Source organism: Dunckerocampus dactyliophorus, chromosome 15 (genome assembly GCF_027744805.1).
Source record: "Dunckerocampus dactyliophorus isolate RoL2022-P2 chromosome 15, RoL_Ddac_1.1, whole genome shotgun sequence".
Taxonomy (NCBI): Eukaryota; Metazoa; Chordata; class Actinopteri; order Syngnathiformes; family Syngnathidae; genus Dunckerocampus; species Dunckerocampus dactyliophorus.
Window position 1 is genome coordinate 6,276,961 of NC_072833.1, and position 284,768 is coordinate 6,561,728.

Sequence of the window (284,768 nt, forward strand, 5' to 3'; positions counted from 1 at the left end):
CCATTGTGTCCCCATAATGGTCTCTTTGGTACTGAAGCAACAGCAGGTTGAGACATAGTATGTGTCAAATTTCTCGGGAAGGTTGAGAACAACATCATTTTGGACCACTCAACTCCTTCCAACTGGCACAGATTAGCCAGGAACCTTATTTTGTCTCCTCCAACCATAATCCCAGATTAGGAAGTGGTGATTGACCACCACCTATGGGCACTTTAATAGGTATGCCCACATGTTCTGATGAGGTCTAATACACCAGCTGTCGATGGTTCTTAAGATTGTTTTCTTGTCTATCTACATGGTGCTAGACCAGTGTTTTAACATGTGCCATAATCCTTCCTCACTGTTACCTGCATCCCTCCGTTCACACACACACACACAATGCTGTCAGTGTTCGGCTGGGCTTAAGGTGCTATAAATACATGCGCATGCACATGTCTGTCTTCCAGTGTGTGGGAGTGAGCAGTGAAAGTAGATAAGAGCCGCTCATCTTTTGTACTACTCTGGGATTTGGACCAAAGATACCAGAGGACACCAAAAAATACAGAAAGTTGGCATGCTCGCCACACATAATAAAAGTCCATAGAGTGAGTATGTGACCGGCCTAATCTGGCTACCTGAGACTGCTGTCTACTGCTCAGCCATTCCGGTCAGAAAACAAAGCTCCAGCTACTTAGCGTGAGCTGGGAAAGTGGATTCTGCTGAGTAGACTGCAAGGGGAAGAGGAGAGGACCAGGAGCATAAACACAATGGAGATGCTTTTTCTAGTGAAACACTACTGAATGATGCCTTCAAGGCCTCTTTTGCTGTGCTGCATAGACATGTATTAATAGTAAGAGGAATATCTTCTACGTGGAGTAACCGGAGGTATAGGTGTGAAGATGCTGCACCTGGATCAGCAACGGAGGGTAGGTATATACCTTGAAGCTTGGAACGCTGCAGTCCGCTTTGGAGGACGAGGCTTCCATAATGACAAACTGTAGAGTCAGAAAAGAAGAAATGAAACATATTTGTGAGGACACCTGATTAGGTACATATATGTTGTGTTTTTTGTGTACTTGTTTATCGCAGGGGATAGGTTCCCAAGATAGCCTGCAATCAGAGAAATACGCGAAGTAGCCAACTTTATTTGTTTACAATTATATGTTTTAAGGCAGTAAAACTCCTCACCATACACTTTGTACACTTTTCTCAGACAGGCATTAACATTTTATCACGTTTCTCTTTTACATATAAACACTCTCAAAGTTCAAATTTTGTTTGAATTTTAATGATAATTTTAAGTGACTAACGGGTATTCACTCCTCTGCCCATGCCTTGTTCTGGCACAATTCGGCTATAGCGTCTTTATATTCTTGTTAAAACATATTGCTCCTGCCATCGTCCTCCTTGAAGGAAGATTAATTTAGCCGGTGAGCTTCTTCTACTGTGGTTTCGCAAGCAGTTCACACAGTTAACTAGTTTGCTAGCGACTATTGACCACAACAGGAAACGGCACAAAGGAGATTGATTGACAATGGTCTACAGCCAATCAGGACGCAGAACACAATGGGCGGGTTCTCCCTTAGCCAATAAGGACTGTTGTGGCTCTATACTGTATTTAGCCGGCTATTGTCTACTGTGGGTTCCTAATATGCTCGTACAAATGTAATTTACAGCATACACAATATAATGAGCCAACAAACAAACAAAATTTATATTGAATAACAGTGTGGCAGTGCAGTGTAGAAGTGTAGTTAAATTATTTAGCGTGGTGCAGTGTACAATAAAACCACAATGATACGCGGTATTTGTGATGGTATACTTAATGGTGTCGTTCAGTGTATATTCTTACACTGTAGTCCAATCATTTGCAAAATGTTATGGATTTCATAAATCATTGTGAATACAAGTCTAATACACAAATCTAGATGCAAACTTCGCATATGAACTAAGGCAAATAATTGCTAGTTTTAAATTAATGTGTTTAAAGTGTCAGTATTCATTAGAATCCGTTTACCACATGTAAACATGCTGTAATACCATATTATTGTCAAATAAGTAATTTGTTAATAAGCAACAATAATAAGTTATTAGTTTATAAGAAAACCTTCAAAAGGAGAAGAAAGGTGGACGTTCGTAAGTGGCAGCTCTGGTGCCTGTCCCAGTTTATGCAAGAGCGATAGACATTTAAATATTAAAGTTTGCACCCGTTTTTGTCAGTCGTTGTAGTTTCAGCAGCTGACCGCAGAGTGGTGCTGTTGTTCCACCTCTTAGCGACGCCCACCAAGGTTTTAACTTTCTCCACTCACCGAACCTACCGCTCATGCACGTGTCGTGGACCGTTCGATTACAGATTTTCCAATCAAGCTCGCTAAGGTAACGAACATTTACAACCGAGACTGATGCTGTGTCGTTTTTTACTATAAGAAAAGGTAAGGTTATTTTTTTGGTCAGGCGCCTACCTGTTTTTTGGTCGTGAGTGGCGGAAAACAGGCAAAGAAGTTACTTTTTGTCCTCTTAACCTTTACAACGAGTATCCTTTATAAGAGGACAGCTGCGTGATATGATGTCTTATAGTCGAAGATGAGTTGTATTGTATGATTATTATCATTGCAGTGGCAAATTAATTCACGTCAGTGTGTCAGCTGAATTAATTAGCTCATTTGCACACCTGCCCCCTAAATGGACGTCATTTTGAATTGCATTGAGCTAACTTTAAACTTCCGTTACATTATTATCATTACCGAAAATAATAGCAGTTTGTAACTTAATGTGGCTACTTTCTAATGCTGATGTATTTTGCTCTTTTTTTTAATACAAAATAATAGCTGTTAGTAGTGGATATGGGTGTTATTCTCCAACCAATTAATGAATTAGATACGTCATATACTGATGTTTTTCCACATTTAGCTAATATTCCACACAAGCTGTCATAAAAGTGTAGCTGTACTACATTTAAGATAATGTGACATCATATTAAAGTATCCATTGCCTATTTTTTAATCAATTTTTCATCTTCATCCATCCTCAGACTCCAGCTAGGAAGCCTCGCCCTCACCAGCATGGATTTTTACATGGCCCAGCCAGCGCGACGTCACAACCCGGTGGACAGCATCTGCCGCAAGTTGCAGACCATTCAGTGGCGTGGTGAGCGGGAGCCATATTCCGCCTTCCAGATCCCTAAGCTCTCCTCCAGCAGCTACGACAGCCCCCGGTGTGGCCTCAGGCACAACCTGGAAGCTATCTTGAAGAAGGGCACCCGCCGCAAAGACGAATGTGAGAGGCGGAAGGAGGAGGGGATGCCGAGCTCTGGTCCTCCCCAGAAGAGCACCATGGGTCCCTCGATCCCACCTTCCGCTTTTTCCACCCCAGCATGCAATCCCCCCACACCAGCTAACATCACATACACAATCACTAGCACATTTGGAGAGAGGAGAAGTGCTGATGACAGTGATGTAAAACCATTTAAAACCTGGCAGAGGTATTGCTCCACTCCCACAGGCCAGTCCAAAGACTCCACGTACTTGAGACTCACACATGGTGAGCCCCAATCTGCGCCGTCAAGCAAGAGCCCTCCGCTCTCTCGTACCTTCACCCCAAGTCACAGCACTGTGTCCTACAACCTCAACTTCAGCTCTGCAGACACGGGGAACTCGACAGAGTTTGAGCTGCCCTATGCAGCTCTGGTTGTGAAAAGACTGTCACTGGAAGATGGAGGTAGGCCCAAACTGCAGCATGAAGGATGTTGTAGATGAATCCTGGCAACCAACATGTGTGCAACTTATTCTTATGACAATTTATTAGCTATTTGGGGCAAAAGCTCAGCATTGTATTGTGCTTGACTAGTTTCTCAGCAACGCAAGTATCACAGATTCTACATATCCTACATGGTGTAAATATAAAATACAAAGAGTATGGGGCATGAATTCAAAGCTCATCATTTCCAAAATTTCAAAACTCATTTTTCCTATATATATATATATATATAACATTTATTTTTTTTTATTTATAAATTCCGATTTGGACTGCATGAAAATGTATTAAAAACAATTCAGCTCCCTTTGACCACATGGTAATTTATTTAAAATTATATTGCACAACACAGCAGCAGCAGAACCAATGTTGTAATAATAAACACACACTTTTACAGGTTTTTTATGTTAATACAGTTTGCAAATTAAAAGGATAACCAACAGAAGAGAATTCACGTTTGTTTAAAAAAAAAAAAAAAAGTCTTCAAATTGTCATATGCCTCTTAGTCCCATTTATTTATTTTTTTATTTACCGAAAAAAACTTTTGTGTTCATACCTTTTTATCTGTGTATGAAGTACATGCACCCTATCCTTCTCCAGGAAGAGTTCTGATACTTTGTTGTAAAAGTCTGATCATCTCCTGGTGAGTATGGCCATGTAATCCTCCATCTTGGCCTTCTAATTCATTCATTCAGCAGAGCGTAAAAATATTTAGAATTCCTATGACTTTCTACTAGCTAGAGCGAAGAAGGGCAGCTCTTCCCTTTTGTGAGACTGCATCCACCCTGTATGCTAATCTTTTTGATTTAGAAAAATTCAAAAATTGTAAAAATAAAAATATTAAGACACCGTAAACTAAAACCAAAGTAGCTGACCTTATTCAGCTTTCACAAGTCAGTGTCTGTTCAGTCAATACAGTTTATGGTGCCTCTGTGCCTGGAGGAAGAACATGCATCATGTGCTTTCACTGTCTGTTCTTACGCCTAGGCAACACGCCGGTCTCCGACAGCAAGAACATGGCAGAAATCAGCCTCATCTGTGAGGAGAATTTGCTCGACACCATCTTCCATGCGTGTGACACTCAGCGCCGAGGTAACGCCGACGCAAACTCGCACAACAATCGAGCAAGTCACTCAGTCTTCAACAGTGATGAGTTGCTGTTGTCTTTACAGAGCTTACAGAGCAATGGTGTCTTCTTTTTAGTGCCTGTGAGCATCTGTTTAACTGTCTTGTTTAACTTGTACCCATGTTGCTCTTTTATGGACAAGTTGATATAGTGCTACAGTACATAAGGTAGTGGCTTTGGTAGAGAATAAGGCTTTTGAAATGGAATTGGGGCAAACTACAATGGTGATAAACGTTCTTTGACTGATATTTGTCTTATATACTGTCGTTATACATAAACCCCTTTATTGTTTAGGTAAGGTGTATGTGTCTCACATTGTGGACTACTTGCGGCACACCACCAGTCGCAGCTCAGAGGACAGCGGACTGGAGGAGCTTTGCAACATGCTGGACCCAGAACGCAAAGACGTCTCCATCGACCTGGACACTTACCACGCTGTAATGAGGGAGTGGATTGAAGACTGCCGCAGCAACAGGCATTGACATAAGAATGCTCATTTGCCTTGTTATGGTTGCATGTTTTTGATTGATTCCTGTGTTGTACCCAAGGGATGAACCAGAAGAAGTCGTAACCCAGGACTCCATCAAACTGAAAGACAGTCTTTCTGGTGGGTGCTTGTGCTGTACGTCCCATGTATATACTTTTTCATTGGTGTACTCTGTGTTGTTTGTATTGTAGCCAAGAGGTCAATGTTGCTTAACATGACCTCTGGGAGCTTGGAGGGCTTTGGAGGGGATGCATCAAGAGCTGAATTGTAAGTTACGTTGAATTACAGTATCTCTCAGAAGAGAGCATGTTTTCTCAGCCTCTCAAGGGACAATACTATAGAAATGAAAGTCATATATACCTTTAGAGTAGTCAGTGTGCAACTTGATACTGAGTATATATTTACTGTCCTCTAAAAAGAAGTCAACCCACAGCCATTATTGTCTAAATAGCTTATTGTCTTAAAAACACAAGTGCATTCACCTCACGGTGAACATGTCCCAATTGTGTCAGTCTTTAGTGTGAGCACAAGTGATATCTAGCACTGCCTGAATCCTCTTGGGCATGGAATTCACCATAGCTGCACAGGTTGTTACTGGAATTTTCTTCCATGATGACATCACTGGTGCGTTTAGTGGAGATTAAACACCTTGCTCTCCTCCACCTTCCTTCCTTCCGCTTGAGAACACCCCACAGGGGCTCAGTTGTGCATTCAGGTGTGGAGGAGACATACTTTGCCACTCCATCACTTTCTGTGTACTCAGCAAGACACTTGCCATCTTGGACTAGTGTTTGTTGGAAAACTGCCATGTGGCCCAGGTTCCCAAAGGAATTGAATGGAATTTATATTTTTCCTGAATGAACCACAGCTCCCCAGTGGCAGCAGCACTCATGCAGCCCCACTTTGTGTTCTTCAGATAATGCACATTACAACAGGGGTCACCAACTCGTCGATCCCCAGCTACTAGTCGATATTTGGGACTTTGCCGGTCGATCGCGAGAATATTAGAAAAAAAAAAATTATTACATAAGTGCGCTGCCCTCCCTGGAGAATGACCAACAGGCACGGATTTTGACCACTGAACACGCCCGTACACCTTGCCGCTCTCCAGGCAAGCTCCAACCACTAGCCCAATCTCCAAAACCCGACCGGAGGTACCTTGAGCATAGACACGTACACCGACTCGCCTCGCACTCACAGACAGACAGACAGTCAGACAGACAGAGATTTTGAAGCGATATGCCTGCTCACGCAACAGTAATTATTGCACATTGTTGCTCAAAATCAGCCATTGCTGAGGCGTAAATATAACTCCATAGATGTACACCTCCAAAAAAAACGCTACTCATTAGGACCGACTGTTGTAACACAGCCCCTCTCCCCTCAACCACCATCGCTTCGCTCGGCCACGACACTGAGCCAACAAGCCAAGTATATTGTAGTTTGCTCATACAGTCGACACCACAGTTCCGACCCCGACGAAGAGCCACAAAAGTAGGGGTGCCCAAAGTGCGGCCCAGGGGCCATCTGCGGACTGTGTGCAGAAAGAAAATATAATTTAAAAAACAGCAAAAATGGTAAAACTAGAGTCAAAGGCACAATGAGAAAAAGCTGAATAGTTAACACTAACAAGCAATAACAAGTACATGTATATTAATGTGTATTTAAGTACAAATGGGGGGGGGGGGGGGGGTAGATCTTGCCCAGGTTTACGGCCGAGACCAGAGAAGTTTAGAAGTTTAGTGACCACTGCACTACACTATTTACTCTAAAGTATATCCAAGTTTCATTTCTATAGTATTTTATTTTTTGGTGTGAAGAGTTTCAACACACACACGAGCATTTGTTTGTCTTTACAGTGAAACATCAGAGCTTGTATACTGTGTTGCCGACCTCCAGATGAGCAACCAAAAGCTCCAGGAGGAGGTAAAGAAGCTAAAACAGGTGGTGGAGGGCATGGAGGATAGTAACCAAAAGCTGGCAGATGAGAACGTGGAGCTCCGCAACCAGGCTAGAGGGTAAGCTACATTCACATACACGTCCAAGAGGGCATGGACGTTTTCTGCAGTTCAATCGATTTATTTTACAGTCACCAGCAGCTGGTTAACAAAGAGAAGATGCTAAAAGAAGAAGTGGAAGAAATGAAGGCCACTCTTAGCTGCACAGAGGAGGACAGAGCTCGCGCCTCCGCACACAGCAAACACGTGGTCAGACAGAATCACCCACAACAACAAATACTGTAGAGTGAAAATCTGCGATAATAAAGAGACGGATAATAAAAACGATGTGAACCGTTTGTGCTTCACAGGAGAAAGAAAACCAAGGTCTGATAGCCAATATTGCATCGCTGCAAGAGGAGGTAAATATTCCACTTTTCTCTAGATGAGAGCACAGGCATGATGAAAACAGCTGCCCTCTGACGCTTCCCCAGAACTTTAAAGTCACCATGGAGATGGACGAGCTTCAGAAGCGAATAGCGGAGCTGTGTGACATTAACGCTGACCTTCAGGTAGCTTTCCTGACCATCCAGATTTTTGTATCCATTTCACACTTTCATTAGGTTTAGGGTCATTTGCTTTTCTTTTTTTACTGATTTTGTAATACATGGTGTGACATCCTCGTCTTCAGGTGCAGATTCACTCTTTTGATGCTGTCATCTGTGAAAAGGAAGCTCGAATGCAAGAGGTCATTGTCCTATTCAAATTGAAATGTATTTACGTGTTACTACTTCTGCCTGTGTATTTTTTATTTTTTATTTTTGCAGAACTGCCAAATATTGTTCATCTAATCCTAAAAAAAAGGCAACAGGAACTTTTTCATCGATGGTCTGTTTTTATTTGCCTTTTTCAGAAGAGCAGACAGGTAGATGAGCTAAAGGCAGCAGTGGAAGAATACTCCTCCATCACAGAGGTTAGTGTTTTAATATTTGCAATGAATACTTTAATAATCATTATGGAGCAGGGGTACTCAAATACAAATATCAAAGGTCCACAAAGAAGTTTTTCAATGAGTCAAAGGTCCATTTAAAATAGATCAAGCCATAATATGGTTATATTCAAAAGAAAATGTCCTTTTCATTCCAAACAAGAAAAGTGCATACTAAAGTAAAATTAACTCATTCATTCCCAGCCATTTTTCAAAAGACAACCCCTTTAGTACCGGCCATTTTAGAAGATTTTGACTGATCTTCCAAGATACACAGAATATTGTGTTCTATGGCTATATAAACATAAAACCTACCATGTCTCTCATCAGGGAAAAAAAAAGTTTGTTTCTACCTTTTTTTGTTATTCAGTAAGTTTCAGGAAAATATCATTTCCCAACTAAAAAAGGGAGAAAATCGGCTTTTTGTGAAAAGATACATTTCAAGCATAACTTTCAGTTTGACACAAATGTTTTTGGCTTTTCTCACAGCTCAAATATCTAAACAACTATACCACTGTATAAAAAGGGCTTGTTTTACATCAAAATAATGTATCTATAAATATAACACACATTTTCACATTTGGAACTGAACTATGAGTGCACGCACACGCAGATGCGTGCACATATGTGTGTGCGTGTGCATGTGTTAAAATTTCCCAACAATGCGTAACCCTCTGCATGCAAGACTCCTCCACGCTCTCTCACTTCCTCCTTCCTTTCATATTTGATTCTTTATTGAAATGGTCCCTGCCGAGCTCTCATCAAATGCACTTCTGCCACCTTGTGGCCGTTTTTATGGCTTTAAAGTGCTCTGAAAGGTTAGTCGGGCATTCGGGATTTATGTATATATACGTATTTGCTATTTGAAGAGTTAAATGCCATTTTGACATAAATACTAAAACAAAAAAAGGAAAAAAAACTGAAATTAAAAAAATTAACATACACACTAAAAGGCTCGAGTGTCAGATTTCAATCTTCTGGCCAAATCTGGCAATTGTCGACCAATCACTTAAAAACAAAATAATGTGTGTAGTAAAGAATACATTTTATGTAAGACAACAGTATTTGTTTTTGACAGTCATCTTCAGCAGTGGCGGAACATGTGGCAACAGCTAAAATAAAGCAAAAAGCTTCTCGATCTTTTATTTTTACTTTGAAGCCCACAGTGTCAGATTCCCAATCTTCTGGCCAAGTTTGGCAATTGCCGGCCAGTTATTAAAAAATAAACCACATTGTGTGTACTATTAAATGTTATGTAAGACACAAGTACAAAGCTTGTTTTTTTAACAGTCACACGCGGCAGCAGCCCTCTTTCACAGAGCAATGAAACAGTTTCTATTCTCCACAATAAAACACTTTCTTCCACCCATCAATATGTGACGGTATGCTAAGAGTAGCCAAAATAAGCCCAAAGAATCAACAGTCCGGTGCCTTGGTTGCACACAATTTGGTATAATAGGAGAGTCTAATCTAATGTAAATGTGATATTAGTGTCAATGAAAAGACAAAACAAAAGTTGTTCGTTGGCAATTTGGCATTTGCTGGCTGACAGTGAAGAAGTCTCAGGTTCATCTCAGGGTCCCCAAATAGGCAGCTTGTGGTCTCCATCCGGCCCGCAAGTCACTGTTGTAGAATAAAGTCATGCCTTGTGTTGCTTATTGTTTTGTAGCTGCTGAGGGCGGACAAGAGCAAACTGGAGAACCAGATGCAGATGATTCATCCAGACCTTGCTGGGTAGGCGAACAAAGAATCGTGTTGAATTGAACGGTTTTGTTCATAAGTCTTATGAACATCTTCACATTTTCCATTTGTTTTCATGACTCCCATCACAGTGCAGGAGTGTCTCTTTCGGTAGCCTACAGGTTGAACCAGAGCCCTTCTGGATCCCTGCAGACAGAACTGGCCCTGGCTCAGTCACCACTGGAGGTCAGCACTTCACTTGCGCTTGCATTTTGAGATGGAGACTATAAACGCACTGTTTTCCTCTCTAGCTCATCCATGGGGTTGATCATTTATCCACAAGTGTGAGCTTTGCCTCGCCTCTGGATGAGACACTGGACAGGGAGGTGCTGCTGATGATGAATGGACCCAGCCCCGAACACATGGCATTGGAGTTCAAGAAACTACTGAGCAGACTTGTAATAAAGTGAAATGAAGTGTGTGGAGCCTCAGGGCATGTCCATAGAAACACAGGTAACATGTGCCTTCCTCTCTGTTCTCTCCTTCTAGAAGACAAATTTCAGGAAAGACACCCGCACTGTTCTATCCTCACTGAAAGCCTTACTGGATGAGCACTTGCAGCCAGGGGGCGACACAGACGCCAGTCTTGAGGTGTGAAATGTCAACAATGAATGTGTTATCATCAGGACTACTTATTGCAACCTTGCTGCTTGTGTGTGCCTGCGTCGGCCACCTTCCCGCGTTATTGTCATGCAAATTTTGCATTTTTGTCCACCTGTTGCACATTTTTCTCTCATATTTCTCTTTCCCACACACTATCGCTTATATAACTCTCTCAGTGCTGTTTATTCGGTGTGTTGTAGCGTGAACACAACCCACTCCCCTTCTTGCTCACTCTGACTATCCTACTCGCTCGTTCCCCTTCCGTCCCTCCTCCAGCTTTGTTGCATTCATTAGGCACGTAAGGCAGTAAACACACAAATGAGACGGACATCATTAGTCGAGTGCTTGCTCATCAGCTGACTGCCATGGAAATTCTCTAACAGTTAGTTAGGTGAACATTCAGCCTTTCACCTGAGCGAGAGACTTGACCCCCTTTGGCCTTGACTTCTTACAGGCAGTGCAGGCCGAGCTGGACGCGAGACGGGAAGACTGGGCCCTCAGCCTGGACCAGCTTGCTCAGTACACTGACTCAATAGAGAAGGAGCTGATCAAAATGGCCAGTAATATGAGGAGATCCCGCACTGAGATACTGCACCTTTCCGTCAGGTAACGTTTTGCTTTCTAAGTGGAGTAGAGGTTACCGTGGCGTTACTTTAGTGCTTTTCTGAAATGTTGTGCCTTTTGTGTTGTCACTAACCACTGCTCAACGGGGGAAGGACTTGTCAGTCATCCCGACCGTAAGCGCCTCTAAGAGCCCGCCTCAATAGGTTTGGGCCACGGCCAATTCTGGACTACAGTAATACTGTGTTTGGATAGGTTATCTTATGTTTGCTCATGCCTCATGTAGCAGAGACGTACATTTCCAATTTGAGACAAAAGTGAAAGTCCTTAATATAGATTTAAGACCTTTGCAAGGTGTAAGTCAAAAATGGTGTGTGTGTGTGTGTGTGTGTGTGTGTGTGTGTGTGTGCGTGTGCAGCTATATAACAGTCACAGTGGCTCTGGAGCAGCCCAGAGAGAGAGAGAGGGGGTCAGGGTGGTGCTCACAAAGCATATTAGAAAGGGCTTATTCCTCATTCTACATTTAAACTGCACTATGAGATTTAGATTGGGCTTCAAGATCAATACGCAGTGTGCCATCTGAAATCAAAAGGTGTGACAAACTGCACGGGGCCAGTTGGAGAACTGGCGCTGGTCACCCTGGGAAACAAAATGGGACACTGCATGGGCCTGCGGATTGGGTACAGTATGTCCACTGTACTGCTTTCTAGGACCTCTCTATCACTTTGTTTGGGCACTTTTCAATACTTGGACATGTTTCTGGTGTTGTCATCTTCCTTCGTTACGATGCTGTGGTTTTATTCATGCAGGGTGCAGGAGCAGGAGAACCAGAAGCGACAGCTTTGCGAGGAGCTAGACCAGCTTAAGACCACTCAAGATAGCAGAGAGGCCTCATGCCAGACACCTGCACCAGAGGAAGAGGTCAGTTTGAGAGAGACTGGAGTCTACCTTCTAGACACTTGAGCACTTTTAGAGCAGGTTTTAATTTGTTGTGTATACGTAGGATTGTAGGATCACATTTTGTTGGCTACAATAAGGGGGAAAAATGACTTGTTTTAATAGTCGATAGCATCACACTCAGAACATTATCATTGCTATCTACTGATGTAGTGTTCATTTTCTACAACAGAACAGTGGCAAGGCTTATGAGTTGGCGTCTGAAGTGTGCACAACTTCAGATGCAGCCATACACCTACACACTCGTCTCTCAAATTGCACTGGTGTCCGCACCAACATTTTCATTCCAATACAGTACATTAATTCATTTATGTTGTGTTTTATCCTAAACTAGGAGCATATTTTTATTTTTAGATAATTTGTGGTAAGATTTGGCTTTGTAATGGGCTGTATCTTGTCTTGTATTTGTCCTTGATAAGCCTGGGGAAGACCTGGAATGGGATGAGGAATACGCCCTTCAAGATTTCCTGAAAAGCGAAATACCAGCAAGCAACTGTCGAGCACAGGGTGAACCGAAGCAGAGCAAAGCTGACGAGACGGTGGGCAAGGTAGCAGAGCAAGGCGAAGAGGATGACGGGGAGGAGAAGTGGATGGTGGTGGACCGCACGGGTGAGGGAGAAGTGAGGGATACGTCCACTCCTGTGTCTGCCGTCCAGAGTCCACTGGACGCAAGCCAAGGTGAGTGAGGACACAGAGGAAGTCAAACTTGGCAAAGCAAAAATGCTCATTTTTATCATTAAAAATGTTGAATTGAGAGTTCATTCCGAGTGTAGTATCCTCTAACTAGGAAATTTGCTTTTTTGAATGAGTTTTTGAGAAAGACAATCAACAGAGTGTTTTTTACTTAACTCAAGCTGTCTACAAGAGCATCCTATCTGTAATGCAAGCAACTAGTAGGTAAGGACTGGCTGGCTGAAAACCCCACACAGTGACTATAGGATTTAACTCTATTATTGTCTTTGTGTGTGTGTGTGTGTGTGTGTGTGAGAGGGGGGCTTGGATTATTTCCTTGTAATCCATCAGAGTCAAAGGACATGCAGCCAGCCTTGAAGCACTGCTCCGTTCACATCCACACACACAAGAAGACCCCTGCCTTCTATGGTGGTTTGATTCTAAAAGCTGTGTGTTTGAGGGAGAATGTGTGTGTCAAGCTCCTTTCCTTACGGCCCTTCTATGGCCAGGTGTAAGAGTGATCTGAGGCCATCGAGCGAGCAGTAATCCCCCATTCCTCGCCTGCATGACTGGCTGGCAGGCAGGGAGACAAAAAAAATTAGAGCACGAATGCCGCCACTAATGCCACTTTGGCTGTGTATGATATTCTAACCCCTCTGCCCCTCCTGCAGCACAGTTCTGTTTACTATACACGGTTTGACCTTTTATGGCACAAGGCGGGGTTACTTTATTGGAGGGCTGGATAAATTGGACAAATGTTCAATTACTTTTGCGCTGTCATTTTATTTTCTGATGTGTTTTCTTCCTCTCTGTGTGTTACATAGAAGATTCAGCCTGCACTCAGTCAGAGCCAGAGGTGAAACATCATTGTTTGCAGGTAAAATTCATTCCGATATCATGTTCATTGTGATGGGAGCAACACAACTCATACTTTATACTTTGTCCAACAGCATATGTATTGTGTCTATGTAAGCTAACTCTTCTACTCTTGAACCAGTGCACACAAAAGGCTGAACATTGGGCAAAACATGCACCCCTACTGTGTTGCCTGTGCTACTATTTTTCAGGCGAATGCACCATATGGTGGCGCCGTTAATAAACCCTAAACGTTTGACCTTGAAATTTCTCACACAGTTCAATGTACTCTACAAAACATCCAGTTTAGGGTGTTTGGCTGAATCAACACCAAATTTGGTAGACGCCATCAACCAAAACATCTTTGCCCCTGCAAATAACTAACTGTCCATAAGTTGTTGACTAAAGATTGTAAAACTAAGGATATCTGTATTACATTTTGAACACAACCCATAGTGGGCGATACACGTCATTTATAGTCATACAGCAGTATTTTGTGCACTTTCTTTACAGTATATGTGAAGCAGTGAAAGCTCATTTCGACCCCTTATGTTGACTGTAGTACATTACATAACGGGCTGATCACATATTTTCTACATGGAATACCATAAAACAATACATAATGGTTTGCAAAATGACTAATAAGATGTCTAAATAAGATGCCACAACCTTTTCAAATCTACTGAATTTTCCTCAGTTATGAATATGCAAATTGGTGACAGTAATGTGTACTCAACTGAACACTTGCTGATTGTGTGACAGCGAGTTGACAATGACCACAGTGCTTTTCAGCAGTTATTCAACCAGCAAGCTGATGTTTTATATCGTCCGCTAGCTTCATTCAAGCGTTTCTTATTCTGGAGTGAGTGTGTAGTTTCCTACATGACTAATGTACATTGCATATTTCAACTTTTCACCCCTCTTTTTTTTTCTAAACGCGTAGCATTTTCATGGTTTTTCAGGACGAGGCAGCACCACCTTCGGACGCCCACTCACAAGCTGTCAGCCCCAAGCACCTAGAGGCGGATGCCCTGCCTGATCCGTCCCACTCAGAGAACCGTAGTAAGACCGCCGCCTCCTGCTCTCTCTTCCTCACTCTCTTTATTCAGTCTCTATGCAGATCATCAGCTACTGTATTCATGCGTATAGTCGACCGTTGAGCGCAGTGCATCTTTACAAGTTAACTGAAGAATGAGTCATTTCCTGACTCACTTGGTGCGCTCGCTGTTTCTGTCAAAAAGAAAACATTTAAGAGAGTTTTCCACGGCATGAAGGTCTGTTTGAGTTGAATGTTGTGTGTCCAGATGCAGAAACACATGAGACTGCATTGTCTCAGTCTGAAGACTCAGCCCAGAATGTGAGCACCTCACCTGATCAGGATCCAGCCCTTCCACCTGGCAACAGCTCACACACTCCACAGAGTGCTAGGTGAATTGAGTATAAAAAAAAAAATCATTCTTAAAGTAGAGACCTGTTCAATTGAATCTCATCACTGCCACTCTAGCATCTGTCATCATTTTTATACCATCATTTCCCTACGACGTGCTCCACATTTGCTAGTCAAAGGTTGATTTCCTGTGTGTGGGAGGCGAGCACAGGCTAAACAGTTCTTTGCATACCCTCAGTCCGTCCAACGACAATGAAACGAAAGCTGTTCATTAGAATGTGACTAGAAAACAAAAGTAGAGCGTAGAAACTGAAAACTTCCTGACGCTCCTCCTGTGTGCAGCATCCAGCTGACTGGTGAGGAGCACAAGGGGGAGGAGAAAGAGGACATGAGCTGCGCAAAGGTCAGTGGCACTATAGGAAGTGTTTGAATTTGAAAGGGAGCAGCTTCCTCTATTCTCTACAGCACACCGCTTCCTTTATTCTTATTCCTCTCCTCCACAGATTTGGATTGTGTTTGCTGTGTTACGGGGGGATGTTAGAAGGGAGGTGATATGGAAGAGGGTTTGGTATGAGTGAATTTATTTTCACTCTGAGGTGCTGAGTGTCCTTTCACTCTATACATAGTAGAGATGAGAAAATAGGATGGACATTCTTGTCTTGGCTGCAATCTACTTAACTGAACTATGGTGCTCAAAGAGGCAAGTATTCATTGCACTGTATTGCTGTTTAAGGTTCCTATTTTTTTAACCATTTTAAGTATCTAGCCTTTATGCTGGAGTTCAGACAGTTTAAAAGTGCTTTTAGTCAGTCCTTCTGGAAACACGTCATTTTGTGTGTCTGTAGCTTTAATGCTAAGGAGCTGCGTTTGTCCATGAGAGTGTATCTCCAAGAAGCACTATTTTTATTTTTTTTGCAATTGTCCAACATAATCGATGCCATATATCACATACAGCAACTTAACGTGAAGGAGAGGGACAGGAGGACACCTTAGCAACACTAGCATAGCTACAGTATATGAGCTGCACTGCTGACATTATAGTCACATTTTAACAGCAACAATTAATTAGGTTAGCCTATTAGCTGAGTAAAAACAAAATGATGAACTTTATAGCGCCCACGTCTGTAGCTGACAGATAGTTGGCAGAACTTTAAGTTGCTGACCACCGCTACTTAACATGAATCTTAATTACATGAAGTAAGTTCAACCTTATGCAGCAAGCGTTTGTCTCCGTAATTCATCACTTGGCCATGTCTGACATCTGGACTCTGGTTTACATTGTGTTCGGTCAGTGCTTCTCAAGTAGTGGGGGGGGCCCCGCTAGGAACAGCGCAATGAACTGTCAAGGGGGGGCGTGAGAGGCAGGGGGTACTTTCATTGTTAGCGCAGATCTGCCAACATGTATGAATTGATCGTACTCAACATGCAGTTTGACTCTTGAATACGCTTTTCCTGATTTCAGTTTCGAGTTCAGTCTGTAGAGTACAGATAAATAAATAGATGTTATTAGTTTCTCAATAATATTTCAAATCAGGGGGTGTGAAAACATTTTGTCTGTAATGTAATCACTCTTAGGTAAACAATAACTAGGACAAGGTGTCAGCGCTGATGTCAAAGGACTGTCAGTCATTATTTGCTGTCCATCGACAACCACAGCTGGTATTGTTTTTTAAAAATTAAGCTGCGCTCTTTCACCATTTGGCCTGTTAAATTGGCTATGTACAGTACTGCGTGTATGCCATTACACAACATCCTATTGCTATGCACTCACCTTGCTCCATCGTGTGAATGTTCACACAAGTGTGTATGCAGGAAGTCCACCTCCACCACTTAGCACTGTGCCAGTGTAAGCGAGTTCTTTTAGCACCCTCTCACACACACACACACACACACACTCGCACACAGCTGCAGGGCGCTTTATGAAACTGCACCTTATATAAGAAATCATCCAAATCTGTCTCTTCCACACACTGTGGAGCTCAGAAAGCGTTTCACTGCCATGGGACAGGTACGCTAACTGTATGTAAACTGTACGTTGAAAGAGATCTGTCCTTTTGCTCAGCCCTTTGCAACTTTTTCAGAGCCTGATCCTGGACCAGTCGACACCGAGGTCAGCAGCGGAGGACATGTAAATAACTCAGCATCAGCAGTCCCAACATCCGCCTCTTATTACTGATACGAGAGATAACGCTATAACACTGATTTTCAGCACCAGCCTGCTTCCTGTGGTCGTTGAAGAAGAGGAGAGCGTGCAGGAGAGTAACACGGCAGCTCCGACTGAAGTGGTCAGCATGGCAGGTAGGATGCGAAGGTCTCAATTTTTGCAGCTTTTCACATCTGCATGCAAGTTTCAACACCTCCCAGCACACACACACACACACACACACACACACAGGTCTTCCTCAAGGGACAGAGCAGCCCACCAGGGTCGGTGGCACCACCCTAACTGACACGGGCTGTCAGCAGCCAAGCTTGACACAGACCAGCCAATCGGAGAGCAGCGTGGCCAGCAAGACCTCTGATCAGTTAGAAAGCAAAAAGGACTCCCTCGCCCATGACGGGAAGAATAAGAAGCAACCGGTAAGACCTGCCTGGTTGACTTTTATTGATGTTGACAAAAAGATGAAGTGACCTAAATGAGTTCATTCAGCAAAATGTTTGCAGTTTTTGGCATCACCTAAAAGAACTTTCTGCTTCCATGGCATGGTGATTGTGATGGAGCAAGGTGGATTTCATCATTCAACATGACACTGCAACTTGAATAGGGAGCCTGTCTTTCCAGCTTTGTGGGTGGATGGGTGTGGATGATGCTGAGTGGAAGAGAGAAAGCTCATTTTCAGGCTACACTCCAGCGGCTTTGAATCTACACCGTAACCCTTCATTATGGGAAAAAAAAAATATCCAGTGAAGGACAAGAGAGGGAATGAATAAGGATATAACACCATGGAGGACAATTTGGTGGAAGAAACAGCATTAAAAAGAGAGGCGCATCAGAAGGCACTAATGTTTAACTCATACCTGCAGGAGCTGTCACATGGCATGGACACTACGGAAGCCCAAAAGGTGGGGGAGAACAAAAGGGAGACCCCTGCAACCTCTGAGAAAGAATGTATGTGTCATACTAAATGTCATTGTATATTCAAGATAAAGCGTGTTTGGTCAGGAAATGATTTCTTCACTGTCTAGCTGAGGCTTCAACAATCTCCGACCACGGGGATGCGTGCAGAGCAGACAATAACAGGTGAGACCATGGGTCCATCTCAGTTCACACGCTTCCCTACCTGCACTTACTCTTTTGAATGCATGCGTGCGCTCGCACTGGGAAGTATGGCAAAAGGCAGTGCACTGTACTCAAAAGGGTAAAAATGCCACCTGCCACCCTCTATGGACACCATCTTGTCTACGTAGCGGAAGGGGCGGGGCTAACATGAAATAATGACTGTTGACAACGGTAATGTATTTGGGACATCGGTACACTGTGAAAATGTGCACACTCAGGAACTAAGTGCATGCATGTCTGTTCATGTAAACGTGTAAGATGTGCTAATGTTGTCTTTCTCCGCAGCCTTTCGCCCAATGACAAAGAGATTGAGGTGTGTTTGGACCTTCTTTAATGTCATACTGTGGCACAGTGTCCTGGGAAAGCATACCATTTTTTGTGTCCTCCTTTTCAGACCGAGTTCCAGCGTCTAGCTTTGGGTTTCAAGTGCGACATGTTTACCCTTGAAAAGAGGCTGCGCCTGGAAGAGAGGTCACGTGACCTGGCTGAGGAGAATGTTCGCAGGGAGGTGTCCAGCTGCCAGGGCTTACTGCAGGTTTGTGGCTGGTGCCCAAATACTTACTGTCCACACATTTACAGACATGACGGTATGTATTTGTTTGTGTAACCTAACTTTAGGGCAGTGGTTCTTAACTGGTTTGGCTGCGGGACCCCCCCATCACCCCTCAGTGTCAAGTGGTGACCCAAATTTTTTTACTCAAACTTCTCAAATATTTTTTACTTAAAGGGACTGCAGCAGTGAGACGCCGTGTCTCTGTTTGTGGCGCGCTCTTCTCCAGCAGATATCTGCAGCTGTGTGTCGGACAGGCTGCATGTTAAGTCCCCATTTGATGTCCTTCACCTCCCACTCAAGCTTGGCAAAGTCGACCATAAACATGCCACACACCTCGTAGCAGACGAGGATGCGAGGTGCATTCACAGATATTGGTTGAGATTTTTTTATTTTATTTTTTATAAAGACCCCCGACGGGTCGTGAGCCACCAGTTGAGAATCACTGCTTTAGGGTGTTTAGCTGAATTTGGTACACACCTTTTAGGGGCTTGGCAAGCGCATGTTTGTCAAATTTAAGCAAGATTGGTTGGAAAAACATGGCCGCCATCAACCAAACTGTCTTTAGCAACCAATTGTCCATAAATCATTGACCATTTGGCTAATGGTTATTAAACCTTGAATATCTGTATTGTGTGTATGCTAACATGTCTTTCAAAGCATTTTGAGCACAACTCGTAGGGAGGGGCGACACAAATTACAAACATTCCCTGTTTCTTGCAGGCTCTTATTCCTCTATGTGAGGACGATAACCAGTCAATGGAGATCATCCACAGGCTACAGAAGAATCTGGATATCCTCATCCAGTCCATGACACGTGTGTCAAGTCGCGCTGAGATGCTTGGAGCCATTCATCAGGTATGCGTGTGTGGAAACCGTTAAAAAGTTGCAGGCTTTTCTTTTTTCAAATCACGGTTTTGCCATCGCCAGGAGAGTCGCATTGGCAAGGCCGTGGAGGTGATGATTCAGCACGTAGAGAACCTGAGAAGGGTGTACACCAAGGAGCACGCAGAGCTGTTGGAGCTGCGAGAAACGCTCATGCAGAACGAGCGGTCGTTTGGATCGCACACGGAAAGAGGTGGGCCGAATCGCATGCGTTTTGAAATTGGGGGGAAAAAAAAACTGAGCTGACTGGGCCTCCTTGCAGATGAGTTCCGCGGCAAGAAGCCGTCAACATCACAATACTACAAGGTCGGGTGTCGCAGGTTTACGATGGTTTACGATGATGTGATTGTGACGTTGTCTGTATTCTTGGATCCCAGCAGTCATCAACTCGGCGGGTTAGCATAGCAGCAATACCTCGCTCTGGTGGAATCAACATGCACTATGATGTGGTGAGGATGCTGCCATTGCTCTGCTTACTTTTAAAGACCCCATACGCTATTATTCAACTATTTTAAATAAGTCTGTCTTCATAAAAGCAGCTTTAATGCTGATGAGCTGTGTTTGTTAACGACGTCATCTTCAAAACCAACCATTTCAGTGCCTCTCATGAAGGAGATGATGTAATGTTGTCTATGTCCCGTGCTCATAACCAGGCTCTGAGGACACATTACTGTTATAACCTCATTAAAAAGGCAATTTTGCATAATAGAGAACCTTCAGTGACTCTACCTCAGGACCACAAATTCTCATTTATGTAAAGTAGTGTCTTTTAAAAATGCACTCGTGGTTTTATTCTTCTAGCTCCTGAAAATGTGCTTGTTTGTTTTCCTCCGTGTAGAGCAAACAGGATGGTTCAGACATGGAGGCAGAAAGACTGACCAGGAGATCTCCATGGTAAGTGTCCAAGTGTGCGTGTTGTCCTTCAACTGTCATTACAGTATGTCTTTGTGAAGGGAACACTTGAAATTGCTTCTGTCGAACACACCGGCATTGTGGCTCTTGAGAGGTTTGCTTTATACCATAACAAAGGTTGTTTTTTTATTGTGCCCCCCTGTTGACAATGGTGGTTTTCAGGAATGTGGCAGGAAAGAACATGGCACGCCCCCCACTTAAACGCTTTGTTAGCTCTGCCGCCTGGGTTGACACAGAAGAGCCCTCTGTCATGATGAAGGGGTAAGAAATGCCAGGGGAGAGCGTTGCACAGTGGGCTGTTATGGAAAAGATGGCTGCATAAATTGTGATTTGAAAGGTCCCCTTTGATGCAACATGGACGTTATGTCGTATGCATTATAAGAGTGTAAAAGTCATATCTCTCACTCGTTACCTTCACTTTTGAGAAAAGAGTTGTTTTCATGGCAAATGAACATGACACTGTCCATGACCCGCCCCTAGCTAGATAAACCCAACCCCTGTGTACCACCACTTCATGGAGGACAGCTTTGTAATACAGCAGGTTTCACTACACATCTTAAAACAAAGCTCTACCAACTATCAGTCAGCTCGGGAGCTGTAGGTTTCGTCATTTTCTCCAGGAAATAGGCTAACCTAGCATGATGTTGCTGTTAAAATGCTCTACGTCGGGTCTCAAGGTCTCAATTTTGCGGCCCGCGACTAGACATGGAGGAGTTGTGTAAATGCTCTAAAATTTTTGTAGGGTCACGAGTAAGCTGGAGCCTATCCCAGCTGAATGCAGCACAATACAAACTATGAAATGTATTCATTGTTTTGTTTCACCCATCACTGTATCGAGATATTATCATTATCGGGAGCCGTGCATCGTGTATCGTAGCCTGAGATTCCCAGCCCTGTTCCCAATACTTCATGCGGCCCAGCCACAACCAGACCCTATCGCCAGCGACCCCCAGGTAAATTGAGTTTGAGACCCCCGCTCTACATACAGTCATGGAAAAAATGATTAGACCACCGTTGTTTCTTGTTCATTTTAATGCCTGATACAACTAAAGGTACCTTTTTTCTTTGGACAAATATAACAATGACAACAAAAATGACTCATAATAGTAAAAATTTTTGGCAGTACAATGCTATAGCTATTCATGTAAGAACTTAAGTGATTTTGGTTATTATCAAGAAAACCATGGAAGTTGCTAGACATCAGCTCTTAAATTAAACTCTTATGAGCTAGATTTGTTATCGTCATTATATTTGTCCAAACTAATGTGCCAGGCATTACAATGGATCAATAAACTGAGGAAACAAGGGTGGTCTAATCATTTTTTCCATGACTCTACGTAGCTATTCTAGTGCCGCTAACGTTTGTGTCCTCCTGTCCCACTGAACGTTGCATTGTTGAATGTGATGAATGGCACCTATTACATTGGATAAGTGCGGAGTTACAGTGTATATGTAAAAAGTGGACAAAGTGCACAGTGGTGCTTCTTGGAGACACACACTCATGGACAAACACAGCTCATTAGCATTGAAGGTACAGGCAAACAAAAGAAAAAGCCCTTTTAAAGTGTCTGTAAAGTTAGATTTTGGCCAGCAAACTACCAACACACTCTTGTGAGACCTAAAATAGTTGACAAATGTTCTAATATGGGACCTTTCAAAATGTGACCTTGAAATGTAAACTAGTGATGCAGCGATCTTTCAAACATTCCAGCCGCACAGTCAAGTGTGTCCAGAAGTCCTGTGTTGCATGTGTTTGTCATAGGAAAGAGTGCCACACCGTACACTGTAGCGCAGTGATAGAATGACAAAATGTTTGCGATCATGACGCACGTAAAATGCGTCTGCACGGTAAATGTATGCATGTGTCCACGCTGGATGTGCATTAATTTGCAATCCAGCAATGCTTTGTACATCAATCTGTCATTTGTGTCAATGCCCTGACCCCACGCGTGCCCACAGGACGACGCGCAACAACTCTGACGCCCACTCGGCGGACGAGCCGCAGGAGCCCGTGGCAGAGAGGAGGAGGTCCAGTCTCAGTGAGCTGGGCAGCAAACTCACCTCCCTCATTCTGCCGCTCAAGACGTTAGTCCATCTCCATACGCACCTCTCTGGCCGCACGCACAATGGAAGAGTTCATCATTTAGTTTGATCAGATGGAAGTGGAGTAAGACATCACTTCATTCAAAGACGATCCTCCTAAGTGATGAAACGTTTGTGATGCGTTCAGGGCTTTTCTGCTGACTTTTTTTGGAGTTGATCACATACGCCATCTTCAGCTTATCATGCATTGATTTCTTTGTGTGGGTTTTCTGACATTCACTAACATCTAATGATCTGTTTATTTCCCTTGCAAGTTAATATTTTGAATGTTCTGAATGTTCCCTTTCCTTCCACACCCTTCAGGAGTCAGGATGAGCTCTTTGTCATGCTGTAAGTGTGTAGGGAAGGGAAGTGGGATGTGCTTGTGGACTCCATTGCATGCAACATCTGTGCCATCTCCAACACTTACAGTGAAGTGGTTTGAAGAAGCCACCTTTTCCTGCTGCTAAATGCTTCATTCTGCTGCGTGTTAATTATGCTGATGACTCGATGATCTAATTGTTGTCATTGAAGCAACCTCTCACTGCCTCCATTCCATCATCACAATTAGCATGGAACTGTGCCTCGTTTTCATGTCTCTGACTTGCTTGACTTTGTTTCCATCCAGTCCAAGCTGTTCCTCCAGCCCGGCATCTTCCGACCCAGGCCTATCCCAGTCCCTGTCCCACACGTTGACTTCCTCCCGGGTGGCGTCGGCGGCCGCAGTGGCGCGGGGAAGCAGGGGGCTCTGGCTTTGGTTGGCGATGGTGCTCGTGCTCGCAGGTCAGCTCCTTTTTGATAGCTTTGTTTAAGACTCGCTAGTTGATGGTACTGCGTCATCATTACGTCATCATCACCACTAGGTCTCCTGGCGTTATTGGCCAGTCTGGTGATGCAGCCAGCAGTAGACGCAGCCCCTGTGGGCACCGGGGACTCCTGGATGACCATCCAGCAGCTTCTCTGGCCTTACACTGGCCTGCGGCATAACGGACAACCCCCAGTCTAACCCCTTTTGGACCAGGGAGTGAATAATACTACGACTGTCAGCCTTCCGCGTAGATTTGTCTGTGCCACACGGAGAAAAGACTGCTGGTGGTGCCTGAAGATGCCTAAACGGTATCAGTTGGGCTTTTGGGCCTGGTTAACACAAACGGAGGATTTTTGTCCATCGCGTTTGCTGAGGACATGAGATGGTTGCCCAACATCCTTCATGATAATGCAGTTTTCACTCAGTATTTGCCTGCTTTTTGGAACCACCGTCCTTAAAATTAGTTTCATCAGAGCATTGTCACATTTATTTTAGTGCAACATCCTCTCAATGTTACCATGTGCCACACAACGGCTTCTTAAACCTATGTCCTTTTTATAACCTTTTAAGCTGATAAACACTGGTAATAAAATATTTTATGTGTTTTTAAATGTATATTTATAACTACTTTTGGAGTGGGTGATATGTGAATTTGATTTTATTATATAACACCAAAGGTTGTTTTTTTTGCTGTGGTTGTCACGACTTCATACACTTTTATATGTTGCCAAGAAGATGCTTTGCATAAATAAAGTAGCCGATTCTACAGTAGAGGGTGTACTTTATTTGGTTTGGCTTTAACAAAACATGAGCGGTCTGGTGGCACAAAGCAGACTCTGCACAGCGTCCACAAAGAGAAAGCTGGACTCCTTGCTTCGACTTATCCCTTCAGCGCTCACGTTGTCTTGCAGCATGTGCATGAAAGTGGAGTGAAACTCGCTGTCGGGATGGTGGTCGGTGGAGAAATCCTCGCTGCTCTCCGTTATCTCCAGCTTCTGAAATCTCTTAGCACCCAGGAGGTAGAGGCTCCACGAGTCATCAGGCGCTGGATCTGGACCCTGGTGCTCACACACCTGAGATTGAAGCGGGTGACCTCAGTGTTACATGATATCATTTCCTTCCTCATTTTTGTGTGGCCTCTGTGTAAATGTCAAAGTTGCTTACTGTGTTCACAGCACAAACATCAACCCCTTCTGTGACTGATAACATCTAATTAAAGCCCTTATCACGCCACAACGGAGACGAGAGAAAAGTGTTAGAAACACCTTCATGATGACATGCTCGGCACCACACTGGGCATTCCACTTGCTCCATGAGAAGGCGCAGACAGAGGCAAATAGGGACATCTGTTCATAGGCTGTGTGCTCTGTAAGAGGGTCCTGCAGGGCACATTTTATGTACACTAATGAAATAAGTATTTCATCCTCTTCTGATTTTGTAAGTTTATCTCTTTTAAAAAAGACATGAGCTGTCCAGCATTTGTCAGCTTTATTTTAAAAGAGAAGCAATATCAACAAAAAGTTTATACAGTAAATGGATTCATATTTGATTAAGGTGGGGATGTCCAAAGTGTGGCGCGGGGACCATTTGTGGCTCGCAGTTTTGTTTTTGTTTTATGTCATGTTTTTATAGATTTTTTCTTCATATTCTGTCTCTTTTTTTATTTAAGTAAACCTCCCATAAAGTTATGGCCAGTTCATGTCTTTGTAAGGGGATAAACTTTTGCACCGCAGTGTTGGAGATGCAAACCTTTCCGCAGGAATTAACAAACTTGTCGGTGTGCTCGTTCACAAACACGTTGATGCCTGCCTTGAGCATGGCCTGCTGCAGGTCAGGTCCACTCATCCACTGGTCAAAGAGGTTGGCGAGGCCGACCTCTCGCTCCGACTGCAACATGCATTGGTTCCCCTGGACAACACACACGTGAATAGCCTCAACTGACATTCCATGTTATCCTCTCCGCTGCCCTCCCACCTTGATGGTGATGCTGAGGTCCATGAGCGCCCCGTTGATGCTGAAGAGAGCCGTGTCTTGTCCCAGCGGCCGCAGCTCCCAGCTCTGGAAGGGAAAGTTGGCGTAGGTTTGCTGCATCAGCACAAAAGGGTAGAAGGATTCCATCTTGAAGGATATCTTGGCCTCCTCCTCGTTGTAAGAGAACTCGCTGATACCGTCTGTCCTCCAGTGCTTCTCTGAGGAAGGAAGGCCCTGCATTATTTGGACATTTAAGGCATCCTTTGGTGGCAGAGGATATCTATTTTTAAATTCCTTAAATTTGCCTAAAATGACATTAGTATTTAGTATTAGCATTAGTATTATTAGTATTTAGTAAATATTTTTCAGGCTGACATGGTTTTAATATATTCACTCATTTAAAGTGGAAAAATATCAAATAATATCAATTATTTTGGTTTTTTGGGAACCTTACATTTTTTGTCATACTGGCCTATATTATATTATATTGTATTGTATCGTATTATATTATATATTTCAAGCTGAAGTAGCTTGAAAAGGTTCACTCATTTAAAGTGGAGAAAAATATAAATATATAATATTTTTAAAGCAGTTTTGGGAACATTTTTTGTCATTAGAGACCAATTTAAAGGCCCTCTTGAGGGTTAATTGGACAAAATGATTTCAAAATGTGTCATTCGCTACCTGCTGCGGCCCAGCGCGCCACTTGAGGGGCTTCCAAGAAGACAACAGTATCAGGAAGCGTCACAGACAGTCCAACGAGAGTTGAGGAAGCGTCGTCTTCTTCTGTTGGACTGGACTTTTCAATCGTGTATTCGAACACTTGCAAGCCCGTGTCTGAATGCTAATAAAACACATGTGATGTCGTATGTTACATGAAACAAATAACCTTTCCCATGTGTATGAATCCACCATTTGGATCTCCCAGCCTTTGACCAGAACAGCCTGCGGCGGCAGCTGGAACAATTCATAGTAGAAGACTCCACCCAGAGGTGTGTACTGGATTAAGTCCACCACATGGAGATCTACGCTGGCGTCCTCGATGGTTTCCTCCAGGGGAGGAGGAGTGGGGTCATCTGGAAAGTAGACGATGGAAAAGAGAAAGGACAGCTCTTCGACGAGAATTGTGTCAAGCGTACCGGCAAGTGTCTCCACTTGTGTTTGGATCTGACTGTCTCCATCCTCTGGATGCGGGTTGCTGCTTCTTGACACGTAGCTTTCGGAATTCTGCAGTGGAGGCACAAACAGACGATGGACCAGGAAAGTTCAGCAGGGACTCTTGTTTTTTTTACCTTAGTCCCTTCAGACTCCTGGGCCGGTGTCTCCTCATCCTCCACGGTTTCCTGCTGCTGCTGAGCATCCGTGTCCTCCTCCAGAATCTCCTCCTGGTTCTCCTTTGCCTCCCCCTGCTCGGGTGGAACCTCCTCGACTGTGGTGGGAGACCTAGGTGCCACAATGAAATATTAGAAACACCTCTCAGTGTACTAAATGGAGATTGGACAGACTTGATGGAGGGTAGGCTCATTTTCATGTGGGTCATCCTGGACAGGGTGGACAAGTGGTCGTAGCGTGTGTGGAGGATCCGCACGGTGATGTTGCTCGCTGCCAGCTGCTTGGTCAGCTCAAATCCCATTCCAGCCTCTTCAAAGTCCAAACATTTAAACCTGAAAGACCACAAGAGAATCCAAAAAAGGAATTTCCACCTGCAGATGTGGATGAAAAGATATCTTATTACCTGTGATTCCTCATCAGGTTTGCCCAGAGACACATTGTCAAGTTCTCGTCTTTTATCACAGCCTGCATGTTGCCTGTCTCTGTGTCGATGTTGGCACTGGCCCCCTTGGATGACAGAGGAGACACACATAACACAAGCACTCAACAGACACTTCATTAGGTACACCTCCTGGTTCACAGGTGTAGGGAAACCTCAAATGAAGTCATTTTATACACTGAATTTCTGTACTACACTAGACTATATTGCTATACTACCTTTAACCACTAATTTACTGCAAAACTGGAACTTGAACAATCCATAGATAACAATAATAATGATATTTTAGCATTAACAAAGAGCTTTGGCATCCTGGTGTATTAACCATTACAGAAACATCAAAGAAACTATTTCATTCTGTTCATTCTGTTAGGGCGGTGGTGGCATATCTTTTACGTTGGGTCGTGATCTATGTGTTGACTATTGTGGATATTTGTTTTACTTGATTTATTATGAGTGAATATATTCAAATTGTATCAGACACTTAATTTTATTAGTAGTATTTGTATGTATTTCTATGTATTTACTTGTTTTATTAAAATGTCTTCTTCAAATGCATGGACTATATTTATTTACTATTATTTATTTAAGAAAAATATATAGGGTGTCATTATTCTAAGTTAATTTTTTAAGCATTTAATTCTATTATTAAATATATGTATGTATTTATGTATTTATTGTATGCTAAGAACATTTTCCAATGTATTTATTATATTTATTTATTATTATCTATTCAGTAAAACATACACTCCTGATAAAAATTTTAAAACCAGATGAAAAATTACAAGAATTTACATTTTACGCTGTTGAAGAAGACGTACTGTACTCCTTTTCGTATACTAAAAAAGCCAAGCTCGATATAAGAAAGCGAGCGCAAAGTACACACACTTTAATAAACATATTGAGCATTATTATCTTTAGAAACAACGTTGAATTTATCAATACGATGTAGAGTACTGTGTGAGTGCACCTTCAGGATCTCTGCCGTCATGTTGACAATTTTGGTGTAGACCATTTCCTGCAGATGTATGAGAGACTCCTGGTATCTCAGAAGTTCTTTTAAGCTGTCAGCATTTCTGAGCAGCTCCTCCAGCTCCTCAATCAACTGGCAAGGATAGGAGTTAGTAAGGCTAACCTCCTAAATAAACAGTGAGGTGCAGATGGACAGACCTGCAGGGCGACGCTACATTGTTGCAGCACAGAGGTGACGTTGCAGTTTGGGTCATCTCGCCACAAGCTGATAAAAGTGTTGATATCCTGCTGCACTGCCGGGTCGGGTATGTCGCTACATTGCATGTATTTGTCCCACTGTGGAGACACAAATGACACACGCTGGAATCCACGTGGGCCTTTAAACTTAAATGGCAACACACACTTTGGACTTCTCTGCAACGTCATTTTTATATTGAATCACAGCACTGTGGTTCTTTTCCAGTACGGAGCGAAGTTCTTCCAGCTCACCGTCTCTGCGTTCTAAGTCCTGCCAGCAAAACAGCACACAATTATCATGTATTGCGATCATTAAGGAAGGCAAATATTCACATTATGAGGGTACCTTGGCCTCAAGCCCATCTAAGATCTCCTGCTTTCTTTGTCTTTCTAATCGTTCCTGTTCTTCCCTCTCTGCTTGAATACGGGCCTCCTCTGTAAAGCAAAAGAACCATTCTCATTGTCCTTTAATACCACTGCTACTACTCTCTTACCTTCCTCTCGCAGCCGTCTCTCCTCCTCCTGTTGCTTCAGTTTTGCCTTTTCAGCTTTGGTCAATTTTGGTTTCTTTTTGCCTGACTGTAAATATAAAAACAACAGGATTAGTGTGCATACCGTCAGAGAATAACATTGAGAGAATGCGTCCAATGCCTTTTTCTCACACTGCAGAAGATTAAGGCACGAAGATGCAGCCATGCACAGACGAAAATAGACACAACAGTAACAATGACAACATGAACAGAAAGCTGTCAACTTGCTCATACCTTTTTCTTTGGACCCTCTCATTCAGTCACAGAAGAAAACAGAAGATTTATAGAGGAGGGAATCAAAAACATGCAATCCCAGATAGAAAAGGAAAGTATTAGAATATGAATTGTCCTCTTTAAAACAGCCACCATACATGACTAATTAACTCACCATGATGAGCTCGGGGAAACTTCTTTACGAACAGTACGCATTGGGAGAACAAGTTAGAAACGTTAAACATCAGACATGTTTTAAAAAGACATTATTTTAGTGTCTTGCTAGTCAGACATGCCTTGCTGGTTAAGTGTGTTTTCACTTGCCATTGAAACCCCGCCCACCTTTCAGTTACATTTGGCATTATTTAATTTCACTTTACCTTCTTTAGTCACAATATTCTAAAAGAAAAAAATGAGTTATTCTTCTTCCTTGGCGTCCTGATAATAACAAATACCGCCTACCAAACTCGACTCTTCCGCGTACTGTGGTTGATCTCCATGGTAACCACCACGCGGCAATGGTTACCGTAATGCTAAGTGTAGGAGCCCAGCAACAAATATAAAGATGGTCGTTACCGAAATTTACTTCATGTTTGGACTTTTAATCTAATATTTAACTAACAAAAGAAATAAATCGCCATGACATACCTCGTTATTATTATTTTCATTGGAGTTTTTGTGTTTAAAAAGCAATTACCGCATGGTACGATCAAACACAAAACAAAAGCAAATTTCATATATTCTTGTATTCAGTAGGTACAGTGTAACCTGTGTTTTAATTAATCCCGTTAACGTAATGTTTTGTTTTAAAATAGATATGCCATCGTAGGTTTTACCGTGATTGTAACCACAGACGTAAGAAGAAGTTTACGTCAGGGTTAGTTAGTTTCAGTTTACGACACAAGGAAGGATGTACGGCAGGCTGCTTGGACAGCCACTACCGCTAAGGGCATATAGTGTAGTCAACATTTCCCCTTGACTATTATATAATTTCTATACACTTATCAGATCGACACGTCGACGTCGGTATGTTTATTTATAACAATGTTTGCAAAACTTTGTTTGAGCAGTTTAGATGCGCGTGTTCTAAAACTGCTTGTTAATATGATGCTACTGTTCAGCTAAAGCTAAACCTCTGTGCTCTTTTGTCTTGCCCACACGCGTTCTCCTCTTTTACCACAAGTAGGTATACAGCAATGTACTATCGTTTACGCATTTCTTTTCGTTTCAGGGTTTTCACAACTTCTCTCACATGGCCAACCCACTAAAAAGTGAAGTTATTAGGCTATACAAAAACGTAAGTGCTAACTATTGGCGTCATTCTGTGTTTACTTCCTGTTTTTGAACCGGAAGTGGTGTTTATGATGCATCTTGTGTGTCAAAAGTTGCTGTATCTCGGCCGGGACTACCCTGAAGGATCAGCCTTTTTCCGACAGCGCCTAAAATCGGCCTTCATGAAGAATAAAGATGTGACGGACCCGGAACAGATCAGAAAACTTGTGGGACGTGGGGAGTTTGTTATCAAGGAGCTGGAGGCTCTCTATTTTCTCAAGAAATACAGAGCCATGAAGAAGAGGTACTATGAACCGGAAAAGTAATTAACACACAACTTTACCATAATTATTCACATTTCACGTTTATATATGATCATTCAACAGTGTTTTAATTGTACATTGTAATTTATTAGTACGAACAAAACAGCCATCCAGCCATACATTATCTGTGAGGATTTTGATTTGCCACAGAGGTCATGTCATGTTATGTAATGTACATGGGAATTTTGTGTGAACAGGGTTTGTGACTAATGAATGTAAATGTTTGTACGTTTAGCCTGTATATTTGTAAGTACAGTCTTATATTTAAAATTGTACAAGAAAAATTAAAACAACGCGTGTTAATTAAACAGGTGTAAACAGTGTGTTATGGTGGTAATTGGCTGATTAATTCAACAGCTGCAACTTTGTCCTCAATATCAAACTATAAATGAACAAGCTTGTAAAGAAAGTGTCATGTAATGCAGTTGTGCAATGGTTTATAACCCTTCAAAATTATCTAAGATAGCAGCAGTGTCACAGATCATAAAACGTCTCATGCAGGCGTGTTGCATTTCGTTAAGTCCAGCTCGGTGTCACAGAATGTGGGATTTATGTTGCCGAGGTTCTTCTCTTCGTCTTGTGTCAGGTCAAGATTGCCACTTCGTGACACGTGCTTAAGCAGAAAAAGCAGATAGTGAGAAATTACGACCAGGCTAGTAGTGTATACAAAAATAATTCTGTCTTGAATACCTTCAATATAGAAAAAAGAGTGGTGTCTCTTTTCATGAAGGTCAGCCTTGATTCGATTTGGTGCTTCCAACCTCCTAGGATCAAGAAACATTAAGTTAATGTTTTTTTTAAGATCAAGAAATAAAAAAACAAGTAGTCGTACCTGTGAAAAGGCTGACTAGAAGGCCCAAAATGATGGTTGTTAAGGTTCCGATGGTGCTGAAGTAAAGGTAGGACAGAGAGTACCAGCTATCCGCCAGCAGATTCCTTGCAAAAGGGGAACAAAATACAAATATGCCGTTGAACTTGACTTTAATCAAGGCTCTTTTGTGGTGGATTTCACTTACCTGTCATCACAGAGCTGCACAGGAGAGGCAGCAATGGGGCTGGTGTTTGTCGGCAGAGCAGTGGAGGTCAAGTTGAAGCTGTCCGGGGTGCTGATGTTACAGCCCTCGGTAGTGAGCGACAGGGGTCGGCTCATCTCAGGAGATGGAGGGTATATCTGCGCACCGATGCCCACCCACAGAGACACAACAAGGCCTGCCACCAGACCTGACAAAGCTCCCTGAAAGACATTTGAGTCACTCACAATGCTAAAAAAAAAAGGGAAAAAACATCAATATTGAAGGTTTGACTCACTTTGCAGTTGGCAAACGGAAAGAGGATACCTAGAGAGAAGAGTCCAAGCAACGGACCTCCAATGATGCCAAATATGCTGACGGTGGCCTATGGATGGAGACAGTACTCAATATTGAAGTAGCAAACATTATACTACAAAGCAGTACCTGCAATATTCCCACAATGAGTGAAGCCAGTGCTGCCATTCCAATGCATAAAACACCATATAAAAAGCCTGCAAAGAACATTGTCAGAAGCCGACTCATTTCGCACATGCATACATTTAAAACATACTCAGGACTTTTGAGGTCCGAGACAGCTGCCTCTCCGACATCTGCATGTGTGGTTTAATCAGGTCCTCGACAGTCACTGCAGCCAATGCATTGATGCTGGAAGACACTGTGCTACATTGGATATAATGCATACAAGTTCTAAACCCATTCATGTTACTTGTTTATGTTTTTACACGAATGACCTTAGCGATCCGCTGTAAGCTGCTGAAACAAACAGTCCCGGAAGTCCAGGATAGTCTCCCAAGATGTCCATCACCAAGTATGGCATCAACTACAAAGAGACTGATATTAGGTATCAATAGATTTTTTGTCTCAGTACACATTTCTCGTTTTACTGAACCTGGTCTGGGGCAGACACCATCCCGGACGTCCATGGGTCACAGTTCTTGTACACTGAATAGAGGCACATTCCTGCAAATACTGACGACAGTAAGACGCACCACAGGCCTATCAGGTTGATGAACAATGATCTGTTAAGTCGGAGACATAAACTATTAAATAACCTCAAAATATGGCCAGTCAGCTCAGTAAAAATGAAACTGACCGTCTGGCATGAGTGATGCTCTTGCAGGAGATATATCGCTGAACCTGAGCCTGGTTTATACCGTAGATGCTGACCCAGACAAACGTACCGCCAATGGTCACCGTCCAGAAAGTGTGTCTTCTCAGTGGGTTTGGGTCAAAGCTGTTGAAACATAACATGAGGTAGTCATCTGTGTTTTTCAGGGGTTGGGGGTGGACCTTGGATAATATACTTATAAGTCTATTAGCTTGGTTTTCATTTAAAATTGATTTATTAAAGTATATATAATATATTGAAAATTGAGAAAAATAAACCAAATTCTAACAATTTTTTCAATTTAATGACAAAAATGCGGGCTGTCAAAAATAACGCGTTAACTGCGGTAACTAATTTATTTAATTACGTTAAATTTTTGGATGTAATTAGCAGCACCACAGCAACCATGCCTCTGTTTTGACGGTAGACTGAATCACCAGTGGAGCGTCCCCCCACAGTCACACTGACGCTCTTTTACAACTTGATTCTGACCTGGACACATCAACAGCAGTACAATTCCAACACCATATACTGTATGTATCTCCTGTATGTATCTCCAACTCACACACATCACTGTAGTCCGTTCATCCCGTGAACGACACTTCCTCATTCCCATTGCAATGCATTCAGGGACACTTCGAACATTCCAAAAACGTCACATAGACGTGTGCGTAAATGAACAGGGCGATAAAGAAAAACATGAAGTGGATATTCGTATCACTCACTTCGTAAATCTTAATTTGGGTGTACAATTTGCTACGTTCAAGTATGCTGGAAAATACACTGAAAACAAGTAAATTTGCCTTAAATTACGTGATGTCTTTGAACACAACTCCTCGACGGTTTAAAGTGAGATTTAAACTCTGCCACTGTTAGACTAGTGTAAGAAAAATATATTTTCAGACTTGTGTGGCATCTTTCATATATATAATCCTGTTTTGTCATTTATCTTTCTGTTCATTAAATACAGTAAAAATGGGCATATTTCAGACACACTGGCAAATGGTGAGCAATCATTATTAATTAATTTAACAACTATGATTAATCTGATTAAAATGTTTAATCATTTGAAAGCCCTACAAAAAATATGTATATAATAGTATATTTTAAAAGTAAAACAATGTTAACTCATCAGGCTGTCAGGTTCTTTAGTGTCATCTCGTGGCCAAAATGGGTAATGACAAGTCAGTTCGGTTCAGGCCTTTAGTTTAATGAGCTCTAAAACCAGAACTGTATTAAAAATTCAGCATTTGCTCAGTTTTTATAAAATATGTAAATATTAAATTACTTTTTCAAACAATTATTTTCTTTTTATAAAGGCAAAACAAATCATAAACTATTTTTCTTGTTTAGTTGTTTAGTGCTATCTAGTGGCTAAAAGCAATGATAACAATGATTGAAAGGATGTTCACGCTTTTGTTGCATGAGAAATCTCTTCCCATATTGTGTTATTAATGTACTCACTCCCAAAAGTTGAGCCTCCCTCCTTGTTGAGCGTCTGACAGGATGGGGCCAACTCCACCTTGCAGGATGACAGACCTGATGATGACTGACAGGAAGCCTGCAAGCATGACCCCAACCTGAGGGGGACACTTAATTTGTATTGAAGCCCACAGAATGTTATCATGTCATGTGAGTAGTTACACACCTGGAACACATCTGTCCACACGACCGCTTTTAGACCGCCCTGTAACGTGCAAAGCAAAGAAAGGTTTTTATCTGCTGTCATTTGAAGAACCTCAGACATTTTCCCTACCATTGAACAGTAAAAGGTGCAGACAACACCAGTGGAAATCACCGCACTCCAAAGATCCATACCAGTTACTGTAATGGGAGGCAGAAAGTGGATGCTTCACTGAGCAAAGCACCTCTGAGAACCTTCAAGTAGGAGTGACGACACCATACCTTGGTTTAGAGCAAGGGCTGGGGTGTAGATGACTATTCCAGTGTACAGAATCTACAACAAAAACAAAGAAATGTATGTATTTCATGTAGATACATTTACTGTATGTGTTGGTATGGTTTCTTACAGTCTGCACGATGAAGAGAAGCGTTCCCAGCAGGCGGGTCGCTCTGTTAAAACGTAGTTCCAGATACTTGACAGAAGCATAAACAAATCCATGAGCTTCTACATTTTAAAACTGTCACAATTTTACCATTTCAAATGCTTACTTCGTAAGTGCTGGTGATGGCCAGCTTGTAGAAGACTGGGAGGAACACCTCAGATGTCACTATCATAGTTATTAAATGTGACAGACCATAAAATGCAATACTGCCTCCGTAGCGGTACACCTACAGAAAAACATGAATTATGCATTGTTTTAATAGTTTTAAGATGTTTCATACCTCTGCTGGATTGGAGAGCACCGTGATGGCTGATATGAAGCTGGCAGTCAGTGACAGGGAGACGGGAAGAGCTGTGAGCCTCCGTCCTCCTGTCAAGAAGTTCTCTGAGCTGCTCAGTCCCCTGTCCGTCCACGCGTAATAGACTCCGATGGCAGCGGACAGAGCCAGCATGCAGGCAAACACCACATAGTCTGCAGCCGCAAAAGAGCCAACAACCACGGGGGTCATTCTCACAGAAAGGTCAAATGAAAAAACTGAGAAGTTAGTCAGACGTTGAAGCAAACAGCCCTAAGTGTTTTGTCCTGGAACACTGCAAAAACAGGACTGAAGCCTTTTATGTGTTGTCATAAAGGAAGGGGGAGGTGGACATTCCAGGCAGGTACATGATGAATGGTCAAGCAATCATCCGTCCCCACTGACCACTAAATTGTGGTCCAAGTTTGTATAAAATATGATGAAAATGTTTTGTTTCTTGATAAGGCCTGCATGTTCTTCAAATGCTGTCCTTTAAAAGTTTTTGTGGAGGAGTGTCATTAGTAGCTCTGCTAGCTAAAACACCCTTTTTTGCATTCTGCTTCAAATTGTTACAAATATACACATTTTGTACAAGTTATTAAAGTATAATGAGTTACTCTTGACTATCCAGTGTCAAACGAGAACTCTAATGTTTATTTGAAAATTTTCGGGGGTGGGAGGTGCTTCAAATTGTCTGCCTAAACGAAACCGGAAGCAAAGGCAGGTTAGGCTCAAACGAAAACGGAAGTAAATTAAACGGAGTCATCTTGCTTGCTTGCTTACCACGCGGATGTTTTTTTCCCATGATGCTTTGGCCATCATGGCTGCCCCGTGCTGTCGGCATGTGAATAAACATTTTGGGAGTTTTAAAAACTAATTTAAGTCCTAGATTAATATTTTTAATCGCGGTACGACATCGGAACATAAGTGGATTGGATACACGCAAAGATGAAGATCAAATCCAAGTCTTCCTATCACAAATCTGAGAACACCTACAGGGTAAGAGTCCAAGAGCACATTGTTAAACTGAAGTATAAACACTTTCTACAAGAGTAGCTAAACTTTTGTCTGTTTAAAGTGTTAGGTGCATTCCTTCAAGCAACATTATGTAATACTATGCAAGCTAATGTTGTCTATTTACGTGCATTCCTGCTAGCTAGCCCAACATAACTAGCTTCGTTATGTGTATGCTAACATTCCAAACCACTGTATTTCTTCTTGCAGTTTCTCACTTTTGCTGAAAGACTTTCCAATGTCAACATTGATGTCATCCACCGCATCGACAGAACGGGATCATACGCAGAGGCAAGCCCTGATAAAACAAAGTACATCCAGTTAAATCCACTTCCCTACCCCACTTTAATTGGTGTATTTTTTTACACGCAGGAAGTAGAAACCTATTTCTTCGAAGGCCTGACAAAATGGAGAGACCTCAACTTGACGGAAAATTTCAGTATGTATATGTATACGTATATCTATATGCATATACTGCTCGTTATGATTGTTTTGCCACCTGTGATCATAGATAATGCGTTTGTTCTCCAGCTACGTTTTTGAAGGAGGTCTCCAACAAGAGCCAGTCATTCAACATGTTGGTTTTCCATCAGAAGTTCATAGTGGAGAGTCTAAAAACACACTTAGCTGTCAAGAGCAGTCTTGCCTATGAACCTCTGCTCGAGTAAGTGGTCTTTATTTGCGTTTGTGTGTGTGTGTGTGTGTGTGTGTGTGTATATAAACCAGGGTGGGGGTAAAATGCCCAACAACGTCCAAACGCTCCAAACCAAAAACACACAACCACCATAAAACAAATGCAATGGCAAAATGCTGCAGAATCACCAAGGGAGCCAGACCCAAGTAAATTGGTTGCTCTATAAAATTGTAAAATATTACAGCCAAGTGTTTAACAAAGACATAAAGAAAAATGTACCTTTTTTCTGGGTACCCCGCTCATGTCGTTACGGACAGATAATCAATTGTTTCCTCTGGTAACATGGCAGACGTCCGTGTTCTTCCATGAACGTGCAACATTTCTCTCATGCAGTGTTTTTTGGGGTTTGTGTGTGTCTTTTTGGCATTTGCAGCATTTATTTTTGACCTTACGTTGTGTGATTGCAACATTTTTAACTGTTTTATGTGTTTCTGCGTAGATAACAAAAAGCAAATCTGACTCCATGTTTTAATTCTTCATTTCCAGCCTCGTGGTGCAGCTGGCCAGAGACCTGCAGACAGACTTCTACCCGCACTTCCCGGACTTCTTCACTTTGATCACATCAATGCTGGACACTAAGGACACAGAGGTGCTGGAGTGGGCTTTCACTTGCCTCTCCTACCTGTACAAGTACCTGTGGCGGCTCATGGTGAAAGACATGGTCAACATATACAGGTGAAACCATTTGATTAGACATAGTGCGCCGCATCTATTCGCTGTTCATAATTGTCACGGCGTTGGCCTGCGTTTTTAAATAATGATCATAATAATGAATAAAGTCTCATGTGCTGCCAAAACTATAGTGCATCAAAGTCAATGTTATTATGAATTACTGAGCTCGTCAAGGCTGCAATAACCTCTTCCCAAATATTTTTAAAAATTAGGTGCATAGTGAAAATATTGGATATTTTTTGTTTTTACCATTGAAAAATAATTGTGGGTTCTTTTAACTAAAAGGACATAAAAACCTAAACATTTTTAAATTATTTATACATACAGTATATAGGCTTTGTTAGGAAGTGGAAATAAATATATATATATATTATTAAGTAACTAAACGTTATGACTGCACTTTTATGAACGGGTAAAAAGTGTAAATTCATGAAGTGGCCGCGTTTCTACCCCTTTTCAGCTTGTACAGCACACTATTGGAGCACAAGAAGGAGCATATCCGCAGGTTTGCAGCAGAGAGCTTCACGTATCTGATGAGAAAGGTGGGTGACAGACAATCCAACTGGCCTCCACACAGCCCTCATCTTTTCTTGAGTATGCATGTTTGTGTCCCGCAGGTTCCAGATCTCGATGCCCTCCTCACTCACGTCTTCTCTGACCTGTGCCAGCACCCTGACAAGGCAGAAGGAGCCGGCCAGCTGTTGTTTGAGATGTGCAAAGGAGTCCGGCACATGTTTCACTCCTGTGCTGCAACAGTGAGGCCCTACAATGTTAGAGATATATCCTGCCCTCAGTCATACTGACACACGTTTACTCTCCAAGGCTGTACCCACTGCTTTGCGGAAGCTCGGACCCACAACCAGCCCGGGAGTCCCTTTGCCGTGGGACCTGGTGCGAGATGCTTTGGATCACACAGCCCGGGCTGCAGCCAGTTATGTAGAGAAGGAGCACTGCTTGGTTTTTTGGGAGTCGCTACAGGTATGACATGCAAGTTTAATGTTCTCTTCAGAAATTCTCCATTCAGGACATGTTTGTGCTTTATTTCTAGTTATTTTTAGCCCTATTGTTTGGCCGTTTTAGAAGAGTAATGTCTAAAAATGTTTGCTAAACCTGTCTTTTAATCCACAGGCCAGTGTGGCAGAGGTCTGTGCTGTCATGGAGGCCAAGGGAGAAGAAGCTGGATCAGCAGGAGAGCAGCTCCATAGGCTGCTGTTCATCCTCCACACCTTAGTGTCTCACAGAGATGGAGAAAAGATCACTAAGCCGGAGGACGTCTGCCAGGTACAAGGAGAACACACAAAAAACACATTTCAAGTGCACATTGTCACCTGGTGTTGTCTTCTGTCTTCTAGACCGTGTTGCGTCTGATTCAGAGTGCGGCACTCCCAGCTTCCTGTTCGCGGCAGCTTCTCCAAATTGTCTCTTCCTTGCTCCTCGGGGAGAACGTCAGCCTCCCCAGGGCTCTTATCCAGGAGATAATCCACAAAGTACACTCACTCACGTTAGATTTTAGACCTAATGATGTGGTCTGTTTGCATCTCATGTCCTGACATCTTGATCGTTTAGGTGTTTGGCAGCACAGTGGGAGAAGATCTGATCCTGGAGTTCACCAAGGAGATGTTCACCATGAAACTGTTTGAGCAGGTAAGTCATCACCACCTTTTGTCTGACTTGTCTTTCCCCAACATTCACCCATCTGTCCACCTCCAGCTGTTCTTGCCCACTCTCCTGCGCTTCACCGCTGGCTTGTTTGCCTGCGGCGACCCCCTGTCCCGCCACCGCGCCCTGGAGGTCCTAGTCAGCCTCATCCTGGCCAAAGCCCCGCCCCCTACAGATGGCTCCATGGCCTTTGAGACATACCCACTGCTCTTCACAGGACAGACCACCGGGTAAGTTTCACAAATCATCTGCACAAGTTAGCGTAAGTAAATTAATTCAGTGGTGTATTTCTCACACTGTGGCAGCGTGTTCATTCACAAGGAGGCGGGCAGTGGGACGCTAGAGCAGCCCGCAGTGCCAGAGATGGTCCTGTCTCTCATTGCGCTTCCTGAGCAGCAGAACGGGCCTATCGCGGATCTATCGCTACCTTGGCGTGCACTAGTGCTGCTGCCACACCTCAGGTAACATACACATATCTGTATCTTAAAGATATACAAGATTGTCATGCGCCATTTTCCAACAGTGCTATATGTTTATTTTTGCCCTGGTGGTATGATGGTACACACTGCTGCCTTTTGTACAGGCCAGGGGCCTAACACCCAGCCATTGGAGATGTATCATGCTGGTCCCAAGCCTGCATAAATGAAAGAGTTTTGTCAGGAAGGGCATTGATTTTCTAATACAGGGGAACCTCCAAAGGCCAACATAATCCCTTCCTTAATAATTACAAGTTGTTCTAATATCAAAACAAATGTTTTAACATTACTACTGTCATACAAGTCACATCACTTGCCTGTGTTGCAATAAGTTCCATGTTGTGTGGTTGCCATCACACTGGAAATAATACCTTAATCCTTTTAGAAGCTCCACTCTGTTTTGATTTGATGACTTCATGGATCTTTTGTTTTGCAGGCCTCTTGTTGCGGCTAATGTCTTCCCCGCTGTCACTTCCTTTTTAAACCACCTCTTGTGTGAAATCGAGTTGGAAAAATTGGGAAAAGGTATTTGTTTTATACTTCTTTTGTCCAAAGTTTCGTAGTAGGAATGTGCAATGTTTGGGCAAACAGGAGTAGATGATAGCATAGAAAGCCAAGTTAGTTTTGGCTGTTTATTACGGTATTCCTATCAGTTACGATATCTACCTTCCACAAGACTGTTTACACCCGTTTCTCCAAACCAGGGGTTGGGAACTTTTTTGGCTAAGAGGGCCATGACAGCCACATATTTTAAAATGTATTTCCGTGGGAGCCATATCATATTTTTTAACATTAAATAGAAGTGCGTGCATTTTTAAGCGAGACCAACAATTTTATAATATAATAAATCTCTGAATTTATTCTTTTTAATAACATTGTTCCACTGAAGCTATCCAATAATAAATAAAATACTTCTTTCCATTAATGCGACTTCTGATGCTGCATGGTTTTGCACCGCACTCCGTATCTTTCTTTCTTTTCGCCATCTTCTTCGTCAGAAGGGTTGGCTCTGCAGAATTAGCTGGCTGACTTTGATTAAGGGAGGGAAGTTGACTTCTTGACCTTTCGATGACCCGGGTAGGCTGCCGCATTATCCGGTAATATTCGAGTTTTGATGTCTGACCCGGAAAATATGGGAAGGACAGCTGGCATTGGCTCTGGCCACTCGCATTGAATTAAAATGCATAAGAAAGTTTTATATTTTGAATGTGATTTCTGTAATGTTTTACTTGAAAATGCCAGCGAAAAAGTAAATACCGGTAAATAAATACTTTTGACGGTGTTTAGAAATGTCTGAGAGCCAGATGCAGTCATCAAGAGCCACATCTGGCTTCCCTACCCCTGCTCTAAACGTTTGCCGTTTCTGCCATTCTAGCTGGTCTGTTTGTGGCCACACAAGCACTCAGCTGCCTCCTCACTCTGGATAGCTCCGCCCAGCTGCTATCTTTGGTCCCCGTCAACAAAATCACCTCCATCCTCCGGTTAGAATATTGCATTACAGTATTACAATGAATTATACAACCTTGCAGTCATTCAATAACCAGAACAAACTCCATATTGTTGTGTGTTTGTGCAGGAAGTTCCCATCAGAGTTGGCATCCCTTCTGTTAGGAGACCTGTATTACACCCGCCTCTCCCTCAGTGGTGCTTCGGAGCACCTATCCCATGATGCACTGCAGGATATTTACCAGATCCTGCAGGGCAACCTGTCCTCCAACATATCAAAGGTGTTGTAGCTTACCAGAATGACTGCATGATTTTGAAAATACTTTATTTTCTTAATATGATCGTCTCTTTTAGATGCGCCTGCTAACCCTGAGGCTCTTTTCGCAATTCGAGCCACAGCTTCCTGCTCCGGAAGAGGTGCCACACTCACGCGTTCAGTCCTTATCAACAGTTGTTGGCAGATTTACAGATCCCTGTGCTTTTTTTCGTCCTTCTCTGCCAGCCTGATGAGAATGTGGACGTGCAGTCGGTGTTCGCCTTGTGCCTGCAGGCGGAGCTGGTGCCAGCCTCAGTTCAGGACTATCGAGAAAAGCTGCTGCATTTGCGGAAGCTGCGGCACGACCTGGTGCAACGCAGCCTGCCACAGGGGCCCTGCGGAGCCTTCCAGCAGGTAGGAATGATACATTATATCCTCAAATGTGCAGCAAGTGTTGATCTTGTCTTTGTGCCTTCCAGGTGCCGCTACGTTACCTCCTAGCAATGCTGTTCATAAACTTCAGGCCACTATGGGATCCTGTCATTGAACTTCTTGGGTTAGCATCACATTTATACACTTTAAAATTAGCGGTTTGTCTTTTAAAAAGTAGTGTGGAAGATTGATGTTGATGGTTTGTGCAGGAGCCACGCTAGAAGTATGGACAACAAAGACTTCTGGATGGTGTACCATGAACATCTGGTGAATGTGGCAGGATTAGCCGGTATGGATTCTGGTGCAGCAATGAAGTTGGAGGCTTCTTCTCCTCCTTGACAAAACCAACACCCCTCCTCTCTGTGTTGTAGAAAAAGAACTACAGGAGAGCAGTAATGACGATGAAAGCAATGATGAACTTGAAGCCATGGACCTCCAGGGTGAGTCGGGTTGCGACGTCATCGAAAGCGGCGATGTGGGGGTGCTGTTCTTGCAGCAGCTCAAGTTGGCCTCGGATGCCAATGACAGGACGGACTTCCCCAACTTCCGGAGCCTGATGTGGCGCGCCATGGCCCAGTTCCCGGACAGGGTGGAACCCCGCAGCCGGGAGCTGAGCCCTCTGCTGCTTAGGTTCATCCGGTAAGTGTTTATGATGACCCATTTTAGTCAACTCGATAACAAAACTCTTGACTCTGAGATGGCGCTGTTTCCAGGAATGAGTTTTACCCTGCAGACCTGCTGGTGGCACCCACTCAAGACCTGAGAAAAAAGAACAACGCCCCCTTGGAGGTGTCGACTGCAACTGTGGAGGGAGAGGACGAGCAGGGGGAAGAAGAGGAAGGAAATAACGAGGAAGAGGGCAAACAGCAGAGGAAAGCACCACCACGGAGAGCAGCCGCAAAGTAGGACTTTGAGGACAATTATGCATACTGTAATGCTAAAAAAGTATATATAAATAAAAATGATAATAAATTAAGCAACAGTTGTAAAATATTAAAAACCACAAATAGGACAAAAAAAATACAGATTAATTTAGTAAAATGTTCATTGATATATTTATTAAATTGGCAAATAAATTCATTATTTATTTTAGGACCAATATATTTATTTATATATTTCAAGCCTTTTCATATTTTATTTATTTTTCACTTTTTATCAGTATTTGTTCCAGTCCAGTTCAAAAGTGTAAAAAGTCGAGAAAAAACTTTTGCTTAATGTCGCATCATTCTTGGTTGCCTTCGGGTGGCACAGAAAAAGCTGCAACATCAGAACTATTTAGATACCAGGGGTCTTCGTCTGAAGTTTACAGAATGAAGGCCAATTGTAACTGTGTTACATTTCCACTTCCAGACAGCTGATCGTCCACCTCAGTGTTTTTGCCAAGTTCACCAACCCCCGCTCACTCTACATGGAGAGCAGCCTGAGAGAACTTTATAACCAAGTAATGGCCTCAAATGACCATGTGTCTTTTATGCTTTGCTTGATTTTTAAATGGTTCTAATTAAGGTCATCTTGTGTGTTTCTGCTCTCAGCTCCTCTGCCATCAGGATCAGCAAATTCAGCGAGTCGCTCTGGAGTGTGTTCTCACGTACAAAGACCCAAACATAGTCCCGTACAAGTAAGTTATGAAGCTCTTTTCTTTTTTCTTTTTTTTTTTTCTCCTTTCATCAATGAGCCCTTTGTGAGCATCTTGGATGGGAAGCTCAAGGAATGCTGATTTGGGGTTCCAGTGGTTATTTAGCTATCGCTTTACCAAACGTTTAATTGGTCCAGGAGGTTCGTATTACAGATTGTTGTCTCAAATGATGTCAATTCTGGACAAAGAATCCGCTTTTTCCTGTTTCAAGCATCAATCTTCCATGTTTTTTACCATACAGGACAGCTCTTTAAAGCAATGAATGTATTCTGATGCCTTTCTGATGCAATTCAGTGGAGTATACAGCAAAACTAAGTCTACAGTATTAAGTAAAACAAGTATAGTTTGATATTATACATCTGTGTGTTTTCAGGGAGAATTTGGGGAGGCTGCTAGACGACAAGCACTTCAAAGAAGAAATTGTCCATTTTAACATTTCAGAGGAAACAGGAGTTGTGGATGCTTCCCACAGAGCTGGACTCGTTCCATTACTCATGAGGTATCGTTATGTGTGTTACGTGTGTGCGTGTGCGCATGTGTGTGTGTTTGTTAGCCCACCTTCTCTTCATCCGTTTTGTTTTTTTACCCCAGGATCCTGTTTGGTCGTCTGCGCAGTAAAGGCGGTAGTCGGTTCCAGGGGAAGGCCAGCGCCACCTCACGCTCCTCCATCATCCTGCGCTTCCTGGCCAGTTGCCAGACAGAGGAGCTGGGGATGTTTATCAACCTGCTGCTGGAGCCCGTCTGCCATCATAGCCAGGGTAAGGAAACTGGAAACGCATCCCCCTTGTACCGTATTGCCTTGAAAAGACCTGCTAGATTTAGATTTAGACATGCAAACTTATATGTAAATCATGTGAGTCTGAGCTTTTCTTCCTGTCACTCACGCCAGTCTGCTCAGAAAGTGTCTGAAAGGTTGGGCAATTTAGCAAACAAAAGAGGAGGAGTTAAAGTGCAAATTTTAAGTGAACTGTCAAGCTGCTAAGACATTTATTTATTTTTATTTTTATTGCAATCTCTACTACCAGTTGTAATTTCACGGATATTGAAAATAATTTTTTTTTAGTCTCATAAAATGTTTGTACAATGGTTTCGTCTTATATTCCGGTCAATAAGGTAAAACAACAACAAAACATCTATTGTATATAACCATATATAACATAAAATGTGTCCAAATGGAGCAAAATTCCAACTAACAAAAGGAATTGGGGACTAAAACTCGTAACAGACGACATAAAGGATAACAATAATTAAATAAATATGCGCCATTAAAATATGGTGAATAATGATAAGAAAAATACTCCGCATTTGCTGAATTTAGAAATGTCACATAGAGAGGTTTGTGTATAAATTGAATATAATTGTTTCTTGTTCAGGTTCCTGTTTGGCTGCAGTGGAGAGAGCGGTAGCCGAGACCGACATAGGTGCTGTGCTGCCGCTGGGCCGTCAGCACAGCCTGTTGAACATCATCGACGTAGTCATTCAGAAGCTGGGCCACTACATCGAAACCTACCTGCCCGAAGTGCTGCAGATCCTACTGTGTGTCACCGCCTCGGTGTCCACCATACTGGAGAGGAGGGAACAGGTGCGAGATGAATGATGATGTTATGTTTTTTATTGTTGTGACCCACTCGTCACAAGCTGTGAAATGAGTGCTGAGTTTGTTGTATAGGTGCGGCCCGGTTGCATCAGTCCTCTGAAAAACCTGAGGCGTCTCGGCATTCTGAGGGTCCAGGATTTTTTTGACAACTTTGAGACCTTCAGCTTTGTCCCCGATCAGCTGGACGGCACCTTCATGGCCATTGTCTGGCCTCAGGTGAATGTGAAATTGCTCATGCTGCTTTAAAAAATAAAGTCTTGGTTACTCATGAGTTTTATTTCTCCAGTTGAGTCGCCTCAAAACAGAGAGCACATACTCGCCCACTCCACTACTGAAGCTCATCCATGTGTGGTGCAAAAATGCCAGGTCTGCTTCGGTCACATTCCCATCTTTCAGTGTAGCCAAATTATAGTGACTCATTCATCTTGTGTGGACGTGTCTTAGGTACTTCCCGCTTTTGGCCAAGCAGCGCCCAGACCACCCTGACTGTGATGTCCTCCTAAACGTCTTCGCCCTCCTCTCTGCCAAGAACGTTTCCCCAGTCACCATCGCCGTGGTTATGGACATAGCAGAGTCCCTAGCAACCACAGAGGACTTTGTCGCCACGGAAATGGAAACAGAGATGAGCATAGACGGCTGTGTGTTCCCACAGCCTGCAGAGGGCGGCCTCGCTGCAGGTTTGTTAAGGGCATTACAATTTTACAAGCAAGATGTCTTTAATTTTGTCCTAAACATTTTTTTTCAAAAATGTCTTGTGAAAGAAGTGTTGCCATACAGTCAGGGTTGTCTTATATTCCAGTCAATATGGCATATCCTTGATTGGGAGACTATAAGAGCAATCTCCATGCAATTATGGCCCCTTGTGACGGTGAATATATTATTGTACTATTACAGCATCTTCAATGTGGACAAACATCTCTTTCAGACTCATTAACACAAGGTTCCAGGCTGCTCCTGCCTCACATCTCCACCCTGCTGCAGTACCTCAGTGGAGTGGTCCGCAACACCGACAGGCTCAAGAAGAAAAAGTTCCGCGCGCAGGTGTCGAAGGAACTCAGCATCCTTTCCAAGTGAGTTCATATTGCTTCATCCATCCTCTCCTCTTTCATATGCAATTCAAGTCTGATTGTTTTTTGGTAAATATCTCGCCAGGATCAGCCGATTTGTTAGTGATAAGGAGCAGAGTTCAACACTCATCAGACTCTTACTGCCTTACTTGCAAAAAGGCAACAACCCTCAAGTAAGGGATTCAGCATCACATACAGTACTTGTTGTACATGCCCTGAATCACTTCACTCTGTTTATTTCAGGAGACAGAACTCGATATCCTGGCCACCGTGCAGAACCTGCTGCAGCAGTGTGTGCAACCCTCGGCCTTCCTGCAGCAGCTCAGCAAGCTCTTCTCTGTCATTCACAACAAACTGCCCAGGCAGGCGCTCACCAGCGTCTTCCAGGTACACACGGACAGTGGAGCATCTATTGCTGATGTTATAATATGTGCACTATTATAATCCTCCATCTGACTTTTAGACACTGTCAGACCTGGATCCTTCGCTTACATACATTACTGACATGGCCTCAAAAGTAAGACTACACACTTACTTTACATAAAAAAGGATTTATTTCGCTCATATTTAACACTAGCTGCAACTCTGCAGCTCAACGCTTTCGACAGTCGCCACTTGGACGAGATTTACTTCGACGTGCGCCTGACAGCTTTCCAGGACACCACCAGGCACGTGCGAGAGATGAAGACGTTAGACCTTGACTACATCGGCACAGTCATACACAACTGCTTCCACACTTATGAGGTGTTGACAGATTAGCACTGAATTGTTGTTGTTTTTTCCCCCACTTCCATTTTATGAAATTTAAAGCTACATGTTTTTAAATCCCTGCAGATTGGTGATATGTCTCTGGGAGACAACGCCACCTTGTGTCTGTCAGCAATAATAAGCCAGCTGGCAGAAGTTGGCGCCGGAGAGCAGATCTTCAGGGACGTTGTCCAGCACACCATTTTGAACGCCGTGCACAAGGGGCTACGCAGCAAGACAGAGGTAATGGCCAGCTGCATCAAGAAGTAAATGCTAAATATTGCAATGGTGTATATGCCAAGACTGGTGGAAAATCAATGAACGTTAATACAAGACTGCTTTCAGATGCTGAAATATTGCTTTATTTTATTAGTTAATTTTACAAAATGTACTAAACCCGTCACAATTGTCCATAGAAGTTTAAATAAAAGCTTTATGTGCCCTTTTCTGTCAGAGCGTGCAGCATGAATACACCACTGTCCTTGCCTGCCTGGTGAAGACCTTTCCCTCAAAGAAGGAGTTCCGAGACCTGGTGCAGCTTGCCGACTACAATGACCCAGAGTCGGACTTCTTCGAGCACATGAAGCACATTCAGGTAGAGTGACTCCTTTTCATCTCACCACCTCCCTCGTCAGTAAAAAAAAAAAAAAAAAAGTATTTGTCGTGTCTGTTAGATCCACCGTCGAGGCCGCGCCCTGAGGAAGCTGGCCAAGCAGCTAAACGAGGGCACGGTGTTGATGTCGCCACGTTCGCTCCAGTTTTACATCATGCCGTTCGCCATGACAGCCCTGCTGGATGAGAAGATGCTGAAGGTGCCGCTTGTGCTTTCACCTCACAAGGCATTCATCACACTCCCTATATGATGGTTTCATTTTGGCAGCATGAGAACATGACGTCGGCGTCAGTGGAGGTGGTGGGCGCTGTGTGTCGCCGGTTGACTTGGTCCAAGTACCTCAGCTATCTGAAGAATTTCATTCATATCCTGCAGACGTCGCAGGTTGAGCAGAAGCTGGCTGTCAGGTAGGGAAACGCCCAACTACGGTAACTCCTTTCATGTACGCACTTTTTTTTTAATCGTCACCTCCAGTTTGCTGGTCACCGTCCTTGAGGCGTTCCACTTTGACCACGAGACCCTCAGCAAAGAGATGGAGGCTGCTAAAGCCAGAGAAGGTGAGGTTAATCATTTTATTTTTTAGCTCAAAGGATTACAAAAGACCATTAATGTTCACAATGGTTGTCGTGTTGAAGCGACAAGCACTGCAATGGATGTCGAGGAGGAAGAGGAAGCTGCGGCCGACGAAGCAGAGGCAAGCGATAATGAGGAAGCCATGGACGTCGACAGTGAGCTCCCTCAGAAAGCTTCCTCTGCTGCCAGCATGGAAACCACCGATGGAGAAGAGCGGGTCATCTCTAAAGAAGCTGCCAAAGCAAAGAATCCATCAACTTCCAAGCCTGTGTCGGTTTCCTGCGGGCTGCCACAGAGCAAAGAGGAGCTGGAGGTGCTCATAAACGGCATTCATGAGAGTGTCAATGGCAGCATATTGCCCCGCCTTCATAAATGTCTCACAGCGAAGGTATGAAAGTTTTGTCCATCTGTTTAAGGGATGAAAATACAGAATGTGCACAAATGTTTGTACATTTGTATGTTTTAGGTAAAGCGTGACGATGAGCACAAGGCAGTGAAGTCGAAGGATGTGAAGGATGAGGAAGTGGTGCGCATACCGATAGCCTTCGCCATGGTCAAAGTGATGCAGACTCTGCCGCCACACATCATGGAGGCCAACCTGCCTGGGTACACAACTTGTTAGCATTAAATGCATGCTCCTTGGGGTCGGACTAGTTCTTTTCACGTGTGCTCTCCAGGATCTTGATCAAGGTGTGTGTGCTTCTGAGGAACCGATTCCAGGAGATTCGTGATGCCGCCCGTGGAACCCTGGTAAAGATCATAGAGACGCTGGGCTGCCGGTACCTGCAGTACCTGCTTAAAGAGATGCAGGGTATTCTCGTCAAAGGCTATCAGGTACTACAGAGTGGATCACTCCAACACGCATATGGTGCACTAACTGTGCTGTATTGTCTTCTGTCTTCCAGGTCCATGTTCTGACATTTACTGTGTACCAGCTGCTCTCAGTACTCAGCCCAGCACTGAAAAGCGGCGACCTCGACCTGTGTATGAGCATGCTCATTGATGTAAGAACCTGCCTCATCATTCCCACTTCCCATTGTAGACATGCTGTGTATTTATTGTTGTTTGTCTTGTGTAGATCTTCAACAACGAGCTGTTTGGCGTCATCGCGGAGGAGAAGGAGGTGAAAGGCATCGTCTCCAAGCTGATGGAAGCGCGGCACAGCAAGAGCATGGACTCCTACCAGCTTCTAGCCCAGTTTTGCAGCAGGGAGAGCATCACTAAACTTATTCTGCCACTGAAGGAGGTGGGTAGAGCTTACTGTATGCTCGTACTAGTGTGAAGCAAATGTTTGTTTAAGCACAACTCCTCGTTACAGATCCTTGAGAACTCCTCGAGCCTGAAGGTGTGTAACCGGGTTGCTGCTGTTCTGCGGCGCCTCATTCTGGGTCTGCTTGTCAACACTGGCATGACCTCCAAGGATGTCCTGCTGCTGAGCCACGGCCTAATCAGCCAGAGCCTGCCTCTGCTCACTAAGAAGGACCGGTACGCATTGACAGGCCGTCTAAGTCATCTGTCTAAGTATTCTCCCTTTTATGACACTTCATATGTGTTTGTAGGGAGAAAGCATCTGCTCAACCTCCCCCAGACCCTCGACTACCCCCTCCCAGCTGCCTGCTCCTTCCACCAACCCCAAAGAGAGGGGGCAATAAAGCTCCGGTTAGCAGCCGGACCAACATGCACATCCTGGTGGATGCAGGTCTCAAGGTAGACATCTACTAACATCTGAAAAATAGTTGATTTTTTGGTAGTCCTCAAGCAAATATCTATAATGTTCTCCAGCTCCTACATATGAGCCTGAAGAAAGCCAAAGTAACATCATCTGAGGAGTCTGCTCTTCAGATGTTGGACCCTTTTGTGTTGCTGCTGCTTGAGTGCCTCACCTCCATGCACATCAAGGTGGGAGCATCACAGATTAAGGACAACCACAATGCTGCACAACATCATCAATTACTTCCTTAATCCTCTTCATCCTCCTCCTGTCAGGTGATTACTGAGGCTCTGGTGGCGTTTACATGGCTGCTGAAGTTCCCTCTCCCGGCTGTAAAGAAAAATATCAGCCAGCTGACCGTGCAGCTATTTATCTTGCTGAAGGATTACTCCAAGGCTGGAGCCGCTCGTGGGGAGAACTACCTCCTGGTCCAGAACTGCTTCAAGGTAAGAGCTTCCCAAATTGCATAAAAAGAAATGCTGTGTTCCCACAGGATGTGTACAACTTCTCCACTGGGGGAACAATTTCACTTTTCATTGTGCTACTGAGAAAATTCAACATACAACATACATACGAGTCGACAATCATGCTATAAAATGTTTACATTTGTGTTTCAGACTATCACCATACTGGTGAAAAACGTGAAGAACAGCAAGATTTCACAAACGCAGCTGCAGGTGCTGCTGGGATACGCAGAGGAGGACATCTACGACCAATCACGGCAGGCTACCGCCTTTGGCCTCCTGCAGGTGCACTTAGAACTAAAATGCTGTATTTATAGCCGGAGCATTTATTTACCCAAACCGCAAAGAGGACAGGATGTTAGTTGGAAGCAAGCAAAATTTGAAAACTACTAATGTAAACAACTGAATTTTGGAACTTTCATAATGACTTGGAGGGCATGAGAGAGTGGAAAGGAAAAACACTGCAGTCCTTGAACACGTGGTTATTTATTAACAAGTATATTGCACATAGCAGCAACAGAACCAATGTTGTAATTGTGAGGAGCAAACTGCTTAGCCCGCATTAATACTGTTGATGAGTTCATTGTAAGCAACAGTACGGCAAGTGTAAAACGCAGGAGTTCCACACCACCTGAGTAGTGCAACCAACATTTTATACTACATGCAGAGGTAGATTAAGCTGCTGGATGCTGACCACTTATGATACCGCTAATGCCACTACTGACATCTTGTGGAGTTAAAAAAAAAAAAAAACACAGCCTTGGGAGTTAAATGCCAGTGTTTTTTTGTTGTTGTTTTTATTTTATTTTTTTTACCTTGTTCTAATTAGAGACTCTGGCGGTTATTTGCTTTTGTAGACCACACACGCAGTGAATATAGCAGACTCTGTGGCTAATTGGAGCACTTATGGTAAAAACAAGAGCACTCACTTTCAGTTTCAAAAATATGAACCACTTGTGTCGCAGGCCATTCTGTCCAGGAAGCTCATCGTTCCCGAGATGCAGGAGTTGATGAAGAAAGTGGCCAAGCTGTCCGTCAACGGAAGCAACTCCATGATTCGAGTCCATTGCAGACGGGTGCTGTTGAATATGAGCGTGTGTAAGAACGCCACCAGCTCTCCCCCCTTTCTAAAACAAACATTTTTGTATTTAGATCTATCTAAAGTACCTGCTGGACTATCCTCTGGGGAAGAAGTTGCAGGAACATGTGGACTTTATTGTGGCCCAGCTGACGTATGAACACGACACAGGCCGGGAGTCTGCGCTGGAGATGCTCGCCTACATCTTCCAAACATTCCCTCAGGTATCTCATCTTGTCCAACATCCGGAGACTTGAGAACAAACGCTCACTAAAATGTTGTGTTCTCTTTCCAGAAAATTCTAATGCAGTACACCAACATCATCTTCGCTCCACTGGCACTAGTTATTGTCAATGACGACTCTGCACGCTGTAAAAAAATGGCCGCCCTGGCCATCAAGACCTTCCTGTCCAAGGTGGACGCCAACAAGCAGAACTACCTGTTCTCCTTCATCAGCACCTGGCTGAAAGCAGAGAAGGTACATAACACGCTTTTATTTTGGTAGCTTTCTGATGTGTTTGTGGGTAACTGAGGTTGTTTTGTGTTTGCAGGTGAATCTGCGGCGTCTGGGCGCTCAGCTGTGCGGTCTGTTTGTGGAGGTGGAGGAGGAGAACTTTGCTAAACGCCTTGATGACCTCCTGCCTCTCCTGGAGAAGGAGATCAACCCTGACAACTACGAAGAGGTGAGGCCGTTCTCTTTCCTTTTTGTTATTTATTTCTGCTAACAACAGGGACTATTTGTTTTTTTGTGTGTCAGATTGAGGAGGAGACGGACGAGAAAGGAGCAGACAGGCTGCTGTTCAGTTACCTCACTCTCATCACCAAACTCATCAAACACTGCGGCCTGCTGGAGCTCACCAAGCCTCATGACACCCTTGCCCATATTTGGGGTAAAGCGCCACTTCCTGTCCAGCAACAACCAAAACATGTCCTCTAGTCTTGTGAATCCACTGTTGTCTTTAGGTCACATTGAAGCTCACCTGCGGTATCCCCACTGCTGGGTATGGCTGACCGCCTCGCAGCTCTTCGGCCAGCTCTTTGCAGCCCGGCAAGCGGAGGAGCTGGTGGCGTTGTGGAAAAAAGAGGGAGGCGCGGATTCGCTTTCGCAAGTGGCCGACGCTTTCATCACCACCAATCTGGACAAGAAGGTGCAAGATTAGCTAGGCCCACCCTTTTAGGCAAAAAAAGAAATCTTGTTTCATCTTGTCATCTCTGTCCCGCAGATGAGAGAGTTGGCGTTATCGTTCTGCCATCAACTTCAGTCCAAATTCTTGGACACGGCGTCTGGCGAGCAGGTCATCAAGAACCTCCTCTTTGTGGGCAAGGTCATCTACCTCCTTTCCCCAGAGTCCAATACAGCCGCCTTTGAGGAAGAAATGGAAGAAGAGAAAGAGGATGCAGATGTGGAGGAGGATGAGAAAAATAAGGGAGAGGAGGAGGAAGAAGAGGAGGGCGACAAGGACAACAAACCTCCATCGCTACTTTGGCTGATGAAGAAGCTGTCGCTGATGGCCAAAAGGGAGGCGGCAAATACTCCAAAAGTTCCCCTCAAGGTACAAAAGCAGCTTGGTCGTAGATACCCCTCTGGAGGGGTGCAAAAGATATCATTTTGGTAGCCTGATTAATGTGATCCACAGAGAACCTGTGTGTTTAAATTCCTGGGAGCGATATCGATGGACCTGGGGAAGGAGCGGCTAGGCCCCTATTTGACGACCATCCTCCCTCCGCTATACAGAGAACTGGACAGCACCTATGCAGACCAAGGTACACAATCACTTCACACAGTAATCCATTGTTTATTGTGGTTAATTGGTTCCAGACCCGACTTTGATAAGTGCATTTCCGTGAAGTAGGATTCCTGGTGGAGCATAGAATACGTGTTTACGACCTTCTAAATACGTTTTTTAACATTATTAGGGCCCGCGAGACACGAACGCCGCTTTACACTCGTATTACCCAGTTTAGGAGACGTAATATGAGTAAATAAGCCTTTGAAGGCATAAATAAGACTCGTGCTCATGGGTGTTGCTATACATGTGTTCCCTAGGGGAGCCTGTTGTTCAGTAACATTACTGACACCTTTTGTGGCTAGTGTAGAATACCACATTAATGTCTTTGAATGCCTTATATGTTGTATTTTAGTTCATTTAGCCATTTCTATGCTGGAAAATGCTCAATTTAGGCAAAAAAAATGTAACATTATCTTAAATATGCATATGTTTTGACTAAATGTATTTTTGAAAAACCATTTAATGAGACCGCCAAACGGCGAGGGACGACTGTATTTCCTGAATTAAACCCTCCTCCTTGCCCTCGTCAGACCCCACACTGAAGAACCTGGCTCAGGAGCTCATTGAACTCTTAAAGAAACAAGTAGGACTGGAGAGGTTCTCGCTTGCCTTCTCAGCAGTCCAGAGGCAGTTTTCATTCAGGCGGGCAGCACGTAAACGACACCGAGCCCTGCAGGTATGGACATCAGTTTTGTGACCCTAGAGTTTTGGATCAACCTTGCAGTCTAACAACTGTTCTCTCTCCCAGGCCGTGACTAACCCCGACATCGCTGCAAAGAAGAAACTGAAGAAGCACCAAAATAAAATTGAGGCCAAGAAGAGGAAAATCGAGTTCCTTCGGCCTGGATATAAAGCAAAGAAACACCGCAGCCACGCTCTCAAAGACCTGGCCATGGTGCAGTGAGTCCATATCAGGTGGCCGTGTTTATACCGCTAGTCTCGCAACATTTTTAATGGAAGATTTATGTCTTAATTATGTCAACTGATGAAGACTTTCCTGCTGTAAATGTTTTCTTTGTATGATAACTTTTTTTTTAACTAATCCCAACTAAAAAGAAGTGTCTGTACACAAATGTTACAATCAAGTCTTTACTGTGACTCATCTTCACTGTACAAGCAGATATAAATATGCAACCATAAAACTTTTGAGCATACAGTTAGTGTTCTGTAAATTCACTACTGTGACAAAGCTGCAATCAACAGAACGGATTTGACGACTAAAAATGGGGATGACACAAAACTGGAGGGAAAAATATGCAAATCCATCATAGAAAAACAGCACAGGTCGCATTAACACTCGGTGGCCTCTGACTTTAATGTTGAGCACAGTAATGGCTACAAGTATTGTAGGTATTTACGGTAGAACACTGACTCCTAGTGGAGCTTCATGGCATTTCTTGCAAATTTCAGTGTCTCTCATCTTGATTTTTTTTTTTTTTTTTTACGCAACTAACTTGACCCTTGAGGTGAAAGAAGCCATGTGAAGGCAACTGAATTTATTTCTTTTCTCTTAAAATAAGTAAATGTAGAGAGATTCACTTGTAACCTGCCTAGCACTGTGCTCAAAATTCTTCACACACACACACACTATAAATGAGGCCTTTTCAGTCCAAGGTGTTTGGCCAAAGTAGACCTGAAGCGAGGTCTGTCACAAGGCTTCATACAGAAGGGTCAAAGTTCAGGAGTATTTACAAAACAGGTGGGTCTTTTTTTACTGCCGACTCTTGAGCGAATCCACCAGCCTGTGAAGGAACAAAACCAAAGTAAACACCCATCCTGACTTCCCTTTTCATATTGTTTGTCTTTATCTAGTATTGTAAAAGCATACCACTCCATTGCTTCATCCAGGCCTGTGCCCTTGGTGGCGGACGTCTTGAAGATCTGCCACTTCCTGTCTTTGAGGGCAGAAAGACCCAGAGCGTTGGCCACCTCGGCTGGTGTCATTGCCTGGTCCATGTCTTGTTTGTTTGCGAACACTACCAGGATGGCCTTCTTCAGCTCCTCCTCCTGGATAAAACCGAGCGTTGACTATGAGAACACTGCCAGAGATATTCTATGGATAAATGCGACTCACCTCCAACATGGCCACAAGCTCAGACTTTGAGATGCCCATTCGGTCGCGGTCACTGCTGTCAACGACGTAGATGACTGCGTCTGTGTTGGAGTAGTAACACCGCCAGTAGGGTCTGTGAGAAGACAAAGTCGGCTAAAGAGGCTGTGCCTTAATCTACAATTCTGGGTTGAATGGCGCCCTGGACAGGCCGACGCAGTACCATTACTTTAAAACTATATTAAGTTAGGATGACGAGCTTGGTCATCCAGGATGGGTTCAGAGTAGAGCCGCTGCTCCTTCACAGTGAGAGGAGCCAGTCGAGGTGGCTCGGGCATCTAGTCCAGATGCCTCCCTGGTGACGTGTCCCAGGCATACCCAGCTGGGAGGAGTCCCCGGGGCAGACACCACTACATAAAGTGATGCTAATGCTCCATGCCTTTTATCTTTGGCGCGTTTCTCCTCATCTTCTTTCCCCTTCTTTCTAAATTGTGCACCTGATGGCTTTGACTTTCCCTTTTCCATGTTTTGACGACACAAATTAATCAAACTTAATCATCATCTCCCACCATCAACCAGTCAAGGCTAAACCAACTCATACTGCCACACAATTTCCTCCTTTTTATTTGTTATTGTTGTTGGAGGCTCTTGGCCGGTGAAATAATTACCGATAAGAATGAAATGTTTTATTTTTGACCAATTACTGTTGTAATTTACTTTTTTTTTTACCCTGTAATTAACCTGAAGGCTGAAGCCTAGCAGTGAACTCAACCCCCACTACTTGATTTGGTGTGATCCATGTCACGTGGTGGACGTTTGATGACGTCTGTGCAGCATGGGGGCGAGAGTATCCCGCCTGCAGAGGGCGCCCATCTGCCACACATATTCTGACTTGATGAGGACATGAGCGCCGAGCACAAATAAACTGGATGGTTTTTCTTCTTTCCTCGTCACGGCGCCTCCAAAAGAATGCCACCCTGGGCATTCTCCCATAGCTAGAACCGCCTCTGCTTACCTAATATGTTTTTGATGTGTACCTGATACTTGTCTGTCCTCCCAGATCCCAAACCTGGAACTTCAGATTCTTATATGTGACAGTTTCGACGTTGAAGCCGATTGCTGCAATAAGAAAGAGAAAAAAGTGATAAGTCACACACCAAAACACACTATGTGGTAGGTGACAGCTACATTTAATCATGAACTTACTGGGAATTGTGGTGACAACCTCTCCAACCTGCAGCCGATACAAAATGGTTGTTTTCCCTGCGCCGTCCAAACCCAGGATCAAAATTCTCATCTCCCTGGTACCAAACAAGCCTGAGAAGATACTGGAGAAGAAACCACCTGGAAATAAACACAAGGGGTGGGGCAGCATTAATCGGCTGACATTCTGGAATTCAACCCAAGCAAAAGTAACCTCAATGGATGCAACTTTGTTTAAAGATGATAAAACATACCACTATATGAGTTCATAAACACGAGAGCTTTGATTCTAGCGTCCTCGACAGGTTAGCTCTGTTAGCTGGGCAACCGTAGCCAGGCATGATGGAGTTAAAAGCCACATGTTGTCACACGCTTCGTAATGTAAATGCTTGAGTGTAGATTTAATCAAACCAAGGCTACCGGTGGATGAGTTGTAATATTTGAAGGACTATCCACTTTACACCCAAACAAACAATGCTCTATGCGAAAGCTAACATGACGTTAGCTCGCTTGCTAGTTGAACCACAGTGCTTAAGGCATATGTAAGTTAGCGGGCAAAAACAAAGCACGAGCGCGTTTCTAATAATTAATAAATGGCTAATTCAAGCACATAAATGAACGTATATGATTATGTTTTTAGAAAATACGCACCCATTTTGATAAGACCACGGCGCTTGTATCGCAGGAGGTTGGACTGAAACCTTCTTCCGTGTGGTGACGTGTCATTCGATGGCGTCACGAACGTATTGAATTTTATTTCTCTACATTCAACATATTAAAATAGCACAATTTGGCCCAATTAAGTCAGATAACTAAAAAGAGAAATAATACAATGTAATTTTAATTCACTCATGACCGTGTTTATTTCCAATGCGCGGATACTCCTAAATGATAATACATTTGTACGGAAAGTGCGGCTGATTGGAAGAAAGTGGATTGGATCGCGAATGTGTGTATGCGGTGTGCATTCAGTAAGGCAACGTTGACAAACGTTCACTAGCATTCGTGTGGGCAAGGAAATTTGACAGCATAGTCGAAATTGTTGTGAATGCAGCTCACGTTGGACGAAGGAGTTGCCCTCTCTGAACAGCATCAAATTTATGATCTCCCTGGAAGGAATATTCCATGCATCTGTGAGCTTCGGCTGCAGTTTTGCAACAAGATGAAACCTTTTTAAACGATTTGGAACAACTTCACAATGCGGGAGCTGCCTTGAGGTGCGATCATCCACGGATGGGTCTGGTCCCTATCAGCTGAGACATCGGTTTCAATCCGCGGTGAGACTGTCGAGGCGGGACCGCAGACGGGATGGTGGAGCGGTCGGACCGAGCACCTTTGCTGGACTGGGAGGAGGTTCCCTCCGCTGAGAAGCCCGGTAGTGCGGACGGACATGAGCGACTACCGAGCCCCTCAGCACCGGGGCATGGGTGGAGCAGCGGTGCGGGGGGTCCCTCTTCAAACAGGTCTGCCTTCAACGCAGACGGCTGCGGCGCCCCACCCGTGACCTCCATCACCCACGCGGGCACGGATGAAACGCCGCACCCGGACAAGGTAGCGCATCCGTCGGATTCAGGACCGAGGGATGTGCCGCTGGAGGACAGGATGGTGACATGGGAGGAGAAGGACCAAATTGTGTCAGTCTTTGTGGTTACATTCAACACCAGAACAGGTGGGACATCAAATATGAAACTATCACCACAGTATTCTAAACATATTTACATGAAATCATGACGAAGTCAGAATGAACAGGTGTGGTTTTAAGCTGATAAAATAAATCGTCATGGTAACATCAATTCTGCTATATTGTAAGGTTTTTTTTAAACGTGCCAGTCAGCTCAGTGATCCAGCGGAATAATGAATAAAACACAAGCTCCTGCAAGAGGACTGCAGGGACACTTTATGGTTGTGCACACACGCACTGGGCGTAACAAGGAGCAGAATATGATTTTGCTTCACTTTAGGAATATGAAGATGAGCGCAGGAAGGGAGGAGACCATCAGTGGACATCCTAAGCAAAGTGTCACATTGCGCTGACATTTGATGCAATCATTTTTTACATTTTTGGTGTTCTACTAACACACTTGAAACTCTTTAAATGAGCAGCTCCAACCCCCCCCCCCCCTCCCCCCCTGCATTCCTGACATTATCAGAGCATATTTGCTCAGCTGCTGCACAACATAACATTTAAGGAACAGACCCAGCCTTGTTGGCGGCCATTCACATGCTTGTCTGTTAACGCGATCTCTCTTACTCTATGTGTGTGTGTGTGTGTGTGTGTGTGTGTGTGTGTGTGTGTGTGGCGATAGGCAACATGCTGGAGTGGTGCCTCCCCAAAGATATGGATCTGGATGGCGTGGAATTCAAAGCTATTGCCAGTGGGTCCCATAGAGTCACCACAGACTTCATGTAAGTGGGTGATCAACTTTACATGATTTGCGTTACAATTTAGTTTTCACTTTATGTTTTTAATGGATGTAATTTGTATTTTATATTTTAAGAACAGGAGAAATATCTCCATATTCCTCCAGTTACCACAGATTTCATGAATGTGGGTGAACTTTGTTATTTTAATTAGTCGTTTTTTATTGACTGATTTGATGTAATTTAATTTGTTATATAAAAAAGATTTTCAGCATTTTATTTTGTATTTTATAATTTAATTTTGTAAGAGAAGGCATATCGGCACATTCCTTCTACCACAGACTTCATGTAAGTGGGTGGGGAATTTTCATTTTTATTGTATTTTATGTTATTTTATAAAAATAGGGGGTTTCAGAATTTTATATATTTTTATTTTATTTTATAGTCAAAGGAATATCTGCACATTTTTTCTACCTCAAATTTTGTGTAAGTGGGTGGTGAATTTTGTTTTTATTTTCCAATAAGGAGTTTCTTGCAATTTTAAATTTGAGTTCATTTTAAATATTTTTTCATTTTATTTTTATAATATTTTATAAGCAAAGGAATATCTGCACATTTTTTCTACCGCAAACTTTGTGCAAGTGGGTGGTGAATTTTAGTTTCATTTTATTTTACAAAAAGGAGTGTCTTGCATTTTAAAATTTTAGTTCATTTTAAATATTTTTTCTTTTATTTTTATATTATTTCACAAGCGGAAAACATTAGCCGTATTCCTCCTGACAGAATGTGTGTCTTTTGCTAAAATAAATAAATAAATAAGATAAATAAATAAATAAAAAGGAGCTCAGCCATCTGTCCATGCCGTCGCTTCCATGATTCATGGCTTTATCCGCCCCCCCTCCCTATCCCAACCTCAGCTACTTCCGTAAAGGCTGCTACTTCGGCCTGGCCTGCTTCGCCAACATGGCCGTGGAGAGCACGGCGGAGCGCGGCGCCAGGATGAAGTCGGTGGGGATCCTGTCTCCTTCGTACACGTTGCTTTACCGCTACATGAGCTTCCTGGAGCACCAGGTCAGGTAAGAAGGTGCACATATCACAGCGGGGGTGTCCAAACGTTTTCCACCGAGGGCCACCCAACACATGCTCAGACATGCTCAGAAGTTGGATACATTTCAAGAAAAAAAATGCATTTCCGATTTGGTTTTATAAGTGAAATGCTACGTTACTGCAGACGTTACTTCTTCCCATAGCATTATGAGTTTATTCTCGTAAAATTGCAACTTTTTTCTCACTCGATTACCACTTTTTTAATCTTAATATTTGGACTTTATTCTCGTAAGGTTACAACTGTTCTTTGGTAAATGATGTTCTTTTAATTATTACTTTATTCCCAGAATATTTTGACTTTATTTTCGTAAATTATACGTTTTTCTGACTTTATTCTTTGTTTTATCATTTTACATATTAAAAAAAAAAAATTCAATATATATTTCAACTCTACGCTACTAAAATGACATTTTCCCCTCATAATACTGAGTTTATTCTTGTAAAATGGCAACCTTTTATCTTGTTAGAATACAACTTTTTTCTTTTTAATATTTTGCCTTTATTCTTGTAGAGTTCCAACTGTTCTTTAGTAATTGATGTTCTTGTAATTAATACTTTATTCCCATAATATTGTTCTCGTAAATTATAACTTTTTCTGACTTTCTTTGTTTTGTCATGTCTTTAAAAAAAATTGCATCTTTTCTTTAATATTTCAACTCTTTGTTACTAAAATGACATTTTTCCCCTCATAATATTACAAGTTTATTCTTGCAAAATTGCGACCTTTTTGTCTTTTAATATTTTTACTTCACTCTTGTAAAAATGGCTGCTGTTTTTCTCCATTTCCGCTATCGCTTTTGAAAGAAAATAATTTCACAAATATTTCAAATTTCTTCTTGTAATATTAAGGCTTTATTCCCATCATATTATAACTTTTTCACCAAAGCTAATTCTTTTTGTTTTTCATGTCTTTTTTTTTTTAAAACATCTTTTTTCTATAATATTTCAGTTTTATCCTACAAAAATGACTATTTTTCTTCATATTACTTTATTCTTGTGAAATTAGAACCTCTTTGTTAGATTACATTTTTCTTTCAATATTTTGACTTTATTCTTGTAAAATTACTTCTGATTTTCTTTTTTAGTTTTCTTGTTGAGTTATATTTTTAGAGTGTGCCGCGGGCCGCAAATGGAGCCCGGTCCGCGGTTTGGCCATCCCATACTACAGTAGTCACACAAGATGTGCTACATTTTGAATTATGACTCTCCCCTTGGATTTGTGGCCTCTCGGCGTCACTCCTGTTCGTTTCCTTACTTCCTGTTCCAATCCTGCTCATTCATCCTCCTCGAGTTAGCTCTGCAGTTTCTGCAGCAGCATTCCATCCCAAATACTCCCAATCTCCTGCTCGTTACTCATCATTTAGCTCCCCTTCTGCTTCTTGCACAAAGAGCCCGCTGTGTAGTCGCTAGATATTTCGCATCTCGTGGTTGCATTGCCGGGTCAACCTTCCTCCCTTCTTGTTCTTTATTTTGGCTGACAAACGCCAACGTGTGCCAGCACTCGAACAACCTGATCAGCTTAAAACGTGCATGTCATTGAAAATCGAGCTGCTTCCCTCACCTTCCACACTCTAAAACTGAGTTAGTGTACGTTTGATGTTAGCATGAGAAGCGAGGTCAGCAGATCCAACGCTTATCGCGAAGGATTCATGCAGAGAGTATATGGATGATGCTGAAGGTGAAAGGTCAGCTTCACCACATGTCAAATATGTCATTTTTTTGCTGCTTATGCTGTTCTGCTGTGACCCAGGCTCCAGCTTCAGTCCCCAGGACATTACTCCCCACTGGAGGCCTTCTACGAGGACAAGCGGGCGCTGCTACGCTCTAGCGGTGATGACGTTGTTACTGCCTGCCCTGTCAACGCCTGGGGGGCTGCCATCAACCACAGCATGCACCCAGAAATGAAGGTAAACTTGTCATTTAGAAGGAAGACATGATACCATCTCAAGGGACAATGCTGTGGATATAACTTGGAGTAGTCTGTGTACAGCTTGTGTAGTCAACATGCTTGTTATTTCAATACCAGATCACACACCCGGCAGGCTGCATGTCCCAGTTCATCCGCTTCTTCGGAGAGCAGATAATGGTGCTCTGGAAGCTGGCTCTCCTCCGGAGGCGAATCCTCATCTTCTCGCCTCCACCTGTGGGTGTGGTCTGCTACAGAGGTGGGGTGAAAACATGTCGATGAATCCAATTAAACAAAGACGCTCATGTTTTATCGCTTGTATCCCATTTAAGTGTACTGCTGCTGCTGCCTGGCAAACATCTCCATCCCAGGGGTGGGCGCGGCCGTGCCAGAGTTCAGGCCTTTCTTTTACGTCAATGTCGCTGACATCAGCGCACTGGAGAACGAACTCTCCTACGTGGCATGTGAGGGGATGCGCCACACAACAGCTGAGCCATATTGCGTTAGTGAAGACGGGGTGTTACATGCATGTGCGTGTTGTGTGCAGGCACGACGGAGAAGATCTTTGAGGAAAAGAGGGATCTGTATGACGTCTATGTGGACAATCAGAACGTCAAGACCCACAGGGATGGCCTGAAGCCGTTGCTCCGCATCAGCAGCGCCGACAGGGAGAAATATCGCAAGCTTACTGAGCAGAGGTGTGTTCAAAGACACCGGGGAATTGAAGAAAAAAATGACTTGTCAACAGTTCTATGTTATTTGCACGCATGCAGGAAGATGCTGCTGTACTCTCAGGAGGAGAATGGCGACTGCGTGTCCAGTGAAGAGGATTTGTTTATTCTGTAAGTACGCAATCATGTAAGCCCTTTTGGGATGGTAGGCACATTTTGGTTGAATTTGCTTTTTATATTATCTACATATTGTTTCTATTGCCATCTCTGTTCCTTAAATGAGCCTGAAATGGCAGAGCTAATGCACATTTTTTCCTAATGGACAAAAATGTCCTTTTCAAAATGGCATTTTTGATCCATTTGTCTTAACATTAACAAATGCGATCCTTTTTGTTAAGATTTCAATTTGAAATTTTATATTTGGCCACCCAGCTTGGACCATTTTGTTCCCATTCAAAGCATGCAGCAAAACTTCGCACATGTGCCAATAATTGACCCAATCAATCCAATTTTAAAAACAGTGACATTATGGAAACTAAGAGGAAGACTGGATTTAAAAAGGGATGAAATCCCGACAACTAATTATTTTACTTGTATATTTTCACGTAAACGTGTTTTTTACTGTTGGCTCATTTAATGTTGAAGAAATAATAATGTATAATATTTTACAGCAGTTGGGAAACATTTCTTCAGGACTTCGAGTGTGAGGTTTAAAAAAATTAATTCATTTAAAAAAATCAGACGCTACAGAAAAAATAATACATGAAAATCAATGTTGCTCCCAACATTGGCTGGCATGTTTTGGTGAAAGAACCTTGAGTGTGAGACTTTAGGAAAAAGAAAAATACATGATAGTCAGTGTTGCTGCCAAGAATTGACCCATCTCAGGGCCTAGTGAGAATAAGCAAATACGCATCCTGCAAATGTACATTTTAAAGGGTTAAAATGGCAAAAATGTTAGTATTTGATATGCATATTTCAGGCAGAAGTTGTTAAAAAGTGCAAAAAAAAATATGAATATACAAGTTTACAGCAGTTTTTTTGGAAGGTGTCATTAGGGTCTATTGAGTTCGGATGTTTAAACTTCTTTGGGGTTCTTCTTCAACCGCTTTGACAGACTTAATGCTTATAAACGTTTAGGTTTTTCTTGGAGCAGAACAACAGGATTTTCCAAACCCTGAGCGAGGTGGCGGGGAGTCCCGACCCCACGCTGACCCAGGAGAATGTGAGAGCCATGGGCCTGGACCCTCATGGCGACAGGCTCTTCCTGCTCCACCTGCTGGAGATCTACGGCTTTGACACGCTGCTGGTGTCCGACCAGCTCTGCTGCAGCTGAGATATATCGATTCCCCATATTGATTTCACATTTTTGACTATCTCGAGCCCTCTGGATCATGTGTGGCATCATCCTTTTTTTTCTTTGTGCTGCCTCTGATCTGATCTTCGAGCCGAGCATCATGTGACTGCTCCAGGAAATACACCCCACCGTGGAGACTGGAGGCTGCATTGTAACACAAACCGGTAACAGTAGCGTGCTGGTCTTTGCCTTGTTCATATCCTTCAAGTGCAATGTCCTATTTTAAGCATTTATGTACAAATCCATGTCTTTTTATGTGGAAAATGTGAATCGTGGCAGGTGAACCACTGTATTTTTAACCTCATTTGTATTTATTTGAATATTTTTTTAGCCAGAGCTGAGACCAAATTGAATTATTGTCAACGGGCTTATTTGCACGCTGCCGCCTGAGCCGCTACGTTTGAATTTGACCCCTCACCGTGTGGTAGCAAGACAAGCACATGTTGCCAAACATGAACCATCGCTGTCTAGTTTCCTGTCAGCTTTAACTGAATTCCTTTCAGTGTAGATATTCAACGGCTGTCGGTTCATATCACTGATGACGTGGGTTCAAATGAATGTGTTTTCTAAGGCAATTCTGATCCCGTAACGCCTGTTCTCCACCTTGAATTAACTGTACAGGGCTCTCGTAGTAGTAGACTCATGTTAAAACACTTTTATTTATTTTACTGTAAACCATTTCAGAAATAAAGTCAATTTGAATGCCTACTTGTAAATGTTTAGCTTTCCTTACTGCCATTAAGGACAAATTCCTCCCCACTGGATTCGCCCGTGCAGTCGTCTGAGCTGTTACTTCCGGTGGCGGCTGCTTTGAGAGCGGCGATCCATCGCTGTTTAAAATCTGCGTCCTCGCAGGTGAACATGTGGCTGCTTTTGGATTGTCTTACACAAAAGTGTCCCTGGAGGTCCTGAGGAGGATCTTCTTCCACAGTGCAGCCCAGCAGAGGAATACTGAACAGGGGCTTCACATCCTGGAGAAAAGATGAGTGGTACTGCGAGTCGTGACAGCACATTTGAACACAGTGTTGTTTGCGTTACCTGTGAAGTGGCACACAGAGAGAGGAGGGGGTGTTCAGCGTTGGTGATGACACACCACACCCGCTGCCACGTTTTGGGATTGTCTCCGTATTGCAGGAAGCCGCTCATCACGCAGTTGCTGGGGAACTGAGAAGCACACAATGTATCCTCGTGGACTCACAGGTACTGCACTGTGAAATACACTAAATGCTCTAATTAGCATTAAGAAAGAGGATGGGGTGTTAATGGGAGACTATACTCCATTATATATGTATAACAACTTAATTCATAACTAATAATGATTCGGAGTGCATGAGAAAGTGGAAAGTAGATCTTTGACCACATGGTCATTTATTATTAAGTACCGTAATTTCCGATGTTTAAGCCGCACCCACTAAATTTAGAGAGGAAAAACAATTTTGTACATATGTATAAGCCGCACCGGACTACAAGCTGCACGTCCACGTCATAAAATGGCATATTGTGGCATGCACGAGTCCTGTGTCCAGCGGAGGGAGCCTCCCTCTGGTGGACACAGGCCGTCATTGCCAGAAATGCAGCTGAATGGACTGCTTTGCTGGGAAGCAGATAAAATAGGTCTGTTTTATTCTAAACTTATATTGGTACTTTTATATTTCTTACCTTCCTTTTGAGTGTTAAGTTGCCGTGTGATGATTTTAGTGTTCTTTGTAAGATGACACCTTGAGTCAGACTGTTATATTTAGTAATGACCTCCTGCGATTTCGATGGGTTGACAAGCCTGTCGTAAGTTCCCTTGTAGCTCGTGATTGGCTCCTGCCAAAGAAAGAGCTACCGTTTTGTTACTGACTCGCGAGGGCCGCAGTATCTAAACTATCGGTAGTAGTTCTGTAATCACGAAGGATAAGGAGAAGTCACGAGATTAGAACCTGGCCATTAATTAGCCGCAGGGTTCAAAGTTGAAGAAAAAAGCTTATACACTGGAAATTACGGTATATTCCAGAACTAAGCAGCAACAGAACCAGTAATTGGAGCATTTACGTAATGTACTTTTACCTCTGGTGATTGTTTCTTGGCGCTCCCTCCTCTTTGTCCAGCCAAGATGGAGTAGCAGGATTTACACACCTTGTTCAGCTTATTGCCGTCGTACGCCAGCGCCGCCTTGTTGTCGGAGCACTTCCAGCACACCACCTGGAGACAGATGTTCAGGTGAGTGGATGCAAGGTGGCAGGGTCTGTTTCTTTTAAATTATTTTTAAACGTGCAGTCTTCATACTCACACAGCCGCACGCCCGGCAGTGATGTCGTCGCCGGGTGAGAGCGTTGAAGGGCTCCTGGCACTTCATGCACACGGTCACCTCGTTGTCGCGGATCCAGCGGGGTGCGCGGCGGCCGAGCTCTTCCGTCTAGAACAAAAGAGACGGTGAGGGATGCTTCCCGCCCACCATCACAGGTACGGTCCAACTTACTGGGTCCTCCACCTGGAACTCCTTAGAGGCCAACTTGAATGTCTCATTTTTCTTCTGGAACACATCAATGGCGTCCCGAATCTCCTGGAGGAGAGGAGTCGCGTGATGTACATGCATCTTTTCAGGTAACATGACACAAAAATGCCACAAAGTACCTTTATCCACTCATCTCGGTCTTGCTCAGAGCTATAGGGCCAACAAACAAAAACAGCTAATAATACACATGAACACAATCAATACATAGAAAAATCGTTCCAGATACAACATATTATACCTGGCCTGCAGCTCCAGTGTCTTCTCCTTTCCCGACACTTGGAAGGTGTAAGGGTGGTCCTCATTGGTGGTTTGCTGCACCTGCAGGCCGTCCACTCCCACCCTGCACCTCACTGTAAAACGCTGCCCGACGAGGCTGAACTTTGGCGTGCAGCACAGCAGGAAGTTGTTGAACTGTGCAGAAAAAAAAGACACAGTGAACTACTGGAAATCTAATGACAGCTAATGTAATTACATTTAATAGTGATTTTATAATTAATAAAAAAACATTATGGAAAAATGAATTATATAAATATATATGTCATTTTAATACAACCAGAAAGAGGCGTTCCCATCAGCGACAATTTAATTCAGTTCTATTCTATTTTGTGAGAATAATAAAATATAGAAAAATAAACAGTAATAAAACGTTCATTTTGACAATTGAGTGAACAGAAAAACAGGTTTCTGGCGGCAATCTTAATTTAATTGAATGTAATTTCACTTATTCTATTAAAATTAAACATGTTTGAACATCATAATAATGAAAATGTTAATTTAGTCAATAATTATAATTTTTGTTAAAAAAAAAAGAAGGGCCTACTTGGTGGATTTAATTCAATCACATTTAATTAAATTCTATTAAATGTGTAAAGTTCATGTTAGAATTAATTTAAAAAAAAAAAAAAAAACATAGGAAAACAGAGCAATAAAATAGTCATTTTGATCATTTTGGATGAACCAGAATGAAGGCGTGGCCCACGGTGGGCGTGTTCCTGGCGGTCAGCTAAAGTGAGTTAAATAAAATCAAATAAATTACAGGAAGAATAAAAATGTTACTTGACTTTATGTTACTCAATCTAATTGAAGTCTATTCAATTATGTGAGAATTAATCAAAAATAGGAAAATATTTTTTCCAATTTAAATAAATATTTGTAAAAATAAAAATGTCAACTTTTATGATTTTAGTCCAAACCAGAAAGAGGTGGCGCTCCATGGCGGACGTGTTCCTGGCAGCGAGCTTGAGCAGGCGACCTTCCCTTAGAAACTCGTTGGTAGGGTTCACCACTTCCTCCTCTCCGACCATCTCATAGATCTCAAGGAGCCGCTTGATGTTCTCCTGTGTTCATAATCATAGGGTTTAAAAAAAAACTAAATTACTCTCTATGGTAACAGATGCACACATGTGACGTACAGCTTTGTGGATGGCGCTGTTTGAGTGGTTGGCAGCCATAGAAATAGTCTGCAAGGATTCTGTGGAGGAAAAAAGTGAAGTAAAAATGATATTTATGGAGAAGTGACAGTAGATCTGGAGAAAGTCTTACTTTGTGCAAATTCATAGTCTGGGTTACTGGTGGGCACTTTCTTGACATAATCCCTGAGCAGCATCTCATAGCGAGGAATCCTCTGGACCGGTTCCAGCATGTGATGCTGTAGAGTCAAGCTGCCACACACCTCCTGACTCTAGGAGAAAACACATACACGTGTGAAAAAGAAAGCCCCCTTCCTGATTTCTGTTTTTTTTTTTTTTTTTTTGCATGATGGTCACGCCTAAATGTGTCAGCTCATCAAACCAATTTAAATATTAGTCAATGACAACAGAGCTGAACACGATGCAGTTTTAAAATGAAAGTTTTTATTATTAAGGGAGGAAAAAAGATCCAAACCTACATGGCCCTGTGTGAAAAAGCGATTGCCCCCCCCAAACCTAATAACTGGTTGGGCCACCCTTAGCAGCAACAACTGCAATCAAGCGTTTGTGATAACTTGCAGTGAGTCTCTTACAGCGCTGTGGAGGAATTTTGGCCCAATCGTCTTTGCAGAATTGTTGTAATTCAGCCACATTGGAGGGTTTTCCAGTATGAAACGCCCTTTTAAGGTCATGCCACAGCATCTCAATGGGATTCAGGTCAGGACTTTGACCAGGCCACTCCAAAGTCTTCATTTTGTTTTTCTTCAGCCATTCAGAGGTGGACTTGCTGGTGTGTTTTGGATCATTGTCCTGCTGCAGAACCCAAGATGGTTTCACATTGAGGTCACGAGTTGATGGCCGGACATTCCCCTTCAGGATTTTGTGGTAGACAGCAGAATTCATGGTTCCATTTATCACAGCAAGTCTTCCAGGTCCTGAAGCAGCAAAACAGCCCCAGACCATCACACTACCACCACCATATTTTATTGGAACTCTGCCATGCAGGCCGTTTTTGCCCAGTGTCTTTCTTATGGTGGAGTCATGAACACTGGCCTTAACTGAGGCAAGTGAGGCCTCCAGTTCTTTGGATGTTGTTATGGGGTCTTTCGTGATCCCTTGGATGAGTCGTCGCTGCGGTCTTGGGGTAATTTTGGTTGGCCGGCCACTCCTGGGAAGGTTCGATTTGTGGATAATGGCTCTCATGTTGTTTGCTGGAGTCCCAAAGCTTTAGAAATGGCTTTACAACCTTTTCCAGACTGACAGATCAATTGATCTCAGTTAAGTTATGTTTTAATGGGGGGTAATCACTGTAAATCTCGGTCTAGACAGAAGAGACCCACATGACACTTGTGGATCCTACCTGGATGTCATGGATGATGTTCCTGAAGGCTGAGGAGCGCTCAGTCCATATTCTTATCAGCTCCATGGCTTGGTCAAAGTTCCGGACGTAGTCAGCGTACATCCTCAGGAAGGGGGCGTGTTGCAGGAGAACATTGCCCAAACCTGGCCGCTCACACCTGCATGGTTAAGAAGGACACCAACCAGGAAGGGTGAGGTGAAAAGTGTGAGGCGGGGGGCATCAGATGACTCTCAGAGGAGGCGCGGCAGCTTGACACATTTTTTTTTTTAAATTAAATGTTTTTTCCAATCAACCTGATAAGCAAATTTCAGCAAATCAGTTTGTTAGGGAGTCAGGAAGAGATGTGGGCCGCATTTTGGACACCCCTTCCCTAAGCAATTATCTGAAGGGAGGCTCCAATTCTGTATTGACTCAAGTATAAGACAACCCTGTTTTTGGAAAAATATTTTTCAAGACAAAAGAGGATTTCTTGGTGGTGGTTTCAATATCAGTACAAAAACCAAACAGGAGACCGTCATTTATCCATTTTAATAGTTTATTTATATTACATTTCCTGTAGTTTAACTTTTAAAAAAATCCTCTTCTGGTGAAAACACGATAATTTCCTTTATTTTCTGGGAAATTGCCCTGATTTTTTTATCTCTTATAGTTATGCCTTTGACACTTTTTCGAGCAGGTTTCTTTCACGGCTGCATCTCTCCAAGTCACTAGTGTGAGGGAGTGACAGGAAGAAAAGCTCACTTGAGGAGAAGTCATTTGTATGTCTTATCTGCAGACAACCTGCGTTTTTCACTTTTTTTTTCTTTACTATAAAAAGTCTGCATCTCGTAAATCTGGTCTTTAAGTCCACTAATCCGCCATGAACGTAGTTTAGGGCTAGGTCAGGGGTGTTCAAACTGCGGCCCATGGCGGTTTTTGGTTGTTTTTTTTAATGGCCTGTGGCCATTAGAATAGAATTTAACGAGAAAACTTTTACAAGAATAAAGTCAAAATATTAAGAGAAAAAAGGAATTTTCTAACAAGATAAAGGAGAATAAACTCATAATATTACAAGAAAAAAAGGCATTTTAGTAGCATAGGTTTGAAATATTAAAGAAATGATGTTTACAAAAAACTTAATAATATGAGAAACAAACAAAACAAAGAATAAAAAGTTATATTACAAGAAGTCAAAATTTTATGGGAATAAAGTCATAATTACAAGAAGAACATTTGTAATTTTGACAAGAATAAAGTCAAAGTATTCGGATAAAAAAGTGGTAAACAAATGAGAACAAAAATTGCAATTTTTACGAGAATAAACTCAGCATATTGTGGAAAGAAAATGACATTTTAGTTGCATTTCACTTATATAACAAAGCTGAAGTGCAGTTTTTTTCTTGAAATATACTTGTATATACCTTCTTAGCATATCTACATGGGTTCCATCCATCCATCCATCCATCCATCCATTTTCTATACCGCTTCATCCTCATTAGGGTTGCGGGGGCATGCTGGAGCCTATCCCAGCTGACTTCGGGCGACAGGTACACCCTGGACTGGTCGCCAGCCAATCGCAGGGCACATATAGACAAACAACCAATCACACTCACATTCATACCTATGGACAATTTAGAGTCGCCAATTAACCTCACCTGCATGTTTTTGGGAATGTGGGAGGAAGCCGGAGTACCCGGAGAAAACCCAAGCGCACACGGGGAGAACATGCAAACTCCACACAGAAATGCCCAGGGGAGAATCGAACCCAGGTCTTCCCGATCTCCAGGCTGTTATCTACATGGGTTGGTTTGCAAAATATCAAAGTGGCCCTTCATTTTTCTGTATGTAGCCCTCGATGGAAAAGGTTTGGACACCCCTGGTCTAGGTTGTGTCTCGATTACCCACCAGTGACCGATGCAGTCTTCCAGGTCAGGCAGCAGGAACTGGCTGTGGAAGGAGTAGATGGACGAGATGTTGGAGAAGATATTCCGCACCACGTCCGCTGGAAAGGAGCCACGTCCGGCCTCTTCTGTGAGGCGCAGACAGAACACCTGCAGCAGGAGTCTATTAGATCTGCTTCCAAATAAAACTCTGTCCACCACACAACACACTGACCTGGTCCAGCAGGTGTAGGCGAGCCACGTAGGCCCTCTCTGTGTGCAGGAGCTCACTGGCTATCTTGAACAACTTCTGCTCCTGCTTCTCCTCCTCTTTTGGTGCCTCCTTTTCCTCCTCCTCCTCCTCACGTTGGTCACCCTCAGTCCATCTGCATTTAAACCTGGATCCGACAAGGACCTTGGAGGCTTTTTCGTCCCCAAGCAGGACGCAGTTTGCTTGGTGCTCGTCGCCTCTGATTGCGTGATGAGGAGCGACTTCCTCCATGGTGTGATCGAGTCTGCAGTCTGCCGGCGCTTCGATGGTGATAGCGGGCCGAGGAGAACTTTCGCCTTTTTCCGATGGAGTTCTGCAAAAAGCAATTGCGGAGTCATTTTCACAAAAAAGCCACAAAGAAGAGAATGAACACTCCAACCTTTCGTCCAAGTACACGATGAGGTCAGGCACACTCAAAGACTTCCCCGCCCTCTCCTCTTGACACTCCATCTTCCCGCTTGGAATCCTGTGTAACCCCAGCCAGGATTTAGAGTTCCGAGCAGGGCTGTAGCTCCCCACCTTGCTCTGAACAGGGCTAGGGGTCCGCAGTATTCCTGATAGAGGGCTTCGGTTTCTTGGGGACAACTTAGCAGGGCTGTGACCGCCCTCCCTCACAGGGCTACAGTTCTGGATGCCCCTCTTGCCAGGACTTGGAGACCCCAACGCGGGGCTGCTGGCGATCTTGGGGATCTTCTGGGAAGGGGAGAGTCTGACGGGGCTTAAATGTGCCCCATGAAGGAAACAGCTCGCCCCCGCTTTGTTTGGACTCGGGGATGTGTGGCAGCAAGCTGGGATTGGACTCTTGTCCGTCGCGCAATTAAAATGCTGAGGTGATCGCTTAGATGAAGAGGGTGGTGCGCTCCTCATTGGACTCTGGAGGTGAGCAGGCTTGGGAGGCACTGCAAGGCAACCATCGCATTTCACAATAACAACAACAAACAGGGATGCAAAGTGGACTTGAGCTCACCTTGTGGCTTGGAGGGGGTTCTCTTTGTTGGACTTTGGTGGTCTTCATGTTTGAAGACTGGTGCTGATCCACAGGTCCTGTCACAAGAACCTCCACAGCTGTACATGCCACTGCTCACCACTGAAATACGTATTAGGGAGGGTTTTTAGTCAAATGACCTGTATAATATCATGAGGAAGTAGTCATTTAACAATATGTATTGTAGTTGGTGGAGAAGTGCATACCGAGGGGTGTTTCTAATATTTTGGGCCTCTTACAACAAAATACAGTAACGAAAATGCAAATAATCGTAAATTATTTTTTATAAATAATAGTAAATAAAAAGTATTAAAAAAGAAAAAAATGCAAAAATAATTCAGAAAAAAATTGTTTAAAAATAATGTAAATAATAAAAAATAAATAAATAATAATTTATACACAGAAAGACAATAGGGTATAGCGGTACATGGAACATTGTAAAAAAATCTTAATAAAAAAGGGAGAATATTTTGTTGCTTTGAAATACATTGTGAACTTTGACCCCTTGAAATTTGAGCACTTGACATTCCATTTGAATGCAACAATATATTTTATTTGTCATATTTACTTGGAAAATGTAACACACTGAAACCACACCCCCTCGTAAAAAAAAACATTTAAAAAGTGTAAAAAAAATATATTCTGAATTGTTTTTAAAAAATAATGTATAAAATAAAAAAATAAGAATTTATACACAGAAAATGAATAGGGTATATCAATACATGTAACATTGTAAACAGCCTCATAAAGAGTATTACAAGAAAAGAAAAACTTAAAAAATGGAATACATCCCAAACTCAAGACTTAAAACAATAAATACGTTGGTTTCAGACATTTTGAAGTTGTAAAGTTGCCTTTTTTTTTTTTTTTTTTTACATGAAATGAGTCAGCAACCTACAACAAACCGACTTTGCAACAGATGATTTTCTTACCTCACTTTCGCTAACTTGACAAAACTTAAAGATGATCTGTGGGTCATGTGGGGGAGGAGGCTAAAGTCTATGCTTTCTCACTCTGGCAGTATGTCACACTTCTCCTTTCTCACTTCTGTGTGGCTTGCATACGCTATTTAATATGTCAGCATATGAAGGGGCAATGTTTCGTTTTGGGGTTTTTTCCCCCCCCAACTCCTGCAAGGTCCACCATGGAGCATGGCTGACATTTATGTCGCAGTTTGTACATTCAGATGGATTTTTCTGCAAAAGTGCTCAGCTAATGATGACATTCATGAGAAAGTATACAGTAGTTCCAAGTGATGCTTGGCACTGTTGACTCCATTCTATCAGTACCACTGGAGCAAGAAGTATACTTTAGTGAAGGCTTAAAACCATCCCTTCAACAGAGGAACAGTGCGCCTTTGTGTTACAGAGAGAGTGTGTGTGATTGCCAAACAAGTAGCAAAAGCAAAGTCCAGGCTGAATCAGAGGAAAGAGATTTGAGTTTAGTAATCCAAACAGGCTGAGCAGGCACCAGTTAGCACAGTTCCAATGCATTCGCGCCATTATATCATGTCTGGGAAATAGCATGAACTGCCACTTTAAACCGTACCTCGTGATTCAATGCCTCGTGTGGTTAATTAGCTTCAAGTGAACCCAAAATGACAAACGATGCTTTGTTTTTTTGTGGTTTATATTCAGATAATTGGTCAAAATGCAAAATGTCAAGGTGCAAGCTCACCTGTGTGACAATCCGGTACACCGCCTTTCACTTTCCGCCTGACCGCCACACGCCTGAACTCCTCCGCGTCACGAGCGCTATTCAGCGTCAAACTATTCCTCTTCTTCAAGTCAAACATGGCGAAAAAAAGTCACTCTCTTACCTAAAAGTCTGTCGATAAAAGAAGGGTGAGAGTCCAAAGTTGCTGCAGGAGGAGGAGAAGGAGGCGAGTGTGTGTGTTTGCGTGAGTGTCAGAGCTGCTGCGGTTAATTACGGGCAGTCGTTGTGCTCAATTTGCTTTAGCTGATTGCCTGCTGTTATTACAATACGCCACCAGATGGCGACAGAACAGTTACAAATACTGGTCATAGCGGATTCAATTGTTGCTTTATTGTTTTAATGGGCTTTTTCGACCATTTAAAAAGCCTTGCCGTCATTTTTGCCACACTTTGCTGACATTAAACTCAAAATAAATGCACCACTACAAACTACAGCCAAAATAAAAAAAATGTATTATAAAGTATAGAAAATTAAATAAATCTAAAAAAAATAACCCAGGCCTGTTAAAAATGTAAATAAATAAACAATGAATTCCTTACTTCCAACTACAGCCAGAATAATAAAATAATATAAAATATTATAGAAAATAAAAATAGGTCAGAAAAGGTTTTAATATGAAAAAATGTAGAAAAACACATTGGCAAAAATGCATATATTATACCAAAATATACAGAGAGATTTGAAATATTTATATTTACAGTATATTATATAATTTAAATGAATACGTTCTTTTTAATGTAATATATATATATATATATATATATATATATATTTAAGCCAATGTATTTTATTATTTTATTTATTATCAATTAAATTAAACTTTTTTGTATGCATCTTGTATGTGTGTCCAGACTTTAGGGTTTCTAATGAAGTGTCCACATTTTAACTTTTGTGTTGTAGGCAACAAAGCAAACTAGTGTAATCTCTAATAATATAACTCTAGAATATGATTAATTTTACTTTTAAAATATGTCGAGGGCCAATAAAATAAAAAAAACTTTCCAAAAATGGCCCGTGAGCCACACTTTGGACACCCCTCTTCCAACATTTTAAGCATTGAGGGTTTGTTAATCTTTTGACCTTGTGTCGTTTTATTTGAAATGATTACATAGCTAAATGGAAACACACAAAAACAATAGTGTTCTATAGAATATGTATGAGTTTCCGTTTCCCATACTGCATCTAGTTTTGAGTTTCCACCAGAAGATGGCGTGTTTGTGATGCGGTCGGTCAGACAGACAAAGGGAGGCGGAGGCGGGGGGACAGACTGTCAGTTGCCGGTGCAGCAGCACAGCAGCTCGGCTGAGGCAGCAAGCAGCACCCCGCACTCCCGGTCCCATCTTCCCTTTACTATTCTCCATTCCCCGACCCTTGTCATCCATCAGATATGTCAGCCAGACCGGGATTTTATCGCCAGGAGCTGAATAAAACGGTGTGGGAGGTTCCAGAACGGTACCAGAACCTGACGCCGGTGGGGTCCGGAGCCTACGGTTCGGTGTGGTGAGTGCGTTTGTTCGTTCGTGTGTGTGTGTGTGTGTGTGGTGGGGCGAGGCTGCAGCCCAGAGCTTCCTGCATGCATGTTGGTCGGTTGTGTCATCAGAATGAATCAAACGACATAAGTCACTTCATTGGAATAAAATCATGTCACGGAAATTCCCAAAAGTTATCCTACACATTACTCACTATATGCAAACGTGTCATAACGTTTCCATTTTTTTAATGCATCAAAAAGCCTTGAGTGCCAGTGGCGATCTAACGGTTGCTATGGCGATACCCATCCCTGACAACATCAATTAAGCTATCATAGCAAAGCGTGCAGACAGAATGGGTTCTGTGGTTGATCCGCGCAGGATTCGATATGCACGCATTTATGATGATATTGCAAAAGCTTGTGGCTTTTCATAAATGGTGGAAATAGATTAGATTGTGCAGAAATGTTTCGTTTCAAAGCAAGTGCATTTCAATCCAAATCTTGAGCAGGGAAGTGACAGGATTGTATTGCTTCACTTCCTCATTGTGGTGAAACAGCTCTGAATCACACTTTCTGGCAGTTTTGGTTTCACAATAGTTTTGAGCATCAACACTTTAGTTAGTTCTTTGTTAAAAGTGTCATTTTGTTACTCATTTTCTGTGTATGGTGTGTTTCACTTGTCCATGCTTCTCACGCCGCTGCAGCCGATCAGCTGTTTCTCGTGGTTGTTGGTCAGCGCGTGTCTCATTGCCGTTGTGTTATTTTACTCTTGCGCTTGTGTTTTGGTGTGTTTTCCACACAGCACAACGCAAACAAGTCCACGCAGGTGCGCCCCATGTTAGGTCTGCTTTGTTCACAATCACGCCACCAGACTCTTGCATCATTTGGGGGTGTAAGCGAGTCCTCCCGTCCCGTGTGAGCAGTTCAATTACTCAAGTCGCTGGTCTTAATTTATAGAAACCCACAAAAGACATTCCAACACGACGCTACTTTGAATTTCTAATGTCATGGGGGGATGGGGAGGCAGAGAATGGCTTGTGTGTTTGTGTGTGTGTGTGTGTGTGTGGATCATTTAGCTCAATGGGAAACCCTCCTGAGACTGCAGACTCAGCTCATATTATCCTCCATGATAGCAATGCATGAATTCCGCTGAATACTTTCCAGATGCACGTATATTGACCCTTAATACGCCATTCCTGCGACCAAAGGTGTGTCAATGCAACATACAGTGGTGTGGAAAAAGTATTGGCCCCCTTCCTAATTTCTTATTTTTTTGCACTTAAATGTTTCAGATCGTCAAACAAATTTTAAATAGTAGTCAGTGACAACACAACTGAACACAAAATGCAGTTTTTAAATGAAACCTTTTATTATTAAGGGAGGAAAAAATCCAAACCTACATGGCCCTGTGTGAAAAAGTGATTGCCCCCCTAAACCTAATAACTGGTAGGGCCACCCTTAGCAGCAACAACTGCAATCAAGCGTTAACTGGCAATGAGTCTCTTACAGCGCTGTGGAGGAATTTTGGCCCGCTCATCTTTGCTGAATTGTTGTAATTCAGCCACATTGGAGGGTTTTCCAGCATGAATCACCTTTTTAAGGTCATGCCACAGCATCTCAATGGGATTCAGGTTAGGACTTTGACTAGGCCACTCCAAAGTCTTCATTTTGTTTTTCTTCAGCCATTCATAGGTGGACTTGCTGGTGTGTTTTGGATCATTGTCCTGCTGCAGAACCCAAGTTGGTTTCAGCTTGAGGTCACGAGCAGATGGCCAGACATTCCCCTTCAAGATTTTGTGGTAGACAGCAAAATTCATGGTTCCATTTATCACAGCCAGTCTTCCAGTTTGTGAAGCAGCAAAACAGCCGCAGACCATCACACTACCACCACCATATTTTATTGTCGGTATGATGTTCTTTTTCCGAAATACAGCGTTTCACCTTCGAAAAAGTTCAACTTTTTTCTCATCAGACCACAGAGTATTTTCCCAAAGGTCTTGGGGATCATCAAGATGTTTTCCGGCAAAACAGAGACGAGCATTAATGTTATTTCTGTTCAGCCGTGGTTTTGGTCTTGGAACTCTGCCATGCAGGTCGTTTTTGCTCAGTGTCTTTCTTATGGTGGAGTCATGAACACTGACCTTAACTGAGGCAAGTGAGGCCTGCAGTTCTTTAGATGTTGTTGTGGGGTCTTTTGTGACCTCTTCAATGAGTCGTCGTTGCACTCTTAAGGGTCATTTTGGTTCCTGGGAAGGTTCACCACTGTTTTCACCATTTGAGGATAATGGCTCTCACTGTGGTTTGCTGGAGTCCCAAAGCTGTAGAAATGGCTTTATCACCTTCTCCAGACTGATAGATCTCAATTTATCTCAGTAATGTTTTCACACAGGGCCAAGTAGGTTTGGATTTTTTTTTCTCCCTTAATAATAAAACGTCTCATTTCAAAACTGCATTTTGTGTTAGTTGTGTTGTCATTGACTAATATTTATTTTTGTTTGATGATCCGAAACATGTAACTGTGACAAACTTGCAAAAAAAAAAAAAAAATCACACTTTTGCACACCACTGTAAGGATGCACTGGCTTGGCAACACTTGAGAACATTACACTCCATGTATGAAAAATGGCAGCATGACATGTGCGAGGTCCGCTTCATGTCGGAGATTGGCTGAAATCTGACGGGGGGGCATCTGTAGTGGCAGCAGGTGACTGGAGGCCAGGAAAAGTGCAGTCAGCCATGCAAGGCTTTACTCAAGCATGCCAGATCACATAAGGTCTGCATCATATGGTGTGCTTCTGCTCGTCTCTCTCTCTCTCCAGTTCGGCCTACGACGTCGTCTTGCGTCAAAAAGTGGCCGTGAAGAAGCTCTCCAGGCCTTTTCAGTCGCTCATCCACAGTCGACGTTCGTACCGGGAACTCAGGCTCCTCAAGCACATGAAACATGAGAACGTCAGTGCTTCTCAGGAGAAGTAATACCATGAGCTCAGCATCTCTTTTTATCGATTCAAGTGCTCTGTCTCCTTAGGTAATAGGGCTGCTGGACGTCTTCACACCTGCTGCAGCACTTGAAGAATTCAATGAACTGTAAATAATCCTCACATGTCCATTGCAAATCATTATACATGTGTGTGTTTATGAGAGGGGAGTGCATGATACCTGTTGCTTTTTTTCCCCCAGCTACCTGGTGACCAACCTGATGGGTGCAGACCTCAATAACATTGTCAAATTCCAACGGCTGTCAGACGAGCATGTTCAGTTTTTAATTTATCAGCTACTCCGTGGCCTCAAGGTGGGTTTCTATGCTGACATTCTGCATGCTAAAAGACACAATGCTCAGTTTAGAATAATAATAAATAGAACACATATATAGTCTAGCAGGTTCAGCTCGTACCGTATTTTAATGTAATTTTGTTGCCACGGGGTGTATTAAGAGACTTCAGATGTATTATTACATTAAATTTTGATTTTTAATTACATGCGCACCAATCATTTTGACTGAATGAAATTAATTTAAATAAATGAGTGTTAAATTGGTATTTAAGAATAATGTGATAATAATAAAAACTGCTACAATGATAATTTATTTTATTAATAGTACTTTGCTGAATACACTGTACATTTTTTATTATTGTGGACATTATTTTCTATTATTATATTTATTATTACATTATATTGTTATTATTATTTTATGGTATATTTTATTATTGTTACATTATTTATGTTTTGATTGGTTAAAAAATGCTTAATCATTTTAGTGAAAATTAAAATTGTTATAATGTATACATTATTTTATTTAATTTTCCACAAATTCCATGTCATTTTATCCTTTTTTTACTTTATTTAATTAGCATCAGAAATTAAAATAATAATATTTTAACAATAGTAATTATTATTATTTATTAATACTAAATTAAATGTTTTTTTAAGACGGCTATTTTGGACATTATTTTTACAAGGTTTTTCATTTATTTTTAATTGATTAAAAATAAACAATTATTCATATTAGTAAAAGTTAAAGTCATTATGATCTTAATAATAATTTTATGAAAAAAATCATGGATTATTGAGGAGAGCTATTTTGTACATTTGCACGTTATTTTTATTTCATGATCACAAATTCAATTCTTCATTTTTGTACTTTGTTATTTAATTATTACAACAAATAAAAAAAAAACTTTTAAAAATACAAATTAATATTCTGATGAATTATAATTTACAGAATTAATTATTGATTATTGCGGATGGCTATTTTGGACATTCAAACAGATTTTATGGCTCATACTGCTCAGTGATTCTCATCTCATGGGACTAGAAATTCATTTATTTCCAACACGGTTGAAAAAAAAATCAGTTTTTCTTTATTTTTCTCAAGCTGACATGTTCCCTTGAAGCATTCTGGCTCCTCCCACTTGGAAAGCCGCTGCTCCCGATGACTATAAAATACGTCATTACATTTACCCAAATATCTGGGCTAACGTTGCAACCGTATTCTTGTTAAAGGGATCTGTGTCCGGGATTGCATGCTAAAAAAAAGTGTGGGAGGCCAGCTGTTCAGTCTGGCCCGTTTCCATGGAAACGGCAAAAGCAGCCTCCCTATAGACATGGGTGGTGGGGGCCTGCACGGAGAACTGCACTAATGACCCCTGTCTCCTCATTTATCTCCTCACCTCCCACCACTCGCCCCACTTGCATGACCATTGGCTGGCGGTGCAACAGTACATCCATTCAGCTGGATTGATTCACAGAGTGAGTGTATCAACTTTGCACTTCCTGTCACTTTGTCTGTCAGTTTACCCCGCAGCATGTGTATAATTCATCATATACAGTACAAGTGGGCATAATGCATCAGTACACTGTCACATGGTCGATATTCAAAGGATCGGTCAATATTGGCCTAACGTATGTGGTTGATTGTCCTTTCTAGGACCTTAAACCGAGCAATGTGGCTGTTAATGAAGATTGTGAGCTGAGGGTAAGTCCAAACACTTAAACCAGGGGTGTCCATAGTGTGGTTCAGGGTCCGTTTGCAGCCGGCGGCTGTTTTCTTTTTTTTTTTATTGGCCCTTGGCACATTCTAAAAATAGAATTAAACAAGAAGAAAACCTCAGCAAGAATGAAGGGAAACAAGATATAGTTTTCAGAGAATAAAGTGATGGAGAATATTGTAATATTATGAGGAGAAGAACATTTAATATTTTATTTTTGAAGCATAAAGTTCAAATATTAAAGAAAAATATGTTTAAAAAAAATCATCATTTTTTGAAAAAAATTAAAACAAAGAATTAAATGCGTCTGTGTAGGCTCTCAGTCGTACAGGAGTTGTCCAACGAGAGAAAGGCTTCTTGAGACGTCATCTGTACTTCTGTGAAGAATGTGTCGGACGTTTCGCTCCTCATCCGAAGAGAAAGAATTAGAAAGAATTAAATGAAAAATTAGTTCGGGAGAAAGTTTAGAAGTTACGCGAGTAAAGCCAAAATATTAGAAAAAAATAGCCGGGGGGGCATTTGTGGCCTGCAGTTGTAGTTGTTTTTTATTGGCCCATGGGTATATTCTAAAAATACAATTGAACAAGGAAAAAACAACAACAAAAATGGGAAAAACATGTAATTTTCAGATAAAAAATTGAAATATTAGGAGAATAAGTGATAATATTATGAGGAAAAAAGTTGTAATATTAGGAGGAAACTAACATTTTTATTTAAGGAGCATTAAGTTGAAATATTCAAGAAAAATGACTTAAAAAATTCATAATATGATGAGAAATAAACGAAACAAAGAATAAAGTTGCAATTTTTGGAAAAATAGGTTGAGAAAAAGTAATGAAATGACAAGAATTAAATCAAAATATTGGGAAAAAAAAGTGTAGTCTGGGGGGGCTTTGGCGGCCTGCAGTTATTTTTTTTATTGGCCCAGTTGCACGTTGTAAAAATACAATGAAACAAGGAAAAACAACAGCAAAATTGTGAAGAAAAAAAATATAATTTTCAGATAATAAAACTGAAATTTTAGGAAAATAAAGTCTTAATATTAAGAGGAAAAAAAAAGTCATAATATTATGAGGAGAACATTTTTTTTGGAGCATAAAGTTGAAAGATAAAGAAAAAAGGACATTTAAAAAGAATCATAATATGATGGAAAAACAAACAAAACAAAGAATAAAGTTATTGGAAAATGACTGTAGGTAGGGAAAAAGTTATGAAATTACAAGAATAACGTCAAAGGACACATTCTAAAAGTACAATTAAACAAGCAAAAATTGGTAAATTAAGATGTAATTTTTAGAGATTAAAATGGAAATATTCAAGCAAAAAACAAATTGTAAGGAGAAAAGCTTTATACCGATAATACACTTTGATTTTTGAGTACGAGGCTCTCTGAAAAATTTTGGACACCCGCTGACCACCGCTTATTAGGGCCAGCATGCGTTATGTACGTAATGTATGCCTGCTTTCTCCAACAGATCCTTGACTTTGGCTTGGCGAGGCAAACAGACGACGAGATGACAGGGTACGTGGCGACTCGCTGGTATCGAGCGCCGGAAATCATGCTAAATTGGATGCACTATAATCAGAATGGTGAGAGAGCATTTTAAAAAAGGGTATCATTATTATGAATGAGAATGATTCACGTGTAGGCTTTGTCTTACAGTTGATATTTGGTCAGTGGGATGCATTATGGGGGAGCTGCTGAAGGGAAAAGTCCTTTTTCCCGGCACTGACTGTATCCTTTATCAGTATCGGAAGAGCCCGCAGCAATCTTTCTTTTCCCCACCCACCATTATCTCTTGTAAAGTTTTGGATTTGCATGACAATCTGGAGCCTTCCAAGCAGAAAGAAGCTCGGGAATGAATGGGCGACCACCACAAAAGGCCTGAATGATCCTGCTTGTTGTTTTTTGGTGTCAGGTATCAAAGGCGATTTGATGAACTGCTCCCTTTTGACTTTTTTTTCCATGAATCCGCCTTTTAAAAGATATTGACCAGCTGAAGAGAATCATGGAGATGGTGGGAACGCCGACGCCTGACCTCTTGAAGAAGATCTGCTCCGAACACGTGAGGAAGCACCGATGGGAGGCGTTGAATGTGTTTTAAAACATGTTACTGAACATCACGTTATGCTGCAGGCACAGAAGTACATCCAGTCTCTGCCTTTTATGCCCCAGCAAGACCTGGAGAAGATCTTCAGGGGAGCCAATCCACTCGGTCGATGCTCCATCACACAGTCACCTTTTTCCCATGTGCATTATGCTTATGTCCCATTTGTTGCCCTCTAATAGCTGTAGATCTGCTTAAGCGCATGCTGGTTCTGGACTGCGATGGAAGAATCTCAGCCAGCGAGGCTCTATCCCACCCCTATTTCTCCCAGTACCACGACCCGGACGATGAACCGGAGGCGCCGCCTTACGATCAGACACTTGAGAGTAAAGACCGCACTCTAGAAGAATGGAAAGGTGAGTACAATACAGCAGTTCACATTTCAGCAACGACAGTACCATAAAAACGACACTTGGATGTACTTTGGAGCAGGGATTCCATGAGAGATCATGGGGGGAAAAAATTCTGACGTAAAATCTTGGCTCAGTAAATGTTCGAAAACACAGATTTGCATGGTGGCGGTAGCGGCGTCATGGGCCGGGGCTGCACGAATGCTGCCGGCACTGGGGAGAGCTGCGGTTCTTTGAAGAGAGAAGCATGAATTCCAAGAAGGGGTTAAGGCAGTGCTAGATAGTAATGGTATAACCCTAAATCCAAAGCTAACCCTAAGCCCAACCCCTAAACCTACACTAGACTAGATAATATGCAATCAGGGGAGGCTAATGATGAATATGAATAATGATAACGCAGAATAAATATTAATATTTGCCCATTGAAGTGTATTCTAAATTTAGTTTCCAATCGTTTTTAACATTTTCTTATGCAAAAATTGCTGAATTTGCACATTTCCTGATCAAGTGAGGCTGCCGCGAGCGTGCCCGCCTACCGTCACACTGCACGTCGAGTTGGGTCACGGCGCCTGCCAGGTTGTGTTTGTCAGCATGTCGCCAACTATGTAATGTTGCAGAAACTTCCATTATTCAAGACCAGTTGTAAAATGCAAGAATTTACATTTTGGACTGTCGGCTTTTGAGGAGGTTCTAAGTAGAGGTTCAAAATGCAAAAAGAAGGAATGGGAGTGAGGCAAAACATGTAAGCCATTTATTGCAAACAAGCAGTAAAGTGAAATAGGCTGTTCATCAGCTGATCAGACGTTTCACACCACAGCCTTTAAAAGCTAAAATATTCAATGTCATTTTATGTCAGGTATTCACACCGTCATGATCTCTTGATGGCAAAGGCAAAAAAGCTTTCTCTCTTTCAACACAGTCAGACTGTTGAGCTGCACGAGCAAGGCCTCTCGCAGCGCCACTGCTGCTGAGGTTGGACGCAGTAAGACAGTCATTCGAAACTTCTTCAAAGATCCTGAGGGTCGTGGAACAAAAAAAGTCAAATGGTAGACTCAAAAAAAATTCCACCGGCCCTGAGCCGGAGGATCCAATTGGCTGTCCGACAAGACACGGAACGATCCTCGGACCAAGTGAAAGTTGTTACGTACTGTCGCCGAGTGCAGTCCAATGACCATCAGACGGCATCTGCAAGAGAAGAGTCAAAAAACGTCTTCAAATGCCTCATCTCCTTCAACGCCACAAAAGGCGCCATCATAATCCTTCCATGGAACAATGGAGCTTCAGGTTGTGCAGGGGCGTCAAACGGAAGCTGGCTGCGTGGAGATGTTGCAGGGGGCATCCCTTGTGACTGAAGGCCCTCGTCTGTGTGGTAATGACCGGCTCGTCTGTGTGGATGCCCTCCATGAAGCCATCTTCACCACCTAGAGCAACATTCCCACTAACCTCCTGGAAACACTGGCCAAACCAATTTTTGAGGTTAGAATGGCACAGCTACTCATTACGGAGTCCTCTTTTTTTATTTCTATTTCAGAGAGGTTTTTTTGGTTTTGTTTTTTTAACTGTGGTCTCTTTTGATCAGCTGATTCAGCCTATTTCAGTTTAATGGTTGTTTGCAATGAATTGCTTACTCAAAACATTTTTGTTTCTTCTTTTTGCATTTTGAATCTCTATTTGGAACCGTATTAACCTTCCAACGGTGCATGAACCATGAACCGGCCATGAGCCTCACCACACGCCACTGACAGTATGCTCTGTGTGTTAACTCGCCTTCAGAGGCCAGTACATTCATACTGCGATACAAGCTGTACAGTACAGTAAAGTACACCCAAGTTTCATTTTTTATAGTATTATCCCGTGAGGAGATATAATAAAACTCTTGCTTTTTCACGTGTGCAGAGTTGGTGTTCACGGAGGTGAATGGCTTCAAAGCGTCCGTCGGCAAGACTGACAGCCTTCAGGTGGAGCAGTGAGCCTACCGGCGCCACCCGCTCAAAGAGTCAGCACACTTAGGCACTAGCAAGACAAGCGGCTTCCTGTTAGCCCGAAAGAGGAACAACAGACATCCCAAACCGTTCATATGCCAGAGCAACTTTACAGAAGTGTTTACAGACGTCGTTTGAAGACATCACGCACGCTAGGATTTCCAAAGCGAGAACAAAAACACCATCTGCTTCCTCGGTATTGCAACACTTTTGTTTGTGTTGAAAGGCTTGCGTCAACGCCCGCTTAGGACTGACTGCAGCCTGCATACTACTACTGCATGATTGTATTACACAGTATCAACACAGCATATTAAGAATCTAGCCTGCAGGTTATGGAGAGGAAATGATCCAATAATCATTTCTGCCCATCATAAATCAGTGATTCAAATCATTTCTAGTTTACACAGTAGTCATCACCAAGTTTGCTTTTAATTACCAACGTATTAAATGCGGCAGGCCTGTGTTTACAGTGTGTCCTATTGTTTATTGATGGAAATGTTTTACAGCCGATGAAGTGACTGATTTTAGCATCATTTTGTACGACAAAGACGCCACATCTGAGGAATGCGATGTCATATATGAATGCTGTTGAATATACTTTCAGGGTGAGTTGCAACTGTCAAGTGAATGTAAAGGTATAGGAGTGTGCATAAAGTGTGTTATGTTGTCTGGATAAATGGTGTTCACCTCTGATTGAAATGTCCACAACTTTTATATTTTGTGGTGTATGGCTTCTGTTCTTATAAACACTTTATGACCAAAGGTTTCAGGTTTTCAGACCATTTGAATTGTACTTGATCATCATATCATAATCATGATACGGTACATTCACTGACCACATATTGGTGTATGACCCGTTCTCCCAACCTCTTCTCCTTTCGGCTTTTCCCTTCAGGGGTCGCCACAACGAATCAATTGCCTCCATCTAACCCTGTCTTCTGCATCCTCTTCTCTCACACCAACTACCTTCATGTCCTCTTTCACTACATCCATAAACCTCCTCTTTGGTCTTCCTCTAGGCCTCCTGCCTGGCAGTTCCAAACTCAGCATCCTTCTACCGATATATTCCCTATCTGTCCTCTGGACATGTCCACACCATCTCAGCCTGGCCTCTCTGACTTTATCTCCAAAACGTCTAACATGTGCTGTCCCTCTGATGTACTCATTCCTGATCTTATCCTTCCTGGTCACTCCCAGAGAGAACCTCAGCATCTTCAACTCTGCTACCTCCAGCTCTTTCTCCTGTCTTTTCCTCATTGACACTGTCTCTAGACCAAACAACATCGCTGGTCTCACCACAGTTTTGTACCGTTCTCCCAACCTGCTCACTACAAACCTGACAAGGGAGTTAAAACTGAAAGTCAAGGTGCGCTCAAAGCTTGCTTATTTTTTTTGCAGTTCACAAAAAGCACGTAAAAAGATAACTGCAAAGGGTTAGGTTCATGAAAAATTGTCGCAAATAAAACTCACTGGAATACCATAAATTCGGGTGTACAAGCTGCACCCACTAAATTTAGAGGAAAAACCACATTCGTACATATGTAAGCCGCACATGTCCATGTCATAAAATGGAATATTGTGGCACCCACGAGGCTGTGAGGACCCGGCATGTCACGGCGAGCTCACGAAAGTGCAGGAGGTCATTACTCAATATAAAAGTCTGACAAATTGTGTGCGTGTTTTGCAAACAGCACAACAATAATGACTTCCACTGCAAATCATTTTACAGGATGCGATCAGAGCCGCTCAGTAAAACCATAATATTCTCTCTCTGCAGGTTCCAAGTATGTGTCATATAACTGAACTGAGTTTGAAGCAGTATTTGTACCTTACATTATATGACTCATGGTAGAAGAGTGGCCTTGAAGTATTGTAACGCCACCAAAAGGACAGATTAGAAATCACTATACTACGCCATGCTATGCCATACAGTACTATACTGCACTACTCTATACCAGAGGTGGGAGCAAGGCTCAAGTATAAATCTCAAGTCTCCAGTCAAGTCACATTCAAGTCCAAATCAAGTCTCAAGTCAAGACAAGACAGGTCGAGTCAGGTCCGAAGTCACAGGCTTGAAATTTTACAAGTCGTAAGCACTGTTGGGTGTCAATACAGTGAATGCATTTTGAATTGTTTTATTTTTTTTCAATAAAATGAGACCAGTGTGACAAGACCAAGAGAAAGAGTGCTGACGTAGCATGCAGGAATTATGTCGTCCACACATTCGATGTCTGCTCTAAAACCTGATTGGACGTTAACAGATGCGTTCAACGAGGCAGATTCAAAAGGAAAAATTGTTGTCTCGCTGGAAATGACTGCTGAATGAGTACTTTGGATGGGGTTCACATTTTACTCCACACACTCGCGGAAAATTTCAAGTGATTTTCGAGCCATCAGACTAAAAGTCTGAGTCAAATCCCGAGTCGCTTATGTCAAAGTCCAAGTCACGTCGCAAGGCTTTGATGATATTGTCGAGCGCAAAGTCAATAGTATACAACACTGCACTGCGCTAATCTATGTTATAATGTTCCATGCTGTGCTACTTCACGACTATGCCATGCTATGCCATACTTTTTGATACTACACTGTACTGTACTTATTCTATAAGATGCTGCACTGCACTTCACTCTGCTATGCTGGAGATTACTATTAGAAGAAGTAATGAAGCTGTTGGCTGTGCTTAGATGAGGAAAAAGTGACGTGTTACATGAGGGGAGCATAGTGGGGCAATGACCTGCGTGGGCAGATGCTTCTCCCACATTACAGACACACCCATAGACTGCCCAGGGCGACCAAGAACCACAATAGACCAGTGTGTGTGTGTGTGTGTTGGGGGTGTACCGCTACAAGACACACAAGGGCTCTACTGAGCCCACCAGAGGGATTTGGCTCCTGAAACTTCCTTTTGCAGGACGGACGGTGCTTCTCGGGGTGTCTTGAAGTTAAAAGTGTGGATCTTTTTCTCATGAGCGCCACGAACGGACTGCACCAGGCTATCCTGACCTCAAACCTTTAGGGAATGGCTCTGCGGTCCAGGACGGGATTCTATCGGCAGGAGGTAAACAGAACCGTGTGGGAAGTTCCGGAACGCTACCGAGACCTGAGGCAGGTTGGGACTGGAGCTTATGGGACTGTTTGGTGAGTTCAAGCTTATGTTTGCTGTTTGTTACACAAGCTCATTGCAATCGTAATTGAATGAAATGATTGAAATCTTTTTTATTTTGTTTTGTAAAAAGGCAACGTTATTGCTGGTTATCAATATCAACATTTCAGCTTTTTCTCCTCACATTGTGCCTTTTTGCTCTATTTTTTCTCATTTTGACTGTTTTTTTTTGCATAATTTTAGTTTTACAATGTGCAAATGGCACTTTGGACACTCCTGTCTGATTTTATCCATCGATTCAGTATGTAATTGATTAATTTTCACTGACAATCTAAGTGAAAACATGATTTAACAGTTTGTAAGTAGAAAATAAACATACGTGACTTCATAATATGACTTTTTTCCCCCAGTGTTGCACCTAATTTATTTACTATTCGTCACATTTGAGCCATTTCGAGATATTCTGCCAAGCCCAGCTGGTTCCCCCTCTTTGCACTGTGAGGCGTCATTGAGGGCAAACAAAGAAAAGCACCCCCAACCTCATTGTTGTTAAAAGTCAAAGAATTTCAATCCACTCTTTGAGTGAACACAACCGGCCCTTTTTTTTTGGTTTCCACAGCTGACATTCTCACTCATCAGCAGGGTGGGTAAAGGTTTAATTAATATCATTAACCACAGCTCCATTCATAATGGCATTTCCTCTCGTTTTCCTTGGTTTTTGTACAGTTTTCTTGAATTTTGTCCATTTCAGTTCAGCGTGGGACCGTCGGGCAGGGACACAGGTGGCCATCAAAAAGCTTCACCGACCCTTCCAGTCCAAACTTTTCGCCAAAAGAGCCTACAGAGAGTTGCGACTCCTCAAACACATGAAGCATGAAAATGTGAGCGAACCGCACATTAAATCACATTCATGCGTAAAATCACTTTTTGGATGTTTTGTCTGAACAGGTCATAGGACTTCTGGATGTTTTCACCGCCGAAATTTCACTGGACCGCCTCAGGGACTTGTAAGCTCCCGCGTGGTGTTACCTTGAAATAATACAAGGAATCTTTGTACCCACTGTGCCCTCCTCTGGCCCACAGCTACCTGGTCATGCCTTTCATGGGTACGGACCTGGGCAAGCTCATGAAGCTGGAGAGGCTCTCAGAGGACAGAGTTCAGTTCCTAGTCTACCAGATGATGAAAGGACTCAAGGTGAACACCTGAGCTTCCGTCATGACATTTTTTTTTAAGTGCCACTGAATGTTTGGATGTATTACTCAAATGCAATGCCCTATGGGAAAACGTTAAAATAGTCGTTTTTTCCCAATTTTTATTTCGTATTGGTACATGTTTGTATATTTCCCAGGTATACCTTTTGAGTGTTAAGTTGCTGTGTGATGAGTCAGACTGTTGTTAACTATTGTTACACTGTTATAAATAATGACCTGCGATTTCCAATGGGTTAACAAGGTCGTCGTGAGTGCACTGATAGCTTGTGATTGGCTCCTGCCAAAAAAAGAGCTACCATTTCCTCACTGGCTCGCGAGCGGCACAGTATTTAAACGATTAGTAGTCATTCTGAAGTAAAAGAGATGGCACGGGATTAGAATTTAGCCATAAATTAGCCGCACCGCTGTGTCCGACCCAGGGTTCCTAGTCTACGGGATGATGAAAGAACTCAAGGTGAACACCTGCGCTTCCGTCATGACATTTTTTTAAAGTGCCACTGAATGTTTTTCATGTGTTTTTCTCATGTCTCCTCAGTATATCCACTCAGCAGGGATCATCCACAGGGTGCGTGACCTTTAACCTTGCACATTAGGCACTTTGTGTGTGGGGTGGGGCTATAGCTCTTTTTTTTCCCCTGAAATCCATTCATTCCAACCACATGGGATTCGCACTTAGTGTGTGTTTGACGGTATGCCATACAATACTTTGCGATGCTATCCTATAGCAGACTAAAACAGTACTATACTATGCAATCATTTCTTACAATATGCTATGCTACCAATCTAAACTACCCAAACCTATAACAGTACAGTGTTCTCTCGTTTATGGCGGGGTATAGGCTCCCAAAATAGCCCGTAATAAGTGAAATCCGCAATGTTTACAATGATTATATATGTTTTAAGGCTGTAAAACCCCTCACCGGACACGTTATACACTTTTGTCAAACAGGCATGAACTTTTTCTCACATTTCTCTCTTGTTTAAACACACTCCAAGTTCAAATTTCGTTTGAATTTTAATGATCAATCTACTAGGTTGGACACAAGAAATTATGAAGTGACTCACGCGTGTTCATTCCTCTGACTGTGCCTCGTCCTGGCGCCGTTCGGCTGCCGCGTTTTTGTATTCTTCTTAAAACATATCGCTCCTGCCGTCGTATTTTCCTCCTCCTCGTCCTACTCCTTGAACCGAAGATTCATCTAGCCGGTTAAGTTCTTCTTCTTCTTCTATGGGCGGTTAGCAAGCAGCTCACACAGTTAGCTCGTTTGCTAGCAACCACAGGAAACAGCAAGTAGATTGATTGACAGTGGTCTACAGTCAATCAGGATGCAGAACACAATGGGTGGGTTCTCCCTTAGCCGGTGAGGATTGTTGTGGCTCTATATTTAGCCGGCTATTGTCTACTGTGGGTTCCTAATATGCTTGTACAGGCACATTAACACATAACTGAGAGAAGGTGGCGCTGCACGTGTCTTCAACATGAGTATGCAACACCCTCTACTGGTGGCAGTAGTAAATACAATAACAGACACATACAACAGAGCACCACCACAAGGACGCACAACACAATGCGTGTTTATACGCTGTTAGAAAAAAAACAAACATGCAAAATTGCACTTTAAAAAATCTGAATCCGCAAAAGGTGAACCGTGATGTAGCGAGGGAACACTGTACTATGGTATGCCATACTATACTATGCAATACTTTGCTATCCCAGAATTATGCTATGCTACTCTATACCAAAATATGACACTTCTATGGTATGCAATAGTTTGCTATGCCATACTGTTCTACACTATACTATTATATAACAGTACTATAATATGCCCTTACTATACAATGGAATACCTTACTATGCCATCCTCTACCACACTACACCACACTATACTATGCAGTTCCACACTATGCTAGTACTACAATACACTATACAGTCCTATGCTATACTATGCAATACCTTGCTATGCTATATGCTGCTTTTAATAATGTTACTTTGAGATGCAAACAAGTATAACATTTAAGTATGATTATTACTGGATATTTATGATGTACAGTATAGTGTTTATTGGCTTCCAAGGATAACAATGCTCATGCAGTTTGGACTGTATCAACCAAAGAGGTTTTATTATTTGAACAATATTTTTATGCTTGTATTGGATGTGAAGAAATGAATGCAGAGAAATGTTCTTGTTTTTTTACCATGTGTGACATGCTCACATCTTGTACGTATCATGACAGGATCTGAAACCAGGAAATCTAGCCATCAACCCAGACTGTGAGTTAAAGGTACAGCACCCCTGCTTTACACAAACACCATCTTAACCTTGAATTTCCCAAACAAGGACTGATTACTGTGACTACTTCAGATTCTAGACTTTGGTCTGGCAAGGCAAGCTGATGCAGAGATGACGGGCTACGTTGTGACCCGCTGGTACCGAGCCCCAGAGGTCATTCTCAACTGGATGCACTACACGCAAACAGGTTGGAAGCCCTTTCTTCACTCGTATGTGTTTGAATGAACTATATGCTTATTTTGTGACAATATTGTGTGTTTCTTTTGCTAGTGGATATCTGGTCCGCTGGCTGTATCATGGCAGAGATGCTGCTGGAGAAGCCGCTGTTCAAGGGCAACGATCGTATCCTTCAACAAGAAACTTAAATGAGTCATCTTCCTTTTTAGCAGGCAGCAGCTTGTTATGTTACACTTTTCTCTGTGTGCGTATTTTAGATTATTAGCCTTGACGTCTAGCCGCTGCCAGACCTGGACCAGCTACGAGAAATCATGAAAATCACAGGAACGCCTGCTGCTGACTTTGTGGTGAAGCTACACAGCCAAGATGTGCGTTACATGAATAGAAAATACATATGTACAGTACACTATATGGCCATTAATAATCATATCGCAATGAGAAAAATGCCAATACCTATCCAATGTCTCTCCTAACAGGCCAAAAACTACCTCAGAGGTTTACCAAAAGTGCCCAAAAAAGATTTGCACTCCATTTTCTCCAAAGCTAGCACAAATGGTATGTAAATATCGACGTTCCTCCATTGTCACTGCAGCATTACCCACTGTTGTCTCTTTGCTTTGCAGCGGTGTGCGTGCTGGAAAAGATGCTTCTCCTGGACCCCGAAGAGAGGGCGAGCGCCTCGGAGGCCCTCGACCTCCCTTTCTTCTCCGACTTCCGGGACACAGAGGAGGAGACCGAGGCGCAGCCGTACGACCAAACCATGGACAACACAGACCTGACGCTGGACCAATGGAAAAGTAAGAAACACGAGTAAAAGCTTATGTACAAATCCAAAACGTGTTTGTATTTACGCAGGGCACACGGTCACTGAGATATTGACCTTCAGGCCGCCTAAGGACTCCAGAGAGACGTCGCTTTAAAAACACACAGACTTGCACTTGCTAAAAACGGATGTTTTTTTTTTTTTTACGCGTAGAATGCTTATTTTTGAATAAATGTGATTTGTATAATAATTGGACAGAGTGACATCATTTGAGTGAATGGTGTACCTCATGATTAGATGTATTGTGACATATGCAAGAAAAATGGTGTACTGATGCAAAAAGAGTGAGCAAGGCATTACAGAATACATTTTTATTTAATGACGGATTCAACGCAGCAACTGGGGCTGTTCAGTAACTCCCTTGGGTGAGAATGGCTTTGCCATGGCAACATTGAACGCACCCTAATATGAATAATACACAGGTCACACGCCGTACTTCTTCCGCAGGGCTGCAACGGATGATCCATCCAGGTTCGTTTGGTGAAGAAAGTCGAATACTTCTTTAAGCACTGTGGGGGTGGGGGTGGGAGTGGGGGGAATCAATGCATTAGTAACACTAATGGCAAAGAACAAATACAGTAGATCCCCACCTATTCCAGTTTGGCATTCAGTCCCCCATATAGTCGTGTATTTCTTTTCTCTGCTTTAATTTGTAATGAATTAAGTTTCTTTATGGTAACTTAAATAGAAAGTGGTTTGATCTGCCACCCAGAGTGCTGCAGCTATGAATCCAGCAGAGGGCGCTGTCTCACAAGTCAATTCACTCAACATTTTCCAGCAAAAAGTTGACAAACTGTGATGTATAATTGCACTTTTGTAAGTACAATACCATATACTGCATGCCTGTAATTGTTTAATGTGCAAAACTGAATTTTAAATGTGTTTAATAACTGTGAGAGGCATACTATTGTCCAAACATTTTCCAACGAGGGCCATATACTGAAATATCAAAGGAAAGGGCCATTTCGATATTTTGGAAACCAACCCTTGTAGACATGCTTAAACGTTATTTCAAGAAAAAAAATGCATTTCAGCTTTGTGATATAGGTGAAATGCCACTAAAATCACATTACTTTTTTTCCCCATAATATTACGAGTTTATTCTCGTAAAATTGTGACTTTTTGTCATTCCATTCCATCTTTTTTCTCTTAACGTTTTGACTTTATTCTGCAGCTGTATTTTACATTTCTTCTGTTTTTTTGTTTTGTTTAAATTTTCCAACTATTTCAACTTTCTTCTTGTAAATTTTCTTCTCAAAATATTATAACTTTTTCCCCAACATTTTTTGTTTTGTTTGTTTCTTATATTACATCCTTTTTTTTTTATTCTAAACCCTATCTACTAAAATGACATTTTTCCTCGATATTGCGAGTTTCTTCTCGTAAAACTTTTCTTGTGAAAATACTCCTTTTTTCCTCTTAATATTTTGACTTTATTCTTCAAAATTTTCTGCTGATTTTTCCATTTCTGCTGTGGCTTTTTAAAAAAATATACAAATTTTCTTGTAAATTTTCTTCTCATAGTATGAATAAATATAAGAAATAAATATTTTCCCACAATATTTTGACTTTATTCTCTTACTGTTAGAACTTTTTCCTCAACCTAATTTTCCCCAAAATTCAGACTTTTTGTTTGTTTCTCATAAAAAATGTAAATTATACATTTACATGTGCCGTGGGCCGCACTTTGGATATCCCTGGTTTAGAGTATGAAAGATACGTCCATTATTTGCATTTTGCATGATTACTGTAAAATAAGAATTGAATGTATCCCACCTTTCTTCTCTGAGGAAGACATGAACATGACAGCCGTGTCAAAGCGCCTCACGCTCGATAGATTCTTAAGAATGTCCATTGTGACCCCTGCAGCTTCTTTCCTGTGCAAGATGGAAGATGTTACTGTCATGTGATCGCTTGTAAACTGTGCAGAAACTCACTGGATGTAGAAGTCACGCAGCGTCTGTAGGATCTGACTGAGGATGTTTGGCTCAAGGGAGCTCTGGAAAATGTGTGCATACGCCTCTGGCTTGATTTGCTACATGCAAGACAGTCAAGAATAGCTTAGGAGCTTGCAGTTGGAATGACATTATAGTGAAGTAATAAGCTCCACCTTTAAGTATCTGTAAATCAATTCCGGGTGGTTTCCAATCATGCGGAGGTCGGCTTCTAGCTGGAAACTTCTACTGGGTGGAGGAGGCAGGACGGACAGTTTGTGTAACAACTCAGGAGGATGAACAGTTTCCCCCTTGATTTGTGTGCTTGACGGAACCCTAATGATAAAACGGAGAGCATAATTAAATAAACAAATAAAGTGACTGGGCTTTGCAGCAACACAAAGATAGTTCAACTAACGGGTTGGGGGTGTCTGATATCTCCTGGATTTTGATCAGCTTTGCACTGGGCGACGAGGAGCCGCCTTCGGGGTCCCTCGCCACTTCCTGAGGCCCGCTTGACTGCACTTCGGCTTCCGCCACCTTACCACTGACCTCCTCTATGTCGATCCTCCTCAAGGGTTTCTGAGCACAATTGGAACTGACGTGTAAAAATGCCAAAGACATGAAGAGATACTATAAAAGATGGGTGACTCACAGTGGAGCGCAGATGGGCTGCTTTGTCGATTGGTTGCACTGTTCCCCTGTGGCCTGCTCTTTGAAGGAACCCGCTGGGAACACTATCCTGACAACACACCACAACAACAATTATATTAGTGCATGAGTAATCATGGAGAAGTGTGTAACGATGCCTCATGCTCATTTTGTATTGCTGTCTCAACATTGAATGGACACTACTGTGAATGCTCCAATTAACTCCTCTATTCAGTTAGCTGCCGAATCTCCTTTAGTCTACAATAGCAAAAAACCACCTCCATCTCTAATTAGAGTAAAAAAAAACAAAAACATTGGTATTAACAGCTGTGCCTGTGGGCAACCTCTTGTATTTTTTTTGTTACCTCCCCAGGATGACAGTAGCTGTGTTTGAAGTATCATGCAGCATCCAGCAGCTTTATCTACCTCTGCATGCACTTTAAAATGTCGCTAGTCAACTGTTGGTGTGAGACGGCCCTGTTTACAATGAACTCCGCATTGTGCCCCTTACCGCTATTACAACATTGATTCTTTTGCTGCTCTGTTTTGCAAAATACTTGTTCGTCAAAGGTAGCTATGTTTCCCTTTCCACTTTCTCAAGCATCCCAAATCATTACTAAAGTTATGTACATTAATTGTTTATCGCGGTTAATTAGCTCCAGACCTGACCATGATAAGTGAATTCCCGCAAAGTAGGATTCCAACTTTACAAACGGAATATTTTCATAGTTAGAGCAAAGAAAACCTGTTTACAACTTTCTAAATGCGGTTTTTAACATTATTAGAGCCCTCTGGAGATTAAATAACACCCATTTAATCGCCTTTGTACTCCGTTACCTAATGTAGTAGATATAATCTGAGGAAAAAAAGGCCATTTAAGACAAATACGACCTGCGTTCGTATGTGTTGCAATATGTGTTCCCGACGCGTGGACACGAAGTGACGTCGGGAGTTCAGAGTTGAGTTTTAGCAGGATTAGCTCGTGTAACAGTAACAGTAGCTTGTGTTATTATTACGATTATTATTCTTATAATTATTATGTTATTATTATTTCACCCCGTGCGTGCGTGCGGTTTCTCCAGTTTCCTCCCACAATCCAAAAACATGCATGTTAGGTTAATTGGCGACTCTAAATTGTCCATAGGTATGAATGTGAGTGTGAATGGTTGTTTGTCTATATGTGCCCTGCGATTGACTGGCGACCAGTCCAGGGTGTACCCCGCCCCTTGCCCAAAGTCAGCTGGGATAGGCTCCAGCATATCCGTGCGACCCTAATGAGGATAAGTGGCATAGAAAACGGATGGATGGATGTTATTATTATTGTGCCTGTTGTGAGTCGCGTCCGTTTAACCTACTGACACTTAGTGACATGTAGAATACTGCATATCACAATTTGAATGCATCTTCTTAATGTCTTATATTTGTATATGAGTTCATTCAGGTATTTTTATGCTTGGAAATGCTTCATTTAAGCAAAGAATACAAAACATTTGCTTAAAAATCCATGCAGAACTGAAGTTAGCCTAAAAAAAAAAATTCGTAATTTTTTTCAAGCTGCTACGCCTTCCTGAAGCCCTCCCACACTGAAAACTAGACACATATATTAAACGGAACAACACATTCAAAAGCATGTGTTGGTCTTAAAAGTACACAAATGCAAAAGTGGAATTTTAAACTCACAATTTGGAGTTTCTGGAGCTCATTCATGGCCTGCTTGTTTCCTGGCTCCAGCTTCAACACCTCCTGAAAATCTGCATTGTCGTGCATCATTCGTTACTGTTTCTCTAATTCACCTTCTACATACTGCAGTAATTTGTTGACTTTAGGGGGCAGTGTTGAGCACACCTTTCCTTGCCTCCTCCAGCTTCCCTAATGCCACTCGTGCCGTGGCTCGGCGAGCCAACGCCTTGGAGTAAGTGCTGTCTAAAGAGATGGCTTTGGTGCAGTCTTCTTCAGCCTCCTTAAACCTGCCATACAATATGTATGTGTTAATGTGATTTGACATCATAAATAAATACTTTGAGTGCAATTGCTCTTACTTGCCCAGCTTGAGGAAGGCCATGGCTCTGTTGGCAGGCAGCAGCACGTTCATGCTGTCCGCCTCCATGCCTCTGCTGTAGCACTCAACAGCCGCGTCATACTTTCCCTCTTTGAAATAAGCATTACCCTAGAAAGACGCCGTACTATATCATGTAGGCCACCGTGTCAAGGTGCCTGGAGGGATTCAGTGGAAATCTTACTCTGTCTTTTTGTACAACTGCTTCCTGTCGTCGCTGCTGTTCCTCCATCAGTTGTTGCTGCTCCTGGTCCAACGTGGGATCTTCTGGAAGATTTGCTGCTACTGGCTCTTGACATCCAAGACTCTGAAAGACAAAACTGGTGAGATATTCTTTCATTTAATGAAAAAATGTATCATAAAAACTATTTGTCTCACCTGTCTGATTTTCTTCACTTCGTTTTGTGCTTCCAAGTTGCCAGGATCAAGCTTGAGGACCATCTCATAATCTGCACAGAAACACATTAAGATCCAGTGCTATCCAATCCTCCAACATTAGGGTTGTTATTGTGGCTGCAGTTTGCAGCGGTCCTTCACACCTTCTAATGCTGCGTCATAGTTCTTCAACGCAAAGCGGGCTGCTCCTCTCCGTGCGTACGCTTTAAAGTAGTTGCCGTCCAAAACGATGGCCAAGTTGCAGTCCGACTCAGCCACAGCATACCTGATGAAATCCAGAAAAAAAAAAAAAAACACGTTAGCAAGCATGGAAATGTTATGATGCAAAATTGAATTTTTAATGATGTTCCAACAGTAGTATATGCTCCTGGAGCATGTTTATGAGCAGCAAATGTAAGAAAAATCCACAGAGGGCAGGTTTGTGGGAAAAACAGGCTTCGCTACACATCTTAAAATAAAACCTGAAGCTCTACCAACTATCTGTCACTCATCAGTTACGTTTAAACCAACCTGGCATGATGTTGCTGTTAAAATGTGACTGTAATGTTGGCACTCACATAGCTATGCTAGTGTTGGCCTGTCCCACTCCCTAGTGTTATGTTTTTATAGGGACAAACACAGCTCATTAGCATTAAAGCTGCAAACAGTTGGACTTACTAAAAGCACTTTTAAACTGTCTAAATTCCAGCATCAAGGCTAGGTTCAAGACAAGACATTTCCAATACACTACTGTACGCTAAGACATTTAAAATACTTGGAAAAATACTCTAATATGGGCCTTTTATTGCTCACTTTTTGAGTCTGAAGAAGCTGGTGGCTCGGTTTGTAGGAAGAACTGGATTGTAAGGATCGGCACTCATTCCTCTGGTGTAACATTCAATGGCGTCGTCGTATTTCCCCTCTTGGAAAAAGGCGTTACCCTAGCAATAAAGTCCTTGTGTTAATTAATGTTCTAGTTGTATTATATGACATCGTAATGGACGATTACCTTTTCCTTCTCTGCTAAAGCTCTCTCCTGATCAACTGCAACTTCTTCTGCGTCTGATTCGTTTGCCTCTGTGGGACTTTCCTCCTTGTCCACCTCTGCTAGAGCCTTGTCCTGTCACGCAGGCAGCAATTATTACTTCACTACTTCTACGCACAAATGCTCTACTAATTAGTCGATTAGCTACCACATCAAACTTGTCCCATGATTGATAATCGTGCGATTTTATCCTTGATTCCGCCTTGGTTGTCGTCTCTTCTGCCTTGGAGTCCCCATTTGCCATCTTCATCTTCTTCTTCACCCTCATTTTTGCTTTGTAGTCCTTGTTACGCACAGGGGGGAGGTTTGACTACAAAACAAGACAAAATGCTTCTGCTATTCAAATGATGATCGCCTAAATGTGCAGCTCTACAAGAAGAACGAACCTGGTCGACCCCTAGTGCCCATCTGCTCAACTGCTCATCTTTGACCTTCATGTCCGTCTCCCACGTCTCCAGCTCCTTCATGAAGCTTTGCAGGTCTTCTGCATTCTGACGCATCTGGATTTGCAAATCAATTGCTTTGTTTCCTCCGGACATGATTTTTCCCTGCGATTTTGGGGTAGGAGATGTAACTGACATTTTGTTTGGAAGGTTTTTCCAGTGAATCGCGCTTCACGTGCGTCTAGCCAAAGAGCTAACACTAAATAGGCGAAATAGCAGACGAACAGAATTAACTAACTTTATCAGTACCTCTTACCTCTTTGTCCAGCTGATGATGTAGCGCAATGGCTGTTATTAATTTACATAGAAGTGCAACAGACAGTAGCTATTTCATGTGCTAGTGTTGTTGTTGTTTCGGAGCCATGACAGCAGTGTCCCAGCAGGCTTTGCGCTCCTGAACATGAGCAGGAAAGGACTTCTTCTTGCGCGTTAACAGCAGTTGGCATCCCTCATGGTGCAAGACCGCCCCTTCTGTTGCTTGTGGTCATTACATTACACACCATAGTCCAGTTTATTTGAAATACTTCATGGTCATCTTTCTTTCTATGTTCTGTGCGTACATAGTTACTGAGTTCTGACAGTGTAGAGCTGCCCCAAATCCACCTGAAATGCGCTTCTTTAATTGTGAATCGCAACCAATCGAATTAGTCCTCTTCCGCTACGTAGCCGAGATGTGGACTGAGGGTTAAAAAAAATCAATAATAATGTCTTCCAGAACAGTACGTAAAAAGCAAACATGCGACTATTGAGGGTGGTTAGGGTCCGTAGCTGTACATTCACAATTTGGGGCCTGTTGAGTGCAATATACGAGTACTTTGTCGTACTTCCAAGTGGAACGCACTTATGCACTCAAAATAAAAAGTATAAGTACGGAAGTGCGCGACTTGAAGCACAGCTAGAGTTAAGCGAGTGAACAATAATGTTGGCCCAGAGACTTTTGAATTCCTACTTAATAACGAACTATCTGTTTATAAAACAGATAAATGTCTTCAGGTACTTGGCGGAAAGAGGTGGAAAAAATTCTCACCTGTATAAAACACATATACGTTGAAGTATTTTTTTTATTTATGGAAATAATTATATCAATGTTGATGAAAATTAGACATTAAAAACTGTTACTATTTTTATTATTCACTATTCAGCTTTTTTTTTTTTACCTTTGAACCCGCCGCTATCACGTGACGTACGAAACAGCGATGACCTCTCCTGCTAGCCAACGCTAGCTAGCCGGGGAATAACATTCACGCAAATATTTCCACACGTTCAACAACATTTCAACAATGGGCCAGACGAAACAAGAGGAAGATTATGGATATGACTTATTTCCGGAGAGGAACCCTGGGACTTTAAATAAGAGATCCGTCCCACGTCTTTACTCTTGGTACCATAAGTGTCAGCTCATGTTAAAATTAGCGGTGGAAACTAGTAAGTAACATTGTCACTCTTAATTACTTCAAGTGCCGTATAACGTGAGTGTTAGTTACATCCGTAAAGAACCATTGACACTTAACACAAAGAAATGTAATTAAAATGTTGTGTCCTGTCGTTAGATAGCTAGCTAGCTGAGGATAGCTAGATACTCACACTCTAATAGGTGATGTGCTTCACTCAGGTCCATATGCCAAACTCCTCCTCAGTGCCATGAAGAATTCTGGCTGGTATGTATCAGTAGATTTGTGGTTTTTTTTACTACATGACGTTAAAAGCAATTGCTTTAGGTTTTATTTCTGAAAATTTGGCATGTGAGATTCTGGATAGAAAAGCGATGACGTATGGCAAGGGTGTCCAAAGTGCGGCCCGGGGGACATTGCAGACAGGCACCTTTGCTAACTTTTCAGTAAGAAAGGTAGCTATTGGCTGTCCTAGAAGTTAGCAAGATGGCGTCATCGTCTAATTTGCATATGATTTGCATATGATTGTAAAATGCGCTAGGGAAAAAAACAACCCCATAGGAGAGACAAAAAAAGTGAGTAAAAACATCTGAATTACCTTTAGAAGCACAAATAAACTCGATTATTGTTTTTTAATTTAAAATTTGTCATAATTTCAAAAATAAAATAATTTTAATATTTTTTATCTCAGCCAGCGCCTCTCAAAGTTCTCCCATCATACGTTGGCAACTGAGAACTTTTTAAAAATTAGCACAATTGAACAGCAAATAACTGATTATGCTGTGTTCATTCCGTTAACGTGACTCTGTGTGGTTGCGTGTGAGTAGCACACTCTTCTGGTGAGTATATGAAATAGCAACTGATAACATAGCAATACAGTTGGCTTATCAATTCCTTACATTTACCCGAAGAATTTTAAGCTAATCCACTTCATTTTACCAAGAAAAAGAGAAGCAATAGACTAAAAATAAGATATAAACACACCTCTTTTATCCAGGTTTACTGAAGATTAAGAAACATTTGCGTTTTAGATGTCGCTATGTAAAACAGGGCGAGCTCCACCCCTGTTGTTTACCATAATAACAACACGGTCTACTCTTGTGGCTGTTCTACTCAACTCCAATCCCCGACGTCACTTCCTGTCCACATGTCGTGTAAAGGTGACTATAGGGATGTTATTTCATGTCTTGAGGGCTCTGATAATGTTAACAATCGTATGTAGAAAGACATAAACAGGTCTTCTATGATCTAACTACGAAAATATTCCATTTATTAATATTGAATTCTACTCAGCGGAAATTCATTTGGCGCGGTTGGGTCTGGAACCAAATGAGTTTTTCCTGTTTTCAGTATATTTAAGCTCCTATTTGTCTGTGCCAGTAGCAGTTAGATTGTGGCTATCAGGGAGAAAAATTCTGCTTGTTAACTTTCAAAAGAGCCGAATAGCATCCGTCTCTTCCAAAAACTACAACTACTACTACTACTTTGGGTATTGCTTTTTTTTGTGCCAAAAAAAATGAAGAAAATTTCGTTAAAATTTTTCTGTCTGCGGCTCTTTAGAGGAAATAGTTTGGACACCCCTAATGTATGGCATCACCACATATCATATACTGAGCATCCAGTCAGGTTGTTACTATATTCTCCGTATAATGATCACATGCGATATCTCTAAGACATGCACTTCATTGTGTTCTCTTATTCCAAAATCTAAACTGATATATTCTCTCCCCTGCCTTCTCTATCTGACACAGTAAAGTGCGTCCAGACCGCCATTTTTCCTGTGAAGATTGCGATGGGACAGTCAGTGGAGGATTTGATGCAGCGACGTCCCAAGTAAGGAGAAAACCTAATGACGTCAGCTCGTCATATTGCTAAGAGTTGATTGTCTTTTGTTTTTTGTTTTTTTTTTCCCCAGATTGTTTTGTGTCAGAACAACATCCACAAGCAGTCCCACATGAACCGAGTGGTCACGCACGAGCTCATCCACGCTTTTGACCACTGCCGGGCTCACGTGGACTGGTTCAACAATTTCAGACATCTAGCGTGTTCTGAGGTGTGATTTCTAATATGACTGTGTGCAGCCCACTTCCATTTGTTGTACAGTTGAACCTCGGTTAGCGCCCGCCCTAGTTAGCATGCTTTTCGGTTACATTGAAAATTTTCACCACAATTTTGCCTCGGTTGCTGCATCGCCCGTCTGTGATGTCATCAGCGGTTGACTCTCAAAAATGTTAACACAAAACACGTTTATATAATTTTACAATTATAGTTTTACTCGCATAACACAATTTTAAATGCATATAAATGACGAATGAAAGGGATAAATGAACAATTAAGGTTACTTTTACTTTCATTGAAGGCGCGATTGTTGACAAAGACACGATGTGGACACCACTTCCCTGTTTTTGTCGTGAGTTTCTTAAAGTCAATAGTGTTTCTCACCTTCTTTATCAAATGCTGGCACTTTCTTTGGCTCCATTTTGGGTCACTGACGTGAGAAACACCTGAATTCAAGAAATAACTCATGGAAACAGGAAGGACGTGTCCGTGTTCTCGGTCTTTAGGAACAATCACATCGAGAGTCACGTCTTCAGTTAAGGTAAAAATAACCTTAAATGTTGATTTATCCATTTCATTCCTCATTTCTGTGTATTTACAGTATATGCATTTTGAATAGTTTTCTGCATGTAAAACTACAATTGCATAACCATGAAAACGTGTTTTGTGTGTTGGATTAATTGGATTTACATTATTTCTTATGGGAAAAAAATGATTCCGTTAGCATCCGTTTCGGTTAGAGTCAGACCCTCTGGAATGGCTTAATGATGCTAACCAAGGCTCCACTGTATTGACCCGAATATAAGGCAACCTTGAATATAAGACAACCCCCCTTTTAAGACAAAATGTGTCTTTTGGGAGATTACAGTTAAAAAAAGTATATTTCTCAGCTGTTCTACAGTTGTCAGTGATCAACGTTATCTTAAAATGAGCTTCGTGACTCTTCCTCTGTTGTTTGCAAATGCAGTCGTCCCTCGTTTATAGCGGTTAATTTGGTTCCATACCCGACCGTGATAAATGAATTTCCGTGATATAGGATTCAATGCTAATAAATGGAATATTTTCACTGTTAGAGCGTAGAAAACCTGTTTAGGACTTTCTAAAAACGATTTGTAACGTTATTAGAGCCCTGTAGAGATGAAATAGCACCCCTACAGTCAGCTTTACACTCCTATTAGTCATGGTTTATGTCATTTTGCGCAACTCTTATGCTGCAGGGACTCGAGACGGCCGCGATCTAGCAAGCTAACCAGTTAACCTTCAATTTATTTCTCCTAAACTTAAGAAACCAAAAACTTACCACTTCTACATGGAATAGGAGGAGAATTTTTTCCATTGTATCATGCCGGACATGCCATGGCTGACTTCATGACTTCAGGCAGTGTTAAGGTAATGCAAGGTAATGTATCGATGTTTTGTGTCATTACTGCCGCCTATTGCATATCAATATGTTTTGACCAATAAACTGTAGTCTACCACAGCGATCATTTATTATTAATTAATTAATTTGCAATTAATTAACTGCAATATTGCGAGGGACGACTGTATTCCTAACCTTGAATTTTTTTACATGTGTGTGAATGATGGGAAGAAAAGCTCTGCCTCGTCATTTGGTGCCACCTGTGTAAATGTCTATACCCTAACTACCTAACTATAAGACAACCTGACTTTCGTCCAGGAAGAAAATACCGTCTTTATTTTTGGGTCGGTATCATAATTGATATGTTGTCCTTGTCTTAGATCCGGGCAGCTAACCTCAGTGGAGATTGCTCCTTCTCCAATGAAATGTCAAGATTCCACTTTGGCATGAAGCAGCATCATCAGGTACCTTTTTGCAGCGCTTTCCTTTGGCCCGCTCCCCTTAAAACCCTTTCTGTCTGCTCGTCGGTCAGGAGTGCGTCCGAAGCCGCGCCCTTCGCTCCATCCTGGCCGTGAGGAAAATCAGCCAAGAGGAGGCGGAGAAAATAGTCGACGAGGTCTTCGACACGTGTTTCAACGACCACGCCCCCTTCGGACGGATCCCACACACCAAGAAAGACGCTAAGTTTGCCAACAGAGATTATGAGAACAGAAGTCGATACTATGCAAACCTTTAGTGTCAGACACAAGTCCTCCTCAAAATGATCTCCTTTCAAGAAGGGACTGTCAGGATGTGATTTGTCCTTGGAACACATTTTGGACTTTAATTCTGTACAAATGGATCATAAGTAGTGATTGTTTTGAAAGTCAAATACCAGACAGTTTTTTTTTAATGTTGTGTCCTTTTTGTCAACCCTATTTCCTGTAAATACGGCTGATTAAATTAAAATGGTGAATTAAATCCCTCTAAACAGTATGACTTCTTCAAAGTCAATTCGAGGACACATTAAACGCCACTAACCCTTTTAAAGAAGTTTGCAAATGAACACGAAAAGTTGTTGCTCAACATGGCCGCCAACTTTGTTCACCTTTGCAACATGTCATTGCTGACATCTTTAATGGACGCTAGCGTTTAAAGAATCTTGTATCCTTTCACAGAGACTAATGAGCTGGGAGAAGTTATGAAGGAATTAGCTCCGTAATCCCCCATGATCTTCTTCTTCTGCTTACCACTATCTCAATGACAACACACCCTGCATCATAATCACACTGTCACGCGCTGTCGAAATAGGCCCCCTTATCTAAAATGCAAAATGATTAGGTTTTGAAAGCTCATAAGAGAGAAAATGACAACAAGCTTCTCAAGAAAATAAAAAGAACATAAGGAAGAAACAAAAGGAAAAGAATATTTGGATTTGCCTGACACAAGTCGACTAAACAAATCATGCAAAACAACAGAATTACTATGGAATCACATGCGAGCTAATAAATTGGATTAGCGTGTTATTTAATTGTATTTACTGTATTCAAACAATGCCCATTTAAACAGAAATACTTGGATCGGTCTTATAGCTGTAGTACCTATGTGGCCCTCTGGATGGCACTTTTGCGCCACTACTTCTGGTCTTCTTTTTAAAACTTGACAAGAATGCTGTTCCTCTTACTGATGATGATGATGATGCGTACAAGTGATTCTGTCTCTTGGAGTCCTGCTATTGACGTGGTGCTGAGGAGACGCCCACTATTCCTCCTAGTTAACTTCTTCAGCCCTGGATAGATCTCAAAACAAAACAATCCAAATTAGATTTTGCATGTCAAGGTCTACACAGATGTTGCTGGCCCGGTAATTAGGAGATTTTTATGGATTGGTGTACTGTATGTGGCATTGTACGTATATATTTCTTGCCACCGTGCAAGTAATAACGAAATTTAGACTTAAATTTACACTTTTTGCACTGTTTTGGCTTTATTTATTACCGCTTGTAATTTATATACTATCGCAATATAGCCAGAGCCTCGTTGTCCCCAGTATCGGGGTACGTATTTTTATGGCATTTATGGGGATTGCGGGGTTATTCAGTAGACAACACCCATTGTGATCTAATTAGGATGCACTGCATCACTAACACAGTACAGGCCCAAGAGCACTAATGAATTCATCACATTAATTAAACTACTACCACATTTAACTGTGTGAGGATACAGGTGTCTGGTCTCAGTGGGGTAATCAAGTGAAGCGTGTTCAATTATTTAGCTAGGGATGTGACAAGGATGAATATACAGTGGTGTGAAAAAGTATGTGCCCCCTTCCTGATTTGTGATTTTTTTTTTTTTGCATGTTTGTCACACTTAAATGTTTCAGATCATCAAACTCATTTAAATATTAGTCAACCACAACACACAATGACACTTTTTATTATTAAGGGAGAATAAAAATCCAAACCTACATGGTCCTGTGTGGAAAAGTGATTGCCCCCCACTGTTGAAACATATCTTAACTGAGATTAATTGAGATCTATCAATCTGGAAAAGGTTATAAAGCCATTTCTAAGGCTTTGGGACTCCAGCGAACCACAATGAGAGCCATTATCCACAAATGGCAAAAAAAAAATGGAACGGTGGTAAACCTTCCCAGGAACCAAAATGACCCCAAGAGCGCAGCGACGACTCATCCAAGAGGTCACAAAAGACCCCACAACAACAGCCAAAGAACTGCACTCAACTCACTTGCCTCAGTTAAGGTCAGTGTTCATGACTCCACCATAAGAAAGACACTGGGCAAAAACGGCCTGCATGGCAGAGTTCCAAGACCAAAACCCCTGCTGAACAAAAAGAACGTCAAGGCTCGTCTCAATTTTGCCGAAAAACATTTTCACGATCTTTTGGAAGGTGTGTGTCCCATTACATCTGGCGTAAAAGTAATGCCACATTTCAGAAAAAGAACATCATACCAACAGTGAAATATGGTGGTGGTAGTGTGATGGTCTGGGGCTGTTTTGCTGTTAGAGGCTGTTAGACGTCAGGCAATCACTTTTTCACTCAAGGCCACGTAGGTTTGGATTTTTTTTTCACCCTTAATAATAAAAAGTTTCACTTAAAAACTGCATTTTGTATGCAGTTGTGTTGTCATAGACTATGTTTGTTTGATGATGTGAAACATTTAAGTAACATGTGACAAACATGCAAAAGTATAAGAAATCAGGAAGGGAGCAAACACTTTTTCACACCATTGTATAAGGCCATTTAAATTTCAATGATGGTTGCTTTCTTGTATGCCTGCAGCATGTGGTGTCCCACAAGGCTCAAATCTAAGACCTTTTCTTTAAAAAAAATCATCCCAGCCCCCACATTTTAATGTGTTTATTTAAATATACACACAGTGAGTTTTAACGACTGTAGACCTGTAATTATTAGGTAAAGTGATATAATTCATTAGTGCTAACAGACAACACTAATGGTGGAAAAAAAAAACTCGAGATCATTAGAATTCACCGCACTAATTCTCCAGAGGCGGATTGATTTGCATGCCCAAATCAGCCGTCTAAGCTGACAATTAACTTCCCCAGCAGGGGAGATCTGTGTGGGGCCGCTGTGGGGGGGCTGGGCATGCAAATCAAGTAATTATGAGTGCCAGTTGAGGATTAATTAAAAAGGTGTTTAAAGTTGGCAAAGACCATCTTTTAAACATTACTTACGTGTGTGTGTCATTTGGGGGGAATAAATGCATACTGTAACAAGGAAATAAAATGTTAAAAATATACAATAATATTGATGCAGATTTTAATTTATTAATGTAGCGATAATGCGCAAAATGCACCTCACAGGAGGTCATTGACTTGTTGAAGGCTGTAGTACCGCCGCAATGCCACATGATCGTTTATGGCCAACCATCACTGAAAGGAAGACGAAGAAGAAGAAGAAGAAGAAGTAACACCACCTCATGGTCACAAGATGGCAGTGAAGTCAGTCTAATGGTGACTGGCTCCTGTCAAAACGAGGGCACATGACGTCTGTTGTCTGCCTACCATCTGCAGATAGTCCGAAAATAATCATGAAACGGTAAGAAAACAACATTTGTTGCCGTTAAAAGGAATAACTTTAGGTAATGCTGAAATAAAGTTTGACTAAGAATGTGCTTTGTTAGCCACCCATCGGAACGAGTAGCTAGCAAAGCACGGCTATTTTTTTTTATAGAGATCTCATTTATTTATTATGTATTATTTAAGTTTAAAAACATCATCCACCAGTACGAGCTTGGAGTTTGTTTTTTTAGAAAGAAGATTATAATGTTGCTGTTTAATGTGTATGTAAAAAGATTATAATGTTGCTGTTTAATGTGTGTGTTAACAGGCAGTGTGCTAGCATGAATTAACTGGAGGTTGTGCACCAAGCACAATAAGCACTTTAGCGCTCAAAAACGTCATCAAAACTGATCTTTTATGCATTCAATCACAGCATCAGCATTTGGGACCAAATATGAGGTGAAAGAAAAACGGGACAAATACAGTATAGTAGTGTTATCCCTGCAGTGTGGGAGAAGGTTAGCACACGCTCACAACTGTGATGCATTCAAGGACCATCAAACAAAGTGGGACGGGTCGCCGCTCGCCATAACAGAATGAAACAAAACAACATAAACATGCAAAAACTGTGGGATGTCTAACGTTATATTATTATTTTTTAAATAAAATAATGGTCAATGTTTCCAAAATTGATATGCATTTACATAAAATTTAACGTAGTTATTTTAGTTTTTTAGTAATTAATGTTAAGTAATTAATTAAATAGATTCCAAATTGGCAGAAGTTCACCCAAAGAAGTCACAGGAGGTTACATAAGAGGCATGTTTCACTTCATGGGTCTGTCATTGGGAAAGCTTGGTCGATTCGTATCAAAATCATCATTCAGTGTAAACTCATGCAATGGACTAACTTAAAAACTGGCTCTTTATACATGTGATGCAAAGGTATGAACAGCAAACGGCAAAGGTAAGACCAGGTTCAGAATCATAAATGCTGATTTTGTGCGCCGTTTTGGATTCATGTCGGTTAGCACACGTCCCGGTTGGTATGTTTTTGATTAACGTCGAAAATGTGCACCAAAGTTTTGCCTCGGTTTGCGTACATTTTCTGGTTAGTGTACAATATGGCTCTGTATTTCTTTGCTAACTAACACAATTACGCTACAAGTAAATAAAAAAGTTTAACTTTTTATAGTTTTACATGCATAAAACAATTCTAAGTTCATATAGATGATGAATGAAAGGGGTAAATGAACATTTAAGGTTACTTGTACCTTCACTGAAGACGTGATTGTTGCCAAAGACACAATGTGGCAGCCAAATCAACACGGTCACCACCTTTGTGTTTTGCCGTGAGTTGTGTTTTGAATTCAATAGTGTTTCTCACTTCAAGTCCCTGCTTTTCTTTTGCTCATGGCTGCAAAATTACCCCAAATGGAGCCAAAGAAGGTTTCAAGTACCAAGAAATAACACATAGCAAAACACAAAAGTGGTGTCCGTGTTGATCTCACTGCCACATCGTGTATCTGCTAACGACGCATCATCAATGAAGGTAAAAGTAACCTAAATGCTTGTTTATCCCTTTCATTCATCATACGTATATGCATTTTGAATGTTTTTCTTCATGTAAAACTATAATGGTGAAACCATAAAAACGTGTTTTGTGCTGACAATTTTGCCTTTCTGGAACGGATTATTAGGTCTTACATAATTTCTTATGACAAAAATTGATTTGGTTAGAATACGTTTCGGTTAGAGTCAGACCTTCTGTAACAGATTCATGACGCTAACCACTGTACTTCTTGCACAGTCCGTTGGCTTCAAGCTAGGCAAAATTAGCCGTGGAAGTCTTGTGATTTTATGGATTTCTTAATGACATATGTTGGTGTCGATTGCTTTTGACATTTGCACATTTGGCATTTCAATTTTCTTTTTTGCTAATAATATGCATGGTATTAATTAAGCCGATGTGATTAGCATAACAACTGCTGGACATTGTCCAGCGGTAAGAGCAGAGGCTACACATGACTCATTAATAAGCCCCAGGAGCATTTGCCAACTAACTTTGTCACTCATATGTTTGTCTAAACTCGTATATGTGCGTGCCTGTGCATGTGCGTGGAATCATGCTGTGCCCTTTAGGTGTGAAGTGGGCCCAAGCGCTGTGTGAATGGCCTAGACATAGTTTCATGTGGGTCCTTCTTAATTTTTTCTTTTTTTGTCATTTCAAGGACGCCAGACTTCATTTTCCCTTGCCCCATTTTGTGAGATGTGGTGGACCAAACTGGCAGCCTGTGGGACTTCCAGCTCACTGAGGGGGGGAGGAGAAAACGCTTGCCTGAAGGGTGAGTCAATCCAGTTCAACCCCTCGTCTGGTCTCCTGTGTTTGCTAGTCTAGATTAGTGTCCAAGCAATCTGCCAGATTTGTCATGGTTGTGTGACTGAGCTCTACCTGAACACCAACCAAGGGATGTCTGCACTGAGCAGTGATGCCTTTTGCACCTGATAGTTGGCCAATTCAAACCTCATGCAAATTGCCTCACTTTGAATTCACTGAGTACAAGTGGCCACTAGAGGTCACTGTAACGCTTTTTGCAACAAAAAAAACCCTCCCCTAGGATATCTTGAATTCATTCCACACAAAGACTTGAGTTTGTGTGAATCCGATTTGCACACATTTGGGCCTAAATAAAAAAACAATCACCTTAACTGACTGATTTATTTATTTTTCTTTCTCTTACTTTCTTGCTGAGTAGCACGTTTTTGCACCATTTTAGAAACCACTTCAAGTGGAAAATGCAGATGTATGCTCGCAGACAGAGAACTGGTGGATGGAAAGAGCTTGCAGGGCACGTTCAAGCCTTGCCTCGCTGTACTGTAACCTCTTTTTTTTGCACGCTCACACATAGTGGGAATGCTGTGGTTTTGCTGTGAGTCACGTACTTGTAATGTAATGTCTGCCGTATGGTTTGATGAGGCGGGTGAAGGCCAGAGATAACAAGCAAAACCTGGCACTATGATGCCCCCTGAAAACCCACTATTATAATCAAATCCATGTGAATACCGAGAAACGCTTTAGAAAATGTCGCAATTACACTTCTCGATCGATATCCATACCGATACTGACTAGTACTTCATTAGCGATAGCGGTATAAGCAGCAGCTCTTCCCTCAAACTAATTGTCATGTAGGGAACACGACCAACATGCTTCTCTTACCGTGATGCCACTGGATGCATTTCACAAATAAACACTGTTTGTGCAAAATATGACAAATGCTACAGTATGCAATATAAGTTACAGAAAAAGTGCCAGTGAAATATAACTTGGTGATAGCCGGGTAGTGATTTTTCGCTTGTTATCGTAAACAGCTGCGCGACGATTGATTCTTCCTGGGGTGTGCTATTAGAAGTACCAAAGGAAGACGTCAGTTAAAAATTGCGTATTTACCATCCGAAGGAGAAACTTCAAACAAATTCTACACGGTGCACATATTGAGCTTAGCAAGTGTTTTTGCTCTCCGAAGCACGGCTCGGTTTAATCAAGGTCTCACTCACGTGCCGATATCAATATCTGCAGAATCGATATGATGCTACGCTTATGCCAATACGGACATCCCCAGTCTTAATAGGAGTGTTTTTGGAAAGATAGGTCTTTAAATATTGTGTAATATAGTCCCTCGCAATATCACGGTTTCATTATCACTCCCTCGCTATAATGTGGTTTTTTATAAATAAATAAATAAATAAATGGCCGCAGTTTCGTGGTAGAGTATTGTCTATTATTAGTCAAAACATATTGAAATATAAGTGATATGTAGTATTCTGGTCACTCGGCGGCAGTAATGCCAGAAAACAGTGGGACATTACCCTTCATTACATTACCTTAACACTGCATGAAGTCATGAAGTCAGCCACGGCATGTCAAACGTGATAGAGTGGAAAAAAAGATCTCCTCCCATCCCGTGTGGAAGTGGGAGGATTTTGGCTTTTTAAGTTTAAAAGTTAGGTTCATTGGCGACTCTAAATTGTCCATAGGTATGAATGTGAGTATGAATGGTTGTTTGTCTACATGTGCCCTGCGATTGGCTGGCGACCAGTTCTGCGTGTACCCCGCCTCTCGCCCGAACTCAGCTGGGATAGGCTCCAGCATGCCCCCGCGACCCTAATGAGGATAAGCGGCATAGAAAATGGATGGATGGAAGTTTAGAAGTAAATTCAAGGCTAACTGGTTAGCTCGTAAGCTTGCTAGCTAGCGGAGGTCTCGAGTCCCTGCGGCATAAGAATTACAATGTGGTGTAAACAATGAATAATAGGAGTGTAAAGGTGACTGTAGGGTTGTTATTTTTTGTCTATAGGGCTCTAACAATGTTAAAAATTGTATTTAGGAAGTCATGAACATGTTTTCTACGCTGTAACTCTGAAAATATTCCATTTATTGACATGGAATCCTATATAGTGGAAATTCATTTAAACCGGTCGGGTCTGGAACCAATTAATCGCTATAAACGAGGGACGACGGTATAAGACATTGTGATATGATGTGAAGGGCTTATGTGCAAAATACATTGTTTTGTTTGTCTGTAAAGATTTTTTTTGTCATTTTAGTCCAACTATTGACACATAAAAATGACAGGAGTGTGTCAACCTCACATAGCTGCTGTATATGCACTGTGTATTTTGACCGCATTGATGCTTTCATTTGTGAATCGCGGTGTTAAATTCAGTTGTGTTGTTCATTACAGTCAAGTACAGTACTTTGCTGTTTTCTGAGTGTCACATGATCACTCCAGCTATGGCTTTATGGTGGTCGTGGTGTGTGCCCCATATGTTGTGCTGCTTTCATGCTAGTAATTGCCACACGTTCAAAGTAGTGGAATTCTCTTTTTGATGTACATTTGCCTGCAAGGACCTTAAAGAAGTCATCTCTGGAAACACTTGAAAGATGTAATGCATTATGCAGCATTTTCTCAGTGCAACTAGTTTTGGGGACATTCTTTAAATTGCATACTTATGGTACATGAGGTCCAGTAGAATGGAACAGTTTTATACATATATTCATAAACAAGCAACTGCAAATGACAAAACACTGTATTGTTTTGATTCACTCTGACTTTGAATTTGAGCATGGGTTATTTTCACACTCCGTTTGCAGCAAAGATGCACTTAAAACCCTTTGCCTGTTCGCTAACAAATAGCAGACAGCTTACTGGTCTACTTCATAGAGACTTGGCGCTTTAAAAGAATGGTAAAAAAGAATTCACAATCTTTCCCTGGTGAAAAACACAACAAAAAAAAGCTTTCTACGCAAGTCCTGAGTGAGCAGCTGTGGCCATAAATTCGACTGTATGGTTTTCTCCCACTGATGTGTCTTGTGGGACCGTTGCCATTTTCTCCTCCTACTTCTGAAAAACTGCTGAGAGCAACAAGTCCTGGGCGTTTTCTTTTTGAAAGAAGGGCATTGTGGGAAATTTATGAAGAAGGAGAAGATGAGTGAATGCAGGAAGTTTGGTTTCCAGTTTGTGTAGACTAATTCAGTTCAATGTGTCACTTTACGTGCAATCATACGGCATGTATCCCAATAATAATCACTATGCTAGTTTGCATCAATCCTGCTGGTTGGTGTGAAATTTCATGGGCATTCTTGATGGACATAAAAGTAACATCTGGTTGGTTTTAAGAGTCATGGACAGTTTGCCACATGTGGTAGTGGGCGGTAGGTTCTTGTGGTACAAATGTCCACTCACCCATGTTCATTAGTCATTATATCTGTTTTCTAAAGCAATAAATCAATAAAATAAATCTTATAAAGTGTATATATATATATGTATATATATTTATGTGATGCAGAAAGTATTCACAGATTTTCACTTTTCCCCCATTTTCTTCTGTTACATCCTTATTCCAAAATGTATCAATTCATTTTTCCCCATAAAATTGTAAAACACCCTGTAATGACAAAATGAGAACAGTTTTCATAAAAATGTTTGCAAATGTATTAAAAATAAAAAAGAAATCACATGTGCATAAGTATTCACAGCCTTTGCTGTGAAGCTCAATATTGAGCTCAGGTGCATCGTGTTTCCGCTGATCTTCCCTGGGGGGTTTCTATAGCTCAATTGGAGTCTACCTTTTATAAATTCAGTCACGAAGATACAGGTGTGCCAAGCTTGTGGCATCATTCAAAAAGGCTTGAGGCTCTAATGGCTGCCAAAGGTGTGTCAGAAGCTGTGAATACTTATGCATATGTGTTTTATTAGATTTTGGGGGGAAAAAATTGCAAAAATTAAAAAAATTGCTTTTCATGTTGTCATTATGGGGTTTTGTACACAGAATTTTGAGTAAAAATGATTCCATTTGGGAATAAAGCTGTAATAGAACAAAATATGGAAAAGTCAAGCGCTGCGAATTCTTTTCTGTATATAGGGAAATAAGGTAATTAATAGTACATTTCATATGTTAATGCACACCCTGCTGGACAGATTGGAATGATACAATATGAGGAGTGCCACAAGACACTCATTTTAGGAGACGAGATGACTAGGTCTACGAGAACGAGACTAGACGAGATTTTAACTTTACCTTTAAGAAAAGTACAAGGAAAAAAATCAAAAAAATATACAATAATATATTGCAATCTGCTCATATAATTTTTACTACATTACACTCAGCACGTATGCTACCAGCCCCGCCCCCACCCGCCGAAGCAAAGAGTGAGTCCGGGAGACGAGGAAAACAGCCACGCATGCACGTGGCAATATATTGAGGCCGGCAAAATTATCAAGTTAATTTTCATTTATTGTGTGATTAATTAATTAATTAATTAATTAATTCTCGCCCGAATCCGAGTGCCTAGGAGACAATCTAAAGAAGACACCCCTAAAGAATATGCTTATTATTGTGGTTGGTTTCCGCATCTAACAAAATATATGAAAAATATTGGGTCAATAAAAACAGATCATTATTAGTTGAGTTTTTCTACATTGTAGAAGATTGTGTAGATGTACCAAAAGCAACACAATTGCTGTTCTATTGTGCTCAGCAACAACGTCTTGTTTTCCGCCTAAATGATAGAAATTATTGTTTCCCTTTCTATCATGGAAAGTAATACTCGGCAGCAATTTGTCCACCTGCACATCTGAACAGCAGGCTTGGTAACAATTACTAGGCCAGGAAAGAAAACATTACAGAGTCATTACAATAATGATAGTAATTCAGGCTGGGATAGACACAGCCACGGCAGGCCTTCTCCTCCGCCTTCCCTCTGCCCTCCTTCTCTCTTTCCCATCTATACCTTAACTTTAAAACGATTGTATTCACACTTCGTGCCTTGTGCTCATTTAAACCCTTTAAGCGTCCCCTTCAAAGCCTACATACACATACCATATGAGAGCCATAAATCAGTTGTAGTTTCTCTCCGGAGGCCCACATGTTGCAGTAAAATATATTGTGCTTCAAGGCTTAAAATAGTGCACGGCTTCAAAACGTTATTTATTGATTTTGAACAAACAAGAGCATCCAAATGTCTACAAAAGGAGCCCTGCGGACTTGTTTATGTTTCACAAACAAGCACCGAGACGTTACACTAGACGCTGATGGAGCCACCACAAGGCGGCTGCTGGCATCCATTGTGGAAAACTTGGGAGAAATCTTTGGATTTTTTTTTTTGTTTTTTTTTTTTGCAAGAAGATGGTTCCATTTTCTCATGCAGAGTTGGCTGAGCGTGTGGTACTTTTTCAGTAAGAGGCATAAAAGTTGAGCAAATAGGACAAATGGCTGGCAATGCTCTTCTGGGTGGGCCCACTTAACACAAGATATGTGAAAGGGATTAGTTTTGTGTTTCTCAGCAGTTTTAGACTTACACATTGGCTAACGACGCAGCCATTATTCTCTGGTTTGATATACGGTACGTTTTGCTGATATTATCTATTTGCAGTGGTAGTCAAGTATTTTTTTGTAATAGTATATAGCACAGCGGTTGTCATCTGGTCTCACCCTGGGACTCACATTTTTCCATGCTCATTAAATCGGCCCCACTTTTATGGTATAGTATGGATTATTTGTTTTGGGCAGGCTTTACAAGTAACATTAAGGAACATCACATGGTTGTATTTGCACATTACAGCATGTATGAAATGTAATGTAATATAATCCTACCTTTTTCTTCTTATCTATCACTGATAGACACTTACAATATTTAAAGTTTGTTTGCCTTATCACCATTTTCTAATTAAAGACAAAACAATAGAGAATGTGTAGCAATGGCTTGTCCAAAGTGTGACCCGGGGGCCATTGGCAGCACGCAGCCATTTTTTAATGACCCTCAGCACATTCTAAAAATACAATTAAAGAAGAAAACTTAAAAAAAATAGCCAAAATTAAAGAAAAGAGCAGTAATTTTACAATAATAGTCTAAATAGAGTAGTCGAAAAAAACGGAATTTCAATTCTTTGTATGTTCTTGATATACAGTATGATGAATTGACATTAAAGAGTCATAATTTTATAATGATAAAGTCATAGTTTCATGAGGAAAAAATTACATTTTGGAAGCGTAAAGTTGAAATATCAAAGAAAAAAATGTTAAGTCATAATATGATTAACAAAACAAAGAATAAAGATCAACTTTTGGAAAATTAGGTTGGAAAAAAGTTGTGTTTTTGTATTTTTTGTATATCTTATTGTATTCATTTTAAAACAAAATGTCACTGTGGTAAAAAGTCACATTTCGGAGTCCAGCATTTATCGGCACATGCTGATTATATGTTTTTTTTTATGAAAAACAGCTGATACTAATTGGTGGCCGGTCGATCGGAGCATCCCTACTGAGAATATTTACTTATCATCTTGGAAATGTCATGTTTCCACGTACCCCCTGCAATTTGTTTGTGTACCACTAGGGGTACGCATACCCCGGTTGGGAATCACTGTTCTAAAACATAAATACACATAATTACAAAGTTCAAAGTGCATTCCGGAGCACATCATTAGGGAAATGAGGACAATTACTGTCGCGACATGCATTAGAAACAGTTAATAATGCGAGTAAAATGTCAAAGTTGCGCCTAGGAAGATGCCTATTAAAATATTTTACTTCAAAATAGTGACAAAAAAAACAAACAAGTCAAGACATCAGCTGTACAGTCAAACCTTGGTTTTCGTACAGTATGGCACGTAGCAAACTATAGCCCAAACAAAGCACCCTTAGCATTCCTGACTCACTGTCCGTGCATTTTTTTAATTCAGGACCAAAGAAAGTTGCGAGTGCAGGCAATTTGATAAAGAAGGTGAGAAAGACGGTTAAATTCGATCTCACCAGGATGTACAGGAAGTCCGCGTCAACAATAAGTTCCATCTGTTCATCATTTATAATTATTTTGCATTGTTTTCTGCATGTAAAACTAAAGATATTCTCTTTAAAATTTGCTTTGTGTTAATATTTTTGGGTGTCTGGAACAGATCCATTGGATTTACATGATTTCCTATCGGAAAATTCTCTAGATTTTTCTACATTTTGGCTTTCGTGTGACCTTTAGGAACGAGTTAATGACGAAAACCGAGGTTCCACTGTATGTTAAATAGTTTACCGCAATTATGGGGTCCCCACCCACCTGTTGAGAATCACTGTGTAGCCAATACATACTGTATACAGTGAAAATCTAAAAATCAGACATAGTGGTACAAAGAGATAGTAATATGGGCATTTCATCACATTTGTTTCAGCTATGGAGAATGGTCCATTTGATCATTTTTTGCGTTTTTTTTTTTTTTTTTTTAGCATTTTACATTTGTAGTTTTTTTTTAGATTTCATAGATTATATATTTCATGAATACATTATTTTTATCTTTGTTTAAGTGGTTGAGAATGTCTCACCGACTGTTCTCAAATCCTGTTTACCCATTGGTGACTTATCAAGCAGAATAATGTCGAAGTTGAAGCATTTTGGACGTCCGCATGGATGAAGCGCAACCTTTCGTCGGTGACGTCATGTTGTGGGTGTCTTTAGACGGCAAACTCATCGAGACTGAGTCAACAGCGCCTCTGCTGGTTGTATCCAAGTAGCTCACTCTAGTTTATGCACGTTAGAAGCTCAAAAAGAGAACATAAATATCTCATGAATTAAATAATAAATGTCATTTCAAGCCTAAATTGCTTTAACTGGATTCAAAGTTAAAACAAGTGGATTTTTTCCCCTGTTTTGTCAATATGACCTTCATTAATGTGGCTCAACAGGCATCACAAAGACCATTTGGTGGGTCCGTGTTCTCACTTATGAGAACACTCACACCCTATTATCAGATTTGAGCATCTACAAAGAGCTCTCAGGCAGCAACAAAAGGCTTCTTTTTTTTTCTTTAAGAAAGTCGCTTGATTAGCACCGTGTCATGTTAGTCTTTCTCCTCTCCATTCCCACCCCCATTCCTTCTTTTGCTTTCATTTGTTTGAGCTGTCGACAGGGCGACTTGGCCTGAAATTAAAAACCTTTAGTGTTTGTTTGCTCGTTGTCAACACAAGGCTTTAGCCCATCATTCTCACCGACGGCATCGCTCACGCCTTTTGAAAGTGGCGTTTTGTGGGCGGTGGAAGGTAAATAGAAGAGATAGAGGGGAGAAAATAAAAGGATCTGTCAACATGTGCTACTACATTTTGCAATGTGTGGCATCTCAATAACTGGGGTTTTTGTTATTTATTGAACAACATTTTTACTGTATTGTTTAAAGAGTGGCACATACAGAGGCAGTTTGCTTGCTGAGTGTGGTTGAACTGCAGGGCTCCAGACTGCGGCGAAATGGTCGCATTTTGCGACTAAAATATAAGACATCGCAAGTAAAATTTTCATCTACTCGCGCATTTGCGACCAGATAAAAGTACGCCTGTTGAAAAGAGACGGTCTTTGTCCCTTAATACCGTCCCTTATTAGGTATCTGTAAAAATGTGTCGTCAATCGACAACAGCTTGTCACAGTCTAAGCCTATCGATGCCAGCATGCGTGATCGCTTACGTTTCAATCGCATTCGATCGGCTTTTTATTATCTTTGTTTACACATTTTGCCTAACATTTTGTCTTTAAAGCAAACAAGCAACGTGGTTTGTTCGGAGCTCGTTTTTGTCCCACTGGGAGCCTGCAAGTGGCCGTCACCTTCACCGGGTACGTTCTGACTTACTTTTTAAGGGTAATTTAACCACTTTGCTCTCTGCTCTTGCTCTTGCTCTCTCCGCTCTCCGTTTGTGTCAAATAGTACAACATTTGTTTCACACAATTAAAGGCAAAAAAACCCAAGCAGTTTGGTTGGCCCTCCCAATAAGGTGTCCCTTAATTATTTTTACAGAAGTTGAAAACCCTACTGGTTAATTTGCCCATTTAATTTTACTATTATTGAATATTTTGTGTTGCTGAGAAACAACTGCTCCACACTTCAGCCCAGTAGTTGACAGTAACGTGCAAATGAGGTAGTTTGCCAACCCACATTAACTCCTGAGGAGGAAGAAAGGAGACAAACATCAAAGAAGAAGAGGGCGGGCCGCAGTGTGTGAAAAGATTGGAGTTAATAGTAGTATCTGTCAGTAATAGTGTGAAAATGAGAGGAAATGTGAGTGTTTACTTTGTGTGCGCCTCTTAATTTTTAGCTTTCACGCCTAAAATTTTAAGTTAGGGTCCACTGTGCTCCTAGTAAAAAAAAAAAAGTTAGTCTGGAGCCCTGAATTGTGTGTCTTGGGGGGGTCAAGCACACACTCCAATCCAGTGTTTGACCCACTAGCCAAAGGTTGATTCTTTGAAAGGTTAAAGGCCAGGTGGAGAGTGATGACTGAGGGGTGGCCCGATGGCTTTATTGAGACATCTGGCATTTGTGACTAACAAGGAATAAAGCTGTGAACAGAGTATAAAGTATTTTGTTGTTACGGTGGCGTTATCATGAGTGGAGACATTTTTGATAATAATCATTTATTTTTCTCCACATGTTTATTGCTTGCAAGAGACCAGATGAATCTAATGAGAGAGGGTGAGACGCCTTCTTTAAGGAGCCTGAGAGTACATTGGTGGCGCTCTAGCAGGTGAGAGAGCAGTCGGCGAAACTGGTGAGAAACGCTGGACATCTCGTCCGATGAATTATTATTTGGGTTATTATTTTTGGGGTTGTTTGCTTAGCATTCTAACTGTCATGCACATACAGGCGAGTGTTGTCCACATGACTGCGTTAGCTGCCGTTTGATGTTCACACCGTGAGCCTCCAAAACTCGCCATGCTCCGTCAAGTGTCTGTTCTTCAAATGCCGTATTAAATTGAATTTTTTTAGGGTGCTATACCCGCAAGATATTTTTCGTGGCATGTGATGGCAGTTAAGTTCCACACGGCAGACATGATTGTTTTTGTTTTGGCACGCCTGCGCACTGTGAGGGAAAGTTGGGGGAGGATGCTGCCAAAGGCGTTAGTTAAGGCAAGACACAACATGCACGCAGGGATCTCTGCGGGCTGAAATAGTACTAGCCACAGGTGGTCACGTTATTTTTCACGGAAATCGTCCGATACTGATCGGTGGCCGATCGATTGGCGCATTCCTAATTTGCGTCATTCTCAAAACTAGACTGTATCTGCGTAGTGAAGGTGAAAGAAATGAATGGTGATAATTAAAGGCTGTCGACATCACCACCAACCACTTTGTCATTGCGCTCTTTGCATACTACACAAAAGGAATGCAACGAGCCCCGAGTGTAAGACTGTGTTGACAGGATGAGCGGAAACCACCTGGAGTGCAAACTAAACCTGCAAAGTCACCTTTCCTCCCATTTGTCTCCCTCAGTGGCTTGTAAAAAAAAAAAAAACACACACACACAGAAAAAAAACAGCCAGCCAATACTCATCCGGGCCGAATGTTTGCTAAAACACACACACATTTAGGCCATATTTGGTTAACTTAACTTAACACAGAGTGTTAAAATGGACATGCTGCTTGTATTCTGAATATAATACAATATGTTGAAGCTACCAATGGGAACTTTCAATCATTTGAATGAGTTCTCCTCAAAGAGTTTGCATATTCAGTACATATCTCAGCACCTATCATCTTAATTTATATTTCGCGAGGACAACATCTGGAATTCAAGTTTGTTGGTTTGGCATTTCAACATGTCAGCATTGCATAAATACCATTCCCCACTATTTCAAAGTATTAGAAAGAAAATGAAGTTAAGCTTGGGAGTACAGCTATAAAAGTAAAACAAAGACTGGTAAATTGTACCAGGTGCAGGCAAGCTGCGGGGTCTCGGGCGTTTTTGTTGTCAGTGTCTCGCTCATAAATCTACCATCTCATCACTTCAAGGCCTCTCACCACAATACACACTACCCCCCAAACACTCTCAAATGAAAATAATTAGATCTAACAATATATAACATATAATATATTTGATCAACACAACAACAAACCCACAGATACTGTAACATAAAAGATAACTGAAAAGTATTGATCTCATCACTCTAGTATTGATACGGTACTGATACCACTGTGGTATCCATAATATTGATATTTGGATTGATCCGTCCTCTTCTACTTCCCGCTAACTCAGCATCAAAGTAAAAGCACACGCATGAAGATCAAGGTTAGTTTCAAAAGTTCAAGCATATTTACCCACACAGTCTGCGTGCTTGAACAATGTGATTGTGACTGGGCTCCACATTACACACAGGTGTTAACTGAGGATTGGAACAAGATGATGTTGTTTCAACAGAGCAACAGGTGGCCGAATTTATGAAATCGAGTGGGTGGATGTGGACGCCAACAACATTGATGCATGCGTTCCATTGTCTGGAAGGAATAAGAAAGCCACACCTGTCATCATCATAAAATCCACCAACAATTGCTGAGATGGAGAAGCTCGCTGTAGAGTCCAAACGTCTACAGACAACGCTGACATCGCCAAGAAAGCAGGTGGATTAAAGATGCAGGGAAAAATTCAAGACACTTGGAAGGCCAACAGCAAAATGTACATCAAGTTAAATGGACGGAGACATCAACGAAGTGGACAAATAACATCATCTCGACTACAAGGCAACTCACAATGACTAGATGCAGGTGGAAATCAACATTTAATTTATTGATTACCACCAATAACTTTCTATACCAAATGTACTCATGAATTATATGGGATACTGTCAAAATATTTACTTCAGTGTTTATATATTTATATGTCCTCAATATTGTCTTATTTAATATTGCTGCTTATTCTAACTTATTTCTATTTTATGATGAACAATTTATTTCTATTTTACCACTTTTATTCAATTTTAGTCTTATTTTAGCCTTATTTTTTTATTTTCTTCAACACTGCACAAGGTTTACAGCGTCATTAGTTTAACTTGTTGATATTTTTTCAAACAGGAAGCGAACAACATGTAAATGATAAAATGTGAGCAAGTAAAATACAGTAAGTGTCAACATATAAAAGCTGTGGTTTGAATGAATTATCTGTAATACATATGGCGAAGAGGTAGGATTAAATAAGCTCTGCTTCTTCCTACTCCTTTTCAGACATGTTAAATCGTCATACCGTACCTTACCATACCATACCATACCATACCATACCATACCATACCATTCCTTACCATTGCCCTCGAGAGTATGATTCACAGCCTGGACTCGGTTTTGGCCATTATGTTTTCTTCTTTTACTGGCGTTGGGGTGTCGGTTACCACCATCCAGTGATTTAGCTCCTCAGATTTGTGTGGCATTAGTCACAGTGGAGACTGCTTGCCCCCACCCCTTCAACAGAGACATTATTCGAAAAGAGAAAGTCTGGTTTTATGGTCCTGCAGCTCTCCACCTGTGCTGACATGGCTGAGACGTTACAATAGTTCTAAAAGAGTTACAAGCTGCCTTTTTCTTTTTTTTTTCCTTGTCTGCTTCTTTTTTTTTCTTCACTGGAAGGATGGGGTGGGGGTTGGAATTATCGTGGAACATTTGTCAGGCAGCCAGTTGCAGAGGCAGGGCCAGCTGGTGATTTATGGCAACATCTGCAAGATGCAAAGTCCTCGTATGTGCTTTTAATCATACAAAGAGCGGGGACTGAGAAAGAGATGGTCCAATGGGGTTTTCTGGAGCCTTGGAGTCCCTCCGATGACAACTTGTGTGAACATAGTATATGACCGTGAGACTCGTGCAGGCTTCCAACCTAAACTCAGCTGGTGTTTGTACCATCAAGTGAAGGCTATTTATGTGATCCCACATGGTTGGCGATAACCTCTGAATAGTTTAAATGTTTTGTCTCTTGCGACGGAAAACCTAAACCATGATGCTGGGATGAGCAAAAACCATGAGTGGACATAACACAAATCTTAGCGGATTTGTCTGTCATCACTTCAGACTCCAAGTGAGCCTGACCTTGCATTCCGACAGCTTGGGGCCACCTCGTCTTTTAGGACCAAGCAAGCTTCGCAAATGTTGTAACAAGCTCAAAGATCATAAAAGCCAAGACATCGGTCCCTAAGCAGATTTCCTGAGCTAATCATTTCTGAAAGGCGCCTGTAGCTATTTGATAGAATAAACATCTGTCTGTATGTCACCACATCTGGCAATAATAAAGACAAATTAGCTGCAAAACAATTCAGCGTCTGGCCATGAGAGCATTGGATCGCCTCAGGAGCAGAACTGGACTGATCGGGTGGACACCGTGAACTCACAATATGCAAATTGCTCGCTGATCTGTGACCAGGACTTGCCTCACTCATCTGCCAGTCATTGGTCAGCTTCCTGTCTCATTTCTGTAGACGCACAATCAAAGAGGGGGGATTATTCTGCAATTTTCCACTGGTTTTCTTTCCCTGCTCTCATTCTTGGAGATACAGAGAAAGTTGGTGCTTTCTTTTACAGCGGTTTCAGAGCCTTTTCTAAATGGAGAGTGTTTGCAGGGGAATAACATCCACCCTCCTAATTGTAACATTAGTTGTAACAGACTGCAAAGGCAGTCATGTATTGTCAGTAAACTGCAACAATTGCTTCCCATCATGTACCACATATGTATACAGTGCACATTTTTCATTTTTTGTAATGTATTTCTCTGAAAACAGGCGTTTTTTCCCTGCAGAAAAACACATCTCATTCATCATAAGTCGGTAATCACTTAAACACGTGGTAATACAGGTCAGATGTACAGAATACACCTACCCTGTTAGAAAGCCAACAATGTTATGTTTCTGTCTTTATGCTTCGCTGATGATGTTTTTTCAGCCAGCGCTGACATTTCGCACTTTCTTCGGCGGACTTTGAACGCACCATAGTTGTGTGCTGTTGTGTGCTTTAGTGCTTCGACCTGGCGTGTGTGGTGAGCGAACAATGGCAACTGAAGAGAGAATGAGAGGGTTCTGAAGCTGATTCCAACCTGATAACGTTTATTACAAATGTCGATCGAAAATCAGAGGAGAACGTCAACGTCAAGCTAGAAGGAGTGTTTGGAAGGTGGAGTGGGAGGAAGCCGTATCAAAAATAGGCTTTGTTTTTGGGTGGTACCCAAACCCCCGCGAAAAGCGGGGATCTACAGTATTAGTAGTAGTTCATAAAACATATTTCCCGCTACAGTGTTGCCTTTTTTACTTTTTATATGTACTATAGATCAAACTGTGTGTAATTATGTGAAGCCAGTTTGACATTTTTACCATTTCTATTTTTAAATATGGTATTTAGGATTATCTCCAAACATGTGATACAGTACAACCTACTTTGTCCTGGTGTTGGGCCTCTTCTTAGACACAGTTAGCGGTTGTAGCGCCATCTCGTGCTTTGGAATGCATTGTTCCTAAGTACTGTGATTTTTTTTTTATAATTATTAAATACTTTTAAAGGAAAACTGCACTTTTTTTGGAATTTCGCCCATCATCCACATGAAAACATGAGCACACATGTCTGTACGTTCTAAAGAGAGAAAAACGGTTAGCATGAGGGAGCTAACAATGCGCGTAATGGGACACACCTATTTCGACGATAATGATAAAACTGTGTTTTATCATTTTATGTACATGCTGTGACCATGCACTAACATTATGCTGTATTTTGATCATTTTAAACATTACCGGAACTTTTTTCCTGGTCGCATTGATTTCACATCTAGTGCTACTTCCGTCAACAACAGCAGCGTGTCAAGCGCGTGTCTGTTTGCTACTTCTAATCATGGCAGACTTCACGAGAGCCGCCTCCAACGACTACTTTTTGGACAGATAAGGATCCAGAACCTTATCTTTTTGAGCCTGAATATACGGAGAAGCTACAGGTTTTCAAAGCTGAGCCCGCAAGAAGAGCGAGTGATTGCATCACAACGAACAACGAATTGTTATCGCTAACAAACCCTTCAGTGATAGAAATTGTTTTCCACCTACACAAAATAAACTGGAAGAGACGCCCCATACCAGACGGACAACTGTCCATGGAGTAAGTAACTATGATATTGATTGTGATACATGGAGCAAATAGCACATGATATCACAACACAATGCAGCTAGCAGTGTATAAACAAAACATGGAATGTGGGCTAATACTTTACAGATCATTCGTAGTTGTTCATGCTTGTTCTTGTTTCCTAGTCAGTACGGATTGGTGTCCTATCGCATTGTTTTGGAATGGGCCCGCTACCTCTCCGTAGTGGCTTGAGGCACTGCGTCACTACACCAGAAAAATAGTTATTTGTGTACGCTGCTCCAATAACAATGTCGCTGTAGCTTGGTTTATATAGAGGTCAGTTATGTAAACAGAACAATGTTGGTGTTTTTTGGATTTTTTTTTTAGGGCTGTATCGTTCTCTCGTTAGAACGCGCAGAAAAGAGAAAGACATGTATGGTCATGTTTCAGATAAGGATTATGGATGAAATTCCACAAAAGTTTTCCTTTTAAAAACTCCTTTTGAACAGCCTACTTCTCCTTTTAGAAGTGATGTTTTACATATTACCCTTGCAAAATTATCCAGGCTATACGAATGGAAGAGGAAAGGTCAAAGATAGAAGTCATGTAAAATCTGGGGTGGACACGATTTTATATTTATAGAGGTGGATTCTTCCAACCTGAAACAACTTTACATGAATTTATGCTTGGTTGGTTAGTTTGTTGACCAAAAGTGGATTGTTCCTTGACTGTTCCTCCGCCAGCAGATGTTTCCCAGGTGTTGGGGCGCATGCTTCTCCACCATCTTGTCTTAATCGTAGCCTTCCCAAAGCACTGGCAAGACTTCCAACAAACGTCCCTCATTCCTTTACAGTGGGGTAAAGGCGTACAAGCCAGCACAACCAGGTGTACTTAAACTGTGAGGAGGGATGCTAAACGAGGCATGCAACAGCAGATTTTGTACACATTTCCATTCAAGCTGGGTGACAGCGGCAATCCAAACAGACACAAAAAGACACAAACGCAATTTTATGATTTTTTTTTTTTTTTTTTAGATAGAAACTCAAGACTGTGGGCCCCTTTTAATATGTTGGCTGGTGCAATCATCCAATCTGCCATTTTTTTTTTCCAACTGCAAGTTTCAACAGCCAGCCCCCGGTGCACAAGCACACCTTTTTTCCTCCCATTGAAGAAGAGGGAGGCCTGAAAAAACAAACCACAGAGCGAGAGGGTGGCTGGTAGATGAGGGTGGGAAGCAGGCAAGGGGATGAGTCATTGACCAAACACAGTGGAACTCATGCTAAGGTATACTGCGCCATACTCTTCTCATTGGTGCATTTAACACTAAAGATAACATAGTAGTTTGAAGTATTGTTCAGAATTGTGCTTGTTGTTAACCACACTAGAAAACTACTATTAGTCGGAAAGGCAGCCATGACTAAGCTTGATTGAGGATTTAGTAGAAAATTATACTTTGTACAAACATAATACACACCACCATGATTTTAAGTAGGAAAAGTAATTATTTCACAAGTACATGGTATTGCTTCCTGCATTTAATTGTAGAAATTTAATTCACATCAGTTAATCGTCTATTTGATATTCAACAACATAGCCACGTAATTTGGATTACTTAATATGATAAAAAAAAACATGAATGCCAACGCCATCTTGTCATGCAGCAACACTATAAAATACTCTCCAGTGAATGTAGCAGCACACATTCAGGTGTTTTTATTGTGTTTACATGTGCAAATCATTGCTTCATTCAAAGCACAAAACATTTGAATAACTCAACTGGCAGGGCTGCTGAAAATTCCCATACATGTCAGAAGTTAAGCAAAAATAACGTACTCTGTTTATATACAATTTACAAAATATAAAATTAATATTTTTATATATAAAACGTGTATATTCATCTATTTTATTTAGCTGATGCTGTTTCCTTAAAACACAGCGATTCATACATAGATGCTTGTATTTTTTTGTCCAATCCTTTACATTCACTTGTTGCACATTTCAGGAGTCCTTTGTTCCAAAAGTGTCGACTCAGTGAGGTAGAATTCTTTTAAAAAAAGATTTGGTCGGCAACACAAAGTTGCTAAGAGCTCGTGCCGCTCTGAGATTCCCTCCTGCTGCTGTCAAACGGCTGTTCGTAAATGCTGTGGCTTTGCTCTGATTCAGAGTCCTTGCTGCAGCTGTCCTCCTTGTGATCTGAATCTGCATCAGGAGCGGTGTATGGGTTCTCGTGGAGACTATTTCCATTGTGCATCGCTGGAAGAGGGCCGTATCCTGGGTACAAATCCTGCTGAGGCCTCCAGTGAGACTTCCCAAATGTTCCTATGTAGGAAAAGTCAAAAGGTTCAACCCAAGTATGGACAACTCCAGGTCTTGTTTTGGAGTTAAAAGACCTACCCATGAAGTTATTGCAAGGGGAGAGACACTCATGAAGTTGGCTGTAATTGCCCGCCTCTGCCTCCTCTATGGATGGGGGGCGGCCAGTCTGTTGGTGGGAGGGCCCAAGATGGAGACTGGCATTGGGAAGCTGCATCAGGATGGTGGACGAGGAAAGATCAAAAGCCTCTGAGAGGACGTAGTCCCTTCTTTTAGACCTGGTCAGGCTTCCGCTGTACGTGTCGGTGCAAACAGGTCTTGGGTCAGTGGAACACCCTGATGACAAGAAAAGATAGATGTTACACGGTAAAGAATCAAATAATTTATAGAGAATTTAAAAACCATGCAGACCTGTGTAGACTTCCGAGAGCTCAGTGGGGTACAGGTCTCGGCGAAGCAGCGTGCTTATTGGACCTTGATAATGGCAGAGCAGAGGGTCAAGAGATGCCTCCATCTCGCCTTCACTTCCAGTATCCAGCTGACAAAAACCTGCACAGAAATTCATGTCAGGAACATTTCAGCTGACTTTGATTTAAAGCAAAAAAGGTGATTGTGGTTTGTACCATTCATGTCTTTAGGCTGCAGGTAGAAGCCGCTAATGGATGACGCCATGTACTGGTGGCTGCTGCCGCTCTCAGATGGGATGTAGCCATCCTGGCGGTCTGCAAGTGTGCCTTGGGAGGAGAGGTAGCTCGGGATGTCTGCAGGCAGGTTGGTCTCATCTGTTAAACAAGAATATCGAGTTCCGCTACAATGTATGTGTGATTGCTTTACATGGACTCTCCTTTCTCAAGTACTAACCTGTGTTGGTGACGCTGCAGTCCTCATTGCGCCTTCGGGTGTGGTAGATAATCACCACCCACACTAGTGAGGTGCCCACTACGCAGCACACCACCGCTATAATGACAATGCCCACAGTGGTCCAGCCATCGTCCTCTGAGCCAGCTCCACCAATGATCCCGACCCCGACCCCTCCTTGGGCCGCAGAGTCACAGTTGGGGTTCGGTATGACAGACAGCCTGATGTTTCCCCTTTCAGTGCCTAAGGCGTTGGACATCTCGCAGGTGTACTTCCCGGCATCTGCCTCGGCCGCATCCACGATAATGAGGAGCTGATTGGCGGCGGCAAAGAAGTGGCGCTCAGTCACCATTAATGGGCTGTCGTCTTTGGTCCAGTTCAACCTCGGAGCCGGGCTGCCGCCAGCTATGCACTGGAGGACGGCGGTCTCACCCTTGGCGACTGTGCGGTCCATAAGAGGACGCAGGAATGAGGGTGTTTCTGTCAAAAAAGGATAGAAAATAGATGTGAGGATGGTAATGCCATTTAAAAACACCAACATCCTTGTCCGTGCTTCCGCTCTCACCTAGAACAGTGAGTGTAGCATTAGCAGAGATGGCCCCAGCGATGTTCTGAGCAGTGCAGCTATAAACGCCAATGTCCTCTGTCTTGACGTCCACAATGAAGAACACGTCGTCCTCAGGCATTACGTGCATTCGGCGTTCACGTGCGGCGGGGAAGTCTGTCCCGCCGTCCTTCTGCCAGGCAATTTGCGGCGATGGGTGACCCACAGCGGCGCACTCTAGCCTGGCTGTTGCTCCGGCACGGATACTCAAGTCCGTGGGCATCTTGGTGAAGGAAGGGAGCACTGGAAACAAACATTACAATTAGATTATAGGTGTAGAATATTCTTGGGATTGGCTCCGACATGCAGATTTTTTTCAAACTTACTGTTAACAGTGAGCCTGGCCTTGGTGGAGTAAGAAGATCCAAAGTGGTTGGAGATGACGCACTGGTATTTTCCCTCACTGGAGAACTGCACGTCACGCAGCTGCAGAGTGGTTGTATACTCCGTCACCTCTGTCTCTCCACCGGCGCCTCCTTGTACCCGCAAGTGGGCCTGGTTGTGGATCTCTGCGTCGTTAAGCACCTCATTGTCTTTCTTCCAAGCGAACGTCATAGGTGAGTCGCTGGAGCTTGCCGCCGAGCACACAAATGTCACATTAGATCCTTTGAGGGCCGACTGGGTCTCTGGCTGAATGGTGATTTGAGGCTTTGGGAAATCATCTGTGGGAGAAACAATAAGGATTTAATTTGCCGCACTAAAACACTTCAGTGTTGAATATGAAACTAAACGTGGCTCAAGGGGGGAAAACTGTGGAAAAGCTGGTACATTTCCATCAGGTTGCCTTCATTCGCTCATTTGGGAGTCGGGGGGGAAAATATTGAACATTCTGGGTCAGTTCATAAATGGAAGCGAAGGTGCTGTATAAACGGCCATTTCTGAGGCGTGACGGCATGTGGGCATAGTCGTTCTCCAGTGTAAACGCATCGCTCACCACACACGAACTCCTCGGGGCCAACGGCGAACACGCTCCTGCTCTTCAGCATCTGCGGGTGGGCGCAGCTGGCATTGATGGAGGGGAGGAAGGTTTGTTCTGCCACCCAGACTGGAAGCCACTTGAGCTGGCAGTCGCACAACAAGCTGGAGGTGTTCAGACGCCTGCCGGGGGGGAGAAACCAGAAATATTTCATTAGTAAAAACATGGTTGGTTTCCTATGATTTAATTAGTTTATTTAAAAAGGTCTAAATAAAGTCAGGAGTGGGATCTAAATGGGGATACATGTGAAAGCACCATTAATTTGAAATCCCACTTACAGCTCTTGTAGGTTCTTTATCTGAGAGAAAGCGTTTGCTTGGATGGACATGATCGCATTGTTGCTCAAATCTCTGTGGAGAAAAAACGAGAGGTGTTGGCTACATTCTCACATGTGGGCAGGAAAAAAGATCTGGACTCCACATCAATAAAACTATAGGCAGTGTCTCAAACTCAAATGCAGCTGTTGTACAAACACTAATCGCATCTTGTTGTATAGTAAACAGTGCAAGTGACTCACAGGTGCTGCAGTGCGTCCAGACCAGTGAAGGACTTCTTGGTAACGGAGCGAATTTGGTTCCCCTGTAGAAATCTGTGCAAAAAACCAAGGTCATGATTTTTTTCCCTCATTTTGAATTCTGTCTTGTTACGCGTTAAGCTGAACAGTCATGGTGGATCGATCCCAAAACTCACAGTTTCTTCAGTTTGTCCAACGCTGAAAAGGGCCCGTTCATGTCTTCTATGGTCCAGGAGATTTCGTTATTTTGAAGATCCCTTTACGGAAAAGACCACATTGTAAAAAAAAAAAAGAAGCTTGTTTTTGCAAAAAACTGTCAAAAACCTCCAAAAAAAAAAAAACGGTCCAATTTGCACACATTTTAGAAGTACATAGACATCCAGAATTTGCTTTAGTTTCCACTCGGTGGTCAAGATTGAAAGTTAGTGTGTGGAGGGGGTGGGGGGTGGGGGTGGGGGGGGGGGGGGGGGTGTGCCTTTGAAGCCCTGCAGCAATGCGTGTCCACCTAGCTGCACACCTGCCCTATGGCGACCTCAGCAGCGACAGCTCACATTTGGTTCCAGTTAAAATGCCCAATGTTTAGCAAACCCTGTGTGAGAAAAGTTGTGGTAGTGGGGGGATGGGTGCATGCATGTGGGCTCGATAGGGGTGTATGAGTGTGTGTGCGCCTCTTGGAGGTTTTTTTTTATGTGTATGGAGAGACCTCAACACGGTAATCTAGTTCACATCCCCAAAAACAAATCAGGCAGGATACTTCCACTCAAGCGGAGGATTGAGGAGGGAGGGAGACAATGAGGGGGGAGGACAGGACTTTAAAAACTTCTTCATACGTTGGATACTGGGTGAGCAGGGCCACCAATCACATGAAGCTTCTAAACTTTCAAACATGCATTTTTGTGGTCATGGGAGAGATAAATTTGTTGTGTACGAGCTTTAGTCAGAGCTTTGTTGTCCTGTAGATATTGCCTATACAGTCACTGCATTGGGCTTGAGAGCAGCATAATGTTGTTTGCATACTTTCTAATAGAATTATTTTTTTATTGAATACTAAACTCGAACTCACAGTGTCTGCAGGCTGGAAAGACCTCGAAAAGCTCCGTCAGCAATGAAGCTAACACGGTTATTCCCGATGTGAAGCTCGTCCAGCAGGCTGAGTCCAACAAAACTGGATTCTTCTAGTCGGGACAAGTGGTTGGAGGAGAGGTTGCTGCAGGGGGGAAAAAAACAGGACAAAAACATGACGACAGTGTATGTGCCCACACAGTTACAAACGAGCCCTTAATAGCCCTTTAAATCTAGTTGGCCAATTAGGACGTAATACATGAATAGTGCCTTAAATGAATGCAATTTGCTTTCATCAATGTTGGCAACAGTGACAAAAATAGAGTAAATCAGATAGCTGGGCATGTTCCCAGCCGACTCGCGGCTTGTTTACTTGCCACTTTGTGATAACAGTGAGTGAAAAGCGAGGAAGGAAGATAAAAACAACCACCTCTTGGTGTAAAAAAAAAACACACAGCCACAACAAAGGGAACGTAATCTAGAGCAATCCAATGTGAGAGTATTGCCTCATAGTTTGGGAAACAGAGTGGCAAGAAACGGAAGAGCAAAAAGTGCTGTTATTTTTTGGGTCCAAGTTGCTTTGTTTGTGCGTGTGTGTATGTGCAGTTCTTGGCGTCCGGCGGAGCTACAGTGTGAGGAAGGGCAAGCGGGGGTGCCAGAGAGGAGAAGAGGGCGACACAGAAGTGTTGGGAGTTCAGAGAGTGAATGGAAAGTGAGGAGGGAACAACAGGAGGAGACAGGGAAAATGAGGGGCCCGACTCACAGCTCGCTGAGTTTCTGGCAGAACTCCCAGGCGTCAGGTCGGATCCTGCTGATGGCATTGTGGCCGAGGTGGAGCTGCTGCAGAGTCAGCAGGCCGTACAACCAGCCTTTATTCACCTCCGTCAGGTTGTTGTAGTCCAACTGCCTGCAGGACCACACATGCAAAACTCCGGTTCTGACACTTGGAATAGATTGAAAGAACACAACTCAAAAAATCCATTGGGGGGAAAAAGCTCTTACAGGACTTCCATATTGCTGAGGCCCCAGAAGGCTCCGTCCATCAAGCGACTTAGGCCGTTCCTCTGCATCTTCAGAGAGCGAAGAGCATTCAAACCGTGGAACGTCAAGCCTTCCACCCTGCGCACTCGATTACGGCTGAGCTCCCTGCAACACACACCGTTACATGCAGTCAATGCCATGGTCATCTGTGCAGCGTTTGTGTAATCATGTAAAAAAGATAGTCACAGGTGTTGCAGGTTGGGCAGCTGGAAGATTTTCGCCGGTATTGAGGAGAGGCGGTTGCGGTTGAGTCGGAGAACCTGAAGGCTGCTGGATAGATTTGTGAAACAGCCCGACTCCAATGAGGAGATTCGATTGTTGTTAAGGAACCTAAGGGAGACCAATTTGATTGTAGGGATTAGAGAGAACCTCTATTAGGTTTAGGTATGCATAGGTTTGACGTCTATGTGCAAAGACTCACAGGTTCTTGAGAGGCAGCGCAGGGAAGGAGTTGGCCTTTATTTCCACAATGTTGTTGTTGCTGAGGTCGAGCGTTTCCAGGGCGAGGAACGGTCTCAGCTGCTCATTGGTGATTCTGGAGAACCTGTTGTTTGCTCTGAAAATACAGACACCATCGCTCCAGTAAATGACAGAAATACTGTGTATTTGACTTGGTGGCGTGCACCTGTCTCGCATTCCCGTGTACGCAAACAGTGGAGTTCCTCAATTAGCAAAAAATGACAAGCCGTCACAGGCAATGCAAAGCTTACCACCCAATGTGGCACTTTTGCCCAATTACCCAATGCGATCAATGCAGCAGCTCCAAACAACCTTTCTGTTTAGCAATGTGTTATTTTGTTTATAAGGTAATTACCAACAAGGTATTTAAAAACAAAGTAACCTGCCAATTACTTGGCTGATGAATACCATTCCCTCAGTGAAAGCATGCCTTGGCAGAGGCCAGCAATTTCCTGTGCTGCACGCCTCCTAAATTGCAGTGCAGGGACTGCTTAGTTATAAACAGAGGCTGTCAACAGTGCCCTCTTTGTGCATTGCACTCGGCAGCACAGCGAGCGAAAGGAGGGGGAGGCAGGAATTCCCTCCGATGCACCAGACTACAGGCCTCGTTTTCAGTATTCATTGCAGCCCCCCTCCCCTCCAGATACACCTTACTGACCAAGAGAGTTTTTTTTCCTCCCCAAAGCAAAAAGAAAAGCGAGGACAGTTTTATAATATCTGTTTAATTCGGGATGAGGTGTCATTAATATTTGTCAATAATATTTATTGGACTATTTCAATCAAATGACCTACAGGAAAGGTCGTAATCCTGCACATACAGTGCTGATACGTTTCCACTGTTTGGAACACTTTTTGGCACACTTTCATTGGGCTACAGTGCGAGATAAAGTAGCTTCGGGCCATAACACTTTTTAGTTGCGGGATGGGGAGCAAGAAGTCGTAATATTATGAACTTTCAACCCTGCAAAATCTGCTTATCCTCATGCAGGGAGCCAGCTGCCACAATAGGTTGGCATGCAAATCGGTCATCTGATCTTAATCTTGTATTTTATATTCACATTTTCCGTGTGTGGTGTGTGTTTCCAACTGGAGAAAGCCTCTCCATATGGAACACCTTTTGGTAATGGTATGAGATAAACACACAGAGGGGGAAGATTGAGCAGGCAAATGAGGAGCCGGGATGGATGGCAGCCCGGAGAGTTTGGCTGGACTGCGGGGCGACGGTGGAATAAAACCCACCGGAGCATGTCTCTCTGAACTAGAGCATGGAGCCAAGTGAAGACAAGCTTGGCAACATGTGGGAGTGCTTGTGTAAGAAGTGACTATAAGATACAATGGAGCTTTGGAATTGTCGGTAACACAGAGCAGTTAAGATTCCTAAAGAGTAGCCTGGCACACTTTAAAAAAAAAAAAAAGGGATCATTATCACCAATAAAATTGCACAGGCAGCTCCTTTTGTTGGGAGATTTGCAAAGGGCTTTGCACACACCACAGCCGCCGGCTCCTAAACAAAAGGGCCGCACACCACCTGTCTCTCAGTTTTCATGTTCCCTTGACTGGCCGCTGAGAGAAGGAGCCTAGAGAGAACCAGTCTTTCCAGTTTGTCTTGGGGTTATCTGCGTCCTTCCTGACTCAAACCGGGGAGTTTTTGACCCAGAAAACCAAAACGGGACACATGGAATGGAACATTTTATCTCCTTTATTAGTCCTTATCTTTTTTTGAGAAAGATGGGCTAATGATGGTCCAATAAAGTAAAAAAAAAAACAGCTGGGTATTGTATGCATGTACAGTGGAGCCCGTCCATGTCAAACAACTCATCAAGTCCTGGTCCACCATGTTATTGTTATTATTATTATTGTTATTATTATTATTAAAAAGTGCTTTCAAAAAAGTACTTGAGTCGATCGCTTTTCTCTGCATAAAACGACCCAAAGGGGTAATTTCTCTGAAAATTTTTCCATATATGTCGATGTGTTGTAGTATTGTTAACTCGCCGCAACATACCTACTGTGTAGTTACAGTCTTCCTGCTAAGCGCAAAATAAGCTTCAAATAAAATAAAGATTTGTGCATGTACGAAAGCTCTACTGTAGTAAAGACATACCACAAAATTACCACAGCAGCTCTGTTAGATAAGAGTGTAAAATATTCGATTGTCAGCGGAGTGACGCTGAGACACAAATGTGCACAAATCAGCCTTTTATTAGCGTCTACAAAACAGCACTGTTTACCTTGCAGCAAGACGTAAGTGACGGTTAGTTTCAGTTTGGTTTTCAGATGTTGACAACCACCTATGCAGACACCAGTCAGCCAGTCCGAGGGGCGTGTTCCTCTGTATTACTACAATTGTGCAAGCCAGTAATAGCAGCATCACTTCTTTTGTTATTTAAAAAAAAAAAGAAAAAGTTCAAGTCTAACATTACAGGCACATTAGAACTTCAAGTGATAAAATATGACAATAAAAGTTACAATAGCTTACTACTACATAGTCTATGGGGCTTTGACCACCAAGCATGTTAATAGTTTTATTCTGTGCTGGGAACTCTTGAAAAGTGAGGCTACTTTTGCTAAGTCTATGATTGTGTGTGCGCATGCAGAATATGTGGTGGTGGTTGTGGAGTGTGTATGCGTGTGTGTGTTTGGTATTTCCTATTGGAAGGAGAACTGAGTTTTGAGGAGTCATCTGACGACGTGCTCTCGCTGCAGTGGCGCCTGTAATGAAAACCAGGGCTTCGTTTGCTGTCTCTGCGCGTATCTCATGCCAGAGGATGGATGATCCCCTTGACGCTTTGTGGAGTTTTCATTTGAAAAATATGATTTTCTCATCATTAATGGAACTTTAACTGTAATTGACATGGGTTTAGATCCAACTTTAATTAGTAGTCACACCTCAAGTGAGTTAAATCCCACTGTACACATGTCTTAACAGGACTCTTGCATATGACTACTATTTCCTGTGATGAGGCACGACCTTCCTGAACTCCTAATCAGACCTGGAATCTACAGGTCATTTGTTGGAACACAGGCTTGGGGATTTAGTAGTGCTGGGGTAGACCCCCTCCATAAATTCCAAGGAAATTGTTCAATTAATTAAGATGATCACGACTCAATTACTACCAGCTGCAGGGTTATTGCCGTTTGTTTTTACTCGAAGCTGCGAGGTCAAGGATGTCGATGAGAGCTGCCGCGATGTCTGACTGGCTGTTTGAATAGGTGGTATTTGATATCCTGAGGTCTTTTTTCCCCCCTTTACTGCCCTCCCAGCTCAGAGAAATTGAAGGAGGGAGAGAAATTCTGGAAAAATGTTCCACTGGAGAGAGAGGCAGGAAAAAAAATCTGAAGAAGAGAGTGTCACGCAACACAGGCAGTGAGAACGGCAGTGATTTTTTTCAAATTTTTTTTTGCTTCGTGGCTGCTCTTGCACTTCATTTTGCTTTCAACACATTTGAAATGAATTACTGTATAGCCCTGCCTCCACCAGATGCTGACACTTTGGATTCACTCTGCAGACTCGTTTGCAGGCGAAATAAGCAGCTTTCAAGGTCTAGAGTGTTGTTTTTAAACACACACACAGCTGATAAACAAGGCTCCTTCATATTTTAATGTCACCAAAAACATCAGATAATCTTGAAAACTGAACCATCCTAGATTTGAAGTGGTACTGCCACTTTGATTTTCAGGCAGTCACATTTTTACAAGTATTGTAGTTATTATTGTTATTTCTAAAATAGAAATGCAAGGTTGGAAATAGCCACAATATATCCCACCTGGCATCCTATATATCAGGGGTGTCCAAACCTTTTCCATTAGAGGTCGCATATAAAAAAAATTAATAAAATGATCTGGGGGGGGGGGGGACACCCCTGCTGTATATAAATCTGTCAGCTCAACACCAGTGACTCCATTAGAAACATGTCTCTTCAGTACTTGTACACATATGCTGTATAATATTATCCAAATATGTTGTGATCTGGTGATTTATCATTAAATGTTATTAATATGAAATATTTTCCTCTCAAAAACATTTAAAAAAAGACTATCTCATAAAAGGACATCTGCTAGTGCTTCACCTCAAAAAAATGCCTGACATTCACTACATCCTGGCCATCTTTTGCTTTGAGTCAAGCCTCATAGCTGGAGGTGACACGTGTGCCATAAACATAACAACAAATTGACAAGTGAAGACCCTGCGGCCGCCTTGGGAGCTTCGTGTCGGGACTTGATGAGGAATACGCCCCATCGAGCAAAGCCAAGAGACGGATACATTCTTCCCAAATAACTTCATGTCGGTCGGTTTGGTGCATCGTGCCAAATAAAGCAGCTAAGCTTGTTGTGGTTTCACACAATAATATTGACTTGTTGTTGTTGTCGAGAAAGCACATACTGCTTTGTGATATTACTGAGTGGGAAAAAAATTCCACCATTGCTGATTCCCATGAAAGACTACCAAATCTGTATTTCTGTCACATGGCACAACTCAGGTTTTTTTGCAGGTTAAAAATACGCCAAACAAGCAGGAAAACAGTTCCATTCCCATTTGTCTCTGACCATGTGACCTGTCTGGGGCTGGCTGCCATGTCTGTGACTGCCCAGTCTGGGAACCGACCTCAGCCAAAAAGGAAACTCTACATTAAGCGACAATGACAATTCAGGTACCAGATTACATTCCTTCCCCATTGGTTTACTTACAGAATTAGTGTTGTGATGTTTGACGCGTACGCTCCCAAATCAGGTATGGCTTCCAGTTCATTGTGGTTCAGCTTTCTTTGAAAGGGAAAAAAAGGAGACAGTTAAAAATACAGATTGGCATGCACCACTAAGACAGTGACAGAAGTTTTTGTGTTTATTCTAGGAAGCTCTGAGCAGCAGGCATACTTACATTTCATTTAGATGTTGTAGTTGGGAAAACAAAGTGCTGTCGAGCACCTGCAATTTGTTATGGCTCAGATCCCTGGGAAGGGGAAAAAGGGAAGAAAAAAAATAAGGGAAAGTATACACTAGGGGTCATATTTCTTAGACGTTACAGAAATGTAATTACGTTGTACATTAGCAGTGCACACAGTGGAGATACAGTGCCCTCCAGAAATATTGGAACAGTGAGTCCAATTCCTTTATTTTTGCTGTAAACTGAAAATGTTGGGGGTTGGCATCAAAAGATGAATATGAGACAAGAGAACAGCATTTCCTCTCTTATTTCCGGGTATTTTTTTGTTTTCCTTTGTTAGAACCCACCCCATTTTTCATGTGAGCAAAAGTATTGAAACACGTCACTGGCAGGTGTGTTTTGTCAGCCAGGTGCGTCCTATCACATTACTTATTCGACCAATAAACAGCAATGAAAGTGTACGCCAGGGGTGTCCAAAGTGCGGCCCGGGGGCCATTTAAGACCCATGGCAGTCTAAAAGTAACAGTAAACATGGAAAAAGAGCAATAATTAGATTAAATATTAAGAGAGTAGAGTCATAATATGAAGTGAAAAAGTGAAAAAATTGCATACCGTTTAAAAATTAAAAGGAAAAAAGTCGTAATATGAGAAACAAACAAAGAATGAAGTTACAGTTTGGGGGGAAATTAAGTTGGGAACAAGTTAGAATATTAAGATAAAGTCAAAATATGATGAGATGAAAGTCCTAATATTACAAGAAAAAAATACAAAAAGAAAGTTAAAATATTTGTAAAAATAAAAAAGAAGTATATTGTAAGGAGAAAATGTTCGTGCTAATAATGGACTTTGTCGCCGATAACATAAAGCTGCGATGCAGGTAGTTTTTTTCTTTAAATATAAAAAAACGTTTCAGCATATCTACTGGGTTCGGTTTAAAAAAATGTATAAGTCGCATGCTTTGATTTTTCAGGATGTGGTCATCGGTGGAAAAAGTTTGGACACCCCTGGTCTACGCTGAGTTTTGGGTTGGGTAGGATAGCATTTGCCTGTGTAGAGGTGAAAACAACATGAAAACCAGACATCTATCTATGGGTGAAAAACAAGAAATTGTGAATCTCAGGGAAGATGGAAAATCAATCAGAGCCATTGCAGCAAGATTGCTCATAGCCGGTACAACCATTTGGAATGTCCTGAAGAAAAACAAAACCACTGATGTACGAAGTAACAGACGTCCAACAGCTACACCAAGGAAAACATCAGCAGTTGATGGCAGAAACACGGTGGGAGCTATAAAGAAAGACCCTAAAACAACTGTCAGTGACATCAGCAACTACCTGCAGAGGGCAGGAGTGAAGGTATCACTATCCACTGTTTATAGAAGACTTCATGAACAAAAGTACAATGGCTACACCAGAAGATGCAAACCACTCATTAGCAAGAAGAATACGAAGGTCATTTGCTTTAGCATTCACGTGCATTTTAAAGAAGTTATCTGAGAACTAACTCCCCAAAGCCAAATTAAAAGTAGTGAGAAATCTTAATCCTGCTCGTGCTTTTCCATCTGTCTTTCTGACACAAGACACACTCCACACAGCTCGCCTCATCTGCAGGCCTGTGCTGACACATTGAAGCCAAAACCAACAAACTGTTACGTTACTCAGGGACGACTTCTCTTTGCTGAAAAGAAGCCCAAACCTGGCGATGGATTTTGGAACCGTGAGCTGGAGGTTTTAGTACTGGCTGGCCCGGGACTTCAAGTCTCATGTTTCGGGTTGTAGCAAGGTTCTGGCCGGATAAAACAGGTCCACACTCTCAAGTCTGGATGTAGAAGTATTGCATCTTTAAGCAAGCCTCGTACAGGCGTAGAGTCATGTCATTACATACAGTATGTATTCATATGAAAAAACAGCCTCCTGCAATTGTGCTCCATGAGTTTTTGATTTTGTCTCAACCGGTCTCAAATTCGCCCCAGCCTAACTCAGAGGGAGTCTTGTTTTTTGTGGCCTTGTTTTGAAGAGGCGCCTGAATACCGGCGTCTGCCAAGTGGGGCCTCATGCACTGTAAAGCCGTGGCGTTATTGACACTGCTGCGCATGATCAACACCATGGTGCCCCCCCCCCCCCCCCCCCCCCTTTTTTTTTTTTTTTTACACCTAACCCCTCCTCCTCTATGCTACCTCCCTCATCTGGAATACATCAAGTGGCTCTGGGAGGAGGGGAGGAGCCCGTTAATGCACTCACAATGTCGGGAAAGGCTAGACTTTCAAATGTACGTAACACCCCTGTTGAATTTTCTGGCGGCCTGGTTTTGTCTTTTATTGAACAACTCCTCCTCCCTTTTCCAAGCATGCAGCTGCGCATCGTTGTTGTTTTAGTTCCAGCGCTGGGGGCTATATGGGATAGGTGCATTATCACAGCACCTAGATAAACCCTGAGTAGCTCCCAACACATCCACTTCCTTCACAAAGCAGACCGGGAGCGCAGCAAGATAACACAAGGCTGTGTATACAGGCCGCGGCCTGCATTATGGTGACAGTGCACAACTTGACGCTCTTATCAGGAGCTGACAAGTGAATGAAGGAGTTACATCTCGGTTGAAAGCGCTGTCATTCATGTTTTCGGAATGAGAGAGGGCTTGGGTTGTACAAAAATTGCAAACGTTATTCTACGGGGCAGAATAAAACGGTTCGCCGAAAGGTTTCGTCAATAACAACCTAAATGAGTAGTTTTAGGCCCTGTCCACACGGAAATGTTCCTGGGATGTTTTTTGGCAGGCTAAAAAAAATTGCGTCCACACTGCGCCAGATTAGTAAATAGTTTGGGGATGTAAACAGACACACAGACGGAACCACGTGACACACCAAACTATAGAAGAAGAAGAAGGCATGCTCATCTTTGGCTTTCAACGACTCATCTAGACTTACGCCAAAGTGGAATTACTTCTGCGAGTCATTTTGGAGTATAAGACAACAAAATATCAGGAGAATGTCGACTGGGGTGAGTTACGTCAGTTGAAATATTCCGATATTTTGTTGTCTTGTCGTCAAAGCTCACTTCTGTTCACGTGATGGCGACGGGTCGTTGACGTCATCGTTTTCATTAAACAGCGGTTTCGCTTGTCTACATGGAAGCCGTTTACAATAATACCGCTTCAGGGAACCCAGAACGCCGTTTCCGTGGGGATGAAACGCTAAAAATACTTTGCCGTTTTGACCTGAAAACTTTTCTGTGTTCGGTCAAGTAAAATCAGACTTATGAATAACATTCGCCTTGAATTTGTCATTGTGCTGTTACGTTATTTCTCATTTGTATATGTCTTTGTTGCAGGTAGGCGCCCGCTTGGAAAGCAAAAGTATACAGGCAATGAAGCATGACTCCATCTTCCTTTTGGTGGAAAAAAGCTCATCATCAATCATTCAAAGAGGGGAGGGTAAGCCAACACAGACACTCCAAAGGGTTAAAAAAGAACATGGTGTCAGCTATGCTATTCCCTACGTAGCATTTAAAGTTTTAGTGTAAAAGTATTGTCAAAAAACACACTTTCTGTAGAATTTTGTACTTTATAGCAATTATTCCATTAATTTCCCCCTTAGTATATCAACTTCTTTTTTTCCATTAATCATTCAGCGAATTAGTATTTTAGCCACAATTTTTTTTATTGTTGTGTTTTAAATGACTTCCCCCCCCTTTAAATGAGATATATTCATATTACATGTCGTCATGGCACAGTGGAAATTCTATGAGAAGTAGAACGTAAGGGATGAGTACAACAATGCAAACTATTCTGAATGAGCATAAGAAACACACAAGCAGATGAAAGGATGATGGTGCATGTCACCACTCACTGTTTAATACGGTATTAAACCCAATAAAGGGAATAGAGCATCTTGACTGTGTTCCCACATTGCTGCCCCCCCCAATTCCCTCGGTTTATTCCCAACTAATCCTACATGCTCCTCCTTAATCAGTGCCATGGCTGGCTCTGGTGTTGCTAATTCAGCAGAAATAATGGGGTGCTGGAAAACAAAGGGCCTCGCCGGTTTAAGGGGTTTAAGATGTGCTGGAGAGCCACTCATAAATTAGCATGCTTGGAGTGAAAAGAATTTTTACCCCCATATGGAACTCCCCCCCCCCCATTTTCTTTGGAAGGTCATTGTGAGGAGGCCTCCATCTGTTTTCTCTGGCAAACTATTTTAAACTTTGGAAAATGTAAAAGCTGAACCAAATGTAACCAAATTATAAAAAAAATGATGTGCTCTGGCTTGAAGCAGATCAATAAAAGTCCAGGAAGAATAATGATGTGTGAAGTCATGCACAACATGGAGCGTGTTTACTATTTTGGCTGCAACATGCTTCTAAGTGGACAAATGCTAATCATCACAACTCTGATTTATATTGCAATGCTTGACACATAATGAAAGCGTATGCATGCATACATTTAAGAGGAGTAATGGCTTGCTATTAACAATAATAAAACTGAGGGGATTGGTTTAATTTAAAACTTCTCAGGAGCCCCACTGCTTTGAGGGCCATAAATAAATCCGTGTTAAACATTGAAACAGATTAATGAGAGGTTAGGATACTTTTGGAAGCGCATAGCCGTTGCAATACTATGCTCCTCATGTGGTTTACAAGAGGAATGTGGATCATCTCAGTGCCAAGCTCAACCTCCACAACTCATTTAATTGTTAAAACAATGAAAGATGTCAAGTCAAGAGGTTGATTCATGCAATAAATGGTTTACTTACAGCTGAACAACCCATTCCGGGAAAGAGTTTGGAATTTGTCCTCTTTTCAGTCGACTACAGTCCAATAGTTCCCCCAAACAAGCGCACGGAGCCGGACATGTCCTCGTGTTCGACCAAACCCCACAAATTAATCTCAAAAACACAAGAAAAAACACGACAAAGGTCGCAAAAGTGCGGGGCTGCGTGGAGGAACACATTTTCCTTTCCACCCCCAACACGAGAGAGCACCCCTGAAGTTTTTTGGGTTTTCTTTTTTTCGACAAATCTCCCCTCAAAAGTTAGAAAAGTCCAAAATATAAATGTAAGTAGACACAGTTGATTCGTTTAAATCCACTTCCGTGTTGTTTTGTAGGTCATAGTCGTAAAAAGTGATAGAAAAGTGTTGGCCATTCCTACGGTGAAAGTTTCTTGAGAGCGATCCACTCGACTGATGTAGTACTGTGGAGAAGCCAGACAAAGTCGCATGAAAGCTCACCAGAGGTATGCAGGGGGCGGAGCCAAGCAGCCGCAGAGGTTTAAGGGTAATGTAGTTCATACGAGTCTCGTACTGCACAGGGCTGTTGTACGACATGTGTTATTGGTGTATAATACCTGGTATTTTGACACAACGTTAGATTATTGATATCATATGGCTTCATAAGCAATAGGGATCATTTTGGATATGAGGACATGTGATACTAAATATATACAGTGGATTGTATGACGTATAAAAATAATGAATGTTGTAAAAAAAATGTTTTTAAATAAAACATTAAAATTCAATAAATAAAAAAGGTTTGTACATTTTTTAAGAATTATTATTTTGTTAAGAAAAAAGTAAAAATAATTAAATAAAATGTTACAGATAAATTGATCCTATTATGCCTTTTCCTGGACCTTTATTTGTTATTTACAGTGCCGTGCAGTCAGGGGAAGCAGGTGACGCAGATACATTTGTTTTGTTTTTATTAAATTGAAGAAATAAAATTGAAAAAATGAAGAATGATAACATCCAATAAATATTAATATTTGTCCATTGCACTGTTTTATAAATGTATTTTATGTATTCCAATCATTTTTAACATTTTCTTAACTACAGATCGCTGAATTTTCACTTTTCCTGGTGAAGTACAGGGCAGAACGCTTAGTTCACAAGCCCAGCTCCGTCTGAGTGCACTCCATGAGTGCACTGAGATGAATCATGGCACGTGCCAGTTTCTGTTTGTCAGCAGGTCGCCTATAATATAATGTTGCAGAAACATTCATTGCTTTTATTACATTTCTGAATTTATTTAATGTAGGTATGACATCATTATTTTTGAGGGCGAACGTGAACTGGAATGTGCTTGTCACCGCTGTCCTTGTTTGACAGCAGCAGCACCAGCTGGAGAGCAGCAAGTCAAATGCACGTATGCTCTGCAGAATGAATGAATGAATTTGACTGCCAAGATCACAAACGTTTATCACTTTATAAAAATTAATAAATGGGACTAAGAAGTCAAGTGAATTCTTCTGTTCTTTTTCTTGTTATCCTCTTAATGAGCAACCTGTAACATAAAAAGTCAGTGCCTCACCAGCCATGAACCTCTCCGCACACCATTTGATATCAGGTAGTAAAATGAATCAAATAATAAGCTGGTTGAACTTAAACCTGATACATTTAAATTGCTAAATGATTGAGTAGTTTCATGAAATTAACATAACTTCATAGCATCAACTGGGCTTCTGCATGACTTTGTTAGACTGATGAATAACCAGTTCATCACAACATTGAAAGAAATCTCGTAAGGAACAGTTAGATAGGTTTATTATGTGAATTGTAACTATAGGGCCACATTGTTCATTGCTCAATGCCAACCTCATACACCTTAAAGGTAAGGTCCATAACAGAAGGATTAATTTATATTCACAACTTGAAAGGATTTACTACGACTCATTTACAATTTAAAAAGCTGTTTGCTGTGTTTCATTTCCACATTAAAAGGCTCCTTCGTAGGATATTCATGCCCTGGTAGAAATGAAGCTCCCCTCAGGCCAAGTGTCCAACAGTTTCCTGTTAAGCAAGGTCAAATATTCACTTTTTTGCGGGCACTTCCTCTTCACAGGGAGGACACAACCTCATTAGTCTGTTGACATGCAGATGCAAGTGTGACAAACCATGATGGTAACTGATTAAAACTTGAATTGAGTCACACCGGGTGCCGCAGAGGAGGAGGTCAGTATCCACCTGTGTATTAATTCGAACCTGGAGTCTTCAAAGCTTCAAATGAATGCCAATACTGAAGTAAGCGGGCTAGAGAAGCAGCAGCACTGTGATATTTCTATCTTATCTCAGTGATACCAAAGTCAATATACGGTGCTGTATAGCTGTGTTCTGTTGCTTTAAGTAAGGGGTGCTCAAAATACAAACAGCGCGATTTTTATTGGCACCCCAGGGGATATTATGAAGGAGGATTAGGAATTAGGATTAGGAAAAATGGAAATATTGGCTGTTTGAACAGGATATCACACTAACAATATTGAAATATACTAAACATCCAATCACGGAGGTGGCCAAAGTGTGACCCGGGGACCAGTTTCGTCCCACAGCTCTTCTTTCTTTTTATTGGCACTTGGCATATTCTAAAAATAAAATCAATTCACGATGAATAGTATTGATATATTATAAGATATTACTGTGATTTGCTTTGTCACCTATAACACAAAGGTAAAGTGTTGATGTATTGTTCTGATAGCTTACCATGTATTGACCTGCATTGAATTACTTTTAGCATCTCTAATGCACATAATGTATCAAAGTGACCCCCTGCATCCTTCAGTTGTTTTGAATGCAGTCCTGAATGTGGAAAATAGTTTGGATCTCCCTGCTTTAAGTGCTTTCCCCATCTTGTCTCCACATCCATAATAGCTTTATACGACTTTACAATATACATTCTTTGCACTCCATGTCACTCTTACACCTCGGCAGACTGACCTGTTTACGCGTGATGCTGACTTTTTTTTTATGTGACAACATAAGTGATTGGTGATCAGCAGCTCTATTGTATTGTGAAAGGGGGGGTCTAGGTCTTGTGAATGGTTTATTGCCTTTCTAACAGCTGCTTCGATGTGTGAGACTGTGGGCAAATGGGAAGTGTAATGCAGAAGCAAACGTGATGTTTTGAAACACATTACCATGCTCCAATTACTATTATGGCTTATTTTAACTGAACGTATCAATACATTGATTGTGCTAGAAAGAAAATGGGCTGTTAAACATCGACCCATGGTTGCTCTCAATCATTTTATTCAATGATGTACTGACGAACTTTGTTTGTAGATAGTCACAGTTTGTGCTCATGAGTTAGTTTGACATTTGTGCCAAGTTATGGCGGAATAACGCATTCTTTTTGGAGTTTCAGTGCGCTAACCTCTCTGTGGGGAGAAAAACAAACAACAGGAATCCAGGTCAGGGGAATTGCATGCTGGAGTATTTTGCCTGTTTGTAGTGATTGATTAGATCCCCAAGGACTCCTGCAGGATTTTGGAGAGCATCCACATGGATTGCTTCCTCATGGCCTCCTTTGCTGACGCCGCTTTCAGCGCAGCTAGCATTAGAGGAACTGCAGCAAGTAAATCATTTAGACTGTTTGTGTCCTATAGTAGCCCATTTTTTCTGTCTTATAATCTAACCACAGGGTAGGCTCAAAGGAAAACTGCACTTTAAAAAAAAAAATTTGCCCATCTTCCACAATCCTAATCCTAATCCCACAATCCTAATAATACGAGTGTAATGGTGACTATTGGTGTGTTATTTCATGTCTAGAGGGCTCTAATCATGTTCAAAACTGTATGTAGAAGGTCGTAAACAAGTTTCCTTTGCTGTAACAACAAAAATATTTGATTTTTAAAGAGGGATGTGCCGATCCACATTTTTTGGCTTCCGATCTGATTCGATGGGATTTTTTTATAGTCTCGCCGATCCGATCCGGTACCAATCCTTTTTTTTTTTTTTTAAATAATAAGCTTTCGTTACAAACATGAATTTGTGGAATTGAATATGGTTATGAAAATAGCTCTTCAAAGCATTAAAAATAATGCAACCAAAGTCTTGCTGAATGTACTTTTTTGTTACATAGCATGACCAACAATATTGTTTGGCTTTTCTAACAAAACCCTGTGAGTCAGGCCGCTAATGTCATAAAGGTTAGGGTTAGGGTAAGTTTTTTTTATACGCTTTCAGCGTAATTTGCAAAACACTATAATCTACTAATTTGTGAAATTTCAACAGTTTTAACTGAAAAAATAATGCATTTGTTGGATCTCTGTGTCGTTTTCTACTGATTATTCTTATTGCTCTTTTTTTGCAGTGTTTTGCATATGTTTTGCTGGCATCTCCCCGTCCGTCAATGCGGTAGGTCAGATATGGAACAATCATGGTGTTGTATAAAACATACAGAGCTTTGTTATCCAATGAATCCTTTACTTTGTGTAACAGTGCTATTGTTCTTGATATTTTTACCTTTGTGTACTGTATATGTGATTTCCAACACAAATTCTCATCTAGAATGATACCCAAAAATGTGGTTTTCCTTATTCTATTAATTCCAATACCAATATTGTAATGTCGGGGGAATAACCATGAGGCAGGATGACTGTGCAAAATCAGCCTTTTATTGGCGTCTACATAACGGCACTGTGTACCTTTCAGTAAGATGCATTCCACATGTCAGTGCAGCAACTCTTCTTTGCTTTTGGACTGACTTTAACGAGCAGACAAACACCGCTGCCCCCTCTAGACCAATCCCTGAATCACAGCCCAGAACCATACACGATATTCCCATCACTACAATATCATGTGAAAACAAATGAATTTAAACAGCCTACACCTCTCACCTTACCCCGCTGGCAACACGCACCACACCTTCCATGCAACATACACCACACACCAGCCTTGCAAGTGTGCTTTACCCTTACCGCTTTCATTCCTCTTCTGGTGAAATCATATTTTCTAGCCACCGCCGCCAGATTTGTTTGGTCACAGCGGCGCCTGCTTGATAGATACCCCATACACATATACTCGTCAGCGCACCTCCAAACCACCCTTTTGGAGAGTTTGTATGACAGTTTGGAGATATGTGAACTCAAGAGTGCCAGAGCCTCCGCAGCGTGTGTGAAGCACACACACAGATTTTGGCGGCGACTAATGTAAATGCTGCTCCCACTGCCAGAAATTATACTCAGAATAGAAACAGTGCACAAAAAATGCCTTCCCAGCATGCATAGCTCCAGGTGACTTCCAGTAAAAACATACAGTGTAGGGGTGGAGTGGCAGGGAAGGTATGCGTGCGTGTATATGTGCTTTCACTCTGATATAAACCACAGCAACAGTTCAGCAAATACTAGAGGCATCACAGATTAAAGTTGTTTTTGTGGTAGTTTGTCATTTATGAACAATCTTGAGTCAGTTGCTTAAAATTTTTTATTGCGCAACACCAAAATGGCTGTTAATATTGCTTTTTCAAACGTATTAAACAAAGCAAAAAGGACATTTCATGGCTAATTTTGCATAAGGGAAATTACCATGCCACGTATTTTTTGTGTGCCCTAGTCTGCCACTGGAAGTAGCATACTGTAGTGAGCACGATTGGTGAAGGTTTTGACTTGTTTAATAACATTCAAGATTCAAGAGAGTTTTATTGTCATGTGCATGGTGAAACAGCAGTTATAAAGCCTATTGGTTAGCATGTTGGCCACAGGGCATCGCTTTGTGGAGTTTGCATGTTCTCCCGTGTAGGCGTGAGTTTTCTCACGGTACTCCACATTCCAAAAATATGCATGTTAGGTTAATTGGAGACTGTAAACTGTGTGAAATATGAGTGTGAAAGATTGTCTAGAACAGTATGTGCCCTGCGATTGGCTGGCGACCAGTCCAAGGTGTACCCTGCCTCTCACCCAAAGTCAACTGGGATAGGCTCCAGCATACCCCCGCCACCCTAGTGAGGACAAGCTTTAGTTTATTTTGAATGTACGTTGTTCATTGTCTGAAAAGGAGAAGGAAAAAGCACAGAAGCACAGTTTATTTAGTCCTACTCTTACTCAGTATCATAGAAATTACTAATAATTTGTTCACTTCCTGTGCCATTAACCATTTTTAATAATAAAAGTGACGTGTTATAGTAGAGTTAAATTTTTGTAACTATAGGAGGGCCTCAGTCTACGAGAGTTTTAGGCCCTGTCCACACGGGAGCGCTCCTGAGATTTTGTTTTGGCGGGTTGAAAAAAATTCACGTCCACGCTGTGCCAGATTAGTAAATACTTGGTTCCAGACGGGAACGGATCACTGAGTGAAAACAATGTAATACACAAGCACACTTACGTGTGGCGCTGTGAACAGACACGTAGAGGAACCAAGTGACACACCAAACCATTGAAAAAAACAGAACCCATGCGCATAAGTCCATCCTCTTCTGCTTTCCAAGGATCAGGAAGTGGAATTACTTTTGCGAGTCATTATGGCGTATAAGACAACAAAACATCAGGAGAATGTGAATTGGGGTGAGTTATATCAGTCGAAATATTCAGATATGTTGGTCAAATATGTGTGGTCAAAGCTCACTTCTGGTCACGCAACAGCGACGGGTGGCGACGGGTCGGGGACGTCGTTGTTGTAAAACAGCGGTGTCGGCTGTTTTTCAATTTTTTGCAGAGCTTCTTAACAGAAAGTGCACAACACAGCAGTGTTTGACCCATAGGAACAGAGCAACTGTTGTCGAGACTTTTAGCCTGTGTGGGGCTGATTTTGACAGGCATGTTGAGAGCCTCCAAAGTGGGCACGTTAAGGTGGGCATTGTGCGACCGCCGCCAATTACACGTCTGTGAGTCAGAAACAAAATGTCTGCTGTGCAACCTGGTCATAAATGAGGCAGTGTGTGTGGAGTTCTTGCAGGACGTCTGCCTCTCATAATTAATGGGATGACTGACATGGGCAAGGCGTGTGCTGACCAAGAGACTGATGGCCATCATTTGTCAACGTACGGCTTTACACCCCATCATTTCAACACACTTGCATGCACACATTGCCTGAAAAACGTTTCCCAACAGCTTTACTTTAAATGCGATCATGAAGGAACATCTTTATCTTAATAAGGAAATCATTACTGCTAACATTACTTTTCTAAAAGTGGAAAAACTCCAGCAATTACAGCACAAATGCAGTCACCTGGGGCTCAAGGTCAGAAGACATATAGGACATTGGCCTGAGGTTAGTATTGATTCTAATTATCTTTCACCCTGAGGTAGAATTGCAGCTCATTTGTAAGCCAATCATCCTGTATTTGTTAGCACTTTTCAGACCGCTCTGCTTTTTATTCACTCATAACCGCACTGAGCGCTCTGCGAAATGCAGACAAGTCCGCTCAATATCCAATTTAACTTCCCAATCAACCTTTTGCACTTTAACTTAATTTACTTCACCACATTGTCTGCTGCTGTGCTCCTCCATTGTAAGGCAAAAGCAAAACCTAATAGAAATCACATTTGATGTGATAGTTTAGCAACATATAGAGACTAGAAGTGAGAACACGTTAAGTGTTTATTTCAGAAACATTAATAAATCATTAAAAGACTATTTTGAATGCGCCTCATCTTGACTTAAGAGGCTGCGTGCGTAATGAGATTAATAATAAGAACAGAAGGCTTCAAGGTGTTTGGAAAAAAGCATCCAAGCGTACACTGAAAGGAGAAGTGTTTACACCTTTTCCATATTGTTGCAACGCACTCTAATTCAAAACTGGGCTGCAGCACATACGAACACCAGGCATCACTTAAACATAAAAAGCTTGGACTTTTCGATCTTTTAATGGGGACTTTTTTTCTTTAGTAGGCAGCAAATCCGTGTACTGTGATGGACTGCTATTTTATGTGTGATTTCAACCATTTCTGTGATGCATTAGTGACCTTACCTTTCTTTTACTGCACTCACAAGTGTACAATTATAGGCAACTTTCAGCATAACAATACAATACCATTTTTTAAAGATGTATACTATATTTATAATTATTTTTAGAATGTAATTAGTATACGGTATCTAATAAAAATGCAAAATAAAAATACTAAAAATTATTGTTATTTTACTAAATTAAATAAATCAAGAAAGCATCCAAATTAACTAAAAGATATAATATAAATAATAATTAATCATGATAATAATAATAATAATAATAATAATAATAATAATTACATTTTAAAATACAAATAAAAATATTTAATAAATTCAAATAAAAAAATACAAATTCAAATAAATAACATGTAGAAGCAATTAAATAAAAAAAATATATATATATAAATAATAATGAATAATAGAAATTCAATAATAATTGTAGGTATAAATAAAAATAAAATTATTGAAGCAATTAAATAAAATGAAAAAATACACTAATCCTAAATGCCTGTACACTAATCCTAAATGTTTCTATTGTAAATAGAAATAAATAGAATTTGCTTAACTCGTTTTACCCCTAAAAAGTACCATATTGAAACTTTAGGGAGTCAATGTAATTTAACTGGGCTCGTTTTGGACCCATGAAACTTGACCTTTTCAGCTTGGGAACTTACTGTTCCCTTTTGTCCCCGGGAAACGTACACAACGTTACCTTGGAATCTCATAACCACGCAGGTAAGGTAAATGAGTGTAGCATTTAACAAGATTGTCTCACATTGACTCCCGTTTCAGATGCTGTACACATGTATGCATCCTGCTCCATCTCATCAACACAACGGTGGCATGTTTCCCTGCCTCCACTGCAGCTGAGTTCTGGTAAACAAGGCAGTAGTCACACCACACCATGGACCTCCTTCCTGCTGAGAGCCTCCAAACCTGTGGACCCCCCACCTTCACACGCTCCTCTCCTGCCAGCAGCAAGAATCAGCGGTGGGTCCCGGCAGTGATAAAGAAAGCACAGCTGTTCAAACAGGAACAAGGAACACAGTAGGGGTGGTTGGAGGAGTCATCAACATATTTAAATCAATGATCTGTGCACATCAACAGACCACCTTAAAAGCATAAAAAAACATTTTAAGCATATGACGGTTGAAAAGACAGACAGCTGATAAAAATGAATAGTTCGTTTTGGCACAAAATCATTCATTCAGACAGGTAGCCATCAAACTAAAACAGGTTGAATTGTGCAATAAAATAAAAATAACTAAATAAAATAGAATTTTACAACACAATGAAATGAATTGAATTAAATCAAATGGCACAGCACAACACGACGTCAGATCAAATAATGAATTAAAATAAAATAACTTTAATTAAACTACTTTACACAGGATTATTTCATAAATCTCCGTGGGTCATTAAATTAGCATAAAAAGCATGAAAACTAGTCGGCTCAAACAATGACCTGAGGACAATGAATTGCTAATAGGTGACTCATTGTGCAACAGGAAGCAAACGTCGGGTGACAGATAAATGAAGCAGAGACTGCATGGGAAATGTGTTTTTGAAAAGACTGAATCATTTATTTTAACAATGTAATTTATTCTAATGATTTACATGCACAGACCAGCATTTGATGTTCCTCTTCACAATAGTTTGTCTGCCCCAGCAGTGCCAGCACTATGCAGGATGTCATCTAACTAACTAACTAACTACAATTGTCAACATTTAAGGGAGTTTATCATTTGTGATTAGTTATCACCCTCACTATTGTTCGGCGCTAACAGTGTGGGAGGGGGGCAGATCAACCCAAACATTATCTCCCGAAAATCTCCTTCTCATGTTGCCTCCTCCTTTGTGTACGTGTGACCCATTGTTTGGTGCTGGATGATGCCCATCATTCATGCGTTTCGTATCGAAGAGACACGCGTGGTTGATCACTCATTAAGCGTATAAGATAGGCGATGTTTTGTACTGCGACGGGGTGTTAGGGACACATTGAAAAAAAGAGTAATCTGAGATTTCGAGAATAAAGTCGTAAATTTACTAGAATAGGGCCGCACGGTGGTCTAGTGGTTAGCACATTGGCCAACACAGTAACAGCTTGGAGATCGGGAAGACCTGGGTTCGATTCTCCCCTGGGCATTTCTGTGTGTGGAGTTTGCACGTTCTCCCCGTGTGCGTGTGGGTTTTCTCCGGGTACTCCGGCTTCCCCCCACATTCCAAAAACATGCAGGTGAGGTTAATTGGCGACTCTAAGTTGCCCATAGGTGTGAATGGTTGTTTGTCTATATGTGCCCTGCGATTGGCTGGCGACCAGTCCAGGGTGTACCCCGCCTGTCGAAGTCGGCTGGGATAGGCTCCAGCATGCCCCCCAACCCTAATGAGGAAGAAGTGGTATAGAAAATGGATGGATGGATGGATTTACTAGAATAAAATCGGAAATTTACGAGAATAAAGTCGGAAATTTACAAGAGAAAAAAAGTCGGAAATTGACCTTTGGCCAAGACCAAAGGTCACGTAAGTTCCCGCTTTTCATAGCTGTCTCAGGCAATGCCTGTTATGGCGGAGTATTAAAAAAATCTGAGATTTAGAGAATAAAGAGAAAAAACGAGGATAAAATTGTAAATATACCAGATTAAAATCGTAAACTTACGAAAATAAAGTCATAAATTGACAAGAAAAAAGTTGGAAATTTATGAGGAAAAAATGTCGTAAATTTACCAGAAAAAAACTTGTAAACTTACCTTTCCCCAAGACCAAAGGTCACATAAGCTGTCATAGCTGTCTCAGGCAATGCCTGTTATGGCGGAGTATTAAAAAAATCTGAGATTTAGAGAATAAGAAAAAAAACCTCATAATATTATAAGGATAAAGTTGTAAATATACTAGAATAAAATCTTAAATTTACGAGAATAAAGTCTTAAATTTGCAAGAAAAAACTCGTAAATTTACCTTTACCCAAGGCCAAAGGTCACATAAGTCCTCGCCTTTCAGAGCTGTGTCAGGCAAAGCCTGTTACGGCGGAGTATTAAAAAAATCGGAGACTTTGAGAATAAATAGAAAATACTTGTAATATTACGAGGATAAAGTTGTAAATCTACAAGAATAAAATGGTAAATTTACAGGAAAAACTTGTGTTTGGACAAACACAGCTCATTAGCATTAAAGCTAGGCTAGATTTTGTCCAATTCTTTACGTTGCAGGACCTCAGTGACTTATTGTTCAAAAATATTCTACTATGGACCCTTGAATAGTGAAGGATCATTTAAATACAAAGAGTTTCTGGACTGTATAGTCAACCTATGTTGTATATAATGTGTGCCTGATGTTTTTGATTGCATGGTGAGGCGGATGGATTGTGTCTATACGATGTGCAGACATGCTTCCCTTCAGGGAGGTGTTGAGGTGAGAATGCCGCCTCCTCCGCCATCCAGCCCAGCTGCAGCCTCTCTCCGACCACAAACAGCCGGGCCCCCTTTGCTGGCCTGGTGGAAACAAGCTGACAGCAGAGGTAAACACCAAGGTGTGGAAAGAGCTTCTTCCTTCGGTGGCCTCATCAGTCAAGCAGTTTGGAAAAAAAGCATTAAACCGGGTGGTAAACATCAGCACACTCAAATAGAGGGAAATGTATATTAAGGAATTTTACAATTCTTGTTAAGATATCATAAAATCTCATTTTCTATTTTTAAAAAAAAGCATAAATTGGATGGTATTTTATGATAATTTGGAAAACGTTTACAACTCATAAAGACTGAGCAGCTCTCCTCCAAGGCTCAGTTGAAGGACAACCCTATTTCATTCAATGACCTTGTCATCATAGCGACCCCTGTTGTTGGGCTATGTCATGACAGCCGAAGAGATAGACTATGACAATAACGCCATCCAAGAGACTTCTTCAATCAGTAATGGAAAAAAAGGATAAAAGATATTGAGTTGAATATTCATCATTCATTTATCCAAATGTATATCAACACTTTGGGGAAAATGTGTCCTGGGAGTCAGTGGAACGTACTGAGCCTATAAAATAAAAATAATTTTTATTTTATGAAAGTATCCATCTAAAGCGATACAATGAGAAACTTAAGATCGTTCAGTCAGTCAGTCAGTCAGGGCCATTTTACATAACAGTATCATTTCAAAGATGTTTTTGGCAGAAAAGCAGAACCATATTTCCCCAGCGTGCCACAACTTGACCTCCGCTGTGAACACTGCTCTTGTGTTTCTGCTTTGACACAGCAGGTTTCCACTATCTTAGCTGTCATGTTTGTGTTTTTGTATCCACAGCCTAAAAGATATGGCATTGATTGATTGAAACAGTGGGACGCTTGGGAATGATCACAGGATGTTGCATCGAGTTGACTTTAGACCTGCCAATATTATATGCAATCTTTCATCGTTTAGCATATAAGATATGGATTGTGAGGTCACACGGACCTTGACCGTTAAACATCTCAATCTAATCATCGACAAGCGGAGTTCTCCAGGCATCCCATTTATGAGAAGCGGCACGTACTGTATATCAGCCTCCAGAAATATCTAACAGAGGCGCTGTGGACGAATAACACGCCGCTGCAGGTACAGTATTTAATGGCCAGTTTTATTCTCATATACGCGGCTGTGTCGTTTTAGATATAGCATGATAATCAAAACGATGGCGGCGAAAGGCGCTAGAACACGTTCAGGTAGGAGAGAAGCCTACAGAAATCCATATCAGCCATCTCAGTGTTGTCTAGATGAAATAGCTTTTCTTTTATTGATATCTACATCTTGTTTCTGATTCATATTTTGCAACATGGCCGTTTGCCTTTGCAATCTTTATGAAGTTACTGCAGGGGTGACCAAAGTCCGGCCCAGGGGCCATTTGTGGCCCGCAGCTCGATTTTTTTATCAACCCACGGCATTTTATTAACAGAATTGCCCCCGGGCCACACTTTGGACACCCCTGAAGTAGAGCTTCAAAATGCAAAAAGAAGAAATGGGAGTGAGACAAAAAAACATGTCAGCAATTTATTGCAAACAACCAAACAGGCTGCTCATAGGCTAACGCTCCCCTAAAATAGGCCTAACGACGCCACTGTTTGACACACCTGAGTTACCGTGTACTGCTCTGGTTACATGTGACGTTTAAAATATACAAAAGCAGTCTATTTGCATGGCATACAAGTAATAATCTCCAATTTGCCTTGTGAGTCTTATGCAAAAGATTCACCATGCCCCTTTTTGATGAATCCTCCTGGCCAAAAACTCAAGTCACACAGATTAGGTTTGCCCCAGTAATGCTAGCAATGTAAAAAAAAAAAAAAAAACACCTAATGTCAATGTACCCAACAATGCTCTTTGTGCTGCAAAATTAAAATAGAATCAAAGTAAAATGTAACGTATTAAGATGTATCATATAAATGAAATATAGTGTGTTCAAAGTAGTTTTCAAATTCTTATTTCCCCACGTCTGTGCTCTTTCATAGCAGTGCTAATCAGGTTTCACTGACGTTATGTTCATGTACTGCTCACAGCCACTAGGGGGCTTCATTGCACTGTATCTGGGGATTGATATGATATGCTATGATACAGATTTTTTTTCAATACCTATACTGGGTGTGTGTGTGTGTGTGGTGGGGGGGGCAACTTCGATATTTATGTATATGTTTAAAATTTTGTAAAAAGTAAAAAAAAACTTGGGGTGGTATTATCAGTTGTTAGTTGTTAGTATCAACATTTCAGCAATTTCTTTTTTTAAACATTTTATCTCTACACTTTAATTCTATTTCAGCACTCTTAATATTTATATTTATGTTTTTTAAAAAATGATCTGGTGGTTTACTATCCTATGCACGTATTTAGATGAATTAATATTTTTGGGGTTAATATTTTTACCTCACTCGTTCTCATTAGAGTTGGGTGATACTGCAAATGTTGGTGTCTGATTTATCAGATCTTTTGTTGCTTAAATTGATTTTGTTGCTTAAAATACATGTCAAGTTAATTTCTAATGTAAAAATATAATTGTGTGTCGTTGGACATTATGTAGCAACGTTTTTCCACTCTTGTTCCTGTGCTCACGGCTGTGATGTGTGCGTAATCCCTCCCGCTTTGTGTCGACACACATTTTGACCACGTACGGTTTTAACAGAAAAACAGAGACAAAAAAAAGTGCATCAAAGAACCGCTTCCAAGAGTCGCATCGTTCCCGAACGACCCGGCACTACTCCAGAACTGCTTGCGTGTGATAGAGTGTACCAGTAGAGAGTGCGCAGTATTTTGTGGACGATACAATCAGTGGCGTGGCAATCCTCTCTTGTCTAAAATAGCAACGTGGGAGCACCGCCCTCTGCAGCGCGCAGCAGTCCACGTCACGCCACACAGGAAATTCAAACAGTCCCCACACTGTACTTACACACACACACACAGCGGCATCTTTCTCCTCCAAGGTCACCGAGCCGGGACACGCACAAACGCACCTTTTATTCTCCTCTGAAGGTATTGTAACGTTTTTAACACGCGACTTCGTGGTTGGATGTGCTTGATTTATGTGAGCGATTGATTGAGCGGGTTTTAGCATCATTGGATGTGCGTGGATAAGCATGTGCTGGGGGCTGGACGTCAAGTAAGGATGAAGAAATCTCGAGTACATTGAATGATGCGTTCACGTGTTGCTGCGCTGCTTGGAATTCCCACTGACGCATCAGTTCAGGTATTAGTTAATTGATGCTGTGTTTGGAGCTCGTGTGTGACGGAAGCCGGTTGAGTCCAGTAGGCCTTGGCTATTAAAAACTGGCTCTATCCGGTCCCTATCCTTCCATCAGCAGCAACACATGATTAGACTTGCATCACTGCTTCTCCTTTTACTATTCAACCGCAACATGTAATTCAATGAAAAGGTTCATTTGCTTAGCAGTTATGCTGCTACCGGCAGTGGTCAGCTTGCTTTAAAAATAACTTGCCACATTCTTATAGTTTGACATGGAAAGTCTATTTATCCACTGGTCATACTTCTTTTGAAATGTAAACTTGAAAGGATTTATACTCAGGCACAAACCAAGTGTCATGCCGAGCGCCACTTTGATTCTAATGCGGTTCATCCACATCTTAGCTTTGTGTTATAGGTGACAAAGCAAATTAGTGTAATATCCAACAATACATCTCATTAACTCCTGTACACTAAAGTGAATAACAAACCCAGTAGTTTCCTCACACCACCAATTGCAACTGTAACCAAGGTTCAAGTGAATGTTTTACTGTACACAAAGTGACATACCTAATGGTCATCTCTTCCCGTAGGGGCCTCTTGTCATAAACAACGCATATTAAAGTTGTGGCGAATCAGCATGGGACAGTCATGTGGCTGTAATCGCAAATGGATCCCATTCATATTATATTCACGTTATGTATGCACACGCACACACGCCTCTAATATTCTGCAGGAAAGATTATATAACAATTCTCCTTCTGGCTAAACGCCTTAATGATTGTGCTCTTGCTCCTGATACCTGTAATTCTTGAGTTTTTCAATGGCAAAAAGTGAAATAGTAAAGTTTATGATAGTGTTACCTTACTGTCAGCCGAGTTTAGCTCCTGTCTACCTCGGTGGTATTTATTTTAGTGTTATTATTTTAGTAGTGGGTCAGGTTTCAATCCAGATCAGGGCTTTTTTCCCCATGTGCCCTGCAGGAGGTTTGTTATGGACACAAATCAGCGTTGCGTAAACACCACCACCACCTGACATAGAGCATGTTAGTGTTTCAACTATGAATACGGTTCCAAGAAACTTTTAGTATGTTTTCAGGCCTAATAATCTATTGGACTTTTTCTAAAACAAATTGCTAAAGCGAGACTAAGGGTAAAAAGTGTTGTTTGAAGCCTTTGATGTACCAGAATTGCCTCAAAACACTTTGGCCGGTCCACATGGGAACGCTTCTGAGATTTTTTTTTGGCGTGTTGAAAAAAATGTGCGTCCACACTGTGCCGGAATTGTAAATAGTTGCATCCAGATGGGACCACACAAGGCACACAGACAAGCAGACGGAACCACGTGACACACCAAACTATAGAAGAAGAAGGAATGCATACGCATAAGTCTGTCGTCTTCCGCTTTCCAAGGCTCATTTGGACATACAACGAAGTGGAATTACGTATTTCTGTGAGTCATTTTGGAGTTTGGCGTTTGAGACAACAAAATTATCAGGAGAATGTCGGCTGAGGTTAGTCATGCTAGTCGAAATATTCAGATGTGATGTTGGCTTGTCGTCAAAGCTGACTTCTGGTCACGTGACGGCAACCGGCCGGCGAAGCTGTGGGTTGCTTGTCTATACGTAAACAATGAGCCGGCGTTTTCAGATTTTCCAACTCTGGAAGCCGTTTTCAAGAAATACAGGTCACCCGGATGCGGTTTCCGTGTGGATGAAAGGCTGAAACAAATAAAACACTTCGACGTTTTGACCCGAAAGTGTTGTTGTGTGGATAGCTTGGATTATGCTCCTCATTGCGGCAACGCGGACCATAAAATTGGTCGGCTTGTAGTACATCATTTCCAGTGTGTATACGACTCGTTGAAAAGGTGTACAGCCCACCTTTGCGAACATCTTATCCTCCTGGGGCAGAAGGGACAATGCAGAAGCATAATCCGGATTTAAGCATCCAATCCGCTTGTCATCGTTATGCTATATATTATCCTATTTATTTATTCGTATGCAATTTTTGTGATAAATGTGCTGTGTCTCAAATCAAATACAGTTATCCCGCACCACTTTGTGGTTCAAATTTTATGACGTCACTCGATCGCCATTTTTCAAAATTATTTATTGCTGTTGTGAGGTTAAATATGGTCGATTATCAGTCAAACAATATGTGTATTTTTACGTATTTTTGGCTTAAATTAAGCATTTTCAAGCAAAAAAAAGTGGCTAAATGAAAGATTATACATATATGAGGCATTCAGAAGATGCATTTAAAGACGTGATATGTATTATTATACACTGGTCACCGGGCGTCAGTAATGTTACTGTAACAGCAGGTGTATTGTATTGTAGTAGTTCTGAGTTGCTGTTTAGAGTGTGGGCTATAAAAGGGCAGTGACGTTCTGCATGCTGAGTGAGAGCTGGCTTTTAGGAAATAAGTTCGTAGACGAAGAAGAAGAGGAAGTGTTACACTGTACATGCTGTGTTTTGAGTATCTGCCTGTAAGACAGTGTCCTGTGTCTATTGGAAATAAAAAGGGTGACTAATTACAGCCGTCTTGATGTGGTGTCATTCAGCCATATTACTTTACAACGATGAGGCAATAGCCACTGCAGGAAGTACACTTTCCAGAAAAAAACATGGAACTCTCCCATTGCTAACGTGTGAGTCTAGTTATGTTTTATTTATGGCTAATATAGCTTATTTTATGTTATTATGTCTACTAATAAGAGTGTAAAGGCCATTATAGGTGTGTTATTTCATGTCTACAGGGCTCTAATAATGTTAAAAATGTATTTAGAAGGTCATAAACATGTTTTCTATGCTCTAACTACAAACACATTCAGTTTATAAAGAGTGAATCGTACTTCGTGGAAAAATTCACTTTTTAAACGAGGGATTACCCTACTTCCCTCAGTACACTTCATTACAGTATACTGTGTACTTAGTTCCCAAGTACGCACATTTTGACAGTGTAGTGCACTCACAGGAAATGATGTTTGCAATTAGGGCCGCAACCAATGATTATTTTCCTAGTGGATTAATCTGATGCTTGTTGTTTTGAAATAATGGAGTTATCGGTTAGGCCCTAGTCTCAAAAGACTTGTGTAAGTGTGCAAGTACGCGAGTTGAGACACCGCAATACTGTCCTTGACCCTTAGTGTACTTGCTGGATCAGCAGCCATGTGGGCGCCACATTCTCCAAGTGAGAGTTGCGAATAGAGTTAATGATAATCTATATCTGCAGCAAAGCAAATGTAACTTTGGAATTACCTTGGAGCTTGAGTGCCATAACTTTCATCGCCATGCGACTTGGACGAGGTGCTTGGCTGTTGGCTGACTCTCGTGTGGAGGTCAAGTTTCCTTTTGTAGAGTCAGCCAGGGTTTATCACATTTGTTTGTACGCCATTTAGATAGTCCTGCACTTGTGGTAATCAAGTATAAACCTTACCGGAAGTGTCATTTTATTATTTATATCATGTAGTCTTCATGTTCACACTGTCACATGCCCGTCAGTTGGCCTTGACTCTTAGGTTTGTACTTTTAAGCTCAGAAATCATATTCTTTCTCTTGTGTGAGAGGAAAGCCACCGTAAATAATCTGGAGTTGAACAAGTTAGTTGAGGAAGTGGTATTGCGAGTCATTGCATCAGATTTATTTAAGCGTTAAAACACTCATGGGCTCTGCCATGTCGACTGAAATAGCATAAAAAGTTAAGCATAAGCCTCTCTGCCCTGCTTCCTCCATGTCTGTCTTTATTTGTGCCAGCTACTAAACAGTGTCCTTGTAGGAGAGACAGACATGCACCGCTTTAATGAGGTGACATTGGCAGTTAGATGATTTGCTTATAGATAGAGGCACTAGTTTGGATGCTGGGCTCCTGCCATAAACGTTGCTGATTTGTTTTCGCGTTACAGTTGCAGCAAAAAAAAAAAAAAAGACACAGGAGAGGTTCATTACTTAAGGGACACCTGCACCACTGAGTAAGACGTACTGTAAGAACAATCTAAAGCGTTGGTCTAAGTGTACATTTTGACATTGAGTTTTGGCAGAAGTTGGCATCATTTGGTGAACATTCCAAAGCAATGTTGAGTCTAATCTTCTAGTTAGTTGATGGCAGCCCACTCGCAGGTCACACAGACCCACTGCGACTAAAGGTTGAGAGTTACGAGTCAGTTGACCTTGTGGTTGTTGTGACGACGCAACAAAAATGTGATGCGTTGACAGTATTGTACTGGCAGGACTGTGACTTTGTGTGATCAGCAGCCAAAGTCAAAATATGTTTTGCTTCACATATTCCTCGTCACACCGAATCATTTGAAGCTATTTAAACACCCTGGAGTAATAAAGTGTAGTGAAACACTTTTTACGATATTTTTAATTGTTTTCAAACTAACTGTGGTCAATATGTGCTAAATGATAATCTATATATGTATCTGTATAGCATATATATCCCATATATTACTTTAAGTAAAAAAAACCCAACAACAAAAACCTAATTTTAAAGGTGTGGCGGCTTTTATTTCTGCACCCACCGAGACAAAGAGACTGTATGACTGACAAAAGGGCTCACTCTGCTCACGCTGTTGTTCTATAGAACAAACATGCCAAGGTGTTGAACCAATGCACATAGTGAACTCTCTTCCTGCCTGTTGGAGACAAGAGAGACGAGGAAAACAGACACGCATTCACATGGCAATTTATTGAGGCAGGCAAAATGATCAAGTTCATTTTTGTTTATTGTGTGATGAATGAATTGATCATCGTCCCAGGCCCAGAATGAAAAATCTTGTAACATTTTAATCTCTTGAGATCTTGTGACACCCTTAGTGCAGCATTAGTTTTCTTGTTTAATTATATTTTTAGAATGTGCCGCGGGCCAGCAAAAAAACATGCTCCGGGTCGCACTTTGGACACCCCTGTTTTAAAGCGTCTTTTGAACATCAGAAAAAGGATAGCACAGTGGCATCAGCCATAAATGTTGCTGGTTAGTGGGGACGTTTACACATACATGCAAAGCCTGAGTTCCTCCTTTGATGAGTCAGTTGTTGTGAAACGTAGCGTTTGCTGTGGTTTAACTAGAGAACATACACAGCCAAGTCACCTGGCTGTACACATCATAATGTGGGGTATTTCTTTTTCCATGTTTCAGAACTCACAGCGAAACTCTGATTGGCTCATCCCTGCCATGTGATTAAAATATTACGTCTTCTAGCCTTGACCCCCTTGTGATTCATTCATTCATTACATTTACTTATTGTTTATAGTTACAGCTTTCTGCACACAGTGTCGACATGACTGAAGCCAACTGATGTTATCTTTTAAAAAGAGTTTTCATCTTTATTGCATTTAGAACTTGGCTATCATCCAATATCTGTGCAATGTACAGCCTATAGGGGGGATTTTTGCATAGTATGTTACTGCTTGGTGTACACACCTAGTTACCTCCCTGTAATTTTCAAGATGTTGAAGTTCAAGTTTTACAGGCAGCCATAGTTGAAATCTTGGTTAAAACGTGAATAAACATGTCTCACGCTGCAATCACAAACTGAAACTGACTAGTTTGGCTGATTTATAATGGTGTTAAATACGGTTCAAGCACTACTGCATACCTCTTCTATTCCTCTGTGTGGTCATAAATAAACACATCATTGTCATTGTGCGTCTTCACCGCAATGGCACTCGGCCAAGGACACAATTGTAGTTTTTGTTCCCTTTATTTTGTCACACGCACATGAGGCTGTTTGCTTTACATGCGCCAGAATGCAGAGACTCCGCCCAGTTTCCATTCCCGCCCACTCTGGCTCATGGGGTGGGTGGGTTCAAGGTGAATAGTGGGTGGGACTCACATTGACTCACAGGTAGGAGTGAGTGCATACCCCCGAACAAGGCAGCATTAATAAATGTGTGTGTCAGTGTTTGCACATGCTTGCACCAGGATACGGAACTGCTGGTATGCCCCCCTCCCACATGTGTCACGTTACTGCTGGCTGTTTGCTGAAGGGCATAAAGACTTTTAGTGTGCCCTCAATTGAATGATTTGCACATTCCAACACTGGACCTCACTTTAAATGATGCCATGCTGTGAATATGAGTGAATAATGGCAGCACCACAATAACAGTTTTCTCTATTTCTTTCCTCTTTGCAGTGAAGGGTTGACGTGGTCCAGTGATGCCGCTCCCGGTCACTGGTCCCCCCGCCGTGCCCCCACCAGACGGCGGTTGGGGGTGGGCTGTGGTGCTGGCATCGTTCATCTCCATCGGCTTCTCTTACGCCTTCCCCAAAGCCATCACAGTCTTCTTCAAAGACATCCAGATCATCTTTGATGCTTCCTACAGTCAAATCGCGTGGATCTCCTCCATCATGCTCGCCGTCATGTACGCCGCAGGTCAGTCACCATATGGTCCAGTCCAAAAATAATAAATGAGAATACCGTATTTTCCCGGATATAATACATTCTGAAAAAGTATTTTATTCTGGGTCTGCAGTTTTATACTTGCAAACGAATGGGAGAAAATGTGTAGTTGCAGTTGAGATGCTTGATATTGGTTTTCTACCGATATTCGATATATCAAGGGTATCCAGATTGTTTTTTAATTGGCTCGCCGCACATTCTAAAAATCCAGTGGTGTGAAAAAGTGTTTGCCCCCTTCCTGATTTCTTATTTTTTTGCATGTTTGCCGCACTTAAGTGTTTCAGCTCATCAAACTAATCTAAATATTAGTCAATGACAACACAACTGAACACAAAATGCAGTTTTTAAATGAAACTTATTGTAACTAAGGGACAAAAAAAAAATCTAAACCTACATGGCCGCCCTGTGTGAAAAAGTGATTGGCCCCCTAAATCTAATAACTGGTCAGATCAGGTCAGGTCACATCTGTGAATGACTGAACATATTATGCTTCGTACTGTGACACCACTGGATACATTTCTCAAACAACCGTGCAAAATAAGACAAATACTGTAATATGCAATGCAATGCAAGCTATAGAAAAAGTGCCATTTTTTAAACATTTTGCCTAAAAAAAAAAGTCATTAAAAAAATCACGACCAATAGTGAGCTAAAATAACCTGTTCCGCTACTATCAAGTAAAACGGGTTAGACCAGGGTGTCCAAACTATGACCCGCAGGCTAAATGCAGTCCACCGTCCAATTTTAACTGGCCCTTATCAAAGTCTAAAAATATAATTTACTACTCTCATCTGAGCAGGCATCATCGGTTCATGCTAGGTGGCACACACACACTCAGTCAGACTAGATAGGACAGCTCTAGTCTGAGAGCTTGGTGCAAGATCCAGTCTATTTATCCTCTAAAGGAGGAGGCAGGTCCAGACGGGAGTGGTTTGGCTTTTTAGTGGTGTCAAATGACGATTGTTAGGATACAATGGATAGTTGTTTGGGTGGTGTCACCTTCGTTAGCATCCCATTCAGATGTAATGGTAGTCATGGACCCACCTGAAACCAAGGTGGCTGTGCCTTGTTTATTTGTTAGAGGCTAAATGACTGAGTCTTTCAGGAAGGGATGAAAGGACAGCATTGTGTGTGTGGGAGAAAGGTGGTGTCATGCTCAGAGATGGCTTCTCAAGCCTCTTTCAAACCATCCTTCTCTGTCCAGAATGTGGACATTTTTGTCCTGAAAAGAGCGCTCTTTCTCTTTGAGGTGCAGGTAGACCACAGTCTTGACCTGAAGAGTTAACCCGTGTGTATTGTGCTTTGTCTGCTCAATGGCTGCTTGGTTTCCAATGTAACTTCACTGGACAGCATACACCAGATTGTTTTTCTGGGTATGTGGTGTCCTGTCTTTGGGCTGTACCAACCTGTGTCTCAAAGTGTTAGCTGGTTTGAAGTGTACTGCTATGTTGTGTTTTTTAAAAATCCTTCAGAATTTCTCAGGTAGGCCTGGGACATATGGGATGACAGTATTGCGTCTGCTAATCTTTTCTTCCTCAGACCAGCTGGGGTAACCACAGGTTTTGAGCGCGTTCCTCAGGTGCATATGTTCTTTGTCTTTGTTCTGTGGCTGGAACTTTATCAGCTCTGTGTTGTAGTGTTCTGATAACACCCAACTTGTGATCCAGTGGGTGGTGTGAATCAAAAAGTAGGTATTGGTCAGTGTGTGTGGGTTTTCTGTAAACACCAATATGGAGGCCCCTGCCGTCTTCAATGTGGATGTCACAGTCCAAAAAAGCCAACTTATTGTCCTTGACATCCTCACATGTGAACTTGATGTTTTTGTCCATTGAGTTAATGTGCTCGGTGAAGGGTAGCACTTCTTGGCTTCTAATTTTGTGTCATCCACATATCTGTACCAGTGCTGTTCCCTGAAAGGCGTTCAGAGCCCTCCTTTCCATGTCCTCCACATAGAGGTTGGCCACGACAGGGGATACTGGTGACCCCATTTTGTTCCCATGAAAGTTCCCATGAATTGAAAATATTTGATATTGAGGCAGAATTCCAGCAAATGACACATTTGTTCTGGATTGTGTGGAACTGTCTTGGAGGGTGTGGTCAACGTGTAAACGTTGCCTCACAGTTTCCTTATCATCCTGGGTTGGAATACAGGTGCGCTTGGAGGTGAAACCATAGTTTCATTTTTGTCCAGTTATAAGTGTCTGATTTTCTTGACAAAGTCCATTAAGTTTTGGACGTGATGTGGCGTTTTGGCCACCAGGAGTGGAAAGATGTTGGCCACATACTTAGCAATATTGTAAGTTACAGAGTTAATGCTGCTCACAATGGATATGAAGAGGGCCCCTTCTTTGTGTATCTTCTGTGAATGATAAACACGTGATGTGGAACCGCACATTAAGTGCTTTGTGCACACTATAAACCTTGCAATCGAAGCTGGCCTCGTGTTTTCCCCGCGTCACTCGGCAGGCGCTTTTTTTCATCGGAGTTTAACAGCTGCTGCCGTGTTAATGTCCAAGCAGAAGCTGGAGTAAGTCTACATTTGATCAAACTTACGATTTGTCAGATCAAAACACGATTGATGCATAAGACCTCAATCAAAATGTGACACTATTCGGAGGTTCACTCCTTCCTAGTTCCGCATTGTAACCATAATGGGAACTGTTGTTCTTTAAGCGTAAACATAAAAAAATCATCCACTGCAATCTGCTTTACTTGTGTCTTTACACTACTACACCTTAACATAAATGATTAGTAGCAGCAGCTCAAACTGCCGTCATTATTTAAACTTTTATCATTTTTGTAGTTTTAGTTTCCATTTGTGGAAAGAAGTTCAACAGTTAAAAGCATTATGCTTATGTCATTCATGAAGTTAAAAAAACATTTCAAAATGTATCTGCATTGCTTTCTCATTTACTTAAATAAAAAAAAGTCTGTTCAGTCCTTTAATTTGTCATTGTAGTTTTCTTAAAAATGTTAAAATATTGTCTCATCTTGTTCTCATGAACCGTGTATCGTGACACCCCTAATATTTGATGTAATTTTATCACCATGACACTCCCATCATGTGATGATCTCTCACCTAAAAGGTTATTTCATTTGGGTCAAGCGGATTCGTATTCCTGCATGTTGCTCATTATCACAAGGCCTCACTGTAATCAGATCTGTTGTGTAAACACGCGGACACAGCGGTCAGGACGCGGAACAAGAAACTCACCACGGAAGCAGAGCATTTAATGGATAGCTGGGGTATAATCAATACTACTAGCTTGATGACTACCCATATTGATGCTATTAATTATAGCATATATCATATGTGCAGTATAACAGTGTAATAGACAATGAAACTATCCAGCAAATAAACCTTCTGTGTAATGTGTTTCCTGCGTCAATGCACAATGTAGGGAGTCAGCTTTCCAGGCCTGCTGGTGATCATGTGCAGATGGTAATAACAGCAGTAGATAGAATGACAGGAGGATTACAGTGTGGACAGATGGCAGCTGTGGCGTTGCCTTGCACAGTTACTGCAGGCCTGCAGCCAAAGTGGGAGATACAGCAGGTAAGCCCAGCAACTGGAAACATATTTTGCCCAAAATCAGATTGGATACCTCAGTGCATCAGTTGTCATTAAGCAGACTGACTGATCAGTATGGTTCAATCCAGGTCACCATCTCATGAGACAAATGACTTCCATCCTTTTTGTCTAGTAAATCTGACGAGGCGCTTTGGCTTTGCTGCAGCTATAGAGGAAACACCATGCGTAATATAAGAGTAATCCCATGTTGGGATTGAGCAAAGTGAAGACTCTCATGATTGGAGGATTGAAGCCTGCACAGAATATTGTGGTTATACACTCTCAATAGATTCACAACATGCAGTTTTCGCTGCATGAGTGTAATTGTACATCACTGCAGTATCAAGGACCGTATTAACTGTATAATTACAATGCATTACTGATATAGTGGGTGTTCAGGGCTGCTAGACTGACCTTGAAATACAGTACATGCATCCATAATCCAGCAGTAAAGGAAAACTCTACTTTCTTTGCAATTTTGCCCATCATCCACAATCCTTAGGTGAGACATAAACACACACGTCTTTCTCTTTTGTGTGCGTTATAAAGTTATTTTTTTTTTAAAAAGAGGCAGCTCATTAATGCACGTCATGGGACACACCTATTCCGCCTACATAGCTGCTATTAATACAACTCCAAAAACCTCCAACAACTGTGTTATGGTTTTATATACAGGTACATGCTGTGACCATGTAGTAACAGGCACATGATCACATTTAATACTTGAGACTTGTTTCTTATCTGTTTTTATATCTTTAAAAGGTGACGTGTGTTCAGTGTCTCACATAAGGATTGTGGATGATGGGCGAAATTTCCTTTAAACCTGTCAGATTGGAAGCCACTGCAGTTTTTTTTCTGTGTCAAAATAAGACCCCCCCCAAAAAAACAGGTTGGGCACATTTGGATGTCGCCGTGCAATCCTTTTTGGCATTACATCAGGCAGCTGTGAGGTAACATTGCTGGCTGGTGACGCGTTCAAGCCGCAGACTGTGTGTCCGTGTGGGATCAGTGATGTTAATCCAAAAAGAGAGCGTGACAGAGAGACAGTTGACCTTGAGTGAAGCACCAAACAAGCACAAACAGGTAGTTGACAGGATGTGTGGTTAAACAATAGTTTGCTTCTGTGTGAGTCTAGTGTGCATATGCTATAATAGGGGTTTCCAAAGTAGAATAAACCAAAAATCAATTCATTCTGCCTTTGACGCAACTGAAGTTAGCAGGTTGGAAAAACACGTCCTTATTTTTTCCTCAAGTCTTGACCTTGAAAACCCCTGTACTTACCCCTGTAAAGGTATCATCTTGGCATAACATGTGTAATTACCACATTGTCACAACAGTTTAACATTATTTTAACATTAAATTATAATAGTATAATAATAATAAATTGTGGTCCTTGGGAGGCCCGATTTTGAAAACCCCTCGTACTACAGATGTTATTTTGGCATAACACATCTTATGACCACATAAGTGGTCACAACATCCGTCCATCCATCTTCTATGCAGCTTATCCTCACTAGGGTCGCTGGGGTATGCTGGAGCCTATCCCAGCTGACTTGGGCCAGAGGCGGGGTACACCCTGGACTGGTCGCCAGTCAATCGCAGAGCACATTGTCACAATATTTGAACATGACTTTAACAGCATTTTGCACTCAATATAAAATGAAGCCCGACTTTGAAAACCCCTTGTAGCCCTTGTACCATAGGTATCAGTTTGACATAATACATCTAATCACCACATTGTGAGAACATGTTAATATTATTTTAACAACATTTTATACTCAACACGAAATGTCCCCTCTGAGAGGCCCGGCTTTAAAAAAAACCCTCATTTTGTAGGTATTATTTTGGCATAACGCATCTTGTGACCACATTGTCACAACATTTGAACACTATTTTAACAACATTTTACACTCAACATACAAACTCCCCGCTGGGAGGCCTGACTTTGAGAATCCCTGGCACTGTTTTTATCATTTTGGCCTAACCACCACATTGTCACAACATTATTGTAACAACATTTTCCACTCAACATAAAATGTCTCACATGGGAGGCCCGACTTTCAAAACCCCTGTACTATAGCTATCATTTTGGCAAAACACGTCTAATTACCACATTGTCACAGCATTTGAACATTATTTTCTAGGGGTGTCACGAGACACTTCACAAGACGAGATGATACACGATACACTTCCTGCCTGTTTGGAGGCGAGAGACGAGGAAAACAGACACGCATGCAGGACAGACAGACACGGCAATATATTGAGGCTGGCAAAATGGTCAAGTTCATTTTCATTTATTGTGTGATTAATTAATTCATTTGTTATCGTCCCAGTCCCAGTGCCCACACAACATTTTTTTCCTGAACGGGAAACCTTGTCACGTTTGAATCTCGCAAGATCTTGTGACACCCCTATTATTTATAACAATTTACAGTAAATATAAAAGGCCCCATAAATTAATAACACTCTAGAAATAGATTGTAGACAACTACAGCGTAACCCTGCGGCCCTTTTGTCCTTGTGGACCAGGCAGGACCCATCCAATATTTTGTCTTGCAGTACTGTTCAGAGTTATGTAATAAGTGATCCACATGCTACAAGAGGATCTTTCAGAGATGACCACAATGTGCAATTTGCAGCCACCACCTGATTTTAATGGCCTATGTCACATTCTAACAGTACATTTAAACAAATAAACAACAGCAAAAGTTGGAACAAAAGGTGTAATGTAACAATAAAAAGTTTAAATGTTCATACTAAAAACACTGATAATAGTACGGGTAATACTTGTCAGCTGATGTGTTTAAAAATAACAAAATAAAATATATATATAACGTCTTAGCATATCCACTTGGTTGGTTTTAGCCTGTTTAAAATGTAGAAAAGTTGCATGCTTTATTTGTATTGTCGCTAAAAGTTAATTTGCACTTTAGGATCCATATAGACAAACTTGCCAATTTTAGCTTGCAATCTGTGTAGTTTTGTTTTTAAAAGACGGCTTTTAAAAGTTTGCCCCCCATTTTTGTCACGAATGACCATCATGACTCACCTCTGTCACCATGAAATTGTTGTGGAAGCAAACTGCATGTATATTACTGCATGTCACTCCCTTTTGGGATCTGCAGTAGGTGGTTATATTCAGTTTGGAATGGAGTCCACACTGTCTGGCCAGGAGATGATAAGCAATTTTTCCTCCCAAGAAAAAGTAATGTGCAGGCTCAGGGGCTTCCTCGTCTCAGTAGCCTCCGAGAATTTGTGCTTCAGATGCAAATGAGGGGAACTTTCCTCAAGGTTGGCAATCATGACCATCTCCTGTTCTATTTAATGATCCTCTGTTTGTATGTCTTCCAGGACCCATCAGCAGCATACTGGTCAACACTTTCGGCTGCAGGCCCATCGTCATGATGGGGGGCTGCCTGTGTGCCGTCGGCATGACCCTCGCTTCATTCTGCACCAGCGTGATGCAGCTTTACCTCTGCATCGGCGTTATCGGAGGTAAGTCCTTCTAAATCCACTTAAGTCCGTTCAGAGTTGACTTGATTAGCTTCTGCTAATAGCAGTTGGTTAGAAATAGACCAGCGGGAATGTCAGGTTAATTTGATCAGGTTATATTTTTAGTTTCCAAATGTCAACATGGTCAAGAATTAACCGATGTTTTTTTTTTTAACTTTATTTGAACAACATTGGCTAACCAAAAAAAACATTTATATGCAGCTCAAACTAAACTAGTAGTGCTCATAGTAAACTCTCTGACAGTATTAATCAAGATGAAGTCATATGATATTATTTAATAATTATTGGTACACCTCTTGTATTGGATATTTGGAAGTATTGACAAATTTGCTATGGTAAAACAGTAAAACAACATTATTAGGTGCTTTAAAAATAAGTAAAACACAAAAAATGAATAAAAAAAGTAATATTCTTTTGACATCTATATGTTAATAGTTTTTTTATTAACATGTTAGTTTGACATTAAAATGCAATATTATGCAAACATGTTTTCTGAATTTTATTACATTAAATTAACATGATATTAGATGAGCATTAAATGTGGTTAACATAAGTGCATTACTATTGGAAATATGTGATTATTATGAAAGAAATTAACCTGCAATGTACTTGCATTTATGTAACTGCGATATTAGAATTAATTACAAATAAATGCATGATTAATGTGATGTGTGTTTTTTTCAATAAATGACAAACTGACTAGTTCAATAATCAAATTCATTTAAAAAATGCATTGTTACTTTAAAATGCTATATACTGTACATGTGAATGTTTATGTTTATTCAATGACAAACTTACAAGTTCAATATTAAAATGAAATGACAAAACGAATTGTGAAAAAATATCTAAAATAAAGTAGTTCAATATTAAAATGTGTTAAAAAAATAAATACACAATTTTAATTTAAAATCACATGCGAATGTTTCCTCAGTGACCATAACTCACTAGTTCAACGTTAAAGTTAAAAATGAATCATGAATACACTTTCTGTATCTAAAATGAACTTGCTAGTTCAATATTCAAATTAATAAAAAAAATGCATATGAATATTTTTGTCACATGGAATTAACTTTGTAGGTCAATATGAAAATTCCTTAAAAATAAAGCGATGATAAAGTAAAATGAGATATGAAGTCAACACTGAAATGAGGTGATATGATAAAGCAAATGTGTGTCATCTTTCCACTCAGGACTGGGGTTGGCATTTAACCTGCAGCCAGCGCTGACCATGATAGGAAAATACTTCTACAGGAAGCGTCCCATTGCAAACGGGCTGGCCATGGCCGGAAGTCCGGTGTTCCTCAGCTCCCTGGCTCCCCTCAACCAGTATCTTTTCAACCACTTCGGCTGGAGAGGAAGCTTCCTCATCCTCGGCGGTCTGCTGTTGAACTGCTGTGTGGCCGGCTCGCTCATGAGGCCTCTGGGACCTCCCCCGTCTAACGTCAAAAAGGCGGAAACGGTGGCCACTTCGGAAAAGAGTACCGCGTGGGAAATCGTCAACAAGTACCTGGACTTGACGCTCTTCAGGCATCGCGGGTTCCTCATTTACCTATCTGGGAATGTCATCATGTTCCTGGGATTCTTCGCACCAATCGTGTTCCTCGCCGCCTACGCCAAAGACATGGGCGTGGACGAGTACTCCGCCGCCTTTCTCCTCTCCATCCTGGCTTTTGTCGACATGTTCGCGAGACCCTCAATGGGTCTGCTGGCCAATTCGCGCTGGGTCAGGCCCAAGATTCAGTATTTCTTCAGCTTCGCCGTGCTCTACAACGGCGTGTGCCACATTCTGTGCCCCCTCGCAGAGAGCTACTCCGGGCTGGTGGTGTACGCCATTTTCTTCGGCTTTGCATTCGGCATGGTCAGCTCGGTGTTGTTTGAGAGTCTCATGGATCTTGTTGGTCCTCAGAGGTTCTCCAGTGCTGTGGGCCTCACCACCATTGTAGAATGCTGCCCAGTCCTCCTTGGTCCACCATTAGCAGGTACTGCCCTAACATGCATACTTGGCAGAAATTCACTTATCACGGTTGGGTCTGGAACCAATTAACCACAATAAATGAGGGATTACTGTACAAATACTTTAACAGTATCAAACTTATTGATATAATATTTGAACTCATTCAATACCAAAAACGTATTTATAAGTTTTTATAATCTTGAACGCCCCACCCCAACAACGCATTTGTATGTCTTTTTGCGTGAGAGGCAAAAAGAGGTGATGATGCAACTCTCCACTAATGGATTTCACTTCAGAGCAATTTTAAGCCATGAAAACGGCCACAAGGTGGCAGAAGTGCATGTAATAAGAGCTCGGCAGAGATGATCTGGACGGAAAAATCACACATGACAGAAAGAAGGAAGTGTGAGAGCGTGGAAGAGTGTAGCGTGCAGAAGGTTGCGCGTTGTCAGGAAATTTTAACGCGTGCACACGCACACATCCACACACGTACGCACACACATAGTTCAGTTCCAAATGTGAAAATAAAACTAAAAATAGTTCATGGTGTTATATTTTTAAATAAATTGTTAATTTGATGTAAAACAATCACTGTTTTGTGTTATGTTGGTATTGTTGTTTAGATACTTGAGCTGTCACAAAAACAAAAAATATTTGTGTCAAAGTGAAAGTTATGCTTGTAATGTGTCTTTTCACAAAAAGCCTGGGTTTCTCCCGTTTTTTTAGTCAGGAACTGTTGTTCTCCTGAAACTTGCCTATGTTCTACTGCTGATTACGAAAGAATGGAAAATGGTAGAAACAAACTTTTTTTTCTGATGAAAGACGGGAGTCAAGTCTTTCTTTTGGTAGGTTCCATGTTTATATACAAGTAGCCATACAACAACATATTCTGTGTGCCGTGAAAGATCAGTCACAATCGTCTAAAATGGTCGATACTGAAAATTGGCTGGGATTGAATGAGTTAATTTTTTTTGTAGTTATTTTTTTTATTAAACATTTTGATCTTGTGGATGGAGTGCAATACCTGGCTGCGACCAGCAGAGGCACTGTCGAGTCAGCCTCAACTAGCTTGTGCTCTAATTTGAGCTCTACAAATAGCATTAAGATTTGTAATCTTTTTTTTTTTCTTTTGTCTTGCAGGGAAACTGGTGGACGTCACCAAGAATTATAAAAGTATGTATTTTTGCTGCGGTGCCGTCGTCATCCTGGCGAGTATTTGGCTCTTCATCGGCAACTTCATCAACTACAGACTTTTGGATCGTGAGCGCAAACATGCCGAGCAGTACAAACCGACCGGTACGGAAGACCCGGACGTGGTTCGGAAGGAGGGTGATGGTGAGGCGACGGTCGAGGATGAGCGAGACGAGGAGAAAGGCGAGAAGCTTATGCAGCGGGAAACCAATATGTAAATAAAAGACAGCCATCTTGTCTACTGTAGCTTCCCTGAAGATGGTCGGAAATGATCAAACTGAAGCCAAGAGGTGCCTCGCGGTGTTCCACCAGGCTCTATTCAGGATCCTCTGCAACTCTTCCAAACTGCCAAAGCAACAACTGCTGCTGAAATGTATCCATAGAAGAATATGACACTTTATGCACGGGAATGGCGTCATATTAGAGTCAATCAAAGATGCTAAAAATGTTCAGAAAAGCTTCTGAATAGGTCCCAGATATAAATGAATGAATTTTTGGCGAACATGTCTTTCAGTAACTTAAACAGAAACTTCTGAATGTGGTATCGACGCGGTGCCACATTTTATAGACAACCAGCTGCAATTGTAGGTGGGAACTAGCAATGGTACGATCCAAACAGCCATTGTCTGTTCCTGATTATGTCTTGAAGTCTTCCACATCTTCAGGTGTGGACGACCGCTGAGCGTTATTGTTAAAAGAAAGAGGTGATGTCTTTGCTGAGCGGGAAATGAAACAAAGTCATGTTTGGCAAATACAACTTGGAGCACTGTATGACTGGTACTGCTATAACAACGTATGCTGCACTTACTCAAGAGACTATATGCCATATATACAGTACGTCACCTAACACTGTTTTCATCCAATGTAATCAAGATGAATGTACTTCCCTCTGCAAGCCTTAATAAGGTATTACTGACCAAAATCATCTGCATAAGTGTTTTCCCCCCTTCATTATGTGGTATACAGTGTTCCCTCGCTCTACCGCGGTTCACCTTTTGCGGATTCACTGTTTTAGCATTTTAGTTTTTATTTTTATTACAGCGTATAAATGCTGTTAATGGGCGAGCCTGGCCCTTTAAGAATTGCAATGTGGGAAGTTGAGTGTCTACCTGTTCCCTCTCGCGTCTGTCTGCACCGCCCATTGTTTCTGCATGCTGATTGGCTGTAGACCATTGTCAATCTCCTTTTTGCCGTCCTGCCATGTCGCCTATGTCATCGCTAGCTTGCTCGCTAGCTTGTAAATGAATCGGCGGTTCCAACTGCCGCAGTATGTTTTAATTTAACAAGGATACAAAAACGCTACAGTACAGCGGAACGGCGCCAGGACGAAAAGGCCACGCTCACAGGAGTGAAATATGCGTGAGTGACTGAATCATTTCATCATTAAAAATCAAACGAAGGATTGAACTTTTTTGAAAGTTTTTAAACGAGAGAAATGCAAGAAAATGTTGTTGCCTGTGTGAGAAAAGTGTATGAAGTGTATGGTGAGGGGTTTTACAGCCTTAAAACATACATAATTGTAAAAAATGAAGTAGGCTACTTTGCGGATTTCACTTATTGTGGGCTATTTTGGGAACCCATCCCCCGCGATAAACGAGGGAACACTGTACTGTCATATTTGCATGTAGAAATCAGGAAGTGTAACTATTGGCTGATGCATTGCCTTAAATGTAGTAGAATGACATGTTACTGAAATGGTATGTAATCACATGACATGATTTTTGGGGGGTGCCCTAATGAGTATTTAAATGACATGTTTTTTTTAAGTCCACAGTGGTCCAGTCTCTTTTTATAATAACATAATTTATTCTCCATTCAGCTGTGTTGTTTGCACCAAAGACTGATAAGAATGTTCAATTTTTCCCATCACTTTTATACTGCTGTAGAGCTAATATTGACCAATGACTGTCCAAATTGGGAAAATAATGATAATTCACAATTTGGTTTCGACTGATGCAGTTTTATTTCAGAAAAGTTGAGTGTTTGGCAGTATTTGGATATTTTTGCATGTTTTGTACCATCACTGTGGCTTGTGAATGTTGTCTGGAAGATCACAATGCAAACTCTCCAATGGTAGTACAATCACATTTCCCCCTAAGAACACTGCCCCCTGCTGGTGGCACACCGCCAGCACCTCATAATCTTACCTAATGTCCAATTAAGCTACTCTTGACCTTTATGAATAACTGCTGCAGGCTCAGAACTGTGTCTATGTTCGGTTATTATTTTTGCAATATTTATATTTTTGGTGCTGTGATGGCCGTTATTGAAAAAGAAAATTGAAATTGCTGCTGGAGAAAAGACATTCTCCTTTAATTGGAGTCAGACATTTTGCTGTATTTGACTTCATTTCTTGGAACAAAATAGTAATGTAGCATGCTGGGACGTCTATATTTTTATGCATATTTTTTTTTTGGGGGGGGGGGGCACAGACGAATTAGAAGAATAAAAAACGTTTAACTAGAATAATTAAGAGCCTCAACTATCATCATCTTGATCGAGAAGAAAGTAGTATCTAGTGCCTTATTGTGCATTATTATAGAATCTCATGTTGTGTCGCGCAAGTTGTGATCTTTAGTGTGCATTCCCTATTTGTGTTTCTGCAGTGTTTCCAAGTCATGAACAGTTGCTTTTGTACAGTTGGCTCTCGCAATATCGCGGTTTGATTATTGCTCCCACACTGTTTTTTCTGAAATTAATAGATGATCGCTGTTTCCTGGTAGACTAATGAAATACAAGTGATATGTAGTATTGTGGTCACTAGGCGGCAGTAATGACACAAAACATTGAGACCTTAGCTTACCTTACATTACATGAAGTCATGAAGGCAGCCATGGCATGTCCGACATGATAGAGTGGGAGGAAAAGATCTTCTACCATTCGGTGTGGAAATGGTAAGTTTTTGCCTTAAAGAGTTTAGAGGAACTAAAACCAAGGCTAACTGGCGAGCTCGCTAGCATGCTAGCTTGCTAGCTAGTGGCCGTCTCGAGTCCCTGCAGCATAAGAGTTCCGCAATGTGTTGTAAACTGTGAAAAATGGGACTGTAGGCTTGTCATTTAATGTCTACCGGGCTCTAAATCTTAATAACCGTATTAAGAAAGTCATAAATAGGCTTTCTATGCTCTAACTACAAAACTACTATTAGCATTGAATCCTGTATTGTGCAAATTCGTTTATCGCAGTTGGGTCTGGAATCAATTGACTGCTATAAACGAGGGACGACTGTACATGCAGTTGAATTTGTTTTTTATGTGTATGGCATTAAACGCTATTCAGTCAGATTGTATTTTTTCCACTACCTCTGCAGACGCCATGTCACACTGAAGTACCACACGGCTGTAAAAAAAACCAACAAAAAAAGTGTTTTGTAATAGTCATGTACCTGTAGTCACAATATCCCAATAAAGTGTATTCTGGATATGCAACCTGGCAATTGGAACATTTTCATACTTTCATGCGGTGTGCAATCTAGTATCACAATGACAAATCAGGGTTAAAAAAAGCTATTTTTGCAAGCATTTTTACGACACATTTTTTGAATGTCATACCGTATCATTAGAGCCTGCCCACATAAGGATGCAGCACATCACAAAATGTAATTTAGTGTAATTGGTAAACCATTTTTTTGTAGAAAAATTACTTTTTTGTTTTTCAAATTTTTCTAAATTATTTTTTTAAATGTTTCATTCATTTTGGAAATTTTAAAGTGTAGCAAATGAGCATTTAGTATGCTTGTGTAGAATATAAAATAAGTTAAATAAGTTGACTTGTACAAAAATAAATGTTTATATATATATATATATACGCACATTTTTCTATATCATTTTTTCTATATTTTCGATATTTTTCAACTAACATTTTCTATATATAATTTTGTAGAAAAATATGGAGTCGTTTATGTGCAAGGTCCACATTGATTAGTGCTCAGAAATGTAAACTATACAACTAAAAATGCCATTTCATGCTTTTAGCGCTATTTACTGCTACATTTTGGTGAGATCCTGAGCGTTTAGTTGTATATCTCACAAAAATGTTGCTGGAATTTATGGGAAAATGTTCATATTTTGAAGGTCCTGTAGAATCTGGATGAGATAGCGAAGAACTCAATACAAAGTCTGACCTGGGGGCCATTTGTGGCCCATAACAAATTTCTATGGTGTTTTTTAACAGTAGAATTTGAACAAGAGTATTGTTTTCTCACTGCAGCACTCATGTTCAAGTGGATAACTTCTCATTGGCTGTCCTGCAGACTGCTTGTGAGAATACGGTATGTTGGAGCGAGGGGTTCACCAGGGCGGGGATACGAGCAAGTCCGCTTTATGAGTCATAGTCAGTGGTCGCGCTCATTGGGATGAGACGCGCGTCTCTCATTAGACTCAACGTGTGACTCCTCTCGCTCTTTGCCTGCATTAAACTCACTAATAATCAAGCGGCAGTCTGTCAGTAATTCTGCCCGGTGACCACCCCTAACCTCCGTGGCCACACTTAACATTTTAAAGATGCAAAGGAAGAAAAAAAAGCACCTCCCCTTCTCTTTTCTTGCTTCATCAGTATGCACCGCCTTGGCTGGACACCCTCAGGCAGAGTTTGAGGCAAGATTTTAATGGGACAGTAAGGGTCAACCAAGGAGCAGAGAACAATAAGCCTCTCTGCAGGTCCATGTGATCAGCTGGACCAACTCCTCCGGGGAGGGATGGAGGGTGGTGCTCCAGGTACCTGGTGGGGGGTGTTGAGTGCACGGGAATATGACTTTCAAAACAGCACCTTTATTCCCTGCGTGGCATACAATAACAGCTCTTATCAACTTACAGCGTAACAACAAAAAAAGCCTGTTCTCTTGCAGTAAAAAGTAGTTGCCGAAGTCTAATTAGCAGAAAGGTATTATAAATGTTTGCCTTTGCCAGTGTAATTACATAAAAAGTGACTTTTTTAAAGAAAAATATAGCAAATTTTTATCTATTTTTGCAGAATGTTGTTATAAATGTTGTAAAATACATTTGCCAGTGTAATCAGTAGAAACGCAACATTTTTTTTCTTTTATGCGTCTTATTTTTATCTGTTTTGGCAAAGTAACATTAGAGCATGTCCTCACAAGATTTTTGGAGGATTTTCTACAAAAAAAGTACACAGTACACAGTAGTAGTCTAAGAGGAGGCCCCGGGGCAGACTTGGGACACGCTGGAAGGATTATTAACTAACAGAAAGCTTTTATTAAAAAGAAAGAAATAAATAATATATATTTTTATTTTTTTTAAATTATAAAATCTTATTTGTTTTATCTATTTTTGCAATGTAACATTAGTGCATGTCCTCACAAGAATTTAGTAGAATTTTCTACAAAAAAGTAATTATCTAAGTCTAATTAGCAGCAAGTTGTTAAAAAAGTTAAAACAATTTTTTTAAATGTTATTATTATATTTTTGTAATGTAACATTAGAGCATGTCCTACAAAATATATAAATAATAATGTCAAATAAATATATTTTTTAGTTCTTCTTTTTTTGCAATGTTACTTTTGTGCATGGGTTTCTACAAAAAAAAGGGACGTTGAAAATTATACTAGATTTCTGCTTTTTTAATTTTTCAAATTTGTTTTCTACTCTTTTTTAAAAAATTTTTTATTATTACTTAAACATTTTTGAACTCACTGTAGATCTTGCATACAAGAATTTTATACTATTTTCCACAAAAAAGTAAGTTGGTTTAATTATGAGAAGGGTATACATTTTTTAATACTTTTACTAATAATTTTAACATATTTTATGTTGTGTATTTTTTTTTTATTGATTTTTTCAAGACATGAGAACCTGTCCTGAATTTAGTAGGATTTTCTACAGAAGATAATTTGTGTAATTAGTACAAAAGTGGTAACTTTATTTTATTAGTATTTTATTTTACACTTATTTTCGCAAAAAAAAGTAAAGACGCCTAGAATTACTTTTGGTGGCAAAAATTCAGTTCACAACTAATTTTTAGGGATGTCTGATAATATCAGCCCACCGATATTATCGGCATAAAAATGTAATATCGGTTGATATCGGTATTGGGTTTTTCCCCATAATGAAAACCGATAATAAAAAACGTCTGTATAGGCCTATGGGCTTCCGTACTTGCCGTCATGGAGGTATCCAGCGGCGCCTATACGTGGAAATACTTCGCCACGCCCTGTGTTATTCCTCGCAGTCGGAACTCTGCTGGATATGTCGTAATCACTGGCGTGGGTGTGCCGGCACGGATAGCAACGACTTTAGCTTACTCGGTAGCTTGTAGCGGCGCGGTGTCGTGTCTGTTGTCAGTTGACATTTTTACCCACGTCGAGGGTCATCAAATGTGGAGGTGCGATTCACAACGAGACAGGAGTCGAGGTAGTGGGGGACCAATCAGTTTACTCAACTCGGCAACAAGCAACAATTCTTTAACAATAGCCAAGTGGCTACAGCCATAGGCTACAACAACCTCATGACGCGCAAACGGAAGTACACTCGAACGATAGATAGATAGATAGATAGATAGATAGATAGATAGATACTTCGTTCATCTGCAAGAGAAATGTCTAAAACAATATTGTGGGTCGTATTGGTTGATATCGGAATCTGAATTTCAGAGTTGGACAATATGGGCATATCGGTTATTGGCAAAAAAGCCAATATTGGACATCCGTACTAATTTTGCATACATTTTTACTTAATCCTGTGTTGACTGTACTGGAACATTGTTTGCAGTTCCAAGGTTGCATGAATGTTCTTCTTCACTTATGTGAGATTCAACAGGCAAATGTTCCCCCTTTACATTCCAGTCAAATGAAGTTCTGAAGCTTTTCTGAGCAGTTTCCAGTGAGTGAGTGCTGACACACACTGACTGCCCTTCTTGCATTGTAATAGCATAAGAAAACTGCTCGCTAAGCACCTCTCCAAATCCCCGTTTTCATCCCGCACTCTTGAGAAGTGTGCGAACAAAGCCAATAAACGACAGCCCCGAGGTGTTCTGACCCAAAGTGGACCTCAAACTGTTCTGCCCAAAAGCTACAAGCTGCGGTGGTGTCTCAACAAGACACACATTAACCTTTCCTCCATTATTTTTTTTTCTTCTCGTGGAGATCGCCCACTTTGAAGTGCTTCCATTTAACCTTCATTTAACTTTTGTGTCACACGCTCCCAAGCGAGCCATCCTGACAGCACAAGCCTTTAGAAGTCAGAATAAGCCCCCCGGCTAGAGATGGCATATCAGCACATCTGTCTGCTCCATGGCCGGCTTGTAAAGTGGAGAACGGCCTGTTTGTTTTTCCACCAGTGCACTACTAGAATGGCAGAACAGCTGCATATTTCTGCAGGCTGGTGTCACCAACACCTTTAGGGGGCTTAATTTTCGATCATGGAGGTGCAACAAGTCCAATTTTGACTGCATTTTGACTCCAGACACCTGCACATTCCTGTACAAACACAATAGTTGGTCACACTTTACAATGAGGTACGCAAAAATACAGTAGTTACTGAGGAACTCAAGAAGAATGAGGAATTAATGAGGAACTAATGATTAAGGCACATAAATTTAGACTAGTTATTGAGGAACTAATAAAGAGCTAATGACTTACTAATGAGTAGTGGTTAGGGTTAGGTAGGTTCCTTCCTCATTAACTACTGTAATTTTGTGTACTTTATTGTAAAGCTATACCCAATAGTCACACTTATGGTAAAGCACACCTGCGCATGCTTACGTGCAATACAGATGTCAGTTCTTCTAATCATTAGGCAAATGGTTAATGACTTATGGACAATTAGTTGCGCCTCATGTCATTGTATTCTCAGGGCATTCAATCCATCGCAATTACACTGTTCAAGTTGTCTTAGAAGACATTTAGCCTCTAACCCGAGCAGGCTTCATCAGTTCATTCATCAGTTCATGCTCAAAGACTAGGCGGGACACACATCAGTCTGACTAGGTAGGACAGCTCTAGTCTGAGGACTTGGTGCAAGATCCAATCTATTTATCCTCTAAAGGAGGAGGCGTGTCCAGACGGGAATGGTTTGGCTCTTTAGTGGTGTCAAATGACGACCGTTGGGATACAATGGAGTGGGGCCTCTGCCTGCCAGCGATGGTCATTTGGGTGGTATCACCTTCGTTAGCATCCCATTCTGATGTAATGATGGTCTTGGACTGTGCCTTTTTCATTTGTTAGAGGCTAAATGACTGAGTCTTTCAGGAAGTGATGAGAAGGACAACATTGTATGTGTGTGGCAGAAAGGTGGCGTCGTAGACCCCGCCCCTGTTCAGAGATGGCTTCTCAACCTGAACGAAGATGGCTTCCCTCACTCCTCTTTCAAACCGTCCTTCTCAGTTTGAGGGTTCTAAGCTTATCCAGCAGAATTAGAACTTTCTGTTTGTTGTTATAACCATCGCCATGCAATAGTCACATAGTGATCTGTAAATATGGCAGTATGTCCTCTTCTTGTGAGATGGCTGCTCAGTGGAATGGAATGAGTGTTTTCACATCACTTTGTATTTACACTGAATATTTTTTTATTCATTTCTTAATGTGGATGGACAGTAGTGTATATTAAAAATAAAAATAAAAAAAAAGGAGGTGCATTGCACCGAATGGCCAGGAGGGGGCTACTACGTTTGTTGAAACAAAAATGTCACGTGTATCCCCTTGGAAACATCATGAATAAAACAAGTAACTTGTAAGTAAAACACATGTACTCACTCTCCCTTGTAGCACAAATAACCCAATCAGCCTGCTTAATCTCATTTTCAACCAACATAATTACATGTGTACAGCGCGCATGCAAATCAGCGACGTAGACGTTCTAATTTCATTTGGACTCTTAATTACTTCAGTGTATCATCACAGCGGAGAGCACAGGTGATGGATGATGTCTTTGTCTTGGAAAACACCATCAGGGATTTTGATCCAGATTTTTTTTTCCCCATCTAATTGCAGCTTTTTACGTCTGGTAATGGAATTATTACCCGAATAGGACTTCAAACGGACCGCTTTGATTTGGCTTACACAAGCGTGACTGGTGTTTGTAAGGCGTGGAGCAGAGGAAAAATGGAGTCTTGTGCTGGTATGAAGTTAAGACAGTGAAGATCAGCTCTTGCTTTGATCATGGATGTTTCGCCACGTAAGTCCTGATGGCTCTGCACACGGAGAAGACACCACTTTTGGAGAAATATGTCATTACAACGCTAAAAAACGATGTCACATTACTTGTGTGTGCGCGTGTGTGAACTTTGTTTTGCATGACATTTTCAAGCACAGGCCTTCACACTGCACATAGAGGGCACTCTTAGCTTGGCTTTACCTTCACTAACACCACTGGGAGATGATTTACAAGGGCTGACATTAGGAGTGGGCGATACTGCAAATTTTGGTATCAAGGAGATACCAGGTAAATACAGTACAGGGACAGCATTGCCGACACTGCTGATTTAATTTTTTCCATTTGTATTATTTATTTTTTACACTTAGATGTCTTTTTAAATATTTTTTTATTTAAAAAAGGAAGGCAGATTACCTTTACTGCTACAGACAAAAAAAAGGAGTAGTGATTTCACTTTTTAATGAATAGATAAATAAAAAGGAAAATTACCATTACTGCTACTGACATAAATAGGAGTATACAAGAAAATACATACATTACAGAAAATAAAGTCAAATTACTTCTACTGCTACTGACAAAAATAGGAGCAGCAATTTTTCTTTTTAATATATTAATTAATAAATAAGTACAATCAATTAGACTTTTTAAAATAGCAATAAAATAATTATGTAAAATAAAGTCAAAATACCTTTACTGCTACTGACAAAAACATCAATTTTAGTCAAGTGTTAACTTGACTACATAAAAAATAAAATAAAATAAAGTAAAATTTCTATTACTGTCACTGGCAAAATAGTATTATGAGTTTGACTTTTTGAAATAAAAAAAATAACCTAAAGTAAAATTACCTTTACTGCCACTGATAAAAATATGAGTACCAATTTCGCTTTTCAATAAATAAATAAATAAATAACCAGGAAAAATTACCAGTACTGCCCCTGACAAAAACAGGAGTATTAATTTTACTTAAAAAAAAAAAAAGTACAATTAACATTGCTGCTATTGACAAAATACTCTAGTAGTATGAATTTGACTTTTTTCAATTAAAAAAAGGGAAAATTACCTTTGCTGCCACTGACAAAAATACAAGCAACAATTTTGATATTTAATACATAAATAACAAGCAAAATTACCATTATTTTTGACCAAAAAATTTAAATGAAAAGAACATAAAATAAAGTAAAATTACCATTACTGCTCTATATGGTAGTGGTGCATTCAATGTTGACTTCTAATAGAGAAAACACCATAAAAAAGTGTTTGAAACCACGGCTTGAGTTCACTTCAGGCTCATGTGCCGCCACGTTTTCCCCTTCTTTCCCACCGCTTCCTTCCATCTTTCAGCCGCGGCTTCACTTAACGTCACTTCACATCATCATACGCTGATTCCTGACCGTATGCTCGCAATGAATTCAGCATGACGTTGCTAAAAGAAGAAGCCGCTCTATAATCAGTAGCTTTCCTGACCCTGTCTGACCGCTCACACTGCATGCAGACACACTCGTGCCCTGCCTACGTGCCGAGGTTACACAGGATCCATCCAGCAGCAGGTTGCATCTTTCATGCAGTGACGCGTGGTAATAAGGTCACCAGCCTGCATGGCACTCAGACTGCAACTGCACTAACATTACAACCACTCTCTTTGTGGAGTGAACCGCTTCACGTACAAACTGATGATTGTAGCAGGGCCAATACTACTTCCTGCCCAATACTATTGCTGTGTCTCAGTCGGCACACATTCGTACTTAGTCTTTTGAGTGTGTTCCAATGAGAAGTAAGGCAAAATGCAGGATCCCGATGTTGCACTCACTCAGAATGGTCAAAATGATAAGTGTGCAGTGCAGATTGGTAGCCATCTTGGCTACATAGTGAAAGGTGAGGGACTACCAAACCTTTCCAAACTTAAAATAGGTAGGTGCGTATTGACTAATAGATTTGGAAGTGAGCTACAATGTCAAATTGGACTCAACTCAGGAACTAAGTACACAGTGTACACCATATATTGCATTGAAGTATTGATGGAAGTATTGAATTTGAGACCCAACATACAGTTGTGTGAAAACATGTTTGGCCCCTTCCTGATTTCTTATTTTCTTGCATGTTTGTTGCACTTAAATGTCTCAATGTCAAACAAATTTAAATATTCGTCAACGACAACACAACTGAACACAAAATGCAGTTTTTAAATGAAACTTTTTATTATTAAGGGAGAAAAAACATCCAAAACCTACAAAGTGATTATTTTCCGACCCCCCCACCGCCCTTTTCAAAGGTGTGTGTCCCAGTACATCTGTCGTAAAAGTAGCGCCGCATTTCGGAAAAAGAAAATCATACCAACAGTGGAATATGGAGGTGGTAGTGTGATGGTGTGGGGCGGTTTGGCTGCTTCAGGACATGGACGACTTGCTGTGATAAATGGAACCATGAATTCTGCTGTTTACCAAAACAATTTTTCTATTCAAGAAAAAAAATCCTTTTTTTTTTTAAGTCGTAAAATTATTACAAACAAACAGAACAACAAAATGAGGTTGTGGAAAAAGCAAAAGAATGTTATGAAAATAAATTAATCATTATTATGAAAGGAAATTTTGTAAGAAGAAAGTTGAAATTGTTGGAAAATTAAAAGCAACAAAAATGAAAAAAAAAGTAATTTTTCGAGAATAAAGTCAAAAATATTAAGAGAAAAAAGTTTATTTTATCGAGAAAGAGTCATCATTTTATGTGAATAATCTCATATTATGAGGGGAAAAATACAATTTTACTTGCAAAAAAATAGAAATCTTAAAAAAGTTATAATATGAAAAACAAAAAATAAAGTTAGAATTTTTGGAAAATTAGGTTGGGGAAAAAAGTTATGTTATGGGAATAAATTCATATTATGAGTAGATTTACAAGAAGTAGGTTGAAAACATTTGGACAATTAAAAAAACAGCAGCAAAAATGAAAAAAAACTGCAGTAATCTTATGAGAATAAAGTCGGAATAATAACTAGTTAATAAAAATAAATAAAAAGTTGTAATCTAAGGAGAATAAAGTTGTAGTATTATGAAGAAAAATAATATTTTAGTCCAATGAAGTCCAAATATTAAAGTAAAAATACGTTATTTTTGAAAGTTGTAATATCATGACAAACAAACCAAACAAAGAATAAAATTAGGTTGGGGGAAAAAGTTATAATATTACAAAATTAACGTTTAAATATTATGGGAATAAAGGCATAATTACAAGTAGAAAATTTCTGAGAAAAATGTTGAAATATTTGGGGGTAGTGGAAAAACGGTTAAAAATGGAAAAAAAAAAAAAAAAGCAAAGACTGCAGTTCATCCTAATATGTTTTATTCTTTTGCCTATATCACAAAGCGCTTAGGCACTGAAAGTGCTAAGTGTAAGTATGGAAGTGTGCCCTCGTAACAGCGTCACTGACAAACAAGACCATTAAAAAGTGAGGCAGCTGTCACATGGCAGCATGACAGTGTGGCGCCATCAGTGGGCTACATCCATTCATGCTGAATGAACGTGTTTACACTCAGGCGTCAAACGCTCACAAGGGGCGCAGGACACTGGAAAACCTGACATTTGGGGGGAGGGGGTGAATATCAGGTCACAGGAAGAGGAAGTCATTGAGGAGAAGGTGCTGAATGTCTGCATGCTCTATCGCAGTACAAGTTAGTCATTGGCACAAGTGTTGCTATGAAGTATCATTTAATAGTTGCGATAGCATTACACTCCAGCTTGTCCTCAGGAGAAGTCAGTAACAGTTCATCAAGGACAAAGGCGGAAACAACAACAACAAGTGTAATCAATCCACTTCCTGTCTCTCTGAGAAAATGAGCCGCTCAGCATATCTCCATATTCATCAACAACCTGTAATTGGCAAGAGGAGAAGTCGTTCATGTTGCTGGAAAACGTTGAATTAAAACACATCACAAAGCGTTGTCGGGGGTATTCATCGAATGAATGAAGTTATTCTGTGTTGTAAACAGTTTTGCCATTTCTAACTGCTGTGAGTTGCTGAGATCCATGAAATTCTCAAAATGACATATCTGCTGCCCAAAAAGTGCTGTAAAAATTAGGACTGTCACAACTGCCGCGTTAACAGCGGAAATTAATTAATTTTGTTCACATTTTTAGTGTAATTGGTGCATGTGCATCATGTCAAGCCCCGCCTCTCTGTTTTGACGGCTGTCAGAAGCATCGTGTAGTGTCCCCAAACCGTCACACAGAGTTTGACGCTCTTTTATAACTTGAATCTTATCTGACCACATCAACAGCCGTGCAATTCCAACACCATACTGTATATGCATCTCCATCTCACAAACACATCTCTTGTCCTCCTTCCTCATTGTCACTCCAGACCGCGAGATGCATTTACGGACACTCCGAAAATCACAATAATATGTCTGTTATGCTTGTATGTGTGCTCTAAATGAATGGAAAGTGAAACAGTAAGTGGATAAACGTATCACTCACTCATGTAACTGTTACTACGGAAGTAATCCCAGAAAATACAGCTACACTCAAAACATGTGACTTCAACTTAAATTGCTTGGTGCCACTGAACACAACTCTTCATGGCTGGTAATAACACGGTGAAAGTGTGTATCAAATGTTGTGCTACTATTAAAGAGAGCGTAAGGCAAATAGATTTTCAGACATGTGTGGTGTCTTTTAGCTTGAGTTAAATTTTCAGGTCATTCGAAGCTGATAATACATACAAATATATATACAGCACATATAATTGTGTTCTGTCATTTACAGTGTCTTTTTGTTCATAAAATACAGTTAAAATGGGCATGTTTCACACATGGTTGCAAATGGTGATTAATCATGATTAATTAATTAAAAAATGTGATTAATTAGTTTAACATTTTTAATAACTTGGCAACCCTAGTAAAATTATGATACATTCATATGATCTATTAGAACCATTTCTACCCGAAATATACATCATGTATGCATTCATTATATTTTGGGGATTTTTAACCATTTAAAAGCCAGTATGTTTACATATGTTTATAAATTTAAAAAATCCATAACATACATTTCAAAGAGTATGTTTATTATTATTATTATTATTTTTATTATGAGGCACTTTGGTGGGCGAATGATCACTGTTGCCAAATCCTCAGTAAGAAAAGTAACTATTGTATGTCCTAAAGTCCCTAGATGACGTCATCGGCTAATTTGCATATTAATTGCATATGATGTTGAAGCAGACACTGTAGGAAAAAAGCATTACCTCTTAGGAGAGACAAAAAAGTGGGTTAAAAACAGCTTAATTACATTTAGAACTACAAATAAGTTTGATTTTTAGTTTGTTAATTTAAAATTGGCCATCACTTCATCAAAATAAAATTATTTTTATATTTTATCTCGGCCAGCGCCTCTCAAAGTCTCGACAGCATAATGATTACATCCAGCCTCCACTTTTTATCTTGTAGTTCGTACTACTTGAATTTATCACACAACGTTCTTCCATCACACGTTCTGACACACTGACAGGTAAGTGACCGAGTCCCAATGAGGATTGAGTGGAATAAGCAGGAATTCAAGGAAGATCACCTGTGGCTCGCACTACTGCAGGCTACAGCCTGCAGCAATCGTCCCCTGGCCGCTTTCCTGACAAACCCAAAACAAACATGTCTGCCGTGTAGAACTTACCAGCCATTTGTGAGAGTTATTTAAATTTTGCATCCTGCAAAACATGTCATGAAAAATATTCTTGGCGCCGTCTCACGTTAAAAAGGTTTAATTTAATACGGCATTTGAAGAACAATGACTTGCCAGAGTATGATGAGTTTTCGGGGCGCATGGTGTGATCATCAGTCAAACGGCAGCTAACGTAGCCAAAACGCTGGACAACACTCGCCCGTATGTGCGTGACAGTCAGAAATCTAAAGCAAATAACCTGAAAAATGATTGAATTCATCGGACTAGATGACCAGCCTCCCTCAGCGGTGGAAGACACCGAGTTTGCCGACTGCTCTCTCACTTGGAGCCCCCCTGTGTGCTACCGGAAGTGTACTCTCACGTCCAAAGTCTCCTGAAAGAATGCGTCTCATCCTCTGTCAGTTTCACGAGTGATATATGTTCTCTTGAAAAAGTAAGTAGCCAATAGCAGGGGTGCTAGCAGGGGACGTTGGAATTGTCCTACCTCTTCCCCCATCATACTGCACCCCTGGCCAATAGCACTCAACTTAAGTAAAGTGACAAATCTACAGTTAATCTATGTGATATGGGTATCGGTATCAGATGATTGCAGTCATGGATTATCGGAATCGGCGGCATAAAACCCTGATCGGAGCATCCCTACTTTTTATAAAATCCAAATGTACAGTATATATAAAATCTAAGTAGCCCCCCGCATTCCTTTGATTTTTCTGTATGTGGCCCTCTGTGAAAAACGTTTGGACACCCCTGCCTTAAAGACATTTTAACCCTTTCAAGGACACAAACATAACATAACCATCCGTACAGACAGAAAACGATAAAAAGATATAAATTTTGCTGCATGTTTAGAATGGGAAAAGTAGCACCACCTGGTGGACAAATATACAAAAAAGATGGCTAGTAATCCAAATTGAAATCTGAATATAAAAGATTACATTTTACAAGCTATTTGTGGCATTAAAAATGACATTTTAAATGTGAGGAGCAAATGTGTCTGTTTTTGTTCAATGTTACCATTTTAGGCCAATTGAAGGAACAGCGGTGAGATATCTAAAATGCTTTAAAAACAAATATCATCTGCGTTACATTTACCATGAAATCATACCTGATGCTCCTCATGGCCACTAGGGGGCATGGTATCTGAGGACTGTTGTGATATGCTGTGATTTAACCATCTAAATCATGTCTTTTTTTTTGGCATTTTAGGGATTACGATGCATAACTATGCATTGCAACCACAATAAGCAACATATTGTAAAATGAATACTTTCCTGACTGTTGAATTATTATATGACTTTAATAGCAGGGGGCATGGTTAGTGCAGTCACCTGCAGACATAGAACAAACACAAAAGAAGCAGTGCAGAAGGTTCAGACATAAGGAGGAGACAGTGGATGTGCTGTTTGAAAACTGTCTGTCTTTGTTGTTGTGTTAGTACCGACAGCAGATATAGCCAGCTGCTGGAACAACATTGCACAACAAACGGGTTCCCTGAAGGGAGCTGAGGTTCAGTTCTTGCTATTCCACAAAATAATAGCAAAAGATTTTTAAAGCTCTTATTTGTGCGACCTGGAATTACACTTCTGCTTACGCTTTAACAGACATTTTCCATCTCGCTTTGAACAACAGATTCTTCTCATCTCATCTGTATAGCAACCTCTTATTATATCTTGTGAATAATTTAAGTCGAACTGCTTTGTTTTGGAACAAAAACTGCCAAATGTGCAGCAGTGCAATAAATCATCTCTCTCTTCATGCTTACACCAGTGTTGCGGTGTACACCAAACTGCTTGGATTTATTGATTTTTTTCCCCCCCTTCTTTTATCAGATTATGTATTCTTTTTCATGCAAGACAAGTTTATTTTCCAGCCTGCAGTTTGTGGGTAAGCTGTTTGCCTCTTCGACAAGAGAGCGTGAGAACCAGAATAATATCAAAAAATGATTGATGGCTTCCAAGCCAATGTAATATAAGAAATAAAACAGAAATATAAAACAGAATACATAAGATTTGTTTGTATTTTATTTTAAAATTGCATTGTATCCTTGCTGTTGGACTATAATGAGTCTATAATGGAGTCTATAATGAGAGTGTGTTTGACTACAAAGTCAATACAAGCATCTTATGTTTAGCCGTAAGTGTTTGTGTATTCTTTTAGGTATGGCTGAAAGTATACGTTTTCAAAGTGGCCATTATTTTTAAACCATTGTTCAATTAATATCAACTTATACTTCCTGCACTTTATTGATTCACCCCAGTCTATACTTCTTCATTCAGAATTAGCTGTCTGGCTTTACTGTGTGTACATTTGTTGCCTTGTATTCAAAGCAAGGAGTTGATTGGCTGACACACCAGGGAGGGGCGGGGCCAATCGGCAAAGCAATCAAAGGATGGCAGGAGCTGATTGGCTGGGACAAAAGAAGGGCAGGAAACAGGAAGTAACTAAACACAAGATAGCAAATTATACATACAAGTCCAGCTAAAACCAACATGTTAAGCAATTGCTTCTTTCATTTTCCAGTCCAGTAGGTGGTGGTAATGCACTTGGTGTGCCAACCAGCCATCCAAGTTAAGTAAGAAGAATAATTGAACAGGATTGAGGAAGTAATTCACTTCACTAATCTATTAGTGGTTGACCAGCTAAATATATCAATTTTGGGCTAACTGGGAACAGGAATCATGTGACCAGTGATGATAAATCACAGAAGGCAATAAAAGGTAAGGTTTGCTACAAGTCAGTGCTTTCGTATACTGTTAGACGCCTAGCTTGGTTGTGCACTTACTGTGTCTGAAATTTAAATATGTATACGGTACAGTGATCCCTCATTTATCACGGTTAATTGTTTCCAGACTCGTCCACAATAAGTGGATTTCCGCGAAGTAGGATTCCTTTTTAATAAAAATGGCATAGAAAACCTGTTTACGATCTTCTAAATAGTTTTTTTTTTCAGCATTATCAGAACAATCTAGAACAGCCATATAGTCACATTTGCATTCATATTACCCAATATTGCAGATATAATCAGGGAAAATAAGCCATTTAGGGGAGCAGAATTGATTCAGAGTTGAGTTTTAGGCCGTTGTGGGCTATGCTGCAACTGTAACCCGTGTTATTATTATAATTATTAGTATGTTATTATTATTGTCCCTGTTGTGAGATTTAAACCTGCAATAAAAGCCAGTTTGGTGCTTCGGTGGTGTTCTCACCGAACAATTACTGACGCTGAGTGACCAATGTAGAATACTACATTCACAAGTTGGTGGTCTTAATGGCTTATACTGTATTTGTACTTGAGTTCATTTAGCCATTTTTATGCTTAAAAATGCTTAATTTGGGCAAAAAAATAAGTAGAATTTTTTAAAATATACATATTGTGAATTTATTTTGGAGATCAAGTATATCTATCTAAAAAGAAAAGAAATAACACCTGGCGAAACAGGAAGGTGGTGGTGGTTGATCTCGCTGCCACGTTGTGTCTTTGGGAGGAATCCAACAGGAATCACGTCTTCAGTGAAGGGAAAATGTACCTGTAGTGTAATGTAATGTAATGTTCATTTATCTATTTCATTCATCATTTATCTGTATTTATATTCATTTTTAATTGTTTTCTGCATGTCAAACTATAGTTATAAAACTATTTAAAAAAAACGGGTTTTGTCTTAACATTAATGGCTTTCTGGAATGGATCAATTGGATTTACCTTATTTCATATGGGAAAATTTGGTTAGCGACCGTTTTGGTTAGAGTTGGACCTTCTGGAAGAAATTAATTAAAAGCCAGCTAAAGTTCCACTATATTTGATTGGTATGCGTGTATTTTGCTTAAAATACACCTAAAAAAACAGACACTAGTGATAAGTTTGGGCTTTTGGATAGGATCACCCCTAAATAAAAGTACTTGTTGAGACACAACCAATCATTTTTCAACCAAGGTTTAGTTTTAGGTGTAAATCAGATGCATAAAGGCTTATTGAAACCAAACATTTCTTTAAGTAACCAGTTTTGTTTTTTTCACCACAGACGCTGGCAAGGTCACTGGCGTTTCTTTATGTTGGTAGTGAGGGAAACAAAAGACAGTTTTCAGCGTGGAGAGACAACTCTCCACTCACCCGTTAATGGCTATGCGTTCCGTAATACGATAGAACCACTTAACACGTCAAGACAAATTGCCGTCTCGCGCATTCTCGGCCTGCCGTGATGGACAGGTAGCTCTCTTGGCAGCAACTTGATAAGTTAACGGCAAAAATGGGTCCAATTACCTTCTGTGTAATTTTCTGTTTACGTAATGAATTACAGTCTCAAGGGGAAGAGTTGTTCCCTGCAGTGTTGCTAAAAATGAGCTCTTCATTATAGCTGCATTAAAGCCCATTGACCTTTTTCCAATGGTAGCATCCCGTGACATGGGCTGCATCTTTTTCTCTATACATATGATATACAGTAGATCCCCCGCATAGTGGCAAATTTCTGGTGAAAAAAGATTTTCAATTTGTACTTTTTTCTCTGCGTTTTTTTTCCGCAGAAAACACATCTCCTTCACCCTAAGTCGGTGATAATTTGTAAATATGTGATAATACAGGTAAAATGTACAGCATGCATGTACCATGTACCACGACCACTTTATTGCTGCAACTTCTCCCGCATCACACTACTGAAAACTCCACATTGTGCTGTAAAACAAAATGTTATCACTTTTTAGTAACACCATATATACACATTTATTTATTGGATTATTTTATTTATTATTCCCGTTTGATTTTTAGAGCTTTTGTCTCATTGTATTGAACTTAACAATACTTAAAAACATGCAGACTCTATAAAAATATACAGTGGAAGCTTGGTCATTAATGCCTTCCAGAAGGGCTGACTCTTAATCCAAACGAATCGAAACCCATAAGAAATAATGTAAATCCAATTAATCCAATTAATCAATCCATCCAATTTTAACATAAAACACATTTTTTTATAGAGTTTTACATGCAGAAAAGAATTCTAAATGCATATACACATAAATGATGAATGAAAGGGATAAATGAACATTTAAGTCTACGTTTACCTTAACTGAAGATGTGACTCTTGACATGACCTTTCCCAAAGACACGACGTGGAAGCAAAATTAACACGGACACCACCTTCCTGTTTTGCCATGAGTTATTTCTTGAATTCAATAGTGTTTCTCACCTCAGTAACCCAAAATGGAGCCAAAGAAAGTTGCAAGTGCCAGTATTTTGACAAAGAAGGTGAGAAACATCCCTTTCATTTGTCATATGTATGCATTTCGAATAATTTTATGCACATAAAACTATAATTGTAAAACTATAAAAACGTGTTTTGTGAGTTTTGAGAGTCCACCGCTGATGATGGCGACTACAGGCAACGTAGTTGACTTGCGGTTTTGGTTGCCATTTTGTTAGCAAGCTATGCTAACAAGGACGTTTGTGATAAAAATACATTAAGAACACAGTTGGAATTACATAGTGTATTAATAACACGACAAGACACGCTCCATATTGTATGCTAACTGGAAAATGTATGCAAACCAAGGCAAGATTTTGGTGTTAATGTTAACCAAAAACCACGCTAACTGGGGTGTACGCTAGCTGAGTTTCCACGGTACTGCAAATACAGTACATACAGTATGAGTTATCTTTCCTTTTTTTCTTGCGCCTAACAAAAATGAACACATTTTAAAAAATGGCACAAAATTGCCCGTGTTGAGGGTTTTATGGTATATATTTGTATTCATTTGTTGTAGCATTTTCTATTGTTTTTTAAAATACTTTTTTGCACAATTGTATTGATTTTAACAATACTAAAAACAGGTAGCACAGTTGCTCTATTAACGCCTAGCATGTATTGTCAATACAAAAGTTGTACATGCCAAATCACATTAAAATACAGAGCAGTAATGTACTCCTTAAAAATATACAGCACATACAGTATGAAGTTGCCACCTGTGCTGCTTGTCCTTTTGTTTCTGCCCTCTGTACTGTCTGTTTGAGACACACACACACACACACACACACACACACACACACACACATACACGCACAGAGCACTCTCTCCTCTGCAGTGACAAGTTACATGATGAACGCAGCCACAGTGATTTATAATAACTCACTCCGGTGTGATACCATTTCGGGGGAAGGAAATTGAACAAACAGGCCGTGTTATCTGTCACCAGACGACCGAGTTCAAGTTCAAGAAGCTGCCTGTCAAGTACAATTGACTGCACAAATGATATATTAGACCTTAATGGCAGCGAGGAGGGGGAAAAAAGGAGGCTCTTTAACGATTGCCATTGCTGGGCGGCATGAGACGGTCCCATAGAGGGCCGGAGTGCAAAAAAGAAAGGAAGGGAAGATGCGACGACGGCATGATGATGATGATGAGTCAGCAGTTCATTTGATTACATTTATTAAAGTGAGAAATGGGTGGAGCAAAGTGAGCTTTTACTTGCTGGGGAAAATTGGCACATTTTTGGGAATGTGTTTGCCCTTTTCAAAACACTTTCTGTTGTCACTTGAGCTAGAACTCTACTACTACTCTACCCTATTGCAAACCAATTAGTGTAGCCTTTAAATCTGACAGTCTCTAAAGCCAATTTGAACCTCACGGTTTGTCTCTTTTTGCAAAAATGAGCATGAATTCTCTTTCATGGAAATGTGTGGGTTTAGGTGCTTTGATCCCATTTTCCTGACAGTGACAAACACACAACCCACACTTGAGTCATAACACTGGAACATAAAGGAATACAGTATATTTATTTGTGACTATGGGAGACCTTAAAGAAATGCGATAACAAGTCAAATAAGAACTGGCAGCTAGCGGAATGAATGACGATAAATGGCTTTGAAGACCCCTTTGGGCAGTTGAGAGTACACCTTAAAAACAAGAGCCACACAATATAAACTAACATAAGTTTAGGTGGAAGTAATATGAAAGTATGGGTAAATATAGTATTTTCAAGGTACATATAGCATATCCATCATGTCCATTAATATGGCTGAAAAACATTGAGGTCTACTTACCATCCAAAGCATTCTATAATTGCATTGATAATTCACTACTCATAGATGTAGACTTACATGACTATTATTCTGTACTTTAGTCAAAATTATTGACTCATGATGCAGAAGTCTGTGAAATCATGCCTGGGTTTTGTTTTTTGGTAAATGCTGAATTATTTGTCAGCGAGTCATTCGACATGGTGTAAATAGTTTGGAGGGATGTTGATAACACCAGAGGAATCTGTCAAATTCTTCTTCTTCCTCATGTACTATTTTTTTTTTTTTTAAGTCTCAAAGCTCCTAAAATTGCCCAAAATCCAGCCTTGATTCTGGAATGTAGACGATGATTTTCGTAAGCTCTACTGGGACAACACGATTTTGTGTGTCTGTAGATTTAATGCTAATGATCTCTCCACGCCTGTCTGCCCTCACTCTATCGCTGTTTTTCAAAAGTTTATTCATAAATGATCACTCATCATTAACACGGTCTATTAGTAGTAACAAATGCACAAATTAAGCATTTCAAGCATAAAAATGACTAAATGAATGAAATAAATGAACTAAAATACAAATACCAGGTATCAGTAATTATCTCATAATAGACACAATAATAATAACATAACGATCATAATAACACGGGTTACTGTTGGAGCCATAACCCACAACAAGCTAAACCTCAACTCACTTCCTGTCCTTCACACATCTGTCTGCCCGCCACTAAGGTCCCCTAGGGAACACATTTACTGTGACACACACTCAAGAGTTTAAATTATTTCTTATTTACTCTTATTATGTCTACTAAATTGGGTTAAACGAGTGTAAAGCCATTTTAAGCCGCCGTTACAATACATTGATGAGATAATAGCCACCGCAGGAAGTCCGCCGTCCAGAAAAAAACAACAAGAAACTGCAAACGTGTGAGTCTATGTTACATATGTCTTATTTTCTCTGATTATGTCTACTATATTGTCTAATACAAATGTAAAGGTGACTATAGGGGTGTTATTCCATGTCTAGAGGGCTCTAACAAAGTTAAAAACGGATTTAGAAGATCGTAAACAGGTTGTCTATGGCATAACTGCGAAAATATTCAAATTCAAATCCATTTTCTATGTCGCTTATCCTCACTAGGGTCGCGGGTATGCCGGAGCCTATCCCAGCTGACTTCGGACAAGAGGCGGGGTACACCCTGGACTGGCCGCCAGTCAATCGCAGGGCACATATAGACAAACATTTCACACTCTCATTCATACGGAGGACAATTTAGAGTCGCCAATTAACCTAACATGCATGTTTTTGGAATGTGGGCCAACATGCTAACCACTAGGCCACCGTGCGGCCCGTGAAAATATTCCATTTATTAATAATGAATCCTAATGTACATTGTAACTCTGGACTTGTCTGACGGAATAGATGCCATATAAAATAGGTTAGCCTCCTCGCTGAAGAAAAACAAAATGATAAGACTTCCAGGCTTTATGTTAACATGTGTTGCGAAGCCGACTCTTTACAAAGCTGTAGATATACTGTACATGGGTCGGGCTCATCTGGCTAGGGGTGCGTCAGAGGTCAAGGAAGAAGGAGGTTTTACTTTCATGATGTCATGAATACCCTAAGGCAGGGGCTATCAATAGGCGGCCCGCGGGCCATTTTTTGAAAGAAGTGTCTGCTGAGAAAAATTGTGGCCCTTGCCTCTAGGGAGGCACATTACTGTCATTAAAAAGTCAATTGTGCATTAGAGGGGACCTTTTACACACATAATGTAGGAATATGATAAATATATAAGAAAGGAAAGCTTGGATATTCACATCACATTATTACGAACTAATTAGGCAATTTGGGAATTCTTCGTGTCTACTTTGCAAAGCAGGGAACCTCAGGAGACAATGATTGTACTTGGCGAATAATTAGCAGTCTCTAACATAACAAGAAAATGAGGACTTTTTTGGGGGGAGAAATGAAAAGAATGCAAATAAAACCTGTCAAAGCTGTACCAGCTCTGTAAAAGTTAATGTGCTTATTACTGTGTCTGTAGTTTGCAGTACTTGCTCATATTTCTAAATAAGGAAACTGCAAACTTGATTCCATTGTGCACAACGGTTTACTTAATGTCAAGGCCGGCGTGTGTAAGTAATGGAGTTTGAGCTTTAAAGGTGTGCTTCTACTCTCTTCGGGCTAGTTTGGGGTTAATCAACCATGCAACAAGAAAAAGAAGAAGAAGAGAAAAGCTCTCTAACAGCTTGTATCCGTCCTCCGTGATTCGTTGCAGCGAGACAGTCCCTGACCTGCATTAGGCCCATGTCACATCTCTTTTGCAGCTCAGACAAATGGAGTTTGACTCGTCACTGTTCTTGCCGTGAATCCTCTCGGGCCTGAATTAAAACGGTGACGCTGCAATGTTGACAGGAATACATTTATCGGGATTGTGTCTCCTTTCAGTCGGTCACCACAGTTTGCCTTCTCTGGCCAGCCCATTGATCTCCATATCGCTTGTAGTGGAAAGTGCTGCACCTGGATGCTGCCTCAGAACGTTTCAAACCGGGCGGAATTTTAATCAAGGTCCAGCGCAAAGGCATAAGCAGAAAGGGGCTTTGAATTTTTTTTTTCCCCTTAGAGACGCTGCCTTTTAGACGTGGAATTTCTTATATTCTTTTCTTTCTCTTCACGCTATTTGTGTGTAATGCATGGGTGTCCAAACGTTTTCCACCAAGTGCCAAAAAAAAAATCAAAGCATGTGGGGGGGCCACACAATAAAAATTATAAAATGGATAACATATATATATATATATATTTAAAGCTTTTTGTTATTAATTATTAGTATCAATAAGAAAGCTTTTTTTTCCCCGTTGTGCTTTTTTGCTCTATTTTTCCCCTTTTTAGTGTTTAATTTTATTTTTACAACATGCCGTAGCCCAATAATATACAAGTCATGGGCCACAAATATCCCCCTGGGCTGCACTTTGGACACCGCTGGTGTAATATGCCTGGAGCTTTGTTAGAGTATTGGGTTAAGACTATAAACAAACTATAGTATAGTAGTTAACGTACGCACTCGTTTATTTACGTATTATTATTTATACAGTTTTTTTATATTCCCCTTCTTCGCCGCCACTACTTTTCGACAAATGCGAAATATTGGCTCATCGGTGTTCAAACCGAAATATACCCGCACTCGGGCTTTGGCATTTGGCTTAGAAACCATCGCCTTCATTCATATTTCCATTTGCTTCCTTGTTTCATTAAGCTCACTCTGCTCTGTATGTGCACTCGCTAGCAGCCCCGCCTCCGCCCCTCCACCCACTGTGACAGCGAGACTGACAGTAGGGTTCACTCACTCCGTTCATTCCGCTATAGAACCAACACGCCCAGGTGTGGAGACAGATGCACAGAGTGAAGCCTCTTGTCATCCAGAATGGGTGTAGAGCTGCACCAAGTGATTCCGTAATGGAAAATGTGAAACGCCAGCATGAATGGGCATTTACATTTTCAATATTTATTTTATATTTTCCTGTTCATTTTCAATATGAAATTATACTAAATGTGGGAATATTTGGAAAAGTCTGAAATGGTATCAACATTGTCCCGCGTGAGCTGAAGGAAAAACGTCTTCTCAGTAGACTGATTCTGTAATGGTTTATGTAAAACTAAATTTCACCAGCAGAGGGCGCCATTTAACTTGCCCGTTCATTTTCAATGGGAACATTTTCACAGAAAATATGAAATTACACTAAATGTGGGAATATTTTGAAAAGTCTGAATTGGTAGCACAACATTTTGATGTTGGATTTGTTTGAATTGGTTATGATATGGAGGAGTAGTTAGCGGATAAAAAATGAGGCGGAATAAGGAAAAGCAGGAAGAAGAGGAATAAATAGATGACAAATGGTGCACAATTTTATATGAATTTTAATTGGAACCTATATGGTGTGTAAAGGGACACAAACAATTCTCTGTCCCCAATCCTCTAACTGGATTATTTCTGGAATCAATCCACCATACTGAGCATCTGGGTGTAAACACCGCACACATTCCACATCATAACAAGATGCCTTACAAATAGTGGAAGCTGTAAGACGTGTTCCTGAAGCTACATTTCTAATTATTCCCTCCAAGAAAGCGCTCTGTCAACACATGCGGCTCACAGCTGGGAAGTGTGAACAAACATTTCACAGAGCGATGGAGGGAAAAACTTTCACATCCCCTTCCTTAATGGCGGCAACACGAAAGAACCCAGGACCTGCTGTGAATGAAGTTGAGATGGTAGCTGGAGGAGTGTTAGTACATGGCCGGGCAGTACAAAGACAGTGGAAAGAATATGATTGCATGCGCTGTGAGGAAGTGACTACAGCATCATTAGTTTGACATCGATGGGACTCGCACTTGAAACGAGACACTGCATGTGAATGCTGAGAAATGTGAGCTGGACTTGTAAAGAACATTAACATGACATGTTTCGTAAATGCTACAATATTCTGGAAAGAACATGATTGCTTTTGTGCCTCTGATAATAATGCAGAGACGACTAAGTCGATGCAAAATACATTAACAGAAATGCACAACTGTCTCAACCGTGATGCAATACTTCCTATTTATACGCTTGATTGGAACAAGCTTTCCAAGAGAAACACACTTAAAACATATCATGATAGAGTAATATAAACCATGTATACTGTGTGCACTGTGTGTGTGTGTGTGTGTGTGTGTGTGTATGTATGTGTGTGTATATATATACTGTATATCTATATATACACAGTATATGTGTAATCCATTAATATTATTACATGCTAATTGCACAAACTCCTGTTTTTATCAAAATAATTATCTGTTTAAACATAATGTTGCCTTGTTTATCACAGTTAATTGTTTCCAGATCCGGCCTTGATCATTGAATTTCCGTGAAGTAGGATTCCTTTATAAATGATTTTCATACTGAGAGCATAGAAAACTTGTTACGACCTTCTAAATGCAGTTTTTAACATTAGAACCTTGTAGACATTAAATAACACCCCCTAGCCAAATTTATACCCATATTACCCAATATAGTTGACATAATAAAACAAAATAAGATATAATATACACTTACACGCGTTAGCATTGGGAGAGTTCCTTGTGGTTGTTTTTTTACTTCCGTTTTCTGTACAGTACATCCTGTGGTGGCAATTGTTTCATCAACGTAACATAACGTAACATTACTGACACCTAGTGACCAGTGTAGAATACTACATATCATCACAATGTCTTTGAATGCGTTTTATGAATGCCTTATATTTGTACAGTATTTTAGTTCATTTAGCCATTTTTGTGCTTGAAAGTGATTAATTTAGGTCAAAAATACGAAAAAATGTTTTTGCTAACAACCGGCCGAGTCTTGGAACTTGGAACCCACGAAACGGCAATGATTTATTCATATATTTTGAATAATAGATGTATGATAGAGTGAAGTCGTGAAATGGAAGTGGGATGTGGTGAGGTATTTGTTACTTATTATCTGGATTATTATTTTTTTCTAAATGTATAATTGAATAGCTAAAAATTGCCATATTTTAAATTCACCTTTTAAGATTTAATTTCGGTGTTTGTGTTGTGCACTATTTCTTTCTGCCCGTTCTGATAATTAGTCATGGAACATTTGATGTAAATTCGTCCTGAAAGCACAAATGTCTTAAAATTTTATTTAATTATGTGAAGTAAAACCCCACCAAGTTTGTATTCTTGCCTCTATAGTCTCCCCTGTGGAATCTAAATTAATAAATAAAAATAATTGCAGGCCTTTGATTTAGACTGGGGGAAAAAATCCTTGCCAAGATGCTGAGCCAAAAATGTGATTTGCTGTACTGGTCAGAGAAATGTGTTTCTCATTAAAATAGACATAAGACATGTAAATGTGTCTTGTTTCTTAAAAACCATATGAGCGTTTTGCAAAGAGGAACATTGACAGAAATGATGAATCTTTAGGTTGTAAGGTTTATGTGAAGGCTCTTTTGCATTTAAATAACCCATTGTGTCCCTCTCAAATGCATTATCAGTGTTCACCCAGCTTAATAACACACAATGTCCTCGTCAATGCGGAAAATGTCATGTTCAGATCCCGCTTCCCTCTCTCCTTTCCCAATGTATTAATTTGCAAGTCAGACATAGATCGGTCGACACGGTGCTCAAAGCCGTGGGCTGATGGCACGACTTCATGCAAGTTGACTCAGAGGCTTCAACTCGGAAAGCATCAAGGGGCTATATGGAAAGAGGCCGCCGAATTCCGAGGGATGGAGCAACTGCAGCCCGAGCCTCTTCCCGCCAGTTCTGCTCAGTGTTGAATCAGTTATCCAAACACAACATCAGATGCTATAAAAGTGTATTGATCCCTGTAGGGGCATTGGGCTGCTGCAGAAGCAAGAGTGATGCTGTTTGGCATGAGGCGAAAAAGAACATGAGCACAAAAATAACACAATATTATGGCGGCAAGAGGGGATTGGCAGGGAGTGAGCCCCACTTGGGTATACGAAGCAAAACAAACATTTTGCATGTTGATGTATACTGTAGCTCTTATGGTGCTGCCACCAGGTCATCTGTCACATATAGTCATGTAGGCCTACAATGTCCTCACATGAAGTTCACGGATTAGCAGTTACCAACACTGGCTAATAGTGGTAAAAGTGCTTTCACAAAATCACCATTGTTTTGATAATCCTTCAAAATTTAAAGGCGATATTTGTCGACAATGGTACAACCCCGTGGGGTGTCTTAATTGAAAATCTTAGACTTAGACTTAGACAGACTTCATTGATCCACAAGGGAAATTGATTGCTTACAGTAGTTAAATTGTAGAAGAAGAAGAAAAACAGTCACATCACAGCACAATTCAGCGCAATATGAATAAAATATAATAAAATAAAGAGTATAAGATAAACAAGGTGTGCGTATTTACAAATAGTGTGTAAAAATATAAGTAAATACAAGTAAATTTAAACTTTATACATGGGAGGGCAGACAGTACAGTGCAATAATGTGAATTATCTTTCACAGACAGGTGAGGTATTGTAGAGCTGGATGGCGTGTGGAATGAATGAAGTCCTGTAGCGTTCACTGTGGGAAAGGAACTGGAGGAGTCTGTTGGAAAATGATCTCCGCTGCCCCTCTTTTGTCCGATGGAGTGGGTGGGTGGGGTTTTCCATGATGGAGAGCAGTTTGTCCAGTGTCTTCCAGTCTCTTACTGTCACAAACACCTCCAACTGAGTGCTTTTGGCTTTCCGGATCAGTTTGTCCATCCGGTTTATGTCCTTTTTGCTGGTACTGCTCCCCCAACAAACCACAGCAAAATACAGGGCACTGGTCACCACAGACCAAAATCTCCAAAAGGAATTGTAAATGAGCTTTGTGGCGGCAAGACATGCATACATGCATGTCATGTAGATATCTAACAAAAGTTTGATGCAGTCATCCTTCACTACATCGCGGTTTGCTCCCTTGTTCTATCGTGGGTTTTTCAGAAATGTATTAATTAATAGATGATCACTGATTCGTCGTTGACTGTGACCTATTATTAGTCAAAAAATATTGAAAGACAAGTCATATGTAGCGTAGCGAGGTGTCACTACGTCAACAATGTTGCTGTAGCCTGGTTAATATGCAGGTCACATTATGGAAATGCAACATTGTTGGCGGTTTTTGGAGGATTTTTCAGAAGACTTTATAGGTGGAATAGGTGGGTTAGCTTCCTCTTTTTAGCTGTTTTTAAATCTGTCTAACGCACAGAAAAGAGTGTGTTCATGTCTCACGTAAGGATTGTGGCTGATGGGCAACATTCCCAAAAAAGTGTAGTTTTCCTTTAAGTGAGCACTTTTTAATAATAAGAACACGATGGATCGATATTTGATGAGTTGGTTGTCGGCTTTCCGATATAAGCGGGACCGATTTAAGTGGGTTCGACTGTATTTACATCCTTGCTTGTGAGACAACTTATCCTCCCTCTCTTTGCCCCCCTGGAGAACGGCTCATTTGTAATCACGCCTAAAAGGGGAATTTTGAGCAAGATTAATTGCATCCCTTGAAACTGGCTGCTTCCCGCCAGTTTGCGTGGCCCTCTCGCCACCCACCCAGCCCTTGAGAGTATCAGTTTAACCCGAGTAAAAGCTTGAGATGGCTGCCAGGAGGTAGGTGCTGGGGGTAGAACCTTGGCTTCAGACTAAATAGCAGGATTCTAAATAACACTGATGGTTTTGGTGAGAATGTGTGTTGCTCTTTTCCCCTGCTGCTTCGTACACCACGCCTGAGTGGATGCTGGATCTGACAGGCCAGCATCCCAGCATTCCTGCATGGCTGACCTCTTGAGGCACACAGTAGGATACGTCACGCTGAGAGGTCTTGCGGTTATTATCGTCTTTTAAAGCTCAGGATTTTTTTTTTATGAAGCTCCCACATAGGATATCAGTACAGCAGGTGTACCTAATGAAGTGTCCCGTATGAGTTTCCCGGAGAGTTGAGACAGTGATGAGTGAACTTGCAGAACAGTTCCAAGTGTCCATGTCGCTTTAAGACGAAACAAATCCACGCTGGTGTCTCCGACCATAGTCTAAGCCGCGCACTTGCACTAAAGTCCTGCTCCACGTCTATTTTTGCATTCCGAAGCCGTGGATTAAGTCGGCGGCCTGAGGTCACGCTGATTGAGATGGAAATGAGTTTACGACAGGCGGAACGGTGTCCGCTTGAACTCTGGCTGAGATTTGTTATTAAGATGATATTCACACTTCTGCTTTAGAACCACCCTCCCAACCCCCCCACTCCCTGTGTCATCAGTCAGTTATATAATCTTCCCCCTGTGCTTTCTCTTCTTCTCGCATGGCTAACTAACTGTGGTATTGGCGAAAAATAACATTTTTATCTGCACCAGGACTTGTCAGGAAATCATTTAAGCAGCAATAATTAGGAGCTGACAAAATGTGATTTGCATCCATGTTAGGTCAAAGGCATAGAGATCAAATAGCCATTTAATGATTCAATATGTGTTCATGTTTAGTGAAATATACTCAGTTTAGCAAAAAATGACTGGAAGTCTTTAAGAGATAATTTAATAAACTAATAATAATAATAGTAATAGTAGTAATAGTAATAATAATTTAAAGAGGTAGATCATTTTGATTTGTAACTTGCTGGAAAAGTATGTGCACCACGATATACATGTACAATGCACATAAATGCTCATATATCTAAATATTATATCTATAGTAGGAGGTATATCTTTGGGACTTGGTCATTTTAAAAGGAGCTCGCAGGCTGAAAAGTGTGGGCACCCCTGTAGGAGGGTGATAGCGCTAAAGCCATGTTTTCCCTTAAATAGTCGCACAAGCTCTAAAACATGACGGAACCCCACAAGGTTTGAATTGCAATTCCGAATGCTATTATATCAGCCTTTATTCTTGCAAATAGGAAGCTGCCCAATGTTTTTTTTTAAGTATTAAATGTTGAAAGTCATTGTTGACCTTTTAAGAATTTGTTGCTGTCATCCTTCATGGTGCAAGTACCAGAAAGAAATTTCAATTACCGGTAATCGAGGATTTTTATTAGTTTCCAAACAGGAAAGTGCCAAACATAGTAAAAATGATCTTTTTCAGCATTAAACAAATACAATAAGTAGAAAGTTGACATTCAAACTTTGATTAGGTCTTCTTATTGATCCCAAAACTGTTTTCCTTGCTGCCTTTCTATTCTTTCTCATTGCGGTCCCAGTTGCAGTAGTCTATACATTCATTCATTCATTCATTTTCTATACCGCTTGGCCTCACTAGGGCTGCGGGGGTATGCTGGAGCCCATCCCAGCGATAGAGGCCGGGTACACCCTAGCAGAACAATGTAAATTGATATTTCATAATATGAGTTCCTTCTCACTGTGCAGTTTACATTTCTCCCAAGCAGTTTGCAGAGTATTATGTAAATCCAATCTTGCTTGAAATGATCCTCTCTAATGACTTTAGGTGTCAAATAACGTGCATCCAAACATAAAACCAACATTTTCTCAATGAGATAAGAATAAAAACAAACTACTTGTTTATTGTGACGGATTACCTCATTTTGTGCAGGATGTTTTTCTTTCCTCTGCTGGAATGTGAGCAGAGGTAGTTGTGTAAAGTGCTGACTAATGCCTAGGGCACTTTATTTAGCTGCAAAAGACTCAAGACATTGCATTAATCATCACACAGCAAGACAATTCCTATATAGAAAAAGCTCTTTGCATTGACTTTTGCCTCAATCTTGAATGTATATAGTCATATTTTCAGGCAATCGTCTCCTAGCATGCCCTCAGCGGTCTCATCTTTGTCATTATATTGTCTGTCGTACTTGTTATCCCTTCTTGTCCTTCTTATTTGTGTTTCTGTCTTGTGAGGAAAGAATGATTGGCTGCTTTGTCAATGTTTGGGCCCACAGAAAACCTATATTTGCTGCACATTTTCTGCAGTGTACCGTTTGCACATTGAACATGCTCGTGGCTGATGAGAAGCGTGGATGGTGGAAGGTGACTGAGGATGACAAGAAGCCAAATGGCTTTTTACCTGACGCAGACTCCTGAACGCAGACGAATAATGTAGACAAATAGGATGGTGGAGATGTGCCACGTATGTCGACCTTCAAGCGTCAATGTGTCCCTGTGATGGGGCTGTCAGATGCTTCATGCTTGGCCTTATTTACCTCATCACCGCCATACTGTTTGTTTATAAAGCTATGATGAAACTCATAGTGGCCCAACGTTAAGTCAAATTTGTCCATCAGATTCATAGAAAATGCTTCATTTGCAGGTCTTTCCTATATTGGCCGAGTCTTTTCTTTATGATTTTTCAATGATGGTAATATATAATGCAGGGACGGAGTCGTCGATGGAAGACAGACTAGGGAAAATGCAGCTAATGAATTCTGCATGTGATGATTAAATTTAAATACAAGAGGTCAAGAGCGCTCATTATTTGTGGTAAAATATTTAAATAAAGTTTCAATATTTAATAGCGCCAAATATAAATTACTTTCAAAGGAAAATGTTTGCCTGGAATAAAGTACATTAGGCGCTAATGTCAGCAACGAGGCTTCATGGAGGGAAAAACAGCTGTTGTTGCAATATTAACAACATTAATAGGCGGAAGGTATATGGAGCATGTTATTATTCATATTTTTATATTTGCTGTACCAGGGTAGGTGTACCAGATGGCCCAATACTGTACATTCTATGTAAATAAGGTGTATTGAAAGTCCGGCCCGGGGGCCATTTGTGGCCTGCATTTTATTTTTAATTGGCCTGTGGCACATTTTAAACACACAATTAACTCATTATATATATATATATATATATAATATACGCCTTTTACATTTTTTTGCGTGAGAGGCCATTAAAAGGGGCCACAAGGTGGCAGAAGTGCATTTGATAAAAGCTTGGCAGAGATCATGTGGACGGAAAAAACACACATGACAGGAAGGAGGAAGTGACAGATCGTGGAGGAGTGTAGCGTGCAGAAGGTTATGCATTTTAGGGAAATTTTAAGGCATGCACACGCGTGCACACACATGCACACACAGTTCACTTCCAAATGTGAAAATTGTAAATAGTTCATGGTGTTATTTATGTAAATGCATTTTTATTTTGATGTAAAACAACCCTTTTTGTGTTGTTTATGTTGGTATCGTTGTTTAGATATTGTAACTGTCAGAAAAGCAAAAAGATTTGTGTCAAAGTGAAAGTTATGCTTGAAATGTATCTTTTCACAAAAAGTTTGATTTCTCCCTTTTCTCGTAGGGAACTGATATTTTCTTGAAACTTAACTATGTTCTACTGCTGATTACTAAAGAACAGTAAAGCCAATGAATCCATTCCAGACGGCCCAAAATATATATAAACACGGAGAATAATTATAGTTTTACAAATGAAAGAGATAAATGAACATTTAAGGTTACTGTGGCGAAGACGTGATTGTCTGCCACATCGTGTCTTTGGGAACGGATTCATTGGTGAATATGTTCATTTAGCATGTAAATAAGGTTAACAAAAGGGACGGAATCATCATGTTTTATTGTATGTGGCCCTCTGTGGCAAAATTGGAGTAATCGTGACCCCGCCCTCATTTATGTAACCATGTGTCCCATTTGCACACTGCAGCATCGTGCATCCAAACAAGTTTCTAACTGAAGAAGTTTGGTGTCCAAACAGTCCAGTTTATAATTCAAACCATAATATTTTATAGAATGTTTACCCAAAGCTGCCTCACATTACTGTTCATTTTATTCCAGCTTTATTGAACAGAAAATCAAAGAGAAATAGGGATGGATGCATCAGTCTAAAGCTGTTAATAAAGTTGAATATTTATGTCTTCATTGAGTTAGTCACTCTCGTTGATCAATTACAAACGCAACAACCGACACAGCAGAAACAGTCTGCATAGAAAATCAAACTTCCTGTCTCCCGCATACGTTGATCAGACAAGACGGTCATGCGTGGATAGCAGTGGGCCAAGTCTCCTCTGCAGCAGTGATTAGTTCTGCTCCAGAAATGTGGAGAGTGACGAGCTAATCGCAGACATGTCAGCAGTGAGCGAAGGGCCTCCGAGGAACCCAAAGGACAGATCGATGATCCGCAGGGCCCGGAGACAGCAGGTGATGCACGGCGCCGTCAAAAAACAATGTCAACATGACGCATGGAGTCACACGGTGGCGAGGACGAACTGAGTCGGATCTAATGACATGATCAAACTGTGGCAGTTGCATTACTTTTAGGAAGAAAGACCACATCTTCTCTGTGCAATGTCCTCCACGTGTTATGTCACGATAAACACTCGCTTATTGGTAAAGGTCAGAACTGCACCGGTTCACATAATGTAGTGTCACACTGCTGCCACACTAGTTCCATGTGGAAAATAGGAATATGAGAAACTGTGAACCCATGGCGAACATACATTTGCATTTAACACTTTGAAGGTGTTTCATCCTGGACACAAGACCCCATGACTATACCCAAGCTATGGTTAGATCTTATGTACTCATGTAAGCTACTGTAACTCTTCTACTCCTGCAACTAACTGGCCGTAAGTCAATGGTTATAAAACTTTGAGGACATCTGTATTACATGCATGATAGCATGTCTTCCAAAACCTTATGAGCATAACTCATATGGGGGCGCTACAAATGTCATTTACATGACCGTTGAAGTTCTCTACCTTGCCTAGCCTAGAATATACCACAACCTAACCCTGGGGTATCAAGTCCACTATTCTAGAATATTGCCAAACATACAGTACATCGCCCAGACTTTACCATAATATTAGCCAGAATATTAAGTGGAATGATGTGGGACAACTGATTTAGTGTCACCTTTTACTATTTTACTTCAATTGCATCCAGAGCCGGTTGGCCCATGAGGCAATGGAGGTAGACACTAAGGCTTCTGTGGCCTCCAGGGTACGCCAAAAATCGGGAAGATTTTTATAATTATATTAAAACTAGTAATTACTGTTAACTCTTAAAATGGAAAAGTTCTCATTGATTCAAATATGAAGCAATGCCAAAGTAATAATACTACAAATAATAACACATAAGTCCCCCCTTGCCCATCATTTTTGTACATAGTTTTGCATATAGTTGTATATAGGTATTTTATGTAGCTTTTGCATAGTTATTTTATTTAGTTTTTCTGTATAGTTATTGCATATTGTAAATGTAGCTTACATAGATAGTTATTGTGTGCAAACTGTGTGATTGTTGAAATTGTTTGATGGTTGATTGAGTATTGAGTATCTGTTACAGAAACGCATTTTTGCCGAGTACGAGCATGAAACGAGTACAGCTCGTCATTAAATGTAATCATGATGGAGGAAAATCCTCATTGGGTAACTACTTATGTGTTCCCTCTTCACGCTCTGTGATTGGCCCCTCCCTAGACAGACTCGCTACAGTCAGAGAGAGGAGCCACGCCTCTCACTCTTTGCATGAATCGCCAACTTCACACAGATCATTGAAATATAATTAAAGTCTTACAGATCACTTGCACACATACACAGTACACATATAGCTGAATAATAAACAAGAAAAATATACCAACTTCTGATCCATCCATGTCAATTTCAGACTGAAAATAATGTACCGATTTAAGCTCCACCCATTACTGGTTAAACAGCAGCCACTACTAGTTTTTGCCCCGCCCACTCCGAGTACAGCTATGGATACAGATCATTTACATGGGTGAACAGATACAGATACAGATAGTGGTTGCTCATCCCTACTTCTTACTATCATTAATTATTTCCTTCAATTACAAGGTTTTTATTTTGTGGTAAGGGTATCTACATTATATTTTTGTATTTATTTGTAATTTGTTAAACATGTAAAGTTGGTGACATGTTAACTTACAAATTAAAGACATGGATAAAAACAATGGCATTCAATTTCTTTTGCAAGCTATGTAAATCACCGATGGAGAGCTGCGCCATATAAAATCCCGCCTAGCGCGCCACTGTGTATCCCCTCAGTGTATCCTGGATGTAGTGCTGGTATGTTGTCTTAAGTGTTTACAGACTATAATTGTAAAATGTGCTAGAAAGACTGGCAGTGGTTGGACTCAAGGGGCCTGTCTGTTGTGTTTTGTCCTGCGCACTCGATAAGTTCTGCATTTTGTAAGAGTTTACAAGACACGGGACGTTGTTCCCCTTGAGCTTCCCTCATGGGGCAGTGCTTTTGGTGTGGTGATAGAGGACACCCCCTTGGTCCTCAATTTGAACCTTGACTGCTGGTACTAAGCTCTTTGAATTGCACCTTTACAGTCGAGCCATACGTTGCAGCAGTTTGAGAGACAAAAGAGATTCAAAAAGCGTCTGCTTATGGATGTGCGCTGGAACAACAGTTTGCTCTCTTGCGAGACATCAGTCTTGATTTAAAAGCAGAGGTTATCTTTATGTACTTTGCCCTTCCCCGCTCGTCCTGCTTCAGATGAATTTACATGCCACCAGCGATTTCCACACTATTTCTCGTCTCTTGTCAGGGCAGATTTACACCATGTTCCCCTAGTACATTCATTTATTTCTAATCGTCTCTCCTTACCTGTCCTTGTATAACCTGCTCCCTCCTCCCCCCTCTTCCAGACTTCAGCTGAGTGACTCGTTGAGATGGACGTAATGAGACAGGTCCATGCAGGCCGGGAGATGGCGGCCAGGCCATATACAAGGTGAAAAACAATCAGGTGAGGGTGGTGCTGCAACTCTCGGGAGGACCCCGAATAGAACCATAGACAAAGACATCATTTTCGCAATAGAAATTACATTTTGCCTTCAGTCAGCTCTTGTTAGCTTGCTCACCGTTTTATGTTTATTTGTTTTTAGGTCTGTCCTGTTTTCGAGCTGGGACGAGATTGCTCATGTGAGTAACAGCTTACTTTATATCATACCTTTGTAGTAGCTGATATATATTCCCATATGCAGGGGCACCGTATGCGGTGAGAGTTAATTCCAAGGGCCCATGACTGACAGGGGGCCCGAAAATAGAGAGGGTAAGAGGCCAATGTGATTTTTAGTCATTGGGCCCAGGAGTACTCATGACACATACAGTGGCGTGAAAAAGTGTTTGCGCCCTTCCTGATTTCTTATTTTCTGCATGTTTGTCACACTTAAATGTTTCAGATCATCAAACAAATAGAAATATTAGTGAATGACAACACAAGTGAACACAAAATGTAGTTTTTAAATGAAACTTTTTATGATTAAGGGAGAAAAAAAATCCAAAAGGAAAAGGAATCACCTTTTCACACAGGGCCATGTAGGTTTTGATTTTTTTTCTCCCTTCATAATAAAAAGTTTCTGTTAAAAACTGCATTTTGTGTTCAGTTGTGTTGTCATCGACAAATATTTGAATTTGTTTGATAATCTGTAATATTTAAATGTGGCAAACATGCAAAAAAAAAAAAGAAATCAGGAAGAAGGCAGAGAATTTCTCACACCATTGTAGGTATTAATAGACCCCTGCATACATTTAACATATAACAAGATGCATATAACAAACACACAATTCATACAAAAAATAATATCTAGTTAATATGAAAGCCCATAAAATTCATGAAAAGAAATATGTGCATCAGCAAAACAATGATATAAAAATAGTTTGACAACAAAAGCCACATGTTTACCAGATGGTACGGTATTTCCATGCACATTTAATACAACACCTTTTTTTTTCAAAGTATTTATGCATTAGTGACTGAAAAAGCAAGGAAAATTAAACATATTTTGCCATGTATATAAAAGTGAAGCCCTTCCTCACCCAAAAAGCAATTTTCTCCACTATACTAAACATCTGGTCTCAAATTAGGTTCTATAACAAGAAAATGGGTAAAAGTGGCTGCATTTGCACTTTACCAAACTCCCTCCAGAGACAACAAAGTAAGTCCAACCAATTGCATCATTTAACTTGTCCTGTTGCTGCACTGCTGCACCCTCCCCAGCTTGTGCTGTAATCAAAGGTAGCTGAGTCCAAAATCGATGTGGCCCTCTAAAACCATTTATTAAAACATCAAATACTCGTGCCTGGTGGATGTGTGGCCAGTGATTACCTTTGCAAATCAATTAAGCCGCCGGGTAATTGAGTGGATATGAGTTCATGGTTACAGCAACTTTTGCAAGCAAGGTTGAAGGCACATGTTCTTCACCCCTCGATGGAAGTCGCTATGGAGGCTTCTATCGATAGAATGGATTTATGTTATTAGGTCTTTCTGTGTGTAAACAAGTAGATGTTGTGATGCACTTTGAGCGAAAAATGTCACAGGGCTGTAAGATAAAGATCTCAATTGATTTCCTCTGCAAAATCGCAATCACTGTGTAACCACACACGTACAATGCACAATTTAACAGACACGAAAGAAACTTCATGACCATCATTTCCGGTGTATAAGCCGCTCCTTTTTTTCCTCACGCTGCGTCAACCCATACAACGATGTGGCAAATTTATGGTCACGTTCTAATCTCGTGACATCTCGTATGCTGAAGAATGGCCATTTTGCGCTTCATGCACAGCCCCTCATCATGGAAGACACACAAAGAAGTGCATATGATGCAGCTTTCAAGTTCAAGGTGATTGATGTAGCAACTTTTACTCAAGTCGGCCAGCGGATCCTGACACTGGAGCACCGTCAAAAAATCCACTATCGCCAATAGGGTTTCAAAAGGCTGGAGGACAGCACACACTGAATCATCTCAAGGGCTAATTTGCCTTGAGATGAAAGTGACACTGAGAGCATCAACGAAAGAGAGAGACGACAACACAACAAAGTGTGTGACGAAGCAATTGTGAGGCTGTTCAGCTCCAACAAGGAAGATGAAGACAGCGATGGATGACTTTTCTGGTAGGCTACTGTTTATCTAGCCGTGTTACATGCACTGTTCCCAAAATGGTTTGGAAAAAATGTTTAAAAAGTGCAAATATCCCATGTTACAACGTGGACAGGTGCGGCCTATTTACTGTATGTACAAATCTTTTTTCTCTTTAAATTTATTGGTTGCAGCTTATGTACAGGTGCGCTCAAATAGTCTGGAAATTACGGTATATAAGCATAGTTTTGGGCTCAGACAAAGATTCCCTTGTCAAAGCAGACAAATCCCACCTGACTGCATGACATTGTGAATATCTTTGCAATTAATGCTAATTCATCCTCACTTTGGTTCATTATCACCATTTACATTAGCACCCAATTCAATGTTGTTTTCCTCCAAGGCATTTATTTGCCTTTAGACTTCCCAGTTATTCATTAGTCAGTAAATGAGTGTGGAAACAAGGTTGTGATGGTTGTGTACTGATAAATTACAGTGGCCGGTAATTTGCAGTGTAATTGCAGTGGGAGCATAAATCACATTTTCAAGAACGTCGGAAACAACCTGCAAAATAGGTCACAAGAGCTTCTCTGCAGTAAATAACAAATGAGGGCCATAATTAGGGGCATAAAATAGAGAGTACTCTAAGCATTAATCATGAGGATTTAGGCTGAATTACACTGACTTCTTGCAGCCGTCCACAAATAAGTTTGAGTAAGGTTGATGTGGTCATTAGCATTGTCTCTAGACTTGTGTGTGGTGGGCAACACTTATAGTCTCACTAATTGGACAGTACGCCACACAACTGTAGTCTTTTGGACTGTCAAAGATTTTTTATTGCACCGCTGTCAGCGTACAATATGTAGCCTCAACTCTAATTGGTGTAGTTTAGAATTAAAGGAATTGGCTAACAAGCAAACTACTGGATTTTTTAAATTTTTATTTTTAAACCTGCACACAATTAAGGGGCTATTCTTCTAGCTTAGATTGTGTAGTTACACCCACAGAGTGCATGTCACAAAGTTGTACTTATTATGAATAATAAGGTGGCAGTGGAAATAACTTGGAATCTTGTTTACATCCCCAATAAAGTCTCTAGTACTGTTTTTGCTTGAATCTTTGCTTGACTGTTGGTGTTACCTGGTTTTGTGAGACTGTACTGCTCCTTCTATTTGAGCCAATCTGTTGCTAGCATGTCCCTGTCTCCTATCCAGCTGTGTTTTCAGCCACTTTTTTATGCATTCATGACATTTTAATATCCGGATAGTAGTATCCTAGCTTGCCTGATTATACAGTGTCTGAAAGACGCTTTATGCAGTAACAAACTTCAAAAGGCTGCTCCACATTAGTGGACATGATTATCAATGCTCATTGATCTTGGCAATAACCAAGAGTTTGTTTAAGGCTATGTCCACACAAATACGGGTACAGTGGAACCTTGATTAGCGTCATAAATATGTTCCAGAAGGTTAGACTCTAACCGAAACCGACGCTAACCGCATCGATTTTTCCCAAAAGAGTTACAGTGGAACCTTTGTTAGCGTCTACTGACGTCTTTTCAAAAAGTAACGATGACGGCCAAAGATGTCTTGACGTCTTTTGCTTTTTTCCGCAGGAGCTACAGATCAAAGTCTTATTCATCTTGTGTGTGAATTTCTGACTTGTCGGCAATGTATTTCTGTCCCAGTAGGGGGCAACAGTTCTCTTTTCCTCCAACCGACAGCGACAGATTGTCTACGAAGAAGACGGATTGTGGGTTGTGATTGTTGCCAAAGATGCGATGTGGCAGTGAGATCAACACGGTTGCCACCTTTGTGTTTTGCCATGAGTTATTTCTTGAATTCAATAGTGTTTCTCCCCTCAAGCCTTTTTTTTTTTTTTTTATCACGGCTGCAGAATAACTCAAAATGGAGCCAAAGATAGTTTTAAGTGCCAGCATTTGATGAGGAAGGTGAGAAATACTATTAAATTCAAGAAATAACATGGCACATTTCACTTCCACATCCTGCATTTGGCAAGAATCACGTCTTCAGTGAAGGTAAAGTAAACTTAAAAGTTCATTTATCCCTTTCGTCATTTATGTGCATTTTGAATTGCTTTATGCATGTAAAACTATACCGGTAAAACTATAAAAACGTGTTTTGTGTTAACATTTTTGAGACTTGCGGCGTAACTGTGTTAGTTAGCAAAGAACTACAGAATCAACAGCTGATGACATCGTTTCCATGCACTGGCAAGTTAATATGATGCTAACTAGGACGTTTTGCGATAAAAATACATTAAGAACACAGTTGGACTCGCAAGACGCGCTCCATATTGTACGCTAATCAGAAAATGTACTCAAACCGAGGCAAAATTTTGGGGTAACATGTTTGTTTAAAAAAACTTGCTAACCGGAGTGTACGTTAACCGGGGTTCCACTGTATTTTAAAAGCACATATTTTTCTAAGCGTTGCCTCTCTGAGCTTTTGGGAAAGTCTGGCTAGATTCAAGATTTTGAAAAACTTCAGCGTTTGTGTGTGAATGGGTCAAACTGGCTTTTTATCACAAGAAGTGTGCGACATTATCTCATGTTTTAAACCTTATTTAACATCAGAACAAGAAGTTATTGACTTAGTGGTGTTGGTTTCTTTTTGTGCAGTGGCAGACAAGCGTGTTTGCGCCTTATAACACGCACGGTCGATGAATCATTTATGGTGTTTGCTGGGCTCCATGTAAGTGAGCGCTGATTTGAAAGATAATGTACGTCTAAAATATCACTATATTGATGAACAGAGGCGGTTGAATGTGCGACCAAGTCAGCTGTGGTAGCTTTTTCAGGCTTCTGATTGGCTGAAATGCACATGAATGACAGCCGGTGGTTGTGTTTTTATGTGGACAGACATTTTTTTTTTAAAACTCCACTCGTGTTGAGTGAAATTTTTTGGGGTGGGGGTAAATGTGCGTTTTTGAAAATATGTTTGTGTGGACATGGCATCGTCTTCCGGCTTAACCATTGTCATCTCCTGTGAGACTTTGTATGCAATTCTTTTTTTTTTTCCTTGAGCACAGACAAAAGCTAATTTCCTCAGCCTCTGTAAAACAATGTTTTCAGCGTCCTCCATTGTTTAATTAAGAGGAGGTGTGCAACACAAGAGCACGCACACTCTGCCTGTATTAAGGAACTCCTCCGCGGGGACTTCATTCGTTTCGGGAGACTCGCGTGGGCGGAAGAAGTGAAGGAGATACGTTCGCCAGAGAAATGTACAGTGCTCCGCCAACACACGGATCACCCCGAGGGAGTGGAGGCAAAAGAATTCCTCCTGGAATTTTCTCTTTTAGTTTCTCCCTCGCTTGCTTTATTGCACCCCCCACCTTCTTTCTTTCTCATTTTGGTCATGGTAATTCATCATGGAATATCAAAACTGTTCAAAGCTGCAGCATAGAAATGAAGGCTCGGGAGCCTGTGAATAATTGGTTTCTGTGAGGTGCCGCCATCCCTGTTGAACCCTCTTGACTCCCTGTCCCGAGATGTGGCAGCATATATGATAAAGAGACAAGAGAATCCCAGGAGACATTGCGATCAGGAGGACAGCTAGCATGTACAGAAAAAATATTGTATTTCCTCAAGTTGTTCTCTAACAGATGAATTCACTTTTATCTTTTTTGTAGACCCTTAAAGCCACATGATGTAATAATTGTACATTTTACTCCTTTGAAATGACCTAGAACACATTTGAACCATGTCCTTTGTTAATCCATCCATGACCTCTAACCTGAATAAACAAGGCCCAAAAACGTGTGGTATACCCTGAGATACTAGTCATGTCTTCTCTTGCCGTCACTCACAATAAAGATAGCACTGGACCTGAAAGAGCCTCGCTGACTGCAGAGCGCCAGCGGCTCGGAACGCCATCTGTGAGAGCCCGAAATTTTCCTGCTGCCTGGCACCAGCACACAGATCACACAAAGCACCCCTGCACCAACTCTTCCGGTCCAGATATCCGACGCTGTGTGCAAGCCAGCAGAAGTCAAACCAATCCTTTCTTCCCTAAATATTGCTCTATTTACAAGGGTATCATGGAGCTCAGCCTGGATGCAATCATCCTCTCCTCTGTCATTCATTGTCATGGAAAAGTCTAGAACAGGACCAACAGGACCATCAACTGGTGGCCCAAATCTGGCCCATAAATGACATTGGACTGGGGATATTTTTGCAGTAATGGACGATCCCGTCACAAATTGAATTGTTGAAGTAGGATTTGGCGATTATGGGATTTTACTGTATGACTTTATTCGTGACTGTTCTGCAGTCTTAGCCTTGCAGTGGCGTTGTATACAGTCAAAGTTAATGACTTTTCTGGTTGGCTACTGTTTAACTAGACACATTAGACTCACTGTTCGGCACCGTTTGGAAGAAACCCGTTTCATAACTAGCACCAGTTAAATGTTACACACACGTGCACACCAACACAGTCCAGCCTGGTGTCATCCAAATAGAGATGGAGAAGATTCTGCAGCCCGAAGAACAAAAGAAGCACCCAGGATGGAGCAAGATTAAGAGAATCTGTGAGATTAGAGCTGTCAGTCTTGGCATCTTTTGGCTCACAAGCAAGGCCTCCACACGGGATCAACCACAAAGTTGTAATAGAGGCTGTGGGGAACTTTTTCCGCTCTTCCAGTGCTGCATCAGCCGTGGGTTTGCGAGGGAGGAGGGTTAGCCGGAGTGAGTGGGCGGGTAGGTGGGGCATCTGAGAACTTTCCCTGAACTCTTGTCGGCTTTGTGTCTCCTACTTTCATCTCAGGTCACTGTCAGTAGAGGGTTTATCTTGTTAAAAGCGGAGCGGAGATGAAACGGGGTCTATTGCTGCAAACTTGGGGTTGTACGGGGGATAGCTTTTCTTCTTCATATACCTTTAAAGTGAGCTTCTCTTTGTGCTAAATACGTGTCATTTGGAAGCAGCAGCACCTACCACGTTCATTAACTTTTGACCCCTTCAAAGTGTAAAACTGTAGGTAAAAAGAACAGCTTGAAAATGCCCAGTAAATTACACCCTTGGAACTGTTCTGCGGCTTAAGTTAAAATAGCTCATAGTTTTTCACTTTTTCTTTGGCTTTTTGTGCGTATAGTATATATTCTTTCACTCAAAGAAAAATAGTATTGATTGATTTGAATGATTTTTCATCATTTTTGTGCAGTTAAAAAGAAGAAAAAAAGGGCCGCCATTAAATAGTGATGGTTTGAGACTTTTTCATGACTAACACCGGTACTGCAACTTTGTATATCTGCCGATACCAATCAAATACCGTGTTTTCTCCTTTCTGGTTATCGTAATAGATTTGTATTGGGGTATTGCGGTACGGCACCCTCACGGTTTGATACGTACCTCAGTGTTAAGACTGTGGTTTGGTTAATTTTTGGTGCAGTACTAAAGAAAATGCAAAACTGCGTAGCGTTTGTATGTAATGATTTTTATGCAACTGCAATCTGCTGACAGCTAACTCTCCATGAAATAAAATTCTCAAATAAAAAATACAACTTGTACAACTTGTGCAACTCACTTGAAATATATACCGAGTGGGAAATCGGTATGGAGCCTTCAGTTTGGTGCAGGTGCATAAGCAAACTCCCTGAGAGGGGCTAGACCTTGTGCTGCAAGGGAGAGGCGGCAAGCTGGTGTGGGCTTATTAATAGCGCCTCAGCTCGGCGCCTACGTGTTTAAGTCATCTCTGGTGGACGAGAGGATTACTCCCCTGCGCCTTCAAGTTGGGGAAAAGGTCCTGGCTGTCATTTGTGCATATGCAGCTCAGAATACCAAGAATACTTTCAGGGGTCTGTCAGGGAAAGCATCACTTCGGATTCCTTGTTTCTACTGGGAGACTTCAGTGCCCATATGGGCAACAACAGTGTGCCCTGAAAGGTCGTGATTGGGAGGAATGGCCTGCCTGATCTAAATGCATGTGGTTATGTGTTGTTGGACTTCTGCTAACAACCGTTTGTTTCTGCTGCAGGTCTATGATCGACTGTGTAGTCGTATCATCAGCTCAAAAGTAGTTATGACAAAACACAAGTGTCTGTCATTAATACTGTGAATATTCTCATTCATCCAGGTTATTGCATTCTCACGGCATTGAATCGAGTGCAACTGGAATGTTCAGGTTATCTTAGAAGATGTTTCGCCTGTCACCTGATCAGTTCATTCTCAAAGACCAGGTGAGCCACACACGAATAGGGAACGTAAGCTGGGTTTAGGCCGTCGTGAGACAGGTTAGTTTTACCCTCCTGGTGATGTGTTGTTGCAATCGTAATTCTAGAATCAACCCAGAATCAGGTCGTCATGAGCTTTGAGCATGAACTGATAAAGTCTGCTCGGATGAGAGGCGATACATCTAAGACAACCTAAACAGTCCAGCTGTGATCGATTCAATGCCCTGAGAATGTCTGTTATTATGTTTATACATAATATGGTTTGTAAATGCCCCAGAATTTGTCTAAACGTACCATTATCTCCTATATATTGATAGTTACTTACTGTATATGTTCTTTTTGCACTTAAATGGTAACTATGCTAAATTGATTCTTTCAATCGGGGGAGCCGTGTAGGTGGGAAATGTTAGGACAATTCAAAAAAATAGTTAAAAATTCGAAATAAAAGGGGGGAGCAATGGGCTGTTTTTTTTCCATGGGACCCAGAACTCTTGGCAGCGCCCCTGCTTTCAATCATACCAAAAGACTTGTAAAACATATGATGGCAAAAGAATGACCACTGGAAGGAAATAACAATGCCCGTGATTCCCTATGGGGGAAAATGAATCATTAGTCCTGCAACAGATTGTGTTCCACCACTCTTTATTCCTTATAATGAAAAGAATTAAATAAAACGAGGAAACACACAAAAGGAGCAATTCCATGCGCCGTGTTTGGCTCAATCGCTGTCAGGAAACAAAAAGGCTGACAAAACCGATAAAAGACACATTTGTTCATTTGTCATGTGGTGTCACAAAAGTGCCAGTTATGACTCGCTTTCATGAAAAAAGCCTGTTTCCTCTCTTGCGTTATTTGGTTATTGTCACTCTGCAGCACACCATTGTTAGTTTTTTTTTTTTTTTATCAGAGTACATCCATCCCTGGTCTGATAATAAAATTGTAGCCAGGTAGGCACAATAGCAAAGCAAATTACTGTCACAGACTGTGCTTAATCTAGCGTCTGGCAGGCCTTCTATACCGCTCCCAGGTAGTTTTGGACCACGCTGATGGCTCATCCCGCTTTGTCATGCTAGAAGTAATGCACAGCGGCATCTAATTTGCTCTCGCTTTTTGCCGTTTTCATTCAACTTTTTACATCACAATGGAATGAGGGACGTGTGTCGGCAGGTGGACAATGAAGAGAGAGCTTTGAGGGGGGGGAAAATGATTTCTGCACGACATTGTGCGGCACCAGATGCCTGTGTGTTCATTGTGTTCGTTACGCTTTGATTTTCCTTGCTAAACCTGCATGGAGTGTAATATAAATCTGCTCACTTGTCTGAAGGCAAAGATTGGAAGAGAATTAATGTGGTGTCTTTATTCACAATAGCGGCAGTCATATTTAGCCCTCCGTGATCCTGTAGAGAGAGAGATTTTGAGAACCAAGCTTCGTTTGTGCCAATGTATCCTCTGTGTCTTTGTGCACGCTGTGTAGTTTTCCCACCAACTATTTGGGCCCATCGTTACAACAAGCTCGCCAGCATGCATAGGCGGTACCACACAGTGCTGGCTCAAGAAGATAGCCATCTTGTTATCTGCCTTGGGATTTCACGTGTCTTCCTGACAAGCGTGTATGTGGAGATGTAAAGAAAACTTAGCTTTGTAGCATCGCATCTTTCAACATTGACACAAGGCCTTCTCAGGTCCAATATTATTGAGCTCTGACCTCACAAATGTCAAGAGGGGACGTTGCTACGGGGACTGGCTCTGTAGTGGCTTAATACTTTTGCACACAATTTTGTGCCTGGTTTTTACAATCTCTCAAATCTCTAGTTTCCAATGACATGTTTCCTGTAAAAAGGATCCCAGCACATTTATATTCCAAAGCGATTGCGCCGCTAAAACTTGATGGCACCCAATGCACTAACATTTTTAACGTCTTATTTGACTATGATTGTTCATGTGCAACCCCAATTTTTTTTTTACTTCGCTTTTGAGAGGTCGCAGGAGGATTGTGTAAAATATGGAAATTGCTGTAAAATGTGGCATTTGACATCCAGAGCATTGATCCCCTAACTCAGGGTTATTCAACTGGTGACCCACGGGCCAAATGCTGCTCATGAATGACATCAGACAAGCCCGTGAGTTCAGTTGATAACTTGGGAGCAGATTTTATTCTTGCATCAGATTCCTAAAAACACAAACAGTGTTGCTGTCATTAGAAGGGTCTTTAAGTAGCTTTTTATTGTTTTGCATTATGTCCTTAAAAACGGCAGCGATCTCCTGTCATATTTTGCATTTTTGACGACCCTTTTTGCAGTAGGTCCTTCAGCAGCAGCGCTTTCCTGACATATCGAGGATTTTTTAATTAGGTCCTGGCCCGCATGGTTAGCATGTTGGCCTCACAGTCAGGAGATCGTGGGTTCATACCTTTGTTGGAACATCTCTGTGTGGAGTTTGGGTTTTTCTCCCGGTACTCCAGCTTCCTCCCACATTCCAAAAACATGCAGGTTAGGTTAATTGGAGACTCCACATTGCCCATGGGATTGTTTGTGATGTTGTTTAGGATAGGCTCCAGCATACCCACAAGCGGTACAGAAGATGGATGGATGGATGGGATTAGGTTGTTGCCCTGGCATATAGAAGTTCTTTGATGAGCGTTTTTGCATTAGAGCCCTAAAAACAGCAGCGTTCTCCTGTCACATAGAGGATCTTGGACTAGCATTTTTCAAATAGGTCCTCCACAACTGTATATACTGTAGAGGATCTTTGATCAGCGATTTTTTTAATGTATGTCTTTATATGTTAATTTTCATTTTTTGTATACTTGTATTTCAGTCAAACCAAGCAAATGGATTTGTATTTTTGAAATTGCCATCTTTTGAACATTAATATATATAATTACATGTTCAAAGTGCATGGTAGAGGAATTTATTAAGGCATTTTGTCAAGGGAATGAGGAGGAAGATTATTGAGAACCACTAATATAGCGGTTATTAGACTTTTTGCTTTAAATTCTTAGAAACAACAGAGCTCTCAGAACATGGAGATAAAGGAGGTCTTGTGTCATATTTATAACCAGTACATCTGTTTGTCCTATATGCGTGTAATCTAATCCATGATATAAACTCACGGGGAGAGTGTCAAATAATCCATCGTGATGCTAATTAGAGACATCTCACTTTGATAGGGCGAGAAGGACCAGATCCTGTGTATAACCTCTGTTATGGTCAGTGTGCACTCTTTCCATATCACGTTTCCAATAAGCACATACAGTCTAATGTCCATCCTTGTGGTTGTAGTTTGCAGTGGTGCACAACTGCAGCGTCCACACACCAAATAATTACAGTTTAGAGGAAGCCTCCATCATCAGTGCTTGATTTGCACGCACTACCAATTAAAAAAAAATAAATAAATAAAAAAAATCACATTGTTGTGCATAACAATTACCTGAAATTAAACTACAAAGCATCACGGTTTATAGTGTGTAATGAAATTTCTTTTCCCAGAGAATCGATGAGCTGGTGTCCCTTGGTGGACTCTGTAATTACAAAAGCCTCATTAGATTACAGCACTATGAAACATATGGTAAAGAGAGGAAATTCCTTTGATGACTGCAGAGGGGTTACAAAGAAGACATCACTGTTTGCCTTTACTTTATGTGGATCTCTTTAATGACTTTCATTTTGCATTGCCATTAGGACATTTGTAGGCATAAAACGACCAAAATGGAATCTTAAAAGTTGCCCTGGAATCATAAATTGATTCATTAATTGATTAAAATCTGTGTCCATTACAGTGCCAATATAACAAATCCTACAAAAATGCGTATTTATTGCTTGTTGAGCTACAAAATGGTCCACAGATTGAAATTGGTAGGTCCCTTTATTACTAAGAGATGAGATTTTTTTTCATAAGCCTGCTTCCCAAAGCAAGAAATCAAATGTTTAATGAGATCCTGTGATAATTTTTTTTATTAATGAATAAACACATTCGATCCTCATGTAAAATCCTGCTGTGAGACACACAAAAACATTAGAAAATGCATGCATGATATCAGACACGATTGGTGGGAGTGCCTTATAAATAGCGTTTTTTTTAAAAAAATGAAATAAAGTAATGTGTTTTTCTGTTTTTTTTTTCACGAAATCATTAGGTTGCGGTTGTTTTAAATGAGGCACACCTGTGTGCAAGTGTTGTTTGTCACATCCAGTCAAGGGCCAGCATGCAAGAGTGAGTATATTTAAACCAACAAATGTCAAACTTTGCTTTAGTGTGACTATTAATAAGACATTATTATTAACACAAATTAGTTTGTGCTTAATATCGTGCATGGTTAAAAGCAATAATACGGAAAAATCCCTGACCGAACACATGATGCTGCTGCAGGCAAAACAACTCGCTGCCTCTAAACTAGAAAGCTATTTGTTTTCAAAATGAAGCTCTTCCAGCTCTTCATCAGCAAGTCATTTAAGAACGCTTTGCAGGAGGATCAATGTGCCCTCTGGGGACAAACAAAAAATAAAGTAATTTTTCAAAGGATTGATTCATTTTTAAAGAAAATATTGGGCTCACAGGAGGTCAGTGTGACACTCGATGGTGCACCAGTTGCGGAAGGCAGACAATTTCCTCGGGAGACACTCTGTTACAGCAGGGATGATACCGTGTGCATTTCAGGGAAACTCACTCTTATCAAGGCTGCTACACATTTGGACTCTGCCTGCTCTTTTCTGGAAGAGCTGCAAATCTTGAGATTTGATATCGCGGGCGTTCCCTCCGAGCTGACAAGCTGGTAAAGCTGAGGTGTTTGCCGTGACAGCCATGTAGCTGATTGAAGTCAAACGCATCATTCCGGGGAATTTTCTGTAGCTGTCAAGGCCTGAAAGTTGTGTCGTTGTGACTTTCCATTTCACAAGGTGACTATTTTTAAATACAACAAACACAGCCAAAAACAAGTTATAGTTTAATAATATTAAACTGTATATGGGCCACCGATACTAGGAAATGGTCTTTAACTATTTATAAGGAGATTAGGGCTACAAGTGAAGAGTATTTTCTTCAATTCATGTTTCAATTCATCGAGTACATCAGTTGGGCCAGTTGGCCATATCAGAAATTAATTGGATAACTTCTTCATCTATTAATTGTTGCAGCTCTAAAGGAGCTCGAGGTGGTAACCCGCTAAGAGATCAGCAGCAACAGGACATTGCCTCTATAAGGCTTTTCTTCAGCTTCTCCATCCTTTTGAGCAGTTCCTGCCCTTTTCCAAGCAGTTTTAACTATTGTTCCCCAGAAGAGTTCACCATACAACTTGTTTAATTGCTGACCACATAATATTGTGCAACTGCTGTAAATGGAAGAGTGAAACATTGACTTTCCACGATGTAATGTTTATTTTCTCTGACACTTTAATAGCCTTAATGTTGCAGACACTGAAAATGTAATCTCTGAGATGTTGTCTATTAACAGAGATCAACACTTTGTATACTGACTAGCAGATAGGTAGCGCTAACAAAGGCCATCAGTGGTGTCACGAGACACTCGGTTCACGAGAAGAGACGATACACGAGATTGGGTCTATGAGAACGACACGAGTCAAGATTTTAACATTACTTTAAAGAAAAGTACAATGAAAAAATGTATGACAATATAGTTACACTCTTCTGCACTCTTGTGTGTATGCTACTGGCCCTGCCTCCGCCCACCAAGACAAAGAGGCTGTGTGACTGACAAAAGGGCTCACTCCGTTCATACCGTTGTTCTATGGAACAAACGTGCCAAGGTGCCGAAACCAATGCACAGAGTGAATCCTCTTCCTGCCTGTTTGGAGGCGGGAGACGAGGAAAAAAGACACGCATTCACATGGCAATGTATTGAGGCCGGCAAAATGATCAAGTTCATTTTCATTTATTGTGTGTTTAGTTAATTTATTTATTATCGTTCCACGAGACAAAATCCCGTTTTAATCTTGCGAGATCCCGTGACACAAGATCTTGTGACACCCCTAAAGGCCATCATTTCAGTTTCAGTCTTTAGAACTTTGCAACTCGCCCGAGATCACAAGTGTATCTATTGCACAGATACAGTACACTTGTAAGAAATGAAACATGTTTATTGAATTAGTTGCCAGCGTCGATGCTCAAAAACACAAGCCTTGAATTACACAACCACAGTTTATTACTGATCTCACTTAGTCAGACAAAAGACATGTTATGTCATAGTTGGGTTGAAAACAGTCATATTATTATTATGTTATTAGTCTCTCTGTATGTCTATATCAGGGGTGTCCAAAGTGCGGCCCTGGGCCATTAGCGGCCCGTGGTTGTTTTTTTGATTGTGCTGCAACACGTTCTACAAATAATTTAACAAGAAAACTACAAAAAATTACAAAAAAATCACCAGCAATTTTACAAGAACAAAATCAAAATGAGAATTTTACGAGAATAACATAACATTATTATGATGAAAAATAATGTCATTTTAGTACCATAAAGTTAAAATATAAAAGAAAAGAGACATTTCTTAAACTCATAATGTTATGAAAAATAAACAAAACAACAAATGACAGTTTTTTTTTATTCGTTTGCGGAAAATGTTATAATGTTACGAGAATAAAGTCAAAATATAGCATAGTTATGAGAAGAAAATTTACAAGTATGTTGAAATAGTTGTGGAAAAACAGCAGAAATGGGAAAAAAACAGCTGTAATTTTACAAAAATAAAGTCAAAATATTAAGAGAAAAAAAGTACTCTAATGAGAAAAAAAATCACAATTTCACAAGAATAAACCCTGAGGAAAATAATAGTATTTTACTAACATATGGTCCTAATCAGTCTTAATATGAGAAACAAACAAAACTAAAGAAAGTTGTAGTTTTTGTAAAATTTGGTTGAGAAAAAAATTCAAATATCATGGGAATGAAGTCATAATACAAGAACAAAATTGACTAAGATTATTTAAGAAAAAAATTAACAAAAAAAATGGGGAAAAAAAAGAGCAAAGACCACAAGACATACTAATAATATGCTTTTTCACCAATATTGCAAAGCTCAGATACAGTTTTTGTCTTGAAGTATACATATATAAGTTCTTAGCATATCTATATTTGCTGCTTTACAGAATATCAAAGTGGGCCTTGCATCCTTCATTTTTCAATATGTGGCCCTTGGTGGAAAACGTTTGGACACCCCTGGTCTAGATACTGTAGCTACCTACCTGAGGAAAAATATCAGAAAAGTGGGCTACGTTTAGACAATGTCGTGAAGATAACAACTCCAGCTATCATTGACGTGATTCTTGCTTCTGAATGCATTTTTATGCAAATCCCTTCGCTAAGTTATTTTTAAATGTGTAAAGGAAACATGTTGCATAATGACATTCCAGGCAGAGACACGTCGGTGTGGTTGTGTATTTCTTTGAAAAATCCCCCTGAATATCTGCTACTCATTTCATCTCGTTCAACCTCTGAAGCTACCTTGTTAGAGGTGACAGTCACTCACAATGTTTGCAGTCATCTGGCTCAACAAACCAAAACCTGTAAAGGACATATGACTCTAGAATTGAACATTTAGGCAAAGTTCACCATTTGTATTCCACTACGAGCAGTACGGTATAAGAGCGTGAATCCTGTTGTCCCGTATAGGCTTCTATCAAGAAGAAGAACTTGATTGGACGTCCCGTGGAATGTATTCGGGACTGACCGTTTTCCAAGGATTCATTTCAGTCCAGAAGAAAGGAAGTCTCTATTTACAAAAAAGTCCTCTTCTTGTGATTCGCCTGTTGTAAAACAAAGACATGTTAAAATGACTATCATTCTCCACAAAACCTCGATATCTAACAAAGTACAGTGTGAGTAGAATATATGAGAGTTAAACGAGTTCAAATTCAACTTTCAGCAAAAGAACATCCGAGAAGAAGGTTCAAGACCTCAGCCTACACATTCTCTGACAGGTCACAAATGTTGGCGAAGTAACTCAAAAATTCACATTATGTAACACTGAATTTGTGATGTACATTATTGCAAGAATTCAAAGTTGTGTTTGCGCACAACGGGGAATTATCATGTTTACTGTGGTGGCTTTTGCTTCACAGACTTTGTCTGGTGATAAGCAGTATCCATCCCTGTTTTTAGGGCGGGGATGTTTTCAGCATTCAGGATAAAGATGCTGCTAAGTTAGGTTTGTGCTCCAGACTGGAGGTTGTGCAGATTAAATTGCCTGTCAGCGCGTCTCAGAGGTTGACTGGCAGCTCTTTTTTATGCTCTCGCTCAAAAAGAACATTCCGGAGAGAGAGGAACACGCGTAACAGCCTTTGTGACGACTACCTTCCATCGATTCAAACCTCCTGTCAGCTGCCAGGATGGATTGACGGACTCGGGGAAGCAATCGGCGAACTTGTTATCAAACTTTCCATAGGGAGAGAGAATTGCGGAAAGACGCTCACAAATAGTTCCATTTAACACAGACTATCCCACAGCCTCTGACACTTCATGACATAGCATTTAATACAGATATCCTCAACATTTTATAATCATTAGAGTTTTGATCTGACAAATAAGTAAATTGTATCAAGTGTAGAATTAGACTGCCAACAATCACTATTGTAACTGTTTAAGTTAGCGTAAGTTGATTAGTCAGGCTGCAGCACGGTGACCTAGTGGTTAGCATGTTGGCCACACAGTCAGGAGATTGGGAATATCTTGGTTCAGATCTACATTTGGGCACCTCTTTGTGGAGTTTGCATGTTCTCCCTGTGTGTGCGTGGGTTTTTTGCGGTTACTCTGGTTTCCTCCCACATTCCCAAAACATGCATGTTTGGTTAATTGGAGACTCGAAATTGTCTGTAAGTATGAGTGTGAATGGTTATGTGCCCTGTGATTGGCTGGCGACCAGTCCAGGGTGTACCCTGCCTCTCGCCCAAAGTCAGCTGGGATAGGCTCCAGCATACCCCCGCAACCTTAGTGCGGACAAGTGGATGATTAGGCTTGCCTAGAAAGTGGGGTGCATGGATTAAGTTATGTAAAAGTGATTGTGATCAGATGTTGGGCCAGCACGTCCGCGACAAAAGAGCACAAGTTTGTGAGTTTTTGTCTTTTCAAAGTGTGACTTTAGACACCCTACACCTCAGACGCTATACTGTCATCAACACCAGGTTTCCAAAGGCTGGAGTACTGCATGATGAAGAGGACAACTCAAGCTAAAGGGCTAATTTGCCTTGAGACGCAAGACACCAAGAATGACAACAAAAGCGAGAGACTGACAAAGTGTGTAATGAAGGAATTATGAGACTGTCGTGGGCACGGCTAATATACCAGTGCGCTCTATAGTCCACAAATGACGGTACATACAATTACAGTATAGTGGGGATTTACATTGAGTGTCCAGACGTCCCATAAAAGTAGGTTGTTGGCTGAACTGCATTAAATGTCTTGTTTTTACGAAGTCATTTACATCCCGATTTGAGTCTGTGATCAATGCAGAATTAATTTCAGAGCAATTTGCAGCGATCAGAGACAAGGCGCGGAGATGCTTGCGTCATTATCATTATAACAGCATTTTTCTTAAATAAAACTAAAAATACTGAGAAGGGAAACACTTCAGCGGGTGTTGCTTTGGCTTAATTGGTGTCTGACAAGTGCTAATGTAACGAGTAAAGGATTATTTGCCACTGTGTGTCTGATGTGAGGTTGGCTGTGAGAATTATTAACACAGCAGGTGTGTGGTGTGTGTTTGTGGTTTCAACACAACGATATGACTTGAGTTGTGTACGACACCAACTGGGTTTATGATAATTAGGGTATTTTAAAGCTGCAGGCGGGATTATTCGGACAGAATACACCTGAAATTTCAGCAGGAGAGTGAACGCTGAGATGTGCAAAGTCATCTCTCAGCATATTATGTCTGTAAACACTCAATGGATGGTTTTAGTCACTCAAATATGGAAAAGTGTGGGACTAGGAGAAAAGTTCTCATAGATTTAAAAGTAAAAGTGTGCAGTCATTTTGTCATATTTTTGCTTCTCACATGTAGCTAACAATGTTAACCAGAAGATATGATGCAGTACAGTACAATATTACTCCAGTGCCAATCACACAATATTGTTAATTCACATTAAATTTCTCTCACAATGTCATTCAAAACTGAGCATTTTCATCATTCTTAACTCATTCAATGCCAAAGACGTATTTATACGTTTTTATAATCCCGAACGAGAGGTGATGACCCAACTGCACACTCATGAATGTCAGTTTTAGAGCAGCTTTAAGCCGTAACAACGGCCACAAGGTGGCAGAAGTGCATTTGATAAGGTCTCAGCATGTGAATTTGAATGGAAAAAACATACATGACAGCAAGGAGGAAGTGTAAGAATGTGGAGGAGTGGAGCGTGCAGAAGGAAATTTTAACGCACACACATGGCACGTACATGTATGCGTGCACACACACACACAGTTCAGTTTCAAATGTGAAAATTGTAAATAGTTCACGGTGTTATATTTGTAAATAAATAGTTATTTTGATCTAAAACAACCCCTTTTTAAGTTGTGTATGTTGTGGTATAGTTGTGTAGATATTTGAGCTGGCACAAAAGCAACAAATGTTTGTGTCAACGTGAAAGTGATGCTTGAAATGTATCTTTTCACAAAAAGCTGGTTTTCTCCCTTTTTTTTTAGTCGGGAACTGATATTTTCCTGAAACTTACCTATGTTCTACTGCTGATTACTAAAGAAAAGAAAAAGGTATAAACAAGCCGTAGAACACAATATTTTTTGTGCCTTGAAAGATCAGCCAAAATTGTCTAAAATGGCCGGTAGCGAACGGGTTATCTTTTGGAAAAAATGTCTGGGATTGAATGAGTTAATAATAATCAGTTCTATAATTATGATACTAAACAGTCATTCCACATACTGCAGAGTAATAATCCAAATGTTAGCTGAAATCTTAAATACAACACATCCATCCCTACTGTAATGTATGTCGTAAAAAGATACAAAATATTTGTACTTTTAATTATTGTCATTATTTTATTATCATACTATATTGGCATAAAAATTTGATATCGGTTCATATATATATATATACTCGATGCTACTAAAATGAGATTATTTTTCCTCATAGTACCAGTTTATTCTCCTAAATTTGCCACTTTTTCTCTTGTACGAATTTTTTCCTCTGATATTTTGACTTTATTCTCGTGAAATTAAAGCTGTTTTTCCACTTATAAGCGTTTTATTAGGAAGAACTCTTCCTAATAGTTGTTATTTGTTAGTTTTAAAATAACTTCTTCAAGGTAATAACTCAGAAATTGATGTATTTGTAAAAATGTATGACTCCACCGATATTGCGCACCTCATCAGTCACTCATCACGTCAACACATCTTTGAAAGAAACTGGGAGAGTGTTAACGATCCTATATGGGATGCGTGTAGCATTATTATTACCTTCGCACATTCAACATGACTCCCTGGTGAAGTGCAGTATGTGATGTTACCAAAGTTGGTCTCGATCTGCAGAAATCTTCTCAGTCATCCATGGAAGAAAGGAAAAATGTACTTTGTTAACATGATAATCAACAGACGCTAACATGCTTGCATTCTGTGTCGCAAAAAGAAAATAAATAAATATCCCATTTTGAGGTCCCGACAAGTCCCTGAATCGATAGCCCCAGGCTCCAGGCTCCAGGCTGCCAGCTCCTGGCAGGTGTGGTGTGGACACTTTAAATAATTAAGTACATGGAGAGAGAGGCAGCAGCCAAGTCTATGGGTCATCATAACACGGTGAAGGATACGGGCGTCGTGTTACAACGTTAAAAGCAGGTAATTGGAGCGAGTAATTGGCCAGTTTGGGTGCTCAAAGTGTTTTGAAAGTGCTAAGGAGACATGGCAGCCCATTGATTAGAGGCCCCTGGAGGTCCCACTGCAAACATTAGCTCTTTTTAGACCGAGCACAGCCACCCGGATAAATACAAGAGACGCTCGTTGACCTTGACCAAGCGCGTAAGGTCACATTCAACAGGTTCATTCTAATGCTTAAAATCTAAAATCTTACCTTTGTGGTTTTGATCTTGTTGCCCGTCGCGCAGCTCCAGCCCTTCAGATCAGGGAGAACTTTGCATTCTTCGCCGTCAAGGCACGGGTGCATTTGACACCACCACTTCTGCTCCACTATGGAGGCTGGAAGACACATGAACATGCTTAACAACCTTACATGAGGGAACATCACATGTTTACACTTGTACTATTCAACATGACTCAAACAAAGTAGGAAGAAGCACATCTTCGCCATGTCTCAGCAATTACTGATCATGCTGATTTGCCCACTTCCTGCGTTTAAATCTTACCTTTTTAAAGAAGGTAAAGACGGAAGAAACAGTGTTTGATAATACATAGAGAGCTTGTTTAGTGAGGAATAAAAATGAGAAAAATAAAGAACAAAAGAAGAACAAAAAGATGGTTGAAATGAGACACACATTTAGTCAAAATAAATAATGAATAAATAGAAAAGAAAAATAGGTTAAAATAAATACAAAGAATAAATAATGTATTAATAAATACAGACTATAGACTAAGCCAGGGGTGTCCAAACATTTTCCACCAAGGGCCACATACTGAAGAATGAAAGGATGCAAGGGCCACTTTGATATTTTGCACATTTGCGAAGAAGAAAAGAAAAAACTGCTCTCAGGTTTGTGATAAAAAAGCGTATTATTAGTATGAACTTCAGTGTTTGCTCTTCTTTTCACTATTTACGCTGTTGTTGGTTTTAATTTTAGAAATATTTTAACTTTCTTCTTGATCGTCTTTGTAAGTTTTCTTTTTGTAATACTAATTTTGACTTTATTTCCATAAAATGTTGGCTTTATTTCCATAATACTATAACTTTCCCACCCCAAAATTCCAACTTTATTTTGCTTTATTTCTCACAATATTACAACTTTTACAAAATAGCGTATTTTTTCTTTAATATTTCGGAATATGCTGTATCTACTTCCTTGCCACAACATTACGTACACTTGCACAATCCTATAAATGTAAACATCACTGCTAGTCCACTGCAGATGTGGTGTAACGCAGAGGTCATTATCTTTATTACTATATTACACGTCCTCTTCAACTAGCATTAGCAGAGGATGGCGGTTATTGTAATCTGTACATAACAGCATAGCCTCGATAGAGTAAATTGCACTGGAATGACACTTGACTCAATTTGTATCCTGCACTTTATAGCTTATATATCAGCGCTGCGCACGAGGTCAGTGGCGGGCAGATGGTGGATTGTGCAACGGCGGCTATTAACAAAAAAGCCACCGAGGTTTCTTGTTAAACGCTAACTATGTGAAGCACATCGTATACGTTTCAGTTAACAGTTAATGATGCCGAGGTAAATACGATGGCTGGAAACATCTGGAAGCGAGCTGCTTATTCATTTATTCTCATTGTGGCTAGTTAGAGATGCCCACAAATTTGGCTTTGACCTTGGACTCATTCATTAGTGAGGCAACAAGAGGCGCATTGTGTAATGAGAGGTGGATTATTGAGTTTGAAATGATTGTTTGGAGTGCAAAGCCAGGCAAAAAAACACTGCTATGTGTGTTAATTGCGAGGTAGCTACTACTTTCATATTTTTGCATCAGTAGTCACTGCTTTTAAAGGCGTCACTCAAATCCACACAAGTCCCCGCCGATGTGATGATTTATCAAAGAGGAGGCTGCGTCACACAGAGCGCAGCTAAAGGTAATCCCATCTTGGAGGGGAAAGAGAGAATAATTAAAAGGTTAAGTGCTGGTCATTTTTGCTGAGAACACCCATGAAGCGTTAAACTGTGGCCGGCGTCTCGCAGCTGTAATTTGCAGAAAATGTCAATACTAAAATGTCAGGGAATAGGTCAAACACAATTGGATCCAGAGTTTAGGCAGAATAGCTGCGTCTTAGACCAAAGCACAGCCAGCACTCGTGCTGGGCCTGAGGTCTGACTCATTAGCATGTTAAGAGGCGCATTCTTCATTAAAGGAAACCGTTTGAAGCTTCTTTGGTGACGGCCTCTACTTTTAACATTTAACACATTGTGTGAAAATACTGACAAATGGCAAGGTCAAGCTAATAAAGTTGTACTGTGGTTTATGGACATAGTGGTTGCCCTACCTTAGGTAACCAAAATATTAGAAACAGCATGAAGTCCATATTATGACATATCCAAATTTAGTAGTTTTCAGTGTTTACATGTGCGGATGAAGACCACTGCGACGCGAGAGAGTTAGCATTGCAGCAGTATAAACGTGTCATTTGTGTTTATGTCTAGAGAGGGGTGGTCACTGGCCAATCAGAGAGCGTGAAGAGAGAATACATAATGAGGATTTTCCGTCACGATCACGGATAAGGACGAGCTGTACTCGTTTCATACTCGTACTTGGCAAAAATGCATTACCCGTAACCGATACTCATCTACAACGAGTATCCGGGTCATCCCTAGTAATGACCCAATGTCTTTGAATGCACCTCACGATCTTGTCTACGCCATTTTCTTACTACGCCACCGCAAGGTGCATGCCATGTTTCTGGGCGACTGTCAAGCTTGAGTGGGACAGAAAGGACATTGGGTGAAGACTAAACATGCCATCCGTCCAACACACAGCTGCAGATATCTGCTGGAGAAGAGCGTGCCATAAATATAAGATACATCATATGAGAAGTTTGAGTTAAATAGAAGTTGAAAAATTCCCACAATTGGGGCCAATACTTGTTGGGGTGATGGTGGATCCTGCAGGCAAACCAGTTGAGAACCACTGCTGTAGATGATACTGGATGATAATCAAGTGCTCATAGCAACAAAAAGATTGTGGTGGATCGTACCATCTACACAGGAAGGGGCCGCTCTGGTGGTGCCGGCCACTTGGCCCGGAAAACAGGAGCACTTGACGGTTTGTGAGCGCTCCTCGATTTTGTTCTTGTTGCAGCAGCGACGCAAGGCAACTACCTCGCAGGTGCCTGTGGGAACATGCTGCGCCGCTGGAGAGATGACATGAAAAAAAGAAGGAGGGAAAAAAAGAACAATCAGTGTTTAATCCTGTTGTGGTGTAGTAAGTTATTACCCTCCGCTTTTGGCCTTGGATTGAGTCCCATAAGAGCATCTCTCGGGTCTTTACAGCACCTCTTTTATCTCTCTCAGTGTTAATACTCATTAAAGGAGACAAGACATTTTCTTTAAACGACTCTCATCTTGTACAATGACTGATTTTCTTGTGTCCTTATTAAGAAAATCGCTGCTATCTATAATTCCTGTAATTCAAACTGTAAATCAAACTCCCATCAGCTGCACGTGCGCACTTACAGTTGAACATATTCCAAGGATACTGTACACACAATGCATCTGAACATTAGCACAAATGTACATACTGAATCTGAGATAGGTGGCAGTTTTAAAGCCACTATATGTAATAATTAAATTTTAGAATAACACCTCGAAAATCCTCTAGATCACATTCTTGCTTCTAATAAGGAGAATACAACTTTGGTCGTTGCCATGGTGGCAACAGTTCCCCTTTTTTCATGGCTTAAAATATTAGTGGATCAGCCAGGAAATCCCTTAGAGTAAAAACAACATGCAGTCATAGAAAAAAATGATTAGACCACCCTTGTTTCTTCAGTTTCTGTTGCATTTGAATGCCTGGTACAACTGAAGGTACCTTTGTCTGGACAAACATAACAATGACAACAAAAATAGCTCAGAAGAGTTACATTTTTTGGTGGTACAATGCTATAGCTATTCATGTAAGAACTTGATTTTGGTTATTATCAAGAAAACCATGGAAGTTGCTACATATCAGCTCTAAAATTAAACTCTCATGAGCTATATTTGTTATCATCGTTATATTTGTCCAAACAAATGTACCTTTAGTTGTACCAGGCATTAAAATGGAGCAATAAACAAGGGTGGTCTAATCATTTTTTCCATGATTTTATTTACAAGCTTTGCACACAACTCGTGCAATGTTTATTTCAGCACGTTATAATGCCATCATGTTTGTCAACAGTGGTTTGAAAGCAACACATTAGGTGGAACTTGTGAGCACAACAATTCCAAATACAGGTGGTCCTTGGTTTACAGCGTTGCGTGTTACGGAATTTCGTGGTTACGTACACGCTCCCTTAAATTAATTAAAAACTTCATTTTGGGCCGTAAACAGGCTTTTCAGGCTAAATGACACGGAATGCCACGGCAACTTGCGAGACAATGCGGAGGAAAAATGCTTGCAAGTGTAAACACCGCTTAAGGATGAGCCGCTAATGATGGCTGCTGTTGGCCCGAACACTGCCAAAACAACATCAGCAAACTGTCCCCTCTGCATGCACCTGTCCTCCTCAGTCTGCACCCCCACAGACACACACACACGCACGGTCAGGACTCATTCACAGACAGTCAGAAACCACAAATCTCTTCAACACTACAGTCTACACAATTGCAAGGTCACTGCCAGTTCTTTATACTGACAGTAACAACAAAGTGCTTTTAATTTGTTTTATTACTGTTTCATTTAAGTATTGTATTTACTGTTTTAATACTGTGTTTTATTACCTTCCTGTGTCCATAAAATACCTTTTTATCCAGTGTAAAATGATTGATGCATGCTGCGTATGTCCGACGTGTAGAATGATGCAAGTACGGCGCTGCAGAACTTAAGAGCCAATTTCCAGATCACGCTCCGTTGTCTGAATTATTTACAGCCTGAACTGCTCCTGCCTCTATTAGCTGCGTGTGACATTTCCACGAGGTGTGGCCTTCTGAAGACACTTCTGTCGTGATAAACAGAGATTGGGGGTCCTAATTGTCATCTTACTCTTGTTTCACTTCAGAGTCATTTTCAATGGAATTTTATTGGCGTAGGCACTTTTTTGTTTCCAGTGCCAAAGCTAGGTCCCTGATGTTTGGATGAGTCCTGACCTCAACCCATCAAACTAAATCCTGAAGCTGTTTAGTGAGATACATGATGGTCTTCTACAGGCATCTTCTCTTTGAAGGCATTTCAAATGTAACTGTAAAAAGATTGCCTCCAAATATAAAAGCTAAGCCAATTTTCTCCCAACTTCTCCCAAATTGCGGTCGTCCTCCTACACCTTTCTAACGTTTAACGTGTGGGCACTTTTAGATTTGCATGTCTTACACAGACGCCGAGAGAGGTGTGCAACATGAAACATCAAATGATATTTGCATCCTCACCAGCAAGGAATGCGCATGAATGCTGCTGTTCAGGTTGACATGCCTGTCCCATAGTCATGAATACGTTTAACAAACGGATCAAGGGGACCCTCTGTCACAGCAGATTGCAAATGTTGGTTTTCATAGGGAAATAGACACTCGGCTGTGACTGCTTTTCTCTGCATCTGCTGGCGAAGAAAGCTGAGTGGGCATTGAAGAAGAGCTTCCATGGCCAATCGGGACCATCACGACACAGCCTCTCGGTGTGAAGCACGTCCTTTACAGAGAGATTCTGGCTGCTCTTGTTGAGCAAACATTCAAGCGGCTTGACTTGCTCCGGATGGGTGTTTGTCTTTCACACCTTGTGGCAGAGTGTGAATAAGCATTAGCAACTTTTTAGGAGGCCACCTGCATTCATTGAGGAAGTCTTTGGCTAACTTCATTTACAAGTAGGGATGTTTGGTAATATGAGCTGGCACATCGGCTGACATTAACTTTGCAATGAAAGTGCTGCGAAGGGGAATAAGGCATCTTCCTTTAATAAAGTGCTTCTCAAATAGTGGGGTGGGCCCCCCTGCCGGGGTGCGGTGAACTGTCAGGGGGGTACGTGAGAGGCAGTGATACCTTCCTCGAGGACTTTCAATATTAGTGCAGACCTGCCAACATGTGTGAATTTGTTGTACTCTGCATGCAATCTGACTCTCGGATACGCTTAAATGCTTGACTGCTCTCCATTTTGTTTCATTTCGCTGGTTTCAGTTTCGAGTTCAGTTTGTACAGTACAGATAAATAAATCGATATCAGTTTCTCAGTAGTATTTCAAATTATTTGTTGATACGTGTTATTTTAGTTGACTATTGGTCATGTTTTTTTGTTGTTTTTTTTTTTACTTTTGCTGAGACTAAATATTTAAAATAAATATGGCACTTTTTCTGGGACTTACCTAGCTTATTGCAGTATTTGTCTTATTTTGCACAAACTGTTTATTTGTGTGTAAAAGAAGCATAATGTGTTCATGCATTACACGAGATGTGACCTGACATTGGTTTGAGGGAAGAGCTGCTGCCTATATCGGTAACGAAAATATCGATATATTGCATATCAGAAAGAAAGCCAAATGTCGAGCATGTCTATTTACAAGTCATGCAATTTGATGTTTGAATCTTAACAAAATTTATGGGCAAACATTTTGGGACACATGGCAATCCCATTATGGAAAATGTGGAATTGGTTCCCCCTTTTTTCAGCTTCCAGTCCATCGTGTGCAGGATGTTTTTGTCCGTTCATTTGTAGGACGCTACCGTGCTGGACGAGGCCACCCCTCCCCTCCCCCCAGCCCCTGCTGGCCTGAGCATGCTTGTCGCCCATCACTTGGTTACTGCTGTTTTACTGCAGTTTCCCTGACTTTGTGTATTATTTCCAGCCTTATTTTGAGTGGTTCTGATCAATAATATTGTGCGATGTGGAGGCTGTCATGAATGACTTGCAAGAACAGTGGCAGCATTCATGAAATGGCACATCCTTTTTACGTACACAAATGGAGTTGCGGGCTTGTGAACACATTCTGGGTTTGACTTTTGAATTATATCTATTATGAAATGAGTTGGTTATCATTAAGAATTTGTGATGCATGTGAGTCTGCACGGAATCGTGGCCCATCTATACCCGTCGTGCCGTTCTTGGCCGTGGATCAGTGCTCTCACAATCGCCAAACATGCTTTTTAGGTATGAAGTAGGCCCAAGCACGGCATGATTGGCCTTGTGTGGGTACTCCCTTAAAGGAAAAATGCACTTTTTAGGGAATTTTGCCCATCATCCTCAATCCTTATACCTGTATAAGACACAAGTCTTTCCCCTTACTGTGCATTCTAAGGATACAAAAACAGATAAAAAGAGACAGCTCATTACTGCACATAATGGGATCCACCTATGCAGCCTACAAAAGGCCGCTATTAAAAAACCTCCAACAAGGTGTTATGGTTTTATATTCATGCTGTAACCACGTAGTAACACGTACATTCATGATAACATGCAATACTTACAGTATTTTGCCATATTTTGGTCCTATTAAGCATTACCGGAACTTCCTTCCTGGGCGCATTGATTTCACATGGCAACATAGAAACAAACGCCTGCACCTAAATAAAAAAAATAAAAACACAGCAGCAGTGGCGGCAGCTCCGATATGTACTGTTACCTTTTTCGTATTTTTGAAGCATTGAGACTGCGGCGCGGCGGTGAACCTAGTAGCTAGCTGGTGTGGTGTGCCAAGTATTGATACGCCAGTAACGTAGTTTGGTGTAAGTATGTTAATAATAATAAGAACAATGTTGCTGTAGCTGGGTTAATATGCACATCACATTATATGTAAATGAAGCGTTGTTGGTGCTTTTTGGAGTTTTTCTTCAGAAGGCAGTAATGAGCCGTCCCTTTTTATCTGTTTTTATAACTTTAGAACGGACAGAAAAGAGAACGATATCCCTGTATGTTTTCATGTTTCACAAAAGGACTGCGGATGATGGGCGAAATTCCCCCCAAAAAGTGCAGTTTTCCTTCAAACTGCTTATAAACAAATATTTAGTCATCTGCATGAAAGTAAGCATGCCATTGTCTAAACCCGACTTGAATCTCTTAAATAACTAACAAGGAGTAAAACTTGACTTTGAAATATACTTAATAGGGGATCAATTTACATAATTATGTAACGATGCCTAAACAACTCACATTAGCACATCAGAGCACAGCACTTCATGCAAAATTGTACTAAATGCCACGGCTCCTATGGAGGGAATGAGTAGTCAGCATACTAATGTTGTAGTGGCTCTACCTGAGTGCTCTTATTCTGAAGTCTGAATAAAACATTCCTCAGCTGTTCCATTGGTGTTGGGGTGGAATTTAAATGGAGTTGTGTGAGTCACTGTGACTCATTTTTACACGCAGCTTTTCCATGCACACTAAGCGAGCTGTCGAGAACGACATTTGATCATACCGAGAAATACCGCGGCATCCACCTGATAGCGACTGCAAACATGTTTTTTTTTTTTTTTTTTTTTTTTTTCTGAAGTAAAATGTTGTCTCACTGAATCCTTTGAGATTGCTTTCATTGAGCTTTTTTTTACTCAGCGTGGTGGTGAAAATACCGGGCTTATGTGCGGGGTCCCGAAAGAGGGCGCGGAAAGTGCAAATGATGCATACTTTATATCGTTCACAGCGCTGATGGGAATGATAATGTAATCATTGCTTTGCTGCAGAAACCCTGCTTTGCACCACTCAAACACTCAATCGTGCTATCCATGCTTCACCAATGCACCTTTGTGTGCTAATATTTAATAATTATTGATCATCCGAGAATCCGAGAATGCAGACCTCTGCCAAGGCATAAAAATATGTCCCCTGCATAATTAATGAGTAAATGTCTGCTCTTAATTGATGACATGAGCTTCATTTAATTTAAATTTTTAAAAAAGGCAATAATATCCTACATAATGGGACATAATAAAGATAGATGGTACTTTCCATGCTAAATTGGTAAATTAAAATAGATAATTTAAATTGCTGTCAAATCTGAGCTCGAGAAACGGCTTTTACATTCCAGTTTTTGACCCTGCATACACATAAATATAATTTTGCTACAATCAGGTACATTTCCATTTTTTTCTTTCAGTTTTGCCTCTTGATAAATCATTATTTTTCTGTGCAGAGGACCAGTCTTCATCACTTTCAGATTTTGGTCTGTTTTTTCGACCAAAACTGGTTTCACTCGCTTGAATAAAATGAAATGAATTGAGCATGAACTTATCAGGTTTTTATCTTCTTGACTAAATGTCATTCTACTGTAAAGCAGGGGTTCTCAACTGATCTCAACCTGGGACCCACATTTTCCAACGGTCATTTAGTTGCGACGCAGTTTTATTTGAGTCGTTTTTATTTTTATTGATTGTTTTTTAAATTATGCTTTCATTTATGTAATTAATTATAGTTTTATTTAAGTCAAACCAAGCAAATGTATTTAATTGCCAATGCCATCTTTTGAAACATGAATACATACAATTACATGCCCAAAGAGCGTTTTAGAGGAATTTATTAAGGCATTTTGTCAAGAAAATGAGGAAGAACATAACTGCATGCATACAAATAATGCATAAATTAACATTAAATATGAAAATTGATCGAAAAAGGGTCGTTTCCCAAGTGACGTCGGCAAAGGCACAGCTCTCAGCTAAGTCCTAGTAAACAAACCCTTCGACGAGAGGCAGCTCGTCGACTTTGTTCGGTATATTTTTCATCAAAATAGTAGTCATGCCAAAACGTGTTGCCGCTGGCTGTTCACAGTGTCCGGGTGATACTCTAAGTTTGTTGTCTTTCCCAAAAGACTGCAGCGAATGAAACAAGTACACAGACAATGGACAAAGGGAGCACCGCCTCACATTCATTTCACTGACGACTGCTATGAAAAAACACCTTTACAAGGAGCATTTGGCTTGAAAGTACGGTATAAATGCATTTTGGATGCTAGGATGCTATTCCTGATGCTATGCTACACAGGAAAAAAGCAGGAGAATGGCCTCAAAGTTGCCACAGAACACAGTAAGTCATATCTTCTTTACATATTGTATTCTAAACACTTTGCCATCATAGCAACAACCATTCAAAGCATACTTTCACAGCGATATATTTAGGGTGGGGGGCGGGGCGGCAAAGAACTACACAATAAAAAATAATTACACGATTACAAACAATATAGAACATATTTAAGTTGATAAATCACGTCAGTGACCCTTAAAATGTTGCCAGTCCCTTTATTTCCTATGTATTCGTATTACTCAACAACAAATCCAATTAACTTCAGGTTTGTGTCAAATAGTACAAAAATCGTTTCACGCAAATAAAGACAAAAAAAGACAATCTGGCCAAACCTTTATGTTTTTAATCATTAGACATTTGCCGGGGGCCCTTGGACTTGTCTAACGGCACCCCTGAAAAATGTACAGTTCATCCACGTGATCGGTATCGGCGGCTCTCACTCAGGGATGATCGGTATCGGAAAACCCTGATCGGAGCATCCCTACTTGCGAGATCTTGTGGCACCCCAACTGGGGAGCTACACTGTGCTCATCGACAACTGTGCAGTTCGTGGTCGATGTGTGGGCTCCCATTGTAAAGCTACCGTGTTGAGCTCTGTACACCTAACAACAAAGCTCACTAACAAACACAAACTCCCTGGCAAAGGGAATAAATAGATTGTCCCACACTGGTGATGAACTGAATTCACCCATTTTCCTTCTTCCCCCATCTTTTATCTTTGGGAACAAATTAATTTGGTGTATTTTGGATGTGTGCTGGGCTGCTTGCATGCCTTGAATTACAACAGCTTTACAGGCACAGACACAACGCACAAGGGAAATTAGCGATGCCGCGATGGTTATCAGAGAGAAATAGGATGTGAGATTATTCGCATCCACTTCCTGCTGGAATGATGAGCGCCTTGAGTACGCGTCCCTGCCAGTCAAAGGCGAGCGCATCAAAGAGGCACACTCTCACCTAATTGGTCGACAAAGGAAGAGAGGTGCGTATCTATCATGCTCGCAAATGGACATCCTGTCCGCCAGGAGCGACGCCTGTACGCCACCAATTACCGGCGGCTGTGTGTTGTCAGCGCGGCCGTGGAGTGATCAAACATGTGGCTTGGCCTCCACTTGTAATGTTACCAACTTGCCATAATTGATCTCGCTGGGTTTACAAAGCTTGACAACACTTTTAATGAGAAAGGGATTAACGCCAGTTGGACTCGATACAATTAGCTCATATTACTGAGGGGGATATTTTGTATTTTTATTTTTCACGTCCTGTTGGTTTGGAAAGTGAACAGATGGATGGCAACTCCGCCAGCTCTCAGAAGAGTGTCTGACATTAGAGCATGGGTAAAGTTGCGACAAAAGTGGGCATTTGGTGGGGAAGTTTTTTGAACATTTTGTGATTGACATATTGATGTGAACATGCAGCAAAGCCAACCATGAACCCTGAAGCCATCACTTCCTGCTAATCGCTAACCACGTGCCATGAATATAAAGTTTCATTCAAATCCGCAATGTCACAGCTCTACGGTCTTTGAAGCAAAAATATATCCAGATTTGACAAAAATTTATTGGGGTCTACTTTTAGATGAGTAGCCATTTGCTGCGCTGCTGTGTCTAATCCGCAAATGTATGTGAGGCTGATTGAAAATCATCTAAAGTGCCCTTGTCTTCTATAATAATTAAGGACAAAGTCACTAGGCTCAATAGCGTGGATGTGTTTTTAATTGTTTAACAGTGGACACACACGCAGACAGCTATACTTACAATTTATGATAATTAGTTATATTGTTACAAGAGAAAAGAGGGGACGCATGACTGGTTTTGTCCTAATATGAAACAGCCTTTTTAATATGAAACGCAATATAATGAAATACAGTGGAACCCCATAAACCGAATCAATTTTACTGATAAGAAAGAATGTAAATCCGGTTCATTCGTTCCAGAAACCCAAACATATTATCCAAAAATACATTTTACAGAGAATAATTATAGTTTTTCATGCAGAAAACAAAGCGAAATACATATAAATGACGAATGGAATGGATAAATGAGCATTTAACATTACTTTTAGCTTTATTGAAGACTTGCTGGTGAACAAAGACAGGACTGGAGGGAGAAGGGAAGGAGACGGAAGAGCCACATGGACTTTATTTCACTGTAGTCCGTTACAAACTTAACTTTAAAGTGTGGATGGTGAGAGACGTGTCCTTGCTCACTTGAACTTTATGACCAACGTCCGCAACAGGTACAATCATCATGACACACACAGACCCAGCCCACTTTCTGTGATGTGTCTCCGTTAAACCCTTCCCCCTGCAAACCTGTGTTAACTCACCTTCCACACTAGCAACTTTTTTGCAGCCATGTTACTTTTTTTTTTTTTTAAGCACAGATTTGTCTAACTCTCAGAAATACGCTTTGCACTTTAACACTTGAAAAGAACCATTCTTCACAAAGACCGAGTCACCACTGTTGGCCGTCCGATAAACGAGACAGCGTGCGAAAACCAACATATCCTTAGCAAAAACTTTCATCGAAAACGGAATCGTACGAAAACTGAGGGGTACGAAAACCAATGTTCCACTGTACAGTCATCCCTCGCTACGTGACGGTTCGAACATTACGCCCTCACTCTATCAATTAATTTAGTTATTATTGCTGTTTTGTGTGATTTTTGGTTGAATACGGCCTATTATTAGTTTAAAAAATGCACAGTTAAGAAAATTGTATATATTCTTGGCCTAAATTAAGCATTTTAAAGCATACAAATGGCTAAATTAACTAACTAAATGACCTAAAATACAAACACAAGGCAGAAGAGGCATTCTAATTGTAAATGTAGTATTCTACATTGGCCACTAGGTGCCTCTTCTGATGTAATCATCAGAAGAGGCATTTATTGCAGGTTTAAATGACCTAACAACAGTACACTGTCCAGAAAAACTGCTCACGTGTGAGTCTATGTTATCTTATTTATGTCATATTTTCTCTGATTACGTCTACTATATTGGGTAAAACAAATGTAAAGGTGACTATGGGGTGTTATTTCATGGCTGGAGGCCTCTAACAATGTTCAAAACTGTATTTAGAAGATTGTAATCAAGTTTTCTATGCCATAGCTACATAAATATAACGTTTATTAATATCGAATCCCACTTTGTGAAAATTAAAATTGCGGTCGGGTCTGGAACTAATTAACTGTGACAAACAAGGGACGAGTGTATTAGTATTGACCTGAATATAACATACATCTACATATAAAATATATACATGACCCTAAATATAAGACAACCCCTCTTTTTCGAGACTTGTTTTTTTGGAAAAATATGTCACAGGTGTGTGTGACTGACAGGAAGAAAAGCTCCGACTCACATATAAATCTTTAGACACCTGACATGAGACGAACTGCCTTCTTCCCACTGTTTTCTGGAGGAAATCTGGATGTGTGCGGTATATGACACACCGCAACATTGGCACATTAAGTGGCAAGATGTAGCCTAATGTACTCACCTGTCGAGCCCTCAGACATGTCCCAGATGCTGATGGCAAGCACCATGATGAGTAAAAACCCTTTGCTTCCAAACTGCGTGGATCGCTCACTCATCCTGGCAAAGAGAAATGGTAAATTATTAGCCTATGAGCAAACATCAAGTGCAAACTCAGGAAAATGAGGTAATGAGAGACAATGCAAATGATGTAGCAAACACTCATTTTATGAGGATAACAAAGATATAATAGTATGAGCATTTGTTCTTAAGGGTGGCGTAACATCCCCAAATCTTCATTTTCCCCATCCTGTCGTGAAAACAAGAACAGGAGGTGATGACCCTCCACTGCCCCACCAGGCTCCCATAAGCTTAATCCATCCCAGCACCGTACCTTCTACCTCCTACTAAAAAAGAGGTGGAGTTCCATCTGGCACACCGCGTGGAATCTTTGACAGACAGCGATCACATTTCCAAAAAAAACGAGGAAAAAGAAACTGGAATGCAGCAGCAGAAGCAGCAGTAATTACTGGAAGAGGCCCGATATCGAATGGCGCAAGCGTGCAATGTTACAAGCTGCGTTTACGCCTTACTCACTGACCCCTGCCTTTTTATCTTGCCGGCTCATTGACATATAGATTGTCTAAACCTCGCAGGGATTCTCATGTTATTTGCGTAACTAATTAAAGTTATTTTGGATGTGCAAGCGTGAGCTTTTGTGCAGGACTTCAAATCGAATGCTGTTGGTCTCCTTCAGACCCCAAGCTTCACCATTCTTCGTTACTATTGCAGTAAATTGATTCTTTACAAGGTCTTAGTTTATAATGAACCCCACGTGCCCCTCATACTCACTGTACTAAATGCATACTATTTTTATTATGCATATCATTTTATGGACATTCCCATTCACTTCAAAATCGTTCTTTAAATGCATCCAATAAGAATAAACATACACAGTTGTTTATTCCCATGGAATGTCTAACTTTATGTGTTCCATAAGTGCCCGGCTAGACTTCCCAAGAAAATGTACTGAATTTCCCCTGCTTAATAATAATGGATTTTATATTTTATAGCGCTTTTCAAGGAAGTGAACCCATTATTCATTCGCACACTGATGTGTGGTAATCTACATCTGTGCCTACAGAGTACGTCGTACGTGTCCTTTCTGCTATTACCAAATACATTATTTTAGTTTTACTTAAGTTCAAGGATAATCTGTTTTTATCAAACCATCTTTTTAATATGCCCATTTCATCCGTGACTTTTTTTTAATGAGCTCTTGTGTGCTTTCCACATTAAAGTAGCATATATTTCATAAAATTCCCCGGCAAATTTCTCAAATGGATTCTGTGTAATTTTCCATTTTCCCTGTAAATTTTGAATAATTTTCATATTTTGCCATTAATTCCCTTGAAGAGTGACATACTTCAAATATTAGTACAACTCTGCAACTGTGGCCATAAGTGTCCCTTATTTCAATGAATATTTTCCAAGAGGCCGACTACTGAGATGTTTTGTGGGGGTTGGAGCATCATGTTTACAGTGTGTTGACTGACGTTGACGTGTTTGCTCTAATACTTTTATACTGGACACCGACTGACTTCTGACGTTCACCTTCACACGGACAGATTTATGGCTCGTGGTTTGCAAGCTGGGAATTGCAATGGCTCAATTAGAGCACGTGTGAAAAAAGGGTCATTGATGACAAAGTAGAGGGTTGTTCGCTGCGGCATCATTTGATGGCCACTATCTACAGTGAGGGTGCAGTTGTACAAATGGTGTCTCATTGTCCCTGAGCGGGTTGTGTTGTGTTGTGGTGCAGCGGCAGCGTCAGTCTGTCTCTTAGCTTGACCTTGTAACACCCATTCGAGGCAACAACATTTGTGTTCTTCAAAGCACACTTTTTTGCTGTACAGGGTTGAAAGCTGTGTTCACCTGTGGATGAAGGAATCAGCCTTTCAGCCAAATATGGTCATGTAGAAAAACGCATTCAATGAGGAAGAAGTTATGAGGTTTGGCCACTTTTGTCACTTTTATTTGCAACAAATTGGGTGTTGTGTTTTAGTTTTGCATTCGTTTCACTGATGTACTTACATTTTGTATTTACATGATGCCATTGAGGCTATGCACAATTATGGATGCCAAAAGAACTCAGTCTTATATTGATAATAGTGCTGTCAAGAGATTAAAAAAAGATTAATTATGATCTGTAATTAATTGATCAAATTAATTCCTTTTTTAAAATCTTTATCGGCCTATAGTTCATCGCTATCCACTTGGCAAGAACATTCATCAGCCTGTCGGTCGCAGACTTGCTCTTATGTGGGGTGTTCTCCTCAAGTTTAGTTTGGCGAAGTATTTTGCTCTGGCTCACTATATTGCTAACGTTAGCTGTGGCTGCACTCACGACTTTGAGCTTTGCGTTGATGTGGTAGTCTAAACTTTGCTGCTTTGTGGTCAGCAAACACCTCCTAACAAAGAAGACGTATCACTCAAAGCGATAATTAGGATTGCAATTAATTAATCACTGTTAATGGTTTAATTTGACATCCCTAATTGATAATACTACTACTTCCTGCCATGACAGGGGGGTGACAATGGGTGCAGTAGGAATAGCGATACTTATGGAGCTAAATTGCACATAATTTGTGATCAGAATCCCATGTTCCTCTCTTCACTGTAGCCTATGGTGAGCTGTACGGAACTTTCAAATGCAAATCAACACCTCTACAGAGGAATAATACAGTCTCTCATTACTGCTGCTGCCTCTGTAGTGCCCGTGCATCAACAGTATGCGCTCAGATTCATCTTGTGTTTGACTTTCATCCTTTCTGTCATGAATAGGCTCTGCTATAGGCATCGCATTTCCTTTCAAAAGCACAAAGAGAATGTGTTTGAAACAGAATGAAGCTAAAATCCTCCACATCTGACCAAAACTGTGACCTTTTTGTTTTGTGCCGTCTTCCCACTTGAATGGCAGCAGTACAAATAATCGTGCTTTACAAGAAAAAAAAAAAAAGATTGCACTTGACCTTGACTTTCACATACACCGACATGAGTGTAACTGGAACAAACCCAGCAAATTTCTCTGATTGGCTTTGAAGTACATGAAGAAGTGAAGGACACATTATCCTTCACTGAAGTTCTTCATTCGAGTTTCAACCTTGGCCTATATTACAGCAGATGTTTACAGACGGGGAGAAAATTCATGTCACTCACATCTGTTTTAATAGTGGCTATAAAGTCAGTGTTGTTGGTCATATGGTCAAATAATAGAAGATAAACTGTAATTAAATATAGTTTCATAAACGTTTCAAAATGTAAGAACACGTAATCACTTTAAAGTGGACTCTTTGAGTTACTGAGACTTTTAATTTGAAGTTTCTGGTTTTTATGACGTCATGAATTAAAACCCTCCTGCCTGATGGACATGAGCCCACCACTTCAGAAAGGACAGCATTGGAGAAAAAAAAAAAGATAAAAAGGCTTTGCAACACATCTTAAAATACAGTATGGAGCTCTGCCAAGTATCCGCCGGGCAGCTCAAAACGTAGGATCTGTAAGTTTGATCATTTTGTTTATCTTCAGCGAATCATCAGACTAACAAAATGTGACTGTGAACGAGACAGGCGTGGCCAAACACAGCCAATTAGCATTAAGGACACAGACCCACAAAACAGCATGTTCCCAGTAGGGCTTACTAAAATCACTTTTAAACCGTATAAATTCTAGCAACACCCTTCCACGAAAAATAGTATAATATAGAAGGACCTTTGATGGGATTTTTAGTATGGCATAACAAATAGCTGTTAAAGTGAATTAAGGCTGACGTTGGTTAGATTGGATTTCTGGAGACTGAAAGGACTTTTGTCGATGTGTTAAACTCCTTCTTTTTTGTATATATTCTCTCAAGCATTTAACGCGTTCCTGAAATATCTTGCTTGCAAATCAGCTTTAGTCGTAAACCCGCATGCGCTTTCAACTCAAGCTGGTAAACATTTTAAAAAGTGTAAGATTCAATTTCCGCTTTTCCTGTCAATGGAAGGGATAAAAACGCTTGAAATGCACAAGTCTGTAATCCACAGTATGCCAGATATCGCAGGGCAGGCGCAGAAGGCGAAAAAAGCTGGACTTTCCCTTCTCGGTTTCTGCAGCTGGATTCGACACAGGGATTTACCCCCACACCCCCACCCCGCTCCTCCTTCCATTCCGTCTTCTATCTCACTCGTTACTTGGAGCGTGACTGAGACTGTCACCTCGGACGGCTGCAGGCAGCCGATTGCTCCATGTGAGAACAAACATGGCTCATTTGCCAAAACACAGATGTTCCCTTCTGACAGTTGAGGAGGGAAGCACTCAACCCCGTCGCTCCAGAACAACGGCGCTGTTCTTTGTCGCTCGGCTCTGCCAAGCAGCGAAAATCCATGTCAAGTCGCTTCGATCACGAGACATGGCAGCTGTCATGGCTGTTTTTGAAGCATCAACTCCAGTCCATAAAAGAAGCAATGCTTTAGCACATTGTCCTGATGGCTTGCTAATCAAATCATTACACACCAGCCCGCAGCGACGCTTAGCAACTCGAAACGGCGGCATGTCAAGCAGGCGAGAGTGGACGCAAGGAGGCTCACTCGACTCCTCGGGCCTTCGCGTCTGATGTCCTGCTCATATCTGATCATTTTTGGATGGGTGCTCATATCAGTGCTGAGATGCAATTCATCACATAGCAAATCAATGAGTGGAGCACTATCACTACTTTGTGTCAACTCTGTTGATTAATGTTCCTATGGGTTGTCAAAATAATCCACATCTCTATAGACCTGCAAACAAACTACTAAAAACTAGAGATGCTTGATATTGGCTTTCTTACAGATATCCAATATACTGATATTGTCCAGCATATCATTATTGATACCGTTATTGACAGCAGCTCTTGTCGCGTAATGAACACATAATGCTTATTTTACTGTGATGCATTTCACAAATAAACACTGCTGGTGCAATATGCAATACAAGGTATAGAAAAGTAACATTTGTTTTAAACATTGTGTCCCAACAAAATAATCATTAACTCATTCAATCCCAGCCATTTTTCAAAAGACAACCTCTTCAGTACCGGCCATTTTAGACGATTTTGACTGACTTTTCAGGGCACACAGAATATTGTGTTGTATGGCTATATAAACATGGAACCTACCAACAGAAAGATTAGACTCCCATCTTTCATGAGAAAATAAACTTTGTTTCTGCCTTTTTCCATTTTTCAGTAACCAGCAGTAGAAAATAGGTAAGTTTCAGGAAAATATCAGTTCCCAACCAAAACAGGGAGAAAACCAGATTTTTGTGAAAAGATATACGCTATAGAATTTCAAGCATAACTTTCACTTTGATGTAAATATTTTTTACTTTTGAGACAGCTCAAATATCTACTATACCAACATAAACAACACAAAAAAGGGGTTGTTTTACATCAAAATAATAATTTATTGTGTGTGTGCATGCGTTAAAATTTCCCTACACTGCGTAATTTTCTGCACGGTACACTCCTCCACGCTCTCTCACTTCCTCCTTCTTGCCATGTGTGATTTTTCCATCTACGATCGCTGCCGAGTGTTTATCAAATGCACTTCTTCCACCTTGTGGCCGTTTTTTTATGGCTCTGGAAGTGACATGCGTTCACCGCTTGTTGCCTCTCGTGCAAAAAAATGTAAAAGACATAAGAATGCATTGTGGGGATCGGGCATTCGGGTTTATAAAAACCTATAAGTACGTCTTTGGTATCGAATGAGTTTTAAAAAATCATGATGGTAAACTATTATGACATAACCAACTGTCAACAGCAGTAATACAATTTGGGAAAGCTGCACATTTCTATATGGCACAAGCATCAAGTAAAGTGTGATACTGTGGACCAATACATTATTGAGTTAGCCTTCCTGAAGTGCGCTATTTGATTCGAAGTATTGAAAGAAGGCCCCCCATACATATATAGCGCTTTACGGTCATTGCAAATTGTTTATTTATGATGCAAAGGCGAAACTTGCAAATAATACCAGCCCACGGACATACTGAGACAGCAAGCTTGTTGCTGTGTGGAGCACAGGTCTCACTAACACGAGAAAAAGACGATACCGATATGATCTGACATCTCATTGGACATCCTGACCAAAAACACAGCAGGAAGAATGCCAGGCCAGTAGGTGGTGATGTCGTGTGCTAAAGAACGCCGACACACGTGTGGCAACTGCTTATGCTCCCAAATCTTATTTAAAACTGTCTTCTGAACAAAAACAAAAATGTTACGTGTGTAAGTAATTTGAGTAAAAGTACATTTTGCAAGACAGAAGACTGCTAAGCACAAATGCTCCAGTACTAAAAACTCCCATTTTGACGTACATTTTCAAAGGTTGGTGTTAAAAACTACAATGCAAATAGCTAAAACATCAGTTGTTTTGTTTTCTATCCTGTGCATATAGAGCCAGTCACAATATTGAGTCCTCAGTTAACATATCATCCATATTTTTGGACCTCCTCATAAAAAACCCTAAGCTACAACTCCGATGCAGGAGTCATCTTGCTGTGCTCTTAGTCCTCCCCATTCATCAGGCGACTGAGTCACACACAAGACAAGAGAAAAATTAATTGCGTTTGGCCAAAGAGGCTGTCATCTGACACCGGTGCTGTTTGCCCTTTCAGAGCGCTTAACCGCCGAGGCGACCTTCCATAACGAAACATGGAGATGCTATCTGAGAGGTCGCGCTCATCAAAACCGCAACGGTCAAATGTTCTCTTTAATCAAAAATGTCCCTGTATAACTAGAAATACATCATAAGCAGAAGGTGATTACAAGGCAAGAACTGTATGCACGATTTTAGAGGTACTGGTGGGTGTTCTTCTTATGAATGTGTTCCTTTCCTAGACTGTGTTGTAAGTCGGAACTTATCCCCAAATTAACTCCAAAGTCACTCACACCAGTGACGTGCGGTCAGAGGAGGCTGATGATCTATTGTAGCATGCAACAATAAATCCAAAGGTTCGTCTTTGATGCAGCGTCACTACGAATCTTAGAATAATAATATGGCTTTTCATGCTAAATTGCTGGCTAAAAAAACAATCGTCGTCACTCGTCTTCAGCTCTGTGCAGTGTGCATAGAGCTAGCTGATAGTTAAAACATACCATACTACTCACGACACAATATTAGCGAATGTTATTATTATTGTAAATGTGCCACTTTCTTCGCGTGTGTTCATTGCTGTGCTTGTTGCCACCTGGTTGATGGTGTCACCCGTAAGTGTTTTAGACCGGAATTGTTAGCAAAACATGGATTGCTGTCACTCATCTTTCTAGCCTACCTTGCAGTCGATTGGTCAGTTTCAGTATGTGAATCCATATTTGTTGAGTAGATCTATTCTATGAATCTTAGAATAATAATATGGGGTTTCATGCCAGGGCTAAATAAGGAGCGATCGCTGCTCACTGCTATTGTATTGTGTGTGCTATTGTCAGTGTCAATTACCGACAGTCAAAAAAACATGCTTGCGGCCACTTTTTTGTGTGTGTTATGTCATAGTCATCACAATGCAATATCAGCGAACGTTATTGTGTTATTGTTGTGAATATGTCACTTTCTTGGCTTTGCTGCGAGTTCATGGCTGCATGTGTTTGAATCTGGTTCCTGGAATGTGTTCTGGTCGTGACGTGACAGCCAAGATGGCGTTGTTTCAGAAAAGTCGCTGGAGGGTGCGTGTCAAAATCACCACTTCATGTCACTCCTATTTCATAGTTGTTTATCTACACTATGACGGCAGTATGACAAGTGAGTACTTTCATTGTTATCCTTTTTTCTTACTTTTTTTGGTGTCATGAGCACTTTAAGCATTTTGAAGATTTCTGACGAGATTGTGGCAAGCCTGGGACCAAACCAAAACTTGTTGGAACGGCTAACTGGAGATTGTGTACACCTATTACACGCGCCAGTTGTATTGAGGAAAATCCCAGATAGCTTCAAATCAGTGTATTGAATTTTGTACAGTGTAGGATGCGGTGTCTTGCACTGATTCAAGAGTGAACTAACCGTAACACAAGTTTCCAGTAATCATCAGGCTATATGGTTCGCAGGACTCCTTGGGGTTGTACGATGGGCTATCAGTCGTAGCATAGATGAGGCTATAAATATTATACACTAGGATCAAGAGCTAGTAAAGAGTCAACCAAAGTTTCTGGGGGACAATTAGGGAATTTAGGGTTTTGACTTGGAATAAAGTGCTTTGCCTGGAAAAAAACAAAATAGGTGATAGCAGTAATTGGCAGTAATTTGACTCCAATGACAAAATGTATATCTGTGTAACTTCTCATAACGCTTCCATGAAGGACACTTTGTCCAAAACAGGTAAATGATGCAGCTTCCCCCTACAAGAAATGTGTCACATTGTCCTGTCAGTTTGTCCTAATGACAAATGGAAGCGAACTATGAGTGGCTGAGGATAAAAATGGCAGTGTAATGATGCAGAATGACGCAGTGGATGCAAAATAAATGATGTATGGGAACTTACAGTACATTTATCCCTGACCACCAGAGTGGTGTGGAGTGGTCAGCCGGAAGCAAACAGTCAGCTTTGATTTCATTCCATACATGTACTGTATGTATTTGTTTCATGTTTGCAAGTATAAGCTCAAACTCCAATGACAGTGACACACAACTCTCCTTCAAATAGAAGCATTACACTCCCACAGGCTGCCATTTATCACTCTAAGCAAACAGATGTGTGCTCTTAGGTGTGACATTCTTGTGCTAAGAGCATATGCTTTCTCCCTCACCACATTAAACAATAGCAGTGCCTTATATTGTTTTTACGCAGAAAAGAGAGTCTCAGTTGAAAGTGTGAATTCTAATAATAAAGTAGGGGTCACAGAAGACCTTGAAAAGACATGTGACTAGATGATGAACTTTGCCTAGTTAAGCCTTAATGCTCTTTCGGTCTGCGCGATCTGAATCCCCCAAAATTCCCACATCAGATTAGCTGCAGCCAATAAGTGTGAGGGTTTGAGGGAGGGTTCGAGATTCGCAGAGCGCCGGCTGTCGTATACTTTGATGAGAAGAAAAGGTGAAGCGTGAGGTGTTGGTGCACAGGGGAAATCTATTTTAAGGCCTGCAATGAAACCTCTCTGTGCCACGGCGACAACAGGCAAGACGTTGACAGGCAATTATGACATTCTTTAATTAGCTCATAAGCTACGCTATCTCTGTTAGCCAATTATCATCACCAAATGCCAGGTTTGATGCCGCCTACCCAGGTCGATTTCACAAGGACGTGTACTGCACTGCATATGCCCCATAGTATGCGATAGTTAAAGTATGGAAGCACAGCAAAAAATGAGCAAAAACGCCTCTGAGACAGGCATACGACATGACATGTACATTTTCAGCTCGTGAAAACCCTCAGTGAACAACAAGTAAGAAAGAGGCAGAGAGGTGGAACTACGGAAAAAGCGTCATGCTGTGCAGCAAAGTTGAATTTTATGTGTTTTAGTGCAAGATAACGCAAAATACCATCACAATGAATAACTACAAAGAGATGATTCCATGTGAAAAATCGATGAATCAGATAACTGCCTGCGCTTGGTGCTGGAAATGTACCCGTAGAGCATATTGTATAATAGCGAGACAAAGTTGCAGAGTAATTAAAGCGAAGGTGCTTTGAATGGAAGCTGAAATGTCAGCCTGTGTTGCCTGCTTTAAGATTAAACTATTCACTGGTAAAGTTCACTGAAAGCTAGTTGAAACGTCACTTCTCTGATATAAAGATGTATTATTTGATCTTTTTCAACTTTTTTGACAAATTAGTTCTGTACATATCCAAAAGTCATATCTGTTGACGTGACTGGTACATGTACAGTATTCCCTTGTTTATCGTGGTTAATTGGTTCCAGACCCAACCATGATAATGGAATGGAATACTTTCCTAGTTAGAGCATACCATAGAAAACCTCTTTACGGCCTTCTAAATACGTTTTTTAACATTATTTAACATTCAGCAGGTATTTTAGTCTGTCTTCTCGAGGGGATGTAACTTTACTGTACTTCACAGTAGTCGGTGTACAGCTTGTATAGCAATACAGATTTGCTGTCCACATGATTCAACACACATTACTGTGTTGTCTAAACGGCTGGCAATGCAAGGGAGTAGCAAGATAAATGTTTTTCTTCCCTACAGTCATCAGCCTGCATGAGTGCTGCCGACACCGGGCAGCTGCGGTTCATTGAGGGAGAAACATGTACTGGACTGCAAGGGAGTTTTTCAACATGATAAGGAGGCAAAAACACGCCTCACAAGATGACAAGTGCCTTGCTGAGGAACATGAAGATCATGGAGTGTCAAAGTATGTTTCCTCCAGTTGCGGGGCATCCTCAAGCGGAAGGAAGGAAGGAGGGACGGAAGGTGGAGGAGTGCAAGGTGTGTTACATCCACCATCTCCATCAGTGGTGTCATCATGCAGGAGTGCTAACCTATGCAGTTCTGGTGAATTCCTTGTCCAAGAGGATTAAGGCTGTGACAAATAATGGATGTGTTAACTCATTTTCAGTGGAGAGTAAATCTTTACCGCTAAATAAGCTGTACACCGAGTACTCTAAGTTACATCCATGTTTGATTTCAACAGTATATACGTATATTACATCTTTGACAGAACATATTATATATAAGATATAGTAAAACGGTTGATGAAATGTAGTTGTACTCACGTTTGTGAAATACTGTATACTTGGATTGATAGGATTCATTCATTGAATCAGTTTACTCTGAAACTAATTTGTTAATGCAAATTAGCTGTTGCATTGTTTGCATTACTGGGCATTTTTTGTTATATTTCTTGGATAAATACTAGCAAAAAAATACTGAAAAAAGTAGTGTGAGGGAAACAAGCGTGGAGAGCACGGCCCTGCTCGTTGAACATAGCTGATCTCCAGCCCTTGTGCAAATGTCGCATTTACCTCTCTATTGTCTGTGCTGACCAATACGCCCATGAGTGAGCCATAAATCATGCACCTGGTGTCTCCTTATCGCTGCTGTCTTGAATTGTGGCGGTACAAAAAACAAGAAATGAGCAAGTGGCTAAGAAAGTGAGGGGATCTGTCTAAATTACATTATAATTTCCTTGATTAAATATTCAAATGCACCCGATTTTTTTCTCCACCCTCGTCCTCTGTTTTACATCAGTGAGCAACAAGGCTCATGTTATTTTAGCGGCGGTCCTCGTGAGGGTTATAATCCTGGCTAAGTGACAGGCTAATTTGTGATATTAGATTGCTTTCATTGAGGCCTGCATTGGACATTGGCTATGAAAAGACTGCTCTGCCTCAGCGCTCACATTTGCAGTCTGTGTGACTGAATCGGGAAGGGGGTCTTTGTAAGTGTTCTCAGGGGCCAAATTTCCACGGTCACTTTCAATCTTCCTGTCGGGAAGCACAAGGGAGACAGAATTGAGCTGAAGGTACGAAGGAAGAGCTGCAGCCCTATCATGACTCGAAGGTGGTGTGTTCATAATGAACATATGTCCAAGTAAAGGGCAGACAAACTGGAAAAAACACATTGGCAGCGGGGAGGGGGGTGAATCCATCAAAATGTTCAGATGAAAAGCAAGGAAGTGGCGGCCCACGGAGCATGTGTGCGACACAAGTGTTTTTCTTTCCCTATATGGATCCTAAGTCAACCTATTGTTGATGACCATTAAGGGTGTCAGAGGCCAAAACAAGTAATTAAAGCCAATAGAAAAATGTGGGATTAGTTCAAATTAATCCCCCAACTTTTTGCATTTTCTTGCCCAAGTTGCTGAAATGGAAGGACATGGAAATCTAGCAGAGCATATCAGAACTAATGGGCTGGCAGCTCTCCCCACAAATGAGAAAGGGGGCTAATGGATGTGCAGGCCTGCCTAAGATGGCTGAGCCAGATTGCATGTGGATTTAAGCGATTAAGAACACGGTGGCCCGGTCCTTCTTTTGTCGAGGAAATGTAATATATGACAATAAATGTGGGAAATATGTTTCCTCATTTGGAGAATCCCACTGCAGATGATTCAGGGAGGAATTTGGGGCTGAGATTAGGAGCATATAAATGCCAATTAGATGCATAATATCATCCTACTGAAAATAATGCACGAAGAAGGGTCAAATCTTGGTTGGTTGGTATTTTGGTTGAATTATTTATCCCATTTGCACACATTTCAGCATTAAAAAGGACAGGACTCGTTCAATTGTGCTGCTTATTGACCAACTGATCATAAATAATGATCAGGCTGCATAAACTGTCATGATTTATAAGATCAACTTTATTGGCCCACGTTAAATGATCACCTCGTAATTACGCTTTACCTACACTATATGCAGTATGCAGATTTAATAGCACCTAATGTAATACTGGGATGTTACCCTGTCTGAGAATTGATTGCCTGCTGGGGTGTGATTGCATTTACAAGCTATGAAAAGACAGTTTATTACCTTTTACAGTACATCACATAGCAACTTGGTGCTGGAGCTTTGGCTGGCGATGCACTGTGTATTCATGTAGGAAAACTTTACGCCAAAATTTAATTTGAATTCAATTATATTATACGTAGGCCTGTCACGATAATCAATAAATAAATCAATTAACCGCACGACAAATAATAACAAACGCGATAATTTTGCCGGCTTCGATATATTGACATGTGCATGCGTGCTTGTTTTCCTCCTCTCTCTCTCTCTCTCTCTCTCTCTCTCTCTCTCTCTCTACCAAACAGGCTGGATGACAAGAGATTTTGCTCTGAGCATCTGTCTTAACACCTGGGGCGCGCTGGTTCTACAACTGATTGAACTGAGTGAGTGAACCCTCCTGTCAGTCATTTAGTCTCTTTGTCCCAGTGAGGAGAGGCGTGCTACACGGTATTTGCGAACTCTGTGTGCAGTGTGCTACACGACCAAATACTTTCTTCGTGCCTGTTGTGCATAAAACACAATAAAACACAATTTGAACTTACTCGGACAAATGTTACACTCTATTGAACGTAAAGTGTATTCCACGCATGTTGCTATAAAAGTGAATCAAGGAAGTGTATATGCAAATGAGCTGACATCTGCATTGACACACAATGTGAACTTCAGAGTCTTTCCGGGTTATTTCTGTTTTTTGGCAATATTCAGACAATAACGAAAGTGACACTGATTCAAAATCAGAAATATTATTGTGCAATTTTTGCCATTTTAAGTGACTTTAAGAAAGTGAGTGTATATTTTTATTTGTTTTTTTGGTCTTTTTTTTGTTTGTTTGTTTATTTGTTTATTATGTTGTTTGTTAGTTTGTTTAATGTATTTTATTTAAAAGCTCTTGACATTCCGATTACAATGTTAAATACTTTTGAAAAATTACATTTATTGCTTTTGGTACGGTGTACTCGCATTATTATGCCATATATTATCATTACATTAATGAAAAAATGATTTGCATGTTCTCCCCGTGCGTGCGTAGGTTTTCTCCGGGTACTCCGGTTTCCTCCCACATCCAAAAACATGCAGTTCAGGTTAATTGGCGACTCTAAATTGTCCATAGGTATGAATGTGAGTGTGAATGGTTGGTTGTCTATATTTGCCCTGCGATTGGCTGGCGACCAGTCCAGGGTGTACCCCGCCTGTCGCCCGAAGTCAGCTGGAATAGGCTCCAGCATGCCCCCGCGACCCTAAAGAGAAGAAGCGGTATAGAAAATGGATGGATGGATGGATTTCAAAATAATGTTGCCAATGATATCGTTTATCTGCAATAATTTGTAGGACAATTATCATCCAGGAAAAAATTTTTTCACGAAGTAGGATTCCTTATTAAAAATCAAATATTTTCATGGTTAAAGCATAGAATACCTGTTGATAACTTTCTACATATGTTTTTTATTGACATACAATACACCCCTACAGTCACGTTTACACGCATATTACCCAATATAGTAGATATAATCACATAAAATAAGCCATTTAAGACATAAATAAGACTCGTGCTCGTGTGTGTTTCAGTAAACGTCTTCCTGACGTGTGAACAGGAAGTGATGTCAGGGATTCAGAGTTGAGTTTTTGCTGGAGTACGGCCACAATAGTACGTCATGTTATTATTATGATTATTATGACGATGATTATTGTTATTGTTGTGCATGTTGTGAGATAATTGAAATCTGCAATAATTGTTGACAGCATCACGTTTGATGCGTAGTGACACCTAGTGGCCAGTGTAGACTACAGTTTGTCAGCATCCTTCAATCCCTAACTGTATTTGTATTTTAGTTCATGTATTCATTTTTATGCTTGAAAATGCTTAACTTAGGCTAACATTTCATGCATATTTTTTTCTAATAACAGGCTGTAGTCAACTACGAAACAGCGGTCAATTACTAATTATTAAATTTTTTTTATGGCGATACAATGAGGGCATGATGTTCGAACCACAAAGTGGCGAGTGAGGACTGTATAGCATTTAATTAGTTTCCTTGGATGAGGATGCACATATCATCTCTTGGGTACACTGATTTGCTTTGCAACCCAAGTGCCGCGATACACAACGTAGTACAATGCTGCCTCGCACAATTCTGAGAAAACTCATATGTGATGGTTTCAGCACCGTAATGGAGAAATGGCATATTGACCTTGGTGGAGGTCTATGCCATCTGAAATGGCCTTCCAGCTGTCAATAAAAAAGATGTAGGCAATAAAATGCAACGCTTCAACCATTGTAAGTGAAGGCCTACATGCCCAGCCTCTTTGTCTGAGCATTCACACGCACTTTCTCAGGCAATCGCAATTTCTAGCTCAATTCAACGCACTGGGGTCATAATGGAGTGTGACATTGTGCCGGACTGACAAAATGGCTGTTAATACAACAGCCTCTATAATAAGCGCGAAAGAAAGACCTCAGGCAGGGTAAAAATAAGTCTAACTGTCGTAAGGCAGAAATGGTGTCTTTACCTAAAAAGGGAGATAAGTTAGCATTAAACATCAGTGCATACGAGAACCAAAGATGGTGCCAGAGAGACACCCCCTCATTATAAGAGAGTAGAGGACATACAGTTGGGAGCCAGGGGTGGGCTGGGACCGCGCACGTGCCGTCACTCCGCAGAGCGACGGCCGATTTCGACAGGTGCCAGCGGATAATTGGGTGGCATGCCGACTACAACCGCAGCGCTTCTGTCTCCTGGAGCTCATTACTATCACTCAGAATTTCCCCCTTAAAAAGCTCCACGGCAAACATGACTCCTCGGATTTGCTAAAACTTCAACCGCGGTCTCTTGAAATGTTGACGTTAAAGGTCCTGTATCCCCGCAGGTTTAGCCGGCTGTTAAATCATCATCGTAAATATGAGGTTACACAAAATGCGTAATAGGTAGGACAGTGGTGAAGTGGGTGGGCACTCCAGCTGGAGGCAAGAGAGGCTCTGGATTTAAACTGCCAGCCAGAATGGGCCTCTTTTTGTGATGCACCCCTCCTCTCGCCCATTGAAGGCTAGATAGGCTCCATTTCCCCATGACCCTTTCCACCCTGGTTGGCTTTATAGGAAAACTGGATAGATGGAAGTGTGTATAAGCCAGTGAGTGCAGGGTTTTTTCTGCCTCATTGCACAAAGTAGATAACAGTTTCAACAGGTGTCCTTGAAACTTTCAACAGGAGCTTAATACTTCAAGCGCTACAAGCACCACAAATTCAAACGTTTTGAGGACAAAATAAGTATGGTATTGTTATCTCTCAAAGACTGTACTCACACAACCGTGTCAAGTAGCTTCTCAATCCAATGAGCGCAGTCAAACACATTTTATGCTGCCAAAGAGAAACTACTAACTGCATTCAATCATGCTCACACAGGAGTTGTCTAAATAACACACTGGAACCTTCAGCCACCACTTATTAAAAGATTTAGGCAAGGTGTGTCCAAAGTGCCGCCAGGGGGGCATTTTTAGCCTGTAGCTAATTTTTATTGGCCCTCGGCATGTTCTTAAAATGTAATTAATTCATTTTTAATTAGTAGGGGTGTCACAAGACCTCACGAGATCAAAACGTGATGAGATCAAAAACTGTCTCGCGATAATAAATTCATTAATTACAAATTTTGCCGGCCTCCATATATTGTATGTGCATGCGTGTCTGTTTTCCCCGTCTCCCGCCTCCAAACAGGCAGGAAGAGGTTTCATTCATTCAGCACGCCAACGCTTCATAGAACAGGCGTTCCATAGAACGGTTTGAACGGAGTGAGACCTCTCGTCAGTCATATGGTCGCTTTGTCTCTGTGGGGGTGGAGGCAGGGCCGCTAGCATGTACACAGCAAAAGAGTGAGGAGCAATACAAGGTAACGTAGTAGAAATTAGGAGGAAAAAAGGTTATTGCAAAGCCAAATGCCACATTTTCCATGCTGCAATGAGCAAAGAGCCCATCCGCTTGAACGAGCAAGTTTGCTGAGTTTGTTCAAAGTGGTGGCAACGTAAAATGCAACAAAACGAACCACCTCAAACATATCCACACGACCCAGTTTTGCCATCTGGGGAAAAAACGACACACCCACAGTCAACACTCAACGAGACGTTTCATCGGCAAAGTAAATACAAACGGAACAGCGCAAAATGATGTGAGTTCACAGAGAGTGAAGTTGAATGCATTGCTAAAGAAACGCTGCTCTTTAATACAGTTGAAAACCCAGCATTTCAAGAAATGCTGCAAACCTTTTATAGACAGTAAGAACCATAACTGTAGATACAGTATATCAATTATCTTGCAATCATTGCATCGTTGTAGTATCGTTATCAAAAACATATTTGGTGTTTGGAGTAAAAAGCTTATTAAACTATCAAACTAAGGTTGCACTGTGTTTGTATTGCTAGAAAAACAACCAACTGCCTACTAAAGTTTTAAAACTAACTTTTACAAGTTTAAAGTGCTCTTCATCCTAGTAATCTTGCACAACAGTAGCATCAATTATGGACAATTAGCACAACGTTATATGCAAACTGCTTGGACCACTCGCACTCTGATGATGAACCAGCACATTGCATTGCAGAATGATGCCTTATTACAGCAAGATTGTGAACTTTTATGAGACTTTCACCGCTGCGGAATTCACAGTTATCTCACTGAAATGTTTGGTGTTCCCTAATAAGACTCTGCAAATGAGCTCGTCCATTTTGTGCAACTGTTTGATAGCGATGAAATCCATGCATAAATGTCATTAAAAGAATAGTGTCAACAGATAGAGGATAGACTGCCCACTCCAGGTTTGGTAATTAGCTGCCTGCATCTTGAGCTTGCCGGTGTAATTGGTTGCTCAGCCTTGGACTTCAAGCTCAAGTTAACCATTTCAGAACGTGATTGACAAAGAGTCCTTGATGGAGACTGAAAATGAAATATTCAGCTCACCTTAATGTGCCCACAAATCAAAAGTGCTTAAAGACAGCAAAGACGCTTGGTGACATAAGCGTTACTGTTGGTCCTGATATTGATTATTTTGTTGCAAATAAACACACAAAACAAAAAAGAGGCATTGCTACTGGAGGAGCCCCAAATATGCAGCTGCATTGGCTGCACTGTGCAGTTTGATAGCATTTATTAGCTGAAAGGTACTAAAGGGTCAAGTTTGAATCATTTTGCCCATTGCCAATATAAGAATATTGATGAAAGCCACTGACAGTGTAACAAAACCAAAAGCAAAACGTCCTCAGGCCAGAACCAAATGTGTTTTCCTGGCTCTGATTTTTTTCCCCATCTCTTCCCCTTCATAACTGCGGCTGTCGGCTGGCAGAATGTAAATGAGCCTCTCAGCACAGCGCCTATGATGGTGTCAGCGCTCTTCTTAGTCTCTGGTCTCATTAGAAGCCGAGTGGAGCTGACATTTACTCAGCCACTGTGCTCACTAGTTCTTCATGCAGGGCGCGCGGGTCAAAACAATACACAGTGAGATACTCTGGCGAGCCCTGAATCCTTTGCGAGAAGGTTGTGACATGATTGTATGTTGACTTAAAAATGTAAATACGGCAGCATGATGCCTTTACAGGCAAACAAAACAGCGGAAGGCTGAACATTACTACAGTAAAATGGAGTGTGCAGCTTTACAGATGCCCTCTTACTGCACATAGCTCATGTTTGTCATTGACATTTATGCCTGGAGTTTAAGGCTGCGTCCACACTTCTGGTTCGGTACTCTGGTCTGGGCCAAAAATATATCAAAAATACTGTGGAACTTCAGTTTTTGTATGCCCCTGTTTTTGTAGGGTTCGGTTTTCAACGCAAATTATTGCCAAAATTCAGTATGCCTCGGTTATCGTACGGCTAGACTGAGCATCCACGTGTTGGTGAAGAATGGACAGTGGTTGTTTTAGAGTTGGGACACTATAGACAGATTGCAGCCAGGTAATCTTTTAATCATCTTTATTATGTGTGTGTGGGTGTGGTTTATTTGTTCACAGAACACACACAGAAGGATGAATAACTCAGTTTAGGTCTCCTTTCTCCCTTCTAATATCAAGCGCACTGCGTATTTCTGAGTGTTCTGTGTGTTTGTTTGTTTTTTTTAATTACAAAAATAAGCTATCAAGACACCATAGAAAGTTGCAAGTGCCAAAATTTTGATGAAGAAAGTGAGAAACATTATTCAATTCATAAAAGACGTCGTAGCAAAGTACGAAGGTAGCGTCTATTACAATAGGATTGTAATGTAAAGGTTCCTAACCAACAGGTTGCAAGGGGAACGGTTTAACAGAAACACATAACAGACCGTGAGCTGGGCCAGAGTGTGTAATGATGATTGTGCCCGCTGCGGATGTGTTCACTAAATTTCAAGTGAGCAAGTATACAGCTAAGTTTATAACGGACTAGAATGAATGGCTCTTCCATCCCTTTTCCATCCTCCCTCCACTCATCTCTGTGTTTTCTAGTCTTCCATGAAGGCAAAAGTGATGTCAAACGTTCATTTATGCATTTCATTTGTCATTATATGTACAGTAATCCCTCCTTTATCGCGGTTAATGGGTTCCAGACTCGGCTGTGATCAGTGAATTTTCCTGAAGTGGGATTCTTTCTTTATAAATGGAATATTTTCGTAGTTAGAGCATAGAAAACCTGTTTATAACCTTCTAAGTACGGTTTTTAGCGTTATTAGAGCCCTCTAGACATGGAATAACACTCCTATAGCCACTTTTACACTCGTTACACTTTTCAAAGTAAAGATTGTAACAGACTAGAGTGAAACAGCGTCCACATGGCTCTTCTGTCCCCTCCCCTCCTCCCTCTGCTCATCCCTGTCTTCACCAGCAATATTGTAAAAGTGATGTTAAAAGTTCATTTATCAATCAGTTTCATTGGTCACTTAGAATTTAGTTTTTTGTTGTTATTTCTGGGTGTCTTGAACAGATTAATTGGATTTACATGGATTTGGTTTTCATACACTTTGGTTGTGGTTGGACCTTTTAAAACAGATTCATGACTAAAACAGAGGTTCCACTGTTTTGGTGTGGGGTTTGCTTAGCGTTCACGCCAGTATTTTTGTCACGTGACCAAAGCCTGCAATGTAAAAAACAAATGCATAAAGTAAGGACATAACTGGGAAGCGTTCGTGACACATTACACGATTTAACTCAAATATTCCAAACCAAAATGCCATCTGCTGGGTTATTTTTAGATTTGCTGTATTTACCAGCTACAATTTCACAAAAATCTTCTAAAATATACTTTGAAAGAGCACCCTTGTCCAATACACACCCAGAGGAGCAGAGCAGAGGGACAGGACTTTCTTACATTTTTGTCATTATTCCATGCCTTGTGCCGTCGCTTTAACACTGGTCCGTGTCTTTGGTTCGCGGAGCCAAACCACACCTGAGTTCAATTGCAAGCGGACTAAGACCCGCCCATTTTTTGTCATTTTGGGTAAAAAGACAGCAATGTTGCATGTCCTTGTGGTATTATTGCCGTGTCGATGTCAGCATGACACGTTCCCTGTGGCGGGATTAATTACGATTCAGGATTAATAGCAAACGTCACCGTCAGGGTCATTTTGCTCAATAAGCTGCATAATTTTATACATTCTTTCCTCTGCAGTATCACCTTTTTAAATAGATCATTAAAAGCGACCATGAATTTAGGCGAACAACAGCCGCCTCCTGAGCCTGACAGAGAGCAGCTCGGGTTTGAAATTAATAGGATGGCTATGGCTATTTCCTGACTCCTGCTCCTCTGGGGACCCCGCAGCTCTGTTTTTCTGCGGTCCTCTCATCCTGTTACTAATGCCTGATTCTGTGTAACCCTTATCTCTGCGCTCACGACATGGCCGGATAAGGCTGTGTGTGTAAGCAATTAAAATGGCTTATTTTCCAGATAAGTGAGAGAGGGCGGTTAGATTGGAAGCCACAGGCTGCCAGTATCAAGTCTTTAGGTTACAGACTCCCCCCTTTCGTGCCCCCAGTAGCCTGCGGGGGTGCTGAGAGCACCCAGCAAGGCGCTCCGAATGAAGGCCAGAGAGGGGAAACATACACAGTCTGTGTGTTTTCCACATAGCTAACACAGTAAAATGAATATTTAAACAGAGATCGTCAAGATGCGGGTGCCGTTCAGAGCAGGTCAAATCAAACAAATATTCATAATTCTCTTTCTAATAAGCGAAAGACGCTTTGTGTGATGGCTCACATCGGTGCATCAAAGCAGGTTTCCAGCTGTGAACAGGCACACAGGTAGAATACATCCCAACTCTTCTACTCGGGGATTCTGAAGACAAACTGAAGACTTTTCTTTTGTATAAAAAAAAAAATCTCCACAGATACAGAAGAGCTCACTATGAGTAATATGTTGTCTTAATTGGGTGTGTGAATGGAGCACAGTGTTCATTCATCAGCTATTAACTACGAGATGGCAGCATTGCCATTATGACCTGACACTCATTGCTTAATTACTTACACCATTTATCTTTCTGTCGCTTGAACTCTGCTAGCAGGACGGACCTCATCTCCAGCATTCGGCATGCGTACTGTAGTTCTTGTGTTAATGAGCGCACCAGTAATGGGCGGACCGATACTGAAATATTGATACTTCCGATACCAGCTGTTGATACTATATAATGGGTGCTAAAATCAAAATATTGATACTTTCGATCTTTAGTGATTTGAGGCCGTGTTTGTCTGAAACGTTGAAACGATGACCGATCGTAAACGGATCCATGCGTGAATCGAGAATAAAGCTACGCTACACTGTGGCATGTTTCAGGTGCTCGACCGCCAAAGTAAAAATCCTTTTTAAAACCAAAGAGTGAACATTAGAATTGCATTAAAGGTATTGATTTGACTCATTGTCCACCACTAAACAGGTCCATGACCTATTTTTGTGTCACGAGCCACTACTTGAGAATCCTGCCTTAAAGGGCCAGAAGGTAGTTTTAGTAAAGTGTTGTTTTATTGTGTTTTACTGAAATATAACTAGGTCATATACAGTATAAGAAGCACTTCTACTACTTGTTACCATCGTCCGCTGCATGTACAAAAGTTTGTCCTGTAGTTGAGTGAGATTAAGTTTGATGTAAAGTGGAAAAAAAGAGATCCACTGGTGTGTTTCCAGGTTCCCTTCTTCCCCACATCTCTAATGCATGAAGCATCTTACAAGGGTGTACCTCGTCTCACAGGAAAACTCCACGGCAAACACTTTTTGGACGGCTTCGTCTGCACCCATTCTCATTTGAGTTAAGTTTCATTTTGGGTGGGCTATCATAGTTTGTGCAGTACTTTCATGATGTGTGCAAAAACCATCTGGGACTCCATATCCTGTTTACCTGCTCTCAGCAATACCGGACAGAGACGCAAGTTCCGAATTCATTACAGTTTGTTCAGGTCACAGACAAGGTCGAGCGCCTCCATTGCCCTCCGCCTTTTTATTTCATACCTCATCATATTTACTCCTTCTCTCCCAAGTTGCTGTTTATTTAGAAGCTGGTGAATTAGTTTTACTAGAAATGAAGCAGAGGGAGATGGAACTCCAGATCAAACAGAATGTGGAAGAGTGCATGGATGGTGGTGTGGGTGGGGGGAGTGGCGGGCTGGTGGGAGAAGACCTCGCTTCCAACTTACATCAAACACATGCACAGCGGGCGCCAATCACAACCTGAGATTTAACTCTCCTTGGAGATGAGGAGACAAAAAAACCCGCTGAGCGCCGTATCACGATAGAGTTTAGGTTGCAGCACAACAAATAGAGTTGCACTTTTGTTTTATAGCAAAGTGATTTTAGAAATGAGGTTACAATGTGCTGAATGTAGTGGCGTGCGATACCACTGATTTCCTTTCCGATTCAATACCGAGTAAAATTCAGGCTCGTGTCAGCGATACTGATCCGATATTTCACCGACTGTGTCTGGTAAATTTGAAGTGTATTTCATATCATAGCATAAAGAATACTAAACATTTAATTAATTCATTAATTGAATGATTAATTGAAATAGATTAATCATGTAATAAATAATGTTTTATTTATTCATTTATTTTAAACCCCGAAGTATGTTGATGTAGCAGGGTGATTTACAATATAGCCAAGCTAATACAACAACAGAAAAAACAGGACAAACTCATATACTGTAAATTGGAAAATGGTATAAAAAAATCAGTAAAATAACAAAACCATTAAAAGAAATGATTAATTATTTAAAACTACTATAACAATGAAAACTTCACAATTCACACATGGCTCTGTTGACAATCGGTCGTCGTTTCAACAGCAAAACATTTCAGAAAAAACATGACCTCAAATGACTGAAGTATCGAAAGTATTGATATTTTGATTTGAGAAACGATTTTAGAGCATGAAGAGTTGGTATCAGAAGTATCGATATTTCAGCATCGAGCCGCACATGACTAGTGGCTGCATCCGAATATATCATCAGATTTATATACCTCTGCATGCGCTTTAAAATGTTGCGAGTCAGCTGTTGGTGTGAAACTCATGATGCGTGTTACACTTGCCGCACTGTTATTTACAATGAACTCATCAGCTCTGACTGCTGGCTGAGCAGTTTGCTTCTTGCTGCTATTACAACATTGGCTCTGTTGCTGCTGTGTTGTGCAATATGCATGTTAATAAATGACCATGTGGTCCAAATCATTATCTAAGTGAAATTGTTATGAGTTTTCAAATTAATCTGAACTGCATGCTCTACATCGGTGGTCCCTGACCTTTTTCGACTTTTTCGGTGGCGGGTTTGGGGGGTTCGTACATTATACCGATCTAATTGATCAATTTTTGTACTGTGTAAAACTAAGACAGGAACAACATCAAATTAAAAGCACAAAATCAACGTAGAGCCACCATCCATCAGTCTGATGGGGGTTGTTTTTCAGAGAGAAGATTATGTTTGACGTGTGTGGTAAAAGGCAGTGTGCTAGCATGAATTAACGTGAGGTTGGGCACCGACAAATGTGCACATTAGCACTCAATAACGTTTTCAAAACCTACCTTAATGCATTCCCACATAGTATCCGAAATTGAGGCCAAATACGAGGTGAAAGAAAAATGCGGTATCTGTGCAGCGTGGGAGATGGTAGCATAAGCACAGCGGTGCGTTCAAGGAACGTCGAACAAAGCGGGACAGGTCGCTGCTTGCAACAAACATATACACGCAAAAACGATGGGATTTGTAACTGTATGTTATTTTTCAACTAGAATAATGGCACATATTTCCAAAATTGCTAAGCATTTACATAAAATTTGATGTAGTTATTTCCAAGTGTGTTTTGGTTTTTTTTTAAGTCATTGCACCTCAAAGCTTCCCACCCACGAACCGGTACTGAGCCGCAGCCTGGTAGTTGGGGACCCCTGCTCTACACTGTATGGATTGTTTATTTGTTGTTGGAGTATAAAGAGCCATGGGCGCATGCATGTAAATTAGCGTTATTAGCTCAAATCGAGCATCCAAAAAGAGAAGAAATGTGAATTAAGTGACTTTGAAAGTGGCATCAGTGCCAGTGTTCCGGAAAGTTGTGATGTAATATGATTTTCGCATACACTACATCTTTGGAGATTGGTCCAAAATAGAGAAAATATGCAGTCAGTAGCAGTTTTCTGTGCAAAAAAGAGCAGGATGGCCAGACTGTGCAGTGACCTAGGCTTAAATGCCAAAGGACCATGACACTGGTACATACATCACAGCATATCATAGAAATCCCCAGATACCACGTGTTTTTATACTGCAAAAGTATGGTTGGACAAGTTTGATGTGGAAGAACTTAAACCATAGAGGGACGAAGTGCATCATGAGTGACCTATGAATGGACCAAAATCCCACATACAGACTCAGCAGAAGGGGGGAAACCGCGTAACATGTTTTTTTGTTTTTTTTTTTAAGAATGACTCAACGGTTCCCCTTGTTGTGTTCTATCAGACTGCAGGCTTCTGTGGGACTACGTCTACCAGCTCCTGTCAGACAGCCGGTACGAGAACTACATCCGTTGGGAAGACCCCGAAAGCAAAGTTTTTCGCATCATGGACCCCAACGGCCTGGCCAGGCTGTGGGGCAACCATAAGGTAAGCAGAGAGTCTAGAGGGCCACCTATGCAGACAGACAGTGGAAAGCCTACTAGTTCCAACTAAATATGAAGAAAAGGCAATGGCTTATAGGGTCTACACCAATAATTAGACAAAAAAACACTAATTCAAAGAGTTGATGGTGTGTCACGTGCCACAGCTGGTCATTTTTCAACCCGTTGCCTCGAAGTGCTCGACCATAAAGCCTCAGCATCATTACTTGGATCGACAGGCCAGAATTTAAAAAAAAAAAAAGAGGTGACATTGGCCTGATGTGCTGGCGCTGGCCAGACAAGTCAGCGCCAGGTCGTCCAGCTGGAGGAGGACCAGCGTGACCTGAGGCAGTGAGCCTGGAGCGCTAAAGCCTCATCATTCATGGTGAAGGAGCTGTTACTAATACAATGCTTCCGGCTAATTGGAGCCCACCAGTACTGCCAGTTGTGCTCAGAGACAAGGACACCGAATGGGCCAGAAATATTAGGACAGCAAAGAACTGTCCTGCACATCTTGGGGGAATAATCTGGTCTCGCATCCATTTTGGATTTGGTCAAACTTTCGTGTTTGTCACAGTACTTGAGAGATCAACATGGGCAGGTTGTGATGAAGTAATGATGTGATTGCCTCATAGATTCACTCTTTGTATTCCAGGGACATAGAAGGTTTGGGGTTACATTTCAAGTATGCCCAGTGGGAGACGCTGTTGACGTCTACAACCATGCAGTTGAAGTTGATCAATACTGTTGTTTATAATCTTGGTGTTGTTGGGCAGGCCGATTCAGCTGGCAGCCTCCAGGCAAAATGACGTCAGTTCTCGTGGCATGTTCCTGAAAACAGCAAAGCACTCTTGTCCTATAAAGGATCTTTGTACAGTGTTTTGTGTAGTGAAGCTACGGGGAATTGTCATATACATACTGTAGACTAGTGTGTTGGTAGGAGGTATTAAAAAACAGGAATGCGCTCCTGTCAAATAGAGGATCTTTGACTAGCGTTTTTGCAGTAGGTCTGTAAAAACTGCAGAGTGCTGTTGTCACGTAGACGATCTTTGACCAGTGGATTAAGACTATAGGATGTGTAGTGGAAAAAAGAAAACACTCCTGTTTTATAGAGAATCTTTGATGTGTTTTTTTTGTGTTTTTTTTTTGCAGTATGCCCTGAAAAACAGCAGGGAGGTCTTGTCATATAGAGGATCTTTGACTAGAGGATTTGGAGTACATGCTTAAAAATATTGTGATATGTTAATGTATGTATAATGTTGTATAGACAATCTTTGACTGGTGTTTTCGCAGTAGGCCCTTAAAAACAGCAGGTAGGTCCTGTCATATAGATGATCTTTGACTCGTGTTTTTGCAGTAGGTCCTTTAAAACAGCAGCGCGTTCCTGTCATATAGAGACTCTTTGACTAGAGGATTTGGAGTACGTGCTTAAAAACAAACGAGCGCTCCTGGTATATAGACGATCTTTGACTGGTGTTTTCGCAGCTGGCCCTTAAAAACAGCGGCGCGCTCCTGTCATATAGATGATCTTTGACTAGCATTTTTGCTGTAGGTTCTGAAAAATAACAGGGAGGTCCGTGTTTTTGCAGTAGGTCCTTTAAAAACAGCAGTGAGCTCCTGTCATGTTGAGGATCTTTGACTAGTGCTTAAAAACAAAAGAGTGCTCCTGCTATACAGTATAGACAATCTTTGACTGGTGTTTTCGCAGTAGGCCCTTAAAAAAAGCAGTGAGCTCCTGTCATGTAGAGAATCTTTGACTAGTGGATTTGGAATACAGTGTTCCCTCGCTCTACGCGGTTCACCTTTTTCAGATTTGCTGTTTTGCTGATTTTTTTTAGTGCTTCTTTTTTTTTTTTTTTTACTCCTAGCGTATGAGCGCTGTTGCAGGGCGAGCCTGGCCCTTAAAGAAGAATTGCATTGTGGGAAGTTGAGTGTCTACCTGTTCCGTCTCTCGTCTGTCTGCACCGCCTATTGTTTTCTGCGTCCTGATTGGCCGTAGACCATTGTCAAACACTCCTTCTTGCTCTCTTGCCATGTCTCCTTTGTCATCGCTAGCTTGCTTGCTTGCTTGCTAGCTTGTAAATGAATCTTCGCTTCGTCTGCAGCAGTATGTTTTAACAAGGATACTAAAACGCTACAGTACAGCGGAACAGCGCCAGCACGAAAAGGCACGGCCACGTGAGTGAAATATGCGTGAGTGACTTAATCATTTCTTGTGTTGATCATTAAGGTTGATCATTAAAATTGAAACAAAGGTTTGAACTTTTTTAAGAGTGTTTAAACAAGAGAGAAATGTGAAAAAATGTTATTGCCTTCTGTGAAAAGTGTATCAAGTGTATGGTGAGGGGTTTTACAGCCTTAAAACATGTACAGTATAATCATTGGAAAAAAATGAAGTTGGCTACTTCACAGATTTCACTTATTGTGGGCTATTTTGGGAACTTATCCCCTGTGATAAACAAGGGAACACTGTACATGCTTAAAAACAGAAGAGCGCTCTTGTTATATAGACAATCTTTGACCAGTGTTTTTTGCAGTAGGTCCTTAAAAACAGCTCCTGTCATTTAGAGAACACTTTACTAGCATTTCTGTTGTAGGTCCTAAAAAACAACAGGGAGTTCCTGTCATAAAAGATGATCTTTGAATAGTGTTTTTGCAGTAGGTCCTTCTCAACAGCAGAGCACTCCTGTCACATAGAAGATCTTTGATGAGTGGATTTGGCGTACATGCGTCAAAGCTGAAGAGCGCTCCTGTTTGATAGAAGATCTTTGACAAGGTTCTTTGACCAGGGTGAACATATTGTATTGCTTCTTTTAATTATCCATTTGGTGAGGTAAAGATGTTCATGTTTGGCAGAGTCTTGCATTGACATGATATACAACATTAGGATAAGAGTTAATGGAGAAGTTCGGCCCACCGGCGCTTAGCTTTGTGAGCATGTGGCCTCCAAAACAATTTAGTCCTGTTGTAGGCTATGAAAATACAGTTAATGAAGTTTTCATGATGATTAATTTCTTCTGATTGACTTTAGATTCAAGATGTGAGGGCTTTGTTTATGACAATATAAAATAAAAATTGCTGCTTGTGGAATAGCCGAGAAAGAATAGTTATGGAAAGCCATGAAAGCACCTTCCCTAATATGATGTTAGAGTTGTCAGGATACATATTGTCCGTAGTCCCCCCGCGCCGCTCTCTCTTTCATTTGCTCTCTGTCTGTTATTTATCATGGCAATTATAAGAGTGGCAGCAAGTATATAGACTAGGCTGCAGTCTGGAGCGCCTCTGCTGCTACATTTCATCATCTGAGGACTCATATTTGCTATACAGGCCAGCCAACATTGGACTGGAGGTGAAATCACTAAATCACAATTAAAATGAATGAACTTGGATGGAAGCTGCTAGTAAATATTACTCTGGTTTCTGTCTAAGGGGCAGAAACCCAATAGTGCTCGGCAGAGGAGCTGCAGGTGCAAGGCTGGATTTGGATAGCAGAGTTTGTATTGCAAGTACAAAAAAGTGTGAGCCTGTCAGTTTCAATCCAAATCAAACTACAGTGAGAGCAACGTTTGCCATTAATAAATAATCGCCTGTTTGCTTCCTCTGCTGGGGAGGGAAAAAAGTCAATTCCCCCCACTAATAAATTGCAGGTATGAGTGAATAATTTAGCCTTTTCTCTGTGGCTTGACAGTTAAATGCTCATTTTGCAGCTAATTGTTTCAGTATTGATTAGATGTATAGGTATACCAGCATTCAAGGCAAAGTTAAAGAAGACAGTGAATGCATCTTACCTGGAAGTGTCCCACTCCCTTCCCGCGCATTAACACCCTTTTAAACCATGAGGTGGGCTGCTGCCGCGGCTGCTGCTGCTACAATCCAGTGTTAAGATCTGGTAAAAGACCCGAGTTGATGTCACTTTATCAGATTTGATTATTGGTCCTTTAACGCATCACTGATGGCATCTCATCCACCACTAGAGACTGAAATCCTCCTCAGTTGTCTTCTGGAATATCCCACTAGTTCAGTTCAGGTGGATAAAAATCATTTTAAACAATTCCTTAGCGGCTCAGAACCCACGCGTGGAATGCATGTCTGGTCTTCTTGGTCCTGATGGTGGGAGTCCGCTTTGGCTTGTGGTTTCTGGCTCGTCTCTGCACAGTCTGACAGCTCTCCTCTGCGCACGCTAACTTTTATCACCACTCCAACCGGATTACACTTCAGCGTCATATTCTCCAAATTGGATTTTTCTCATTGGACCGTGACCATGTCCAATCAGAGATGTCATCATCGCTTCCAAATTATATCATGTTAATGATAGTTGCGTTTGTAAAAATGTATAATAATATATATCTATATATATTTTAGGAAAACTGCCTAACTCAGTGATAAAGTTCATTAAATGTGAACAAATGAACAATTTTTGCACAATTTAATGTATTATTTGCAATATTATTTGCGTTTCATTTCCCTCTAATATATATTAAGTTGTTCACCAGTGCCCCCAAGTGGACATCCTGCATATTACACCTCTACGTTTTCATCCAAAAGAAATAACATACCGTAGCATCAAAAAAAAACTACAGTTTAATCCAGAAGATGTTTACTCCAGAGACACACACAAACATACACACACACACACACAGAATGTCACGGTATAATGCATGTGGAGAAATGAAAGCATTAAGTGATTGGCTTGCTTTTGCAGTTCATTGAGAAATAAAATAAAAAAAAAGTGAACTGTCAACTGCGTCTTTAACTACAGGCATCCTTTGAAAGAAGTATCTGTGGGTGTGACTGACAATAGCAAATGCCCGAGACCTTCGAGGTTCATCATCAGTGATTGTTCAAGCTGCTTGGAAAAGGCATCGGCGGCTGTTGCAGTAGTAAAAGTTCATTGACTCCATTTCCCAGAGTTCCTCAGCACTCCTCTTTGATGTAAATTTGTTCGTCTGTGTCCGACTCCAGGTGCTCCAGTCGGTCCGTCTGACCGTTCATGATCTCATCGGGGGTCTTCATGAACCTGGAAGTGCCACATAAATAGATTAATGCCATGATGTGCCTGTCCAGAAGAAGTACAGTCCAGGGGCGTATTTAGTCATTTGGGGGCCCAAGGCCAACCCAGCCAGTGGGGCCGTCCACATGCTTGTACTACACTGACAAAAGTTTTTTTCATTTATTTTAATTTTAATTTTTAAAGGTGTGTATGTAATTTAGGACCCTTTTTTCCCTGCTTTTACTGTATTTGATCAGAACATTAAGCAACTTTTTATAGTTTACCGCTTTAATACTCACAACTTTGTGATGAAAAGCACCAATCACAGTTTCATCCCTCAAACTACTGCATTCTTCTCTGCTTTGCTCCTGTCAAGAGCCTCTGGCTGTCTACCCTCGGTAGTTTTGATTAAAAAAAAAAAAAAAAAATGTTTCGCCTCCTACTCTTCCTCACTCCACAGCGGTAATTCCGCATCAGTTTTCTTCAAACTGCGCCAACAAGGTTGTTTTGCTCCGTGTTCCGGAATCAACCTGCACATGAGCAGTAACCTGGAAAAGTCCATTGCATTAGAACACAGGGGGGAGCAGAAGCGCTCATGATAGATTACGCGTTTTGATGTAGTTTGAAACATGTGAATTAAGACTAAAACAGTAATATGTACTTTAAATCGAAGGGGAAAAAAAATCAATAATCAGTTTTTATTTGAGCTTAAGAGAATTTTTATGTTTTTATGAGGCACCTGGAAATCGTGGGGTGATATGTAGGATTCTGGTCACTAGGCGGCAGTAATGACACAAAACACTGAGACATTACCTTACATGACATTACCTTAACACTGCATGAAGTCAGCCATGGCATGTCTGACATAAGAGTGAAAAGCTCTCCTCCGATCCCATGTGGAAGTGGTAAGTTTTTGGCTTCTTAAGTTTAGAAGAAATAAATTCAAGGCTAACTGGTTAGCTCGTTAGCTAGCGGCCGTCTCGAGCATGTGCAGCATAAGAGTTGCAATGTGGTCCAAGCAATGATTAATAGGAGTGTAAAGGTGACCGTAGGCGTATTATTTCATGTCTACAGGGCTCTGATAATGTTAAAAGCCGTATTTGGAAAGTCATAAACGGGTTTTCTATGCTCTAACTACAAAAGTATTCCATTTATTAACACTGAATCCCAAAGAGGGGAAATTAATTTAACGCGGCTGGGTGTGGAACCAATTAACCACTATAAACAAGGGACGACTGTATCCAAAAAGTGTCCTGAATAATGTCCTGTACCTGAATAAGAGTCTTTGTCCAGGCTCTTTCCTGATGATGTTTAGTTTGTAGTAGTGTCTGAGTGCTCGGGACATCTTCTCATATGTCATGTTGGTCCTGTTCTGTAAGAACAAAGCATAAATCCTTAATATGTTAAGCAGTTAAAAGAGTTAATGCTGCATATAATTGGCCCTCTAGACTCTCTGCTTACCTTATGGTTGCCCCACAGCCTGGCCAGGCCGTTGGGGTCCATGATGCGAAAAACTTTGCTTTCGGGGTCTTCCCAACGGATGTAGTTCTCGTACCGGCTGTCTGACAGGAGCTGGTAGACGTAGTCCCACAGAAGCCTGCAGTCTGATAGAACACAACAAGGGGAACCGTTGAGTCATTCTTAAAAAAAAAAAACAAAAAAACATGTTACGCAGTTTCCCCCCTTCTGCTGAGTCTGTATGTGGGATTTTGGTCCATTCATAGGTCACTCATGATGCACTTCGTTCCTCTATGGTTTAAGTTCTTCCACATCAAACTTGTCCAACCATACTTTTGCAGTATAAAAACACGTGGTATCTGGGGATTTCTATGATATGCTGTGATGTATGTACCAGTGTCATGGTCCTTTAGCATTTAAGCCTAGGTCACAAACGGTCATATGTGCAAGAAAGTGCAAGAAATGCATGGAGGGCGCATGTGTGACGTGCTGATTTTCAAGCCGCAGACTGGCCACAGTCTATTCAGCATTCACAAAATGAAACAACTTGCTTAAAGTACCATCTCCAAATATCATATTATTATTATTATAAATATCATAACGTTCGCCCCGGTTAGCACGTATTCCGGTTAACATCCAAAATGTTGAAAAAAGTTTTGCCTTGGCTTGCGTTCGCCCGCCTGTTTAGCGTTAGAGTTTTATACATGCACACCAGCAGGTGGCGTCAAATAACTTCTCCCCAATGGGTATAGAAAAAGAGGTGTTTGCTCATATTTAGAAAGTTCCCCTGCTAAAATTGCCACGGCATGGACACTTGAAATAGGTATCCACTTTCATGCTATTACCTGCTATCCGCCCCATGGGCATTTGCTGCTCCTCTGGAGGAGACACAGGCATGATGATGTTCCTGTAGAGGACCTCCTCCTGCTGCTGATGATGTTGCTGATGTAAAATATGATGTGGTGGCGGCTGCTGGGTCGCCGTCATCTGATGAGAGTGCACCTTCCCATCACGGCCGTTCTCAAGCACACTGCGGCTGTGCCTGAAGTCCAAGGCTCCACCGCTCCTGCTCGGGTTTGGGAACAGAGGGTTCATGATGGGGCTGGGCATGAGCTGAATGACACCAGGAGGGCCCACCTCCTGGCTCCCAGGGCTACCCGGGCACGGCACCTCTCTGGGGGTCACACAGCGGCCATTCGGTGCGGCTGGGGAAACTGACAGAGGGTACACGTCCTCGGGCAAGTGGTGATTGCTGTCCGGCAGCTGGGAGAAGGTCTGCAGGTGGTCCTCAGTAGCGGCTCGTGGGTGATTTGGCTCTGGGGGGGATTGTCGTGGCGCCGGATGGTGCGGGGAACGGGAGCGGTGTCGCAGCTCGATGGTGGGCGGATGCTGGGGGAGTGGCTCTGTCGCACATGGCGCCCGTCGTACCGTTTCTGTGGATATGGCAGAAATAACTCATCAAATCTTACTTTTAAATGGCACGGCATGTACAGTATTGGCTGTGGGGACACGTGGGGCAGCAATTTGTCACATAACTCATAGAGTTATTGTTAGATAATTGCAAGTACAGCCATACTTTGAATTTCCCCGAGGGTAACTGAGTAATGATTGGTTTCTGGGTGGAAACTATTTCCTGCTATTAGCAGGTAGGTGTGCCAAAACAAACAAGCAAGACAAAAAACTAAGGAACATTTGCTGTCATGCTTAAATAATAAACAAATAATCCCTATCTATCTCAACATGTTTCTGTCAGCTGTCGGTTGTCGCATACACACGGCCACTAGGTGTCACTATTATACCAAAGTACAGGTACTGTGAGCAAAACATGAACATCAGCAATGAGGAACTAAGCAGGTGTTTTCCAAAGTAAATTCCAATCCAGATGCAAAGCCCTGCCAGGAGAATGTGGCGTCCGTTTAGTGTAACTTGTTTAAATAAAGTAACATTTCCTTGTGAAACAGGTTTCACAATGGCCAGCACGGGTTTTATGGTAACTCTCGTCACTTTGTTGTTGTTGTCTTTCACACCAGAACCAAATAATAACATCAGGTATTAGTGCGTGTAATAAAAACACACCTATGCTTTAAAACAGGGGTGTTCCTGCCCTGCAGGTCGTTTAATTCTAAAAATAAAATACATGCATTATTAATGGGATGCATTATTAGATATTACACTAATTGGCTTTGCCCCCAGAACACAAAAATACAAAGTCGTTTTGTTCTTAGCTTCTCAGCTCAGCATATAGTCCTATGTTGGGTGCATCAAAGTGGCCCCCCGCATCCTTCCACTTTCCCCTGGGTGGAAAAAGTTTGGACCCCCACCTGCTTTGATGATGACAGATAATGTGATGTGAGCTGACCTTCGAGCTTCAGGTGCTGCGCTGTGCTTTCAGGCAGCAGGTGGAAGGAGTTTCCGGGAAAGTAGCTGGAGGGGTAGAACACATGGGGCTTCCTCTGCTTCAGGATGTGCTGCAGCAGCTCATACAAGACATCACCTGCAGAAGACAAAAAACAGGTCACACGTTGACTCCATACGTAGTAAGCGGGAAATTTACTATTTCTGTCTCGCTGGACTTCTCCTTGAGTTCCAGGCAGCGTGAAGTTTGAGTAATAATAGAGGTGTCACAGGCGATACTCCCTACTACAGGGAAGGGGAAATGGTTCCTGTAAATTTCCTAAGAACCAAACAGCAGTAAACATCAGCTGTAAAGCTGTTCTGGTCTATTATGTCTACTTTGACGGATGCTGGGTGGTGTAGAAATATTCATTGTGCCGCTTGCTATCTATGTAGTAGACTTTAACCAAGCGTACATGCAAACTCACCACTGTGTTCCCCTGTATGATCCTCCAAGCATGGCTTTGAATAGATGTTGGCACAAGTAAATGAGACGCGTAGCCCTTTATAAACCTGCTATTCCCCTTTAAGTGTCCATACAGTTGTAAGGGTCCGAAACAGGAAGTGTAGTAAATGATTAACAGCAGCACGTTTAACTAAGATGACAGGCTTAACAGATAACTTCCAGTAAAGAAACATTGAGATAATGTTTGATGCTGGCTCAAAATATTATTGTGCTTGAGCTTTTACTATAACAAGGAAGTGTTGGTGGTCTCACACACACACACACACACACACGCACACACGCGTGCCTTTCAGTTCTCACTTTGAGGTCCGATTGCAGTTGCAGTGCCCGGAAAATTGCTGCTTCATGATTCAGGCTCAAATGACTAAAACCATACAGCCTTGCAAGCTTGAACAGCTTATTTGTCACACAACATTTGGAAAGGAAAAATCTAGACAAAATAAAGTGTATGTTCAATGATGGGAGAGAAACTAAAATACTAATCAATCACTGTTTTATCTCCGGACAACCTCATATTTAACATTTAAATCCGGTGACGCAGTGCATGAAGGCATTGAACAGGAAATTACTGATAAAAGCAGTGGAAGTAAATCACATTTCTTTTTTTTTGTGACTGAATCTCTCTCATAAATCCTTATTCTTCATAATATACAGGACAATATAATATACAGTAGTCATAATAATAACGGAAATGAAAGCGAGGCATTTGTCAGTGTGATGACATGATATTCACCACATTTTTAAAACAAAATATATTTTTATTTTTGCTATATTTTTCTTGTAACTGGAACTAACCTCGCAGCATATATTTTATCAGGCTATGTTGGGTTTCTTGCATTTATTTAAATTGTTAGGCATTCACCCTCGACCCCGCCACCATGCGTCATACTGTAATCTCGATTCCTGTTTCATATTTTAAAGAAAATCCATCGTCTGCTTGGAAAAGAATGTTTTTTTTTCTCTTGCCCATGTTGCCGGGGCAACAGTTGAGGTCGGTGCTCGTACTTCCTGATCAACCGTCTCCTACTTCCTCCAAACCCCATTACTACCCTCCCGTCTCCCTCCTCCTTGCAGGCTTGCTGTAATAGCTGCGTCTCCAGATGACTTTATTGATTTGTTGATGTTGCTTTAAAGCTGCACAAGCTCATTTCAGCTGTAAAAGGCAAGAACGCTGCTATGAGGTCTTCTAAAACTAGGCATTTTTAAAGGCAGAATGTGATTGACATACATTGGAACCCGCTAAAGTCGGTCCCCTTTATGTCAACAAATTCCGGTCTTATTTATTAAAAAAGGGCCCGCTTAAGCAGACGTTGACATACATGGTCTACCGCTTTTATCGATATAAAATTTCATAGCCTAGGATCTACGGGTCTGCTTATGTCGACATGTCTTGCAGTGTTGTTAACTTGCTCATTATCGAGATGCAGCGTGAATCAACACCAACGTAACTACTACATACTTACACAGCATTAAAACGTCCACAAAGTGACTTCCTGCTCAGCGCAAAGTAAGCTTCAAAATGAAAAGCATGCCGGTATTAACCTAACAAACAAAACGCACCCATTTTTTATTAAGATTGTTAAGCACCGGAAGAAAGATTTGCGCATGTACGAAAGCTTTATTGTCATTGTAGTCAAGACATGAGGACAACAATGTCAACAAACTGCCGTAGGTTACAAAATCCTTTATTTTCACCCATGCTCATTATGTCTCTGTCTGAAGTAAATGTGCGCGCAATGGCTGGTTTCAGTTATGTCAACAACTGCTAATGTCGACGTCGGTTAGCCAGCCAGTCCGAGGAGCGTCGTCATCAACGGGTTGCAGTTAGTTACCAGAGGTGTGGACTCGAGGCAATTCTGATGAGTTTGGACTCGACTTGACAATATCACAGAAGACTTGCAACTCGAATTGCACTTGTCATAACTTACTCAGGACTCGACTCGGACTTCAGTCTGATAAATTGAAAATACTTGAGATTTTCAGTGAATGTGTTTGGTTAAAATGTGTCCCCATCGAAAGAATTCAACTAACGTGATCGTTATGATGTAATTTCCAGCAAGACAACATATCTCTGAATCTGCCTCATTGAATGCATCTATTAATGTCCAGTCAGGTTTTAGAACAAACAACGAATGTGTGGATTACATTTCTGTGCACTAACTAAATCCTGAATGCTATGTCAGCAATCTTTTTCTGTGACCAAGTCTTGTCAAACTGGTCTTATTTTATCCATCCATCCATCTTCTATGCCGCTTATCCTCACTAGGGTCGCGGGTATGCTGGGGCCTATCCCAGCTGACTTCGGGCGAGAGGCGGGGTACACCCTGGACTGGTCGCCAGCCAATCACAGGGCATACCTATGGACAATTTGGAGTCGCCAATTAACCTGATGTGGGAGGAAACCGGACCAGTCCAGGGTGTACCCCGCCTGTCGCCTGAAGTCAGCTGGGATAGGCTCCAGCATGCCCCCGTGACCCTAATGAGGATGAAGCGGTATAGAAAATGGATGGATGGATGGATGGGAGGAAACCGGAGTACCCGGAGAAATCCCACGGAGATTCCAACCCAGATCTTCCAGATTTCCTGACTGTGAGGCCAACATGCTAACCACTCGGCCACTGCCTTATTTTATTTAAAAAAATACATATTGAAAATGTATTTGTCAAATTGAAAAGGTTCTTACATTGTTAAGTATTTGGTAAACACTACACAGTTCTTATGACTTGTGAGGACTCGAAAAATTCAAGCCTATGACTTTGGGCCTGACTCGACATAACTTGAGACTTGACTTGGACTTGCACGTCTTTTCTTGACCAGAAACTTGACATTAAAGACTTGAGACTTGCAAAACACGGACTGACTCCCAACTCTGGTAGTTCCAAAAAAATGATATCCCATCTGGACAAAATTTTTGCTTGCGAATAATTTATGAAGCTCATGGAAAGGAAAGGAATACCAGAGTGGGGGGAGCGGTAGCGGAAGTCCTCCTTGGTGAGCAGCAACAGAGCTTTTCCGTTCATCTGGAAAGAGCCGCTTGTGATTGGTCGCAGTGCAAACTCCTTCTCGGCCCATCGCAGCCACTGGGCCACATCCTCTCTGCTCCAGAACACCGGCTGCAAACCTGGAGGGGTCGGGAAGGGGGAAGGAGGGGGACATGTTGGCAATTGAGTTTGTTGAACAAGCAGCAACATTGAGAGAATGTAGGGGGGAAAAAAAACAATGTTCAGTGAAGTAGACATGGGGGGGGGGAAGGAAGAGAGGGGGAGCGGAAGGAAGGAAGAAAGACGGAAAGGCCGGATGGGGGGAGGGGGTGAGTGGGAGGGAGGAAAGGATGGGGGAGGTGGGGAGAGGAAGGAAGGAGGCAGAGGCAGTAAAGAGGATATTGAGGAAGTGGAGATAAAAGGAGGAGTGATTACGGAACGGCCGTGATAAAGAAAAGGAGTGCATGAGCCAGGGAGTGCATGAGACCTGGAATTAAAGATTAAAAAACAGATATGTAGAAAAAGAATAACATGGTGTAGATATGAGAAATGATGGCCAGACTGTCTCTTACGTTCTTTTTGTGCCCTCTGTGCTCCGTACGAGCCAGTTTATTAGTCTGCATATAAACACACACGCAGGGAAAGGAAATGGAGGAAACAGGAACCACGCTATCTTTTTTCTGCCTGCCTTCCTCACACACTGAAACACTTCTTTCGCTGCCAAGGCAACAGAACATCTGCACTGGAGACTATTCAAGACAACATCAGCATAAAACTGAACACAGGACAACAAAACACAGCAGTAGTTCTATTGTACCTAAAGGTTGAACAGAACTTTTATTGTGGAAAGTGTACTTCAGGTCATAACAGGAACTAGCTGTGCTTTCAAGAAATGTATTTTTTTTATTCATACAGTGACAGCCATTTTGAATCTGTTCTGGAAAATTTATTTCATATAATAATAAAGTGGTACTTGAATAACAAGGTCATCTACAAAAGGTCAATAATAATGTTTCCAGTTGCTTCTGTTTTTTTAAAGTCTGGTGTTACCAATTTCCTCAAAGCCAATGTTCCCAGTTTCATCAGTTCCTAGAGTCGAACATAACAATTTCCTTAAATCATATTTTGTCACTTTGTTTGTACAATATGTATGTTCCCAGTTCCGTTTCCTAGTCCTATGCTCCCAGTGTCCTTAAATCCTACGTTCCCAATATCCTCTGTTTCTGAAGTCCTATGCTCCCAGTGTCCTTAAATCCTACGTTCCCAATATCCTGTGTTTCTAAAGTCCTATATTCCCAGTGTCCTTAAACCCTGTGTTCCCAGTTTCTTCTGTTTCTAAAGTCTTATGTTCCCAGTGTACTTAGATCCCTGTTTCCAATGTCCTTTTTCTAAAGTCCTTTATACCCAATTTCCTTCAATCATATGTTGTCAGTTTCTTCTGTTTTGAAAGCGTATGTTCCCTGTGTGTTAAAACCCATGTTCCGAGTTCCCTGTGTTTCTAAAGTCCTATGTTCCCAGTGTCCTTGAATCCTATGTTCCCAGTTTCTTCAAACGTCTTATGTTCTCAGGGTCCTCCAATCCTATGTTTTCAATTTCCTCTATTTCTAAAGTCGTGTGTCCCCGGTGTGTATATATCCTACGTTCCCAGTTACATCTGTTTCTAATGATGTCCGCATTAACAGAATCCCGGAATTGACCAATACAAACAGAATCTACTGTTAAACTCGGAATCTCGTGGAAATTGACATAATGTGAATGAAATGCTGTCATTGTGAGGAGAAGGAACATTTGTGTGGGGAAATATTTCCCCAGCAGAACGCTCGTGGCAGACTCTCCTCACAAACACTAACCCATCCCCTCCGCAACTAAACACGTAGAAACGGCAACCTGAAACACTGGCAAAAGTTGGCGAAAAAAACGTTGACATTCCTCTCTTACAGCGCGTGAGTGGAATAGCGTGGTTAGCTCAGTTTTCTAAAGTCATAAAACTGCAGAGGGATATTTTTCTAGATTCATGTGCTTCATTTGTTCAATACAACAGCATCCTCTGTTCAAGGGGTCATGGGTTCTCTGTCATATGAGGTGAACATTTCAGACTGATATTCTAATCTTCACATTATCTGGCTAGACAGGATGCATATTTTTTTACGCTCATTTATTCCATTCAATGCAGACAAATCCTGCCGTCTCATCACTTTTGCACCCTCTGTGTAATCCAATGATTGGCATGGTGACTCAGGCTGACCTTCTCGGCGTAATGCCGCCACGAAGCACGACGACAACTCATCTTTCACTTATCGCTCGACCTCAAACTCTTCCTCTTGGGCGTCAGGCAGCTGTTATCTTTGGGGCCACCGATGTCAGTCACAAGTAATTGGAACACTTTCAGACCACCCATCAACCCCCACCATTCCCTCCATGGCCGTCAAACGAAGGAAGTTTTCACACAAAGTGATCAATATGACATGAAAGCTCTGTGCAAACTGCCAGCTTCCTATTTCGCTGCGTTCTTGCAGAAGTCTCTGTTGAGAGAGCGGCACAGGCCTTGTGAACAACATTGAACAGCCATCATTTCAAGACTTGTTTAGGATATTCCTCTCAGTACTCAGGTGTACAGATACCAAAAAAATGTTTAACAACCCCAAGATCTTAACATTTATTGTGGTCTTCTGTGATCCATGTGATCTTAGGAGGCATTGAAATGCTTCTTCGCAGGCATAGATGTTGACCCTAGACTTGAAGCAATATTGAATCAGGCTGCCAAGTGAGCAGCATGCACCAGCTGCACATGCGTCTCTCGTGGTAACTTGTTTGAGCAGCAAAGCCCGGTGGGCGGCAGTGGGTCACAAGGTCAGGGCTGCGGTATGTTCTCTCTAGGGCCGGAGAACGAGTGACGCTTGCTCTGCCAAAAAAGCCCTCCTACATCCGGTATGTCGGCCTCGGCCATCTGCACAGAGCCCAAAGGAGGAAGTACGAAGGGAGCAGAAGTGAGGAGGTGGAGGAAAAAGGGGGCGCAAAAAAAAAACATGTCCCATGACACACTTTGGCAGGAAGTAATCCAGCTCAGGCTTCGTTTCAGCACAGGAAACTTCCAGCTGGAAGGTCAGAGAGCAATACCAGGAGGCTTTTTAAGTCAGTGTGGGAATAAAGAGGAAAGATGGATGGTGTTTGATGAAAGACAAATAAAGTATTGGCGAGAGTTGCTAGAGCAGATGCACAATGAGGAAAGAAATACAAATAGAAAAATGATACTAGGCCAGAGCTCATGTGAAGTTCAGTGTGGAGGCATCCTATCTATTCTGGGTTGTAACCCATATAACTGCTGGGTATGAAGGATACGGTTTGGATCACTGCTCGGGAATGATTGTTCCTATCAGGGGCTATTTCACTGACAGCCATACTAAATTTATGAAATGCTGATGGGTTTTTTTGGGGGGTTTTTTTAGAATTGCATCATGGGCAAAATCAAACGCTCTCTGTCTGCCATACGGTCTCTTTGTCTTGGT

At 41.1% G+C, this 284,768-nt stretch overlaps 16 protein-coding genes and 2 long non-coding RNA genes across 41 annotated transcripts in view; 10 read left to right on the forward strand and 8 right to left on the reverse strand.

Moving 5' to 3' along the window:
- The first annotated feature begins 2,280 nt into the window (after window positions 1-2,280).
- lrmp (lymphoid-restricted membrane protein) lies at window positions 2,281-25,990 on the forward strand. Of its 12 annotated transcripts, none has more exons than XM_054752901.1 (40): window positions 2,281-2,355; window positions 3,011-3,696; window positions 4,720-4,824; window positions 5,153-5,333; window positions 5,407-5,465; window positions 5,537-5,612; window positions 7,205-7,363; window positions 7,435-7,552; window positions 7,654-7,704; window positions 7,777-7,854; window positions 7,974-8,030; window positions 8,196-8,255; window positions 9,940-10,004; window positions 10,103-10,196; window positions 10,262-10,408; window positions 10,500-10,601; window positions 11,068-11,219; window positions 11,984-12,095; window positions 12,551-12,809; window positions 13,628-13,680; window positions 14,621-14,720; window positions 14,963-15,086; window positions 15,388-15,448; window positions 17,127-17,173; window positions 17,255-17,343; window positions 17,441-17,625; window positions 18,070-18,154; window positions 18,232-18,286; window positions 18,611-18,638; window positions 18,720-18,860; window positions 19,599-19,733; window positions 19,806-19,953; window positions 20,023-20,066; window positions 20,138-20,209; window positions 20,599-20,654; window positions 20,835-20,933; window positions 22,632-22,757; window positions 23,079-23,105; window positions 23,383-23,537; window positions 23,618-25,990. In XM_054752901.1, exons 1-40 carry the CDS (start codon window positions 2,303-2,305, stop codon window positions 23,758-23,760), a joined length of 4,587 nt encoding a protein of 1,528 aa, XP_054608876.1. In that variant the 5' UTR covers window positions 2,281-2,302; the 3' UTR covers window positions 23,761-25,990. The 12 variants fall into 12 exon arrangements, 11 of the variants coding, with proteins under 11 accessions (XP_054608876.1, XP_054608877.1, XP_054608882.1 ...); XM_054752902.1 differs by having other exon boundaries at window positions 20,141-20,209; XM_054752907.1 differs by lacking the exon at window positions 22,632-22,757.
- dnai7 (dynein axonemal intermediate chain 7) lies at window positions 24,336-29,839 on the reverse strand. 3 transcript variants are annotated; one of them, XM_054752913.1, is made up of 16 exons: window positions 29,637-29,839; window positions 29,432-29,453; window positions 29,008-29,092; window positions 28,860-28,948; window positions 28,680-28,784; window positions 28,475-28,612; window positions 28,275-28,409; window positions 27,269-27,372; window positions 27,039-27,197; window positions 26,826-26,976; window positions 26,446-26,760; window positions 26,218-26,377; window positions 25,537-25,751; window positions 25,312-25,470; window positions 24,828-24,941; window positions 24,336-24,635 (listed from the first exon to the last, which is right to left on the reverse strand). In XM_054752913.1, the coding sequence occupies exons 2-16, from the start codon at window positions 29,432-29,434 to the stop codon at window positions 24,360-24,362; spliced, it is 2,208 nt and encodes a 735-aa protein (XP_054608888.1). In that variant the 5' UTR covers window positions 29,435-29,453; window positions 29,637-29,839; the 3' UTR covers window positions 24,336-24,359. The 3 variants fall into 3 exon arrangements, with proteins under 3 accessions (XP_054608888.1, XP_054608889.1, XP_054608891.1); XM_054752914.1 differs by having other exon boundaries at window positions 26,446-26,609; window positions 26,673-26,760; window positions 29,432-29,839; XM_054752916.1 differs by lacking the exons at window positions 29,008-29,092; window positions 29,432-29,453; window positions 29,637-29,839 and having other exon boundaries at window positions 28,678-28,784; window positions 28,860-28,877.
- Window positions 29,840-30,147: 308 nt separating this feature from the next.
- lyrm5a (LYR motif containing 5a) lies at window positions 30,148-31,179 on the forward strand. The gene is made up of 3 exons (XM_054800929.1): window positions 30,148-30,282; window positions 30,488-30,553; window positions 30,642-31,179. Exons 2-3 carry the CDS (start codon window positions 30,509-30,511, stop codon window positions 30,852-30,854), a joined length of 258 nt encoding a protein of 85 aa, XP_054656904.1. The 5' UTR covers window positions 30,148-30,282; window positions 30,488-30,508; the 3' UTR covers window positions 30,855-31,179.
- slc5a8 (solute carrier family 5 member 8) lies at window positions 30,738-35,564 on the reverse strand. Its single transcript, XM_054800592.1, has 17 exons — window positions 35,337-35,564; window positions 35,163-35,282; window positions 35,021-35,086; window positions 34,896-34,947; window positions 34,747-34,814; window positions 34,639-34,677; window positions 34,455-34,570; window positions 32,976-33,116; window positions 32,772-32,901; window positions 32,614-32,702; window positions 32,433-32,542; window positions 32,306-32,373; window positions 32,160-32,246; window positions 31,868-32,085; window positions 31,684-31,787; window positions 31,542-31,615; window positions 30,738-31,464 (listed from the first exon to the last, which is right to left on the reverse strand). The coding sequence occupies exons 1-17, from the start codon at window positions 35,562-35,564 to the stop codon at window positions 31,345-31,347; spliced, it is 1,830 nt and encodes a 609-aa protein (XP_054656567.1). The 3' UTR covers window positions 30,738-31,344.
- Window positions 35,565-36,162: 598 nt separating this feature from the next.
- utp20 (UTP20 small subunit processome component) lies at window positions 36,163-55,116 on the forward strand. Its single transcript, XM_054800011.1, has 60 exons — window positions 36,163-36,350; window positions 36,576-36,656; window positions 36,738-36,804; window positions 36,897-37,029; window positions 37,546-37,734; window positions 38,192-38,273; window positions 38,349-38,486; window positions 38,554-38,709; window positions 38,860-39,012; window positions 39,084-39,218; window positions 39,298-39,375; window positions 39,442-39,620; window positions 39,696-39,851; window positions 40,303-40,391; window positions 41,242-41,347; window positions 41,443-41,593; window positions 41,667-41,729; window positions 41,815-41,982; window positions 42,048-42,124; window positions 42,210-42,289; window positions 42,372-42,639; window positions 42,714-42,902; window positions 43,351-43,441; window positions 43,533-43,618; window positions 44,010-44,135; window positions 44,228-44,394; window positions 45,010-45,218; window positions 45,306-45,449; window positions 45,520-45,599; window positions 45,678-45,910; window positions 46,159-46,303; window positions 46,386-46,473; window positions 46,544-46,687; window positions 46,764-46,817; window positions 46,892-47,044; window positions 47,135-47,290; window positions 47,502-47,642; window positions 47,722-47,859; window positions 47,928-48,067; window positions 48,135-48,217; window positions 48,296-48,621; window positions 48,700-48,839; window positions 48,911-49,067; window positions 49,139-49,237; window positions 49,312-49,479; window positions 49,552-49,718; window positions 49,793-49,940; window positions 50,016-50,132; window positions 50,220-50,390; window positions 50,562-50,693; window positions 51,374-51,484; window positions 51,561-51,710; window positions 51,782-51,964; window positions 52,038-52,169; window positions 52,244-52,376; window positions 52,450-52,634; window positions 52,710-53,039; window positions 53,124-53,250; window positions 53,807-53,952; window positions 54,025-55,116. Exons 1-60 carry the CDS (start codon window positions 36,300-36,302, stop codon window positions 54,178-54,180), a joined length of 8,445 nt encoding a protein of 2,814 aa, XP_054655986.1. The 5' UTR covers window positions 36,163-36,299; the 3' UTR covers window positions 54,181-55,116.
- arl1 (ADP-ribosylation factor-like 1) lies at window positions 54,352-57,307 on the reverse strand. The gene is made up of 6 exons (XM_054800015.1): window positions 57,181-57,307; window positions 56,533-56,670; window positions 56,364-56,445; window positions 55,351-55,462; window positions 55,105-55,283; window positions 54,352-55,018 (listed from the first exon to the last, which is right to left on the reverse strand). Exons 1-6 carry the CDS (start codon window positions 57,182-57,184, stop codon window positions 54,988-54,990), a joined length of 546 nt encoding a protein of 181 aa, XP_054655990.1. The 5' UTR covers window positions 57,185-57,307; the 3' UTR covers window positions 54,352-54,987.
- Window positions 57,308-57,446: 139 nt separating this feature from the next.
- On the forward strand, window positions 57,447-64,637 carry LOC129194711 (DENN domain-containing protein 11-like). The gene is made up of 9 exons (XM_054800013.1): window positions 57,447-58,198; window positions 58,836-58,935; window positions 59,808-59,966; window positions 61,748-61,904; window positions 62,024-62,162; window positions 62,236-62,367; window positions 62,451-62,601; window positions 62,677-62,745; window positions 63,715-64,637. The coding sequence occupies exons 1-9, from the start codon at window positions 57,838-57,840 to the stop codon at window positions 63,908-63,910; spliced, it is 1,464 nt and encodes a 487-aa protein (XP_054655988.1). The 5' UTR covers window positions 57,447-57,837; the 3' UTR covers window positions 63,911-64,637.
- LOC129194710 (FYVE, RhoGEF and PH domain-containing protein 4-like) lies at window positions 63,233-74,247 on the reverse strand. The gene is made up of 16 exons (XM_054800012.1): window positions 73,993-74,247; window positions 72,298-72,417; window positions 71,710-72,229; window positions 71,295-71,643; window positions 71,085-71,230; window positions 69,201-69,357; window positions 67,974-68,112; window positions 67,844-67,902; window positions 67,625-67,768; window positions 66,670-66,842; window positions 66,551-66,581; window positions 66,396-66,479; window positions 66,207-66,332; window positions 65,984-66,118; window positions 64,970-65,095; window positions 63,233-64,902 (listed from the first exon to the last, which is right to left on the reverse strand). The coding sequence occupies exons 1-16, from the start codon at window positions 74,108-74,110 to the stop codon at window positions 64,651-64,653; spliced, it is 2,679 nt and encodes an 892-aa protein (XP_054655987.1). The 5' UTR covers window positions 74,111-74,247; the 3' UTR covers window positions 63,233-64,650.
- A 1,009-nt stretch (window positions 74,248-75,256) lies between these two features.
- On the forward strand, window positions 75,257-86,659 carry mapk11 (mitogen-activated protein kinase 11). The gene is made up of 12 exons (XM_054800014.1): window positions 75,257-75,531; window positions 78,322-78,451; window positions 78,528-78,586; window positions 78,680-78,791; window positions 80,219-80,248; window positions 80,427-80,474; window positions 81,963-82,077; window positions 82,151-82,222; window positions 82,474-82,553; window positions 82,625-82,703; window positions 82,778-82,951; window positions 84,842-86,659. The coding sequence occupies exons 1-12, from the start codon at window positions 75,419-75,421 to the stop codon at window positions 84,913-84,915; spliced, it is 1,086 nt and encodes a 361-aa protein (XP_054655989.1). The 5' UTR covers window positions 75,257-75,418; the 3' UTR covers window positions 84,916-86,659.
- A 1,076-nt stretch (window positions 86,660-87,735) lies between these two features.
- mapk12b (mitogen-activated protein kinase 12b) lies at window positions 87,736-93,037 on the forward strand. The gene is made up of 12 exons (XM_054800006.1): window positions 87,736-88,065; window positions 88,782-88,911; window positions 88,979-89,037; window positions 89,114-89,225; window positions 89,778-89,807; window positions 91,478-91,525; window positions 91,606-91,720; window positions 91,804-91,875; window positions 91,999-92,078; window positions 92,187-92,265; window positions 92,334-92,507; window positions 92,566-93,037. The coding sequence occupies exons 1-12, from the start codon at window positions 87,947-87,949 to the stop codon at window positions 92,628-92,630; spliced, it is 1,083 nt and encodes a 360-aa protein (XP_054655981.1). The 5' UTR covers window positions 87,736-87,946; the 3' UTR covers window positions 92,631-93,037.
- Window positions 92,830-100,805, reverse strand: rpap3 (RNA polymerase II associated protein 3). Of its 3 annotated transcripts, none has more exons than XM_054800002.1 (17): window positions 100,622-100,805; window positions 98,981-99,142; window positions 98,743-98,904; window positions 98,559-98,669; window positions 98,363-98,490; window positions 97,714-97,835; window positions 97,553-97,623; window positions 97,359-97,481; window positions 97,158-97,285; window positions 96,964-97,085; window positions 96,799-96,869; window positions 95,123-95,209; window positions 94,886-95,049; window positions 94,644-94,803; window positions 94,471-94,568; window positions 94,310-94,410; window positions 92,830-93,042 (listed from the first exon to the last, which is right to left on the reverse strand). In XM_054800002.1, the coding sequence occupies exons 2-17, from the start codon at window positions 99,131-99,133 to the stop codon at window positions 92,957-92,959; spliced, it is 1,887 nt and encodes a 628-aa protein (XP_054655977.1). In that variant the 5' UTR covers window positions 99,134-99,142; window positions 100,622-100,805; the 3' UTR covers window positions 92,830-92,956. The 3 variants fall into 3 exon arrangements, with proteins under 3 accessions (XP_054655977.1, XP_054655978.1, XP_054655976.1); XM_054800003.1 differs by lacking the exon at window positions 100,622-100,805 and adding an exon at window positions 99,287-99,586; XM_054800001.1 differs by lacking the exon at window positions 100,622-100,805 and adding an exon at window positions 99,294-99,581.
- On the forward strand, window positions 98,992-107,238 carry atp23 (ATP23 metallopeptidase and ATP synthase assembly factor homolog). 4 transcript variants are annotated; one of them, XM_054800007.1, is made up of 6 exons: window positions 100,210-100,462; window positions 100,632-100,695; window positions 102,180-102,261; window positions 102,344-102,481; window positions 104,227-104,310; window positions 104,379-107,203. In XM_054800007.1, exons 1-6 carry the CDS (start codon window positions 100,318-100,320, stop codon window positions 104,580-104,582), a joined length of 717 nt encoding a protein of 238 aa, XP_054655982.1. In that variant the 5' UTR covers window positions 100,210-100,317; the 3' UTR covers window positions 104,583-107,203. The 4 variants fall into 4 exon arrangements, with proteins under 4 accessions (XP_054655985.1, XP_054655982.1, XP_054655983.1 ...); XM_054800008.1 differs by having other exon boundaries at window positions 100,650-100,695; window positions 104,379-107,201; XM_054800010.1 differs by lacking the exons at window positions 100,210-100,462; window positions 100,632-100,695 and adding an exon at window positions 98,992-99,155 and having other exon boundaries at window positions 104,379-107,238.
- A 27-nt stretch (window positions 107,239-107,265) lies between these two features.
- LOC129194708 (uncharacterized) lies at window positions 107,266-147,918 on the forward strand. Its single transcript, XR_008573796.1, has 5 exons — window positions 107,266-107,904; window positions 110,098-110,211; window positions 137,565-137,723; window positions 141,283-141,385; window positions 147,032-147,918. It is a non-coding gene; the product is annotated as an uncharacterized LOC129194708 (long non-coding RNA).
- On the reverse strand, window positions 125,954-143,143 carry lrig3 (leucine-rich repeats and immunoglobulin-like domains 3). Its single transcript, XM_054800000.1, has 19 exons — window positions 142,704-143,143; window positions 137,951-138,022; window positions 137,761-137,835; window positions 133,034-133,168; window positions 132,799-132,942; window positions 132,574-132,717; window positions 132,335-132,478; window positions 131,573-131,716; window positions 130,686-130,766; window positions 130,513-130,584; window positions 130,274-130,345; window positions 129,954-130,117; window positions 129,346-129,681; window positions 128,981-129,262; window positions 128,419-128,895; window positions 128,181-128,339; window positions 127,969-128,106; window positions 127,639-127,893; window positions 125,954-127,563 (listed from the first exon to the last, which is right to left on the reverse strand). The coding sequence occupies exons 1-19, from the start codon at window positions 142,898-142,900 to the stop codon at window positions 127,325-127,327; spliced, it is 3,330 nt and encodes a 1,109-aa protein (XP_054655975.1). The 5' UTR covers window positions 142,901-143,143; the 3' UTR covers window positions 125,954-127,324.
- A 5,859-nt stretch (window positions 147,919-153,777) lies between the features above and the next one.
- On the forward strand, window positions 153,778-177,350 carry LOC129194704 (monocarboxylate transporter 2-like). 2 transcript variants are annotated; one of them, XM_054800005.1, is made up of 5 exons: window positions 153,778-154,117; window positions 163,430-163,669; window positions 170,619-170,762; window positions 171,971-172,759; window positions 173,875-177,350. In XM_054800005.1, the coding sequence occupies exons 2-5, from the start codon at window positions 163,453-163,455 to the stop codon at window positions 174,141-174,143; spliced, it is 1,419 nt and encodes a 472-aa protein (XP_054655980.1). In that variant the 5' UTR covers window positions 153,778-154,117; window positions 163,430-163,452; the 3' UTR covers window positions 174,144-177,350. The 2 variants fall into 2 exon arrangements, with proteins under 2 accessions (XP_054655980.1, XP_054655979.1); XM_054800004.1 differs by lacking the exon at window positions 153,778-154,117 and adding an exon at window positions 156,931-157,083.
- Window positions 177,351-210,805: 33,455 nt separating this feature from the next.
- On the forward strand, window positions 210,806-219,157 carry LOC129195115 (uncharacterized). The gene is made up of 3 exons (XR_008573871.1): window positions 210,806-210,904; window positions 211,044-211,080; window positions 219,111-219,157. It is a non-coding gene; the product is annotated as an uncharacterized LOC129195115 (long non-coding RNA).
- Window positions 219,158-224,351: 5,194 nt separating this feature from the next.
- Window positions 224,352-273,164, reverse strand: LOC129195114 (chemokine-like protein TAFA-2). The gene is made up of 6 exons (XM_054800864.1): window positions 272,762-273,164; window positions 244,464-244,558; window positions 234,033-234,188; window positions 231,232-231,356; window positions 230,625-230,700; window positions 224,352-226,963 (listed from the first exon to the last, which is right to left on the reverse strand). The coding sequence occupies exons 2-5, from the start codon at window positions 244,555-244,557 to the stop codon at window positions 230,671-230,673; spliced, it is 405 nt and encodes a 134-aa protein (XP_054656839.1). The 5' UTR covers window position 244,558; window positions 272,762-273,164; the 3' UTR covers window positions 224,352-226,963; window positions 230,625-230,670.
- Window positions 273,165-273,375: 211 nt separating this feature from the next.
- Window positions 273,376-284,768, reverse strand: part of etv6 (ETS variant transcription factor 6) — a 30,346-nt gene continuing 18,953 nt past the window's right edge. For all 5 annotated transcript variants that reach the window (XM_054800856.1, XM_054800855.1, XM_054800857.1 and 2 more), the window contains 6 exons: window positions 281,238-281,402; window positions 277,781-277,915; window positions 276,267-276,854; window positions 275,425-275,567; window positions 275,235-275,335; window positions 273,376-273,990 (listed from right to left, as the gene is read on the reverse strand). In XM_054800856.1, the coding sequence (XP_054656831.1) occupies window positions 273,888-273,990; window positions 275,235-275,335; window positions 275,425-275,567; window positions 276,267-276,854; window positions 277,781-277,915; window positions 281,238-281,402 (1,235 nt within the window). In that variant the 3' untranslated portion in view covers window positions 273,376-273,887. The remainder of the gene's footprint in view (window positions 273,991-275,234; window positions 275,336-275,424; window positions 275,568-276,266; window positions 276,855-277,780; window positions 277,916-281,237; window positions 281,403-284,768) is intronic.

Coding starts and splice junctions, on each gene's coding strand:
- atp23 (XM_054800007.1), top strand. CDS start 100,318: ATGGGCCAGACGAAACAAGAGGAAGATTATGGATATGACTTATTTCCG. Junction 100,463..100,631: donor AAAATTAGCGGTGGAAACTA/GTAAGTAACATT, acceptor ACACTCTAATAG/GTGATGTGCTTCACTCAGGT. Junction 100,696..102,179: donor GCCATGAAGAATTCTGGCTG/GTATGTATCAGT, acceptor TATCTGACACAG/TAAAGTGCGTCCAGACCGCC.
- dnai7 (XM_054752913.1), bottom strand. Junction 24,942..25,311: donor TTGTTAATTCCTGCGGAAAG/GTTTGCATCTCC, acceptor TGTGCCCTGCAG/GACCCTCTTACAGAGCACAC. Junction 24,636..24,827: donor CCGAGCATGTCATCATGAAG/GTGTTTCTAACA, acceptor CTTCAATCTCAG/GTGTGTGAGCACCAGGGTCC.
- LOC129194711 (XM_054800013.1), top strand. CDS start 57,838: ATGGTGGAGCGGTCGGACCGAGCACCTTTGCTGGACTGGGAGGAGGTT. Junction 59,967..61,747: donor TTCCTGGAGCACCAGGTCAG/GTAAGAAGGTGC, acceptor GCTGTGACCCAG/GCTCCAGCTTCAGTCCCCAG. Junction 61,905..62,023: donor GCATGCACCCAGAAATGAAG/GTAAACTTGTCA, acceptor TTTCAATACCAG/ATCACACACCCGGCAGGCTG.
- lrig3 (XM_054800000.1), bottom strand. CDS start 142,900: ATGTGTTCCTCCACGCAGCCCCGCACTTTTGCGACCTTTGTCGTGTTT. Junction 132,943..133,033: donor GCGCTGCCTCTCAAGAACCT/GTGAGTCTTTGC, acceptor GGTCTCCCTTAG/GTTCCTTAACAACAATCGAA. Junction 130,585..130,685: donor TTGGACAAACTGAAGAAACT/GTGAGTTTTGGG, acceptor TTTTTTGCACAG/ATTTCTACAGGGGAACCAAA.
- slc5a8 (XM_054800592.1), bottom strand. CDS start 35,564: ATGACCCCCGTGGTTGTTGGCTCTTTTGCGGCTGCAGACTATGTGGTG. Junction 34,815..34,895: donor AGCCCTTGCTCTAAACCAAG/GTATGGTGTCGT, acceptor CTCCCATTACAG/TAACTGGTATGGATCTTTGG. Junction 31,465..31,541: donor CTCTTTTTTCTATATTGAAG/GTATTCAAGACA, acceptor TTTCTGCTTAAG/CACGTGTCACGAAGTGGCAA.
- utp20 (XM_054800011.1), top strand. CDS start 36,300: ATGAAGATCAAATCCAAGTCTTCCTATCACAAATCTGAGAACACCTAC. Junction 37,030..37,545: donor GCCTATGAACCTCTGCTCGA/GTAAGTGGTCTT, acceptor CTTCATTTCCAG/CCTCGTGGTGCAGCTGGCCA. Junction 38,487..38,553: donor TTCACTCCTGTGCTGCAACA/GTGAGGCCCTAC, acceptor TTACTCTCCAAG/GCTGTACCCACTGCTTTGCG.
- lyrm5a (XM_054800929.1), top strand. CDS start 30,509: ATGGCCAACCCACTAAAAAGTGAAGTTATTAGGCTATACAAAAAC. Junction 30,554..30,641: donor TTATTAGGCTATACAAAAAC/GTAAGTGCTAAC, acceptor GTGTGTCAAAAG/TTGCTGTATCTCGGCCGGGA.
- LOC129194710 (XM_054800012.1), bottom strand. CDS start 74,110: ATGTTTGACTTGAAGAAGAGGAATAGTTTGACGCTGAATAGCGCTCGT. Junction 66,480..66,550: donor ACCGAGATGAGTGGATAAAG/GTACTTTGTGGC, acceptor CCTCTCCTCCAG/GAGATTCGGGACGCCATTGA. Junction 66,119..66,206: donor ACTGCCGGGCGTGCGGCTGT/GTGAGTATGAAG, acceptor ATCTGTCTCCAG/GTGGTGTGCTGGAAGTGCTC.
- LOC129194704 (XM_054800005.1), top strand. CDS start 163,453: ATGCCGCTCCCGGTCACTGGTCCCCCCGCCGTGCCCCCACCAGACGGC. Junction 163,670..170,618: donor CGCCGTCATGTACGCCGCAG/GTCAGTCACCAT, acceptor TATGTCTTCCAG/GACCCATCAGCAGCATACTG. Junction 172,760..173,874: donor CCTTGGTCCACCATTAGCAG/GTACTGCCCTAA, acceptor TTTGTCTTGCAG/GGAAACTGGTGGACGTCACC.
- mapk11 (XM_054800014.1), top strand. CDS start 75,419: ATGTCAGCCAGACCGGGATTTTATCGCCAGGAGCTGAATAAAACGGTG. Junction 75,532..78,321: donor GGAGCCTACGGTTCGGTGTG/GTGAGTGCGTTT, acceptor CTCTCTCTCCAG/TTCGGCCTACGACGTCGTCT. Junction 80,249..80,426: donor CAGCTGGATTGATTCACAGA/GTGAGTGTATCA, acceptor TGTCCTTTCTAG/GACCTTAAACCGAGCAATGT.
- LOC129195114 (XM_054800864.1), bottom strand. CDS start 244,557: ATGAGTGAGCGATCCACGCAGTTTGGAAGCAAAGGGTTTTTACTCATC. Junction 234,189..244,463: donor CATGTCTGAGGGCTCGACAG/GTGAGTACATTA, acceptor TCATCTCTCCAG/CGGCGCAGCATGTTCCCACA. Junction 231,357..234,032: donor GGCCCCTTCCTGTGTAGATG/GTACGATCCACC, acceptor TGTGTCTTCCAG/CCTCCATAGTGGAGCAGAAG.
- arl1 (XM_054800015.1), bottom strand. Junction 55,463..56,363: donor GGAGGACAGACAAGTATCAG/GTACACATCAAA, acceptor GTCTTCTCACAG/ACCCTACTGGCGGTGTTACT. Junction 55,019..55,104: donor CTGGATGAAGCAATGGAGTG/GTATGCTTTTAC, acceptor GTTCCTTCACAG/GCTGGTGGATTCGCTCAAGA.
- rpap3 (XM_054800002.1), bottom strand. CDS start 99,133: ATGTCCGGAGGAAACAAAGCAATTGATTTGCAAATCCAGATGCGTCAG. Junction 98,491..98,558: donor CTTTAGCAGAGAAGGAAAAG/GTAATCGTCCAT, acceptor CTTTATTGCTAG/GGTAACGCCTTTTTCCAAGA. Junction 94,411..94,470: donor CTGCGTGACTTCTACATCCA/GTGAGTTTCTGC, acceptor CATCTTGCACAG/GAAAGAAGCTGCAGGGGTCA.
- mapk12b (XM_054800006.1), top strand. CDS start 87,947: ATGGCTCTGCGGTCCAGGACGGGATTCTATCGGCAGGAGGTAAACAGA. Junction 89,808..91,477: donor CAGCAGGGATCATCCACAGG/GTGCGTGACCTT, acceptor GTATCATGACAG/GATCTGAAACCAGGAAATCT. Junction 91,526..91,605: donor ACCCAGACTGTGAGTTAAAG/GTACAGCACCCC, acceptor TGACTACTTCAG/ATTCTAGACTTTGGTCTGGC.
- lrmp (XM_054752901.1), top strand. CDS start 2,303: ATGCACGTGTCGTGGACCGTTCGATTACAGATTTTCCAATCAAGCTCG. Junction 2,356..3,010: donor TTCCAATCAAGCTCGCTAAG/GTAACGAACATT, acceptor ATCCATCCTCAG/ACTCCAGCTAGGAAGCCTCG. Junction 7,553..7,653: donor CCGCACACAGCAAACACGTG/GTCAGACAGAAT, acceptor TGTGCTTCACAG/GAGAAAGAAAACCAAGGTCT.